Source organism: Mesoplodon densirostris, chromosome 19 (assembly GCF_025265405.1).
Source record: "Mesoplodon densirostris isolate mMesDen1 chromosome 19, mMesDen1 primary haplotype, whole genome shotgun sequence".
Taxonomy (NCBI): Eukaryota; Metazoa; Chordata; class Mammalia; order Artiodactyla; family Ziphiidae; genus Mesoplodon; species Mesoplodon densirostris.
This window is the reverse complement of record NC_082679.1, coordinates 7,568,861-7,828,377: the sequence shown is the minus strand read 5'-3', so window position 1 is coordinate 7,828,377 and position 259,517 is coordinate 7,568,861. Positions and strand designations below refer to the sequence as shown.

The 259,517-nt window shown below is 51.9% G+C and overlaps 20 protein-coding genes across 54 annotated transcripts; 7 read left to right on the top strand and 13 right to left on the bottom strand.

Annotated features, from left to right (window-relative positions):
- Positions 1-27,643: 27,643 nt before the first annotated feature.
- FUT2 (fucosyltransferase 2) lies at positions 27,644-28,678 on the top strand. Its single transcript, XM_060084160.1, has one exon. The coding sequence runs from the start codon at positions 27,644-27,646 to the stop codon at positions 28,676-28,678; it is 1,035 nt and encodes a 344-aa protein (XP_059940143.1).
- A 14,025-nt stretch (positions 28,679-42,703) lies between these two features.
- MAMSTR (MEF2 activating motif and SAP domain containing transcriptional regulator) lies at positions 42,704-48,096 on the bottom strand. 9 transcript variants are annotated; one of them, XM_060083553.1, is made up of 10 exons: positions 47,980-48,096; positions 47,319-47,717; positions 46,123-46,215; positions 45,325-45,500; positions 44,961-45,145; positions 44,528-44,630; positions 44,116-44,310; positions 43,607-43,828; positions 43,474-43,528; positions 42,704-43,270 (listed from the first exon to the last, which is right to left on the bottom strand). In XM_060083553.1, exons 2-10 carry the CDS (start codon positions 47,374-47,376, stop codon positions 42,987-42,989), a joined length of 1,371 nt encoding a protein of 456 aa, XP_059939536.1. In that variant the 5' UTR covers positions 47,377-47,717; positions 47,980-48,096; the 3' UTR covers positions 42,704-42,986. The 9 variants fall into 9 exon arrangements, with proteins under 9 accessions (XP_059939536.1, XP_059939537.1, XP_059939538.1 ...); XM_060083554.1 differs by having other exon boundaries at positions 47,319-47,642; XM_060083555.1 differs by having other exon boundaries at positions 47,319-47,572.
- Positions 48,097-48,963: 867 nt separating this feature from the next.
- Positions 48,964-61,847, bottom strand: RASIP1 (Ras interacting protein 1). 2 transcript variants are annotated; one of them, XM_060084375.1, is made up of 12 exons: positions 61,759-61,847; positions 61,375-61,515; positions 60,092-60,771; positions 58,218-58,573; positions 54,492-55,145; positions 53,748-53,785; positions 53,363-53,514; positions 53,141-53,244; positions 51,504-51,747; positions 51,126-51,298; positions 49,938-50,085; positions 48,964-49,365 (listed from the first exon to the last, which is right to left on the bottom strand). In XM_060084375.1, exons 2-12 carry the CDS (start codon positions 61,509-61,511, stop codon positions 49,166-49,168), a joined length of 2,886 nt encoding a protein of 961 aa, XP_059940358.1. In that variant the 5' UTR covers positions 61,512-61,515; positions 61,759-61,847; the 3' UTR covers positions 48,964-49,165. The 2 variants fall into 2 exon arrangements, with proteins under 2 accessions (XP_059940358.1, XP_059940359.1); XM_060084376.1 differs by lacking the exon at positions 54,492-55,145.
- Positions 61,848-62,156: 309 nt separating this feature from the next.
- IZUMO1 (izumo sperm-oocyte fusion 1) lies at positions 62,157-66,081 on the bottom strand. Of its 6 annotated transcripts, none has more exons than XM_060084378.1 (9): positions 65,391-66,081; positions 64,955-65,029; positions 64,486-64,572; positions 64,205-64,225; positions 63,777-63,857; positions 63,487-63,587; positions 63,069-63,222; positions 62,525-62,732; positions 62,157-62,283 (listed from the first exon to the last, which is right to left on the bottom strand). In XM_060084378.1, the coding sequence occupies exons 1-9, from the start codon at positions 65,626-65,628 to the stop codon at positions 62,157-62,159; spliced, it is 1,092 nt and encodes a 363-aa protein (XP_059940361.1). In that variant the 5' UTR covers positions 65,629-66,081. The 6 variants fall into 6 exon arrangements, with proteins under 6 accessions (XP_059940361.1, XP_059940362.1, XP_059940363.1 ...); XM_060084383.1 differs by having other exon boundaries at positions 62,169-62,283; positions 62,664-62,732; XM_060084382.1 differs by having other exon boundaries at positions 62,195-62,283; positions 62,504-62,732.
- A 1,317-nt stretch (positions 66,082-67,398) lies between these two features.
- On the bottom strand, positions 67,399-71,697 carry FUT1 (fucosyltransferase 1 (H blood group)). 3 transcript variants are annotated; one of them, XR_009530577.1, is made up of 4 exons: positions 71,526-71,697; positions 70,793-70,919; positions 68,185-69,872; positions 67,399-67,660 (listed from the first exon to the last, which is right to left on the bottom strand). XR_009530577.1 is itself a non-coding variant. In XM_060083378.1 (3 exons), exons 1-3 carry the CDS (start codon positions 71,577-71,579, stop codon positions 68,773-68,775), a joined length of 1,281 nt encoding a protein of 426 aa, XP_059939361.1. In that variant the 5' UTR covers positions 71,580-71,697; the 3' UTR covers positions 67,399-68,772. The 3 variants fall into 3 exon arrangements, 2 of the variants coding, with proteins under 2 accessions (XP_059939361.1, XP_059939362.1); XM_060083378.1 differs by having other exon boundaries at positions 67,399-69,872; XM_060083379.1 differs by adding an exon at positions 70,422-70,569 and having other exon boundaries at positions 67,399-69,872; positions 70,793-71,639.
- On the top strand, positions 71,516-74,161 carry FGF21 (fibroblast growth factor 21). Of its 3 annotated transcripts, none has more exons than XM_060083382.1 (4): positions 71,516-71,935; positions 72,391-72,796; positions 72,919-73,022; positions 73,767-74,161. In XM_060083382.1, the coding sequence occupies exons 2-4, from the start codon at positions 72,565-72,567 to the stop codon at positions 74,055-74,057; spliced, it is 627 nt and encodes a 208-aa protein (XP_059939365.1). In that variant the 5' UTR covers positions 71,516-71,935; positions 72,391-72,564; the 3' UTR covers positions 74,058-74,161. The 3 variants fall into 3 exon arrangements, with proteins under 3 accessions (XP_059939365.1, XP_059939364.1, XP_059939363.1); XM_060083381.1 differs by having other exon boundaries at positions 72,207-72,796; XM_060083380.1 differs by having other exon boundaries at positions 71,516-72,796.
- A 23,501-nt stretch (positions 74,162-97,662) lies between these two features.
- BCAT2 (branched chain amino acid transaminase 2) lies at positions 97,663-109,405 on the bottom strand. 4 transcript variants are annotated; one of them, XM_060083424.1, is made up of 11 exons: positions 109,219-109,405; positions 105,961-106,035; positions 105,431-105,634; positions 101,691-101,801; positions 101,494-101,613; positions 101,174-101,337; positions 99,608-99,750; positions 99,353-99,438; positions 99,000-99,140; positions 98,850-98,924; positions 97,663-98,066 (listed from the first exon to the last, which is right to left on the bottom strand). In XM_060083424.1, the coding sequence occupies exons 1-11, from the start codon at positions 109,240-109,242 to the stop codon at positions 98,028-98,030; spliced, it is 1,182 nt and encodes a 393-aa protein (XP_059939407.1). In that variant the 5' UTR covers positions 109,243-109,405; the 3' UTR covers positions 97,663-98,027. The 4 variants fall into 4 exon arrangements, with proteins under 4 accessions (XP_059939407.1, XP_059939408.1, XP_059939409.1 ...); XM_060083425.1 differs by having other exon boundaries at positions 101,521-101,613; XM_060083426.1 differs by lacking the exon at positions 105,431-105,634.
- Positions 109,406-111,154: 1,749 nt separating this feature from the next.
- HSD17B14 (hydroxysteroid 17-beta dehydrogenase 14) lies at positions 111,155-127,696 on the bottom strand. The gene is made up of 9 exons (XM_060084672.1): positions 127,524-127,696; positions 126,976-127,014; positions 126,779-126,861; positions 126,199-126,265; positions 122,393-122,484; positions 111,945-112,049; positions 111,632-111,699; positions 111,419-111,515; positions 111,155-111,328 (listed from the first exon to the last, which is right to left on the bottom strand). The coding sequence occupies exons 1-9, from the start codon at positions 127,609-127,611 to the stop codon at positions 111,155-111,157; spliced, it is 813 nt and encodes a 270-aa protein (XP_059940655.1). The 5' UTR covers positions 127,612-127,696.
- Positions 127,697-128,090: 394 nt separating this feature from the next.
- On the bottom strand, positions 128,091-152,399 carry PLEKHA4 (pleckstrin homology domain containing A4). 9 transcript variants are annotated; one of them, XM_060083386.1, is made up of 20 exons: positions 151,874-152,399; positions 151,208-151,297; positions 149,842-149,949; positions 148,043-148,115; positions 147,827-147,927; positions 147,567-147,676; positions 146,771-146,980; positions 146,132-146,411; positions 145,423-145,509; positions 144,390-144,437; positions 144,188-144,268; positions 143,879-144,028; positions 142,493-142,591; positions 140,710-140,850; positions 139,327-139,426; positions 139,179-139,255; positions 131,442-131,603; positions 129,377-129,435; positions 128,854-128,966; positions 128,091-128,552 (listed from the first exon to the last, which is right to left on the bottom strand). In XM_060083386.1, the coding sequence occupies exons 2-20, from the start codon at positions 151,289-151,291 to the stop codon at positions 128,290-128,292; spliced, it is 2,346 nt and encodes a 781-aa protein (XP_059939369.1). In that variant the 5' UTR covers positions 151,292-151,297; positions 151,874-152,399; the 3' UTR covers positions 128,091-128,289. The 9 variants fall into 9 exon arrangements, with proteins under 9 accessions (XP_059939369.1, XP_059939370.1, XP_059939371.1 ...); XM_060083387.1 differs by lacking the exon at positions 151,874-152,399 and adding an exon at positions 150,475-150,658 and having other exon boundaries at positions 151,208-151,286; XM_060083388.1 differs by lacking the exon at positions 151,874-152,399 and adding an exon at positions 150,475-150,695 and having other exon boundaries at positions 151,208-151,270.
- A 1,384-nt stretch (positions 152,400-153,783) lies between these two features.
- Positions 153,784-156,943, top strand: PPP1R15A (protein phosphatase 1 regulatory subunit 15A). 3 transcript variants are annotated; one of them, XM_060085080.1, is made up of 4 exons: positions 153,784-153,993; positions 154,701-156,086; positions 156,264-156,333; positions 156,523-156,607. In XM_060085080.1, exons 2-3 carry the CDS (start codon positions 154,710-154,712, stop codon positions 156,300-156,302), a joined length of 1,416 nt encoding a protein of 471 aa, XP_059941063.1. In that variant the 5' UTR covers positions 153,784-153,993; positions 154,701-154,709; the 3' UTR covers positions 156,303-156,333; positions 156,523-156,607. The 3 variants fall into 3 exon arrangements, with proteins under 3 accessions (XP_059941063.1, XP_059941060.1, XP_059941061.1); XM_060085077.1 differs by lacking the exon at positions 156,264-156,333 and having other exon boundaries at positions 156,523-156,943; XM_060085078.1 differs by having other exon boundaries at positions 156,264-156,612.
- Positions 156,944-158,846: 1,903 nt separating this feature from the next.
- On the bottom strand, positions 158,847-165,294 carry TULP2 (TUB like protein 2). Its single transcript, XM_060083097.1, has 11 exons — positions 165,268-165,294; positions 164,723-164,849; positions 163,902-164,039; positions 163,546-163,662; positions 162,666-162,787; positions 161,725-162,036; positions 160,492-160,604; positions 159,858-159,972; positions 159,674-159,772; positions 159,265-159,436; positions 158,847-158,980 (listed from the first exon to the last, which is right to left on the bottom strand). Exons 1-11 carry the CDS (start codon positions 165,292-165,294, stop codon positions 158,847-158,849), a joined length of 1,476 nt encoding a protein of 491 aa, XP_059939080.1.
- Positions 165,295-166,800: 1,506 nt separating this feature from the next.
- NUCB1 (nucleobindin 1) lies at positions 166,801-188,387 on the top strand. The gene is made up of 13 exons (XM_060084595.1): positions 166,801-166,909; positions 167,295-167,431; positions 170,277-170,384; positions 173,126-173,258; positions 177,438-177,541; positions 179,989-180,174; positions 180,444-180,534; positions 185,760-185,818; positions 186,099-186,191; positions 186,281-186,373; positions 186,712-186,882; positions 187,326-187,422; positions 187,536-188,387. Exons 2-13 carry the CDS (start codon positions 167,306-167,308, stop codon positions 187,646-187,648), a joined length of 1,374 nt encoding a protein of 457 aa, XP_059940578.1. The 5' UTR covers positions 166,801-166,909; positions 167,295-167,305; the 3' UTR covers positions 187,649-188,387.
- A 10,741-nt stretch (positions 188,388-199,128) lies between these two features.
- On the top strand, positions 199,129-203,052 carry BAX (BCL2 associated X, apoptosis regulator). Of its 2 annotated transcripts, none has more exons than XM_060083517.1 (6): positions 199,129-199,219; positions 199,791-199,842; positions 199,934-200,080; positions 200,463-200,598; positions 202,348-202,452; positions 202,868-203,052. In XM_060083517.1, the coding sequence occupies exons 1-6, from the start codon at positions 199,186-199,188 to the stop codon at positions 202,970-202,972; spliced, it is 579 nt and encodes a 192-aa protein (XP_059939500.1). In that variant the 5' UTR covers positions 199,129-199,185; the 3' UTR covers positions 202,973-203,052. The 2 variants fall into 2 exon arrangements, with proteins under 2 accessions (XP_059939500.1, XP_059939501.1); XM_060083518.1 differs by lacking the exon at positions 199,129-199,219 and adding an exon at positions 199,270-199,290.
- A 3,297-nt stretch (positions 203,053-206,349) lies between these two features.
- Positions 206,350-207,949, top strand: FTL (ferritin light chain). The gene is made up of 4 exons (XM_060083364.1): positions 206,350-206,686; positions 206,853-206,999; positions 207,353-207,478; positions 207,643-207,949. The coding sequence occupies exons 1-4, from the start codon at positions 206,585-206,587 to the stop codon at positions 207,793-207,795; spliced, it is 528 nt and encodes a 175-aa protein (XP_059939347.1). The 5' UTR covers positions 206,350-206,584; the 3' UTR covers positions 207,796-207,949.
- Positions 207,950-209,340: 1,391 nt separating this feature from the next.
- On the bottom strand, positions 209,341-224,415 carry GYS1 (glycogen synthase 1). 3 transcript variants are annotated; one of them, XM_060083585.1, is made up of 16 exons: positions 224,097-224,415; positions 222,507-222,688; positions 220,355-220,546; positions 218,830-219,015; positions 218,445-218,589; positions 217,487-217,604; positions 217,073-217,193; positions 216,653-216,759; positions 215,365-215,424; positions 215,196-215,274; positions 213,389-213,502; positions 212,974-213,100; positions 211,887-211,982; positions 211,534-211,697; positions 210,997-211,077; positions 209,341-210,834 (listed from the first exon to the last, which is right to left on the bottom strand). In XM_060083585.1, the coding sequence occupies exons 1-16, from the start codon at positions 224,212-224,214 to the stop codon at positions 210,511-210,513; spliced, it is 2,214 nt and encodes a 737-aa protein (XP_059939568.1). In that variant the 5' UTR covers positions 224,215-224,415; the 3' UTR covers positions 209,341-210,510. The 3 variants fall into 3 exon arrangements, with proteins under 3 accessions (XP_059939568.1, XP_059939570.1, XP_059939571.1); XM_060083587.1 differs by lacking the exon at positions 215,365-215,424; XM_060083588.1 differs by lacking the exon at positions 222,507-222,688 and having other exon boundaries at positions 224,097-224,156.
- A 257-nt stretch (positions 224,416-224,672) lies between these two features.
- On the top strand, positions 224,673-239,260 carry RUVBL2 (RuvB like AAA ATPase 2). Its single transcript, XM_060083769.1, has 15 exons — positions 224,673-224,995; positions 228,236-228,290; positions 229,866-229,921; positions 230,233-230,374; positions 232,224-232,353; positions 232,530-232,596; positions 233,932-234,038; positions 234,124-234,217; positions 234,602-234,725; positions 235,075-235,169; positions 235,264-235,382; positions 237,919-238,038; positions 238,425-238,554; positions 238,922-239,036; positions 239,150-239,260. Exons 1-15 carry the CDS (start codon positions 224,984-224,986, stop codon positions 239,173-239,175), a joined length of 1,392 nt encoding a protein of 463 aa, XP_059939752.1. The 5' UTR covers positions 224,673-224,983; the 3' UTR covers positions 239,176-239,260.
- A 511-nt stretch (positions 239,261-239,771) lies between these two features.
- LHB (luteinizing hormone subunit beta) lies at positions 239,772-240,811 on the bottom strand. The gene is made up of 3 exons (XM_060084599.1): positions 240,797-240,811; positions 240,281-240,448; positions 239,772-240,014 (listed from the first exon to the last, which is right to left on the bottom strand). The coding sequence occupies exons 1-3, from the start codon at positions 240,809-240,811 to the stop codon at positions 239,772-239,774; spliced, it is 426 nt and encodes a 141-aa protein (XP_059940582.1).
- An 860-nt stretch (positions 240,812-241,671) lies between these two features.
- Positions 241,672-244,270, bottom strand: SAXO3 (stabilizer of axonemal microtubules 3). The gene is made up of 5 exons (XM_060083096.1): positions 244,115-244,270; positions 243,629-243,829; positions 243,367-243,528; positions 242,529-242,656; positions 241,672-242,044 (listed from the first exon to the last, which is right to left on the bottom strand). Exons 1-5 carry the CDS (start codon positions 244,268-244,270, stop codon positions 241,672-241,674), a joined length of 1,020 nt encoding a protein of 339 aa, XP_059939079.1.
- Positions 244,271-246,237: 1,967 nt separating this feature from the next.
- Positions 246,238-246,870, bottom strand: NTF4 (neurotrophin 4). Its single transcript, XM_060085636.1, has one exon. It carries the CDS (start codon positions 246,868-246,870, stop codon positions 246,238-246,240), a length of 633 nt encoding a protein of 210 aa, XP_059941619.1.
- Positions 246,871-252,619: 5,749 nt separating this feature from the next.
- On the bottom strand, positions 252,620-255,115 carry KCNA7 (potassium voltage-gated channel subfamily A member 7). Its single transcript, XM_060084098.1, has 3 exons — positions 255,078-255,115; positions 254,439-255,042; positions 252,620-253,438 (listed from the first exon to the last, which is right to left on the bottom strand). The coding sequence occupies exons 2-3, from the start codon at positions 254,991-254,993 to the stop codon at positions 252,620-252,622; spliced, it is 1,374 nt and encodes a 457-aa protein (XP_059940081.1). The 5' UTR covers positions 254,994-255,042; positions 255,078-255,115.
- Between the last annotated feature and the right edge of the window lie 4,402 nt (positions 255,116-259,517).

Below are 259,517 nucleotides of genomic sequence, written 5' to 3'. Positions count from 1 at the left end.
GGTTCCACCTGGGACCCAGGCCCCTTTCCCCGGCTTCTTTTGCACACACCCCACCCTTCACCCCTGTCGTCGTCCAAACCTGCTCCCTGGAAGAGACTGTCCTCTGCAGTCAGCCGCTCACGGCCCTTCCCTTCCGCAGGAGCTTGGCGGCCAGCGTGGGCTCTCGGGAGTGAGTGCAGAGTGGCTGTTCTCAGCCCCCGGGCTAGTAGGGGTTCTGGGCGGGAGCTCAGAGCAGAGCCTAAGAATCCAACACCACCCCGCCCCAGTCCCCTCGCCAAGGCAGCCACGCTCTCCCTGCAGGGACCCCTGGCAGCCACGCCACCCGGCGCTCTGTGGGACATGAGCGCCGTCGCCCCCCGGGGCCCGCAGCTGGACAGCCCCGAGCAGGCTGGCCCAGAAGGCTCAAGGCAGGTAGGAGGGGACGGCGGCCAGATGGCCTTCCGGGGTCTGGGGTCCGTGCTCCCCTCACACCCCGCCCCTGTCCCGCCTACTCCTGACTCCTCGGTGCAGGCAGGCTCCGGCTCAGCCCCAGCACGTGGTGGCTGTGATCAGGAAGGCGCTGGCCTGCTGGGGAGCAGGGCGCTGTCAGGGCCGCTGACGCTGGGGCGGGACGTGGGCCTCTGGCTGTGTGACCCCAAGCCAGCCCCTCCTGCCCTCTGGAACCTTCTGTCAGCTGTGGGTCAACTGAGCATGAAGGTCAGTCGCTTTCAAGCCTTAAAAAATCAGTGCTCTTTGAAGGGTGGCACCACCCACCCGGAAACCCAAAGACTTGGGCTTCTTTCTAAGGTGGTGGGGAAGGAGGAGGGGGAGATATGAATGCCTGGGACCTTGGTGGTTCTAGCGGCTGGAGGGGAGAAATCAGAGACCCCCGGGGGGGGACTGAGCTCAAAGCGGATCCGTCCATGGCCAGTTTACTGTGAGGCCTCAACACTTCATTCATGAACCTTTCATGCAAATGTCCCCCTCAACTCCATTACATATCTGAATGGTTTTGACTAGAAAAATAACATTTTTCTTCACTTCCCCCTGAGAAAAGCAAGGGCCTCAGGAGGATGGGGCACCACATTTGCTGCTGTGGCCTTGAGTGCATTGATTGTGGCACAGCGCGGGCCCGACCCTGACAGGGATTTGGGGACCCAGTGTCTGGGGCGGGAGGGCACAGCCAAGGCTACCCGTGATTCCGGTTCTGGGTGACCCTCACACCGGGCAGTGGAGAGGCAGCCCCGGGGGCAGGAGGCAGGGTGGGGACATGGGTAAGGCGCGAGGAGGAGGAGTTAGCTGCCCGAGAAGGAGATGCCACCAAGTCAGAGGGGGACATGTGAGATCCCGGGCGGCGGCGTGATGGACAGGGTAACTCGCTGCGCTGATCCATTCAGCTGGTGCCCACTGACTTCCTACTGTGTGTCTCACGCTCTGCTGACCGCACGAACACGCGCAGCAGCCCGTCCTTGTCAGGCTCACAGTCCAGAGAGCAAGATCGCGACCAAAAAGTAGTAAGTCATTATGTTCTAGAGAAAGATGGAAGGTGACAAATGCTTTGGAGCAAAAGCAAGTAGGGAAGTAGTTTGGGGCGCGGGGGTCAGGGGGACATTTGGGCTGAGACCTGGAGGAGGTGAGGGCAAGATGCCCACGTGGGCATCGGGGCAGGAGGACCCAGGCACAGGGAGTGGCCAGTGCAAAGGCTAATTTTGCTGTCAGAGAAAACTCAGGAAGAAGGTTTAGGTCTCACTTTATCCACCCCCCTCCCCCGCCCCAGGGACTAGAATTTTCTTAAGCTAATGTTCCCTGGAGGGAAGCTTGCTTTCTCACTTTTGCTTTTAATAGTCTGAGCTGCCTGAGGCGATTATCACCCCTGAAGGGGCCTGGGGTGGGGGGTAGAAGCAGAGAGCAGAGAGGAAACGACTCCCCAAGTTGGGGAGGAGACTTTGGGGGGAAGGGGCAGTTCCTCAAGTATGGGGCACCTTTACCCTCACAGCGCCCCAGAGGCAGGACCTCCCAGGGCCACAGCTCTGAGGTGGGCTCAGCAGGGTGGGACCCACACCTCTGGGCTTCCAGAGACATCTTTTCATCCCTATCTCTGTGACGCAGAAATCACAGAGGCCCCAGGAGGCAGGGCATGTCAAAGCCCCTGAGTCACTGCACTGGGAGTGTGCAGCTGAGTACCCCTTTCTCAGGACACAGTGGAAAAATCCAGGATCGTAATTATGAGTACAGATTCCTGAACCACACCGGTTTCAAATCCAGGCTCCACATCTTTCCTAGCTGTGTGACCCAAAGCAAGTTTCTTAACCTCTTCTGTTAAATTGGCATCAAAAAGTACCTTCCTCATGGGAGATCACAAGGACCAAATGAGTGAAGATAGGCCTACAGTCTAATATCTGAAACTCTGTGGACCAGACATGCCGCAGAACCGGTGTTTTGACACCGTCATGCGGTGCACAGGTTATATTATATATTATACAACTCCCCCGGCGGGGTCTGGGCAGCATCCCATCATCAAACATTATTGTTTCTGCAAGCAGAACACATGGGCGTTTGCTCCAAAATAAGTCAAGTCTGCGAATAGCTGCACGTTGGTTCAGATTTTGTCCCCAAGTGAATTCAACTCAGGTTGGGGTTTGCCAGCAATCTTCATGAAAATGGTCAGTAAGGAATTGTGGACCAGGATATAAGCGCTGAAACCAGTGCCTGGCTTGAGTCGGGGACCCCAGAAGCACCAGCTTTGGTTCATTATTTCCTGTGGCTTTTCAGTTGTGTAGGCTCATGAGAGGCCAGGAGAGGGAGCTCTTGAGACTGGAGGACAGAGGTGGCAGCCAGACTAGGCTACCTGATTGGCAGAGCCCAGTGCAAAATGAAAACCCGGGCTGCCTTGCACTCGCTTCTGGAGACTTTCTAGACGGCTAGAGCAGAGCAGGGACCCTGTGCAACTGCACGAGTCGCACACCGTGGAGGTGACCCTGGGTGGGTACCTCTGTCCTCAGCTGGTTTCTCCTCCCCAGTAGCCCTGGCTCCAGTCCCTGCGCAGCTTGCCTGCTGGCTTTGAGACCGGCCTGGGGCTCTGGCTGAGCTGCCTGAGCTGACCAGAGGCGGAAGCTTGAGTCCTCCTCTGCGCAGGACCCCAGGCAGGGCCTGAGCTGGACAGGCTGTGTGATAAGGATTGGGACAGAGTTGTCACCAGCCCAGCGAGAAGAGGGGCTCAGGGGCAGCTTTAGTTTGCTTTTTGGAGACTAAAGCAGCGAGCAAGGCATTTCTTGTACATCTCAGGGGAGGGAGCGTAATACATGTTTCAGGTGGTAAGAGTCAGCTGACCTCACTGGGAACCCACGTTGAATGTGAGACCCTTGAGGAGGGCCCAAGAGTGTTCGGATTTCCCATAGGGGTCAGATTAATAAAGTGAGGGGCCCTGGAATATAGGAGGAAGAGGAGGCGGAGAGTGGAGGAGAGGCCCACAGAGCCCTGACATTTAAGGGGGCCAGTGGAGGGAGAGATGGGGAGCCTGAGGGGGTGAGATGGAAGCCAGATGAGGAAGAGCGGGGGCCTCACAATCCAGGGCTTCTGTAGGGGCCTTGGGGGTCTCCTGAGCTGCAGGCAGTGGGACAGCCACAGGGAAACCACAGGTGCCTGGTCAGGGGAACAGAGGAGGGGAGAGGACACAGCGGGTCAGGACACACTGGAGACCCAGCGTGAAAAGACCATTTCTGGGAGCCCAGGGGAGAGCTGGAGGAGAGATGGACTGAAAAAGAAGCAACCCCTGAAGAAGGGATTCTCCACCCCATTACAAGGATGGGGAAACTGAGGTTCATGGAGCCCAGTCAGAAGCAGGAGCTGGAGGGAGTCTGGGTAGGTTCAAAAGTGTAGGCTTCACTGGGCTAGCATGGCACGCCCACTGCGGTCAACAAGACAGACAGTAGTGAGTGTTGGGGTGGATGTGGAGAAATCAAAGCGCTCACACGCTGCTGGGGGGAGTGGAAAATGAGGCAGCTGCTTGGAAGCCAGTCTGCAGTTCCTCAAAGTGTTAAACACAGGGGCTTCCCTGGTGGCGCAGTGGTTGAGAGTCCGCCTGCCGATGCGGGGGACGCGGGTTCGTGCCCTGGTCCGGGAAGATCCCACATGCCGCGGAGCAGCTGGGCCCGTGAGCCGTGGCCGCTGGGACTGCACGTCCGCAACGGGAGAGGCCACAACGGTGAGAGGCCTGCATACCGCAAAAAAAAAAAAAAAAAAAAAAGTGTTAAACACAGAGTTAGTTATCACATGACCCAGCGATTCCACTCCTAGGAAATACCAGAGGGAAGTGAAAACTTAGGTCCACACAGGGATTTGGACGTGCATGTTCATAGCAGCATTCTTCATAATTCCCCAAAGTGGAAACAACCCAAATGTCTAGCAACTGATGAACTGATAAATAAAACGAGGCATATCCATGCCGTGGAATATGAGTCGGCTGTAAAAAGAAATCAGTGACATACGAACACGCGCTGCAACATGGATGAGCCTTGAAACTATGACACTGAATGAAAGAAGCCAGTCACAAAGAGCTACTTACTGTGTGATTCATTTATATGCAACATGCAGAGTAGGTAAATCCACTGAGACAGAAAGTAGATGAGTGGGAGGGAGGGGGCGGGGAGGGTGGGAAGACGGGGGGTGGGGATGGCTAAGGGGTGCAGGGTTTCTTTTGGGGGTGATAAAACTTTTCTAAAATTAATTGTGATGGTTGCCCAACTCTGTGAATATACTAAAAGCTGCCGTACACTTTAAATGGGAGAATTGTATGGTATTTGAATATTATCTCAATAAAGTGGTTGCCAACAAGAAAGAAGAAGAAGGGCTCTAGGGGGCTTCCCTGGTGGCGCAGTGGTTGAGAGCCCGCCTGCCGATGCAGGGGACACGGGTTCGTGCCCCGGTCCGGGAGGATCCCACATACCACGGAGCGGCTGGGCCCGTGAGCCATGGCCGCCGAGCCTGCGCGTCCGGAGCCTGTGCTCCGCAACGGAAGAGGACACAGCAGTGAGAGGCCCGCGTACTGCAAAAAAAATAATAATAATAAAAATAAAAAAGAAGAAGGGCTCATCGGAGACCTAAATATAAAAAAAGCTAAATCTAGGCAGCTAGAGGTGGCAACGCGGAGAGAATGTTACAGAGGCAGGAGGTGGGAACTGGCGGACCCTTAAGTCCTGGTCCAGAAATGACAGTGTCACTTCTGCCATATGTGATTGGCCAAGGCAGTCACAGGCCCACCCAGAGTCAGGGAAGGAGCGTCAAAGACTCTGCAGCAGCTTGAATCCACCAGATCCACTGACAGTAGCGGGAGGCACTTAGCGCTTACCATGGCAGGGGCCCTTCCAGGCGCCCGTCATGCAGGGGCTATGGTTAGCCCCATTTTATGGAGAAGACTGAGCCCTAGGGAGTTAACTAACATGCTCCGGGTTGGCCAGCAGGAGGCAGAGTCCGCATGTGAACCTGAGCTTGTCTAGCCTCACAGTCTAGGCTCTGCACCTCTGTATATGCAGCCTTAATAGATTCGTGAGCTCCCAGGGATGCACGTAGTAAATACTCTAGAAGTCTTTGTTTTCCAAGACTTACAGAGTGCCTTCTGTATGCTAGGCGCTGTTCTAAAAATGTTACTGATGAGGTAGTTCTGTTAGGTGGGACCATATGAAATGGCTGTTTGTGTAGGAAAAATATGGTTGAATATTGGCACTCTCAAATGGTTCAACTTAGTCATTGCTTTTTTTTTTTTTTTGCGGTACGCAGGTCTCTCACTGCTGTGGCCTCTCCCGTTGCAGAGCACAGGCTCTGGACACGCAGGCTCAGCGGCCATGGCTCACGGGCCCAGCCGCTCCGCGGCATGTGGGATCTTCCCGGACCAGGGCACAAACCCATGTCCCCTGCAGCGGCAGGCAGACTCTCAACCATTGCACCACCAGGGAAGCCTGGTCACATTCTCTTGATGTGGATCTCTTTGGGGCTGCTTGAGTGTCCTTACAATGCTTGAGTGTCCTTACAGCATGGCGGCTGGATTCCTCCAGGGAGAGAAACCCAAGAGACCAAGGTAGAAACTGCAATGCCCTTTACGACGGAGCCTTACCTTGTCTCACAATGTTGCTTCTGTCATATCCTGTCCATCACACAGAGCAGCTTGACTGAATGTGGGAGGGAACTACACAAGGGTATGATACCAGGAGGTGAAGATTATTTCAGGCTATATTGGAAGCTGCTGTATTAGTTTGCTAGAGCTGCTATAGCAAAGTACCACAGATGGGGTGGCTTAAACCACAGACCTTTATCACCTCATAGTTCTAGAGGCTTGAAGTTTGAGATCAAGGTGTCGGCAGGGCTGGTTCCTTCCGAGTGCTCCTAGGGGGTGATCTGCTCCGAGCCTCTCTCCTTGGCTGGCAGATGACCACTTCTCTCTATGATTCTACGTCCTCCCTCTGTACGTGTATGTGTCCAGAATTCCTCTTCTTGTAAGGACACCAGTCATAATGAATTAGGGCCCACATAATGATCGCATTTTAATTTAATTACATCTGTAAACATCCTGTCTCCAAGTACAATCACATTCTGAGGTTCTGGGGGGTTAGGACCTCAACCTAGGAATTTTTGTGGAGACACAGTTCAGCCCATAACAGCTCCCAGCCTCCATTCCCAGCCCTAACCCCTAGAATCAGACGGCTTTTACTCCCTTTCCTTTTTTTCCTCCATTCTCTCAGGGCCAGCCCCTTCTCAGGATAATTTACCTTAGCCAGGATCTTTTCCTAAATTAACTCTTTGGGAGAGATTCAAGGCAGAAGGATAGAGGAACCTCAGACCTGACCCCTGGCTCTCTGTCGAGTGTAACAACACCATCCGGGACTTCCCAGGCAGTCCAGTGGTTAAGACTCTGTGCTTCCAATACAGCAGGTGCTGATTCAATCCCTGGTTGGGGACCTAAGATCCCACATGCCATGGAGCATAGCCAAAAAAAAAAAAAGAAAAAGTGTAACAACATCAGAGTATAGACGTGGATGGCAACTGTATCTCACATTTCAATAAAATACTCATGTGCTAGGTCTCTTCCTGTTGCCCCTCCAAATCTCATCTCCAATGTTCTCCCCCTGTTCTGTGCCCTGGGAGGCTGTCTGATGTTATCTGCTGTGGCCCGAATATTTGTGTCCCCTACAAATTCATATGTTGAAGCCTTAATCTTCAACGTGTTGGTATTTGGAGGTGGGGCCTTTGGGAGGGATTAGGTTGTAACGGTGGGGCCTTCGTAAATGGGATTGGTGCCCTTATAAGGACATGAGAGAGATGTCTTCTCTCTGCCAACGTCTTATTTTTATAAAGGCAAAAGTGCAAGTTGGGGCTTCCCTGGTGGCGCAGTGGTTGAGAGTCCGCCTGCCGATGCAGGGGACGCGGGTTCGTGCCCCGGTCTGGGAAGGTCCCACATGCCGCGGAGCGGCTGGGCGCGTGAGCCATGGCCGCTGAGCCTGCGCGTCCGGAGCCTGTGCTCCGCAATGGGAGAGGACACAACAGTAAGAGGCCCGCGTACCACAAAAAAAAAAAAAAAAAAAAAAAGTGCAAGTTGACCCACCATCAAAATAAATTGCACTAATTCCTTTAACAAACTTTTATTGATCTGCAAACCAGGAAGTGGGCTCTCACCAGGAACTGAATCAGCAGGTCTTGGGCTTCTCAGCCTTCAGAACTGGGAGGAAGAAATTTCTGTTGTTTAAGCCACCCAGGCGGGGGTATTTTTGTGACGGCAGCCCAAACTGACCAACACAGTATCTGTGAGCTCCCCTGTCCTATGCCTTCCTGTTGGCTTGGGTCAGTGGGATCACAATCCAGAAATCGGAAGAGGAGGGAGAGTGAAGCTGGGCCATTTATTGTCCCAGATCCATCCCGGCTGATTTAGCGGTGGTAGCAGCTCCGCACAGTTGCCAGCCCCTGGGAGCTGTATTGTCTCTCATTGTTTTCCCTACACCCTACCCACATCTTGGTAAATTATCCTATTTAACTCCTCTCATGTCACTTCCTATGAGTGTTCCATCTCCTGCTGGGAGTCTGAGTGATGCCTCCAGGATTTTGGTACTACACACAGAAGTTCCCACGTTGAATCTGAAATACCCACATTGCTCTGACGTTGAAACCACTAGCTGAATTTCTGGCCAGATTAGTGGAATGAGGACTTGTTCTCAGTCAAAATCAAATTGACTCACAGAAAATAATGAAGAGAGGTGACATTTCTCACAGACCTGACTTGGAGGATGAAGATGAAATCTGTGGAGCTCTCACAGCACCCACGGGTGGGAAGCTGCGCGCTAGTTTCTTGCACATCTTTCCTTGCACATCCTGGGGACCTTTAGGTGCTGGGGGAAGATTCAGAAGATCCGTGCTCACAACCACCCTCTCTTGTTACCTCCCAGGAGGTCTCCACCCAGAAAGGGCCCTGCCGGTGGACAGAACAGGCACCAGCTGCCTCCGGGAGCTGAATGGAGTAGCTCGATATACTCTATTGAGCTCTGTTTAATCTAGAAGCTCGGGTGACCCAGCTCTGTTCCCTGTGTTTGAAGGGCCTTGGTGGACAAGGAACTTTACAACTTTTGTTTTATCAGGGCCAAAGCAGGAACTGGCCAGCTGCCAACAATGAATCACACTAATTCATTCAAGAAATGTTTACTAAGCTCCTTCCTGGATTTGCAAACCCAAACCAGAAGGTAGCAAGCCCTTCAACACCTTCCCCCTGCTACTCACCAGGGGGGATACAAGGACGCCCAGGGGCTTCCCTGGTGGCACAGTGGTTGAGAGTCCGCCTGCCAATGCAGGGGACACGGGTTCATGCCCCAGTCTGGGAGGATCCCACATGCCACGGAGCGGCTGGGCCCGTGAGCCATGGCCACTGAGCCTGCGCGTCCGGAGCCTGTGCTCTGCAACGGGAGAGGCCACAACAGTGAGAGGCCCGCGTCCCGCAAAAAAAAAAGGACGCCCAGAACAGGGACTACTTAGGGTCTCTGAAGACAGAGCTCTCATAGCCCAGCGCTCCAGAGAGCATCAGCACATCATGTGTGTTTGTTATGAGTTGAATTGTGAACTGTGTCCCCCTAAAAGAGATGTTGAAATCCTAATTCCTAGTACCTCAGGATGTGACATCTGGGAAAAGGGTCTTTACAGATGTAATTAGTTAAGATGAGGTCACACTGGAATAGGGTGGGCCCTACTCCAGCACAGGTGGCACACAGAACGCCCATATTGACTGAGACAGAGATTGGCATCGGGCCTCCAGGAAGGTGAGAGAATAATTTCCTATTGTTTGAAGCCACCCAGTTTGCGGTATGTGGTTATAGCAGCCCTACAGAATGAATACAGCATTTAATGCGTATTTACTGAATGGACTGAACAATCTCCTGGTCAGTGCTTCTGGCTTAGCACACAGACAGGTTACAGCCAGCATGTGCACAGATGTCTTGGCCCAGGATCTGTGTTCCTGGTCAGAGCCTGGAACCCAGGGGCCATTAAGAGAACAATGGGGCTGAGTCAAGCAGGGTGGGGCCTGCTTGAACCTGGGAAGCTGCCAGAAGCTATACAGATGTGGCACAGGAGTAACCTACAGCAACATCCTTGCTTTGGATTTATAAGTCCCTGAAACGCTCAGAGCCCATTAAGATCGCATGAGCATTATCTTTCCAGAAGAGGCTCAGGCTTGTCCAGCTATATGCCTGGACTGAACCAACCCAGATGGGGCTGGGTCCCTTGGGTCGCCTCCATGTGTTTATTTGAGCCCAGCCAGAAATAGACGCCTGGATGGGACAACCCTCTTGGGTCGGGGAGGCTGGGTTTGCTGAATAAGGTTTATTTCGCAGCTCAGCTAGAGCAGGAGATCCACAGTCTTATCGCCCACAAGCTCCAGATAAGGCCCCTTCCTCATGGCCACTGAAAGAAAAGCCTCCGCATTCCCTTTTAAGTGCCGCAGCCCTTGGCAACCACCAATCTGCTTTCTGTCTCTATGGACTTGCCTTTTCTGGACATTTCCTACAATATGTGGTTCTTTGGCCAGGCGTTGTTTTAACCCTCAGAGAGGTGAAGTCACTTGCCCAGGATCACACAGCTATTGAGTGTGGGAAGCTGAAATCAGCAGCCCGTGGCCAGAGGGTGTGCACTTACCCACAGAGTCATGTGTCCTCTGAGTCATCGGGTGAAGTACATTCCATACAGGGCTGAGTGAGTGGAGACCTTCCTTGCAGTGATTGCTTAACTGGGTGATGAAAATATTCTAAACTGACAGTAGGGATGGGTGCAGAGCTCTGAATCCATTCCAATTTGGAAGTCACTGATCTCCAAGCCACTCAAAACCATTGAGTTGTGTACTTTATTTTTCTTCCAGTTTTATTGGGATATAATTGACATGCAGCCCTGTATAAACTGAAGATGTACACCAGAATGATTGGATTTACATACATCATGAAGTGACTGTCACAATAAGTTTAGTGAACATCCAGCATCTCACAGACATACAAAATTAAAGAAATAGAAAAAAATTTTTCTTTTTCCTATGATGAGAACGCTTAGGATTTACTCTCTTTGAACTGTATACTTTAAATGGGTGAATTTTATAGTATGCGATTTATAGCTCAGTAAAGCTGTTATTTAAAAAACGTAGCTCCTGGCACACATACACATGTAGTGAGTATTAGCCATCATCATGCACAAAGCAAAAGGTGCTGGAAATTCCCTGGCGGTCCAGTGGTTAGCACTCTGAGCTTCCACTGCAGGGGACACGGGTTCAATCCCTGGTCGGGGAACTAAGATCCTGCGTGCCACGTGGTGTGTCCAAAAAAAAAAAAACAACCCACAGCAAAGGGTGCTGTTATGTGTGGGCTCTGGGGCACGGACCAGTGGATTTTCACCTTTACATGAGGATGTGTTGGTCGTGGTTCAAAGAAAAAACACAGCTTTAAGACTCTCCAGGAAATTATAATTTAGGCTGGGTATTATGTAATATTCATAGATTACTGTTAATATTTAGATCTAGTAACAGCATGGGGTTTGTTATTTATTTTTAAATATTCTCATCAGTCGGAGGAGCACCATGAAATGTTTACAGATTTAATGAGGAAGACTGGATGAGGTATAGATGCCCAAGACTGGTAAAGCATTGAAAACAACAATGGGTATGTGGGCCTTTATTGTACTAGTCTGTCTACTTTTCTGCATGTTGTTAAATTTAAATTCCATAATACAGTTTTTAAAAATTTACCAAGGCTCCTTTTTTTGTGCCAGGGGACCAGCTTAGGAGTGGCCCGGCCTCAGTCCCCACCCCATAGGGCTCTCAGTCTGATGGCAGAGGCCACAGGTAACCTTGGTGATAGAGGCTGGAAGGATGTTGGAAGTGGTCCTTTAGTTTACGCTATCTCCTGCCCAATGGCAGAGCCCGTGGATGGCGGGGCATCCAGGGAGTTTCCAGCATTTCACCCTCAGCTCTGGATACCCATGCACCTTCCCTGTGGTCACAAGGGAGCATCCTGTCCACATACCAATATGCAGCCTTGGGCTCCACGTGCAACCTCCAACTCCACGGTTAATAAACAAAACATGTCCTGGGCTCAGCTACCTATAAACATGTTTTACAGCTACATGCGTGTCTGGCAAAATGTTCAAAAGTCATGGGGTTGCAGGACAATCCTCCATCAAGAAACTTCTGGGGCCTCCCTGGTGGCGCAGTGGTTGAGAGTCCGCCTGCCGATGCAGGGGATACGGGTTCGTGCCCCGGTCCGGGAAGATCCCACATGCCGCGGAGCAGCTGGGCCTGTGAGCCATGGCCGCTGAGCCTGCGCGTCCGGAGCCTGTGCTCCGCGGCGGGAGAGGCCACGGCAGTGAGAGGCCCGCGTACCGCAAAAAAAAAGAAACTTCTGGCATCCCACGCCCTGGTTCTGAAATGAGATAGCGGTATCTACAGGCAGACCTCGTGTTATTGTGCTTTGCTGTATTGCACTTCAGCAGATACTGCGATGTTTACAAGTGTGGCAACTCTGCATCCAGCAAGCCCATCAGCGCCATATTTCCGATCGCATTTGCTCACTTCAAGTCTCTGTGTCACATGTTGGTAGTTCGCGCCACATTTCAAACTTTTTCATTATTATTATGTTTGTTATGGTGATCTGTGATCACTGATCTTTGATGTTATTATTACAAAAGTTTATAACTAGCTGAAGGCTCAGATGATGGGCAACATCGTTTAGCACTAAAGTTTTTTCTTTTTTAATATTTATTTAATTTATTTATTTGGCTGCACCAGGTCTTAGTTGCGGCAAGCCGGATCATCATTGCGGCATGTGGGACCTTTTTTAGCTGCAGCATATGGACTTCTTAGTTGCAGCATGCGGACTTTTAGTTGTAGCATGCATGCGGGATCTAGTCCCCTGACCACAGATCAAACCTGGGCCCCCTGCGTTGGGAGCGTGGAGTCTTGGCCACTGGACCACCAGGAAAGCCCCAGCACTAAAGTATTTTTAATTGAGCTATGTACATTTTTTAAGACATAATGCTATTGCACACTTAATAAATAGACTACAGTATAGTGTAAACATGATTTTACATGCACTTGGAAACCAAAAAACTTGTGTGACTTGACTTACTGCAATATTCGTTTTACTTCAGTGGTCTCGAACCAAACCCTCCATATTTCCAAGGGGTGTCTGTATACATATGTACAGCCGCCACCTGAACACACGCTATAGATACATACATAGAGGCTGGTGGGTAGTTACTGGCTTCCCTTACATTTCATGGACGTCAGTCCAGGACACGAAGTTCTGAAAATCCTTTCCTTCCTCCCTCCCTCCCTCCCTCCCTCCCTTCCTTCAGCAAATATGTATAGAGCACCTACTATCTACCAAGAAATGTCCTTGGCAGTGAGGACACTGTAGGGGGCAAAACAGACATGCTTCCACCTCTCAGGAAACTGCCACCTTAATGCTGTGTAACAAACCACCCTGAAACAGAATGGCTTCAACCCCAGAATGTATTGTTTCTAAGTTATAGGGATTGACTGGGTGGTTCTTCTCTCCATGTGAGGTCATCTGAGGTCTCTCATGCAGCTGCCTTCAATGGGGAGCTTGGTTGGGACACTTGGGTCCCCTCCATGTGGCCTCTCTCCTGAAGGATAGGTGGGCTTCCTCACAGCATGGCGGCTGCATTTCAAGAGAACATGGATCAGTGTTTGAGGAAATGCAGAAGGTGTCTGTGCAGGACCTTGTTTAGGGTCAGTACCATTGCAGAGGGGGTTAGACTCACAGTCACTGCTTACTAGTAATGGTCCACCTGCTGGTACCTCTCCCATGGGGCCTCACTGCTTATCCACAGCAATCTTCTGAAGCAGGTGCCAGGCTATTTTACAGGCTGGGGAAAGTCAGTCTCTCACCCAGAGTCCCCAAGCTTACATGTGGCACAGTCAGGATTCCAACCTGGGCCCGTGACACCCAGCGTGCCCCTCTTCTGTACTGCTTCCCACTTCTGTGCAGCTAGCCCCACACAGGTGATGGCCACTTTCAGGTTTGTTAATTAGGGGTTGGATTGAAGGATGGCAAGGAGCCAGGGTCCCCGAACATCACGTCCTGGGTTCCAATCCCCCTCTGCCCACCTCAGCTGTGGGCTCCCAGGAAGGGCGTGAATTCTCTACCTCGGTTTCTCCATCTCTAAGGGCAAGAGGTTCACAAGAGCACTTGCTCTGTAGGCGTTGGGCGCCCCTGTATTTATTCAACACAAACTTTGTTTTTTGAGTTTTATTTTATTTTTTCACATCCTTATTGGAGTATAATTGCTTTACAATGTTGTGTTAGTTTCTGCTTTATAACAAAGTGAATCAGCTATACATAAACATATATCCCCATATCTCCTCCCTCTTGCGTCTCCCTCCCACCCTCCCTGTCCCACCCCTCTAGGTGGTCACAAAGCACTGAGCTGATCTCCCTGTGCTGTGTGGCTGCTTCTCACTAGCTGTCTGTTTTACATTTGGTAGTGTGTATATGTCATCGTTACTCTCTCACTTCATTCCAGCTTCCCCTCCCTCCCTACCCCGCCTTGCCCTCAAGTCTGTTCTCTATGTCTGTGTCTTTATCCCTGCCCTGCCACTGGGTTCATCAGTACCGCTTTTTAAAATTCCATATATATGCTTTAGCATACGGTATTTGTTTTTCTCTTTCTGACTTACTTCACTCTGTTTGACAGATTCTAGGTCCATCCACCTCACAGCAGATAACTCAGTTTCTTTCCATTTTATGGCTGAGTAATATTCCATTGTATATATGTGCCACATCTTCTTTACCCATTCATCTGTCGATGGACATTTAGGTCGCTTCCATGTCCTGGCTATTGTAAATAGTGCTGCAATGAACACTGTCAACACAAACTTCTGAGCATTTATTATCAGCAGAAATGGTTCTGGGTGCTGAAGAAGCAGTGAGTGTTCCTTTTAAAAATACAGACTAGGGACTTCCCTGGTGGCGCAGTGGTTAAGAATCCACCTGCCAACGCAGGGGACACAGGTTTGAGCCCTGGCCCAGGAAGATCCCACATGCTGCGGAGCAACTAAGCCCGTGCACCACGACTACTGAGCCCACGAGCCACAACTACTGAAGCCCACGTGCCTAGAGCCCATGCTCCACAACAAGAGAAGCCACCGCAGTGAGAAGCCCACGCACCGCAAGGAAGAGTAGCCCCCGCTCACCGCAACGAGAGAAAGGCCATGTGCAGCAAGGTAGACCCAATGCAGCCAAAAAATAAATAACTAAATTTATATATATAAAAAAAACTTCTTAAGTTAAAAAAAAAATACAGAGGGCTTCCCTGGTGGCGCAGTGGTTGAGAGTCCGCCTGCCAATGCAGGGGACACGGGTTCGTGCCCCGGTCCGGGAAGATCCCACGTGCCGCGGGGCGGCTGGGCCCGTGAGCCATGGGCGCTGAGCCTGCGCGACCGGAGCCTGTGCTCTGCAATGGGAGAGGCCACAACAGTGAGAGGCCCTCGAACTGCAAAAAACAAACAAACAAAAACTGTGTGTCCCAACCGGTGTGGGGGGGGCGGGATTCGGGTGAGGAGTTTTATAGCAATGGTTCAAGGGCAAGGTTGTTGATAAGGATTAGGGTGCGTGTAAGGCCTGCACTCCTTTGATCTGGTCTCAGGTGGTCTCCTGATGAGCTTTTCTGGTTCTTTTAATCTGGCCTCAGGTGGTCTTCTCTGGAATGAAGAATGCTAACATCTTCCATTTGGGGTGGGTTTTAGTTCTGTAAACAGCTCAAAGATATTGTTATGTGTATCCCTTGAGGGGGAACCAGGGCCCTGCCCCAAGGCTGCACCATTGTTTCTTGACTGCTCCTCCCTTGTCTCTGCATCCCCTCCCTTCCCTGATTAGCAACTGTTTGAACCTGCCCTTTGGAACGCAGGGAAGGGGACACAGAAAGGCTTTTGTGCCCAGGAGCCCCACAGGGTCCTGCTTGGTTTCAATATCACAACTCATAATGGCAATAATCAACTTGCCACTTTAAAGTGTATGATACAGTGATTTTTAGCACACTCATAGTCTTGTACAAGCATCACCACAATCAAATTCCAGAACATCCCCATTCCCTCAAAAAGAAACCGGTACCCAGAGCAGTCATTCCCTATTCCCTGCCTTCCCCAGCCGCTGACAACCACTAACCTACTTTCTATCCCTCTTGAGTTGCCTATTCTGGACATTTCATATAGATATTCATACACTATGAAGCCACTGGTCATGGTGGGAGTTTTTACACTGTGGAAATTGACAATTGCTACCAAGAAGGGTTTTCTTCTGCAGGAAGTTGGTGCTGCTAAGACAGGAGAGCAGAAGGGTTAAAGACAACAGTTCTCACATGAGGAGTACTGTCCCCCAGGGGGCATTCTGGGAATCCATGGGGGCATTTTTTAGTTGTCACAATGGTTTTCCAACACTGGCACAGCACTTAGGGACTGAGGGCCAGGACTACTGAAAGTTTCAAGGGGGAAGAATCATCCCGCATCCCCATGACTTTTGAACAACGTGTTAGACATTCGTACAGTTGAAAAATCTGTTTATACGTTTCTGAGCCCTGAATCTGCTTTGCATGTATTATAGGTAACTCCACCCACCCTGCTTCTTTTTTCCACCTCACTGAATCGTTGGGGAAACCAGGTCATTTGTCCTGTAGACTGTGTCCCACTTTCTGGACTTGGTCGATTTCATCCTCATGGTGTTGATTCACTGGCAACTTTATCCTCCTTCCTCCTATTTTCTGAAAACTGGCGATTACAGTGAGAGGCTTGATAGGATTCAGGTTCTTTTTTTTTTTTTTTGGCAAGGGAAGGCTGAGGGGGTGGCATTTTTAGATGGTGCAGGGACCTCCTGTCACTTCACGGGGTAGAGGTGCTGCGTGTCCCTCTTTCTGTGTTAGGACTGCTGGGGGCCGTGCTGATGCCTGCCTCACCCCTCCCCAGTAAAACTCTTCAACAGTCTTGCGCCTGAGTTTGGCAGCCATAGACAAGCATTGCCTGGACCCATGATACACCATTAATGTTATCGAGTGAATTGGGTCCCGCTGCTTGCCGCTTACAAAATCAATACAAACGTTGACAGCAAAGGAGAGGTGCCTTTAATCAGAGTGCTGGCAACCCGGGGAGATGGTGGACTCAGTGTCCCCCCAAAAACCACCTCTGAAGATTCTGCCATGAAACTTGTAAGGGAAAGAGGGAAGTAGTCCCAGTTACCCAGTTAATCATTGAGATACGGGGTCAGTGTCGTCACCATCATCCAGCTGTGTGCAGGCTTGTGGACTCTCGTGATCTTCCTCTAGATGTTATCTTGTTTACACAGTTTGGTCACACAGTTTGTTCAGGAGATTACTGAAGGGGAAGCTAGGGAAGAGATCTGGTCATCTGTTAATTCTTCATTTCTACTTCTTTGATCCACGAAAGAACCAACAAGTTAGGCAGAGTATTATATGATTAAAAGATGTGAAAGTTGTGCTTGGGCTGGAGATGAGTGGAGCATGAGGATGCCGGTTTAAAAATTAATTATAATATAGCTTTGCTAAAGTGACAGGGAAGGGCTTCCCTGGTGGCGCAGTGGTTAAGAATCCACCTGCCAATGTAGGGGACACGGGTTCGAGCCCTGGTCCGGGAAGATCCCACATGCCGCGGGGCTACTAAGCCCGTGTGCCACAACTACTGAGCCTCTGCTCTAGAGCCCGCGAGCCACAACTACTGAAACCCGTGCGCCAAAATTAGTGAAGCCTGCGCGCTTAGAGCTGGTGCTCCGCAACAAGAGAAGCCACCGCAATGAGAAGCCCTCGCACCGCAACGAAGAGTAGCCCCCTGCTCACTGCAACTAGAGAAAGCCCGCGCACAGCAACGAAGACCCAACAAGCCAAAAATAAATAAATAAAATAGATAAATTAAAATAAATAAGTAAAGTGAGAGGGAAAGGGGCTGAGGGTAGTTTCCTGCAAAATGCTTGCTCACACCTGGACCCATAACATACCATTAAGAGATGCAAAACGGTCATTTCCTAAGGGAATCTTTGTTGAAATAAGGGAAACTGAGAAGCGTTGCTACTTGCCAAGTGTTTTCCAAGATTCCGTCCTGCCTGGTTTCATATTCCAGCTTCTCCAACTTTCTAGCCGTGTGGCCTTGGGCAAGTTACTTCAACTCTCTGTGTCTCGGTTTTCCTCGCTGTACCATGAGAGGGTGCCCCTCTCAAGGAATTGTGAAGATGGGATGAGGTTGGTTGGCCAGGTAAGTGCTAACAGTTGTTTGCCAAGCTAAATAAATGTAGGACGCTGAGAAGACTGAGCCGGGAAGAGCCAGGCCCAGCAGAACTGTCCCCCCTCCTCCAGGCAGCCTTCCGGGCCAGCGTCCTGGCAGCGCCCAGGGAAGAGGGAGGGGCTTCGGGCTCACCTGGCTCCAGCTCCCGCCTCCCTCGGGCTCCGGGTAGATCCTGGGCGGGTTTTTGACCACAGGTGCTGGAAGGTTCGGGAGATTCTGATTGAGAAATCAACCCGAGGGAACGGAATGCACTGAGCTCCTCTCCGAGTCACTTTGTCGTCCAGCCAGAACCAGGTAAGAGATGGTGACTGGGAGTTCTCCCTGCACCTGCAGCACGCTTGTGTTTACTTACACACACACACAAACACACACACACACACACACACACGACAGAGAGCTGGGAAGAGACTTGATCCCAGGGATTCAGCGGCAAGTGGAGACTCAGTTTGCCGGGGGTCTCCGGAAGCAGAGGCGCCCACCGCCTCTGCCCCCCAGCACACCGGCCACCTGACCTCTCCGTCAGCCCCCAAGCCAGCCGCCCTCCTCGGCTCCCATCATCTTCCTTCCTGGGAAATCTATTACTTGACCTCACCCCCATCCCCTCTGTCACCACCCCTCTCCCCTTCCCCACCCAAGGCCACCAGCTCCCTCCCTCCCTCCTGTCACCCGGTTCCCCAGAACCGAGGCAAACTGAGAAGGAAAGGCCAGGATGGGGCCCCGCGGTAACTGGAGTGTTCTGGTCCCACACGGTAGGCTGCTCGCCGACCTCCAAGAGACGGACGGCAGGACCCTGGTCAGAGAGCCCGGGCTGCAGGCTCCAGCCCCAGGCAAGCCCCCGCCGGGGCGGTGAGCGGATCCCTGACTCCCTAGATTCTATCCTAAGTCACCGTTTCCATTCTAGGCCAGCAGAACGCTAGGGATTTCAAAGCGGTAGCCTCACGTTCTTGTCTTAAGCTCTTCCCCAGCGTTGTGATTATAGGGTGAATTTCAGGGACAGGGGTGGACAGGGCAAACCTGCCCGTGCCCGGCGGCGTGGGTGTGGAGGGGATCCTGCAGCTGGGCAGGGACTGAGCTCAAGGAATCGGACACGCAAATTACAGGGTGTGCTGGGACTGGGCTTCTGGTTGGGGAGAGCCGAGGTTTTGAACAGAGGAGCCGGTAGGGTGAGCTCTGACGTGGGGACAGATGGTGGGGAGGAGGGGAGGGAGGCACGGAGGCTCCGGCCAGACTCCAAGAGGGGAGGGGATGAGGCCAGGCCTGGGACAGAGGGAAGTGGATGAGAACGAGAGAGTCTAAAAGAAGCTATCAGCAGATTTGGGTGGCCCCACTTTTCTGAGGGACTTAGAGGCAGAATCCCCCTGCCAAGTTAGGGCAACCCCTCACGGGATGACTCCCAGGGGACCTGGGCGGGGTGGAGCGGGGTGGGGAGCGAGGGACCTTGACTCCTCCTATCGCCCCTCCCTGAAGGGTGTGATGCAGCTGTAAGGACTGAGGGCAGGTAAGCAGATGAACTTCCTGACCTCAGAGGACTGAAGGGAAAGGCAGACTCCTCCCCTTTGCCAGAAGCTGTGCAGCCTTAGATTCTGACTGCAGCTGTCGGCTTTCCCCAAGAGCTCACCTCCAATGACCCCGACGATGTCAAGGGGTGCTGATTTCCAGGTCTCCTCCCCACCCCCACCCCCACCCCCGCAGCCCTGGCCTTTCCCCAAGCCTGCCACTCACCCGCTCTCTGACCGGTCTCTGAGCCTTATGATCGCAAGATTGTTGTTAAAATTCAGCAAGATAGGGCTTCCCTGGTGGCGCAGTGGTTGAGAGTCCGCCTGTCAATGCAGGGGACACGGGTTCGTGCCCCGGTCCGGGAAGATCCCACGTGCCGCGGGGCGGCTGGGCCAGTGAGCCATGGGCGCTGAGCCTGCGCGTCCGGAGCCTGTGCTCCGCAATGGGAAAGGCCACAACAGTGAGAGGCCCGCGTACCGCAAAAAAAAAAAAAAAATTCGGCAAGATAACTGAACTAGGAGGAAGGGGAGTACGACGACAGCAGACAGGACGTTTGGTTCGAGCCCGACATAAATGTGAGTTTGGGGTATGAACCCTGCTCCAGATGAAAAGAACAGCCCGTGCGGTCCAGCATTCGCTCCACAGCCCTGCAGAGACGTGCTCTTATTATTATCCCCACTTGTTGGATGATGACACTGAGAGGCCCTTGGTCAAGGTCACACAGCTAATCAGAGACTCTTGCCACACCCCATAGAGCTTCTCTCCAAACCTAAATCTTTCAAAACCTCGCAGCGTGGCCCCCTACTCCCAGACACTGGGTTTCACCCTGTGAGGCTCTCCCCACCTCTTCCTCTTCTCCCCGAAGCCTCGGTCGAGGTCATGGGGTCGAGTTCTGGAGGCCCGTGAGGCTCCTCAGCAGTGGCCAATCCCCCTTCCTGGGTGGGGAGGGGAGAAGCAACCAGGAAGACTGAAAGACATTGTTCTAGAACATTCTGCATTTCCTTTTACCTTGTCTTTCTGTCTGCTGTAAACAAATTTCGAAGGACCATTCAGGGGTACCCGCTGCCAGTCCAGAATTGAAGAGGTTTGATTGTGAAGGTCTGTGCTTCTAATATTCATTTTTTTTAACCTACTAGGTGCTGGGAAATGGAGACCAAAAAAAACAAGGGGGGGACATAGGAAAATGAATGAGGCAGGGAGATGCTGGCAGAGACTCACTGAGAGGAGAGAGAGAGAAAAAAAAATGGGGCCAGACAGGGACTGCATTCTTCCCGCGTGTATTTCCTGAGCACCTGCTATGTGCTGAGCCCAGCTTCTGAGGGCTGTAGGGGACACACGGGGGACAAGATGGACACTGTCCCTTCCTTCACAGGAGGAAGTGTGTAATAAAGACACTGAGACTGAGAGGTCTCAAGAGGGACTGACCTAGAGAGAGAGAGAGAGAGTTGGGTCAGAGCAGGGGCTGGAGGTGGGACCCGGTGGAGGAAGACCCATCCTGCCCGGCGGCCTTTTTCTCTCTCCCTCTCTGCCTCTCCCTCTGTCTCCTCTGTTGTCATTCTAGTCCCGTCTCTGTCTGTTTCTTTCTTTGTGTTTCTCTTTCCCTGCCTCCATCTTTCTCTGTCTCGGACTCTTTTTGTCTCTCTCTCTCTCTCTCTCTCTGTCCCTGTCTTTTTCTCCGTTTCTTTCTACTTCCCTCTTTCTCTTTTCCTGTCTTTTTCCATCTCTCTCTCCTCTCCCTTCCTTCCCTCCATCCTTCTGCCTTCCTACAAGCATCCCCCTTGGTCCCCATTGTTCCATGTCCCAAGCTTGGCAAATTTGGAGCCAGAGAGAGGCTCTAAGTCTACTCCTTGCCCTTCAAGCTGGAAGAAGGAAGAGAAAACCGTGGTGGGAAGAAGGCAGAGGCCACTCCACAGGGAGCTTTCCTCCTCCTCCCTCGATGCTCCCTCTTCCTTCCTCCAGCTTTCCTGTCCTCAGAGGGTTCCTCTCCCCCATCAGGGGCAGAGTCTGAGGAATCCTGTGGGGATCTGGACCCAAATGAAAGTGCTGCATGGCCTTGAGGGAAACAGGAACCAGGAAGGCATCTGGAGCACAGTGATACTTTCACCTCTCCATAGGATCTTTATCGAGTTTTATTCTCAGGGCTGAATTCACTCTGCTCTGGGATTTCTCCAGTTTATCCTAGATATGGCTTAACATACTGCACTAGCTGGGCCCTAAGAGGCCCTTCCACTGCCAAGTCCACGATCAACTGGCCACCCTCTCTGTGCTGCTAACTTCAAATTCCCAAGGGAGAGGACCTGCTTGGTACAACTTATCCTCTTGAGCCAGCACCCACCTGCACACATCACAGATTGGCCAATGGATGGGCCACCCTTGGGCCAACATCATATGATGCTCTACGGGCTGTGTTTGCGTTTTTCATAAAGACACCCATCCTATTGGATTAAAGCCCACCTTAGGATGACCTCATTATAACTTGGTCATCTCTGTAAAGACCCTGTCTCCAAGTAAGGTCACATTCTGAGCTACCAGGGGTTAGGATTTCAATATATCTCTTCTAGAGGGACACAATTCAACCCATAACAGGCTGTAACAAGGTCTATGGGTTAGGCAAGCAAAAATGTACTTCCTTAAGGCAGTGCAACTCTTGATCACCCATCACCCATATTCTTTATCTCATGCCTTCAACTCTATTTTTTTTTTTTTTTTTTTTTTTTTTTGCTACCCACACGGCTTGCAGGATCTTAGTTCCCTGACCAGGGATTGAGCCCCTACCCCCTGCACTGGAAGCGCAGAGTCCTAACCACTGGACTGCCAGGGAATTCCCATCAACTCTATTTTTTTTTTTAACTCAAATTGCAATCATGGCAGGTGAATCACAGACACACTCACTCACTCCCCAGAAAGATAATCCCCAAAGTCAGCTCTATGTATTGTATCTGCTTCTGACGGTACGGAGCTACTTTAGTTGGTCTCAGGATTCACAGCCTCTCATGAAATTGATTCCTCCTCTAGGTCTGCCCTAGAGGACCTAGAGGAGGATCATCCCAATACTATGAGCTGTGGTCGAAATGCTAGATTTGACCATTACCCATACACCCAACAGGAAAAGTGGAAACCCACTGGTCCCTGGCCCAGAGCCCATACAGAACAGCACCTTTTGCTTTGTACGTGATAATATCAAAAATTTACTGCATGTGTATGTGTGCCAGGCACTGTTTTAATCCTCAGGAAGGTGATGTCACTTGTCCAGAATCACACAGCTAATGACTATAGGAGCCAAAATCCAGTCCGCAGCAGGAGTGTGTGCACTTAACCCCAGAGAGATGTGTCCTCTCCAAGTCACAGAGTCAAGTACATTCCATGCAGGGCTGAGTGAGTGGAGGCCTCACTTTCAGTGGCCTTGAGAAAGCGGCCTTATCTGGAGCTTGTGGGCAATAAGGCTGAGACTTTTGTGAGGCAAAACTGAGCTTTGAAATAAAGCTTATTCGGCAAACCCAGCCTCCCTGGCTCCTTTCTTTCAACGCAGAAGGGGCTAGAGGAGGTTGTACCACCCAGAAGTCTATTTCTGGTTGTGCTCAACACCTGGGGACACCCAAAGGTCCCACACCCCCATATGAGTTGGTTCAATTCAAATCCAGGCATCTAGTTGACAAGCCTGAGTCTCTTCTGGGAAGAGAACCCTCCTGTGATCTTAATGGACTCAGAGGGTTTCAGAGACTTTTAAATCAGAAGCAGGGATGTTGCTACATTAGGTCTTGTGCTAACTTTTCTCAACCATAATGAACCCTAAAGGACCACACCGGCATAGCTTCTGGAAGCTTCCCAGCTTCAATCAGGTCACACCTAGCTTGATTTAGCCCCAGTGCTCTCTTCTTAATGGCCATTTGGTTCAACAGTTTGACCAGGAACACAAGCCCTAGACTAAATCAAATAGAAACCTTTATCTCTAACCTACTTCGGTGCAGAGCTTCCAGGATATGCTGTGATTAAAGCCTGCTCAGGAGGAAGGGATTTTTTTTAACCTGGGTGGGAACCTCATATTCACAGAGAAGGAGGAGGGAAGTCTTTGGAAGAGCTGAGGGAACAGAAAGCCATCTTTCCTGGGACTCCTCCTAGATATCGGCATTCCCATTCACTCAGAGTCCAAGCTTGCTCAGTCAGTGGCCAGACCTGGACTTTCCCTGCGGCAACATGTGTTGGTCCAGCCTAGACTGCAGGACAAAGCCCATCAATCATTTCTAGACAGGGTCTTAGCAACAATAAGGTGTTAACTGTGATGACATTAAGTAAGGATTTTTCTGCTTTTCCTTGCTGGCTTCTAGCCACGTAATCGGGAGTCAGAACCAATTCATTTCCTGCTTTTCTTTACTTATGCTCAGCAACCTCATCCTTTCGGGGCCTTTGATTTGTTCTAAACAATCTCAGCCAATAGCTTAATTAACTGCTTCACTCTACAAACCACTGGGTCAAGATTTATGACCCAGATGGGGAATCCTCAATGTCCTGGACCTCCTATAATGATGTCGCAGGAGAATGTGGTGTGAGAGGATTGTCATGTCCCAGGTCTCGGGTGAGTCTCTGGGACGGGCCACCAAGTGAGGGTCCTTGGCTTTGCACAGGAAAGAAATTAAGAGCAGCCCATAGTAAAGTGAAAGCAAGTTTATTTAGAGAGATACACAGTCCATAGGCAGAATGCAGACCATCTCAGAAGGTGAGAGTGGCCCCAAGATATGGGGTGGTTAGTTTTTATGGGCTGGGAAATTTCACAGGCTAAGAAGTGGGAGGATTATTCCACCTATTTTGGAGAAGGGACAGAGATTTCCAGGAACTGGACCATCGCCCACTTTTGGGGCTTTTATGGTCAGCCTCGGAAGTCGTGGCCCCTGTGGGTGTGTCATTTAGCATATGCTAATGTATTACAATGAGCATAGAATGAGGCTCAGGGTCTACTGGAAGTCGAATCTTCCGCCATCTTGGACCTAACTGGTTCTAACCAGTTTTCTGTTTTGGGGTTTGTTTTTTTTTTTTTTTTTTGCGGTACGCGGGCCTCTCACTGCTGGGGCCCCTCCCATGGCGGAGCACAGGCTCCGGACGCGCAGGCACAGCGGCCACGGCCCACGGGCGCAGCCACTCCGCGGCATGTGGGATCCTCCAGGACCGGGGCACGAACCCGCGTCCCCTGCATCGGCAGGCGGACTCTCAAGCACTGCGCCACCAGGGAAGCCCCTAACCAGTTTTTGTCACACCCTGTTCTTCTCAATGGCTGTGTCATTCTTTAAGGGTGTGCCCTGCCCCCTTCCCTCCTGTCTCAATACCATAGTGAGTCCCATGTGTTTTCAGGAGTCCTGCTCTATGCAACCACCCTAACTCCTGGAACTAGCTTCTGTTGTAACCAGAGTTGAAAGGAACAGGTTGTACTTGTTTAAATAGAAGCAGATTTTCTGGGATTTCTTGATCAGTAGTTGAAGTTCCTTGGAGGTGTCTGCACATCTCTTCAGGTATCTTCTGGTTACTGGCTTCCTCTGCTTCAGGCTGCAACGTCCCAGCCACACCTACCCCTACTCTCCCTTTCAAGATTACCTGCTGTGGTTCCATGGAATGATCTTTGGTCTTTGTCCCCAGTTCCTGGCACAGCACCTAATATCCTTGACATTTTCTCATTGATAAGTGATAGGACTTGCTGAGGCAACTCTTGCCAGCCCTCTAGATGGCTTCAGGATGGAAGCTGGTCAGCAGAAAGACCAAGCCTTCATTAGAAGATTGGCACTTTTCAGCTCTGAGGAGGGGAGGCGGACCAGAGATTGAGCAAATCACCAGTGGCCAAATGATTTAATCAATTGCACCTACATAATGATACCTCCATAAAACCCCTAAGCAATGGGTTTCAGGAAGCCTCTGAGTTAGCAAACATGAGCTAGGAGGGTGGTCTACCCCAGCTCCAAGGGGACAGAAGCCCTGTGCTCAGACCCTTCTGGACCTCCTCCTGTGGACCTCTTCTGACTACTCATTTGTCTCCCTTATAATTAACTAGTAAACATAAGTAAAGTGTCTTCCTGAGTTCTGTGAGCCATTCTAGCAAATTATCAAGCCTGGTAGTTTCCTGGTCATGGGAATCCCTGATCTATGACTGATCAGTCAGAGTATGAATGGCCCTGGACTTGAGATTGGTGTCCGAAGTTGGGGGCAGTCTTCTGGAGCTGAACTGTTTCACTTGTGGGATCCTATACTAAGTCCAGGAAGACAGTGTCAGATTTGACTTGGATTGTTGGACACCCGAATGGCATCAGGAGGAAACAACTCTCACCTACCAACTGCCTTCTGAGCCTTTTAATAAAAATACTCATAAGAGTGAATTGGCCAACTTGTCTTTTAGAGTCAGCCTACACTTGTCAAGACCTTAACCAAGGAAAGGAGAAGCCACTGTGGAGCCAGGCATCTATCTCAAGGTCAGTCATCTCTGGCCAGGAGGGTGGACAGGTCAAGCTCTTGATGGGCAGGGCAATTTCCCATCAAAGGGGATATAGATAGGCAGGTCATGCAGGCATGGACATCTCTAGAAACTGGATCCCGGGCTTCCCTGGTGGCGCAGTGGTGGAGAATCTGCCTGCCGATGCAGGGGACACGGGTTCGATTCCTGGTCTGGGAAGAGCCCACATGCCACAGAGCAATGAAGCCGGAGCGCCACGACTACTGAGCCTGCGAGCCACAACTACTGAAGCCCGCGTGCCTAGAACCCGTGCTCCGCAACAAGAGAAGCCACTGCAGTGAGAAGCCTGCACATCACAATGAAGACTAGCCCCCGCTCGCTGCAACTAGGGAAAGCCTGTGCACAGCAACGAAGACCCAACACAGCCAAAAAAATAAAAACAAATAATTAAATTTATTAAAAAAAAGAAACTGGATCCCCAGTAAATAGTAGGTTCGTACACTTGAACTCATTATATATAGACAGCCACACGTGTATACTTACAGTCTATAAACACCCACATTTCAACATACAATGTGTATACACGTAATGTATGCATAGCGTCACATATACACACATGCTATTTGTTCACAGTCACCTGCACACCACATATGTAGTACACACCCCTATATGTACACAATACAAATATCACTCAGAGATATTTTGAGTTTGGTTTCAGACCACCACAATACAGCGAATATTACAACAAAGTCACACAATATTTTTTGGTTTCCCAGTGCATATAAAAGTTGTGTTTACCCTGTACTGCAGTCTATTAAATGTGCAGTAGCTTTATATCTAAAAAATCCCAATGTACATACCTTAATTAAAAACACCTGATTTAAAAAAAAAAAGACCTGGTGAATGAAAAATGAATACTGTATTAGAGTCAAAAAAACAAAAACAACAACAACAACAACAAATCTGATTGCAGGACTTCCCTGGCGGTCCAGTGGTTAAGACTGTGCTGCCACTGCAGGGGGCGCAGGTTCCATCCCTGGTGGGGGAAGTAAGATCCCACATGCCACGTGCTGTGGCTAAAAGATAAAAAAAAAAAAAAAAAAAAAAAAAAAAAAAAAAACCTTCATCAGTCTAGACACTTAAGATCTGCATACTTTATGTGTGAAATAAAAATTAAAAAAAACGCGGGCCTCCCTGGTGGCGCAAGTGGTTGAGAGTCCGCCTGCCGATGCAGGGGATACGGGTTCGTGCCCCGGTCTGGGAGGATCCCATATGCCGCGGAGCGGCTGGGCCCGTGAGCCATGGCCGCTGAGCCTGCGCGTCCGGAGCCTGCGCGTCCGGAGCCTGTGCTCCGCAACGGGGGAGGCCACAGCAGTGAGAGGCCCGCATACCGCAAAAAAAAAAAAACAAAAAACAAAAAAAAAACGCCTGATTGCTAAAAAGTGCTAACCATCATCTGAAAATGCAGGCTTGCCACAAACCTTCAATTTGTAAAAAATGCAATATCTGCGAAATGCAATAGAATCCGGTGTGCCTGTATATACACAACCGTACAATACAATGTACACATGTCCATTCACCTGCACACAATTCCACACTCACATATGTACACAACATATAAATACCCATATATACTCATACAACGCACATACCATGGGTGTCTATATACATACAGTGCATATATACATGTAAAAAACATGCACATATGAGTCCAGTGGAGACACAGCCACATAACACACACTCCAGAGCTGTACCTGCATACATGTAACCCGAGTATTCACACTCATTTCCATGCACATGCAAAGTAGATCCACACGTCCATGCAATGTCTGCCCAGACAACTGCGCTGCCAGCTTCATGCACTAGTCCAGGGCCTCTGTCCCCTGAGCTAACCGTGTCCTGCTCTCCCTCTCCTAACAGCCATGCTCAGCACACAGGCACCTTTCTTCTTCCCCACGGCCCCCTTCATCCTCTTTGTCTTCACGGCTTCCACGGTATTTCACCTTCAGCAGAGGCTAGCGAAGATTCAGCCCACATGGGAGTTACAGGCGCTGGAGCCATCAACCAAGGACTCTCCCTCGAGCCCCCAGCGGAGCCCCCAGCCGAAGGGCATCTGGACAATCAATGCCATAGGCCGCCTGGGGAACCAGATGGGGCAGTATGCCACGCTGTACGCCCTGGCCAAGATGAACGGGCGGCCGGCCTTCATCCCGCCCCAGATGCACAGCACGCTGGCCCCCATCTTCAGAATCACCCTCCCCGTCCTGCACGACAGCACGGCCAGCAGGATCCCCTGGCGGAACTACCCCCTGAACGACTGGATGGAGGAGCGGTACCGACACATCCCGGGCGAGTACGTGCGCCTCACTGGCTACCCCTGCTCTTGGACCTTCTACCACCACCTCCGCGCTGAGATCCTCCAGGAGTTCACCCTGCACGACCACGTGCGTGAGGAGGCCCAGAATTTTCTGCGGGGTCTGCAGGTGAATGGGAGCCGGCCGAGCACCTACGTAGGGGTCCACGTGCGCCGGGGGGACTACGTCCACGTTATGCCCAACGTGTGGAAGGGCGTGGTGGCCGACCGGGGCTACCTGCAGCAGGCCCTGGACTGGTTCCGGGCTCGCTACCCCTCCCCCATCTTCGTGGTCACCAGCAACGGCATGGCCTGGTGCCGGGAAAACATTGAGTCCTCCCGCGGGGATGTGGTCTTTGCCGGCAACGGCATTGAGGGCTCACCCGCCAAGGATTTTGCATTGCTCACGCAATGTAATCACACCATCATGACCATTGGAACGTTTGGGATCTGGGCCTCCTACCTCACAGGTGGAGAGACCATCTACCTGGCCAATTATACCCTCCCAGACTCTCCCTTCCTCAAACTCTTTAAGCCAGAGGCAGCCTTCCTGCCAGAGTGGACTGGGATCGCGGCAGACCTGTCCCCACTCCTCAAGCACTGATGTTAGCTGGTCCTCAGCACTCCATTCTCCTTTTCTGGCTCCCCCAAGATCTGTTCTAAGGTATGAGGCGTACATTATTACATGTTCCAGAACACTACCCTCTTGTACCATAATGCTTCAGGCTGCAAGTAACAGAAGTCCCCACTAACTTGTTTAAATAACATGTTCATGTGTCTCACACAACAGGACCAGAGGTGGCACATCTCCAGGGTTAACTTAGCAGCTCAACAAGACCCCAGTTCTGGGACTTCCCTGAGTGGCGCAGTGGTTAGGAGTCCGCCTACCAAGGCAGGGGACATGGGTTCGAGCCCTGGTCCAGGAAGATCCCACATGCTGCTGAAGCAGCTAAGCCAGTGCACTACAACTACTGAGCCTGCGCTCTAGAGCCTGTGAGCCACAACTACTGAGCCTATGTGCCACAACTACTGAAGCTTGCGTGCCTAGGGCCCGTGCTCCGCAACAAGAGAAGCCACCACAATGAGAGGCCCACGCGTGACAGCAAAGAGTAACCTCTGCTCACCGCAACCAGAGAAAGCCTGTGCACAGCAATGAAGACCTAATGCAGCCAAAAATAAATAAATAAAATAAATAATTTTTTAAATAAAAATAAGTAAAAAAAAAAAAAAAAAGACCCCAGTTCTATGCATCATGTTGAGCTGCCATAATCTCTTAAATCAGCTCCCACATGCTCCCTGTGGTCCCAAGAAAGCTGCCACATACTCAGGTGTCACACAGATATCCTTTTCCCAAGGCAGCAAAAAGAGGTTTGTTCTTATCTTAGGTCCCTTCTGAAGAGTGTGGGAAACCTTCCAAATCCTCCAGCAACTGGCCCCATGTCTCATTGACCAGAAGTGTGTCCCATGCCCCTGACCCCTTATAAGGCATGGTGAATGAGACCCTGGGATTGACTTCGCTTCAGATCAATAAATCTTTGCCCCCTGCAGCTGGGGAGTTGACCAGCTTCCTCTGAAGGACATGGTGGCTTGCAGTAAGAAAATTGGGGTGCTCTTACCAAGGAAGAAGGGAAGAATGTCTGTAGGGTGCAAAGCAGGGAAGCCCTGGATTATTGTGCAAGTTAGTCACTACACAAAGGTCCCTGGACAAGGAGGCAAGTGGGGCTTAAATAGAGCCTACAGTCTGCTCTCCAAGCCATGTGTCCCTGGGACTGTGTCCACCCAGAGGGCTCACTTTTTTCTAATGAGTCCACCCAGAGTGGGGACCTTTTGCCCAGTTTTCACAAGAGAACCATATTGGCTGGTAGTTGGTGTGAATCCAAGACCTTGTGCCCCACCTCTGCAACCCTGGCTTCTGGGGACTACGATGATTTTGGTTGAGAACTCAGAGACCAGCAGGGCTCAATTAACTCGACGAGAGTCTATTCATTCTTTTAGTAAATACCTGTAGTGATGAACCTAACAGGATCCCTGCTCTCAAGGACTGTGTTAACAAAACATAGCGGCTTCAAGTGACAGCAATTAATTATTTCCCACCAGTCTGTGGGTCAGCTGGGTGATTCTCTGCTCCAGTGCAACGTTGGCTGAGTGCTTTTATGCAGCTGCATTTAGTGGTGCTCATTTGGAATATCCTGCAAGACAGGGTAGCTTGGACTCCCTCACAACATGGCTTTCAAGTTGTTTGCTGAAACGCTTACTCTTGGAGTCCTCAGTCGTCATCATGTAAGAAGTCCAGCTATCTGAAGTAACCATGCTGTGAGGAGGCCCAAACTCAATGAGAGGCCACAGATTAACAGTCTTAGCTGAGGCCAGCCTCAAGTCATCCCAGCCCACACATCAGACATGTGAGTGTGGAAGCCTCCAGATGATTCCACAGTTGTTCCAGTCAACCTAGCGTTTAGAGTGATCCAGCTGAGGTTCCTGACAACATGTTGCAGAGACAAGCCATATCTGAATTCCTGATTCACAGATTCTGTGAGCACAGCACTCTGATTGTTTTATGCCACTAAGTTTTGGAATAATCTGTTAGGCAGCCATAAATAACTGGATAACAAACTAAATAGATTAGTCTCTGCATTTGCAAAATCTTTCATGACTTTGGCATGAAGTAGGCCAACATGCATATCCTCACCTGACTTGAGATCCCACGTGCAAAGGTCCTGTGGGGGGGCAGGGGGTAGTCTAGTCATACATGAGAGTGAAATGAGACCAGTGTGACTGGAACACATGGAGACAGATATAGGTGGAGAAGTTAGCAGGGTGGGATCATGAAATGCCTTGTCGACCATGATGAGGACTTTGGGTTTTATTCTAAGACCGATGGGAAGCCATCAGAGGGCTTTAATTTAATCAGGGGAGTGATATGATCTGATTTGCTGTGTGGACATATCTGGCTGCTATGTGGAGACAGGGCTGTAAGGGCAAGGATGGAGACAAAGAGACCAGTGAGAAGGCTACTGTAACATTTCCAGCATGCAGAGATGGTGGACCACGGAGGTGATGGTGAAATAGAAGTCTCATTTCAAGGGCCCAACAAAAACTTCTAGTGTCTCTCTGCCACAGTTTGACATTCCTGAAAAAGATAATCTGATTGGCTCAATCGGATTGATATTTGAGTCAGGCATCCACCATGAGTCAATTACCTGAGGTCATGGGGAGCGGGGGGGGGGGTCACCCAATACAAACACGGCCACCATATTTGTAAGGGAGCTGATTCAAGAAAAGGTAATGAAAGAATACCCTAAGAATTGGGAAGATGCTGGGACTTCCCTGGCGGTCCAGTGGTTAAGACTCCATGCTTCCACTGCAGGGGGCATGGGTTCCATCCCTGGTGGGGGAACTAAGATCCCACATGACAAACGGTGTAGCAAAAAAAAAAAAAATGGGAGGAAGCTCCAAAAATGGGTACAAAGGAAGAAAAGGTTTGCCACTCACATTTCAGTGACTGGAGAAAGTCATGTGGTCGTACCCAATTTCAAAGAGGTGTCGACAAAAAATTAATCAGTGGACCTAAGAAAGAAATGGAAAATTTTATTTGGGCCAAATTTGAGGATTATAACCAGGGAAGAGCATCTCAGAAAGCTCTGAGAACTGTTCCACTGGTTAGAAATCAAGGCACAGTTTTATAAGTTCTTTTGAGACAGAGGGCTGTACATCAAATGATGTGTTATTAACAGTTTACATAATCCAGATCTAAGCATCATCCTGGTGGGTCATGTGACGCCTTACGAGATCAAGAAGGAATGTTATCTTTTAAGGAGTTGTCTTATTAGTGCTCGGAGAATGTTGCTGTTTATGACTGAGCAGGGATTCCTGCCCATGGGGGACGGGGAGTGTGTCAATGGGTAATGCAGACACACAATGCACAGTGCGGGGAGAGGAGAGGCCAAAGGGCAGAGAAGAATCTTCATGTTTAAATTTTTCTCATCTTGCCATAATACATGAATTTTATTTCACAGAGGGCAAGCAAGAGCAACCTGCCCACATGCCCCAGATTTATGCATGGCTCTAACGACTACCACACATCCCCCTTGCAGGCCTCTTCAGTCTCTCTGGGTGGTTCTCTTAGGGCCTCTTTCTTGTGGCTTGGTACCCATGGAATGGGATGCCACAGTACTTACTAGGCTAATAGGTTTCTCAGTAACTCTATTTAAGGATTCCCCTTTCAAATTTCCAGCCTTTTGTTTGTTTGTTTGTTTGTTTTTGTTTTTTTGCGGTACGCGGGCCTCTCACTGCTGTGGCCTCTCCCGTTGCGGAGCACAGGCTCCAGACGCGCAGGCTCAGAGGCCAAGGCTCACGGGCCCAGCCGCTCCGCGGCATGTGGGATCCTCCCGGACCGGGGCACGAACCCACGTCCCCTGCATTGGCAGGCGGACTCTCAACCACTGAGCCACCAGGGAAGCCCGACTCTCACATTTTTATTTTGGGGCCAGAAACATCACTTTAGACCCCCCCCAAAAAAGTTTAATAATAGAATAACTTTAAAACTTCCAAAAGTAGAGAGTGCTGAGCAGGGCAGGCTCTACCAGATGTTAAAAACTAATGTCACACCTCAACAAATAAAACAGTGTGATCCCAGTGCATGGAAAACAGACGAAAGGAACTGCCTAGAAAGGTCAGAAATGGACAGCAATTAATTTGGGAATTTAATGTATGTTGAGGGTAACATTACAAATTAATGATTAAAAGATAAATTCTTAACCATCTGGGGGATAAACTCTTGAGCCATCCAAAGGGAAAAAACCAAGCTTTTAAAAAGAAAACTAAAAGAAATTTAAAACTTAAAAATTAAATTATAGGGCTTCCCTGGTGGCGCAGCGGTTGAGAGTCCGCCTGCTGATGCAGGGGACATGGGTTCATGCCCTGGTCCGGGAAGATCCCACATGCTGCGGAGCGGCTGGGCCCGTGAGCCATGGCCGCTGAGCCCGCGCGTCCGGAGCCTGTGCTCCGCAATGGGAGAGGCCACAACAGTGAGAGGCCCGCGTACCGCAAAAAAAAAAAAAAAAATTAAATTATAAAATGTAAAAAGATCATGTGTCATTTTTTGTTTACATATACGACCGTACAAATTTTGGAACTTGCTGTTCTTTTTATTTTTACTTATTTATCTATGTATGTATTTTTTGTGGTACGCGGGCCTCTCACTGTTGTGGCCTCTCCCGTTGCGGAGCACAGGCTCTGGACGCGCAGGCTCAGCGGCCATGGCTCACGGGCCCAGCCGCTCCACGGCATGTGGGATCTTCCCAGACCCGGGCACGAACCCGTGTCCCCTGCATCGGCAGGCAGACTCTCAACCACTGTGCCACCAGGGAAGCCCTTGCTGTTCTTTTTAAATCTGCTTTGTGTAGTAAGCATCTTTCCAATCTCTTTTGGTAGTTGCAAAAGATTCTATTGTATTCATCAACTATGGCACATCCATACTCCACCTGAAGGTTTTTAGGGCGTTTGTTATTTTTTGCTATTACGAATAATGCTGGGGAGAATATCCTTGTCATTTGCCATTTTTGGCTATAGTGTGGGAAATCTTTATGCGTGCATACTAATATTTCTTTTAAAGGATATATTATTAGAATTGAAATTTCTGGGTCATGAAGTGTGCATTTAAAATCAACTATGCTGTATAACTTGTGAAAAAATTTATATTCTGTCGTCTAAGCCCATTCTCCCACAGTCTTGCCAAAGTTGGATATTACCATCTTTTAAAATTATCTCCGATTTCTTTGGGGGAAAATGGCACCATTTTCAATTACATTTCTCTTTGAATGAGGTCTCTTTTAGTATTTTTATCACTTCTCCTGAGCTTTGAAGTCAGTCTGCTAAGCGAGATTCTGGGATTCTAAAACTCAGTAGGCCAAAGTGAATTGAGTGATTCTTCACTTTGCTCTTCTTGAAGATATTTCTCTTTTGCATGTTTTCTTTTTTTTTTTTTTTTTTTTTTTTTGCTGTACGCGGGCCTCTCACTGCTGTGGCCTCTCCCGTTGCGGAGCACAGGCTCCGGACACACAGGCCCCGCGGCCATGGCTCGCGGGCCCAGCTGCTCCGCGGCATGTGGGATCCTCCGGGATCGGGGCACGAACCCGTGTCCCCTGCATCGGCAGGCGGACTCTCAACCACTGCGCCACCAGGGAGGCCCTGCATGTTTTCTTAAAAGCCACAGCAAGCCTTCTGCAACAACCCAACCCTGAAACTTATTTTTAATTCTTCCCTTTTCTTTATTTGCCTCTGTTCATTACGAAGTCCTGATTATTTTTTTAAATTCTAATATCATACATGTGAAACATTCATAAAATGCACAGTTTAAAGAATAACAGGGCTTCCCTGGTGGTGCAGTGGTTAAGAATCTGCCTGCCAATGCAGGGGACATGGGTTCAAGCCCTGGTCCAGGAAGATCCCACATGCCGCAGAGCAACTAAGCCCATGCACCACAACTACTGAGCCTGCGCTCTAGAGCCCAGGCACCACAACTACTGAAGCCCGCGTGCCTAGAGCCCGTGCTCTGCAAAAAAGAGAAGCCACCGCAATGAGAAGCCCGCGCACCGCAACAGAGAGTAGCCCCCGCTTGCCGCAACTAGAGAAAGGCCGTGCAACGAAGACCCAATGCAGCCAAAAATAAATAAATCAATAAATTTATTTTTTTAAAAAAAGAATAACAGGGCAGGGACTTCCCTGGTAGTCCAGGACGTAACACTCCGTGCTCCCAATGCAGGGCACCTGGGTTCGATCCCTGGTTGGGGAACTAGATCCCACATGCATGCTGCAACTAAGAGTTCACATGCTGCAACGAATATCCTGCGTGCCACAACTAAGACCCGGTGCAGCCTAAATAAATAAATAAGTAAATAAAAAGAATAACAGCAGAAACTCCTATCCAGATTAAGACCTGGTGTGTCGGTGGACCCCAAGACGGCTCTCGGATTCAATGATCTGCTGGAAGGACTCACAGGAAAGTCGTTATACTCATGTTTGTGTTTTAATACAGTGAAAAGATACAGATTAAAATCAGCAAAGGCAAAATGTGCACAGGGTAGAGTTCAGGAGAGACCAGGTGGAAGCTTCCAGTTGTCTCTACCAGTGGAGTCATATGAACAGCACTTAAGTCTCCCGGCAACAATGTGTGACAACACATACCAAGTACTGCCAACCAGAGAAGCTCCCAAGAGCCTTGGTGCCCAGGATTTTTACTGTGGGTTGGTCATGTAGGAATGGCTGGATGCCCATGTGACTGACCTCAGCTACTCAGTCTCCAGTACCTCCAGAAGTTAAGCTGATACCATGTGGTCCAAGGCTCCAAGTAAACAAAGACACTCTTAGCAGGTAGGACAAGCCAAGAGCTTAGAGGTTATGTCCCAGGAGCTGATCATTGGTCAGTCCTCTCTTTGGAATGTGCAGGGTTTAAGCACCCCCAAGACTGTTGAGTTAACCCTTTACTGCACACCTGGGATGCTGTCAGGATACAGAAACACCCAGAAAGCCTCTCTCCCTCCACTGCAGTTAATGGTGATTCTCACTTTTGTTGGAATATTTCTATCTTTCTTTATCCTTTTACCAACTCTGGATGTGTCTGTAAACACAATAATTTTGTTCTGCTTGGTCTTTATTTCCCAGCTTTAGTGAATACAATTTATATACAATAATATCTACCCATTTGATAGCAGCATTATTCATAATAGCCAAAAAGGGGAAACAACCCAAATGTCCATCACCTGCTGAAGGGATGAACAAAATATGGTGGATCCATAAAATGGCATATCATTCAGCCATAAAAATGAGTGAAATACGGTAACCGAAAGTGGGGGTCTGGCTGCTCACCGCTCAAAAGCTAATAAAGAGGCAAAGTTGGTGGAAAAGAAAGTTTGCCTTATTTTGGATGCTGGCAACTGGGGTGGGGGTGAGGGTGGAATTCTGTCCAAAGGCCAACTCGCCCCCCTTGACAATCAGTGGGAAAGAGCTTTTATAGACAGAGGGAGGGGGCTCCATGCAGAAATAGCAGTCAGCTCTGACAGTCGTCTTGAAATTGGTCATTGGTGGTCTGATTAGCATCATCTTGACTATTTTAAGTACAGTTAATCTTCAGTTCCAGGGTCAGTTTGTTCCCATTTCCTTGAGGCCAATTCTCAGAATTATGGCAGCTTATGTCATGGCTACACTCTGGTCATCATGTAGTTAACTTCTTCCACCTGGTGGGGATTTCAGTATCTACAAGATGGATCACAGGACATGAATCCGAATATTATCTATAGCCCTTGAAGAGGAATTAAAGGTCCTTGACTTTGCTTAGTGACTAACCTATTATTGTTTTGTCCTGTTTGACTGCTTTTTTTGCTTCTGCAACTTCTCACTTCTCTGATTAAATTTATTCTTTGGCTAAAGGTTTTCCACAGACAAAAGGCAGGCAGAGGACATGGCGGGGAAGGACCATAGGGTCCTGCTCCATTTTAATACTGTACATGCTAAAACACGGGTGAAGCTTGGAAACATTATGCCGAGTGAAAGAAGCTGAACACAATGGACCACATATGATTCCATTCATATGACATATCCAGAACAGGCAAATCCACAGAGACAAAAAGTAGATTAGTGTTTGCCTAGTGGGAGGAGCAGAGGTTTGGGAGGAAATGGGCAGTGACTGCTAATGGGTATAGATGGGGTTTCTTTTTGTGGTGATGAAAATGCTCTGATATTGATTGTACTGCTGGATGGGCCACTCTGTGAATATACTGAAAGGAACCACTGAACTGCTTCTGTTACTGAACCTAGCTTGGGTCTGCCTGCCCACATGGAGTAAAGACAATCTACTGACACCGGGTTGTGGTGAAGGAAAGTGCAGTGTTTATTGCAGGGCACCAAGCAAGGAGTCCAGGCAGCTAATGCTTAAAAGACTCGATGGATTTCAGGGAAAGTTTGTTTTTGTTTTTGTTTTTGTGGTACGCGGGCCTCTCACTGCTGTGTCCTCTCCCGTTGCGGAGCACAGGCTCTGGACGCGTAGGCTCAGCGGCCATGGCTCACGGGCCCAGCCGCTCCGCAGCATGTGGGATCTTCCCAGACCAGGGCACGAACCCATGTCCCCTGCATCGGCAGGTGGACTCTCAACCACTGTGCCACCAGGGAAGCCCAGGGAAAGGCTTTTAAAGACAGGGTAAGGGAGAGGGGTTGTAGGGTGCGTGATCAGCTCTTGGACATTCTCCTGATTGGTTGGTAGTGAGGTAATTGGGAGTCAACATCATCAACCTTCTAGTTCCAACCAGTCTGGGGTCTACATTCTTGTGGGTAGCATATAATTAACTTCTTCCACCTGGTGGGGGTTTCAGTATCTGCAAAACAGCTCAAAGGATATGACTCAGAATATTATCTATAACCCTTGAGGAGGAACTAAAGGTCCTTGACTTTGTTTAATGGCTAAACTATTATTATTTTGTCTTGCTAGACTGTTTTTCCTTTGCTTCTGCATATCTCACCTCTCTGATAAAATTTATCCTTTGTAACTCGGGGAAGGCCTAGGAGGCTAAAGTTCTTCTACAGACAAGAGGTATGTGGAGGACACAGGGGGACCTGTCCCGGGAAGGCCCCATAGGGTCCTGCTTGGTTACACCTCCTGGTCACTTTAGTTTTGCCTTTTCTAGAATCATAAAGAATCATTCCATGTTTAGTGTTTTGTGTTTGACTTCTTTCACTTAGCCTCATGTTTCTGAGATTCATTCATATCCTTGCAGGTATCAACCATTCGCCACCTTTTCACTGCTGAGTAGTATTGCACTGTGTGGGTGTCCCATGGGGTGCTTATCTGTTCACCATCTGATGGACATTTGGGCTCTCCCCAGTTTAGAGCTATAATGAATGATGCTGTTATCAACATTTGTGTACAAGTCTTTATGCAAACATGTTTTCACTTCTCTTGGGAAAATACCTAGGAACCAGGTCATTTATGAGGTCAGAGAGGGGAAGTGACTTGTCTAGGATCCCCAGAGAGGGAGGGGCTGGGTTCAAAGTTTGAATGAAGGTTTGGCACTGAAGCAGTTTGCCCAAGGGAAGGAGAGAGGCTGTCTTCTAGAGAATAAACGTTCACAATTCCCATTTCCCTCTTTTCCTCCCAGTTCAGCCATCTAATCCCACCCCCACCTGCCCTGGCTCTGAGGTCTTCGTCACCAGGCTGTCTGAGGTATGGGGGTCCCCATCATCCACCATCAGGGATAAACAAGATTTGAGAGAAACAAGAGGTAACAGTGGACAGACTGAAAATGAGAAAGCTGGACAACACCAAGGGCAGGGCAACCCTCGTGCACATGCGGTGGTCACGTGCGGGGACACAGCCATTTGGCAGAGGAGTGGGAATCAAATCAATTCTGTGGGGCGGTGACAGTCACTGACCCTTAATGAGCACTTACTATACGCCAGGCATTGTTCTAAGCACCTTACCCAGGTTAACTAATTTATTCCTCACACCACCCCCACAAAGTACTATTGCCCTTGTTCCCATTATAGGAATGAAGAAACTGAGGCACAGAGAGATTAAATGGCTTGCCCTAGGCCAGGCAGCTAGTGGTGGAGAGATAAGTCCACACAGGTGAATCTGGCCCCAAAGATGACCCTCAACCACCATGGCACCTGCTTCTGTGTCAAGCTCTCCTGGGTGTGTTTCCCAGAGAAATTCTCCCACAGGTCCCTAAGAGGCTGTGCTTGATGACGACGAGGATCTCAGGTGGTTGGTGGAGTTGGGAGCTGGGGGATGGTCATCTCTGGTGAAGCAGAAAGAAAAAATAAGGTGGACGATGGGAATTCCCTGGCGGTCCAGTGGTTAGGACCCCATGCTTTCATTGCTGAGGGCCCAGGTTCGATCCCTGGTTGGGGAACTAAGATCCCATAAACTGCGAGGCCAAATAATAATGATAATAATAATAATAATAATAATAATAATACAATAGAGGTAAAAGGCAGAATAGAAGTCAGTGATTGGAAGCAGCCAGTTAGCTATGTGGTAACAGAGAAAGGAGGGAGAAAGAGAGATACGAAGGGAGGGAGGGAGAAATGGGGTTGGGGGGGAGAGAAGAAGAAGAAGAAGAGGAGGAGGGGGAGGGAGAAGGGGGAGAAAAGCAAAATATACTCTTCTCCCGTCTCCCCAGTGAATATGAATGCGTCTTTCTGGGGAACGTCTCTATAAAATAAATGGGTAATTTGTCAAATATATTCTTGGTGTTTTTCATGCTTCCACTGAGATCGTGGGATGGCAGCATGGTAGGGGAGGGGTCCCCATCTGACTTCATCCTCCCCCCAGCTCCCCCATAGGTCCAGCCCTCATTTTTCCCCACCCCCTTGGGGGAGGCCCAGTCCTTGCCTCAGGGGCAGGAGGAAGTAGCTGACATGTCTGGAAAAGGGCTGAGGGACAGGCCATGGAGAATGCAGGACCCAAGCCCGTCCCTCAGACTCTGGACTCAAACCTGCACACTCCTCGCAATCCTGGGTCTGTCTTTCAAATCTCCACCTTCCAGAGAATTCCTTAGCCACCCCTAGCCCTGACTCTCTTTGAGACTGCACACAGGGCCCACAGGCTCTCAGCTCAAGGCCGCCCTCCTCTGGACACAGGAGAGATGGGAACAGACTGATATAGGGGTATAGGCACAGAAGTGTCAGAAGGGAAATAGAGACACAGGAAGACCTGCCAGACCCCTTCGGATCTTTCCAGGGCTGACTGTACCCTTTTCCCACCAATTTTCATCCTGATGTGAAGGGTCCTGCAGGACTCAGCCGCCACCCACCTCTTCAGCCCTGAATTCTGCCACAGCACCAACACCCACCTTTTATTCCAGGAACCCTGACCTCACAAGTTTCCCCAGGTGGCAGCGCCCTTCACACCTTCAAGCCTTTGCATGTTCTTCTCCCTCTACAAGGACGCTGTCTTCCAAGAGCTTCCTCTGACCAGCTCCTCTTCACCCTTTGAGTCCTGGCAAAAATATTTTCTCTGACCTCCCTGTCCCATTCCCCTGCAGCTTCTGGTCACTTTCTAGGAGTCATGCCCCTCCTATTCCTTGTACCATTGCCATGAAAATACCTATCACCCTGCCTTGGGACTCTCTTTGCAAATGTCTGAGCTTCACCAGAGCAGAGATTGAGGTTCTTTGATTTTTCAACCCTGAGGGCACAGGCTGTAGACATATTAATCTGATTTAAAACCCTACTCCAGGGGCTTCCCTGGTGGCGCAGTGGTTGAGAGTCCGCCTGCCGATGCAGGGGACGCGGGTTCGTGCCCCGGTTCGGGAAGATCCCACATGCCGCGGAACGGCTGGGCCCGTGAGCCATGGCCGCTGAGCCTGCGTGTCCGGAGCCTGTGCTCCGCAACCGGAGAGGCCACAGCAGTGAGAGGCCCGCGTACCGCCAAAAAAAAAAAAAAAAAACCCTACTCCAACACCTCCTGTCTGTGTGGCACTGAGCAGGTCGCTCCCCTTCTCTGATCTTTAATTAATTCATCTGGAAAGTAAGGAGGACAAATTCTACCTGATTGGTTTGGAAGACATCAAAGATTCCCTCTGCCTCATGGTAACGAGCATTTGTTCCCTTCCATTTTTATCTTGGATCTTCAATGTTCACCAGAGTTTACACACTTCGAGGCACTAGAATTGTCGACCAGCAGCTAATAATGGTGATTAATGTTTATCATCACATGTCATATGCCAGGTCCAGTTCATGGACATTCTCAGTGAACTCTCTCAGCCACACTGGGCTGTAGGTACAAATAAGGAAACTGACATGACAGCAAGCCAGGGGAAGTCACTAGTTCTAGGTCCTGTAACACATAACTAATCCACTGTACATTCCCACCTATAGTGGGCACTGTTGGCAGCCTGCCCAGGTCCCCTCAGATTCCTCTTACCAGTTCTGTGCACCCAACACCCGGCTTCTGTGTGCTTTATGCATTAACCATGGCTTTTTATTTCTGTATTTCTGGTGCTTTGACATCTGGGGCCTTGCTGACATTGGAGGGACTGCCCCTCCCAGGGCTAGCCAATTTCTAGAGGTAATAAAGGACTGACATGTAAGTATGCCTTTCATATGCAAAGCAACCAACCCAGAGCCCATACCCCCAACCACTTCCTTTATGGCATTCTATACTTCAGGCCACTATTCATCAGCCTAATCACCCCAGGGCCAAGTTCCAGGCAACTGGGGACAAAGCTTATACCCCAGAGCCTGCTGAAATTATTCAAACTAGACAATTCTAAGCTTACTCTGCTTCATCTGTTCCTTCCCAAGGAAACCACAGTAAAGACTCTTGTCCAAGTTTCTCCTCTTCCCCTCTAACTCCTGACTGACCCTGGTGCCCTGCATAGCTTGGCATGCCCCCTTCCTTTGGGATCTGTGAAAATAACAAACTATCTTTTCAGTGGCAATTGTCTACCGATCTATTGGCCTTACCATACCTGAATGATAATAAACCTATATTTTAAAACAGTTTGCTGCTAAGGGCTTACCCTGCAACCTTGTTCCCAGGACTGCCCTTGAGCTTGAGGTGCCTGGAGTTTATATCCTGCCCCCTTCTTGTGACCTGTGGCCCATGACTGCCTAGAGGGATGTAGTGGCAGGTCTCCAAAGACAGTGCCCCATGACCATGCCCCCTGATATTCATACATTTGTGTAGTCTTCTCCCATATTCAGCCTGGGCTACCTTGACTTGCACTAACCAATAAAATGTGGTGGAAGTGACGTTGTGCCAGTTCCAAGCTTAGTCTTTAAGAGACTGGAAGTTTTTGCTTCCTCCCCTAGGAATGCTCACTTTGGGGGGCCCTGAGCTACCATGTGAGGGGCCCAGCTACCTATTGGAGAAAGGAACCACATGGAGAGGGAGAGCACTGAGACCACACCCAGAATGAGAGAAGTCCAGATATCCCACAGCCCAGTAGGGTCAAGCCTACTAGCCATCCCTGCCAAGGTGCCAGATGCACCTGAGTGTGCCATCTTGGATGTTCCAGTCCAGTTGGGCCCTAAGATGACTGCAGCTTTAGTTGACATTATATGGTGCCTCACTGAGCCCAGTCAATCCATGGAATTGTGAACAATCACAGACAGTAATTAAGACTCTAAATTTTGGGGTGGTTTGTTATTCAGCAGTAATAAACCCAAACAGGGATCTCCCTTTGCCTCAAAGGCCCAGGTCCCTTTGCCTCAAGGTGGGAAAGACCCTACCACTTAATTTATCCTGCAGAGCTCCCCATGGGATCAGGCTGATGCTGGGACTTCACCTGAAATCACATTCTAGCTAGTCTTCTTCCCCATCGCTGTCCTGTTTCATCTATTCCTTCATTGGTTTCTCCTAGGAGCATTTCTTTCCTAAGTCATGGATACACAAATCTTGTCTCAGACTCTGCTTCCGAGAGAATCTGACCTCAGACGTGACACATCTGATTTTTCTCATCTCCAATCAGAAGCCAAGGGTCTGGCAGACTATTCTCTCTCCCTACTCTTCCCTGTCCCTCTCCTGCATCCAAAAAACACAGACCACCTTCCAGACTCCCCAGCAACAGGCATCCATCTAGTCAGTGGGATGGGGGGATGAAAGTGGGAAGAAAAACATCCATGAGGTCTCTGAGGGAAGCAGCAAGCAGCTTGTTTTGCCCTGGTCAGCAGCAAATGAAACCTCTTTGCCCCCAACCACACAACCATGGAGGGGATCATATGGAGGTCAGGCGGAAGCCAGGAGGTTGGCATGTCAGCAGCAGTGCAGGGGCCAGCTGGGCATGAGCGTTGTCTCTGATTTTGTCTGTGGTGGGAGGGATTCTGCTGGTTGTTCCAACCCCTCCCTCAGGGAGTCTATCTCTGTGGCCTCTCCATCCCCACCAGTTCACAGTCCCTGGAAACCCCACAATCCATCACCATGGATCCTCCAGCAGGTCCCACAGCCTGGTGCCACTGGAATCAGATAAGTCAGCAGAGAAAATGCTGGGGGCTGGGGGGCCACAGCCCAGTGGGGGACCCCCACTCAGAGCCTCCAGCCAATCCAAGGAGTCGGTGGGGCCCCTGGGAGAGGGGGACGGGGAGTTCGTGGGGGATGGGAGCGAGGAAGAGAAGACAGATGAGAGGCCTTCAGAGTCCGGGGAGGGGGACAGCAAGTCGAAGGAGCCGGGGAAGTCCAGGGGGATGGGGGGCAGCATGTCTGTAGGGGGAGGAATGAAGTGTGAGCTTAGGAAGGCAGGGATCCGGACCCCAGCACCCTATTCGTCTTTTCCAGGAGTCTAGGTCCCCAGCGCACTCCTCCGTAGGACTCAGGAGTCCAGACACCAACCTATTCCTCCCGCGAACCCAGAAGCCCAGAACCTCGGCCCCCTTTCCCCGCAAATCTAGGACTTCGGCTCTTACCCTCAGGCTCCACCTGATCCTCCAGGATGTCATTGATGCCCCGGTTCGGAAGCAACTGTGGACGGGCAGAACTGGCGTGAACCTGGGACTCCAGCCTGATCCTGACTGAGACCCTAGGCCCGCTCCCTCTCACCTGCGCTCTGCGGATCGCTTCCTGCAGCTCCTCCTCCAGTGTCAGGGCTGTCGAGGCTGCTGCTGAAGAAGGGATCGGCACTGGAGCTGGAGCTGGAGCTGGAGCTGGAGCTGGAGGCTGAGCCGTCGATGCAGCCGGAGCCGGAGCAGGAGCCGGAGCCGTCACAAGGGTTTCCGCGGCACGTGGAGGGGGCAGCGAGTGAGATGTTGGACTCGGCTTCAACTAGAACGGCGAAAAGGGCGAGTTCCTATAAGCCGTGCCCACTGGGAGCAACACCAACCACTCGCTACCTGTGGCTCCACCTCCTGGTCCCGGCCCGGGCCTTCACTCATCCATGCCTCCCTTCGGCCTCGCCCCCTATTCTTTCATTGGCTTCCCTTCCCTTAAGATCCTCCCCCTTCGCTCTTAACCGCGCCCCACACACTTTATTGGCTATTCTTTTCTCGACTTCCCGCCCCGTCCCGCTTTGTCTTCTCCTCATTGGTCCACGCGCGTAGTCCCGCTCTCACCGAGCCCGGCCTCCCAGCGGCTCCCAAAGCCTTGCGCCTGAAGCGAGGCCAGGGAGCACCCGCCTGACAGTCCTCGCGCCGCGGCTTCGGCCGGTCGCGGGGCGGGGCGCCGCCGCGCATGCGCTCCAGGAGCATCGACTTGGTCCCAGACACTGGCAGGCCCCGCAGGCGCAGCTGCTGCCGGAGCTCTGAGACCTAGGGAGGGAGGCGGAGAGAAGCCGTGCTAGGCGGGCTCCGGGGCGCAGGTGGCGGGGGGGCGGGGGGGGGTCGGAGCTGGACATTTGGAAACCGAGAGAGGAGGGACTGGGGACCCTAGGTCCTGGATCTCCAATGGAGCAGAGGCTGCAAGGTTAGACTTCTCGGTCCCCGCTGAGCGAGAGGGCCAGCCTGGGAAGCTACTCCCCAAACTCACCGTCAGCTCCTCCAGTTTGAGAGTCTGAAGTTCCAACTTGTGTGGAGAGGGCGAGGGGCTGGGGACTCCTGGTGGGGAGGGAGTGAGGGGACTGAGCTTCATCCTGGCGAGAGTTGTGAGGGGAAAACAGGTTAGAAGGAGCAGAGAGAAAAGGCATTCTGGAGTCCTCAAAGACAGGGGCTCCTGAAGATGCAGGGAAGCAAGGGACCTGAGTTCTGAAGCTCCGAGAGAACAGAGGAGGCTAACTCGGGTGCCTGAGAGAAGAGGGACCGCGGCAGGGGGCGGGGGTGGGGAGGAGGTGGCTCAGGCTCTCGGGGATGAGGTCAGGATTTCTGGGAACTGAAGGGAGAGGGGCCGGGGATTTGGACTCTTGTCCTGGGGGAGAAGGGAGCTGGGGGCCTGAACTTCCCAGAGAACAAAAACAGGGTCATACCTAGGAGGTGGCTGCTGTGAGTTTGTCCATTCCCATGGAGGTGGTCCAGGGGGACCCAAGGCCGACCCTTCAGCCTGGGGGTCTGCCCTGGACCCTTGTCTCGGCTCTGGGGGCATGTATTGGTGGTATGTCAAGTTCTTCTTGGGCTTGGGCTCCCTCCAATGTTGGGAGATCTTGGGAGACTCCTGAAAAAGCAGGTATGATGTCAACCGCTTCTGCTCCATTCCCACTTTCCTGCCCCAGAGCCCCGTGAAAAGTATGGGGTCGGCTTGTCCCCATCAGAGAGGTGCAAAATGGGCAGCAGTAAGGAGGACCAAGGCTAGACTCTCAGGGGGACTTTCTCTTCACTCTGGTCGAGACTCACCTTCTTCAGGGACCGCCAAGGGCAGTGTTTTGGCTCAGGGAGAAGGACCCCAGGGCTGAAGAGGAAAGGCGCTGGGCTCGAGGGTGAGGCTGGGGCCGGAGCCAGAGCCGGGTCTGCGGCTGAGATCCATGGATCTGGATCCAAGAATGGAGAGGCAGCAAAGGACCCTGAGAGGGCTGCAGGCAGCAAGCCAGGCAGGGAGAAACAAGGCCGCATGGGAAGGAGAACCCTGGAGGCCCCAGCCCCCGGGTGCAAGAGGACAGAGCCAGGGAGTGAAACCCAAGTGGCAGGAGCTGGTTGTCTGGACTCCTGGATCTAAGGGCAGAAGTGCTAGGGACCCAGACTTTTACATTCTCAAGAAAGGCAGGAATCTCATCCTCAGTCACCAAGGGGTGTGGTAGCTGAGGATCACAGATTCCTGGGGTTTTGCTGGGACAAGGGTGGGACCAGCACTCCTGGTTCTTGGGGAGAGAGAGAAGCTGAAATCCACATCCTGAGATTTGTATGTGTGCCAAGTGTGGGGTGTGGGATGCCTGTCTTCTCCAAACAAACAGGATCTGGATTCATGCATTTCATTGGAGTGGGAAAAGCCCAAGAGCAGGAAGAAAAGCTCCTAGGGGTGGGGCAGCCAGGGATCTTTACTCCTGGGTCCTGGGGAAGGGCAGGATGGGATTGCAATGTACCCTGGGGCATAGGGACTGAGGCTGGGGAACCGAAGCAAGATGTGTGGCAGCTGCACTCCAGGGTGCCCCAAGGGAGTGGGGCCGCCATCCCCTCCCTTTCAGGGCCCACACTTACTCGTGTCCTGATAGCGTCTGTGGATCCGAAGCTGGAGGACTGTGGAGGGAGGTGGGAGGAGAAAGGCGGGAAGGGAGTGTCCAAGAGCCTGGCCTGGCAGGCGAGTGTGAGCTGCAGTTGTTGGCGGGACACGTGTGCCCAGCCCCCTTACACACCCCGTGCAGGCGGGTGGGCGGGCAGCCTGCTCCCTTCCCGGGCCTCCTGCTTGTTCCCTGCCAGCACAGCGCCGAAGGCCAGAGCCATTCTAGGGCCAGGAGCCAGACAGTGGTGCAGGCAGAAGGCAGCCCTGCCCCCAACTCCTCCACCTGCCCCCTTCGTCAGCCGATGCCCACCCCATCCTCCGCCCAATCACCATCTTAGCGTTTGTACCTCGCCCCTTTCATCCCCGCACCCCGTTTTGCACACGCCCACTCCCTTCTGCACTACCTCTGGGCCTCCCCTCAGTCGCCCCCTTCGCACACCCACCTTCAAACACGCATTTCCCTGGGCTCTATTTTTGCATCTACAGCACTTTTGTGCACTGGTACCCTTTGCCACTCTTCATCCTAGGTTCACTGTCTCGGCACACACCCAGCCACGTTAATGCATTCAGAATTTGGCCCCCAGTTGTGGAGCAAGGATCTCTCTTTGCACATTTCTTTGTACACGTGCACTCTTTTGCACACTCCTTGCTCTTTGGTTACTGGTGTCTTCGCACCCACCCAACCACAGAAGCAGACTCATTTGCACACTCAGGTACGCTCTGTCTACTCAGGACTTTACCCCCAGGTGTACCCACTTGCACACTTTTCACCTGCGCTGGGACCTGAAATGTAACCTTTGACGCTTTCAAGGCCTGAGAGCTCATTGTCCCCTTGCCCACAGTTCCACACTGGGCGCTCCTCCGATTTGCACAGGTGTCAATTTAAGCCCCTGTTCCTTGGCAGTACCTGGTCCTCTGTACGCCCACCCCTAGCCGCCCATTCCCCACTATTCACGTGAGCATTGCACCAGCCATTTGCACCCTCACTGTCAACCACAACTCCACCCCTTTGCTGGGGCCTCCTTTACATAAATAATCTCTTGCACAGAAAACACATGCCTTTGGCATGTGTCACCACCACCCCCCCATGTCACCCCGCCGTGCGGACTCCCAGACTTATATTCCCAGCATTGGGAGGGTCCCTTCCCTACGTGTACAGAGAGAAGACTCTCACCAGATCGGAACTTGGAGCGAATGATTTGGGAGCGCTGGGAGGAAGCCGCCAGGGTCATTGCCAAGGCTGGGATGGGGACCTGGACTGGCGGGGACAGCAGGGCCCCCACAGGAGGCAGGGTCAGAGTGGAGGTCAGGAGGCGTCCCTTGCATGTGAACGCAGCAGGGAAAGGGCCTGAGGAACTTAGAGATGGGAGCGGCCTTGGGCCATAACTTCTGGATCCTGGGGGAGGAGGCGGCTGGGAGCGCAGACTCCTGGGTGTGAGGGAGGACGCATTTAGGGCTCTGTCCTGAGATGCGTGGGAGGCCACAGTGCTCCTGAGGTCTGGGGGAGGAAGGGCCTCAGATCTGGGACTCCTGAGTCCTAAGAAGGAGGGCACTGGTGGCCTGGACCCCGGGTCTATGAAAGGAGAGGGAGGAAAAGGGGGTGAAGGGAAGGAACTCAATACTCTAAGGGGCCTAGAATCCAACAGCCTTGGTCAAGAGGGTAAAGGGGACCCGATAGGTCCCTGGGGAATGGAAGGGTCTCTGCCACCTGCATTTGAGAAGGGCGTGGGTGGGTGTCAGCCGCCACGGTCTGTGGGGAAGGGACTAGGATCAGAGAGGTGACAGAAGAGTTAAGGCGGATTCCCCTCCCACCCCCCACCCCAGGGGCTTCTCACCAGGTGGGCTCGGCTCAGCTGTGCTCTGGAGCGGGTTGAGTCCCGCAGTCAAGGCCGGAGGCGGCAGGTTCCGCCCTACCAGCCTGGGACCGCCTCGTGCCCCCCTTTGGGGGCGTGTCGGGAGCGATGGAGAGGGGCGGGGGGAGACAGGAGCCCCTCCTGGCATCCTGAGAAGGGGCGGGAGCACGGACTGGGAGGGCCTGGGGCGGGGCGGAAGTCGGGGTTCCCGGCTCGCTCCTCCTCCACGTCCTGGGGCTGCGGGGTCGAAAGGGGCAGCGGCGGGCGGACTGACAGAAGCAGGTGCCAGGAGAGGGGCTCAGGGTGAGCAGCAGCGGCAGGTGGTCGTGCCCCGTCCCTATAGGCAGGTGCCACCTGTCGCTTACTTTTTCCCTGACGCAGCAGCCAGAGTCGGATTCGGGGGAGGGAAAAGTTCAAACTGGAGCCCCGAACTCCTGGGTCTGAGGGAGGAGGGGGCTGGAGACCTGAATTCCTGCATTTGAAGAAAAAGAGGCAGAGGCTTGGACTCCTGGGCCCGAGGGAGGAGTGGGTTGCGGGCCCATACTTTCGGGTGTGAGGGAAGAGGGATTCCAGAACAGGTACAAGAAACGTTGAGATCCGTCAGTGTGCCCGACAGGCAGAAAGGTCCAGAAGGGGCTTGGGAACCCAGACTCCTGGGTCTGAGGGAGGAGGCTGGAGTATGGGCTATGGGAGGTCGAAGGGAGCGCTGGCTATTTCCCACTGGCAGGACTGAGGGCCTGATCTTTGGCAGAACAAGTTTAGGGCTCTGTCCTGAGATGTGTGGGAGGCCACAGTGCTCCTGGATTGGATTACATGCAAGAGGGCAAGCTGAGGCCATGGCTATAAATATCACGGAGGATTCGGCAGGAGCCCAATGCTCCAGGCAAGGGCCCTGATGCCTTATTCCACAGAATATCATCACTACGCTCCCGAGTCTTAACAATAGAGGCATTGCCAATACCACAGATACCTTTATTGTTCCTGGCACTCAAATTCCCAAACCCATCTTCCCACGGTCCCATCTACTACCCCAAAACTCAAACTCCCAGCATTCCACGCGGGGAAAAACTACAACTCCCAGAAAGCTCTGCGCTCAGACAGGCTCCAGCCTCTAGAGGATAGAAGCCGATGAATTTTCAAGGTTCGCGCGCTCGCTTGCTATTGGTTTTCAAGAAGAAGTGGCCACGGGAGGTCCGTGGCGGTGATTGGCCGGCAGTTCCTGCTGCTCAAGATCCCAGAGGAGGCGGCGGAGCCTGCGCAGTTCACGGTGCAGGGCGTCGTCCGTCACAGGACCGGTGAGGCTGAGGCGCGAGCTGCCCAAGGGCAGGATGAGGGGAGGATGGGAGGAGAAGCTTTCGAAGATGTCCCCTATGAGACCAAATAAGTTGGAGTTAAATTCTGAAAATGGGCGTGAGGCAGCAGTGTCGGGGATAGCCGAGACTGCGTCACGCCCGAAGGAAGGAAAAAAACCCCGGCAACTCCTGGAGCAGGGTCCCCTCAAACGCGACTCTTGGGAGTCCCCAAGCATCATGGGAGCTGTAGTTCAGACTATGAAAGGCCACCGTTGCCTGGGAAACGGGCGATGCAGTTGGGTTCTTGGGTCCATTAGGGAGGAAGGACTGGGAACTTCGTTGTACAGATTCCTTAGAGTGGAGGGGCCTGGAACTCGGCCTCCTAGGTGAGGAGGAAAGAGGGAAAGAGGGGGAAAGAGGCTGGGGACCTGAACCGCTGTGAAGAAAATAAGGAGCTGGGGGCTTGAACTCCTGTATCCTGGGGGAGAATCCTGTATCCTGGGATCCAGCACTTAGATCCCGGGGCAGGAGAGGGCTAGGGGTCCAGTATCTTGGACCAGGAGGAAGGAGCTGGGGCTATGGATTCCTAGGTCCTGAGGACAGAAGAAAGCTGACAGCCGCAATGCCTCTGTTCCTATTTCTCCTCACCTGTGTCCACAGCATCTCGCTCTGCAGGGGGAGGATCCCAGGCAGGTGGAGGCCCGCGGCCAGGACCCAGCTGGTAGTGGCTGAGCAGATGGTGGAGCTGAGCAGGGGTCAGTGTGGGGTGGTCAGTTCGTAGGCTGCTCCATGAAGCCTGGTGGGAAGATGAGGTGAAAAATCTACGATCATTATGGGGCAGCTGAGAAATCCTAAGTGGAAGGCCCTCCATAGAAGAGGGCATGGATGTAGTGGGTAGGCAGTGATGTCTGTGCAATGTCTTCCAGGTACTGTGAGACATAGTTGTCACCAAAGTGATAGTGGGAAAGGGCGTACTCTCAGCTTTAAAAAAGAAAAATGTGATTTTCTTCGGAATACATGAGGAGGTAGGAGTAGGCAGGGGTGGAGAAGAAACAAAATTGACCATTCGTTTATGTTACTGTGTGCATAGGTGTTCATTATTCTACTGTGGCTACTTTTTGTAACTGTTTGAAAATTTCTGTACCTAACCTAGATCTAGGCAACAGAATCATCACTGTGGTTAAAACAAGAGACTCAACCCAGATTGCCTGGGTTCAGAAGTCCCAGGCTACTCATTACCTTCTTGCAAACCCTGTGCCTCAGTTTCCTCACCTGTAAATTGGGGGAGAACAGGAACTACCTAACAGCGTTGTTAGGACGATTTAATGTGGCAAGATTGTAAAGTACACAGAACTCTGGTGCTTATTAAATGCTCTGTAAAAGTTTGATAAATAAAAGTAAATAAATGAAATCAAGTGACTTAGCCTGCCTGATTCTCAGTTTCTTTGTCTGAACAAAATTGTCAATTAATAACCTACTTCACGAGGCTTAGTCAGCATTCAGTGAGAAGGGCTAAACACAGTATCTAGCGTGTAGTTTACGTTCAATGAATGTTTTAAACGTCACATTCCTTGGTCCCATACCAGACTTCCTGAATCAGCATGTCTGAGGGAGGGGACCCTGGAAACTATTATTAATAAGTCCAACTGGGATTCAGATGCCGCCAGACTTGGACATTTATGTGGCTGGCTTCCTTCTAGCTGCTGATGCATCACCCGTGGTGTCTGAACTGGGACTGGGGATAACATGGAGTCCAAGGGGAGATGCAAGGGTAAGCTGAATACAGAAGATGGATGAGTGGGATTGGGGACTCAGAGGTCAGGGGTCAGGAGTCACCTTGAGCAGGGAGGTGCGAGGCACACAGAGCAGGTTCACAGCTATGGAGAGCTTCCGGAAGAACTCAGTGGCAATGTCACCCAGCCCAGCCCCCTGCAGCCAGTCCAGGACAAGGTCCAGGTTGGTTCGGATTTGGACAGCTCGGGACCATTGATAGAAAGGTCGGCCTTGACCTGTGGGGGAAGGGTGTGAGAAGCAATGGGTGCACGGACTCTGCCCTCCTGCCTCCCAGACCTTTCCTGTTCTTCAGCTTGGGATCTGGAGCTTGCTCTCCAGAGTCCCCAGAGATGAGGCCTGAGCCTCTGATGTGTCTTAACTGATGCAGGTCTCAGTGGCTCCTGTCTCTGCTTCCCGGCCCCTTTCCAGACTAACCCTCACCTCGTTCCATCAGCGAGTTGAGAAGGGATGCATTGGAGAAGAAGAACAAGTAGCCGAAAGTCTGAGACACAAGGTCCGGGTGCAGCTCACACTGGCTGGTCAGTTCCAGGGCTGCTTGAAACACACCCAGGGTAGGTCTCAACCCTGGAGGCATGGCCCCCAGCTCGGCTCCAGGCCCCGGCAGCTCTGCCCCAGCTGTGAAAGGGTTACTATCCAGGAGAGCAGGCAGCGTTGAATACAGAGTCTGAGGAGACACAGAGATGCAAACAAGGGATCGGACTACAACTCCCTGGAAGCTTCAGGGTAGTAGAGCATGAAGGTACTGGGGAGCTCCACCAAAGGCTTCTGGGAATTGTAGTCCATTCTACCTTCAACACCCTAAAGGTCTCCATGAGCAAAATCCTACTTTCCAGATAGGTTCCTAGCATTCACCAGGCCTGGGATACCTCAAGTTTAAGAAAGGCTTTCCAGAAGTGTCTTGGGTATTTTAAGACCACCTCTGATGTAGTTCTCAGAGACAGCTCAAGGAGGACAAAGGACATTGAAAAAAGAGGCTCCCTTCAATCAAAGAATTATTTATCCAGAATTCCCGAAGGAAAGAAAAAGAATGGAGAGTCAGGAAGTGGGAGTGGGGTGGCAGTTAGCCAGTGGAAAGTGAGATCAGGCCAAGGACAGGAAATGAGGTCAGAGCCAAAGAAGAAATAAAACCACACTTGGCAGGCATGTACAGGAAGTGAAGCCTGGGAGGAAAGGGCTTCACAAATCAAGGCTGCTCAAGGAACATAGAGACAACCTGTCCCAAAATATCCCCTTTCATTCTACAGATAAGGAATGAGGCCCAACGTAAGACAGAAACCCTGAGAATTCCAAGAAGCAATATTAAGTTCAAGAGTGGGGGTGGTGGGACTTCCCTGGTGGCACAGTGGATAAGACTCCATGCTCCCAATGCAGGGGGCCTGGGTTCAATCCTTGGTCAGGGAACTAGATCCCACACGAGTGCTGCAACTAAGAGTTCGCATGCCAAAACTAAGGAGCCCACCTGCCGCAACTAAGGCCCAGCACAACCAAATAAATAAATATTTTTTAAAAAGAGTGGTGGCAGGGGACTGGGGTAGGAAGCAGGCCCTACAGGATGGGCACTACAGGGAGAAAAAGGTTTGTGGCTCAGTAAAGGGAATGAATTCAAAGCTATAGGAAGTGAGGTCAGCAAACACAGAAAGTGAGGCCTGAATAAAGAGGTTTAATTTAAATGACAGTGCCTAGTATTATTTGATCTATATCTATCTATCTATCTATCTATCTATCTAACTTATCAGTGACTTAAGAGTGGACTTAGAAAACAGGAGCTTGAGAAAGTGGTAACAGTGATATAACCAGGCAGTGAAGTCAGCCTATCAGGAGGGGATAGTTGCGGAGACAGGAAGAGAAGTCAGGAAGGCAGGAAGTGACGTAACTCAAACAGGAAGTGGTGCCAGAACAGCAAAGTGCGAGGTGGGGGAGGGGCTGGGACATGGGAAGTGATGTCAGAGAAGCAGGAAATGTTGCTAGGTCAAATAAGAAGTGACACCAGAGCAATGTGATGTAGTTCAAACAGGAAGTGATGCTATGCCAAACAGGAAGCAGGGGTCAAGGCCAACCTTGGTGAGGTAGTAGACAGACTGCTGGAAGGTACACATGATGACCTCATCCAGGAGGGCCATAGCTTCGTCACACAATTCCAAGTCATTGCAGAGCTGTGGGTCTGAGGACAGGCATAGGAGTGAGAGGGAGAACCAGAGGCTTCCAGGCAGAAGCCCAGGTCCCCAGGTGCAAGGAACGGCAGGAGGCTTGGACAAGCATGGGCCTGGGTTAGAGCTCACCCTCCTGGTCGGCCTCCTTCTCCATCTCTAGCACCTTCTCCTGCACAAAGCTCAGCAGCTCCGTGGTGTTGGCCATCCATAGCATGAGTGGCCGCAACTCCACAGACACAGCCTCAGGGGTCAAGGGCACCTCAGGAACCCCCTCAGGGTGGCTGGGAAAAGGGGAAGGGACTTGGAATCCTTGCCCAACCCCCCCCCCCAAATATGTCCAAGCCCCGAGATCTGGGTCTAACTGGGGTCAGAGTCCAACCCTCATTTCACAACTAGAAAATTTGAGTCCCAAAGAAGCTTGCACTAAAACATGCATGGAAATGTGAACATAGAACTGGCTGCGAATCCTGAGCCCTACATCACTCTACACCCTTCTCCCCAGAGTTTCTCTTACTTTTCTGGCTGACGGTCTCCAATTTCCTTAATCTTTTCCTGTGGAACAGTAAGATCAGAATTAAAGTGAGGTGGACGAGGAAGAGAGGCCTATGAGTTAATGCCCTGAGTTTTCCTTTTTGACAAGAGACTCTCCCCAATTTTCAAATGGACTCTGATCCTCAAGCTTCAGAAGAGTCAATCCTCTTCTTACAGTTTAACACACACACACACCTATGATTAAGAGTGGTCTGTCTCCCTTTAGGTCTACTTCTGCTCAAATGGAGTTTCCCCCTATTCAAAAAAAAACCCTCCTAAACCTTTCCTCTAACTAGGCCCCAGCTCAATAGGATGGAACTTTCCCCGCCTCTCCCCCCAACTCTGAATGGCTTCTCCCTGGCAGATCCATCTGCTGGTCCAGTGGGTTTGTTCTCACTCGCCTCCAAGAATGGTCTCGCCCACTACGGCTCCAACCTTCAGGGATCTCTTCCCCTACCCCATCTCCCAGGATGGTTTCTTCCAATATCCCCCGGCTGCAAAGATAGGTACTACTGTACTGTCTTCTCTTTAAGCACTGTGGATTAATCCACAACTCCCAGCATCCCTTGGGGCCCCTTGCTTAATAGCCCAAGCTCCCTCCTGAGGTATCCTGGGAGATGTAGTTTTGTCCTGCCCAACTACGGAACTAAGGTTGGAGGTGGCTAGAGGAGGCTCGGGAAAGGACCGGGGGCGCAGGTGGGACTGGACGCAGGTTGGCAGTGCTCACCCAGACAGCCTCCTTGATGAGACGGGCCAGGCGGCCCAGCAGGCGAGGCAGGTGGCCCAGCTCCAGCTCCCGAGCTGAGTGCTGCACACACAGCGCCAGCAGCGTGGCGGGCCCCAGGGGCGGCAGGTCCCCGGCGCCGGCGGCCGCGGCACGCACGATCTCACCCAGCAGCGCCTCTTCCTCGCGCGGCCGAAAGCGCAGCACGGGCTCGCGGCCGTCCAGGTAGGCCGCCAGTGCCTCACCACGCTCCTGCAGGCCACGGCCACACAGGCGGCAAGAGAAAGCCCAGCCGGGGCCCGGCGGTGTGGCCCCGGGGCGTGCGGGCAGCCACGGAGGCCTCGCCGGCCCCGCACCCCCAGCGCGGGGGTCCTTGTACATGAACAGGAAGTGCTCACCAAGCCCCAGCAGGTCGCCCGGATGCAGCTCGGTCTCCCGCAGCAGGAGGCACCCATTGTGCGTGACCGGGGCTCCCCGGGATGGGCGCACCATCGCGGGGGGCTCAGGGCCTGCGCGCACTGTGCAGTGACGCGGCAGGATGTCCGGGGCGTTGAGAAAGGTGTCTACATACGGGGCTGGGGACCCACCGCGGGCCGAGGAGTTCCCACCCCGGCCGAACACGTGCTGCTCCCGAGTCATCACATACACCACGAAGTCCTGGAGGGAAAGTGAAGATGCACTAAAGGACACCACTCCACGAGGACTGGATGCTTCTGAGGAAATCCCTTACCCACAATTGACTAGATCCCTTGAATGAACACTTCCAAGGAGATCTCCTGGGATCCCAAAGGACTCACCAATTACCTCCGACCTCCCATGAGTGGACTCTTCAAAGGCACTTCCTATGGTGAACTGTCCCATAACATCCATCCTGAAGACTGGATACGAGGAAACCCCTTTCTTGACATGGGCTCTACCATTTCCCTCCCTCAAAGAATGGATGCTTCCCGGGAGATCTTTTTCCAATGGATTCTCCCTCCTCTTCTTTCCATCTTCTCACCTCCTCTGAATGGACTCCTTCAAGGCAATCCCTTCCTACAGTGGATTCTCCCATAACATCCAGCCCAAAGAATGGGTGCTTCCAAGGACACCACATCTCCATTACTAAAATGGACTGTCCCACTACCCTCACCCTCTTAAGAATGGACCTTTCCAAGGAAACCTTCTTTCTCCTAGGAACTCTCCCATTTCCCTACCCCAGTCCCCACTTGACCAGCATTCTACCTCTGTGATGGAGGCTTTCAAAGACATTTCCCCTTCCAATAATAGTTTCTCTCAATATTCCCAAAGCAAGGATACCTTTAAAGAGACTTCCCCTTTGAACAAAGTTTTCTTCCATTATCTCTACCCCATGAATGTACACTTCCAAGGAGACCCACTTTCTATAATGGACTCTCATTTTTTCCCACCCCATGAATTTACTTCCAAGGAGCTGTAATTCTACAATAGACTCACCTATTCCCCCCACTCCCAGGATGGAGGATTCCAAAGACTCTCCCTCCCATCAATGGATGCTCTCAATATTCCCATCCCCAAAAAGGACATCTCCAAGGAGATCTCCATACAGTGGCACTTCTAGTAACCCCATCTTATAAATAGATGTTTTCAAGGAGACCCTCTTCTTATAATGGAGTGTCCCATTTCATCCACCAGAAAGAAGAGGTGCATTCCAGAAGACCCCTTCCTAAAAATGACTCTCCCATCTGCATCCTATAAAAATGGAAGCACTTTGTCTGACCCCCTTCCTAAAGTAGGCACTTCTGTTCCCCATTCATGTCTGAGAAAACAGTCATCCTGATATCCATAAATCCCCTCCCTACACTGAACTCTCTCCCACTACCTCCACCCCATGAATGCACATTTCTAAATTTCCTTACTACAATGTATTGCTTCATTTGCCTCTTGAGAAATATGGATCTTTCCATATTTCTGATCGCCTTCTGAAGGTAGAATCTCCTATTTTTCATCCCTGTCTGGAGGAATGGAATGATCCATAATACCCCAACCCCCTTTTTACAATGGGCTCTCCTGTTCCTTAACCCAAGAAGGGATTCTTCCACTGCACCTCACATGAACTCTCACATTACACACACCCATGAATAGATGAATGCAGACAAATTCCCCTCTACAAGAGATTAAACTCTTACTCCCATTCCCAAGGAATGGACACTTTCAATGAAGCCTCTTACAAAGAAATTTCTCATGAATCCCATCTGAAAGAATGGATGTTTCCAATGTTTTCCTCTCTTCCCATAATGCACTTTCTTATATTCCCAGAATAGATCCTTCCAATTTGACCACCTTTCCAAAATAGAGCCTCCTATTCACCAAACCTGTCTGGAGGAATGGGCTGTTATAATATATACAAAGCCCTTCCTACAATGAACTTGCCCTGTCCTGTTGCCCCAACAAGGAAGAATGAATTCCTCCAATGCAAGTTCTTTGAATAGTTTTAACCTCTCACCCATATACACATCCAAGTGACCTAACCCAGTTGGATCCCTCTCTGAGAGTAAAAATGGAACAGTTCAGTAAACTCCACCACCTTCCAGAGTGGGCTTTCCCACTGATTCCAGTTGTACCTGTTGAGCTTGGCTGTACCACTGTTACCCAAAGGTGGACAAAACCATAAGAATGATTCTCCTAATTATCACACACACACACACACACGAATATTTCCAATAATACATTACATTTCTTTAATGAAATAACTTACCATTGGCCCCCAACCACTAATCCTTTCTTTCTCTTGTTCCCCAACACTCAAACAATTTCTCCTATTGCCACTCATATATGTAAAATAGAAGTATCACTACCACCTGTCCCCATCAACAATGCTCACAATCGTTCCAAAGTAAACCATCAACTTTAAAAAATGATTTAGGGACTTCCCTGGTGGTCCAGTGGTAAAGAATCTGCCTTCCAATGCAGGGGACTCCGGTTCGATCCCTGGTCGGGGAACTAAGACCCCACATGCCGCGGGGCAACTAAGCCCGCGTGCTGCAAAGTACGGAGCTCGTGCGACACAACTAGAGAGAAGCCCTTGCACTGCAACAAAGAGTCCGCACCCACAACAAAAGATCCCACATGCCACAAAGACCCAAGGCCGCCAAAAATAAAAAATTAATTAATTAATTAATTAATTTTTAAAAAATGATTCAATCCACTCCTCCTAAGACAACATAGGCTTACCCCGAACAAGATTCTAGGCATCAATCAAATTATCTCCCTCCCCAGAAGATACTCTTCCATTACTCTCCCCCAAGAAAGAGAGGCCTCCAAGAAGATCTTTCTAAAATAGGCTCTCCCAGGAGTTACCTGGTGGACTAGTGGTTAGAATTCCGGGCTTTCACTGCTGTGACCCGGGTTCAATCCCTGGTTGGGGAACTGAGATCCCGCAAGTCGCACAGCGCAGGAAAATAAAATAAAATATAAGATAAAGTGGGCTCTCCCATTCTCCCTGGAGGAAGACACTGCTTTCTCCCAACTTTGAAAGAAATGAATCATCGCCTACTTGCCCCTCCAGTGAAATCCTTCTCCGACATCTATCTCCACCACTCCCATTCTCTTCTCTGATACTATCTCCTACTCTGGAACCTGGCTGGGACCATACCTTCCAACATACCTGAGACTATCGCGACCCACCGGGTTCTGGGAGTTGTAGTTTTGCCGTCCATTCAACCGAAGGGTGGGGCATAGGTCTCTCTCGTTAGGACAGGTTGCGCTTACCTGGGCGTCCTGGTAGCCCTGTAGCAGCAGGAAGTAGGGCCGGTTGCTGGGGGCCTGGATGAGGCACTGGGTCAATTGATCGAAGTCGCCGGGGTCTACAGGTCCGATCTGGGCATCGGCTGCCCCTGGGGCCATGCTAAGTGCCTGCTGCCTGCGCTCCTGCTGCCGCCGCCTCCGACCCTGCAGACTGAGCTCCGATACGCTGCGCCGCAAGGACAGGTTTTCCGAGCGCTCCTTGCCCCCGGACCCAGCCGAGGGCCCTGACCCCGACCCCGGGCCAGGACTGGCCAACGCCGCCCCACCTGACGCCGCGCGGGAGCGGTTCTTCTGTGGCCGCCACGAGGGGGCGCCCGTGCCTGCCGAGAGAGATGGAGAAAGATGAGACGGAGACTGGAAAGAGCTAGAGTTTCTAAAGAGACAATTGGCTGCAAAGAGGTGAGGCTGCTTCCCACATTTAGGTTTTTGCATATGCTGTTCCCTGTGCCTGGAACATACTTCCTGCTTGACTCCTACCCATCTTGTAATTTCAGCTCATAAATTTATTCATTCTTTCAGTTAATATTTTTTGAGCCCCTACTATGTGCCAGGCACTGTTCTAGGCACTAGAACTGTTCACGAAGAACCGAGAGGATACTGCCCCAAGGAAAGGAGAAACCACCTCCTCTTGAAAACACCCTTCCCTGACGTTCCAGGTCGAAGCAGAGAAGGGCACACTGGCACTCCGAGATTTGTCACACACAGCCCTGGCCTCTAGTAGGTGCCCAGTGGAAATGAGCTGAATGAGTGAACTGATGTTTTTCTCCCTGGGCTGTGAAATCTAGAAGGGCGGGAACTTGTCAATGTCCCCACTGTATTCCCCCAGGGCCCTAAATAATGTGTGGCGCACAGAAGGTGTTCAGTGAATGCTTTTTGGGAAAAAAAAGAAAAGAAAAGAAAAAAAGACAATGATGGTTATAATTGCCATTCTTTATTTAGCAACTACTATGTGCCAAGCCCTGTGCTAAAACCCTTTATATGCATTATATCATTGAATCTTCGCCTAGGATTTTGCTGTGTTTAACCAGCGAAGAAAGCCCATGAGTGTAACTGCTACACCACTCTATCTCCCAAAGGGAGACTCGGGAACAGAAAAGCTGTGAGAAGGCTCCCTGAGCAGACACTATCTTTGTGAGCCCAGCCCCACCCCTGGCAGACTGTGCACCCCCTCTTTGTTATTTCATCACAGGCGCACCTCCTGTTCCAGGCCGGGCCTTCTCAAATACTAGGCCCCCAAGTAGCCTGGTCGTTGGCCAATACAAATACCGCTTCATTTCCCGTGCACCACCCTCAAGCCCCCACTCAGGCTTCGCAGCCAACCCAGCCTATGGTCACCTGGTCCAAGGCCCACCCTTCTGAAGCTCCGCCCTTTCTTAGGCCCTGATCTAATAGCCCATTTCCTCACCCTTCTAGCTTCCATCCACATAGGCCCTGCCCCTCACGAGCCAATTCAACCTACTACTTAGAGGCCATCTGCCATCAGGACCAGCCACTCATCTGCCCCGCGCAATATCTCTGCCTTCCTATTACTCCATTCCGCGGCCCCGCCCCAGCATCGCAGGCCCCGCCCATCAACTGCACCTATCCCAAGGGCAGAGTCCTCGGGCCTAGGCCATCTGGCTGACCTAGGTCCTGCCCCACCTCCGCCTTCCCCTAGACCCAGTGCTATAGGTCCCGCGCAGTCCCCGTCCCGCGGACCCCTCCCCCGGCGCCCTCCATCCTGTTCCAACAGTCCCCCAGGCCCCGCCCACCCTGGCTCCGCCCCAAGTCCCACCCATCCCTCCGCAGGCCCCCGCCCCCAGAATCCGGCTTCCCCACCCCACCCACCCCCAGCTCACCGTCGCCGTCTGCCGCTCCGAAGGCTTCCTGCTCCAGGCGGCGCGCCTCCTCGCGGCCGCGCAGCTCGAAACGCCGCGCCCAGCCGGGCCGCGCCCGCCACAGCTCCTGCACCAGCAGTGGGCGCTCCGAGTCGCCCAGAACTCGCAGGTGCTCCGCCCGCCACTCGCCGCTGCCCATGGCGCCCGCCGCGGGCCGGCCCAGCGCGTCGCACAGCGCGAAGGCGTCCACGCAGCTGCTCTCGCCGGGGCCGCTGCCGGGGCTGCCGGCCAGACCGTAGCGCTCAAGCGCCTCGGCCACCAGCTCGCGCGCCGTGGAGCGCGCCGTGGCCAGCACGCTCTTGTAGTTGGCGCCCGAAGCCAACCCGGCGCCGAAGATCTTGAGGACCCCCGGGGGCGCCGTGGCGCGGGCGGCCAGTGGCGGCTCGGGGGCCACGCCCGCCGCCAGCTCCGGCAGCTTCTTCTCGCTGGCCCAGCGCTGCGCGGCCCCCGGAGTGCCGGGGGCTCCCGCGCCACCGGACCCCGTGGTCCCCGAGCCCCGAAAGAGCTGAGAGATGCGCTTGGCGCGGCTCCCTGAGGCTCCCCCGGCCGCCTTGACCGCGCCCACTCGCCGCAGCTCCACGTGCGGCGGCGGCGGGGGCAGTGGCTCGCTGCTGCGGCTCCCCGTGTCCGAAGACGAAGACCTGGGAGCCCACCGGCGAGCAGAGACACGGGAGAGAGAACCAGAAAGACATGCAGAGACGGGGGTAGGGGTTAGAAAGAGAGAGGTGGGCAGAGACCCACAGTGGGGGGGGGGGGCAGGGAGGAACAGAGACCCAGAAAAGGAGGGACAGACACCCAGAGATAGTGGGGGACAAACACCCACAGAAGGACGAGAGAAGCGGGGTGTATAGAGATGGGGGGTGGCGTGCGCAGAGGCCAGAGGCAAAGAGAGAGCGAGGGAGAGAAAATAAATAAATAAAGGCGAGTCCCACAGAAGGAAATTCCAAGAGGTGAGCAGGGAGAGGAGGAAGGTGGACCAAACCGCTACTCCTTCTGTGTCCCTATCCCCGTGTCCACCGGCCTAAGCCCATCTCCAGGCCCAGCACTTCCCTCACCGGACCCTATATCACTGGGGCCCACTGTCCCCTACCGCCTGCCATCTCACTTGCCCATTCAGGACAGGAACTGGAGCCAACTCTTTCCGGTTCCCTGGCATTACCCAGTGCAGGGACTGGGTCATAAACAGGGACAGATGGGAGGCAGGTGGGGCAGGGGGCAGGAGCCGTGAGGAGGTGGGCACTCACTTGACAGAGACAGCGCTGGGCCAGCGTCGACCCAGCTTGGCCAGCTGCTTCCTGGGAGAATTGATCCACAGGCCCACCGGGAGATGGAGCTTCCCAAAACGGGGGCTTCCGCCCTCCTTCCGCTCACCAGATAGCATGGCCCTAAGGGAGGGTGGATATAAGCCCCAGCTCCTGAGGCCTTGAGAGGTAGGGATGGGCTGAAGCGGGGGACCTGGACTCCTGAGTCAGAGGGAGGAGGGGTCTGGGACCCAGACTCCAGGATCTGGGTGGAGGAGGAGGGGATGGGAGCCCGGATTGCTGGTTGCTGGGATGGGGGGGTGGCTGGGGACTGACTCCTGGGTCTGAGGGAGGAGGGTGCTGGACTCCTGGGTCCCCAGCTCTTACCCTGCTTCGGGTCCCGGCAGCACCCGGGGGCCCTGGCTCCGCTTGCCCTGGTTGGTTCCTGACCCCGCTGCTCTTGTTCAGCCTTTGCCTCTGCCCCAGCTCCCAGCACTGGGTGGGGGACAGGAAAAGGCAAGAGGAAACCGGCAGGAAGAGCGGGGAGGGGGCGTCCTGTGAGGGGACCGGGCCTGGGGGAGGAGACCTGGGGAAGGCTGGCCCGGCCCCACTCCTTGATTCTGGAATTACATCGCAGCCAGTTGGCCCCTTCCAGGACCCACAGGACCAGGTTCCCAGCCCCTCCTCCCTCAGACAGAAGACCATCCCCAGGCTTCCCTAGGGGGACCAAAAGTTAGAATCAGGCCGGAGGAGTGAGTCAGATACTTAGACAACCAGATAAATATTTATTTTCTCCTTGATTCTTTGGCCTTTTCTTCTGAAACCCCAGAGTCCTGAGCAGCTCCACTGCCAGTGCTGAACCAGAAGGACTTTATGAAATCGATCACTTTCCCAGACCGAGAGAAAAGTATCCTTGTTGGGGTACAAATAGCAGAAACAGGTTAGGTCCTAATGAGGGAGGAACACCCCTCCCGGCCTCCCTATGTTTGGTCTTATTCTAGCAATTATCCAAGCTTCGCCCTCCCAGGTAAGCCCCGCTGCCAGAGGAAGTCCGGCTCTCAGCGTTCCTTGGCTGGAGACCCGCTTCTGTATTAGGTAGTTGGAAGCCCCCGCCCCTCGCTCCAAACCCTGCCTTCTTCGGTGGGCGGCTCACGAGGTGGCAACGCTGGCTATCAGCACGACAAAGAGCCAGATCAGCAGCCCGACCAGGCGGCTTCCCAGCACTTTCTCTGGCTTCGGAGACTGTGACTGGAGGGTTGTGGCCGTCTGGGGGCGATCCAAAGTCACCTCACCTGGGGCCACCTCATCCTTGGTTTCAGTGTTTGGTGACGGTATCTCCTCCACGATTCTTTTGGGCAATACTGATAGAACAGGGGTAGGGAGTTGTCCTGGGAGGGCGCAAAGGTCCCGCCAAGGCCAAGGCAAGCTCTCCCCACAGTAACTTGCCCCAGGACCCAGGCCCTCCGGGTCATAACCACGCCTCCAACTGCGTGAAGCCCAAACACACCCACAAGGGAGCCCTGGCCCAGTGGCCAGAAGCCACACTCAGGACAGGAAGCCATACCCTCGTGGCCTGAAACCACACCCCGACGGGAAGTTATGCCCCATAAGCCACGCCCCTGAAGCCGCCCACACACACACACACACACATACACCAGGACCCTGAATCCCACTTCTCTCAACTCCCCAGCACTGACCTGTGACATGAAAATACATGATCGTGGCTGGACTGGATTGCACGGAGCCCAGCTCGCAGCGGTACATGCCCGCATCCTTTGGACGCACCATGGTCTTGGTCAGGGTGGGCTCCTTCCCCTTGGACATCAAGGTCTCAGAATTGTTCCCCCAAACCTAGACCCAAGCTCAAAGTGTCACAGAGGCCTGGGGAATTCAGGGGTTGGGGAGTACAGGGGTGAGAAAATCATGGGGCTTCAGTGGGGAGATGGGAGTCCAGGGTGTACTGGTCAGGGCCTGGGGTCCCAGGGGATCAGAAGAAGACAAACTTGGTAGGTCATGGGTCATGGGCATTATGGGTGCAGGCCTGTGGAGACAGGGGCCAGGGGGCTCATGCAAGCCTGATGGAGTTCAAGGGTAAAGGGAGTTGGAGGGCCCCACCCTGTAAAAGCTGTAGTCAGTCAGGCCTTGAGAGATTTTATGCCAGTTGAGCTCACAGTCCAGGATCATATCTTCCATTTGATGGACCTTGACTTTGCGCTCTGGGGATAGGGGGTTACTGTGGGATGCTCTTTCACGGTTCTGGGCCCTCTCCCAACCCCCTTCCACTTGGTCTCGCCCCGCCTTTTCTTGTTGGCTGTCTCCAGTCTCCGACCTCTTTAGACTCTAGATGTCTCCTCTGGCTCCGCCCCTCTTGCGCCAACCCCTCCGGCTGGGCCCAGCTCTCTCACCTCCGCAAATCGAGGACTTTCGACAAGAGTGAACCTGCTTCTGGCAGGTACTGCACCAGATCAGAGGCTGCAACATCAAACCTGAAGGGGCAGGATCGAGGCTGTGTTCTCCCACTAAGAGGCGGGGCTAAGAGGAGAGGGCAGGGCCAAGGGCCGGGGCGGGCTCAAGAGCCGAATCCTGAGGAGGTCAGCCTGCGGGGCTGGGCTAGCACACAGCCCTGTAGGAAGCCGGTCTAAACAAGCTCAGTAAAGAGTGCAAAAAGTATATGCCCGCTTCCCAAGAAGTCCGAGGTGCAAAAGGAATACGGGAGACCCAGGAACCTCTCCACGCGGAGAATGTAAAAACACACAGACCCAAAAGACGGAGGCTGGGTATTCACGGGGCAGGGATGAGGGATAGAGGACCAGTTCCCATAATCCGGACTCACCACATTTGTTGGGACAAAAAGCTGCCTCGGTAGAAAGAATTAAAAAAAAAAAATCAGATTTCTGTGTTAAAGGGGATGAGAGAGGGGGTGAAGGAACAGGCTAGGGCTGGGGCTCTTGAGTTCCAGGAAGGAAAGACTTGGGTGTCTGGACCCCTGGGTCTGAGGGAGGAAGGGGTTGGGAGAGCTGATGGATGGGTCTCAGAGAAGCAGAAGGCTGGGGTCAGGGACTCTTGGACTGTGAAAAGAGAAGGCTGAGATGCCGGACTCCCATCTTCTCTCACCCTCTTTTTGAAACTGAGCAGCGTAGCTGGCAAAGTTATCCTTTGCCAGGTGCAACATCCAGAACAGCTCCTTCACGAAGAGCTCACCTGGGAAGAAGCAGGATGACGCAGAGTAGTCCCCACCCCCACCCTCCTGCTCCTCCCAGATGTGAGGTACAGGAAGTTGACCTCTGTCTGCAGAGCCTGGCTTTTGGGTCTTCTCAGGGAAAGACAATAAAATTTAATGACCACTTAACATAATGCTGGCCACTGGGCTAAGCAACAACTGGGATGAAGGCTCTGTTATGGTTTCCATTTTAGAGGTGACAAAGCGCTCAACGCCACACAGCTAGGTAACCGGCAGAGCCAGAATTTGAACCTAGGCAGTCTGGTTCCAGAGTCCAGTACCTGACCACCAGACCAGGTGTCACCAGCAATCACTTCCCTGAGAGTTTCTGGAAGCCCTCTCCTGCCCCCTCTGTGCATTTACCTTTTACATCACTGTCCATGATGCGTTTCAGATCCTTCAGCAAACTCCAAGCTGCCTTTTCCAGGGTGGCCTCATCTGTGGGGGGAGATAAACCCCAGATTCCAAGCATTGCTGTCTCGTTGGCTCACCTAGTCTTAGAAACTACAACACCCATGGAGCCAATGGGCAAGGATTGGCCTGGTAAAGGGATTAACCCACGCTGTTGCCTTCTGGGAGTTGTAGTCTTATTTATTACATATCGAATAAAATTGCAGGATAAAAGGTAGGGAGAACAGTATGTGCCAGCCCTTGGGGAACCCCAGAATCTGCATCCCAGCCTTCTCCATTCCCGAACCCAGGAGACTGTACCCCCAGCCCTTTCTCCCCAGCACCGCCCAGCAATCCTAGCCCCAGACCCCTCCTTTCCCAGGACCCAGGAGTCGCACTCCGCCCTCACCGACGACCCCCATATAGGAATCCTCGTCAATCGGCAGGTCCTTGAAAGCTTCCACTGTCTGCTTTACCCTTTTCATCACGGTTTTGTGATGCCTGGCCTCCAGGTGGCCAGGCAGGTAATCCGTCTCCAAGGAGTTTAGCGCCTCCACGACCTTTGGATCACACATCACACAGCCCCGGGCAGGAAGCAGGCAGCCGGCCAGAGCCGCCACCAGGAGGGGAAGCTGCCACGGCCCCATTGCGGCCAGAGCGCGCAGTTCGCGCCGAACTGCGGGAAGGCTCCTCTTACGCCAAACCGAGAAGGTGAACGCTAAACGGAGAGAAACCCTTCCCCGAGACTAATGGAGCCCCAATTTGCAGGGCGCACACTTCTCATTAGAAAACCGAGGAGTCCCGAAGCACTCTCAACAGCCGCAGCCCGACCTTGACTCCTGACTGTTGTACCTTCCAACACTAGGGTTCGCTGAAGAGTCCAGGTTCTGAGGGCTTTCAGAGAGGACGAACACAGCCCTGTAGGAAGCCGGTCTAACTCTTTTCCACTCTTTTCCCCACGACTAAAATTAAGGATTTTGGCGGAGGGGGGTGGTGAGGGTGAGGTTGGTTGCGTGGTATAGACAGTTTTTAACTGGGGGTCACAGCCACGGTTCGCCCCTTACTAATAGGAGCTCCCAAGCCTCTGCCTTCCGGCTACCCACGCGGGACCCCAAATTCCCAAGAGATATTCCCTGAGGTTTCCTTGGCCTCGCCCAGAAGCCCAGCTCTTAGTCTGATTGGACCGCAACAAAGGGAGGCCCCGCCCATAGCTCCATGATGTCACAGCCCCCTTTTCAGACTAGAACTTTCCCAGCGTCTACCGAAGGGGACTTATCCTGTGGGCTCTGGTTTCCAAGCTAAGGAAGGGGCTTCTAGCCTTCAATCTCCGCCCCTCTCTGGGCCCCAGGACCCAGGCTTTTGGCTAGCTGACCACGGCCCTCGGGAAACACTGTCCTCTAGCCACGAAAACGTGGGAAGTGGTCCTTTCTAGCCCTAGGACTACGACTCCCAGAAGGCCCTGGGGTCTCTCCATAGCAGATTACTGCAGACATCCCCATAGCTTTATGGGAAATGTAGTTCAAGAATTATAATATTGGGACTTCACTGGCGGTCCATCGGTTAAGACTGCGCTTCCACTGCAGGGGACTCGAGTTTGATCCCTGGTGGGGGAACTAAGATCCCGCATGCCAAGCAGCGCGGCCAAAAATTGTTTTTTTAAAAAATTATAATCTTTGCTCACTCCCCGATCCACCCCTCCACCTTCTTTCTCCAGCCTCGGGCTGGATGCTGAGGTCCCAGGGGAAAGAGAGGTCTGGAGGGCAGTGCTGAGAGTCCGGGAAAGGAATTGGGTCTCTGAGACCATAACTCACACAAGTGCAGTAACAAGGGGGCAGGAACAGTATCCCAAGACATGAGAAGTGAGAGTCCCCGGAAGCTCCACACCTTTACTCCTACTCACTTACACACAGCCTCATGCACACGAGACTCAAAAAAACCTGCAGAGACGGGTTGGTGATGAGGATTTTTAATTCATACCTCCCTCTCTCCCACCTATGGCAGCTGAGTAGGGACTGGTCCCCCAAAACTCCCTGAGAAGACTAGGAAAGGGCTTAAATTCTCAGACAACTCTGTAATTAAAGTGTCTACCTTTGCTTCCTTCAAAAAGCCTCAAGGGAGACCTGAAATCTGAGTCAAGGATCCCATCCTCTTTGGCCAGACCCTGTGCTCCTGCCTGGGTTGGAGACCAGTCTTGGGTCTGCATACCTTCTGATTCTTTCATCCCTGACTTACCCAAAGCCAGATTTAGAGGCTCTGTGAATTCAGGGGCAGGGAGTGGTTGGCAAGGGGCACAATACCCGCAGCTTTCTGCAAGCCCACAGGGCACCCTTACACCAACTGACTTTCAGTAAATCAACCCCATTGTTACCGAGTCCAAGCTCGCTGCATGACAGGCCAATAAATTGGGAGATGAGGTATTGAGGCAAGGAACAGTGACTTTATTCAGAAAGCCGGGTGTTTGAGAAGAGGGCAGACTAGTGTCCTAGAGTACCATCTTATGGGGCCTGGATGCTAGTTTCTTTTATAGAACAGAGAGGGGGAGGAGGTGAGGAAGTAAAGTAAAAGGCCGTAAGTCTTGCAAAACATCTCCTGGCTTGGCAAGCATCAGGGAAGGGGGGTGTTAATTTCTTCTTTCTTGCAGACCTTCATGGGTGGGCGGGCAGGATGTTTCCCTGTGAGCTGAACAAAGGCACTTTGGTTTAACATTCAGGCAGAGGGGCAGGGTTCCCCATGCAGACCATTATGTATGCTTATAGCTATAGATAGCATCCTTTTAGTGATTATAGTAACAAAAGCAAGGGAAAGCAAAAGTTAACATAAAAGAAACAGATCCAACATGGAGTGAGATTTTGTTCTTCCCTGTTACACCATCACTCTCCAGCAGCCCAGCTGCAGAGGAGGAAACTTCCTTAATTGGGTAAAGCAACATGAACTTGGAGCCAAGATGTGCATGTCTACCTTTGGCAGTTTCGAGCTTAAAAAAAAAAAAAGGTGTCCCTAGATCTCTGCAGAGCCTTGCTCCTTAAGCGGCAGCATCCAGCAGCACCCCTTCCCCCACCCCTCCCACGTTTTAGCACATCTGTGGTTTTCCGGGGCTGAAATGTTGCATAAAGTTCCACTTGTCACACAAACTGCCCCAGCTACAGAGTTTGTCGTCCATCAACCTTTCTAGCAGTGGTGAGGTGTTGGGCTGCTGGTTTTACCTTTGTTAGCTTCTTTGCCAAGGTAATCTGGAATTCCAGAATCCCAAGCCCTCTGGAAGGTCCCCACAGGGTTCTTTACAGGCATTAGAGCTGACCCTCTCTGGAAAAAATCCCTCCTCTGGAATCATTCCAGAAACACAGACGGGAAGTTGGTGAGTGCTTGCTATAGCACATCCATGAGTTCCTTCTGTCCTGATGACCCAGGGAAGAGAAACATCTCTTCTCAAAAAGACCAGGATGGTCAATGCTGGAACAGGGAGTTCCCTGTTCCTGGTGGGGCAGTGATCTAGAAGTACTCTGGATATGGGCTGGGAAGAACAGGTGGGTACTGTGCATTCTAGAACTGCCATGAGCTTCTGCAGACATTGCCAGACATCATGAAAAGATCTTCCATTGATTCTAGAATGTTCTGGCAGTTGCAGAAAGCCAGCTCCCCTTTTTCTCCAAGTCTAACCAACTAGAATCACTCTAGAAATGGGTGTCCACCAGCTGCAGGACCACCAGCTTCTCCAGAAGCTTCTGGGCTTCCAGAGATACATGACACTGGCCCTAGGTTGATCAGACTATTTCAGAAAGTCTCCCTGATGCTCAATGCTCAGCCAACATCTGGAGCGGAGTCAAGTCTGCATTAATGCCCACCCACTCAGGCAGGAAGGCGGCCTGGGGTTTAAAGATATTCAGGAAGCTGGAGTTAGGCAGGGTAAAGTTGGCCAGGTAGACGGTGTTTCCACCAGCCAGGTAGGCGGCCCAGAAGCCGAAGGTGCCAATGGTCATGATGGTGTGGTTGCACTGTGTGAGCAGCGCAAAGTCCTTGCTGGGAGCATGTTCTTGCCCATCGCCAGCGAAGATCACATCCCCCCAGGAGGTGTCGATGTTTTCCTGGCACCACTCCATGCCGTTGCTGGTGACCACAAAGATCGGGGCTTCATGCCGGGCCCGAAACCAGTCCATAGCCTGCTGGAGGTAAGCGCGATCACCCACTACACCCTTCCAGTGATAGGGCATCACCTGCAGGTAGTCCCCACGGCGCACGTGGACACCCACAAAGGTGCTCGGGCGGTCCCCCGTGCGGCTGAGCCGGAACTGACTCAGTAAACTCTGGGCCTCTCGCCGAAGGTGGTCGTGCAGGGTGAACTCACTGCGGATCTGTTCCCGGAGATGATGGAAGAAAGTCCAGGAGGAGGGGTAACCGCTGAGCTTCAGCCAGGGCTCCTTCAGCTGGGCGTACTCCTCCGACATCCAGTCATGAAGCTCCATCTCCCGCCAAGGCATATGGTTGTTCACCTCAGGTGCCAGCACGGGCAGGGTGATGCGGAAGATGGGGGCCAGGGTGGCATGCATGGCAGGCTGGATGAAGGCCTGGCGGCCGTTGAGCTGGGCCAGGGCCAGCAGCGTGGCGTACTGCCCCATCTGGTTCCCAAGCCGGCCATTTGGGTAGATAGTCCAGGTTCCTGAGAGGGAAGCAGGATGCTTGGGGCAGGAAAAAGAGGCGTTGGGGTTTATGGGTGTGCCCGACAGGCAGATGATGGCCACAGGGGATATCACTGGGTTACGGTCTGGACAGAGGGCAGACAGGCCTAAGCCATTGTGAAAGAGGTCTTGGTGGACGTGGAGGAAGACGATTGAGGCAAAAACACAGGCTAGCAGGAAGGTCAGACAGAGGTGACGGAACCTGGGTGCCCACATGGCTGCAAGGGAAGAAAAGTGAATTACGAGATACTCAAAGCTTGAGAATGAATGTCAAGGAGGAGACGCCCGAGAGAATGAGGAAACTCTGGGTTTGGACACCTGGGTCTGAGGGAAAAGGGGATCAGGGCTCCTGGATCTGAATTAGGAGAAGCTAAGGGCTTGGAATTTCGGCAGATGGAAGATGGTGAAAATTAGTGGTTTCCAAAATAGCAATGGTCCAGGACCTTGTCCTCACATCTTGGAATTTCACTCTCCCAGGCAGTAAGGCCCACTGACGTTGGACACTGTTCCCCCAACTCCTTTCTCAGTGAACCTGTGTGTAAGGGGCGGAGTCCACCACGGAGGTGGCAAGAAGCAACAGGCCAAGTAGAACATGAGAGGCTGGAGGTCCAGGCCTGGATGGGGGATCTTGTTTCCTGGAGAAGCAGGAGTTGGGGGTCGGGGTAGAGGAGACTCCTGGGGGTCATAGGGGGTTAGAGGTTGGGGGAGCGCCTCCTGGGACTGAACGCCCGATTCCTGGGTCCGAGGCATCTGCATTTCTCACTTACCTGAGCTCCACAGTCAGCTTGGCGTGAACGGAACGTTCCGGCCCCAAGTGCAGCCCACATCCGGCGGCCCCCGGAACCCTGGACTCCAGGTTCCCAGGGCCGACAGGCCTACCCCCTCCACGCCGCCTCCCCCGACTGGCTGCGAGGGCTCGGGAAGGGGAAGTAGGAGAGAGGACGCGGTCCGGAAGATCCCAGCCCCCACCTCCCCGGCCGGCAGGTAGCTCGGAGGAGGAGCCCCGCCCCTTCCCTGGCGCCAAGCCCCAGCTTCCCGGTCTAGGGCCGCAGCCCCCGCCCTCTGCCCTCCCCCGGACCAGGAGACCCGCGCCCTAGCCCCCCTCCTGCCTGACATCGGCCAGCCCGGGGCAGCCTACCTGGCCTCCTAGCAGCCCATCCTTCCGTGGACACCGAGATCCAGCGCCCAGCTGCAACGCTGGACCCAGCGCTTCGACCTCTCCCTCTTCCCCTCCAGTTTCTGGGTTCGCCATCCGCCCTGTGTACCTAGATGCGCCGAGTCAGGCCACGGCCCAGCGGCTTCCGCCCTCCCGTGCGGATGCAGAACCTGTTAACCTGGCTGCTCCATGGGCGGGTGCAAAGCCTCCGTCGGCTCTAAGTCCCGGCGTGAGAGCCTCTGGCGGGAACGTGTCCCCGCGCCCACCGGGGGCCGCCGATCCCCCCTCCGCCCCAACCACCCGCAAATTCGAGAGTCCCGGCTCCCAGTCTCTCCTTCTGAGGGAATCCTAGCGTCCGGCACCTGACTGCTGCTTTCTAGAAGGGAACGTCCCGCCTCTCCCGAGGACGGGAACGGAGAAAGCAGAAGTGGAAGAGAAACTCTCTTCCACAGAGGCCGAGGCAGACCCGGCTAGGAGCAAAAGCCTCCCTCTTCTGCAGACCTGAGGCGGTTTCCCTCCACCGAGGCTTCTCCCCACCAGCCCCCAGCCTGGCCCGAGCGGCCTGACCATTACCATTCAAGAAAGCAAAGACCCAGGAATTGGACTTGACTCTCTAGAGATCTGATCATAATTTCTCCAGACCCAGGACTCCCAGCCCCCAGGCCCCTCCTCAGAATGAGAAGTCCGGGCCTCCAGTCACCCGCCGCCTTCAGACCTGGTGTTCAGACTCTTGCACGCTTAGGTTCCAGGAAATTGCCCAACCCCTCATTCCCTTTGGGATCTTGGGTCTAACTTCTCCCTCCTGAGCCTGGGTCAGTTGTCAACTCTGAGTCAAAGATTCTCACCCTCCCCCCACTTCCCCAGGCTATTTTGAGGGCACCGGTCTGATCTTGCTTAGCTTCTCTGGTGAAAGAAACATCAGGATTGCATCAGGGTCCAGGAGGAGGAGGCTGGGATGTTTGGTGTATGAGCGCCTGGGCTGGGATTTGTGAGTAGGTTGGTTTGAAGCTCCCACACCAGGACTCCTGTGTCCTTGAGGAGGAACGCTTAGATCATGTGGCACTTGCTGCTTTCTTGATGACCAAGGAACCTCAGTGTCTGACCCCCAGAAACCCAGAAAGTCAGGTGAGACGCAGAAATGCCAGTTGTGGGACACAATCTGCATCAGTCAGGCAGAGAGGTGGATCCCAGCCCCCTTCCTGCTCAGACTCAGGAGTCCAGGCCCCCAGCCCCCTCCTCCCTCAGACCCAAGAGCCTGAACCCCCAGCCTCCTGCTTCTTCAGACCCACAAGTCTGAAACCCCAGCTTCCTCCTCCCTCAGACCAAACAGTCTGGGCCCCCAGCCCCTTTCACTCAGGTCCCACTTCATCACATTTCTATCCCCCTGATGTCTCAGACCCAGGAGCCCAGGGCCCCAGCTGGAAGGACCCCTGATTGCATCATCCGTTCAGGGTGACCTGGCCACCGTGGAATTCTAGCATCTGCCATGTGGGTCAAATATCAAGGGTCAAGCGTCGGGAAGGTGATTGGGCGGGTCTGTCTGGATATAAATTCTGGAGCATCTGCATTCTTCCCAAGAGATTTGGGTGTCCTGTCAGCTGTGAATCTACGTGCAAGAGGACCCAGGCATTTCAGCTACCAGAGAAGCCATTGTGAATCTGCTCTCCCCGACACCCAGGCTCTGAAACAGAATCTAGACCATTCAGGTCTTCAAAGCCCAGACCCCATACCTCACTTGAGGACGTGAACCATTGATGGGCTGGGACAGGGCCAAATTCGAGCACCTGGGACTGTGGGTCCCTGTGCTAGCTGTCCTGCTGGGAGCCTGCCAGGCACACCCCATTGCTGACTCCAGCCCCCTCCTCCAATTTGGGGGCCAAGTCCGCCAGCGATACCTCTACACGGATGACGCCCAGGAGACGGAGGCCCACCTGGAGATCAGGGCCGATGGCACAGTGGTGGGGACGGCCCGCCAGAGCCCCGAAAGTGAGTGTAGGTGTAGGGCCTGGTCCTGAGGGAGGAGAGAATTGGGGCCTGGCCTCCTGGCTCTGAGGGAGGAGAGGGATGGGCAAAGGCCTTCTGAGTCCCTAATCACTTTCTCCTCTCAGGTCTTCTGGAGCTGAAAGCCCTAAAGCCAGGGGTCATTCAAATCTTGGGAGTTAAAACATCCAGGTTCCTGTGCCAGGGGCCAGAGGGGAGGCTGTATGGATCGGTGAGTTCCCAGGACCCCTGTCCGTGCGCTCCACCCTTCCTCTCCCCACCCTCACAGGCTGGGGGACCATGTTTTGCACCTTTGACCTTGGCCAGGCTTGGCTCGATGCTCTCTGAATGCCCCGACGTCGCCACAATCCCTGGAGGGGGCAGCTGTTGTCATCCATGTTCACGAGAAGAGGAAACTGAGGCTCAGGCAGGGCCACCACCAGCCCCAAGTCACAAAGCCTGTGAATGACAGAATGACCTGGGAGACCGAGTCTTGTGACTCGTAACCCGTGCTGACCACACAGGCTCCTACAGGCCTGACTCATGCTGGGTGCAGGTTCACTCTGGGAATCGATGGCCTGTAAAGTGAACATGACCTTGGGTGCTAGCCAGATGCCCCTGCCAGGACTTAGAGAGCCTCCACTGATCCCTGGGCTGGAATATTCTTCTCTGTGAAGTGAGGGCAAGGAGGTGAGCCTGGCGGGACTGCCTAGGGGTAAAGGAAGAGCCTGCTTCTGTGGTTTTGAGGAAGGGGCTGGGGACCTGGACTCTGCATCTGAGGAAGGAGTGGGTTCCCCCAGCTCCCCAGGAGTCCCGGGACTCCCACATGCTGTTGGAGGACAGGACTCTGTGGTCTGAAAGGAGAAAGAGCTGGGGGCCTGCACCCCTGAGTCTGGGAGAGGATGGAGCTGGGGTTCCTGCAGGAGGCAGGTGTAGAGGAATCCCACGTCTCTGATCTTTGTTCTCATCCCCTCAGCTCCACTTCGACCCCCGGGCCTGCAGCTTCCGGGAGCTGCTTCTTGAGGATGGATACAACGTTTACCAGTCTGAGGCTCTTGGCCTTCCACTCCGCCTGCCCCCGCACCGCTCCTCCAACTGGGACCTGGCCCCCCGGGGACCTGCTCGCTTCCTGCCACTGCCAGGCTTCCTCCCGGCACCCCTGGAGCCTCCAGGGATCTTGGCCCCCGAGCCTCCCGACGTGGGTTCCTCGGACCCCTTGAGCATGGTGGGACCTTCACATGGCCGAAGCCCCAGCTACACTTCCTGAAGCCACAGGCTGTTTATTACTGAGTCTTCTCTTTATTTATTGTATTATTTATCTTATTTATTTTCTTTTTTTTCTTACTTGAAATAATAAAGAGTCTGAGAGGAGGATCAGAGTGAGCACATGTGTTTGAGGGAGGAAATGGGGTCAGCTTCCTTGGCTCTCCTTGCCCCCCACGTTGCCACAGGGCTGTGGGAAGGTCCCAGCCTTTCTGCCCCCTTCCCCTAGCCAGCCCTCAGATTTCTGCTCCACTAAGGTGTTCCCAGGGACTCTGGACTATCCCTGCCCTTTGACAGGACAGGACTTGTTATTCTCCCCCTACGCCTCCCCCTGTTCCCAACCTTGTGTTAGTGTTGTGGAACTATTTCTCTGAGATAACTCAATAACGGGGGACATTTTAAAAAATGACACAGCAGACCCACAGCCTCATGGGAAATGTAGTTTTCTGGGTTCATTTAGCACTAGGAATGGAAAGACATCTTGGTCCTCAGGGCTGGGACAAGGACTGTTGGATTCTGGGGGTGTAGTTGGTTCTAGGAACACACTCTTGGGTCCTGAGGGATCAGTGGGCTGGACATCTGGACACCTGGATCCTGGAGAACAGGGGAATAAGAACCTGGGCACCCTGGTCTGAGAGAGGAGGGGCTGAAGATTGGGAGTCCTGGGTCTCAGGAAAAGGACCTGAGAATCTGAATGCTTCCATCCAGGTGCTTATGGACTTTGGAGTGTAATGACTGTCACAGAATCCAATCTCAGTGAGCACGTTGCCCATCTTCCTCCCTTTCCACAACTTAGATTTCCATATTGCTCTTCAAGTTATTTCCTGGTTAGGAAAGATTTGAAGTCAAAGATTTAGACTACATTTCACAGGGGTGGGTCAGCTTTGGCTGGACCCCAGGTGTCTGACTGACCACTGCAGCCTCGCAGGAGGTGTGGTCTCAAGCCCTTGATCTAAATTCCAAGGTCCAAGTGAGAGGAACATCTCAGTCAAAAGGAAGGTAAGTGTGGGTCCCAGAAGGTCATGGGAGGGATTCAATGCCTGGAGAAAATGAAGGTCTGTGTCTTGTAGAAAATACAGTTTCCCACTCTGATGGAACCAGTCTGGCTCAGTCAGGGGAGAGTTCTCACTGGAAACAGAATCTGAAACGCCACAAGGGGGCGGGGACCCAGAGAGAGGGAATCAGACAGGGAACCTGCAAAATGTGTTCAAACGAGCACCTGTCACTCTGTCTGAGCACTTTGAGCTCCCGACGTGTAGAGCCTCCTTTCTGGTAGAAGCAGGTTAGTGTTCCCTTGTCCAAAGACCATCCTCTGAGGTTGCTGCCTGGCACAGGGCTGCTGACCTTCCTCAGGATCCACCTCCTCATCTCCAAATGCTTCTAGACTTGACTCCCGGCAGCCTCCACTGGGTGAGGTACAAAGTGTGATCACTGAGGAACTATGACACGCACCAAAAGAATTACAAGATCTTCCCCTTGAAATGGACAGCAAACTGGGCAGCCAGTCCGGGAAGGGGAGCTGGTAGATGAATTGATTGACAGAGATTCCAGATTCCAGAGTGAGCTCTAGGGGCTGGGGGGTGGCCCTCGTTGGCTCTTTCGTTGGCCGGAAGCTGCACCCCAGTGGTCTAAACTTGAGATGCTGTAGAGTGGCAGTTCTCAAAGCGTGGCCCCAAACCAGCAGCATTAGCATCACCCAGGAACTTGTTAGAAATGCACATTCTGGAGCCCAGGCCTATTGAATCCAAAATTCTGGGAGAAAGGCTAATTTATAGGGACAGAAATCAGATTAGTGGCTGCCACCAACTGGTGGGAGAATGGAATGAGGATTTGTTAGTTTCCTAGGGCTGCGGTAAGAAAGTACCACAAACTACAGGGCTGAAAATAACAGAAGTTTGTTCTCTCACAGTTCTGGAGGCTAGAAGTCTGAAATCAAGGTGTCAACAGGGCAATGCCTTCTCTAAAGGCTCTAGGGGAAGATCCTTCCTTGCTTCTTCCCAGCTTCTGGTGGTTGCCGACAATTCTTGGCATCTCTCGGCTTGTAGACACATCACTCCTATCTCTGCCTCCATCTTCACATGACCTTCTCCCCGAGTGTCTGTTTCTTCTTACGAGGGTACCACTCTAACCCAGCATGACTTCATATTAACTTGATAAAGACCCTATTTCCAAATACGGCCACATTCACTGGTTCCAGGGGACGGGCATTTCCAGGGGATGCTATTTAACTCAGTACACATCTCTATATGCAGTTGCCACAATCCATCTTCTCTTGCTCACATGTAACTAATTGAGGAATTTGTTTGGTAGGGAGTGGGGTGACCAGGATAGCTTTCCTAGCCTCATCATTCTCATAGTTTACTCTCTGCTGCTTCCATACAGTATGAAAAAATACAACCTCTCAGCATAGCCACATTGCCAATATTTCAGAGAGAGATATACCTCCTCTGTTTACTTGCCCCCCGGTACCTGAACTTTTTCTCTCCTTTACCCCTAGAGTTCCTGCCAAAATCAATCTGGGTTTTGCTTCCATTTGTTTTCACAAGAATAGAGCTTTGTCCAACCACTAAAAAGAAAGGATAATTCTGTAACGTGATAGATGATAATTATCACTACAATAGCAATCATATTACCATATATAAATGTATCAAATTAACATGCTGTATACCTTAAATTTATACAATGTTATCTGTCAATAGATTTCAATAATAATTTTTTTTAAGTATGGAGTTTTGTTCTTCCAAAAGAGAGATTCCTTGAGTAATTCTGAGATCTCTGAGGAGGACCCAGACCACCCCAGCACACCCCAACTACTAATTGGAGCCTGTGAAGCTTCACACACACAAACACACACACAATTTTTAAAATATTTATTTATTATTATGATGATTATGATTATTTTTGGCTGCTTTGGGTCTCAGTTGCGGCATGTGGGATCTTTCATTGCGGTGCGTGGGCTCTTTGTTGCACCGTGCAAGCTTCTCTCTCTAGTTGTGTCGCACAGGCTCCAGAGTGCATGGGCTCAGTGGTTGCGCTGCCTGGGCTTAGTTGCCTCAAAGCATGTGGGATCTTAGTTCCCCAACCAGGGATCGAACCAGCGTGCCCTGTGTTGCAAGACAGATTCTTAACCACTGGGCCACAAGGGAAGTCCCACCCCCCCCAATACACACACACACACACACACACACACACACACACACACACACCCCATTTGCTGCTGTTGTTCTCAGATTATCTCACCAAGTCCTCAGCTATGAGGGCAACCTCTCCTCTAGAGGTGAGGACTGGTGGGAAGTTTCCAATCTTCATAGCACTTTTTTTTTTTTTTTTGCGGTACACGGGCCTCTCGCTGTTGTGGCCTCTCCCGTTGCGGAGCACAGGCTCCAGACGCGCAGGCTCAGCGGCCATGGCTCACGGGCCCAGCTGCTCCGCGTCATGTGGGATCTTCCCGGACCGGGGCACGAACCCGTGTCCCCCGCATCGGCAGGTGGACCCTCAACCACTGCGCCACCAGGGAAGCCCCATAGCACTTTTGCTCCTTTCCTTTTCTTCCTGTACTGGCCCTGGTTTGGCCTCACCCACTCATATTTCAGGGTTCATGGGGCTCCACTGTCGGCTGGTTTTGTAAAGCATTGTTTGTGAGCTCCTACTATCCAACTGGGTCTCCGGGTGGGGAGGGGTGGAATTTGGGAAGATTAAGAAACTCTGCTGCCTAAACTGAATCTAATCACAAGGAAACATCAAACAAATTCCAGTGGACAGCCGACAACCGTCTGCAAAACAACCGGCCTCGACTCTTGGAAAATGTTAAGGTCAAGCAAAAGATGGGGAAACTATGTATATAAACAGAGACCAGAGTCAGCACAAGGAAATGCAGTTCATTGAGTAATCCAGGTGATACCCTGGATATTAACAAGACACTTGATGAAATTTGAATGAGTTCTGAACTTTAGATAGTAGTCATTTATCCATGTTAAAATTTTCTGGGTTTGATCTCTGTACTGCGGTTATTAAATAGAATGTCCTTGTTCTTAGCAAATACACACTGAAGTATTTGGGACAAAGGGGCATGGTATCTCCAATGCTTTCTCAAATATTTCTGGAAAGGTAAATACATGATAATATATAGACATAGAGGGTGAATGAGAAAGCAAAATGGGGCGGGAATAGCGATAATCGGGGTGCCTAGTTAAGGATACATGGAGTTCTTTTTTTTAAAAATTAATTAATTAATTAATTTTTATTTTGGGCAGTGTTGGGTCTTGGTTGCTTGGCTTTCTCTATTTGCGGCGAGCGGGGGCTACTCTTCATTGTGGTGTGTGGGCTTCTCATGTGGTGGCTTCTCTTGTTGCGGAGCACGGGCTCTAGGCGCACGGGCTTCAGTAGTTGTGGCACACGGGCTTAGTGGCTCCGCGGCATGTGGGATCTTCCGAGACCAGGGATCGAATCCGTGTCCCCTGCATTGTCAGGCAGATTCTTAACCACTGCGCCACCAGGGAAATCCCTACAAGTCTTTTTTTTTAATTGAGGTATAGTTGATGTACAATATTATATAAGTTGCAGGTGTACACCATAGTCATTTATCATTATAAAATATTAGCTGTATTCCCTGTGTTATACAATATATCTTTGTAGGTTATATATTGTATGCATAGTAGTTTACACCCCTTAATCCCCTGCACCTACCTTGCTCTTTGTTTGAGTCTTGAAACTTTCCATAAATTCAAAATTATATCAGGCAAAAGTTACTCCTGCCCCAAAGAAATCCATGCTCCAGCCCCTACTGCTATCTTGCCTCTTTCCAAACATCCTTCAAAATGCATCAATGAGCTTCTAAGAAGAAAGAGAAATCTCCAGGTCCTCTCCCCATCCCACCCATGAAAGAAAGAAAGAAAGATTGAAAGGAGGGAAGGAAGGAAGGGAGAAAGAGAAAGGAAAAAAGAAAGAAAGAAGGAAGTGAGAAAGAAAGAAAGAGAAAGAGAAAAGAAAGGAAGGAAGGAAGACAAAAAGGAAGGAAGGAAGAGAGAGGGAGAAAGAAAGAATTAGAAAAGAAAAAAGAAAGAAAGAAGGAAGAGAGAGAAATAAAGAAAGAAAGAGAGAAAAGAAAGAGAAAGAGGGCTTCCCTGGTGGCGCAGTGGTTGAGAGTCCACCTGCCGATGCAGGGGACACGGGTGCGTGCCCCGGTCCGGGAAGATCCCACATGCCGCGGAGTGGCTGGGCCCGTGAGTCATGGCCGCTGAGCCTGCGCGTCCGGAGCCTGTGCTCCGCAACGGGAGAGGCCCGCGTATGGCAAAGAAAAAAAAAGAAGAAAGAGAAAGAAAGAAAGGGAGAAAGAAAAGGAAGGAAGAGAGAAAGAAAGGAAAGGAAGGAAGGAAGGAAGAAAGGAAGAAAGAGGGAGGGAGGGAGGAAGGAAGGAAGAAAAGGAAAGGAAAGACGGTGAAGGCAAAGGTGAGAGAAAAGGAAGAGACAGAGGGGAAAAGAAACATAAGGAATAAGTGAAACTCCAAGTGGAAAGTGTGAATCACCACGCGGCTTCCTGGAATCTGCTGGTTCTGTGATAGGGACACATTTTCAAGGCAAAGCTTAAAGGGCCACAACTTCAATGAAAGGCTGGTGTTTGAAATCCCACCAACCCACATACAGTGGAATGTTATTCAACCTTGAAAAGGAAGGAAATTCTGAAGCATGTTAACATGGATGTATCTTGAAAACATTTTGCTAAATGAAAGAAGCCAGACACACGAGGATAGATACTGTATGATTCCACTGATCAGAGGTACCTAGAATAGGCAAATTCATAGAAACAGGAAGTAGAATGGTGGTGGCCAGGGGAAGGGGGGAATGGGGAGTTGTTGCTTCATGGGTACAGAGTTCCAGAGTGAGGTGATGAAAAAGTTCTGGAGATGGATGATGGGGGTGGTTGCATAACAATCTGCATGTGCTTAATGCCACTTGTAAGTAGTTAAAATGGTCAGCTTTACATTATGTGTATGTCGTCACAATTTTTTTGTTTTGCCATACTGCACAGCTTGTGGGTTCTCAGTTCCCCAACCAGGGATTGAACCTGGGCCATGGCAGCGAAAGCCTGGAATCCTAACCACTAGGCCACCAGGGAACTCCCACCACAATTTTTTTTTAAAAATCCACCAAACTACACTAAGAGAAGTTCAAGATTTTCCTGTTTCCATTTGGGGTCTCAATGGAAGAAACATGGTTCTCTATTGAAAACTGTGTCACCACCAGACCAGTCTCACATGGAAGGGGTATAAAATCAAACTCAGTGGTGGAGGCGCTCCCAAGATTAGAAATTAATAGTATCGATATTGGGCTAGTGATAGCTCTAGCTAGGGCTTCTGGCTAAAGCAAAGCAAAGCAAAGCAAATCAAAGCAAAGCTTCTCTGGAGAGATGCTGCTCAACTACATCATAGAGGAAGTCTTGAAAGAGCTCATAATCCAAAGTCACCAAATACACAAGGGAACTAGGCACATGGTAGATGCCAGCAAATGTACTGAATGATAAGGCTAGAGAGGCTCGTCCCACCCCGTCTTGCAATAACTTTAAAGGGTAGAGCCGTGAGAGGAAAATGACTGTTCAAGATCTTTTTTTATAAAATTATTATCTAATACGTACAAAATGCAATTTACCATCTGAACCATTTTCAAGTGTACAGTTCATTACTATTGAGTATATTACCATTAGGATGCAAACAATCCCCAGAACTTTTATTTTTATTATTTATTTATTTATTTACTTATTTGCGGTATGCAGGCCTCTCACTGTTGTGGCCTCTCCCATTGCGGAGCACAGGCTCCGGACGCCCAGGCTCAACGGCCATGGCTCACGGGCCTAGCTGCTCCGCGGCATGTGGGATCTTCCCGGACCGGGGCACGAACCCGCGTCCCCTGCATCGGCAGGTGGACTCTCAACCACTGCGCCATCGGGGAAGCCCCCCCAGAACTTTTTCATCTTGCAAAACTGAACCTCTGTACCCATTAATCAATTACTCCCCATTCCTCCCTCCTCCCAGCCCCTGGCCACCACCATTCTACTTCCTGCTTCTATGAATTTTGCTATTTTAGATACCTAGTATAAGTGGAAACACACAGTACTTATTTTCTGAATGGCTTCTTTCACTTAGCAAGATGTTTTCACGGTTCACCGGTGTTGTAGCAGATGTCAGAATTTCCTTCCTTTTTGGCTGAATAATATGCCATTGTATGAATAGACCACATTTTGTTTAGTCGTTCACCTATCAATGGGCATTTAGGTTGCTTCCACATTTTTGCTACTGTGAAAAGTGCTGCTGTGAACATGAATGTACAAAGATCTCTTTAAAAAAAACCCTGATATCCAGAATTGTATTGCTGGATCATATGGTAATTCAATTTTTAATCTTTCGAGGAATTGCCTGTGATGGTTAATTTTATGGCTCAACCTGACTGGACTAAAGGATGCCCAGATAGCTGGTAAAACATTATTTCTGGGTGTGTCTGTGAGGGTATTTCTGGAAGGGATTAGCATTTGATTCAGTCGACTGAGTAAAGACATCCACCCTAATCAGTGTGAACGGGTGTCATCCTACCCACTGAGGGTCCAAATGGAACAAAAAGGCAAAGGAAGGGCAAATCCTCTCTAGCACTTCTTGAGCCAAAACATCCATCTTTTTGTACCCTTGGACATCAGAGCTCCTGGTTCTCAAGCCTTGAGATACCCAGCTCCCAGGTTTTCAGATCTTTGGCCTCAGAATGAGTTATACCACCTGCTTTCCTCCCCACTCCAGCTTGTAGATAGGACACTGTGGGACTTAACCTCCACAGCTACGTGAGCCAATTCTTATAATAAAATCTCCATATACAGGGCTTCTCTGGTGGTGCAGTGGTTGAGAGTCCGCCTGCCAATGCAGGGGACACGGTTCGTGCCCCGGTCCAGGAAGATCCCACATGCCGCGGAATGGCTAGGCCCGTGAGCCACGGCCGCTGAACCTGCGCGTCCGGAGCCTGTGCTCTGCAACGGGATAGGCCACAACAGTGAGAGGCCCGCGTACCGCAAAAAAAAAAAAAAAACAACTCCATATACATATATATATATAGTATATATCATATATATACTATATGATACCTATATGGTATATATACTCTACACTGATGTATTTTAGCTGTGGAAGTAGTCAGCGAACATTTAGAGGAAAGTTGGTTGTTTGAAAATTAACTAATTACCAAAAAAACCCAAATAGCTGTGAACATTTATGTGAGGTGATAGTGTAGATTTGATTTGCATTTCCCTAATGATTAGTGATGTTGAGCATCTTTTCTTTTCTTTTTTCTTTTTTTTTTTTAATGCAACGTGCTTTATTTATTTATTTATGGCCATGCCACATGGCTTGCAGGATCTTAGTTCCCCAACTAGGTATCAAACCCGGGCCCCCTGAGTGAAAGTGCCAAGTCCTATCCACTGGACTGCCAGGGAATTCCCTTGAGCATCTTTTCACACATATATCTTATATATGTATATCATATAGATGTATATGTATATCTTATTTGGGGAAATGTCTATTCAAGTCCTTTGCCCATTTTTTAATTAGGTTGTTTGCTTTTTGTTGTTGAGTTGTAAAAGTTCATTCTGTATTCTGACTACTAACTCCTTATTAGATATATGATTTGCAAATATTTTCTCCCACTCCATAGGTTGACTCTGTAGATTGTGTCCTTTGATGTACAAAAGGTTTTAGGTTCGATGTAGTCCAATTTATCTATTTTTACTTTTGTTGCCCATGCTTTTGCTGTCATATTCAAGAAAGTCTTGCTAAATCCATTGTCATGAAGATTTTCCCCTAAGAAAAGCTCTCTTCTAAGAGTTTTAGGTTCTTGATTTAATTTTATTTATTTATTTTTTGTTTGTTTGTTTTTGGCTGCATTGTGTCTTCGATGCTGCACGTGGGCTTTCTCTAGTTGCAGCGAGCAGGGGGCTACTCTTGGTTGAGGTGTGCATGCTTCTCATTACAGTGGCTTCTCTTGTTGCAGAGCTGGGCTCTAGGGTGCATGGGCTTCAGTAGTTGTGGCACGCAGGCTCAGTAGTTGTGGCTGGCATGCTCTAGAGCGCAGGCTCAGTAGTTGTGGCGCCTGGGCTTCGTTGCTCCGCTGCATGTGGTATCTTCCCCACCCAGGGCTCGAACCGTGTCCCCTGAATTGGCAGGCGGATTCTTAACCACTGCGCCACCAAGGAAGTCCCTGTGATGAGATCTTTTAACGTCAGAAGAGCTTTTGTGTTCAGGCACAAATATTCACAACTATTTAGTTTTTTGGTAATGATTAATTAATTTTCAAACAATCAACTTTCCTCTAAACATTCACTGACTACTTTGACAGCTAAAAATAGCAAGCCATGAGTTTCACGATTTCAGATTTCCCAAAACATTTGAACATGGATTGCAAATTTAATCAACAAACCACAAATCTGGGATCTCAGATTCCCTTAAATGAGTTAAGAACCTTGAAGAGAAGAAAAAGAGTAGGGACTTCCCTGGTGGTCCAGTGGCTGAGACTCCAGGCTCCCAATGCAGGGGGCTCAGGATCGATCCCTGGTCTGGGAACTAGATCCCACATGCACGCTGCAACTACGAGTTCACATGTTGCACCAAAGATGCTGTGTGCCGGAACTAAGACCTGGTGCAACCTAAATAAATAAATATATTTTTTAAAAAGAGAGAGTTAGTGTAGCTTAAAATTTATTTTATAAAGGAAGAAAAAGAGTAATGCAGTCCTTTTTTTTTTTTAAATGAAAGCAAGTTTATTGAGAGAGATACGCATTCCATAGGCAGAATGCGGTCCCTCTCAGGAGGCAAGAGAGGCCCAGAGTAATACAGTCTGGATCATATTTTTTGCAAGTCTAATATAACAGATTCTCACAAATGCTTTAAATACCCTCAAAGACAGACAAGTAGGAGTACAATGATTATCACATGGATCGGTTTCCTTACAGTAAACTGGTTACAAATATATTTATATCATGGATATAAATTTGTCTCTTCAATACCTCGATTTTGATCAAAGATTTTGATTCAACAATCTTGATACTTACCTGTGATATTTCTTACCTACAAGAGAGTTAGCCTTTGCTCCTCTACCAGCTGAGTTAACAGTATGACCATTTGATGGTTGAAGATTCAGGCCTGGGGTCCCTTCTCAATTGATTCTCATCAAGCTTGAGTTCCAGGACAATTAGACTTTGTTATGACCCCATGACTGCATGAGTTAGGAAATTGACTTGGGTGATCCTGATTTATTTCCCACGGCTGTTTGTTCAGAGTGTCATCGGTTTGTAGTACAGCCTGAAGAACATGTTTTAAGAGTCATATCATTTTATAAATTTATTTATTTTATTTTTGGCTGCGTTGGGTCTTCATTGCTGCGGGCGGGCTTTCTCTAGTTGCGGCGAGCGGGGGCTACTCTTCGTTGCGGTGCGTGGGCTTCTCATTGCGGTGGTTTCTGTTGCTGCGGAGCACGGGCTCTAAGCGCATGGGCTTCAGTAGCTGTGGCTCGTGGGCTCAGTAGTTGTGGCACGCAGACTCAGTAGTTGTGGCACGCGGACTCAGTAGTTGTGGCACACGGGCTTAGTTGCCCCACGGCATGTGGGATCTTCCCGGACCAGGGCTCGAGCCCGAGTTACCTGCATTGGCAGGCGGATTCTTAACCACTGTGCCACCAGGGAAGTCCCAAGAATCATATCATTTTAATAGGCTGTTATTTAGCACCTGTTTGTTCTGGAGCCTTCCCTGTGGAATGTGTGGAATATGTCCTCTTTAGTTTGCGCACACGGTGAGCCTGTTTTCCCTCTGTTTGTCCTCGGGAGGCTGTGCTGCTGTCTTTAGTGTGACTCTCACCTTCCAACTCTGTGACCCCTTTTGACAACTAACCAGAGTAGCAGGGAGGACCTGGCAGGAGACGGGGAGCCAGGACGAGGGGCCAAGGAACTTCTTTTCCAGCTCCAGTCTGCATCTTGCCAGCAGCCACAGGCAACAAGGGCTCCTGCTGCTTTGGGCACTTCCAGCAACAGCCAGCTGCGTGGCCTTGGCAGGGAGATTTCCAATTTCCTTGGACAGAGGTACCATCCCTCACAGGCCAGAGCACCTGCTGCCTGGACCCCCCTCCCCAGAGGTCTGAGTTCTACCCTGCAGAGAACACTCCGCCAAGCTCCTGCCTCCCCAGGGGTTTGAGCTGCTTCAGGTCACTCCTGACTCTACCTCAGAGGGCAAGTCTTGTTTACTCTTCCAGCCTCCTGACACGTGTGTAACCAATTCCCTTTAATGAACTCCCTGTATTTTAAATACCTGGAGTGGGGTTTCCCTGGTGGCACGGTGGTTAAGCATCCTCCTGCCAGTGCAGGGAACACGGGTTGGAGCCCTGGTCTGGGAAGATCCCACATGCCGCAGAGCAACTAAGCCCGTGCACCACAACTACTGAGCCTCATGCCACAACTACTGAAGCCCACGTGCCTACTGCCTGTGCTCGGCAACAAGAGAAGCCACTGCAATGAGAAGCCCGTGCACCGCAACGGAAACCCAACGCAGCCAGAAGTAAAAAAATAAATTAAATGAATAAACAAATACCTGGGGTGGTTTCTGTTTTCCTCAGCAGACCAAGAAACTTGGTCTGGGTTTGAGTTCGATTGAAAGCCTTTGGTCAATTTTGAAATCACAGCTTATCTTTCTAATACAGCTTAAGACCTACAATATTAACTACTGTAAAATGAACATGCTCAAATGTCTAAAGACTTTTTTATTTTAAAGGATTAGAAATGAAAAAAGCCAAGGCATTATTAAAAGACCAGGCAGGTGAGTTCCCTGATGGAGCAGTGGTTGGGAATCCACCTGCCAATGCAGGGGACACGGGTTCGAGCCCTGGTCCGGGAAGATCCCACATCCCGCAGAGAAACTAAGCCTGTGCGCCACAACTACTGAGCCCACGTGCCACAACTACTGAAGCCCACGCACCTAGAGCCTGTGCTCCACTACTAGAGAAGCCACCGCAATGAAGAGTAGTGCCCGTGCACCACATCCAAGAGTAGCTCCCGCTTGCCGCAACTAGAGAAAACCTGTGCGCAGCAATGAAGACCAAACACAGCCAAAAATAGATAAATTAAATAGATAAATTAAAAAAAAAAGATGCATCCTTATTTCAGAGGTTAAAATGCGCCCCTTAGATCAGTGAAGCAGGGTATATCAGATATTCTGCCTGTTTGATTCATTTTGCCCTTTCATGGCATCCAAGCTAGCAGGTGGCTGCTTTACCTATGCAAGACTGAGTTGTAAATTAGTGCGTCAATATTTTGAAATACTCAGCAGGAGAAAGTCCCACTGGGGTTAAAATCCATTTGCCTTTTCACAAGAACTGTCAACATTACTTTTGCCAATGAAAGAAAAGGGAAAGCTGTTAGGTTAATTTTTAAACTTTTTGTCCTGACATATAGCATAAATATTTACTACATAAATAAAACTGAAATGTATGGTAGATTAGTTTCCTAAAGTTGCTGGACCAAAGTATTATTAATTGGGTGCCTTAAAATAACAAGAAATTATTCTCTCACAGTTCTGGAGGCCGGAGGTCCAAAATCAGAATCCCCAGGTCGAAGTCAAGGTGTGGGGACTTCCCTGGCGGTCCAGTGGTTAAGACTCCGCGCTTCCACTGCAGGGGGAATGGGTTAAATCCCTGATGGGAGAACAAAGATCCCGCATGCCGCAGCACCATGCAGTGAGGCCAAAAATTTATTTTAAAAAAAAGAAAGAAGGAAAGAAATCAAGGTGTGGGCAAGGCTATGCTCCCTCCAGAGGCTCTTAAGGGAGAATCTGTTCTTTACCTCCTCCAGCTTTTAATGGTTACCAGCAGTGCTTGGCTTGTGGCCACATGACTCCAATTTTCAAGGCCAGCATCTTCAAATCTCTCTTTGATCCATCTTTACATCACCTTCTCTTCTGTGTGTGTCAAATATTTCTCTGCCCCCCTCACATAAGGATACATGTAATCGCATTTAGGACCTGCCCAGGTAACCTAAGATTATCACCCATCTCAAGATCACTAATTTAATCCGATTTGCAATAATCTTTTTTTGTTATATAAGGTAACATTTGCTGGTTCCAGGAATTAGGACTTGGATACCATTTACAAGGACATTTTTCAGCCTACCACATACAATTTAAGAAATAAGTATGAAGAAAACTCCTTAGCCACCACCACCCAGGTTAAGCAATAGAACATTGTCTCACCCAATTTCTTCCCACACACACTAGAGGAAAATTACTGTATAGTCTAATCATGAGAAAATATTAGACAGACTGAAACTGAAGGGCATTCCACAACATACTCAACCAATATCCTTCAAAACTGTCAAGGGAAAACTGAAAACTCACAAATTGGAGGAAACTAAGGACATAGGACAATTATATTATATACAATGTAGCATCCTCAATGGGTCTTGGAACAGAAAAAGGACAATTGTAGAAAAATTGATGACATTCAAATAAAGCTTGTCATTTTGTTAATAGTATCATACTGTTAATTTCTTAGTTCTGATGAATACACCATTGTTATTAGTTTGTTTGCATTAAGGGAAGCTGGGTGAAGGGTATAGGAAGTTTCTGTACTAGCTCTGCAAATTTACTTAGTAAATATGAAGTTATTCCAAACTGAAAAGTTGATTTGTAAAAAAATCAGTACCCCACCAGAACGGAAAGAAAAAATGAAAAACACACACACACACACACAAAACCCTAAACTAAACTAAAAATATAAACTAAACCAAAAACACTAGGTGTTTAGCCATTCATCTGTTGATGGACACTTAGTTCGTTTCCATATCTTGGCTATCGTACATAACGCTGCTATGAACTTCAGGGTGCATGTATCTTTTCAAATTAGTGTTTTTGTTTTTTGGGGATATATACCCAGGAGTGGAATTGCTGGGTCATAACGTGGTTCTATTTTTAACTTTTTGAGAAGCCTCCATACCGTTTTCCAAAGTGGCTGCAACCTCCTGTGTACTTTAAATCCTCTCTAGATTACTTATAATACCTAATACAATGTAAATAGTTATAAATACCATGTAAATGCTGTGTTAATATTTGCCAGCACGCAGCAAATTCAAGTTTTCAATAAGCCCACTAATACAAAACAGCATGAATAAAAATCTCACAAAACAGCGTTGAGTGAAAGAAGTCCTATTTTATTTCACTTTCGCCTCTCATACGTGGCTGGTAGGGGTGAGAATGAATACATCAGCAAATCCTGTTGGTCTGATCTTTGACCTGCACCCAGAATCCAATCACTTCCTGCCCCTGCCACAGTTACCAGCCTGGCTCTGCTGCCACCCCCGTCACCTGGACTCCTTCCATTTACAGCAGGTCAAGGTCCTTTTCTGCTCTGACCTCTTTCCTGGCTCTGGGCTCAGCCCTAGAAAAGCGTTCATGCTCACCGTGAGCTTACAAGACTCTGAAGAATCTGGCCCCACTCGTCTTCGCCCTCATATTCCACCCTCTCCTGGCTTGCTCACTCCGTTCCAGCCACACTAGCCTCCTCCAAGTTCCTGGGACACATATGGCACCCTCTAGACTTAGGGCCTTTGCACTGGCTGTTCTCTTGGCTTGGAATGCTCTTCCCCCCAGAAGTCCTCATGGCTCACCCCTCACCTGCTTCAGGTGGCCTCTCCAATGCCACTTTCTACAGGGAATGAGGTGATATTAGGGAATTATTAATTTCATTAGGTGTGGTAAAAGGATTTATAGCAGAGGAGAATGTCCTCATTGTTGGAAATACAAAGTGAAGCTGGAGATGGAGGGAGTGAAAACGTGTGAAATGAATTCTAATCTGGTTCAACAAATATAGAAATATCAGACAGAAGAAGCAAATGTGGCAAATTGCTGAATGCTGGTGGTGGGAATAGGAGTGAACTGTACTATCTTTCTACTTTTCTGTACATTTGACATTTTTCGTAACAAAAAGGTTTTCTAAATGACACCTTAGTGAGGCTTTTCCTGACCACAATATTTAAAATTATACTTCCAATACTCCATCATCTTTCCCTGCTTCACTTTTTCCCATAGCACTCATCTTTAACGTACATGCATATGAGTTGTATATACTTTATAATAAATATATACATTTAAATGTACAAACATATTATACTTCATGAAATATAAATGAACTTCATGATATAACACCTAAACATATTATACTTAATAGGATATAAGTATGTAAATGCTTACTAATATATAATATATAAATATAGACTTTATAATATACATATATATACTTTACAAGAAATATAAATATATAATATATAACTATACTTATATAAATATACAATAGAAAGTATATAATCTGTAATAGTAATTTTACCAACGTGTGGTATTTACTCTTGTCCCCTGCTGGATCTCCAATCCCAGCCTAAGGGCCTGGCACAGAGTAAGCTCTTAAACAACATTTGTGGCATGAATTAATTCCTCTTCCCGGGCCTCAGGAGCAGGATCAAAGTTCCCTGGGAGCAGGTGGTTGATCACCTGGGATGCTAGGGTGCCCGGAGGGCAAGGCCGCATTTCCTCTGCTCTGTGTGTGTCTAGCTGGGCTCCACCAACTTTTAGTGCCCTGGTGCTCCCGGTCGCTGCCTGGTCCCGGACAGTGTGACAGGCACAATTGTTCTATTTAATCTCCCAACAAGCCCATGAGCGAAGTGCTATTATTTTTCCCATTTTATAGATGGGGAAACTGAGGCTCAGAGAGGGGGTCACTTTGCCCAAATCCACACAGCTAGAAAACGGAAGAGTTCAGATTTTAACCCATAGTCTAGCCGCGAAGTCCACGTTCTTAACCACCTTACTTCCTGGGGAGGGCGCGCGGAGGGGTGTGGGTTAACTCTAACGTGCTTTGCACCCTCTTGCCTTTAATAAATTTAGTTTCTTGGAAGAAACATTTCCTGGCCCCTGGGATTTGAGTATGTGTGTGGAGAGGGATCCCATTAACCTTCCCTGGCTGCTTGGCCTGTCCACGTTCCAATAACGAAGGTCCAATGTCAGCATCCGCAGATTTCCACCGACCCAGAGCCGCGACCTGAGGCCTAAGCCTAGCGACCACTGACGTCATGAGATTTCAGCCACCCGATTGGCTACGCCTTCTGGCCGCATCACCTGAGAAATTGGCAGGGTGGACTGGAATAGGGATTCTTTTTTTTTTTTTTTTTTGCGGTACGCGGGCCTCTCACTGTTGTGGCCTCTCCGCAACCCGCGGCATGTGGGATCTTCCCGGACCGGGGCACGAACCGGTGTGCCCTGCATCGGCAGGCGGACTCTCAACCACTGCGCCACCAGGGAAGCCCTGGAATATGGATTCTTAATCAGGTGTTATGGATCAGGGCTGGACTCCTAAATCTTTTGAAATCACATGCAAATTGTGGGCATATAGCATAAACCTTGGTTTAGGATATAGGCGCGGGTTGGTGAGGGGCTGGGGGGAGAGACATCCTGAGTTACCCAGCCCCTTATCACTGAAGTAACACGGGCAGAGAACCTCTGAATCTTAGCATTCCCATCTGTAAATGGAGAGGAAAGAAATACTGTAGGGTAGGTGCCTAGTACCCGTTCAGAGAAAGCCTCGGTAAAATGCTAGCTATTATTTGACTATTATGGGCAGCCTTTAGCATTCTGTACATTTAACACATTGTGCGTGTGTGTTAAAATTCATATAACATAAAATTCACCATTTTAGCTATTTTAATGTATACAATTCTGGGAATTCCCTGGCCGTCCAGTAATTAAGACTCGGCGCTTTCACTGCGGAGGGCCCGGGTTCAATCCCTGGTCGGGGAAATAAGATCCTGCAAGCCGTGCGGCCAAAAAAATAAATAAATAAACAATAAAAAAATAAAGTATACAATTCAGTGGCATTTAGTCCATTCACAATGTTGTGCAACCGTCCTATTATCTATCTAATTCCAGAACATTTCATCATCCCAAAAGGAAACCTTGTCCCCATTAAGCAGTCACTCCGCTGTTCCTTCCCTCCCTCCTGCAAAACACTAATCGGCTTTCTGTCTCTATAAATTAACCTATTCTGGAGATTTCATATAAATGGAATTATACAACGTGTGGCCTTCTGTGTCTGGCTTCTTTCACTTAGCTTGATGTTTTCAAAGTTCATCTGTGTTGTAGTGTGTGTATTTCATTCCTTTTTAAGGTTGAATAATATTCCACTTTTCCCCAGCAGCTGCACTATTTTGCAATTTCACATTCCCATTGGCAAAGCTTAAGAGTTCACATTTCTCCACATCCTCACCAACCTTGTTTTCCTTTTTTTGTTGTTGTTGTTATAGCCATCCTAGTGGTGGTGAAGTGTTATTTCATTGTGGTTTTGATGTTCATTTCCTTAATGATTTGTGTGCTGAGTATATTTTCATGTATGTTTTGGCCGTTTGTATTCTTCTTTGGAGAAATGTCTATTCAAATGTCTCTTGTTTTTGATTTGGGTTGTCTCTCAAGTTGTAGGAACCTTGTGGGAGGAGCAGGGAGTTGTAGGAGCCTTTATAGATTCTGGATCTAGACCTTTATCAGATATATGATTTGCAAATATTTTTCTCATTCGTGGGTTGTCTTTTCACTCTCCTAATAGTGTCCTTTGATGCACAAAATTTTTAATTTTGATGAAGTCCAATTTATCTATTTTCTTCTTCTGTTGCCTGTGCTTTTGGTGTCCTAAGAAACAATCGCCAAATCAAAAGTCGTGACGATTTATCCCTATTTTTTCTTCTAAGTATAGTGCGATAAAACTGGTTTTAGCCAATCACGTTGAAAACTGCTGAAATTTTTGGGGGTGCTCCCACTGTAGATCCCCTTTCTACTCTTTCGCCTTTGAGGCTTTAGCCCAACATTGGCCGCCAGGTGGCGGTGGAGGCATATCGCAGCAGAGCCTGAGACCGGAGCTTGCAGTGATTGCTACTATAGCTGAGATTTCTTTACCATTTATATTTTAAGTTTATTTTTGGCTGCGTTGGGTCTTCGTTGCTGTGTGCGGGCTTTCTCTAGTTGCGGCGAGTGGGGGCTACTCTTCGTTGTGGTGCTCGGGCTTCTCATTGCGGTGGCTTCTCTTGTTGCGGAGCACAGGCTCCAGGTGCGTGGGCTTCAGTAGTTGTGGCACACAGGCTCAGTAGTTGTGGCTTGCAGGCTCTAGAGCACAGGCTCAGTAGTTGTGGCGCACGGGCTTAGCTGCTCCGCGGCATGTGGGATCTTCCCGGACCAGGGCTCGTACCTGTGTCCCCTGAATTGGCAGGCGGATTCTTAACCACTGCACCACCAGGGAAGTCCCCTCAATTTAATTTTATTCTTCATTATTTTGTCTTATAACAAGGAAGAGTTATTTGTTTATTTATTTATTTGCTTATTTATTTATTGAATATTCACATCATCATTTTTATATATTACTGGATGTTCCTGCATAGAACATAAGTGATTTTTATAAATTTCTTTGATTGTTTCATCACTTAGAATTGGTGTTTAGTGTTCACAGTTAGACTAAATCTTATTTTTTGGGCTTATTAAGTATTGTTTGCTTTTTAGAAACCAGTAACAATGTTTGTATCCAAAAGCATGATTGTCGAACACGATTAGTGAAGTTGAGGCATTTACAGCTTCAGATAAACAAATTTACAAAATGGTTTTATTATGTATGAATCCAAGGACTTTTTGGTGACCTTTTCAGAATTCTGATTAAACTAAATGAAGTTTCCCATTTTGGTTCTTTCCACTTAGTGTATATTTATTATTTTCTAATGAAGAACATCCTTAAGCATGAAGATGACATAATATTTTGAACAAAATCAATTTTCTAAAGCCATTAAGATCTACATTCCCCTAAGTATTAAGCTGTATTAAATACCTTAATCTATACAAATCTGTTCATTTTTCCACAGAATTCACCAACTTTTTCAATAAAGCTTAAAAGTCAGAATCACAAGGCAAATTCAGTTGTCAAAAATAATAAAAGCAGGGCTTCCCTGGTGGCGCAGTGGTTGAGAGTCCGCCTGCCGATGCAGGGGACACGGCTTCGTGCCCCGGTCCGGGAAGATCCCACATGCCGCGGAGCGGCTAGGCCCGTGAGCCATGGTCGCTGGGCCTGTGCGTCCGGAGCCTGTGCTCCGCAACGGGAGAGGCCACAACAGTGAGAGGCCCGCGTACCGCAAAAAATAAATAAATAAATAAATTAATAATAATAATAATAAGAGCAATTTTATAGTGCTTTCTACATGCCAGGCCCTGTTCTAAGCACTTTACATTTAATCACTCATTTAATTCTCAGTATAGCCTTAATGGGTGGGTACTATGACCTTCATTTTATTTATTTATTTATTTATTTATGCGGTACGTGGGCCTCTCACCGTTGTGGCCTCTCCCGTTGCGGAGCACAGACTCCAGACGCGCAGGCTCAGCGTCCATGGCTCACGGGCCCAGCCGCTCCACGGCATGTGGGATCTTCCTGGACCGGGGCACGAACCCGTGTCCCCTTTATTGGCAGGCAGACTCCCAATCACTGCGCCACCAGGGAAGCCCGATCTTCATTTTAGAAACGAGAAAACTGAGGTTCAGAGAGGTGCACTCACTTCCCCAACATCACACAGCTGTTAAGGGATTTAAAAAAAAAAAAAAAGTTGATCTTTAATTAGGCAACATATGAGGGTAATCTGCAATGTGAATGTGTGTACCCCAATAATTCTCATCTGCAACCTAAGTGTCTTATTCACATTGAAAAGTGATCAAATGAAGCAATAATGCCAACTAAGCCTGCTGGAATCTTCCTACGGAATGTCTGTCTCAAATAGAAAAAGCTTGGACCCTTTAAAGTGTCTACGAATGCAAAACAAGAAACAAAGTTCTTTTATGTGATAAATTGCAACCATATCAGATTTGTTGCTTATTTTGTTATTTAACCAACACTGACATCTGTTTGCTAAGTGCCAGGCATTGTCCGTGGACAGCAGTTCTTAAACTTTTTGGTCCTGAGACCAAGAATCACTTTACACTCTTAAAAATCACTGAGAACATTTAAGAGCTTTAGTTTATGTGGGTTACACCTATCCATATTTATAGAATTAAAAATTATGACAGAAAATTAACAAAATATTCATTCATTTACTTAAGAATAACAATAGTTAACCTATTGCATGTCAACATATGTCTCTGTTTACTCTCAGGTGCTTCTGCCTCAAGTGACTTTTAAAAACTATGCTTAGGGACTTCCCTGGTGGTCCAGTGGTAAAGAATCCGCCTTCCAATGCAGGGGACGCGGGTTGCATCCCTGGTCGGGGAACTACGATCCCACATGCACGGGGCAACTCAGTCCGCGCACCACAACTACTGAGCTCGCATGCCTCAATGAGAGAGGCTGTGTGCTGCAAACTACAGAGCCCACATGCTCTGGAGCCCGCGCGCTGCAACAAAAGATCCCATGTGTCTCAACGAAGATCCCGCTTGCAGCAACTAAGACCCAACACAGCTAAAAAAAAAGTAAGTTTATACTGTATAGCACAGATAACTGTATTCGATATCCTATGAGAAACCATAATGGAAAAGAATATTTTACAAAAAGAATATATATATGTATAACTGAATCACTTTGCTGTATAGCAGTAATTAACACAACATTGTAAATCAACTATACTTCAATAAATATATACATATAAACAAAATTTTTAAAAAGAAATAAAAAGTGAGTTTACCTCTCTGAGTTTGTTTCCTCAGGAGGGCCTCTGCCTTTTTTATCTCATAACAATGGCTATGTCAGTAAAAAAAATGTTGGTATCGATAAATAAAGGATGCTGCAGCCATCAAGCCGTTACATTACTGCCGCCCTAATGGTGAGCCCTGAGGGAACTCAAGATAGAAACAGGATGCCAGCCATCAAGCAGTCAACTGCTGCCGACACCCCAAGCCCCACCCCCCGACTCAGGAGGAGACTCAGGATGAGAAAGCACAGGATACTGGCCCCAGATAGCTGAGGTGCGTATCAAAGGAATGATTTCAATGAGCCCAGACTCTGGCATCTTCCCAGACAGAGAAAAGTTGGGGAGTTCCCTGGTGGCCTAATGGTTAGGATTCTGGGCTTTTACTGCCATGGGCCAGGTTCAATCCCTGGTTGGGGATCTGAGATCCTGCAAGCCAGCGTGGCTGGGCAAAACAAAAACAAAAACAAGGGGCTTCCCTGGTGGCGCAGTGGTTGAGAGTCCGCCTGCCGATGCAGGGGACAGGGGTTCGTGCCCCGGTCCGGGAGGATCCCACATGCTGCGGAGCGGCTGAGCCCGTGAGCCATGGCTGCCGGGCCTGTGCGTCCGGAGCCTGTGCTCCGCAACGGGAGAGGCCACAACAGTGAGAGGCCCACGTACCACAAAAAAAAAAAAAAAAAAAAAAAACAAGGCACTAAATTCCTTAACTTGAGGTATCCGGTTTTCTTTCTTTCTTTTCTTTTTTTTTAAGATTTTTTTTTTGATGTGGACCATTTTTAAAGTCTTTATTGAATTTGTTACAATACTGCGTCAGCTTTATGTTTTGGTTTTTTGGCCACAAGGCATGTGGGGTCTTAGCTCCTTGACCAGGGATCGAACCCGCACCTCCTGCATTGGAAGGCAAAGTTGTTACCGAGTCCAAGCTCGCTCTGCTCGCCGCACGACAGGCCAATAACTCAGAGGCGAAGTGTTGAGGTAAAGAATAACGCCTTTATTCAGAAAGCTGGCAGACTGAGAGTGTCTCAAAATAACCATCTTATTGGGGTCTGAATGCCAGTTTCTTTTATAGAACAGAGACAGGGTCGAGGTGAGGAAGTAAAGTAAAAAGGCCATTCATTTGGCCTGGCTCAGCCAACATGGGGAGGGGATGTATTAATTTCTTTCCTGCAGCCATTCACAGGTGGGCAGGGTCAGGTTGTCTCCCTGTGAGCTGAACAAAGGCACTTTAGTCTAACATTCAGCCAGAGGGGCAGGGTTCCCTGAGGCAGGCCATTACGTATGATTATAATAACAAAAGCAACGAAAAGCAAAGGTCAAATTCAAAGAAACAGATCCAATGTGGAGTCAAAATTGACTCTTCCCTGTTACAAAGTCTTAACCACTGGACTGCCAGGGAAGTCCCTGGTTTTCTTTAACTAACTGTAATCTTTTGACGTTCTGACTACTTGGTCTTCGTTGCAAAAACTCCTATATATCCTGGCTCCCCCCACCCCCTTGTCTCTTCAGAGCAGTATCTTAGAGCAATCTAAGTTGCTGTGTCTCTGGCTTAAGTCCCCAGTTTTGTCTGCCAAATAAAACATAATTCTCAACTTTCAGTTTGCATATTTTTTTCCCAGGCAACAGCTACTTACCCCTTCGTGATCATTCCCTTAGGATTCAAATCTAAGATAAAAATCTGGCCTAGGTCTTCATTTGGGACCAAGTCACTGGCCAGCAACCGAACTGGCTACTAGAATCAGGGATTCTCCCTGGATGCAGTCAGCTCTAGCCATCTGGAGGTGCACGGAAGCAAAGAAGCTTTTGACTGCAAGTCACACACACACACACACACACACACACACACACACACGAATACAACTGCAAATAACAAAAGATAAAGGACCTGACAAAAGTGACTTAAATGGGTTTTTGTTTTGGCTTTTTTTTTTTTAACAAAACAATCCAGAAATCAGACATTTCCCAGTTGGAGGAGCTGGGTCTTTCAGTGTGCGGGCTTTGGCACTCTTGGCCAAGAAATGGCTGCAGCAGCTCCAAGCACCACACTTGCAGGTAATCCCAGACAAAGCAGGTAGAGAAGAAAAGAAGAGGTAGCTCTTCTGGAGTGTTTCATCGAGGGAAGACAGCTTTCCCAGAGGCCTCCAGGCAAATTTCCCCGTGTCCCCTTGGCCTGTGGCCTTCCCTTGAGCAACGATTGACAAAAGGGAATGAGGGGGTGTGGCACTGGTTGGCTGCTGCCCCCAAAATCAGAATTCTAGTCCCAAAGTTGATGGCTGCTGGACAGGCCACAGATGGAGTCTGCCCTGTCCCACAGGGTCTCCCTCCAACAAACTGGATCAGGGGTCAGGTGGCAGACCTCAGGTTACACACCAAGCAGATAACAGAGGCAGGTTTGAAGCCAGATCTGCAACCAGTTATACCTGGTCCTGCAGGGGCAGCTCTGGGTGTAGAAAGACCCCTTCTGGGTCAAACTGGATGCCAGGAGAAGGGTCCTGGCAGGAGACAAGCTCTGAGCTGAAGCCAAGAAGAAGAGACAGACAGGGCAGAGGCTGGGGAAGGACAGGGCTGGGGACTCATGGGCTTTGGGGGAAGGGGTCCAGAGCTGAGGGGTCTGGTCTAGTGACTGGAATATACCAGGCGGCTGTCCCCAAGATGCGGCAGTGGGGGAGGCACAGCTTAGTGGGGGAAGATGCTAAGCTCAATTTATGAGGAAGTGGAAAAATCTCTCCCGTCAGAGAAACCACCAGGACACTGGGGGCTTGGATTTCTGGGCCCTTGAAAATGAAATGGGCTGAACGCGGGGATTCCTGGTTAAGACCCTAGAGTCCCTGAGTTGCATCATTGGAGATGACACCTAATGGCTTGTTCTTTGGCATTTTATTTCAAAATTGCAGCTAGGAAAAAAAATCAACAGCAGCACCGGTTGATCCGGCCTGAAAATGGAGATGCAGAGTCTGAGTCAAGGTGTATCCTTGACCCCACAACACGGAGCAGCGGGGAGTCCAGGTCCCCAAGGCCTGAGTGGCGGGGCTAGGGGCCAAGACGCCTGGGTCGGGCCCTTATGGCTTTGGGAGTGTAACGTGGGGGCACCGGAAACACAGGCCCCGCCGCCTTTTATTTCATATTGCACTTCAGGTGAATCACTGGTATGGAGGCGAAGGTCCAACAGGGACTGGATGCTACAGGTCGGTGGATCCGTGGAGTGGTCCGGCACAGCCCGCAGCATCACACAGGTAGCATCCACTCGTGGGCTTTTGTTCCATACTGCGGGATAACACAGGCGGAGGTGAAGGGAAGCCACACTACAACTCCCAACAGGCCCTGCGGCGTCCCAGGCTGAGCGCTGGCGAAGTTCAGCCCCAGGACCTCATGGGAAGTATATTCCACTTCCCAGAAGCCCACCAACAATCACGGGAAGGGGGAGTCGTGGCAAGGATGGCGCAGAGGCTCACGGGAGATGTAGTTCTGCAAAGAGGAGTTCCTGTAAGACCCTGAAGGCTCTGGGAAAAAGTCGTTTTCAGCTGAGTCATGAGGTGTAGTTCTAGGTCCGGATGCACAGGAATTTACAGACGCTCACACGAGTGCCAGGAAAGGCAAGATACCTCGGTCCAGACGAATGAAGATACCTCCAGAGGCTTATGAGAGGAAACATTCCTAGGCCACAGAGGGGGCCACGGTCCAGAGGCTTGTAGGAGCGAGATTTCTCAGGCCAGAGGAATAGCCCAGGGCTCCTGGGGATCCTTGGGGATCGGACCTCAGTGGCCAGAAGTCTGGCTTAAGGTCCCAGAAGCTCACGGGATGGGGATTTCTCAAGCCAGGGCTCCAGAGGCACACAGAAAAGGATCATTTAGCCCCAAGAAGTGTGCTAGGGCCACAGAGGCTCAAGGAAAGGAAACTCAATCCCGGGCCCAGAGGCTGATGGGAGGAGTCATTATCAGCCTGTGGGACTATGGGGGAGGGGAGCCTCAGTCCAGAGGCTCACAGGATGTGACTTTCTCTGCGGAACAGAACAAGCATCCAGACCATTTCCCAGCAAGTGCACCTCACCTGGATCGCCTTCAGCTCCTTGTGGAAGCGGAGGATAAGCTCAGGCCCGTTTTCCATGGTGGGAATGTGGAGGTGCTGGGAAAGAAAGGGCCGTGAGGAGGCGCCCCTCCCCCTTCTTCTCTCTCATGGCCAAGGGCAGCCCTTCCTCACCTTGCCTTGGTACAGGATTCGGTGCACAGGGCAGACCTGGCAAGCGGTGCCTGAACCGAAGACTTCTCGAACCCGGCCGTCCTCCAGCGCCTGCAGGAACTCCTTCATGGTGATCTTACGCTCTGCCACCCGGAACTCACCCTGCGAGGCAAGACACAGATACGTCGGAGCCCGGTGGGCTGCCCTGCTGCAGAGCCCTGTCGCTCCCTCTGTAAGGACACCGCCTGGGGGGCGGGGGAGGGAAGACGCGCCATTGTGCCCCAGCCCCCCCCCCGACCGCCCCTCCCATACTCTGGCCCCACAACCTAGCAGTACCCCAGCACTCCGGCCACCCAAAGACACCGTGCCCTCACCCAGGTCCGAGCCAGGTCCAGCAGACTCTGTCGAACTACTCCAGGCAGGATGACACCGTCCAGTGGGGGGGTCACCAGTTCCAGTGCTGGGTCAGGTGTACAAGATGGGAGCGTTACCTGACACCCTCGGGCACACCCTCCCATCCTCTTAGGGGCCACCCTACGTGCCCCTAACCCCTGAGACCTGCAATCCACTAAGCATTCTGCTCCCACCCACTTCTGCCAGGGCTTGGCTTGGGTCATGGGTGGGCTCACCCCCATCCTCGTGGGTCCAGAAGATGAAGATGTTCATAGTGCCCACCTCAGTGAGCTGGTGGTCAGGCCCGTACAGCCACAGGACCTGTTCACACCCCTTCTTTAGGGCCTCCTGCTGCACAAGCACGGTGGGCCCGTAATTCCTGGTGGACAGCAACACCGTGGACCAGGGTAAGGCACTCCCATCCTCCCCCAGCGTGGCCCGACATGGGTCTTTCCCGACCAGGGCTGACCCTGCTCCTCCCCCACTCACAGCCCTTCCATGGCTCCCTAGTGGCCCCAGGACAGAATCCCTGGCCAGTAGCCTGGGGTCAAGGCTCTCAATCACCCCCCACTCCATCTCTCCCCTCTCCAGATCACAAATGCACCACTGTTTCCTCTGCATATCACCCTCCTCACCCAGTTCCTCAACTGACCAAATCCTCCAATGTCCCTCAAAACCACCTGTGATATCACCTCCTCTGAGAGGCGTTACTGAACTTCCAGGATGGGTTTCAGGCCTTCTCTGGGCTCTCCCAGTAAACTGGGCCACCTCTATGTTTTCCCAGATCGCCCTGTTTTAACACTCACTGTCTCTTACCCAGAGCGGACCTCACCCCTTCCCTGCTCACAAGCCTCCCATGGCTCCCCACTGCCTCTGGGACAAGATCCCAGCCCTTCAGTCCAGTGTTCAGGGCTGGGCCTGGTCCGGGACTACCTGTTAAGACTTTTTCAAAAACCAGACTCATTTTTCCTTCCCTGACTCTGCCCTTCGTCCCTACCCCTACACATGTGTTCCGAGGATTAGAAATTGTTTACCATTTTTGTATCCAGGAAACCATCTCCTCTCTACCCATCAGACCTCCTCTGTGAAGACTTTCACAATGTCCCGGTCACCTCCATCAGGGCACATGCTGCCCCAGATACTGGGGCTCCCACCAGCCTGGGAGCCCCTGGAGGGCAGGGCCCGGATCTGATTCATCTGTGTTCCCCAGCTTCACCCAGTATAGGGCCTGGCCCTCAGGAGACCTCACAAGATGTATTTTGAAAGGACCCAAATGAACTCCCAGCTGGGGCCACACTTGCTGTCCCAACACACCCTTACCCCGCCCTCTGCCTTATCCCCATCCTAATCCTCCTTCCCCTGCTGAGCCAAGGACCCTGGAAAGACAGATGTACACAGAAAGTCCACACACAGGGTGATGGGCGCTGGAGCCCCAGGGAACTATGGGAGCTGGCGGAGCCTGGGTTTTCAGGGGAGGCTACCTGGAGGAGAGACCAGTGAGCTAAGTGTAAACTTCATTTCTGGAGGCTTCCCTGAGGGCCAGTCCGAGTTTCTCCACTTACCTCCACCCAACCCCTTCCAGTCTCTGGGCCGATTTGTCCACAGCACTTAGCACACACCCTGGTACCCGCCCCTCCATCCCCGTACCACGGTGCCAATGACAGTACATCCCAACATGCAAGCACAGCTGTCCCCAGCCACGTGAAACAGGAGGAGAAGGCCAGTGGACATCCAAAGACACAGCTTGTGTCTCTGACACCCAGTGCACCAGACCCGCGGGCAGGGGGCGAGGGACTACTTACCCCCCCAGCTTGTAGTCACCGACCCCACCCACCCAGGCCCGGATGAATGATGGGTCGGCCAGGAGAGAGACAGGGCTCAAGGCATCTCCAGGGAAGTACGCGCCCACCGGGCAGAGAATGACGAACAGGAGGGCTCGCGTGGGTTTGCCGACACCTAGCGAGGGCTGAGATGGGCAGAAGCGGGCATCAGGGATCCGGGAGTCCAGACCCCCGGCCGCTCCCCTGACCCATGTCTGGGTCCCCACCCCTCCCGTTCAGGAATTCACCCCTCCCCGAAGCGTGGCTCCCCACCCCACCCCCAGCCCTGGGAGCCAGCCCACCTCATTCCCAATTAACACAGGCCGCACATAGAGGCTGGTGCCGGAGCTGTCGGGAACCCAGTCCTTGTCCACTTCCACCAGCCGGCGGATGCACTGGAGCAACTCGACCTTGTCAAAACTCTGGGCGGGATGAAGATGAGTCAGGGGGCTCTCGCGACCCTGGACCCAGCCCACCGCTCTCCCTCCCACCCGCTCACCGGCAGGCAGAGGCGCAGGGCCGAGCGCAGCATCCGGTCCATGTTGAGCCAAGGTCGGAAGAGGCGCACGCACTGGTCCCTGCCTTTGAACGCCTTCATGCCTTCAAAGAGCTGCAGGGACAGGCAGGCGGGCGATCAGGGCTCGGGGACCAGCTCAGTCAGCCAGGGACAGAGGCCGATACACAGGGATACAGACACAGAAAAAGGCAGAGAGCGGCGGAAGAGACTAACTAACGTACTAGCACAGAGAGGGGGAGAAAAAGAGAGAAAAGAACCAGAAAGACCAAGAGAGGAGAGAGCAAAGGGCAGAGGCCAGAGAAAGCAGAACAGAGAGACCCAGAGCAGGGAGAATGCTTTGCTTAAGCCCTTCCCATGTTATTAGGACTATTTCTCAGGAATGAGGATGATGTGGAAGTTACTTTTTTTTTTTTTTTTTGCGGTACGCGGGCCTCTCACTGTTGTGGCCTCTCCAGCAGCGGAGCACAGGCTCCGGACGCGCAGGCTCAGCGGCCATGGCTCACGGGTCCAGCCGCTCCGCGGCATGTGGGATCCTCCCGGACCGGGGCACGAACCTGTGTCCCCTGCCTCGGCAGGCGGACTCTCAACCACTGCGCCACCAGGGAAGCCCTCTTTTTAAAATTAATTAATTATTATTACTATTATTATTTTGGCCGCACCACAGGGCTTGTGGGAATCTTAGTTCCCCCACCAGGGATTGAACCCGGGCCTTCAACAGTGATACCACGGAGTCTTTTTTTTTTTATTTTAAATATTTATTTATTTGGCTGCAGAGGGTCTTAGTTGTGGCACACAGGATATTTGTTGCAGCGTGCGGGATCTTTAGTTGCGGCATGCGGGATCTAGTTTGCTGACCAGGGATCGAACCCGTGCCCCCTGCATTGGGAGCGGGGAGTCTTAACCACTGGACCACCAGGGAAATCCCAGAAGTTACATTTTTAAAGAGACTTTGTGGGGATTCAACATCACTAGTGACGCTCAACATCACTAATTATTAGAGAAATGCAAATCAAAACTACAATGAGGTACCACCTCACACGGGTCAGAATGGCCATCATTAAAAAGTCTACAAATAACCAGCGCCAGAGAGGGCATGGAGAAAAGGGAACCCTCCTACACTGTTGGTGGGAATGTAAATTGGTGCAGCCACTATGGAGAACAGTATGGTAGTTCCTCAAAAAACTAAAAATAGAGTTACCATATCATCCAGCTATCCAGACAAAACTCTTAATTCGAAAAGATACATGCACCCCTATGTCCATAGCAGCACTGTTTACAATAGCCAAGACATGGAAGCAACCTAAATGTCTATCAACAAATGAATGGATAAAGAAGATGTGATTTATATATATATATATATATATATATATATATATATATATATACACACACATATATATATAATGGAATATTACTCAGCCATAAAAAAGAATGAAATAATGCCATTTGCAGCAACATGGGTAGACCTAGATATTATCATACTAAGTTAAGTAAGCCAGAAAGAGAAAGACAAATACGGTATCATTTACATGTGGAATCTGAAATACGACACAAATGAACTTATCTACAAAACAGAAACAGACTCACAGACATAGAGAACAGACTTGTGATTGCTAGGGGGAGGGGGAGGGGGAGGGATGGATTGGGAGTTTGGGATTAGCAGATGCAAATATGTATAAGAATGGATAAACAACAAGGTCCTACTGTATAGCACAGGGAACCATATTCAATATCCTGTAATAAACCATAATGGAAAAGAATATGGAAAAATATATATATATATATTAATATATAACCGAATCACTTTGCTGTACACAAGAAACTAACACAGCATTGTAAATCAGCTAGACTTCAATAAAATTAAAAAAAATACCATGTCCAGGAATTCCCTGGTGGTCCAGTGGTTAGGACTCGGCACCTTCATTGCTGGGGCCCCGGGTTCGATCCCTGGTCGGGGAACTAAGATCCTGCAAGCCGCATGGCCAAATAAATAAATAAATAGATAGATAAATAGATAAATAAATAAAAATACGGGGAGATAAGGACAGAAAGCAGATTTATTGTTGGCAGATGCTGGGGTCAGGGGCTTGGGGAGTGACTCCTTAATGGGTGTGGGGTTTCTGTTTTGGATGATGAAAAAGTTCTAGAATTAGAGAGTGGAAATGCTCTCTGCCCAACATGGGGAATGTACTCAATGCCACTAAACTGTAGACTTTAAAATGGTTAACATGGTACATTTTCTGTTATCTGTATTATTATGTATGTGCATTATTACCAGGATAATAAAAAATAACAACACAAGTGGTTGGGTGTTAGTCCACGCTGCCCCCAGAGTCAGGATGACCCGAGGATGTAATTCCCGTGGCCTCAGCTGGCCTCAGGCCCCCAGGCATCTTCCCGTGGCCTCAGCTGGCCTCAGGCCCCCAGGCATCCTGCGGGAGAGGCATCACAAAGAACCTTATGTTTTGGATGCCAGGGCCTTAGTCCACCCCTTCATCTGCACTCACTCAACTGAAGTAAAAGTACTGGGTCCCCAGCCGGAGAACATCCTGGCATGTTGGGCTGCAAAGGGAGGTAAACAGATGGTGGTCTCCAAAAGCCACCTTCCTGGGGGGATCTGTGGACGCGTCCTGACTGTCTGTCCTTCGCACCTAACTGCTCCCCAAGCTGGGTCTCCTCTGCACAGAACTGATCGGTTCTAGTCAAATGGCCCGAGTAGGTGGGAAGAAGAACACTGTCAAAATTATGAAAAGAAAAGAAAAAAAAGGAAAACATCCCTAATGTCACAGAACCAAATGCCCTAAGGGACAAAAACTGCAAACCAGCTACTAGAACTGCAATGTGTTCATTCAAATTTTGTCACAATTAAAGCTTCCACAGAAAGACTTTGCTTTCAGCCATAGCATGAAGTCTGAAACCAAATGCCTCTGGGTCTCTTCTCACGGGTCCCTCACCAAGTCCTGCAAAGTCATCCTCCTCCTGTGTCCCCGTATGGGGACAGTCTCGTGGTCTACATGGTCACCTGACTAAACCTCAGGGCACTGTCCTCGGCCCTCCCTGCTCTTCTCTCGCCCAACCGGCCAAATCCCTCGTGTCCCTGAATCTCTCCACCCCTGAATCTCTTTGCCTCCTGGCCATCCCCCCAGCTCTGGACCGAGTGCATCCTCCACATGGCCTAAGAGGGGTCTTTCTCTACCTGCTCTATGCCTGTTCGGAGCCCTCCAGGGCTTCCAATACCCTTGACAAGATCCCATCTCCTCTGTGGTCCTGATGACAGCTTCAGCCACCCCAACCAGGCTCCAACCCCATGCTTCCCCCCAAACATGCTGGGCTCTTCTTTGTACTATGTCTGTACTGATGTCTCTTCTCCCTCTAAGAGCCTAAGCTCCCCTCTTTGCAGGAAAGACCCCACTTCCTGTCAAATTAGAGGTAGGGTGGGCGTTCCTCCTCTGGTCTCTCACAATGCCTCAGCCGCCTCCATCTGAGCACAGATCCCACTGGGTGGGGTTTTCAAGCGAAGAAGCTGGGTCTGCTTATCTCAGGGAACCCTGCATCACCCAACACGGGGCCTGGAACGTGACAAGCCTCGGAAAACGGATGAGGAGTGCACGGAAATGAGAAACACACAAAAAGCAAACCCAGGGAGGTAAACCCAGCAAGACACACTGCAAGAGGGCAGAGATGCAGAGAGAGATGGGGATGGAGGGCAGCCGCCCTGCCACCTGCAGGGAATAGTGGAGAGCGGAGCAGGCCGGGTGCACTGTGAGGTTCTGGAAGGGCTGGATGCGGGGCTGGCCCCAGCCCTTCTCCCTGTTCCATTCCACCATCAGCATGTGGTCGGTGAATGTCTTCCCAAACAGCAGGGGCTTGCTGGGGTCAGGCTTCTTATGAGGCTCCTGGGTCATCTCCAGCTGCAGGTCTGCAGCCTGAGAAAAACAGGTGTCCTGGAATCTAACCACAGCCTCCAATCTAAAAAATTAAAAACTTAGCCCCACAAATCCCTGGGGCTAAGACCCAGTGAGAAGAGGGAACTGTAGCCCCAGAGGCTTCTGGGACATGTGGTTTCTTCTCTTTCCCATGGCCTGATGGCGGGCAATTAGGCTACCCCATTGCCACCCACCTTCACCTTTGGACCTTGGACCTTTTGGAGATGCCCAAATCCAGCCCCCAGCCCTTGCCTCCCTCAGACCCAGTGGTCCAGGCTCCCAGCCCCTCTTCCTTGAGATACAAAAGTATAGTCCCCTCCTGTCACCTTGAAGCTGGATGAGTCATATCTTCTGGGACCACACAGAAGCCAAGAGACAGGGAGAAATTTTCGGGTCCAAATCTGGGGGTGGGGACAGAAGTAAGAAAGGTGGTGAGGCCAGAAGACAGAGCGAGCGGGGCCCCCGGCACCATCTCTGCCACCTCCTGCACTTGGCAGGTCTCCCCGGCTGGCTCTGTCCCAGGCCCAGTACATTCTAGAAAGGGCACGTGGCCCTGGCCAAGTCCCTTCCCCTATCCTGATCAGCATGTAGCAAGAGGAAATCCCAAAGGAGGCCAAGTCCTCTCCCTGCCCTCACGAGGGCCATCCAATAAAGAGCTGAATCAGGTCCCATCCCTTCCTCCATGCCGGGGCAAAGTCAAACACAGGCGCCTCCTACCCCAGGGAACTTTGGCCCAGCCCTGAGACCAGATCAGACACAGGACGACACAGGAAGGTGTGTAGGTAAGTGAAGGCCTCCCGGAGGGGACCCAAATCCTGAGAAGAGTTAGAAAAGTGATGGGCCTATAGGTCATGCTTCCCCAGGACCCAGGAGCAGGGCCCACAGGCCCCTCCCCCTTCAGACCCAGGATTCCAGGCCCCCAACCTGATCCTCCCTTAGATCCAGGATTCCAGAACCCCAGTCTCTCCTCCCTCAGACCCGGGATCCAGACCCCCGGCCCCTCCTCCCTCAGACCCAGGATCCAGACCCCCGGCCCCTCCCCCCTCAGACCCAGGATCCAGGCCTCCGGCCTTTCCTCCCTCAGACCCAGGATCCAGGATCCAGGCTCCCGGCCCCTTCCGCCTCAGACCCAGGATCCAGGCTCCCGGCCCCTCCCCCCTCAGACCCAGGATCCAGGCCCCAGTCCCTCCTCCCTCAGACCTAGGATCCAGACCCACGGCCCCTCCCCCCTCAGACCCAGGAGTCCAAGTCCTTTTCTTTCAGGGTATTAGATCAACTGGGCTCAGCTTACCTGAAGTCCCAATCCCACCCCTTGGGCACCAGCAGTTCCAATTCCCTTCAGTTCCCAGGGCTGAGGGCCAGCCACATGGACCTGAGGACCACCCCGGTCATCAAGAGACACTGCTCAGATGAACACTTTCCTTGTGGTCCTGCCCAAGGCCAGCATGGGACAGCAGGTCTGGCTGTGTCCAGCAGGATGGCTTCTCCCCAGTGGTCTCTGACTTCACAATACCCCTTTCCCCATCCTGGTGGGAAGGCAGCTGTGTCATGAGGTTTGGGAGAGACAGAACAGCCTAGCCTGCTCCTGCCCTGTGAGCTGGGGGAACTGACAACGGATGTGAATGGCAGAAGTCACTGGTCAGTAGGTGAGTCATGGGGAGAGGGGGGCTGCGGAGTTGTAATGTCTTAAAGTCTAGGCCATGAAGTCTGAGGAGTGGTCCTGAATGGTATGGGGCCCAAGAACTTCTGGGATGATCCGAGTGTGGGTGTGGGTCCTAGGCATGGTCTCTAGGTGGCGCTGTGTAGCCTGCCCAAGCCACTGGCCGGCTTCTGTCCAAAAGGGGACAGGACACCCAAGGAATGGAGAAAATTGGGATATGCAGGGCGGAGGCAGCCAGCATGTGGGTAGGAAAGCAGCTCTCAGACTCAGAGGGAGGCCGAATGGGTAAAAATAGGGAAGCGTAAGAATGAGAAAGAGAGACATGGAAAGAGAAAACTTTAAAGAACAGAAATCAAGGCCAAGAGATGCCAAAATAGATATGATCATAAAGAGAGATCAAAACTGAGACAAGAGACAAGAGGGAGAGAAGTTCAGACAAGGTAAAGCCCGGAGAAATCAAGAAAAAATAATGAAGGCAGGATAAACAGAAACCATGAGAGAGGGAACAGGAAAAAGGAGAGAAACAGACCAAGACCCAACTTCAGGTGACAGCACAAAGTGAAAGGGAGACCTAGGGAAATGAGGAAACACTGGGAGGGACAGAGCAATGCCAACAGCTGGAGAGAAACTGTCTCAGGGATACTTGGAGACAGAAATATCCAGGAGAGACAGAGAGGAGAGGCAGAAAAACACACCCACAAGGCAGAGAGAAGGTGCCAGGCACTGTTTCCAGATTATAAATCTGTACTGGCCATAGAGACCCTGTCACACTAGGAGAATCTGCCTTCATCCTCCCAGGACATTTTTCTTGGGGCAGGGGTCTCACTTCAGCTCGGGGAAGGTGCTCCACCGTCTGATACCCCAAACCATGGGGGTGGGGGTGGGGAATTGGGCCCAAAGGAGATCTCAGATAATAGATGAGCCTTTGGGACAAAGAGTGTAAAAGGATTGGGGCTGAATCAGGAAATGAGAAATGGTTTGGAGTGTGGTGGGGTATGCACAGGGCAGGGTTCTGTAATATGATGGAACCTCCATTGACCCAGTCACAGCCCAGGGCTGACCTACCAACACAGCCCAGGAGTGTCATCATCAAAGCCTAGATTGTCCCAATCACAGCCCAGGCCTGTCTCAGTCATTGAGACTCAGATAGTAAACATCTGTCCTGCTATCCATCAGGCTGGGAGAAAAGTCCCAGATAAAGTCAGGTGCAAAGTTAACAGGAAACACTTCTCCCAACGTTATGCTACAGCTGTCAAGGGTTGTAAAGATCCCCTTCTTTGGGTTGTTATTGTTTCCTTCCTCACTGAGAAGCCCTGTTCTCTAGAATCACAGACTCTCGGAAGCTCTGCCTGTTGACATCCTATCAGGAAGACTGGAGGGGTCCCACTCTGGCCCGGAGGATCTCTGTCACTGACAATGAGGTGCTGCCTCGATTTCCAACCCAGGTGCAGAGTTTCAGATAAGGGGTTTCGGGGACACAACATTCTACTTCTATCTTTACTTCCAAGAAAACAGGGCCCTGGGTCCAATTCCCAGTCCAGACCTGAGACTGAACTCTGTGCCTTCATCCTACTCCCACTCCAGAAGTCCTGGGCGTCTTATCCCGGCGCTCCCAAAGGCTGACTATTCCCTCCTAATTCATCCCGCCACCCCAGCCCCGTGCTTCTCCCATTACCGTCTCCTCCTCCATGTATCCTTACTTATATGTCCCATCTGGGTCCCCTTCCCACCGATTACCTCTCTCCCTTCACCCCCCTTAAAGCCTAGTGCTCCTTCCAAGGGGCCCCCTCCTCCTCGGCCCAGCAGCGGAACCCGAGTGCGGGAGGAGCGGCGCCGCGCCGGACTGGCCACCGGAGAGGGGTCCGTCCGGAAGTGCGCCGCACCGCAGGGTTCCCTAGCCCCCGGCACTGGGCCGCGAACCCACCTGCCTCAACGCCGCTGCAGCCATGGTCTGTGAGGCAGGTATCTGTGCCCGCCCAGGGCGCGTCCAGGGAGAAAGACGTTCCTGCCCCGCCCCGCTCACGCCTCCTCCCGTGGGATGGCTGCCAGCCTACCACCCAAGGCCGGCCTGGCCTTCCCAGTTGCAGGGCGCCCGCGGGGAGCTGGGCCCTGCTGCAGAGCGCATGCGCTGGAACCCACGAGGCGAAGGGAGTACGTGGAAATACACCCTCCTCCCAGCCCCCACGCTAGAGCGTGCATTCAGAGGTTTTCAGAAATGCATTTCAGTAGGTACAGTACTGTTGTGGAGCGCTGAAGAGGATAAGCAACCCGAGGGGGAAAGGCGGGAGCAGAAACCTTCACATACCACGATTCTTGGTGAAAAGAAAAAGCACACTATAAATGTCGGTGGGCGCAGACATTATGTAAAAATGCACCGTTAAACGGAAAGGACTCTGAAGAGGGTGGCAGGTAGGGATGAAGGGGGAGTTTCACTCTGTCCAGATACTTCCCTGTTTGAATATAGGTTTTCTTTCCAACGAGAAGATATATGTGTATTCTTTGTAACTTCTTAAGGTATAAACATACACTCGGTTCCCCATGCCTCCTTCCAGCTCCCTTCATCAGTGACACCCGAAAATTTTCAATCCCCCAGTTCATCAATGAGCAGCCCGTAGAGCAAGATTTCCTGGTTACTCCCCTTCAAGAATGTCTCCCCAACTTCATGACCCCCAGAGGCAGAGTTAGACGATTACAGCCCCTCAGGATCCCTCTAATCGCTAGCAATTCAAACCTGCACCAGTGTCCCCTACATCGTGCTCCGTGGTCACTGTGCCCCCCAAACCTTCCGTGGTCAGAGTTGCCCCAACTCCTGCATCCAGGTTACTGTGACACCAAAATATTGTTCCTCCTCTATCCTCAAACTCCGTTCCCTAGGTCACTGAGTCTGCGTAATTCTACCCTGGGACATTTTGCTCCCAAATTCTGTTCCCCAGTCCTAAAAGCCACAGGCCCAGCCAGTCAAATTCTGACCCCTCCCCCGCAGGGTGTCTCCCTGTTTTCCTTCCCTCCTCCCCAGTCCCCCCCCACCTCCTCGGCTGGAAGCAGTCAGGGCGCGGCGCCGAGACAGCGCCCGCCTCCGCCGCGGCCAATCAGCGATTGCCTCACTCGCCCCGCCCCCCACCGCCGCGGCCAATCCGCAGCAGCGATGCAGCTCCACCTCCACACCTGGGGGACTTACCCCCAACTGGGCCCCTCTCCCCACCTCGGGGAACCGAATCCGCTTCCTCCCAGCCCGGGAGTCCACGCCCCTTAGTTTCCTCCTCCCTCCTCCCTCCTCCTCCCCAAACCCAGGAGTCCGGCCCCCAAGCCTTTCCTCACTCTGACCCGGGAGTTTCAACCCCCGGCTTTCTCTTACATCAGGTCTTTTGGCGCTGGCCACCCTCCTACTCCGCGGGCAGCAAGGTCAAAACTCCCTTTCCCTAAGGGCCAAGAATAAAGCGCAGATCTTTTTGCTTTACCTCCTCCAGCTTCATTTACTGTCCCCTACGGGCCTTTTTAATTAACGTGCTGGTGAAGCCGACCTGCAATACTTTTCCCAGGAGACCCTGGCTACAGGCTCCTGCTGCAAAGCCTGCCGGGAGTTTTAGTCCCTCAGGTCCAGGCCACGCGTGGGAATGCGTGGGACTGGGTGGGGCGGGGGGACGGGGTCCTGGTGTGATAGGACTCATAAAGGGCCGAAAATAAATGTAACGATACCTTCCTCCTGGCTGCAGAGCGCTTTTATGGGAACCTGTACGGTGGTTTGGCACATTGGTAAGTGGTCTTGATGTCTAGAGTTGGGGGGCGAAACTGGAATTTGGGAGACTGAGTTTTGGGTGGGAGAGCCCTAGTCAGGGAAGCCCAAGTGGAAATGTGGGAGATCACGAAGGGATGGTGGGGGCCTCCACGGGGTCGCCCCGACCTGCCTTGCACCCATACCCCAGCTCCGCACCCCCAGTCACTAACAGCTCAATCCCAGTGCAGAAGCTGGCTTCGGAGGCCAGGAACACAGCGGCAGCCCCCACCTCCGCTGGCTGGCCCATACGGCCCAGGGGCTGGGGAGAGACAAGGGGAAAAGGAGGGTCAAGAGGAGCCACCACCTGACCGCCACCCCCATGCCACCTGGCCCTGGCTCCCACTCCTACCTGGGCCCGCGTGCCCTCTCGGATTGTGACTGTGGGGTCAGGCGTTGAGGCTGCCAGCTCTTCCCACAGTGGGGTCCAGATGTTTCCTGGGGAGATGCTGGGGTGAGGCAGGAGAGGGGGTCAGGGAAGTCTGCCGCAAACACTGCCTCTTGGGCTCACTCCCAGACTTCCCAGCTCCCCCAGGAGGCTCTCAGCCCACGTGGAGCTGCTCACCAGTTGGCACGGACACCACATTGACTCTCATCCAGGGCCAAGGCTTTGGTCATGGCTGTTACTGCCCCCTGCAGAAGACGGGGCATGGAGAAAGTTCAGACCAGAGAAGATGAGGTTCCTTTTGTCCTCTCCTCCCAACCAGGGGGCATCAAGCAGGGGCATCAGAAGAGGGAAGTCACGCTCTCCCTGCAGGTTTCATTGGGCTGCACCAGGCTCTGTCTCTTGGGAGACCCTTGATGTATAACAACATGTCACAGGTGGACCTCAGGGCTGAGGTTCCTGAAGGAAGGGGCAGGGTACTTCGGTGGTGTACCTTGGTGGCCACATAGGGAACCGCCTGGGACTGGCCAATTGCCCCGACCAGGCTGGAGATGTTGATGACATTCCCCTGGCTCTTGCGCAGGTGAGGGAGGGCGAGCTGGGGAGACAGAAAGCAGAGTAAGCCACCCAAGCCCCTGGATCTCCCCCTGCCCTGTTGAAATGCATCCTGATAACCATCTCCCGGTATGCTCACTAGTTGATCTGGGTACCTGTAGGGACAGCAGCCAGGGTTCTGGGTGCACCTTCTCTGGTTTGCCCCAGGGTCTCTGGGTCTCATCCCTTAAGGAGTCTCTCCTTGTCTGGAAGGGATTTTTCTGACTCTTCTACTGCCTGCCTCTCTCTGTCTCTGCCTCCCCTTTCTGTGTCCTTGTCCCCCTCTCTCAGGGTCCCTGTGTCTCTCTCTAGGCCTTTGTATATTACTCATAACTCCTGTCCATAACAAGATAGGAAAATGCAAGAGAGACCAAGATGGCTGCATATTTTACAAAAATGGGAGGAATCTCTTTTATCCGTGGAGGGGAAGATGGTTTCTCTGAGTTTTAGGGAAAGCTCTGTGGTCAGAATGTGACATGGGAAGACTTCATGAAATGTACTCCCTATTCTGCCAACAGAATTGGCAACCCCTGGCTATCCGGAAGTCCCTAAACTAACTCTCAACTCTCTCTCTCTCTCTCCCTTTCCTTCTCTCTCCCTCCCAGTCGGTCTCTCTGTTCTTCCATTACACATGACCTTGAATAAACTCAAATTCTATCCCTCCCCTTGCTTGCCTTGGGCAAGGACTGTTTCTGCCATGAAAGATTAATGGGCACAAGCTGGGTCACCCAAGGGATACTCAGAATGGGAAGCTAAATTAGCTCTCTCTCTCCGGTTCACCCCACCAGCTCTTTCTAACCTCCACTCCCTCAAAAACGGCCTCCACCCTGTCCTCAGTGCTGTATCTTCAAACACTCCCCGAGTTACAACCTCAGGGCCTTTGCATTTGCTGTTCCCTCTGCCCAGAATGTCTCTCCTGACACAGCATGTGACTCACTCCTAGGGTGACCAACTTTTCCCAGTTTGCTCAGGACTGAAGGTTTTCTGGGGACATGGGACGTTCATTCCACAGTTTCAGGGCTAAAGTGGAACAATACTATCCCCTCAGCAACTTCAAATCCTGTTCAAATGTCATCTTCTCAGTGAGGATTCCCTGACTGTTCTATTTAAAACTGCAACCTGCCTACCCCTGGGTCCCCAGCCCTCTTCCTGATTCCTTTTCCCTGTGTCACACACCTCCTTCTGACATGCCATATTTTTTTTTTTACTTGCTTAGTTGCTTATTCTGTGTCTCTCCCACCAGAATGCAAAAACCTATGAGGGACGATTGAAATTTCTTATTTTGATTCATCCCTCATACTAAGGTGTCTGGCACATAGTAGGTGTTCAATAAATATCTTTGTCATCAATGAATGAGTTTATTGAGGATCTATTATGCACCTGCCCCTGTTCTCAGCTTTGTTTTTTTAAAAAATAAATTTATTTATTTATTTATTTCTGGCAGCGCTGGGTCTTCGTTGCTGCGCGTGGGCTTTCTCTAGTCACGGTGAGCGGGCGCTACTTTGCATTGCAGTGCTCGGGCTTCTCATTGCGGTGGCTTCTCTTGTTGCGGAGCACGGGCTCTAGGCGCACGAGCTTCAGTAGTGTAGCACGTGGGCTCAGTAGTTGTGGCTCACGGGCTCTAGAGCGCAGGCTCAGTAGTTGTGGTGCACGGGCTTAGTTGCTCTGCGGCATGTGGGATTTTCCCGGACCAGGGCTCCAACCCATGTCCCCTGCATTGGCAGGCAGATTCTTAACCACGGCTCCAGCAGGGAAGTCCTGTTCTCAGCTCTTTACACAGATTAGCTCATTTAATCCTCACGACAACCCTAAAATGAGGTCTAGTCGACAGCGCCTTCCTCCAGGTGAGGAGACTGAGGAGGGAAAGGGTGACTGATGCTCAGAGGGTCATGTGATCGGTCACGAGCCAGTATTTATGGCTTGGCTATCTGAGACCAAAACCCATTAGCAAATAAAAACTTCTGACAACTTAGGACTTCCCTGGCGGTCCAGTGGTTAAGACTCCACTATGCAGGGGGTACAGGTTTGATCCCTGCTCGGGGAGCTGAAATCCCACATGCCTGGCAGCCAAAAAACCAAAACATAAAACAGAAGCAATATTGTAACAAATTCAATAAAGACTTTAAAAATGGTCCACATAAAAATAAAAATCTTTAAAAAAAAAAAAGAGGGCTTCCCTGGTGGCACAGCGGTTGAGAGTCCGCCTGCTGATGCAGGGGACACGGGTTCATGCCCCAATCCGGGAAGATCCCACATGCCGCGGAGCAGCTGGGCCTGTGAGCCATGGCCGCTGAGCCTGGGCATCCGGAGCCAACGGGAGAGGCCACAACAGTGAGAGGCCCGCGTACCACAAAAAAAAAAAAAAAGAAAGAAAGAAAAAAAAGAAACTTCTGACAACCCTAAATGTTCTCCCTGTCTCCCCTCACTCTCACCAGCCTTGAAACCCTGCCTCCCCAGGCCCTGCCCTGGCCATATTTCTCTCCTTAATCCTCATCCCTCCCTGCCCAGCTGTTTAATTCCCTCCCCTCCCCCAACCTGCAAAGGTGAGGTCCATGGGGGCTGAGACGGGTTTATTCACCACCCTTATCTCAGCACTGGGCACACAGCTAGCATTCAATAAATATTTGTCCCACGCTCCCTGTGGCCCCTTTCCAACCCTAACCCAGGCATTCCTTGGCAGGCATCCTCCCTCCCTCCTCCTGCCAAGGTCGCCTGTACCTCTGGGTAGCTGCATCAAGGACCTGCTGGTAAGAGACCTGCTGACTCTCCCTGTCCCTCCTTCCCTTCCTCCCTTCAGGCACCCGATTTGAAACAGCCTGGCTTGCTCAGAGAACTCCTGCAGGCTCTCCCTGGCCTGACTCCAGGTCTCCTAAATGTTCAGGTTCCTGGGTCTGCTTCTCGCTCTCTGCGCCCTGCCGTGGAAACCCCCCACTTTGCTGCGTTTCCACCAGCATCTCCTAAATCTCCCTTGGAGCCCCCTTCTGGAGCTCCTGACCTGGCCCCCTCGGGCATTTTCATCTCCGTGTCTCGAGTGCAAAACTTACCCCATTGTCTCCCCCTAAAATCTGCCCCTCTTCCTGGTTCCCAGCCTCTGACATGGGGCTCGCTCCCATGCAGTTTCTCAAGCAGGAGACCCGGGAGATCTGGGGGTCTTCCGGAGCCTCCCTCACCCTCAGTTCCTCATCAGACCCATCACCAAGGAGCTCTTGAATCTCTACAATTCCCTCCGCCTCGTTAATTCATTTCACAAACATTTCGTGAGGACCTATTATGTGCCAGGTACTGGGGTAAATGCTGGGGATACTGCAGGAAACAAGACCCGGAGAGATTTCTGCCCTCGTGGAGCCCAAGTTCCATGGGGAGGCAGCAAGAAACAGATCCAAGTGCACTATGGAATGTTCTAGAGTGTAATTAGGGATATGAAACAAGAAGGAGAGCAGGAGGAGGGGGAATGGGAGTGTTGGGCTGGGTGCAGTTTCAAACAGGGTGCCCAAGGGAGGGCTTTGGGAAGGTGAGATTTGAGCTTCTTTTTTTCATTCTTTTTTTTGGGGCCTCTCCTCACAGTTTGCGGGATCTTAGTTCCTGGACCAGGGATTGAACCTGTCCATGCCCCCTGCAGTGGAAGCGTGGAGTCTTAACCACTGGACTGCCAGGGAAGTCCCAGATTTGAGCATTTTGAGTCCAGGTGTGAACTGTAGGCATTTCTTAGAGAAAACCATGCTGGGCAGAGGGAACAGCGAGTGCAAAGGTCCTGAGGCAGAACCAGGCTGGGTGTGTTTGGCAGCCAGGAGGCCACTGCGGTGGGAAGTGAGATCAGACGAGCAACAGGGGCCAGAGTGTGTGAGGCCCTGAAGGCCATCTCTTCTCACGTGCACAAGTACGATCATCTCCTGATAAGAATTCTCACCCCACTGTGCCCACAGATTTGTTCCTCATACAAGAGACAGAATGATCTGTTACTACTAATGATCTGTTATCTGTTAGTATTAATGGGCTCACATCACTTCCTTGCTCAGGTATCTTCTATGGCTTCCTATTGCTCTTGAGGTCAAGACCAGATGCCTCAGCATGGCCATCCAAGCCTGATATATCTGCCCCCCAATGCTTTCCTGTACCACCCCCTTCACTCACTGCACTCAGCACCTTGAGAGCTCCTAACTCTCTCCCATGGCCAGGCCTCTGCACAGGCTGTTCTCTGCCAGGAACACCTGCATCTCCGTGTAGCTCCATCAAGGACCCACTGGACTCTTAATGGCCTGACTCCCTCCCTTTGCCCCACCTCTCCCCTAGTTAATGTCATTCATGTTTCACTTCCTCCAAAAAGCCTACCCTGACCCCCAGAACAAACCAGCACCAGAACACACTCACCCATATAAACTCGTCTCTTGTTTATTTAGTAACACTCGGCTGCCCCATGACTATAAACTCCACAAGGGCAAAGACCACGTGGTGTATCCCCAGCACCTACGAATGCTTGGTCAGTCTTTGATGACTAAATAGATGAACGAATGGATAGGTCTCTAAGAACCAATCCAGCTCTGAGAGTCTACAATGGACACTCCTGTGCTCAAACATCTTCTGTGATCCCTACTGACAAGATCTCATTTCCTTAACTAGATAAATATCCCTAATTCCTCTGTTGTTTTCTCTAGCCTAGGGAATGGCTAACTTTAGCTTGTGTCAGAATCCACCAGGGAGGCCAAAGACCCAGAGATTCTGATTCAGGAGGCCTGGGGTCCCAGAATCAACACTTAAAGAGCTTTCAAGGGAGATTGGTGGTGGTGATGATGATGATGGTGATGAAGGTAATGATGATAATGATGGGAGGATGATGGCAATGATGGTGAAGATGGTAATGATGGTGGTAAATGATGACGATGATGATGATGGCAGTCATGGTCGTGATGGGAATGATGGTGATGATGGTTATAATGATGATGATGGTGATGATGGCGATGATGGTGATGATGTTTATAATGATGATGATGGTGATGATGGCGATGATGGTGATGATGGTGGTAATGGCAATTATGGTAAAGATGGTCATGATGATGGTGGTAAATAATGATGATGATAATGGTGATGGTAGTGATGGTGGTGATGGTTACAATGATGATGATGGCAATGATGGTGAAGATGGTCATGATGATGGTTTAATAATGATGACAATGATGGTGATGGGAATCATGGTGGTGATGATGATGGTGGTGATGGTTATAATGATGACAATGGCGATAATGGCAGCAACTTATACATGTTGACAAATTTCTTTACAACAGGCACTGGGATAGAGGCAGGAAGAAGCAGACAAAAGTCTCTGCCCTCTGGAAAACCAAATGCAATCAGCAGACTTTGGAGCTTGGTGTGAACAAACCAACTCTAATAAGACATTTGGGAACAACTAGGTGAATTTAAATAAGGCTTGGGTATTAAATGGTATTAAGAAATTACTGTTAATTTTCTTAGGAGATCTAATAGTAATTTGGTCATGTAAAAAAGTCTTAATTTTAATTATTAACATGAAGTTAAATGTTTTTTTTTTTTTTTTTGGTCACCCCACACTGCTTGCAGGATCTTAGTTCCCAGAGCAGGGATCGAACCCAGGCCCTTGGCAGTGAACGCACAGAGTCCTAACCACTGGACCACCAGGGAAGACCCCCAAATGTTTTTTTTTCTTTTTTTTTTTCTTTTTTTTCGGTACGCGGGCCTCTCACTGCTGCGGCCTCTCCCGTTGCAGAGCACAGGCTCCGGACGCGCAGGCTCAGCAGCCATGGCTCACGGGCCCAGCCGCTCCGCGGCACGTGGGATCTTCCCAGACCGGGGCACGAACCCGTGTCCCCTGCATCGGCAGGTGGACTCTCAACCACTGTGCCACCAGGGAAGCCCCCAAATGTATTTTTAAGTTAAAACAATATTTGGCTCTCCCTTGCCTCTTAGATGGGGGGATAACTGAGGTGCATGTTTCTCGCTGAAACCCAGAGTGCCCCCAGGGGATGGTGCCCCACCTGGTGGCAACTTGTTTGGTGACGCCCTTCATCAGATGCCTGGCAACTACTCCCCAGGCTGAAGGAAGCGATTCCTGGGATCTCCTTCCATCCATCCTGCCTTTCAATCCCCACCTGGACTCTGCTTCTGGGGGAACCCCGAATAACACAGGTGTGGCCACGGTACCGTGATAAGAATTCTAATAATCTGAATAAGAAAGTCTCTAGATTAGCTAAGATCATGATATCAATGTTAATGTTACTATGATGGTGTAAGAGAATGTTCTAGTTTTTAGGAAATACCCTCCAAAGCACTGAAGGGTAAATAGACATCATGCTTGCAACTTACTCTCAAATAGAGAGATAGAATAAAGCAAATTTGGTAAAATGTTAACAACGGAGTCTGCGTATACAGGACTCCTCTGTATTATCCGGGCAATAAGTCTTAAGTTATGTCAAAATAAAAATAAATAAACGTTCTAATCCATTGGTAGTATTTATGAAGTTCTTACTAATGAAATTATATGATGTCCAGGTAGGGGATGGCAGGAGGCAATGGATAGAACAAGCTTAACAAAATGCTTACAATTGCTAAAGGGAGATGGAGATGGAGGTTCTCCTGTTCTTAAAATACACCCAGGTGGTTTCTGCCCCAGCACCTTTGCACACTCTTTTGGCAAGTGAAACACCCTGTGTCCTACTTCTCTACTTCCTTCCCTCCCATTCAAGGTTCAGCTCAAACTTCACCTTTTCCCTTCTACTTCTCCCAGGATTCATTTGCCCAATATGTATCTTAGAGACTGCAAACTGAGTGAGGTAGATTGGCCGCAAGAAACAGAGTGGGGCAAGGTTTGCGATAAACAATAATACCTTGCAGACAGTAACCTCTGTGCCAGGTATGTTCTAAGGGCTTTGTGGGTATTTAATTTAATCTCATTCAATTCTCAGGACAATGCTGTGAATTACTACCACTATTAGCCTCCTTCTACAGATGAGAAAACCTAGGTGCAGAGAGACTGAGAATCTTGCCTGATGTTACAAGTAGGAAGTGACAGAGAACCCAGGCAGGTGGACCCCAGATCTAGACCCTCATGTGAGGCTTCTGCACCAGCCACTCACAGGTAACAGAGTCAGGAGGCCAAGGAGGGAGAGCTGGGGAATGGGGTACAGTGGGGAGCCAGGCCACATTTAGCAGACTGTTGCCCTTGCCATGGGTCCAGTTGGCCAACTTTTCAAGAGAAACCAGAAATCCAGTTGTTTGTGAGAAATTTCTCTCTTTTTAAAAATGCTGGCAATTAATGAAGGAGGGAGAGAAAGAAAAAAAAAAACACACACACGGGAAGCCCCTGGTGGTCCAGTGGTTAAGGACCTGTGCTTCCAATGCAAGGAGCTCAGGTTCGGTCCGTGGTGGGGCAGCTAAGATCTCACATGCCACCGGCACAGCCAAGGAAGGGAAAAACAAATACACACACGCACATACGCTTTATGGGCTGTGGTGTGTGCGTGCCTTATTGTACGGAGGTGCCAATATTCTTCTTCTTCTTCTTCTTCTTCTTCTTATTATTATTATTATTATTTTGGCCGCGTACCACTGACTTGCGGGATCTTAGTTCCCAGACCAGGGATTGAACCCGTGCCCTCCGCAGTGAAAGCGTGCAGTCCTAACCACTGGACCGCCAGGGAATTCCCAGGAGGTGCCAATCTTAGAAGGTGAACAGAAACTGGGGACAGGAGCCAGGGTTGATTGGTTGAGAGACAGATTATCCAACTGCCTGGGGATATTTCACCTGGATCTCGGATGAGATCTGGGGAAGCACCTGAGCTTCTCCACACAGGTGACCCCTGACCCACTCCCTGCCCCTCTCCCCTCTGTTTACATTCGCTTTCCTGAGCTCCTCTAGCCTCAAGCTGGTGCGCTCCAAACTGATGTCTCCAGGCCTCAACCTTTGCCCTAGACCCATGGCCCACACGCACATGTCTGGTGGGCATCTCTCACTCGACAGCCCCCCACCCCGCCTGCTCCTCCCCAGGCTTCCCCAGGGCAGCATATGGCAACGCCTTCCTGCCCGTTGCCCGGGGATTGGGGTTGGGGGAAACAAACAAACAAACAAAAACCCCACCCACTCCTTTCTTTCTCAAGTCTGCCGCCACATCTAGTCTATAAGGAAATCTTAACAAGTCTACCTTTAAAATGCATCCAGGGATTTTCCTGGTGGTCCAGTGGTTAAGAATTCGCCTTCCAATGCAGGGAATTCGAGTTCGATCCCTGATCAGGGAACTAAGATCCCACATGCCACAGGGCAACTAAGCCCGCGTGCCACAACTAGAGAGCCCTAACACTGCAACTACTGAGACTGTGCGCTCTGGAGTCCCAGCACCACAACTAGAGAGAAGCCCGCAAGCAGCCATGAAGAGCCCTCTCGCTGCAACAAAGATCCCACGAGCCGCAACTAAGACGTGAGGCAGCCAAATAAAAATAAATAAATAAATAAACAGAAAAACTTATGGAAAAAATGTATGCAGAATCAGACCATTTCTCACCAAATCCACAGCCACCAGCCTGATGGGATCCAACATCACCTCCTCTGGCCTGGACCATCCCATCGTCACCTCCTCACTGGCTTCCTGGCCTCTGCCCTTGCCCCCCACTTTGTTCCCCACCCGGCCACCAGAGGGCACGAGATCCCACTTACGGCAGTTCGAGTTCCTCTGCTCCGAACACTCTATGGCTCCCAGCTCAGACAGTGTCAAAGCCAAGTCCTCTCGGCGGTTTACAAGACCCAGCACGATCTGCCGTCAACTTCCAGCCTCTCCCTGCTTCGTCTGCTTCAGTCACGCTGCCTTCCTCGCTGTCCCTCCTACACGCCAAGCACTCCCACCCCAGGACCTTTGCACTGGCTGTTCCTCTGCTGGACCACAATTGCCCACATACCTCCTTGGGGTCTTGACTCAAATGTCACCTCTTAGAGAAGCCTTCTGACCACCCACCCTGTCTAAAAGAGCACACAGATACACACTTAAAAAACAAAACAAAACAAAACTTTATCTAGTAAAGATCATACTGAATTATTTTATTTATGGGTGAAATAATGATATCTGAGATTTGCTTTCAAATACTCCAGAAAAGGTAAAGAAAAGAAAAAGTGAGGAGTCAACAAGAAGCAAGAATGACAGAATGGGGGCTTCCCTGGTGGCGCAGTGGTTAAGAATCCACCTGCCAATGCAGGGGACACAAGTTTGATCCCTGGTCCGGGAAGATCCCACATGCCGCGGAGCAACTAAGCCCGTGCGCCACAGCTACTGAGCCCGCACGCTCTAGGGCCCGTGCTCCGCAACAAAGAGAAGCCACCGCAATGAGGAGCCCACATACTGCAACAAAGAGTAGCCCCTGCTCGCCACAACTGGAGAAAGCCGGCGCGCGGCAATGAAGACCCAACGCAGCCAAAAATAAATAAATAAATAAACTATTTTTTTAAAAGTATTCTAATGGGGAATTCCCTGGTGGTCTAGTGGTTAGGACTCTGTGCTTCCACTGCAGGAAGCACGGGTTCGATCCCTGGTCAGGGAACAAAGATCCTACAAGTCCCACGGCACAGCAAAAAAAAAAAAAAAAAAAGTATTATGATGATAAATTAAATAAATAAATAAAAAGTACTTTGATGAAAATAAGTTATCATAGAGAACGAATATGTACATGTACATGTAGGTGCCATATGAGCAAGAGTAATCAGGAAAGGCCTTTCTGAAGAGATGGTATTTGAACTGAGATAGTAAGTAGGAGGCGATTTGGGGAAGATTCAGAGGAAAGGCGCAGAGGTAGAAGGAGATACTCTTTTTTTTTTTTTTTTTTTGGTACGCAGGCCTCTCACTGCTGTGGCCTCTCCCGTTGCGGAGCACAGGCTCCGGACGCGCAGGCTCAGCGCCCATGGCTCACGGGCCCAGCCGCTCTGTGGCATGTGGGATCTTCCCAGATCGGGGCACGAACCCGTGTCGCCTGCATCAGCAGGTGGACTCTCAACCACTGCGCCACCAGGGAAGCCTGAATACTCTTTGCTCCTAATAGCTATTCACTGGGTAGCAAAGCTGTGACTGTCTATTACTGATTCCTTGTCCTAACTCCTTTCTTCAGATCCTTAACATCCCCCACCACTACCATCACACCACTTTGGAAGGTTCTGGAAGGTTCCTAAGAAGACTGGGCTATGTAGCAACACAGGTAGCTTTGGCCAGATGTAGGGATCTGCACGCATTTCTTTTCTACAAAAATGGAGTCCTTCTGGAATAAGATCAAAGCAAGGCACAGAAAACATTTGGCTCTGAGACCAAGTGGGTCTGACACTCTCACTGTCAGGCGGCTGCTCACCTTGGTCACGGTGTACGTCCCCAGCAGGTTCAGCTCCAACAGCTGCCGGAAGCCCTGGGCAGAGGTCTCCTCGGGCCACTGCGGAGGTGGATCTAAGGGTGGGGGTGGAAGAGAGGGAGAGGAGAGGATGAGGGAACCATGAAGACAGGAGAGCAGGGAAGGGAAATAGGTGTGCGGGGTGCAGGGGGGAGGAGTGGCAGACAAGAGGGTCAAGGGTCCCAAAAAGGAAAGAAGGCTGCATAGTGGTTACTAAAAAGTCTCAAAACTGGATTAAGAAGATGTGGTTTGTATGTACACTTGGAATATTAGCCTTAAAAGAAAGAATGGGGGCTTCCCTGGTGGCGCAGTGGTTGAGAGTCCGCCTGCCGATGCAGGGGACGTGGGTTCGTGCTCCGGTCCGGGAAGATCCCACATGCCGCGGAGCGGTTGGGCCCGTGAGCCATGGCCGCTGAGCCTGCGCGTCCGGAGCCTGTGCTCCGCAACGGGAGAGGCCACAACAGTGAGAGGTCCGCGTACCGCAAAAAAAAAGAACAATGAAATATTGCCATTTGCAGCAACATGGATGAACCTAGAGAATATTATGCTTAGTGAAATAAGTCAGAGAAAGACAAAAACTGTATGATATCACTTATATGTGGAATCTAACAAATAATACAAGTAAATATATATGCAAAATGGAAACAGACTCAGATATAGAAAACAAACTTGTGGTTACCAAAGGGGAGAAGGAAGGAGAGAGGGACAAATTAGGAGTATATAAACTACTATGTATAAAGTAGATAAGCAACAAGGATATATGGTATAGCACAGGGAATTATAGCCATTATCTTGAAATAACCTATAATGGAATATAATCTGCAAAAATACTGAATCACTATGGTGTACACCTGAAGCTAACATAAGACTATAAATTAACTATACTTCAATTTAAAAAAATTAAAAGAAGCAGGGACTTCCCTGGTGGTGCAGTGGATAACACTCTGCGCTCCCAATGCAGGGGGCCTACGTTTGATCCCCGGTCAGGGAACTAGGTCCCACACGCATGCCGCACCTAAGAGTTTGCATGCCGCAACTAAGGAGCTGGCAAGCTGCAACTAAAGGAGCCCTGGAGCCGCAGCTAAGACCTGGTGCAACCAAATAAATAAACAAATATTTAAAAAATTAAAAGGAGCAGCAAAAGAGAAAACAAAAAACCAGTCTCAGGGCCAGAAGGCCTGGGTTCAAATCTTAGCGCTGACACTTCTTGGCTGTGTGACTTTAGGCAAGTCACTTTGCCCCTCTGTGCCTGTTTCCTCATCTGCAGAATGAGGATAACACTTTGTTCTCAGGCTTAGAAATTTCACAAGTCAATATTTGTGCCTGACACTTAGTACTATAAATGTGTTTGTTAAATATCTGCACTCCCAATGCAGGGGGCCTGGCTTCGATCCCTGGTCAGGGAACTAGATCCTGTAAGCCACAACTAAAAGATCCCACGTGTCGCAACTAAGACCCGGCGCAGCCAAATAAATAAATATTTTTTTTAAAATAGAACTGGGTGGATGGAAGAGGGACAGACAAATCAACATTCAGAAGAAAAGAAGCAGGAAAGATAGGAGTAAGAACAGGAAAAAAAAATAGAAACTGGGAAAAATGGACCCTGAACCTTCCAAAGGCTTTAAGAGTCAAAGTGGATGAAGGGACGGAGAGATGGGAAACAAGACCATGGAAAGTTAATGAAATATTGGATTATTCCTCCTGGAGACCCAGGGCTTATGGCCTTGCTTCCTTCAGAGAACGGTTCAAACATCTTCAGAGACTCCACCCCAGATCCTCTGTACAAAACAGCCCCTGCCATTCTCTAAGCCCTCAATCAGATTTATTTTTCTTCATAGCCTTTATCACTACCAGACATGCTAATATATACCATCAATTATCCTTATTCGAGGCAGCTATAGTCCACAAAGTCACAGCGAACACTGAATTAGTGACTATTGACCCACTGCTCCTAGGGGAAATACATATATATAATATTACATTGTAACATATACATGCTATTAACTGAAAGCTTGTGTCCCCCCCCCCAAATTCCATATGTTAAAATCCTAACCTCCAATGTGATGGTATTTGTAGGTGGGGTTCTGTGGGAGTTAAGTCATGAGGATGGCTCCCTCTTTTTTTTTTTTTCGGTACGCAGGCCTCTCACTGTTGTGGCCTCTCCCATTGCGGAGCACAGGCTCCAGACGCGCAGGCTCAGTGGCCATGGCTCACGGGCCCAGCCGCTCCACGGCACGTGGGATCTTCCCAGACCGGGGCACGAACCCGTATCCCCTGCATCGGCAGGCGGACTCTCAACCACTGCGCCACCAGGGAAGCCTGATGGCTCCCTCTTGAATGGGATTAGTGCCCTTATAAAAGAGACCCCCGTGAGGTCCTTCCTTCCTTCCACCATGTGAGGCCCCAGCAAGCAGGCCCTCACCAGACACCAAATCTGCTTCTGACTTGATCTTGGACTTTCCAGCCTCTAGAACTGTGAGAAATAAATGTTTGTCGTTTAAGCCACCCAGTCCATGGTATTTCTGTTATAGCAGCATGAACAGACTAAGACAGGACATATATGTGTATGTATATATGTACATATGTATATAGTTATATGGCTATCTAACATAAATATTATAATCTTAAGTCCTAAAAACAACCCATACTGGCAGACTCTATTTTATTTATTTTGCAAATACGGAAGTGTTAAGTGACTTGCCTGAGGCTGCCCTACTCACAGATGCCAGAGTGGGGATTCAAACCCATCCAGCTGGCCTCAGAGGGAGCTCCTTACAGACACTGCCCTCTCCCGTCTCCACCTCTGGGCATCTCTCTGTTTGAAAGCTAAACCCAGAGGGCAGAGCATCACCATGTTTGACCTTAGCTGGGAACATGTGCTACGGGCAACTCAAATTTTTTGCCTCTCTGCGCATGTCCGTGAATACCGGGAAAGCACAGTGAGTACTGATTCTGGGGTTACAACCCACCCTGCAAGGAGGTGAGTTCGCAAATAGGAATCAGCAAATAATGAGGATTAACTGTATCTGTCTTTTCTGATCTATTTTCTTACTCTACAATGTGAATCCCATGAGGACAGGAATGCTTGGTCAGTTTTGTTCACTGCTAACTCCCCAGTCCCTAGGACAGAATGTGGGGCATAGTAGATGCTCAATAAATATCTGTTGAAAGGATCAAGGACACAGAGAGAAAGGATGCACTAGTATCTGCCATCTCTAAATTCTTACAACAGAGAAGGGAAGTGCAGCCCAGAGAGGGTAAGTCAATTGCTCAAAGTTGCCCAGCCAATAAGAGAGGCTTCTTTCTACCATGGCCTTGCTGTGTGACCCCAGTCCAATCAGTTCACCTTTCTGAGCCTCGGTTTACCAATGTGAGGCATTCTTATGAATGGTAAGCATGAAGCTGATGGCAATTTCCCTTCAAAGCCTCCACACCAAGCCCTCTAGACCATGTGTAGAGAGTACATCATCTCAGTCATCAGTCTCACTTCATAAGTAAGAAACTGAGGCTACAAGATGGCAGCTATTTGCCCAAGACAGTTCCAGTAATTATGAGGCTGAGCAGTCACGCTATTCAATACCCACAACAACCCTATAATGATGACAAGGATGGTGATTTTCATTTTAGAGATGTAGAAACGGATGCTCAAAAGGGCTAAGGGCACAGGCCTGGGGGCACACAACAGGGATGGAACAGAGCCAGCATTGGGGTGGGAAGCCAGGAGGTGGGTTGAAACCAGTGGAGAACAGCCCTCAGGACTCATGACTCACGGTAGCCAGCGCTGTTGACTACACAATCCAGGCGGCCGAAACGGTGGATGGTCTCAGAAATGAGGGTCTGGGGAGAAAGATATCTTGTGAGTGAGCAGTGACCAGACCTTTTGGAGCCGAGGGTCCAAAAGCGAGGTGGGGACAGGAGTCACAGCTGAGGGGCCAGAGACCAGAGGGCTGGTGACATTCACACTGTGGTCACTACTCCAGAGACCTGGGGCTGGGGTGCGGGGGCAGATGTCAGAGATACTGGCTAAAGAGAAGGACTAGAAACCCTGAGGAAAGAGAAAACCTCTTACAGAAAGAGACCCACTGTGGGGAATTTATTTGTCCCAATCCACATGACAGGTGTGACAAGAGCCTTGAAGGAGTGGGAGATAAAGGAGAATCTTCCTAGGAGACACAGGACCTGGCCGGCAGAGTTAGGGAAAACCTTGAAATGATACTGAGCTGAAACCTCTGGGGCGGGTACAAGTTAGCCAGAAGGGGGAAAAGCAGAGGGAACAGCATGTGCAAAAGCCTGGGGCGGGGTGGAGAAACAACTGGAGATACCGGGGGTAGGGACAGAAAATACGCTCACCCTCACATCTTCCCCCTGAGTCACATCACAGAGCAGAAAGACAGTGCCAGGAAGCTCCCGCCCCAGCGCCCGACCCCCGGACTCTGCAGGAAGGGAAGGGCTGGGGGTCTGGACTCTTGGGTCTGAGGGAGGAAGGGTCTGGGGGCCTGGACTCCTCCTGGAGGGGTGGGGGTGAGGACTGAGGGACCCTCACTCACCATCTTTGTCACAGATAACCACTTGGGCACCGCTTTCCACTGGGGATGGGAAGAGAACTGGTTACCCCAGCACAGGCCTTTGCGAAGCCCTCTGCTGCCCTCTAGTGGCCACCTGAAGTGGGGCCGTCTCCCACTATGCTCCCCTCGTGACCCCAAAGTCTCATGATAATCCCCTAGGACAAAGGGCAGAAGTTTTGACACATATTCTCCTTGGCTGCTCCAGGTGCTTGCTGGAGCTCCTGAGCCTCCATCCCTGGGTTCCAGAGTAAACCCTAAATCTGTAAGAGGCATGTTCCCCCAAACCACCCGTTTTGTAGCTATTACTGAGACCCGCCGAAAGGGAGTCAATGGCGTTTGGAAATCCGCCGAAATCTCAGGCCCCAGGCTACCACTGCCTATCTTTTCATTAACTTTGCAAATAGGATTTTATAAGATAAGAATCTAGATTCCAGTACAGAAGACACTTCTTTCCACACCCATTAATTAGCCCCCCAGGGTCCCTCCTCTCCCAGACTCCCAATATTCAGAGCCAGCCAGACCCCACTCACCGAAGGCTCGAACGATCCCGGCTCCGATGCCGCGCCCGCCCCCGGTCACGACGACCACCTTCCCAGCATAGCGCGTTCCCGTTGCCATTCTGCGTGAAACTCTCTCCCTCTGTTACTCACTCCAGGCTTCTATCCACCTCGAAGTCCGGCGAGGTCGTGGGGTCGAACGGTAAATAGGGGCTGGATCCTGGAAGCCCGGCCCTGGGGGGCGTTGCCAGGAAAGCCAGAAGCCTGGAAGGTTGGTCCCAGCCGCGTCCTCCCTCAGACCCAGAGGTCCGGATCCCCAAACCCCTCCTCCCTCAAACCCAGGATTCCTGGCGTCTGGCCCCCTCTGCCCGCGGACCCAAAACTCCAGGTCCCTAGTCTTCTCTTCTTTCAGATCCAGGAATCCGGGTCCCCAACCCCCTCCTCCCTCAGAACCAGTAATCTGGACCCCGAACTTCCTCCTTCTTCAGACCTACAAGTCCGAGGTCCTTGTCCCCTCCTCCCTCGGGGCCCAGAAGCCCATTTCTCCGGCTCTACCCTTCAGAGACACCAGTGTAACAACCTCAAACAGACAGAAAGTTCTTGACTAAAAGTTCAAAGTTTTAATCCAAGTCTGGACAAGTGTTGGGAAACCCAAACTTTGGCCATAGAAACCCCTCCCCTTCTAGGCCACCTGAGGGGACCAGATCACGCCCCCAGGTTCCCGGTGAGGCTCCAGATCTCCGGGAGGTACCTCCAGACCACGCTCTCACTCTCTGATTGGTTGCTACGTTTAGGCGGGTCAGAAGCTGGACTGCAGCAGAGTGACTCGAAGAGGCCACGCCCCCTCGTCTTGGATTAGGGCGGGAGGGGCGATCCCGGAATCCCACGTCGCCTCCCAGGAGGCGGGGCCTGCGCCGCGCCCACTACCTCTGCGGGAGAACCCCGAGGAGCGGGAATTGGCAGCTGGAGGAGATCTTGGGGGGGAAGACACCTGGGGCGGGGGATCTGACGGAGGCGGCGGGGCAGGGGGAAGAGGGTCTCCTCGAGACTCCAAATTTCCACCTGGAGAGGACGAATGGGGTATGAGAATGGCAAACTCTGGGACCCAGAAGTCCAGACTCCCCCAGGCCATTCCTCTCAGACCTAGGAGTCCGACCTCCCAGCTCCCTCCTCTCCCAGACCCAGAATTCCTGGATCCTGGGCCCCTCCTTCCTGGGATCTAGAACTCCCAAGCCCTGTCCAGTTCTCTCCTCATAAAGATAAAGGATTCCTCAGACCCCTACCCATCAGCACCTACGATTCCAGGCCTCCGACTCCCTCTTCCCTAAAACCCAGTAGCCCAAAGTCCCCAGCCCATTCTCACCTGTCATCATTCGGTGCCACTGCGACGCCTCAGTGGCCAGGGCTTGAGAGAGGCTGAGAACTCGCTCCCGGTGCCCTTCGGATGTCGGCAAATAAGGGGTGGTGTTCCTTGGACTAGAAAGAAAGAGATTTGGGGGAACTTGTATAATTAGCCAGTACAGTAAGGACCACAGTGCCCCGCGTGTCCTTCTGGGAGTTGTAGTCCCTAGCACGTGTCTCTAAAGGATTTTAAACTGGGCGCGACCCTCTTTTTAAAAGCCCGCGTGCGTTGTGGGATTTGTAGTCCGGTTGCCGGAAATTTTCTCAGATTTCCTGACGGAGGGGCGGAGTTTGATATCGACCAAGGAACTGCAGTTCTCACTGCGAACTAGAGCTTTCCGATTCCTCAGGAACTCAAGCGTCTCTAAAAGATTCTGCGATCTGTACTTTAGTACTCACGAGTACTCAGGAGACATTAATAGCAATGCTACTCTCCTCCCCTTTGCTGATTTCCCTGCTCCTTGCCCCGATCTCCAATTCCTTACCTGCTCCAGGACCCCGAGCTTCTAAGCCATTTCTGGGCTCCTGAGTGTCCCAAGACAGGCTGCAAAGGAATTGGGGCATTAGAATTCCTCATCTGGAAGTCCTCATGATCTCATTTTGAGGATGAAGGGGCTCAGAAAGGGGATAAGACTGCCCCAAAGACACTGCCAATTTTTAACTTTACCTGAGCTCCTGGAAAACAAGGAGAGTTCGGAAAATCACTGCCTGCCCCACCCCCCGCCAGCCCTTTTGCATTCTGGTAAAAGGCTTACTGCAAAGAACCCCTCTTCTCCATATGACTTAGATAAGACTAATGAAGTAAAATTGCTACTTTAAGGCAGGACAAGAAAAATTAAACATAAAATTCTCTCTGTGTGCTTGAGTCTCCTCCCTCCCTCCCTAATGTGCAGTGTGCATCTGCATTACACATTAACCAGAGCTCCTCAGAGAGGGCAGTGCCTGCTCTATTGTAAAGATCATTTTTCCCCCTTTCTTCCGACACTACTAATGTAACTTTTTGAAAGAACAGTATTCTTTCCCAACTCTGTAGGAGATCATGGTGACTTGCTGCTGGCTTTGTATGTTCTTCCCTAGACTATGTATCCTTGGTGAACTTTTTATGTGAAAATATCAGTATGTCATTTTTTAAAGTTATTATTATTTTTTACATTTATTTATTTTATTTATCTTATCTTTTTTTTTTGGCTGCATTGGGTCTTTGCTGCTGCACTGGGCTTTTCTCCGGTTGGGGTGAGCAGGGGCCACTCCTGTTACGGTGCGCGGGCCTCTCACTGCTATGGCCTCTCCTGCTGCGGAGCATGGGTTCTAGGTGTGTGGGCTTCAGTAGCCGTGGCACGCGGGCTCAGTAGCTGTGGCACGTGGGCTCTAGAGCGCAGGCTCAGTAGCTGTGGCGCACAGGCCTAGTTGCTCCGCGGCATGCGGGATCCTCCCAGACCAGGGCTCGAACCTGTGTCCCCTGCATTGGCAGGTGGATTCCCAACCACTGCGCCACCAGGGAAGCCCATCAGTATGTCATTTTGATGTACGATCCTTTGTCTAGAAAATGGATGTGAGTGTGCCTTTTGACTTCTAACACATGGAACAGTTCTCAGAGCTTTCTGAGAGTCTGTCTCCCAGGTTATAATCCTGTTTGGCTCAAATAAAATTCCCTTTTTTTCTTGTTAACTTGTTTTTAATAGAATTTTCGTCGACAAGATTCACAGATGACCCCCCGCCCCACCCCGTTTACCTGTGACAAGGCCAGAAACAGACCCTCCAAATTCACATTCCTTTTGTCATAAACGATTAGCTGAACTCTTTGTCCCCCCCAAACTAGCTAGACATAGAGATAAATGTTTAGTGTTCAGCTGACTTGAGATGCTCCCTGTTTACAAAAACAATCCCAACTGTAAAATCACCCCACTTGTCTAATTCCTTCCTAGAAAAGTCTAAGATGAAACCATCCATGGGGAACTCCCTGGCGGTCCAGTGGTTAGGACTCCGCACTCTCACTGCAGAGGGCCTGGGTTCAATCCCTGGCAGGGAAACTAAAATCCCACAAGCCACTGCGCAATGGCGTGGCCAAAAAACCCCAAAAAACAAACAAACAAAAAACCCCCAAAACAACCAACCAAACAAACAAACAAAAAATACCGTCCTGCCCGGACCACTCTGATCTTTGGATCTGGAGTCCTCTCCCCAACACCATAACATGAATAAAATCTATTTCCTTACTTGATCAATTTTTCTTCTTTTCTTTTTTTGCCTTTGACAACACATAGTAACTGAAAAGGAAAATTGGGCTTCCAATCCAGACCCATGACCCCCACCCCCTCCCTGAGGAGGGAGAACGCTGGTAAGGTGGAGGTGTTGTCTCTGGCCCACCCTGTCTTCCACCGATAAGGGAGCCAGGATGCTGACTTCAGCACAGGTACAGCGGGGTAAAATCTGGAAACCTGTTCTGGGTATGGAGGAAGGAAACATCCCCATTTTACAGAGAGGAAAACTGAGCTCCAACTAGGAACTAAGAACCCACTGCTGCTTCACCGCCCCACCCGTTTCCCTCACTTTTTGTTCTGCATCAGGCTGGCGTCCGGCTGGGGACAGTGTCCTCCCCAGAGTGAGAAGCCGGGGGGAGGCTGGGCGAGGGAGAGGCCGTCCATACTCCCGGTGTCTGCGCATTCTATCCAATTGCTCCTGAGCACTCATCCGGGGCCGCGCCAGGGGGACCTGGGGAGATGAGAAACACCGCGATACTCCAATCTTGGCCTCCGTTTTCTCTCTTCCCTGAAACTCTCAGCCCCCTGCCTTGCCCTTCCCAATAAGTTCACCCCCGATCTCGAGGGCTACTTCTACACTCGGAGCACAGGCTGTCCCTCTGCTGCTCAAGTGCTTCCATGGCCCCCAAGTGCTTTCAGGACAAAGGCACTGGAGGCCCCTTGTGGCCTGGTCCCTCCCTACCCACCTCTCCAGCCTCAACTCCATCAGCTGCCCTGTTCAAACCCGAAGCCCCAGACTGACAAACACCCACACTTCCCTGGACAGATCAAGTGTCTTTGCAGTGGTAGTCAGGACTCCGGGTTGCTTGTGATTAAAAAAAAAAAAACAAGAAAAACCTCTGAATCAGCTTTGAAAACATTAGAAGGAAGAATGAGATTTATTGTGTAACTAGATCGTCAGGAGGATCATTTTGGGTTCGTCTGAGGGAGGACTTTACAAGCTCTCTCTCGCCCTCAAAACCAGAGGGAAGAGACACACAGGGAGACTGTCATGTGCCAATTGCAGTTATGCTGCCACAAGCCAAGGAACTTTACCAGAAGCTACCAGAAATATGGTTCTGATGACACTTTGATCATGATCACTTACTTACAGCCTTAAGAACTTAAAATGCAACAGGACGGAGATAAATCAAAGGGGAACTTGAACTTGAACATTTGGAACACTCGCAGCCTATGTGTATTGCAAGGAAGTTTGTTCTGAAGAGAACACCAAGGGTGTGTCCGGAAAACCATTTGCTGAGACATTAGGCATGTGATGATATGTGGATCCAGTAAACCAACTCAGCAGAAAAGCTGCCAAGTCAAACTGAAGGGGACAGAGATGGGACAAAATGAAGGAAGGCTGTCAGACACCTGGGATGCTACAGGCAGGAAAGTGGCCAATAGAGCTGCAAACGTGTTACCCTTCCAGAAAGGGGGAAATTTGGACACAGACATGCACCTAGGGAAAACTCCACGTGACAACTGAATTTATGATGCCACAAGCCAAGGAACGGATCCGTTCCTAGCTCCTTCAGAAGCAGCATGGCCCAGGACTTCCCTGATGGCCCAATGGTTAAGGCTCCAAGCTTCCACTGCAGGGGGCGCGGGTTGGATCCCTGGTCGGAGAACTAAGATCCCACGTGCCGTGCAGCGTGGCCAAATAAATAAATTAATTAAAATTTTTTTAAAAAGGAGCATGGCCCTGACAACACCTTGATTTCAGACTTCTAGCCTACAGAACTGTAAGACAGTAAATTTATTGTTTAAGCAAAAAACGAAGGGGATGGGAGTGGGGAGAGAACTCTCCACTGCCGTCTCCAACTAGAACGTTCTAGGCTGACAGCTTAGATCTGTTGCTATTGTCGGACCAATCACTGCAATTTACTCTACGTGACTCTGATTTGGTCGATCCTGAGTCACATGCCCACCTGTTAGATACATCATGGTCCCTGTAAATTGACCCTATGTCATTTATTTCTTCATGGCAGGCCAAACCACTGACCCGAAAGCCTGCTAGGGCTAAACTGAAACTTTTACACATCGCTTGTTTCAAAGATAGCTCAAGTAGACGGATATTTTTGGCCATTTAGAGCCTGCCTGCTTTGAATATTCCGTGAAGTTGTACCCAGCATCTGCTAGCCATAGGTAAGATCAACCTGTAGCTATAAAAGCCCCCAATACCGGGCTTCCCTGGTGGCGCAGTGGTTGAGAGTCCGCCTGCCGATGCAGGGGACACGGGTTCGTGCCCTGGTCCGGGAAGATCCCACATGCCGCGGAGCGGCTGGGCCCGTAAGCCATGGCCGCTGAGCCTGCGCGTTCGGAGCCTGTGCTCCGCAACGGGAGAGGCCACGACAGTGAGAGGCCCGCGTACCGCAAAAAAAAAAAAAAAAAAAAAGCCCCCAACAAGGGAATTCCCTGGCGGTTCAGTGGTTTTAAGGGCTCCGCGCTTCCACTGCAGGGGGCAGGGGGTTTCATCCCTGGTCGGGGAGCTAAGATCCCGCATGCGGCGGGGCCAAAACAAACAAACAAAAAAAGCCCACAGGCTGCTGCCCTTAGGAGCTCTCTGACCCAGAGATTCCCCTCTGTGCGGCTAAGCACATCACCTAGACGCTTAAGTCCCTTCTCTAATCTCCTTCTCTCCAGGGAGTTCCCTTGTCCTGCCCTCTTCCTGGGCAGTGGCCCCCAAGCAGTAACCGCTGGAGGGTCTCATGCTGTGAGGGACTTTTCCCACAGGCAAATCTGTCAGCGTGGACCAACTAAAGCTCTGTGTGCTACTGCCACCTAGTGGTCATATTTTCCTTGATCGGCTCTGAAATACCTAGAACCTTATACACCACACCTGGATGTTGGCCGCGGTACGGCTGAGGGAGGAGCCATTCCCAAGTGTTATTCGGCGCAGCTCCAACAATCCATGTCCTTTATACACACCACTAAGAATAAAGTTCCTCTCCTCCTAAGAAAGGACAGATTGATTACTTGGTTTCCACGGATAATAAGGAAGCACCAAAAATGCTTCTAAACCTATTCGAGGGGATGTCCCTGGCTGTCCGTCGGTTAATATTCTGCGCTTCCACTGCAGGGGGCACAGGTTTCGTCCCCGGTCGGGGAGCTAAGACCCCCGCATGCCGCGTGGCACTGCCAAGGAGGGGCGAAAAAACAACACCACCTATTCGAACAAGCAATCGTAACTGGCATCCCCGGAACCGCGCTCCTGAAAGCCAATCAATCAACGATGGCCCCGCGTTTCTGAAAATCAGCCAATCAACAACAGACACAAAGCTTCCGCATCTTAAGGTCGAACAACTCCTAAACCCGAAAGTCCACCGGTTTCCGAGCTCTACGCCATATGACATCTGCTCTCCGCTTTGCTCAGAGCGACTGTATCTTACAAGAGGTCTGTCTTGCTTAAGCAAGTAATAAATTCAGCTTTGTTTCCGATACAGAGCTGCAGCTTCTTTATCCCCTCCATACCTTTGCGTACATAGCCTGTTCCCTGTTTGGAGTACTGTTTCCTGCATGGCCAAACTTTTTTCATTCATCCAGACTCACCTTACCTAACCTTTAAAAGGCTTCCCAATGCTCTGAGTCCCCCTATGAAATGGCTCAGCTCTGTCGGATGTGTATAAGGATTGCATTCATGCCTCTCCCCCATCAGACTCCAGCATCAGGACTAATTCATGGCAGGGTGCCCCCAACACCTTCCACAGGGGCTGGTCCCTAGAAGACCAGTATGATGAGCAAATAAGGGAATTCGTGATTTCTTCCTGCACTGGCCAAAGTTTAGGGAGAAGGGGAGAGATAGCAACTGCTCTTGACACTCTACCTGGATTGGTCATCTGCTGATGGCTTAGTGGGCATCGGAGTGGTCCTGCCAAGTCCATCAGCCATACTTTTCCTGCAGGACCCCTTTGCCAGTTTCAGGATGGGGGAAGCCACAGAAAAATAGAGGTTGTGATGCAGAGATTCACTACATGGCAAACTCAGAAGGGTAGGTCCTTGAAAACAGAGACTGGTCTGGGGACCTCGCCTTGTAGAGCCTGGCAGTCAAGAAGGGTCTGAGGAATTCGTGGACCTGAATTGAACAACCCTGCAGTTGGCAGATGGCATTCCAGAGGTCAGAGCTCTGTGCTCCCAAGTGACCATGTGCGGTTGTATGGGTTGCTCACTGCCCAAGGGCTAAGCCCTCCATTGACCATGCCAGGTTCCATCCACGCAGAAGGGGGAGCCTGACTCTAATTCACAAAAAGGCATTCTGTAGGCTAGCAGAAGCCCTGGCTTCCTAAATCCCCACCTCAGTCTGGACATTTGCACTAGCTGCTTCCCTGCTTTGCCAGGGATAAATTCTAATTCAATCTTCAAGGTCTGTCTGCCTCCAGGAAGCCATCCTCAACATGCCCAGGCTGCCTGGGAGCTGTCCCCTGAAGGCCCCCAACGCCTCGTGCTTTCCCCATCTCAGCACACGCCTCCGCCTGTTCTGATAGTGCCTGTGTCTGCGGTTCCTGATGCCTGGGATCTGGCCTGATTCAGTTCAGGAACCCCAGTGGCTGGACAAACCCCAGTCCACAAGAGGCCAAGGACCACCCCAGCACCAATGAGAATGGCAAAGTTGTTGGCTCCACCTTCAAAGTCAGTTCCCCAAATTTCTTATCTGTCATTTCCAAAAACAATCTGAAACTGACATTTGTTTTTCTAAATCGGTGCCAATATGCACCCAGTGTTCGTGCTGTGAGGCAACGCCTCAGTCACGCCCATCGGGCTTCTGCCATCAACTGCAATTTTCTTGCTTTGTGTTTTGTTTTGTTACTTATGACTTCTAGTTTAATTGCTCTCTGAGGGCGTCAAAAAGAGCCAAAGATCGCCCCAAAGAGAGTGAAAAGAAACAGAAGCATCTGTCACTTCCAAGAGCTCAGAAAGTAGAATCACATCAGGAACAGGACTGTGGAGCCTCTACAGGGACATCTCACTAAATAGGACCCTCAAGGTGTGATGTGACATAAACAGAAAGACACGTTGCAGAAGTTTTACTGGGACAGTGACACCAGGAACTGATGACAAGTAGAGAAACTCTGCAGAGGGCAAAACCTGAAGACCTGGACCCTGTGTTCATGAGGAAGTAACTGGATGCCCCTGAATGACCTTTGATCATGAAGCAAGCTAGAACATTCCATGAAGACCAGAACATTGATCATGAGCATCAGCTGGCAACACTAAAGAAGTATATGATGTAAAATATTTTAATACCTGGGTGGCAGAGCATCTGCAGTTCAGAAATTACAATTGATGAGTTTCCTAAGGTAACAGCTGATGAAAACGGAGTTCGGAAAAAAACGTATACAGTGGATCAAAGAGCTCCATAATGTCTCTGTGCTCCTGTAAAAATGTCACCGAGGGGGCTTCCCTGGTGGCGCAGTGGTTGGGAGTCCGCCTGCCGATGCAGGGGACACGGGTTCGTGCCCTGGTCCAGGAGGATCCCACATGCCACGGAGCAGCTGGGCCCGTGAGCCATGGCCGCTGAGCCTGCGCGTCTGGAGCCTGTGCTCCGCAACGGGAGAGGCCACAACAGTGAGAGGCCCGTGTACCGCAAAAGTAATAATAATAATAATAATAATAATTAATTAATTTAAAAAAATAAAAGTGCTATTTAAAAAAAAGAATGAAATAAAGCCATTTGCAGCAACATGGATGGAACTAGAGATTATCATACTAAGTGAAGTAAGAGAAATACCATGTGATATCACTTATATGTGGAATCTGAAAAATGATACAAATGAACTTATTTACAAAATAGAAACAGACTCATGGACATAGAAAACAAAATTATGGTTACCAAAGGGGAAAAGGGAGGGAGGGATAAATTAGGAATTGGGGATTAAGATACACGCTGCTGTATATAAAATAGATAAACAACAAGGACCTACTGTATACCACAAGGAACTATATTCAATATCTTGTAATAACCTATAATGGAAAAGAATCACTTTGCTGTACACCTGAAACTAACACAACATTGTAAATCAATTATACTTCAATAGAAAACATTTTTTTAATTTAGAAAAGAAATTGTGGCATCTCTACATACAGCTTGTAACAACAGAATTTCACACTCCGTGAAGAGCAAGGATAAACCACCCACCGCCTTAAAAAAATCAAAAAACAAAAACTGCATACTGGTCGCAGGCATCAGGAACCCAGGACATTTTCCTCAGAAATAAAAAGCGCCTGGGGAAGAAATTGAGACACAGATGTAGAGAACAAACGTCTGGACACCAAGGGGGGAAGGTGGCATGGGTGCGTAGTGGTGGTGGTGTGATGAATTGGGAGATTGGGATTGACACATATACACTAATATGTATAAAATGGATAACTAATAAGAACCTGCTGTATAAAAAAATAAATAAAATAAAATTCAAAAAGATAAATAACTCTCCAAAAAATAAAAAAATAAAAAGCACCTGATATTTATAAGCTATTTTTATTCCCCTGACGCCATTTAAGTAATTCACTGCTATTTTTTTAACTTGACATTTAAATGGTGATGTTATTTATAGCTTTTATCTCATTTCGTATGCATATTCATACATTTTACTGGAGAAATGGTAATGTGTTTGCTTAAGTGTGCTGCTCCAGACATGGCAGGCGGTGTTATAGAACGCACAGTACACAGTATATGCACCGAATTACTAGAATCTGCAAAACTTTGCATTTTAAACAACATCTGGTCCCAAGGGTTTTGAACAAGGTTTGAAAACCAGTATATCTAGAATCCGACTCTGTCTCGACATCTCTACTTTTTCTAACCTAGTGCAAACAACTGTTCTCTCCCCGCTGGACTAGCCCAGTCACCTTCTCCCTGGTTCCCTGCCTCAGCCCTTGTTCACTGTCTGTGCCCCCATGTGGCCGCCAGAGGGCGCCAGTGCCCATTTACAGCATCTCAGTGCCTGCTCAGATACTCCATGGCTCTGGGCTCACCCAGTGTCAAAGCTAAGCCCTCACCTTGGACCACAAGGCCCGGCACGATCTGCCCCTATTACCCCTCTGTCCTCATCAGCACCCCTCTCCCTCTTGCTCGGTTACTCGGTTACGGCCACACTGGCTTTCTAGCTGCTCCTCCAACACGCCAGAGTCTTCTGCCTCGGAACCTCTGCAAACACTGTTCCCTTTGCCTCTAATGCTCTTCCACCAGACATCCCCAAGGCCTGCTCCCTTACCTCCTCCGGGTATCTGCACAAGCATCACCTCTCCAGAAGCCTCCCCAGACCAAGCCATTGACAACTGCACCTCTTCTCCAAGTATCCCAAATCCCCTCACCGTGCTGTTTTTATTTATTTAGCACTTAGAACATATAAAGTAATTTATAGTAAATTATTTATTACCTGCCTCTTCCCACTAGAATGTGAGATTCATGAGAGAAGGATTTTGTTTCTCATCTTGTTCACGTTTGGGTCCTGAGCACCTAAACAGCTCTCTGTGATAGAACTTCCCTGAATGATGGAAATGTTCTATATTTTCACTGTTCAACAGGGTAGCCACTGGCCACTTATGTCTCCTGAACACTTGAAATTTAGCGAGTGAGAGTGAATTTTTTATTTTATTTCATTTAAATTTAAATAGCCCCATGTGACTACTGGCTACCTTATTAGACAGTGAAGAGGGTATTTAATAAGTATATATTGAATGAATGATTGATAAATGAATGAATGAATGAAGTGCTTGCTCTAAGGCACTACTTTCAAGCTTTATGGGCATTCATCTACTTTGACTCTTCACATCAGCCCTAGGTGGTAGACACCACTATTAGCTCCATTTTGCAGATGAGAAAATGGAGGCAGAGAGATTTCATAACTGACCCAAAGTCACACAGCTTAGAAGTGGCAGAGACAAAATTCAGTCCCAACACTCTTAATAAATCTCGCTGTCTCTGCTCTAGGGTGTGGCCTTAGAAGTCTTCTCTCCCAGATGTTTCCCCAAGAGTGGGGACAGGGGATCCTTCCTGTGGTGGTCAAAGGGTTACAGTGGACCTGAGGAGGCCAGATGGACTGCCTACCTTGGTTCCTGGCTGTGGGGAAGGGGGGCGGTGACCCTCAGGGCTGGAAGCCCGGGAGACCCTTGGAGATCCAAGACCTGGAGGAGTAGAATGGGACTGGTGAGGACCAGGAATGCCGAGCAAGTCCCTCCCCACTCCAGACACTCACCTGAGCGAGGGCTGGCAAGCTCTCTGTCGCCCCCTGGGGGCCGACCCCAGTCAGCCTCAGGGGACCGGGGTAGGCTCAGTTCCAAGGACTCAGGCAGGCTCTGGAGAGGTCAGGAAAGGGGAATAATAATTATCATTACCACTATTATTACCATTTTCAAGCACTTAACAATTGAGACACTGCATAAATAGGATTAAGATTGAAAACCAGGAGCCAGATCTGGTTTCCAAACCTCAGCTCTGCCATTTTTTTTGCTGTGTGACCTTGGAAAGTTACTTTACCACTCTGTGCCATATTTTACCTTTTGATATGAGGATTTTAACCTACAGCTTTTTTTTTTTTTTTTTTTTTTTTGGCTGCGTCACATCTTAGTTACAGCACACAGGATCTTCTTTGAGGCATGCGGGATCTTTCCTTGTGGCACGTGGGCTCTTCATTGCAGCGTGCAGGCTACTCTCTAGCTGTGGTGCACAGGCTCCAGGGCACGTGGGCTCTGTAGTTGTGGCGCGAGGGCTTAGCTGCACCGTGGCATGCGGGATCTTAGTTCCCTGACCAGGGATCAAACCTGTGTCCACTGCATTGTAAGGCAGATTCTTTACCACTGGACCACCAGGGGAGTCCCTGATATGAGGATTGAATCGATACATGTAAGGTACTTAGAACAGTGCCTGGCACATTATACGTGTGAGGTTTTATAATGATTATGCATCTGGCACGGTGCTAAGTACTTTACCAGCATTATCTCATTGAATCCCCTCGGTAAATCCACAAGACAGCTATTATTATCCCTATTTGATATATGGGGAAACTGAGGCTCAGAGAATGAGGTCAATGACTGATGTCACAAAGATAGCAAAGCTGAGATCTAAACCCAGGTCTCCCGGATGCATGATCTGATGATCACCTAAAACCATTGTGGCTCCTGATTCCTGACAGCTTACTCTATATCAGGCACATTCTAGTCACAGTTTCTCCTTCTCACAGTACCCTGCGAGGCAGGGGTTAAGATCAGCGGTGTCTGGTAAATGTTTAACAAATGCCCTCTGGGAGAAAAGAGCCCTGGTTTGTAGCATTTGCCAGTTTCCACGGTGTAAATACTCCCACCATGGTCAATTTCAAGCTACCAATATGACATCACTGAATGTGGAGTTGAGAAGAGATGCAGGCAATTGGACCTTGGGAGGTGTTGGGAACTGGGTCCAGGACACCACTAGACAATGATCGTAGTATAACGAATAAGAAAACAAAGGCTTCCAATGCTTAGGATACATGCCTGAGGTTGGTTAGCTGATCAAGGGAGAGAGAAAGAGGTGAGTAGGTAATGAGTTGGGCCAGGGGCAGATGGAACAGGAAGCTGGGGGTGGAGAAAAAGGTGAGTCTCACCTCCCTCTCTGAGGACTCCTCGCCTTGGAGTGCAGGGGATGGGGAGTCAGGATCAGTGTGGGGGGGTGGTTTCTGCGGGCCCCCCAGACCTGCCAGTGTGTCTTCCACCATCCACAGTTGCTGTTGAGCAGATGCTCTGTCCTGGGGAGAGGAAAGGAATTTGTTACTCAAAGGTGGGAAAAAACAGTCAGACTTGATTGATATCCAGTTGTGTTAGTCCTCCAGCTTTGTTTTTGCAGGTTGCCTTGTCTACATTTGCCCTTTTGCACTTCCAGATAGAATTTAGAGTCAGCTTGTCAAACTCCACATAAAAGCCTTCTGGATTTGTCTTGGGATCGAATATCCCCACTGGGGAAATCAATTTGGGGAGACCATATCTTTACATTAGTGTCTTTCCTATCCACCAACATGGTACATCTCTCCATTTATATCGGTCTTCAATTTCTCTCAATGACATTTTGTGGCGTTCAGAGTAGATGTCGTGCATATCTTTCATTATATTTCTCCCTAGATATTTAATCTGTTTATGTTAATTGTAAACACTATTGTTTATGAATATTTATTTTCTAATTGTTTGTTATTAGCATACAGGAAGACAACTGATTTTTGCATGTTATCCTTGCATTCAATTACCTTGCTGGATTGGCTTATTCTACCAATCTTTCTGGAGATTATTTTGGATTTTCTACATACACAGTTTTGTCATCTTTAAATAAAAACAGCTTTACGTCTTCCTCTTTGGTCCTTATACCTTTGATTTATGTGTCAGACTCCCTTGTACTGCCTAGGATCCCTGGGACAATGCTGACTAGAACTGGCCGCAGCAGACATTCTTGTCTTATTCCAAATATTGGGGGAAAGTTTTCAACATTTCACTGCCAACAATAATGTTTGCTGTAAGTTTAAGTTTCTTATAGATGCCTTATCAGATTAAGGAAGTTGATTTATATTCCTACTTTGCTGAGAGATTTTATCATGAATGGATATTAAATTTTTAAAATGTTTTTCCTGCATTTATTGAGATGACCATGTGGGGTTTTTTCTTTATTTTATTAAATGTAGTGAACTACATGAACTTATTTTCAAGTGTTAAATTAACCTTGCATTCCTGTAATAAGCCTAATTTGGTTGTGATGTATTGTTCTTTTCATATATTGCTGGTGCTGAGGAATATCTAACACCAGTAGGTGGGGGATTAGCATTGAGAGGTGGATTTTAGGAGGAAGTGGGAGGGGGTTAGTATGAAAAGGGTGGGGCTTAAACCTGTGAGTACGCATTTAATACTAGAAGCCAGAATTTTTAGTTGAAGGTATATGATTTAGAAACTCTATTGCTAGGCTTAGAATGAAGACGTGGGTCTGAGGCCAAGCAATGGGGCTTCAGGAGTGGGGCTTGAACTAAGGGATTGGATTTAGAACTGGAGCCTCCAGAGGATAAATTTAAAAGTGAAAGTCAGGATGCAGAATGCAAGAGATGAACTTGCAGGATGGGACAGGGCTGAGGGGCAGAGTTTTGACCCCAAGGGTAGGGCTTCAAAGTAAGAGGAGAGATTTAGAACCAGACAGGGCAGTAGTTCCGAATCTGAAGATAGGTCTTGAAATTAAGGGCACTGTCTTAATTATTGGGTTTTAAATGAAAGGAAAAGGCAGAGGGGGAGGGGCTAAAGATAACATGGGAGGGGCTTTGATTCTGTGGGAGGGGCTTAAATGCCAAAAGGGTTTCCAAGTGATCTTGGAGTGCAGGGTAGGGCTTGGGGGCTTGGGGGCTTGGGTCAGGGGTGTACCTGGGGGGACCCGAGGTGCAGCAAGTACTCAAGGGTCTCTCTCAAGGTGCTCAGCTCCTGTTCCAGGCTGTTGTACGTGTCCCAAACCCGCTCTCGCTCCTCAGGTCCCAGAAAGGGGGAGACAGAGAGTTAACATGCCCTCCCACCAGATCTTCCCCAATCTCATCTTTTCCTAGATTAGCAGAAGGAAGGGTGGCCTGGCCCCAGGTGCCCTGGGGGGTATATGGACTGCAAGTCCCAAGGGCCTTTTTGCTCAGACTACTGGAACCCCAGAGTCTGTACCGAACCTGCCATTCCAATGAACTGCTAGTGTAGACAAATAACAGCTTTCCCTGAATCTTCTGGATTACCTCTGCACTCCTCTAGGGCGGCAGAGTCTACAGATCTAATGAATTCTTGAAACAGACAAGACCACGAGACCTATACACCCCTGGGCAGCAGAAACTTCCTTGCCAATACAAATAACAAGAGCAGCTAACATTTATTTGGCACTTACTATGTGCCAGGCACTGTTCTTAGCTCTCATTTAATTCTTTTGAGGTAGGCACTATTAATGTCTCCATTTTACAGATAGTAGTAATTACAGCTAACACAAGTATTGCTTACCATATACTAGGTACCAAAGTGTTAAACATTCCTTCATTTACATATATTTATGAAAACTTCACAATAGCCCTATGAAGTAAATATTATTTTTATTATCTCAAGTTTATATGAGAGGCATCTAAGGCCCAGAGGGATTAAGTAAATTCTCTAAGGTCACACAGCAACTATGAGTGGAAACTGAGATTCAAAGCCAGGAAGTCCATATCAAAATCGCCCCCTTGGGACTTCCCTGGTGGCACAGTGGTTAAGAATCCACCTGCCAATGGAGGGAACACGGATTCGAGCCCTGGTCCGGGAAGATCCCACATGCCGTGGAGCAACTAAGCCCGTGTGCCACAACTACTGAGCCTGCGTGCCACAACTACTGAAGCCCGTGAGCCTACAGCCCGTGTTCTGCAACAAGAGAAGCCACCGCAACGAGAAGCCCGTGCACCACAACGAAGAGTAGCCCCCACCTCGCCACAACTAGAGAAAGCCCTCACGCAACAATGAAGACCCAACGCAGCCAAAAATAAATAAATAAATAAGAACTTACTAGACTGGAAACTAAATCTATCTCAAAAAAAACACAAAAACCTCCCCCTTAAATGGCTAAATTAAATACTACTGTTTCCTGGCTGCTTGCCCCTCACCCTCTAGGAATGTCAAGATCATTGGCTTAAAATTGGGGGGATTCTCAAGAATCACCTTCCCAAGAGCCTTTGGGGGCAAGTTCCCTTTAGTAACAACCTGTAGAATCCTGGGTTCTCCTTGGAGGTATGCCCCTTCCCAGATGCTCACCTGGGTCAGGTGACAAAGAGCGGCCCTCACACTGACTAGTCGGTCCTGCAGGAGGCGCTGGCGCCCCCAAGCCCTCCCAGGAGCTGCAGCCTCCCTGGTTGTTTGGCCCAGCTGCTGTCGAGTCAATTCCAGGGCTGCTTCTAGCTGCTCCTGCAGCGAAAGGGAAGATGGTTAGACTTCTGAAACCACCCCCAGCCTCAGGAAGAGAGAAAAGGTGTCTTCCCATATCCTTGGGTATGCTGGGGATCAGGATGGGCTAAGGGCAGGTCGAGAGGCCAGATGCCCCTCCCCTGTCCCAGAGCCCTGTACCTTCTCCTCCTGCCTCTGATCTATCTCCTCCTGCAGCCTCCTCAGGAGCCGGTCCTGCCCACACAACTTGGTCAACAGAGTCTGGAGAAAGGAGGACAGGAGCTATTTATGGACCAGATCGGGCTCTTCCCCCTGACCCACAATTTAAACATTCTCTCCCCAGCTCTGGGAACTCAGTAAGGGTTCGATCAGGAGAACTTACATCTGTCTCCAAGCTTTGGTGGAAGGTTGAGTCTAGAGGGGGACCCGGCTGAGGAGAAAGAGAAAAGTTGGAGGTCACATGCCCAAACAGGTCCTTATTGTAGCTCAGCACTGAGCTGAGCCTTGTTGCTACTAACAGACATCCCTGTCCTTATTAGCTTTGTTCCAAGCTTTAGCAAACCTCAATAGACCAATTGCCAGACTTTTGGCTTTAGGAAGTGGTCTTTGCTACCAAATAGCTATAGCAAATAAATAATGAATGGAGAAGACTTAGAGAGTTCCTTTATGACTGAGAATAAAATAAGGATGCTCACTACCACTGTTACAGTTTTACACACTATTAGAGATCTTGACCAATGCTATAAGATAAGAAAAAGAATAAAAGTGTAAGGGTAGGAAGGGGAATGATAAAAACATCATTATTTATAGATGATGTGCTCATCTACCCTCCAAAGAACAATAGCATAAAAATATTATTAGAATAAATAAGAGAATTCAGCAAGGATGCCAGGTGTAAAATGAAGTTACAAACATTAATAGCATATCTTTACACCATCAATAACTAGAAAATATTTTTTCAAAAAGAAGAATATACCATTCAGATAACTATAAAAACTATCAGTAGGGAATTCCCTGGTGGTCCAGTGGTTAGGACTCGGTGCTCTCACTGCCAGTGGCCTGGGTTCAAACCCTGGTCAGGAAACTAAGATCCCTCAAGCCACACAGCGTGGCCAAAAAAACCCAAAAAACTATCAGGAATTTAGGAATTACCTTAATTACCTTAACTAATAGCACACAAAATCTCTATGGAAAAACTCAAATGACAAACCTAGAAAATTATATGAATGAATGGAGAGATATTCTATACATATATGCCACCCAGTTTTCAGCAGCCCTAGGAAACTAATATATATCCAGGCACCTTGAAATACCCAGCTTTCTCTAGGCACACTAGTCCAGGAGATGACATTCACCATAGCAAAGAAAGCAAGGGAGGGGACTCTGGCAGATTCGAGGTGCCCCAGGATACCTACCAATAAAACCATGGAAGCCCGGGTCCCAGGAGGCCTCGGAGGGAGCTGGAGATATGTGGAGGAGCCAGAGGGGGCCTGGGAGGAATACTGATATAGAGATGTTTAGAAATTGGCATGTCTTAGTAACAAATATTAGAATGGATGTGTCCGGAATTGCAGTGCCTTAGGAGACTCTTTGAGGTTCAGAACTGGGCCCCCAGAACTTCCTCAAGTATCTGCTCTCCAGCTGTGTGCCACTGTGGGGACACTGAGAATGATAATAAATGGAAAGCCTGGCAAAACTGTCCCAGGGACCAATGGAAGTTGCAGTCTACTCTCACTCTCACATTCGTGGTTAGCTGTGGATTTTCTGGACTACAGTCCCATGATGCTCAGAGGAAACAGTAGGTGACCAACTTGGAAAGATAAACTGGAGACACAAGGCAGATGCAATCCACGCTACCTCTCACAGCATTGTCCTAGAGGAGAGTATTCTGGACTACAATCTCCATAATGCTTAAGGAGTAATGGCCAAAGACCAGCCTGAGGAGAGCCCTGAGAACTCATGGGAGTTAAAGTTCACTCTCCCTTTCACACCTGAACGCAGCTGTGATTATGCTGAACTACAATCCCCATGATACCCGGGGCCAGTGGCCTAGAGAACAGCCTGGAAAGACAGCCCCATGGCCAAATGGGAGATTTAGTCCCTCTCCCCATCACCTCTGCTCACCGGTGTTCTGGTCTCCTGACTCCAGTGCTGGGGACTCCTGGGGTCCCTTCCTCCCCCAGCCTCGGAGGAGGGTCCTCGTCGGGGAGTGGGGGGCCTGGAGAGTGTCTGGCGCTGGGGGCCCCAATCCAGGGGAGGCCGGACATCGATGCGACTCAGGGGGGTATGGGGTCTGGCAGAAGGTGCTGTGTCTCCAGAGGAGGGAGGGGGTCTGCGTGCAGGAGCAGAACGGGGCCGGGGGAGGCTCAGAGGGGAGGGAGGGCGAGAGAAGGGTGTGAACAGGCTGTAGGGAAGAAAGAATAGGCGAACTGAGTCAACTAGAGCCCCCTCATCCCACTACCCATCGAGCCAGCCTCAAAGATGTGTCTCCCTTCAGGGTGTCTCACTGTCCCTCTGGAGTAGAACCCTCCTCTAGTAGCCAGATCCTGAATAATTTCCCTCTTTGTGGTATCCCCTCCTTAAGACTTCTCCCCGACAGGCACTGACCCCACAAGAACCCAGCAAGTCACACACATCAGTGAGAAAGCACTAAGTCACTCCCCTAATCAGTCCCAGCCCCGCCCTTCGGCCACGCCCACAGCATTTCCTCTGAAGCTCAGCCCCATAGAACCTTCTCCTCCCAGACTCCCTCGTCCAACTCACTCTGGGCTCCTTGTCCTCCGAATTCGGGGTCCAGATTGGAGGTCAGCCATGGGGCTGGGAGTGAGCAGCCGGCCACGACCTCTGGAGAGACGAGCCACCTCCGGTGATTCTGAGCCGCGCCCCTCTTCCCCTCTGCTCACCTCTGGGGGACCACCGGGGCCGCCAGGGCCCTCCCCAGTCTGGGGACGTGCAGATGACCTGGGTTGCCCACTAACGAGTGGACACAGAAAAAGACATCACTCCTTTGAACTTTATAACAGCCCTTATTCCCATTTCACAGATAAGGACACAGGAACCTACAAAGAAAAAAGGGGAGGTAGTGCACTGTAAATTGTTTTTCCCCATTTTGCAGATGGGGAAACTGAGGCCCGAGTTGGAAGTGACTTGTGCAGGGCCACAAGGTCCATCCAGGTCGCTGGGCCCAATGCCCTAGACTACGCGTCTCCAGCCTGAAAATTGGGGCAGGCAGACAGAGCCTGGAGCCTTCCTTTTTTTTTTTAATCTGACATTTTTTAGGTGGCAGCCTCAGGGGGTGGAGACTTCTGCGGGAGCCAGTTAGAGAGTGAGCAATATTGATGGACAAAACGGTGGGCGGAGCTTAAAAGAGAGAGGCTCTTTGCTGATTGGAGATGAAGTCCCCTGGACGTGGGGCCTGAAGGGCGGAGTTTCCATAGCTAGAAGAATAGTGATTGGACACTGAAGAGGGCAGGGCCTTAAGGGGAGGGGTTAGCCGGATAATTTGCAGGACCCAGACTGGAGGTAGAGTGTTAGGGGCGTGGCCTGTACTTATACTCACCAATCGTCCCCCTCCGCGCGGGAGGCCCGCCCCAGTGCCCGTAGCCAGCCCCTCAGGTCCTCTAGCGTGTCAGCCGCCAGAACGTAGGTCCTCATGCCCGGGTGCTCCGCCTGCGGGAAGAGAAAGCTGGAGGACCCGGCCGCCGGGCCCTCTAAAAAGAAGGATGCCATGGACCCTGGTCTTTATCTCCAGTAATGGATGCTCCATGCCTGCCCCCATCGCCTAGTGCCTTAGTGCCCATGGGGGTTGGATGGACTCACGGTGAAGGTGAAGCGCCGGCCTCGGGGGGCTCCTGGACCATCTGGCCTGATACTGTAGCTGGGGAGCAGGACGCTTCCCAGGACGCTCTCCTCGCGGCTGTCTGCAAAAGACAGGCTGGGGTCAAGTGTCACACAGGGATCTAGAGGCCAAGAGGCTAGAGGAAAGGGAGGGTGGGAGGGGGGCCCGCCCACCCCCATGCCAGCTGGGGCACTGACCCTTGTAATAGAAGAGGCAATGGCCAGAGAGGACGAACCAGCGGCGTTTCCAGAGCCGGAGCCCGGAGCTGTCCTGGAGAGACAGAGTGGCAGTAGAGGGGGGAGGGAAAAGGGCTGGAGACAGTGACACTTGGGGCCAAAGACCCAAAGAAAGGAGAGGCGCAGAGACACATGTTTGGTGCAACAGATTCAGATGGAGAACTGGAAACCAGGGCTGCAGTTGAGAGGACATCGGTTCTGGACACAGGTGGACCTCAGTTTGACTCTTAGCTCCACCACTTTCAAACTGTGCCCTTAAGCAAGTCATTTCCCCACTAGAAACCTCATTTTTTTCCTCACGGGTCAGTTGGGGATTGAGAAGTTACAGGAAGATTGGGACAGATACTGTACCACACACGGGCAGCGGCTTTATATAGGAAGACTTGGCCCGATCACTACGGAGTGTGAGACACAGAGAGGCCAGGAAGGTGATGCTGAGCCATACCCTGAATCCTGCATCTCCCCATCGCCTCTTCCAGAACTGCTCCATCTCTAACCTTGTGCCCCTGTTCTCCTCTTGAATCCATTCCCACAGAAGCAGCATGATCTTTTAAAATTATAAATCAGACCATGTGAGTCCCCTGCTCAAAACAGAGCTTCCCGTCCCACTGAGAATAAATCTCAAGTTCCTTACCCTAATTTGCTGGCTTACAGGGAACCTAAAACTTGGGTGCACATAAGAATCACCAGGAGGGCTCATGAAAACACAGATTCCTGGGTCCCATCCCCAGAGTTCTCCAGTCAGTAGAGCTGAGGTGGGAGCTGACACTTTGCATTTCTAGAAAGTTCCCGGGTGCTGCTGGTGCTGCTGCTGGTCTGGGACCCCACTTAGAGAAACTCGCCCTGTCGCCCTGCCGCCCCTCCTCTCTCTCACCTTGGCTTGCTCCAAACACCAAACTTTGGCCTGCTGCAGGGCCCTTTGCTTTCAGATTCCCTCTGCCCCCCAGATCTTAATACAATGGGCTTCTTCTTGATTTATAATTCTCAGCTCAAATGTCATCTCCTCAGAGACGCCTTCCCCGACCAACAGTCAAAAGTAGCTCTCATCCCTCAGCCACTTTCCAGCACATTCTCCTGCGTTATTTCTTCACAGTGCTTCATTTCCCACCATCCGAAATCATTTAGTCCACTTGTTTTATACTAATTTATTATCCATCCCTGTCCCACCCCCATTTTGAATGTAGATAGATACTTATTTGTCTTATTTGCATGGTATGTGACCCAGGGCTTGGCACATTGTAAATGTTCAAGAAGTGGTCATTGGACTTCCTTGGTGGCACAGTGGTTAAGAACCCGCCTGCCAATGCAGGGGACACGGGTTCGAGCCCTGGTCCGGGAAGATCCCACATGCCGCAGAGCAACTAAGCCCGTGCGCCACAACTACTGAGCCCGCGAGCCACAACTACTGAAGCCCGCGTGCCTAGAGCCCGTGCTCCTCAACAAGAGAAGCCACTGCAGTGAGAAGCCCGCGCACCGCAACGAAGAGTAGCCCCCGCTCGCCGCAACTAGAGAAAGCCCGCGCGCAGCAACGAAGACCCAATGCAGCCCAAAATAAAATAAAGCAGAAACAAATTTCTGAAAAAAAAAGTGGTCACTGAATGAATGAATGAATGAATGAAAGAAACGACAGAATAAGGGAGGAAGCAATGATCAAAAAAATATATTTGGAGAAGACTTGGAAGGAGAGAAACAGTGGACAGCCAGGGGCACAGCCTCTAACATCACTTGGAGTGTCCTTTCCCTTCTTGCGCTCACTCTACCTGCTTATGAAGCCAGCCTCGGATGTGCACGGGGAGGTTAGGGTCCCTTCTGAGCGCATTGCCCCTCTTCCCGAAGGCATGCACCTTGCTTACCGCCCGGGTGGACTTCTGAAGAGACAAGGAGGACAGAAGTGAACATGGCCCTGGGATGGACTTGGGGAGGCGGCGCAGTGGGACTCAGGCAACCCGAGGCCCTCCTCGGCTGCCTTTAGAAACTGGGTCAAGGAGGGAGCTGAGGGAGTTCCCTGGTTGCCTACTGGTTAGGACTCGGCGCTTTCACTGCTGTGGTCTGGGTTCAATCCCTGGTCGGGGAACTGAGATTAAAAAATAAATAAATAAAGAGGGAGCTGAGTTTGGGGATGAGAATTGCATGTGCATAGTGCAGAGTTGACAGACACTTTACATGCGTGGAGGGAGGTGTCTGGAGGCAAGGAAGAGGCTACTGGCCACTGTGGAGGGAATTTGGGAATCAAGGATCCACTGCCAAGGAGAGGATGCTCTTGGCCACCAGAGCCAGAGATGTAGTAGAGCCTCTGGGACCCGAGATGGCAATTCTGCCTAGGAGGTCCCCACAATCAGGAAGGACCTCTGTGCTGAGTCCCTAGTGATGGGTCAGCTGGAATCAAAGGATACCTCAGTGCCAAGGAAAGACATTCCTTAGCGATCACGTCCAGGGTGGTGGTGGGAGCTCCAAATCCCTTCATCCCAGTAGATGGGCCTCCCTCTCCTGTCCACAGGCACCCATATGGCCAGATTCCCACAGGATGCCCCTCCTTGGTGATGATGCTGATCCAGGTCAGGTTCAAATCTACAGAATCTGAACTTGGGAAGCTAGAAATGAGTGAGGGGAATGCCTGGAGGACAAGGAAATGAATGTCATGACTGAACTTTGGGCTGGGGTGATGATTTGGGATGCAAGAATCTCAGGCCACATGGGGCATATTTATTGTTGGAGAAGGGTCTTTCCTTTATCAGATTTCAGAACTGGGTAGATGGGATGGCAAGAGACAGGACACGGATTTCTCAGTCCTAATAAGAGTAGCCACTGAGTTCCTGGCTGGGGAGAGGGGAGGTCACGGCTGGGGAGTGGCCTTATCTTAGCAACCAGAGTTAAGCAGGGTTGTTACTCTGGCTTCGAATTAGGAAAATACAAGGGGTGGGGACAGCTGGGAGTGCCTCTGAATTCCTAGCTGTGGCGGGTGGGAAATTTCGGACCTTGCTAGGCTCGGCACACCCCATTGCTAAAGATCCTTGCTTTTGACAATCAGAGTCCCTCGGGTGGCACCGAAACCAGGGTTCGGAAACAGGAGGATGGGGCAGCCCAGAGCACCCCCTCCCCTCACCAGCCCCACCAAGAAGCTCGAACCTTGGTGCTCAGGCTGCTGAGCGAGGAAATGGTAGAGGCGCTGCTGGCCAGGCTGAGGCTGCTCCGAGGTCTGCCTTCCTCCATCAAGGGCTTGGGGAGAGAAAAAAAAGGGGCTGTGTGCCTCTCTGCAGATGACCCGGCTGGGGACAGAGACAGGGTCAGGGGCTTGCAGGTCGGAGGAGGCTGAGGAGAAAGAGCCTGTTGTTTGGGGCCTGGGGGAACTGGGGGAGGCCCTGGCCCGGGACCGCATACCAATAGTGATGCCAAGAAAGGTGGGCGGCACTGGCAGCTGCGGGGAGGGGGCAGCTGTCTGCAGCCAGAGACGAGAATAGGAGCCCCTTTATTCTTGCCCCCCCCGCACACTGGCCAGGAATTTGACCCTCTCTGTGCTCAAGAGCCCCCATTCCCTGTCTCTTTCCAGCTGCCCCCCAGCTACCTGTCTCCTGCCCTCCCACGTGCACCCCCAGAACATCCCCACTGAGACCCGGGCACCAGGAAAGTGCACCCAGGCGGCTCCTGCCTCCCAGCCCAGCCAGGGAACTTACCAGCTCTGGGGTCCCAAGGACAGAGAGCACAAGAGGGCAGCGTGGAAGCTGGGACACCCAGGCACAGTCCCCCTCCTCTTCTGCCCCTTAGGGGATGCCTCTCCCAGCCCTCAGTTCTCACCTGCTCTTCCACACCCTTTTGTCTCTTTGTCTCTGATAGTGAGTCTTCCTCTCACGCTCTACCTTCCTCTTATACTGTCTCTCTCTCCAGTCTCACCTTCTGTCTCTCTCTAATCTCTGTCTCTTCCAGTCTCTCTTTTATGCATTCCTCCTTGGCAGCATCCCCACCCCCATATCACTTTCTCTCCAATCTTTCTGGTTCTGTCCAAATCTTTTTCTGGGACTCATGGAGTCCCTTCTTTAACTCTCCATCCCGTTCTCTCTCTCTCTCTCCCCTCCCTCCCCCTCCCTCTCTCCCCCTCTCGCTCTCTCTCTCTCTCTCTCTCTCTCTCTCTCGCTCTCCCTCTCGCTCTCGCTCTCTCCCTCTGTTCCCCCTTGTCTCTCTCTCTCCCGTACACTCAATCTCTTTCTCTTTCTCCGTGGCCCTCCACGTCTACTGTTTCCTTCTCGCTCAGATTTCCCTTCTGACTTTCTCTCTTCCCCGCTCTCCCAGTTTCTCTTTCCTCTCTGTGGGTCCTTCCCTCCGTCTGCCAGCCGCCCACGCGGCTGCCTCCCCTCCCAATCCCGGCTGACCCCGCCCCTCTTGGCCTCCCCACCACAGCCTGACCTCTGGCTCAGCTGACCCCATGCTGAGGGGCCACACACAACCCCCTCCCGGATTCCTAGGTCCCTGTTGGACTGGAGCCTGGGGAACCAGGGTCCCATAAAGGCTGAAGCTGGGATTCCTAAATGTTTGGAGAGTAGGAGCTGGGCCTGGACTCCAGGGCCTCTGTGGGCTGGTGGCAGTCAGGGGCCTAAGTCATGGGCACCACGCCCCTCCCCCGAAAGGAGATGGCTAGGATCTTGGAAGGGGTGGGGGCTGAGACTCCAGGGTACCTGGGAAGGTGTGAGCTAGGAGTCAGGACTCCGGAGCTGGGAATAGAGCTGGGGGTCTGGAAGTGTGGCTTTAAGTGGATGGACCTCCAGTGAGGAGGGAGTGGCCCCCGATCCCTGCGTGCTGGCGAGAGAATGGTCAAATGGCCAGTGTCAATCTCCACCTCAGATTCAGATGAAAATTCTCTTCTAGACTGAGGTTGACCCCCTCAGGAGGGAGACATGGGTTCTGGGTGTATTTTGAGGGAAAACATTACAGACCAGGTCAGGGGTGGGTGGTGCGGCGGGACTGGGATTGTGTCCCTGGGCCTGGAATTTGTGGCAGAAGACCCCACTCTCCCATGAGGTTCCGTTGGTGTTCCCCAGCCAGAATTTCACTTTGTGTAAGCAGAGGTTTTGTACAAATTTGAAGCAGGTGAAATCTAAGAGTGGAACCTTGTGCCTGAGACAGGGAAGGGGTCCGAGTTTTTGTTTTAGTATCCCCTCACCACATATTTGTTGAGCACCTACTATGTGCCAGGCAGTGAGCAATGCAAGGTGCCCGCCTTCAGGGGGCTTACACATTTTGTCTCTTTTGCAATGAATCTAGAGAATGCTGTGACCACCTTGAGCAAGTGATTTCATTCCCAAGCCTCAGTTTTCCCATCTGTGAAATGGAAACAATAATACTCTCCCACACCGGGTAGGAAGCCGACCGGATGGGAAAGTGGGACACTCTACACTGGGGCCTGCTGGTTAAATACCGGGGGAGGCATCTGCCTGGAACAGGGGTTACGCGAGCTCCCTCACTGCTTAAGCAGTTCACGCGTTTGAGTGACAGCTCTCTTGCTTGGGGCGTGGCCACGCTTGGAAACGCCGCCGCCGCCGCCGTGACGTCAAAAAGCCCGGAATCTCCGCGAGAAGTCCAACCTTGTTTTCCGCTCAGATCCTCACGTTTACGTTTCGAAACCCCGCCTCCTCTCTTGGCGTTAGCACGTCCGGCAGCGTTGGCCTATAAAAGCCCTGCGGGTAGCGTCAGCGCACACCATTTTAGTTTCCCACTTGTTTGTCTTTTAGCGTCTCCCGGCACGATCCCGCGCCCCTTTGTCGCGACAGCACTTGCAGCAGCCGGTGACAACTTGAGTTCCCGAGCCCAATGCCGGAGGGCGAGATGAACGCGCTGGCCTCCCGAACCGTCCGAACCTGTGATCGCTTGTGGCAGCCCCAGCCGGCGCTCCTGCCCCCAGGGTGACGCACGGTCCCGAGCCAGTGAGTTGGGGTATCGGAACACCTAGGTCCCCAGGGGTTTGGGGGCTGGGATCAGACTGCTGGTCAGTCATGAGGAGGGAGCTCGGACTTCTGGGTTCCGAAATAGGAGGGTTCGGGGCCCGGACTCCTGGGTCCTAAGGAGGGCCTGTGAACCTGAACTCTTGTGTATGGAGGAGTGGGACGGACCCCAGGGCTCGGACTTAGGAAGCAGAAGGAATTGGGAACTTGGAGTCCTGAGCCAGACGGAGGAGGGGTCTGGGAGCCAGGCTCTTGGGTCCCCAGTGAAGGAACCACCTGGGGATCGGAATTTTTGAGTCTCCGAGGGAGGAGGGTGATGGGGGTCTGATTTGTCGATCCACAGGAGGGTGCGAGAAGCAGGAACCAGGACTTTGTCCCTAAGAGAAGCAAGTAGAGGACCTGTGTTCTCTCTTCTTGGGACTAGGACTTACGGGTGAGAGCAGATGGGGCTAGGGGCTTGTTGAGCTAAGGACAGAGAGAATGGGGACCCAGACTCTTGGGTACTGAGAGAAGAGGTGGCGAAACAAGGGACAGAGATGGGAGTGGCTGGGATCAGAAAGGAATGCGGGGCAGGGACTCTCCTGTTGCTATTTGTGTTACTATTTCCGTTGCTATGACTCAGGATCATCCTCTGATACTATCCCCTAGGCTTCTAAACTTGATTCCTTTTTTTTCTCCCTTTTTCCCAGTCCAGACAGATGGCCCCAGGCCAAGTGCCCCATCAGCCTGCCCCCTGGAGGGATACCCACCCCTTCTATCTCGTGTCCCCGCTGGTGGGCCTTCTCAGCTGGGCCTGGAGACACCTGAGAGGCCCAGGATCTCCAGAGCCCTGGTTGGTGGAAGCAGTAACCGGAACAGATCAGGGAGAAGCTGTCCCGGAGGGAGAAGCTAAGGCTTCTCTGGCCACTCACCATGCCCCCAAGGGCAGGCACCCTCAAGAAGAGACTGGAGACAGTGGGGCAGCTGAGGAGGATGGAGAAGCATCCCGGGGGGCCTGCCCTGACCTGGAAACCAAGTGTTCTCTTCTTGAAGCCTGGGGACTTTCAGATGATGATGACGAAGAGTATGGCAGGGAAGAAGCAAGCAGTATCCCTAGAGAGCAGGGAAGTGAATTTATGGATGGCCAGCCTGCTCCCCTGTCCCCCAGCCTTCTGATAACATCCCTGCAAGACCTTCCTGGGGAGGAGGAATCTAAGGACGAAGGGGTTACTGAAGATAAAGAAGTGATCACGTTCTCTTTTCCTCCATCACACTGGGAGCGTTGTCCCGGGGTGGAGGAAGAGGAGGAGGAGGAGGAGGAGGATGAAGAAGCTGTAAATAAAGAAGCTCCTAGAACATCTGCGTCTCCCTTAGCTCTGGGATCCAAGCCCAGAGCTTGGGTGTGCTGCCCCGTGGATGGAGCCACAGAGGAAGAAAGAACAGAGAATAAAGCAGCCACGGAGACCTCCATTTGCCCCTCATCTGCAGGCTCCCACCTCAGGGCCTGGGAATGTTGTTCAGGAGGGGAGCCTGAGGAGGAGAAGCCCAAAAAAGCTGAGAAAGGAGAAGCTGACCCAGAGCCACACTCCCCAGTTCCAGCCCAGAGGCCCCCGCTCAGGACCTGGCAGCATCAATCCAGTGAGATCACAGAGGAAGAAGAGGAGGAGGAGGACAGTGATTCAGGAGAAGCTGAGGCTTCCTCTTCCATCCCACCCACAAGTGCCTTCCTGAGGGCCTGGGTGTACCGGCCAGGAGAGGACACAGAGGAGGAAACTGAGTGTGAGGGTGAGAATGAGGATGAAGATGATGAATCAGAAGCAGCTGACTTGGAACCAAGTCCCTCCCTTCAGGCCCAGAGTGCCCTCTTCAGGGACCGGATATATCAGCCTGGAGAGGAAACAGAGGGAGGGGAAGCTGCCACAGAATGGGGAGAGGCTGAGCCCTGCCCCTTGCGAGTGGCCATCTATTTACCTGGAGAGAAGGCCCCACCTCCTTGGGCACCTCCTCCGCTGCCCCTCCGTCTGCAAGCACGCCTCAAGTCTGCAAAAACCCCCACCAGGCATCGGGACCCTGAGCCTCCCCTAAAGACCAGAAAGGTGGGTGCTGAGGGCTCAGATTCTTGAGGTTAGCGAGGAGAGGGCTGGGAGCTGGAACTCCTGGGCCTGGGGGCCAGAGGGCTGGAGGCCCCGATTCCTGGGTCCCCCATGTTGCAGAGGGTTGCATGTGAGCTCCGCTGGGACAGCTGTGTTCACTGTAATGCAATCTTTTGCAAGAGGCTGCGCCTTTGTGGGATGAAGGAGCAGCTGCACTGATGTCAACCCCAGGGAACTACCTCCACCTTCTGTGAGTCAGATGGAGGATCCGCTGGTGGGTGAATGACTAACCAGATAACAAGCGTTGCTGTGCCACTAATTTTTGTTTGGTTCTCTCTCTCTGTCTCCCTCCATCTCCCCACACCCCCCAACCTGTGGCCATTTGTATCTTGTGTCTGTATCTCTCTGTCTCCCCATGTCTGTGACGGTCCATCTCCAGGTGCGCTTCTCTGAGAAGGTCTCCGTCCATCTCCTGGCTGTCTGGGCGGGACCCGCCCAGGCCGCCCGCAGAGGCCCCTGGGAGCAGTTTGCCCGGGATCGCAGCCGCTTTGCCCGACGCATCGCCCGAGCCCAAGAGGAACTGGGTCCCTACCTCACCCCTGCTGCCCGGGCCAGGGCCTGGGCACGCCTCGGGAACCCTCCCACTTCTCTGGCCACCATACCTGCCCCTACCCCGACCTTACCCACGTCCCCATGCAGACCACACCTTTGAGCCACATTCTGGCCTCTCCATCTCCTCCCTGTGTGTCTCCTTGCCTGGACCTCAGTGGGAGGCATGGCTAAGATGAAGTAGTTTTCGTGTTATTAACTATTTATTTTTAAGTGTTGGTTTATATAAGGAATAAAGCTTTTCATAGTGAGCAGCGTCTCCGTGTGTGTCTGAACTGACACCATCCACTATTCCTGGGTCCCCAGAACAGTTGCGGGGGAACAGCATAAAGGCGAGCCTCTCAATAGAGGATAAACTACATTTCCCATCATCCCTTGAATTTGCCTCTTCCCATTCCGAGGCTTCTTTTGAACTAAAGACTGGTGGGTTTTGTCGTTTTTCTTTGGCTTCCACCTAAATTTGATTAAACCCCAGACAGTTATCTCCCCAAGGCAGCTGGGAACTGGACTCACCAAAAAAGGGTTAAGCTCCAGTTTTCTGTGTGTCCCTGGAATACAAAGACTCATCCTCCTACTTGGCAGATGTGGTGAGTTCCTCAAGGCTTTCACATTTATGAGTGGGCCTGATTTCACATTTTTAAATCATGTGTCCACAGACTCAGTTTCCTTATCTGTAAAATGCAGCTAACAATTGCACATACCTTATGAGTTTGTAAGGCCCCAAAGGAAGTCATAATGAAAACAATGTTTGTCAAATAACTTAAGTGTTGGCTAGTATTTATTCTCACTCTAATGGATGTCTTCCAATTACCCATCCTACTGTACCTCACCAGCTTAGAACTCTTCACAGCAGTTCAAACAAAAGTGGCCCGGGGGGCTTCCCTGGTTAAAAATCCACCTGCCAATGCAGGGCACACGGGTTCGGGTTCGAGCCCTGGTCTGGGAAGATCCCACATGCTGCGGAGCAATTAAGCCCATGTGCCACAACTACTGAGCCTGCACTCTAGAGCCTGCGTGCCACAACTACTAAAGCCCGCGCGCCTAGAGCCCGTGCTCCGCAACAAGAGAAGCCACTGCAATGAGAAGCCCGCACACTGCAACAAAGAGTAGCTCCCACTCACCACAACTAGAGAAAGCCCGTGCGCAGCAACAAAGACCCAACCCAGCCAAAAAATAAATAATAATAAAAAAATATTAAGAGGAACTAAAGAGTAAAAAAAAAAACAACAGAGGCTCGGGAAAAAAAAAAAAAAAAAATGGCCCAGGCTTCCCTGGTGGCGCAGTGGTTAAGAATCCACCTGCCAGTTCAGGAGACACAGGTTCGAGCCCTGGTCCAGGAAGATCCCACATGCCATGGAGCAACTAAGCCCGTGCACCACAACTACTGAGCCTGCACTCTAGAGCCTGCATGCCACAACTACTGAGCCTGCGTGCCACAACTACTGAAGCCCACGCACCTAGAGCCCTTGCTCCGCAACAAGAGAAGCCACCGGGATGAGAAGCCCACGCACCGCAATGAAGAGTAGCCCCTGCTCGCCACAACTGGAGAAAGCCGGCGCACAGCAACGAAGACCCAACACAGCCAAAAATAAAAAATAAAATTAATAAATAAATAAAATTAATTAATTAGTTAATTTTTTTTTAAAAAGAGTGGCCCAAACGTCCTGCACCCTATCCAGCCTCATACCTTGTCCCTCCCCATTGGTTCCCCAGGCTCCTGCTACACTATCCTTTCATTCCCAAACCGACCAAGCCCCCTTCCACCTTAAGACCTCTGTATGAGCTGTGGCTACTGTCTGTTCCCGTCCCTGACCCCTCTGGCTCAGCTAGTTCCTTGTGATTCTTCAGATGTAGATGAAATTTTTTTTTTTTTAAGAGATATCTTGCTCTGACCCAGCCAACTTGTGTGCATTCCTCGTTCATAGCAGACGAGCATTTTGATTTTTTTGTTGTTTAAGACCCATCCCCCATGATCGGACTGTGATTTCGGGAGGGCAAGTGCTGCCGAACAGCCCACTGCCTAGAGCACAGGACGGGGCACTCAGGCGGCGTCTAATAAGTGTTGGTTATTAGTAAACTGGTGCAAAAGAAGGCACGCTGGGGCCCTTTCTCCAAACGAGCAGGCACACAAGCTGATGAGAGTATTTCATTGAATTACTCACATGCCAGCTTCCCATCGAAAATGGACAAGCAGATGGCGAAGGCTTGGAGAGGACAAAGTGGGAAGCGGAAGTCCATGGTGAACGTGTCTGGGGCTATGCGACCGAACTGGAGCACCAGGTAGTCCGCTGAGAAGGAAGTCAGGAATTAAGAGGAGCGGGTGTCATTTCCCTGCCGCGGGCCTCTGAGCCGCGAGAACTACGACTACCGAGAGGCTGTGCGGCGCCCTCAGTATGCGCGGAATCCTCCGGAAGTGCAGTTTACATGGCAGAGGGCCTTGTAAACTACACTTCCCAATAGGCTTTGCAATAGCGTGGAGTCGGCTCTGCCTAGAAAAACGCTCAAGTGCTAATGGGAGAAGTAGTTCTTGTCCTGCTCTCTTGCCCAGGTAAACCAGTTCCTAGGAGCTCACGGTCATCCGGATGCACGATCTGGAAGTTCTTGACCGAGGTCCTAGTGACGCGACCATGAAAATTGAGCACGTAGGCGCCGCTCTCGTCGCTCCACGATGGGGCTTTATTTTGCAGCAGGACCAGCCCCTGGCTGGCCCCCCGTTGGAGACGACTCAATAGCGACTCCTGTTCCTAGAGGGTAAAGTAGGGGACGTGGTTAACCAACTACCAACCAGCTTTTTTCCTCCAGACGCAGAATTTTGAGTCCCTAGGCTCTCCTTCCTGAAAAACATAAGTCTGACAAAGTCCTCCCGTCTTCATATATGACCTTATGCAATCCATCAGCTCCCTCTCCCCTTAGGACCTATGGCCGGTCCCCCAGCCCTTCCTCCCCATTGACCCAGAGACACTCAACCTTGGCGGACTCACATTTTGTGGCTGGACACTGATTCTCTGGTTCTGGGCGTCGATTCCTGGAATGATCACAGTCATTTTCCGGGGCCCTCGGAATCCCAAGACGTTGGTTTCCTGGGGGTAGTATGCTCCATTTGGCCTGCTTCTTTCTCCCTCCCCACCGTCCTGCTTCACTCTTTCTCGTCTCCCGGACACTCACATAACACACAGCCCCCAGCTCCTCCCTGATCTGAGCAGTCTCTGGGACAAAATTCTTCCTTTCTGGATTCACCCCATTGTCGAAGATGGTGAATTTGGTGCCCAAGACATTAGATCTGCTCCAGGAGCGAAGTGGTCAGAATAAAAATAATAATTATTCCTGTTTTACATTACTGCTTTCCCATGTCATCTCATGAACTCTTCCGATCAATCCTCTACAAAAGACTCATGTTCCATGTTCCATGTATCCAGTCCCAGCCCCCTCTCTTTCTTTGGTGAGCCATGATTTCCTGCCTTGGCCCTTTAGGAACGCTCTTCCAAGACAAAAGAACTCACATATCCCAGCCCTCTTCTCCCACAGGAACTTAGGAATGCCAGCCCCGTGTCTCTCAAGAAGCCAAATGTCTTAAATGCCAGCCTCTGCTCCAAAGCCTTCAGTTCTATTCCCAACTACCCTGGGGTTGCAACTTGAAGAACTACAAAACCCATCAGTCCCCAAGAGAAAAAGTTGTAGGGCAGGTGGAACTTGTACTCTAAAGCCCACTGGGAAATGTAGTTCAATTGTCCCCTTCCCCCCCACCCCAACCCCCGGCCCTCTACCACCTGTTTATCACACACATCAGGACTCTGCCCACCTGACTTTGCCCACAAAGTTTTCCCCATCCCGAGACAGGTCTGTGGGGTCCAGGGAGACGAGGTAATTAGAGGTTTTGCTCCTTTTTCTCTTGCGCCCAGCCAGAAGGAAGTGCTGTGGATGTGAGAAACAGCCCATTAGAATCGATTTCTGGTATTTGGCTAGGGCGAGGGGTCCAAAGACAAGGAAACACCATGTCCCCAAGACAGAGGAAAGGGTAATGGAGCAATAAGCGTCCCAAGGCTTGCTGGGAGATGCGGTTCTCACTGAAGGAAGTCATCAGCTGGGTCCTGAATGGGGAACTTCATTTCACATCTTTTTTTTTTTTTTTTTTTTGCGGTACGCGGGCCTCTCACTGTTGTGGTCTCTCCCGTTGCGGAGCACAAGCTCAGTGGCCAAGGCTCACGGGCCTAGCCGCTCCGCGGGATGTGGGATCTTCCCAGACCGGGGCACGAACCCGTATCCCCTGCATCGGCAGGCGGACAATAAACCACTGCACCACCAGGGAAGCCCCATTTCACATCTTAATATCTCCCCCTTATTCCTTCGGCCATTGAGTTCAGGGTTGGGGCTGAGCCCAGGGAGGGGCGAGCCTGACTGGCAGGCAGGGCCTGGCTTTGGAGAATAGGGAAGAGCCTCACTTGGAACATCGCAGCAGGACTTCAGTACGTGTTTCATCGGGAAAAAACAGGTCTGGCACTGAGTAGAAGAAAAGCCTCTTTCTGGGAGAGAATGAGTAATTGAGGAGAAGCGGCCACACTTGAGAGAGGAATGGCCAGACTGAGAGGGGCGTCGCTTGGCTATGGGTGGAAAATCCACGAAGCAAGGGGCTTGGCTCCTGAGAGGCGGGGCCTGTCCCAGCATTGGGTGGGGCCTGATAATACAGAAGGCTCACTGAGGGGCCAGACTTGGATCGAAAAAGATGGGGCCCGTACCTCACGAGGGTCTGTAAGGGGTGGGGCTTGGGACCTCCCGACGGGGCGCGGCCTAGCTTTGAGAAAGGCGGGCCCAACTCCAGAGTGGACAGGGCTGGATTATGGGATGGGGAGGGCCTATCGGGCTCTGAGAGGAAAGAAGCCTAGTGCTGTGAAGGGCAGGACTTGGCGCTGGAGCTGACCAGTCCTAGTTCAATGACGAGCAAGGCCTGGATTCGCCTAAGTCTTGACCTCTCTCAGAAAGGGGCGGGACTTGCCCTTGGGAGGTGGGACTTGTTTCCGAGGCTGCCAGACCGCACCTTTCGGCCGTCGGCCGCCTCCAGGTAGAGATAGTAGAAAGGGAACATGCCCTTGTCTACCCCGCGCTTGTCGCGGCTGATGCGACACTGTACCGTGCGACCGCGCAGCGCTGGCCGCAGCACATACGCTTGCATGTCCTCGCCCAGCCGAGGGCCTGGGGTGCGGGGAGGCGAGCGGAGCGAGCTCCCCACATCGCTGTTGCCCGCGCCGCCCGCGCCTTCCGGAGCCTCGGACACCTCTTCGTCGGCCGCCCATTGGGAGTTCCTCACTGTAGATTCCGACTCCTCTTTCTTCTCTTCCAGGTCTTCGCCCTAGCCCACGCGCCAAATTCAAGTTGAGGGACAGCCGAGACCCGCCCTCCCCCGCCTTGCCAACTAGCGATTGGCCATCCCAGCTCAGGGTTACGCCCTCTCTCGACCAAGTTTTCTGTCTATTGGTCAAACATCTAAGCCACCTGCTGATTGGCCATTACGTTCAAGGGGCCCACCCCACCAAGCCCTCTTCAAGTGTTGATTGGCCAGCACCATTAGCAGCCACACCCATTCCACCTACCGATTGGAGCATCCCTTTGAAAGCATTGCCCATTCCTCTAATACCAATGTTCATTGGGTCTAGATAACATATAGTACCGCCCAGATATACTCAACTGAAACTCTCACTTTCATCAGTAGCAAAGTGAGTGCCAGTTGGCCCTTTCTCACCCTTTCCAAAGCTCGCTGCCTTTCGAGGGGCTGGGTTTTAATGTATATGCTCACATCAATTCAAATCCTCTAGATTGACTGAATAAATGGTGCGCCTCTGCTAGCCCAGACATAACAGGTTCCACTCACCAGTAAAAAGGGCCCTTGACTGGGCTGCAGAATTTTAGAGTCCCGTCCCCCCTAGAGTCCGAAACTAGCCCTCCTCCTCCTATGTCCTCATTGCCTGTGCCACCTCCCACCTTGTTGGAGGCTAAGTCTCCATGGCCCCCGTCACCATTCATCCCAGGGTTTGGTCTCGGACTGGGCACCTCGTATTCATCTCCAACATCCTGGGATTCGCCCTCGTCCTCAGCACTGCCCCCTAAGGGGTGGAAGAAGCCCGAAGAAGACTGAGCTCAGGACACCTGGGTCCCAGGAGCTCGGGACAAGGTCATCGTGCTAGCTGGAGAAGGCCAGAACCCCTGGGTTTCCGACCCCTACTCTCTCTGACTGCTCTGGATCTAAGGACAGGGAGTGGTTAGAGTCCTCTCTTTCCCTTATCCCAGAGAGAGCATCCGGGAGACTGGGGAACTAAAATGGGAGGAGGGAGCGGAGTTTGGGGTGATAACCCAGAGGCCTGTTATTGAAATCGTTGGTCATGTCATGAGAATGAAAGGAAATGTCACCACAGTGGAATATTAAGAAATAAAAAGGAATGAAATACTGATAATGCTACAACATAGATGAACGTTGAAAGCATGCTAAGCAAAAGAAGCAAATCACAAACGATTATATACTGTATTATTCCATATACGAATATAGAAATATCCAAAATAGGCAAATCTAAAGAGACAGAAATTAGATTAGTGGTTACTTAGGTCTGGGAGAAATGGGGGGTGGGGGGTTGACTGATAAAAGGTATAGGGCTTTCTTTTGTGGGTGATGATAATGTTCTAGAATTCATTGTGGTGATTGTTACACATCTTGGTAAATATACTGAAAACCATGGAATTGTAAACTTTAAATGAGTGAATTGTATAGTATGTGAAATATATCTCAACAAAGCTGTTACCAAAAAGGGGGGGGGGATTTGCCACATGGACCAGGGGGCCAGATTTCACCCAATGTCCCAGAAATTACCAGATCGTTGGCGGGCTGGCCAACCCCTGTGTCGAGTCCCCCGAGGCTCTTCATAAGGAGGTGGTGAGGCAGGAACATCCTCCAAGGAAACTTCCTCCAACTCGAGATCGGAATTGTCTGGTAATCAGGATAGGGGGGGGGTCTGGAGACTGGGATTTCTGAATACTGGGGGAGGAGAGGGCTGGAGAATCAGACTCTTGCGTGTTGGAGAAGAAAGTTCAGGACCTGGACTCCTTGGTGTGAAGGAAATGGGGCCCCTGGGGGTCCTTTGGAGAGCAAGGACTGAGGCTCCAGACTCCTGGGTTCTAGTGGGAGTGGAGTTCCAATGTATAGGCGGCCCAAGGATTTGAGATTACCTGCTTCTGTCGGCGATACCAGGGGTCCACGGTCGCCACTGCCATCTCCACCGCAGCTCACAGTGCTCAGGACACTGCGGGCACCAGGGCGCAGATGTGTCTCTGGCACGTTCTCCTGAAGGAAAGGGTTCCCGGGGCCTGGGAGAAGGTGAGGCGAGGCCCATTAACACGATGTACAAATTCCGGTCATCTGAGAAGATCCGCCTCCTCACTAGTTTCCGAGACATCGTCCCTGATTGACTGACTACCCAAACCCCCGAGACCCATTCAGAACCCTAACTCTATCCCAAGACTCCAACAAGCACAGCCCTACCGCTAAATTGTCTCGATTCCGCGTGTAAACAATCCCACGCGGGCTCTCCAGTACCTCGGCTCTAAATAACCCAGTCCCGGCCCTCGGGCTTTGCCTACTTCAGCAGTGAGGTTTCTGCCTAACTGCAACCCGGAGCTTTTCCAGGCCCCGCCCCAGCACTTTCTGGGCGGTCCCCGGCTCCCCCAGGCTCCGCCCCGGAGCTCTAACAAGCCCAATCACAGGACTCTTTCGGGCCCCACCTCTAGTTGCACCACACCCCGCCCCCGCGCTCTCCCTGACCCCGCCCCCGAACTCTCACAGGTCCTTCCCCTGGGCCCTCACGGGCCCTGCACTCAGGCTCTCCTGGGCTCCACCCAAGGGTTCTGTCAGGCCCCGCTCTCGTGATCTACAAGTCCCCGCCCCAGCGCTCCGCCAGGCCCTTCCCCTCTAAGCCCTCTAGGCCCCGCACTCCCACAGACCCCTCCCTCCAGGGCTGTGCTCCTGCCCGACCCTGGGAACCTTTCCTCACCGCTGTCACCCGAGAAGCGCTCCTCCCGCTGCCGCGGTCGCCGGGGCCGCAGGGAAGCGTCAGGATTGGCCTGAACCATGAGGGGCTCTTGGCGCTTCCGTCGCTGCTTCATCTCAAACAGCCGCCGCTGCGGGAAAAGAGTGTATGGGCGGGAATGGGAGGGTTGGAACCGGACCAGAAGACATGGGTGAAAGGGGGCCTGGGGCAAGGGGCGTCCTGCATCGGTGGGAGAGTTCCAGGCCTTCAGTCCCTCAGCAACTCCTTCCTTAGATCCAGGAGTCCTGGCTCCCAGGCCCCTCCTCCCCCAGGACCTAGGAGTCCTGCTCTCCAGAACGCTTGATCCTTAGAAATTTTGGAGTCTCGTCACCAAGGTTTGCTTCTTGAGGATCCCAAATTCCTATTTTCTCATTTCCCAATTGCAAAACTTGAGGATCCGAGAGAACCAACGAGGACCAGGAATCCCAGAGCAAGTCCTGGGGGTGGGGCTCCTGGGGAGGTATGGAAGATGGAAGAGTCGGGAGTGGCAGGATTCCTGGGCACAGTACCTGCTCCTCCAGTTTCTGCAGCCTCATGGCGGCAAGCTCATCCCCCAGGGCCCTGAGAGAGGTGCAGGTTCATAGTGACAGCAAGCAGGGCACCCTGGTTGCCCAAGAGCCCCTCCCCAACTTAGGGTTCTGAACACTTGTGAGGACACAGAAGAGGCAGAACCTGAGCCTGCTCCACCAGTTCTGAAGCTCTTTCTCACAGCACTGGCCTGTCTAGAATCCAGGAGTCAGAGATCCTAGGCCCCTCCTGTCCCAGCACAAACCCCCCATCCCTTCCTCTTTCAGACCCAGGAGTCCTCATTTGTACCTTCCTCCCTTTAGGTAGGACCCAGAAATCCAAGCCCCCAGGCCCTTCTTGCAAGGCCAATGGTGCTGAACCTGCAAACATCATTATGAGACCAGAGCTGAGTAGGTGTGGGCATAATCAAACTTTGAGTTCCCCCTTGCACCCCCATCTCCACCCCTGCCCATCTCATTTCCCCCACTCACTCCTTCTTCCATGTGTCATTCTCCTGAGACATCCTGGAGAAGCAAAATGAGGAGTCAGGACCCAGACCCAACATCCCAATGGACTCTTCCCTTCAACACCTGATCTTAAGCTTTAAATTTTCCCCTGACCCAGGCAGCCCGAATTCCAGCACCAACACTTGCTAGGGACCCAGCAGCCTGTTTCCAGCTTTTGTCACTATCAGGAGTCCAGCTCTCTCTTCCCCAAATACCTCCCTCCCTCCTTCACCCAGGCATGAGAACTCAGGACTCTGGACCCCAAACACCCCATCCCCAGTGATCCTAGACCCCCAGCACACACCTGCCTAGGATCCTGGAGACTCCTTTTCCTCCTCTCGTGCCTGGAGAGGCTTTTCACATTCACACCTCAGTTCCTTGCCTCTCTGGCCAATTTCTAAACATACCTGACCCTATCTTTGGGAACCAGTGATGTAATCTCTGGGTCTCTGGGAAGTAAGCAGGGGGGAAACAGAGGGCTTAGAGGGAGGGGGGATTCCCACTGGGACCTGCCCTAATCCCCTCCCTCCTGGCTCCCCACGTTCCACTTCCAGCAAAGCAATGACCCCTGGCCTCTGCTGTAGCCGGGCAGCCCTGCTCCAGGGGTTCTGAATTGGAAGAGCATGCAGGTGTTCCTTAAAGGGACCTGACAGAGGCCGCATCGCAGGCTCGCTCTACACCTCTCTCTTATATAAGAAACTTATAACGTGACCTGTGCCAACTACTACCGATCTGTAATTTACAGCCACTTCTAGGAGAGAAAATAAATGGGAAAACTACAACTCCCATGAGGCGAAGAGGCCAAGATGCCCGCGGAAGTTGACTCATTTTCCCCCGGCCCAACAGGGAGTTGTAGTTCTCTTTGAAAGTCTCCGTTCTTTCGCCTAAAAGAGCAGGATATGTGGCGTCAAAAGGTAGGGCTTCCGAGAAAGGAGGCTCGGCTTTCAAGAAAAGGTCAGCGACTTCGACAAGGGGCGGGGCCGCTAGACAGGGCCCCGAAACCTGGAGCCAGCGCGGACCAATCAGGCTGCTGAGAGTGGATCCTCTGCGGGGAAGGTGGGCGTGGCCTAGGGGGGAAATCGCAGAGAACACACCGGAGGTCCTAGCCCCGGAAAACGCCCTCTGCGGTGAGGGAGAGGTAAGGGGCTGGAGGATCCTGGACTCTTGGGTCCTGGGGAGAAGGGAAGCGGGGCACCAGAGGGCTGGAAAACTGAGTCTCGGAGGACACCAGTACCTCCAGATCCTGGGAAAAGAGGAGGCTGGGGCTCTGGACCTTTGGGCCTGGGGAAAGAAGGGGTCGAGATCCCGGATTCCTAGTCTAAGCGAAGAGGGTGCTGGAAGCCAGGACTCCTGGGTCTGAGGAAGGAAAGGCTGGAGGCTCGGAATCCTGGCTCCCGGGAAACGAGACGCTTTGCGTCTTGATTCTTGGAAGGGGGCGGGGAGCGGCGCCGGGAGTCCAGACTCCTGGGTCCAGGGGAGAAGGCGGCTTGGGACAGACTTATTCCACCTCTCCGCTCCCACAGACCACGCCGCCATGCCTCCCGCTGGGCCCCGTGCAGCCCTCCTTCTCTTGTCACTTCTGCTGCAGCTGCGCGCTATTCTGACCGTGCCCCTGGAGCGGGGGGCGCCCAAGGAGGAGAATCCCGCCACCGAAAGCCCCGTGAGTGGCCTGCCCTGCTCGCCAGCCAGGTGTTTGCAGTGGTACTACAATTCCCGTGCCTCCGTGGCCCCTGGCTGGCTAGGGATGCGGCTTGGAATTTGCCTGCCATTCTTTGCCGTCCCAGGGCTTTGACGTGGTGAAAAACTTGGGGGCGGGTGTGTGTGTGTGTGTGTGTGTGTGAGATTTCTAAGCCCCTGACTTTGAGATATGGAAAATCAGGTCAGATTTTAGATGAAAAATCTTCATCACCCCCCCACCCCCACCTAAACCTCTTTGCTCTTTTAAGACGCCCTCCCCTCAAGAAGGACTCTGAAAAAAGAAACTACATTTCCCAGTAGCATCTTGAGCAGGTGGTGTTAGTTAACTGGGGTGTTACATCATGGAGCTCATGGGAGTTGTAGTTTAAATTATGATAGGGCACGGTAACTGCTCATTTATTCCAACTTGTGTTTATCGAACACTATGAAACCTGTGGTCTTAGGGAATTTGGAACTTGAAAAGATCCTCAAGGCCAGTGCCCTGATTTGTGGCCCGAATCCTACAGCTCCCACTAGGAATGGACACACCACTGTCTCTGGAACAAATCATCCCATGCTCCTGTATGACAGGTCCCCACCCAGCAAGTGAGGCCTTTGCTCCGTGACATCTTTGCTGACACAGGGCAGCCTTTCATTCATTCCACACATTCCTTGAGCATCTTCTAGGAGCCAGGCACAGTGCTAGAACAAGCTCCCTGCCCTCACAGGCCAGCTTAGTTTGCTGGGAAGACAAACGGCAGGGCCCTCTGAGAATGGACACCAGGGGTGATGGTCAGGGAGGAAGGAAGGGCCATTTGAGCTAAGATCTGAAGTGCGGGGAAGAATATTCCAGGCAAAAGGAAAAGCCTGGGAAAAGGCTGCGTGGTGGAGGAGAGTACAGTGAGTAGATGGACTTACAGGAGGCCAGTGTGGCTGAAACAGAGCGAGCGAGGGGGAGATGAGGTCAGAGGAAGAACAGGGGGAGATCCCACGGGGCCTTGTGGGCCATGGTGGAGACTTTCTTTATTCTGAAGCTACTAGAGTGTTATAAATGTCAGTAACAACAACAACAAAAAAAGGCTTCCCTGGTGGCGCAGTGGTTGAGAGTCCACCTGCCAATGCCGGGGACACGGGTTCGTGCCCCGGTCTGGGAAGATCCCACATGCCGCGGAGCGGCTGGGCCCGTGAGCCATGGCCGCTGAGCCTGTGCGTCCGGAGCCTGTGCTCCACAGCTGGAGAGGCCACAACAGTGAGAGGCCCGCATACCGCAAAAAAAAAAAAAATGTCAGTAACAACAATCATAATAACATTGACAGCTCTTACTAAGTGCCGAGTTAAATATTTAAATATATTAACTGCTCTAATCCTCACAACAGTCCCTATGAGGTGGATACTCACCTTACTTTACAGGTACGGAAACTGAGGCACAGAGACGTTAAGTAACTTGCCCAAGGACTAAGATTGCCAGACTTAGCAAATAAAGACACAGGACACTCAGTTAAAATTGAGTGGGTTTCAGATAAAGAATGAATAATCATTAGCATAATATACTGAAAGTTATTCATTGTTTTATCTGAAATTTAAATTTAACTAGGCATCCTACCAGTCCGAACAAGGTCACATAGCTAGTAATTGGCAGATTTGGGATTCCAGCCCACTGTGTTTGGCTGAATGACGGCCCCCAAAGATGTCCGTGCCCTAATCCCCAGAACCTATGAATATATGGCAAAAGAGTGTTTGCACATGTGATTGAGTTAGGTGGAGAAATTATCCTGGCTTATCCAAGTGAGCCCAATGTAATCACAAGGGTTCCATATAAGAGCCAGGCAAGAAAGTCAGTGTCAGAAGCGATGTGATGATGTAAGCAGAGGTCAGAGTGATGCAAGGCCACAAACCCAGGAGTGTAGGCAGCCTTTAGAAGCTGGAAAAGGCAAGGAAGCAGATTGTTCCCTAAGGTCTCCAAAATAAGCTCAGCTCTGCTGAACCATTTTGGACTTCTGACCTCCAGAACTCTAAGAGAATAAACTTTTATTACTCTAAGTCACTTAAGTTTGTGATACTTTGTTACAGCAGCAATAGGAGATTAGTACACCCACAGCGCCATAGCTGGGTGATCGGCGCCCATTTATCACCTGTGGTGTGTTCCTCAGCAAATGTAATGATAGCTATAGTAGACTGAGTATCTTCTAAAGCCTTGCCATGGTGCCAGGCTTTTTTTTTTTTTTTTTTTTTTTTTTTTTTTGGTGCCAGGCTTTTTATCTCTTACTTTTCACCACAGCTCTGAGAGGTAAGAAATTTATTGCCTATTTTACAAATGAAAGAGTGAGGCCCAGGCAGAGGAAAGTGCCAGCCAGCTACACGTGGCAGGGCTAGGACCAGGAGCCCAGGGAGTTTTGTCTGTCTTGTTCACTTGCTGTGCCCTATAGAACAGTGCCTGGCACATGGTAGGGGCTCGTTGCATGCTTGTTGAATGAATGAATGTACGTTTCACTGCTTTCCAACAAATACCAGTGTGTCCACTCTATGGGCAGTGTTGGGCTGGGTGTTTACCCTTGTGATTTTCATTTCATCTCCACTACAGACAGACCTGGGAAGAGGTAAGAGCTGTGGCCCGGAGGATCAGGCAATTTGCCGGGGATGACAGAGCAACCAGCGTCTGCTGGCTCTAGAGCCTTTATCCCGTGGGGCAGGCCTCCTGCTCAGGGTTGGGGGCTGATCTCTGGGTCCCTCAGCAGGTGCCCAGGGGAGCAGAGCCTGGGTCCTACCTGCAGGGAAGAACCAGAGAGGGACCAGGGCTGAGGCTACTATGTTCATTCTTGTCGCCTCAGGACACAGGCCTGTACTACCACCGGTACCTCCAGGAAGTCATCAACGTGCTGGAGACGGACGGGCACTTCCGGGAAAAGCTGCAGGCCGCCAATGCTGAGGACATCAAGGTGTGGCTGGGTGCGGGCACACTGGGAGGGCATGCATGCTCAGAGGGCAGAATTCCAGAACGGACCAGGTTCCCTAAAGGGGAACCTTCCAGGCATCGCAAAACTGAGACTGGGGAGAAGTCACTTCTCGGGGTCACATAGCTGGGAAGGGATCTGGGGAAGACAGAATGTGTGGTTAAGTGTGGATGTGGATGGTACATGCCTCCCAGTATCAGCTCTACCAGCTGTGTGGCCTCCCTTCACTGTGCCTCAGTTTCCCCGTCTGTAAAATGGGGGGTAATAATAGAACCTGCATCATAGGACTATCCGAGGTAAGACGTGTAAAAGGCATGGATGTGCACAGTGGCCATTCTCAGTCAGCGCAATTTGAGGGCTGGTTCTGCGAGTTCTCAGCATAGTGCTCTCTACACAGGAAGAATTCAAAACACGGGAGATGCTGTCATCACTCACATCATCTCTAACTCTCATGTTAGGCCTCTAGAGGAGCTGTGATTCTCCCCATTTTACAGAGGTGGACACTGAGACCCCAGTAGCAGTGTTTGTCCTTCCTGGAGGCCTGGGTCTCAATCCCTGGACTGACTGAGCCCAGAGCCCACATCCCACCCCATCCCCCAAGCAGTGTTCCTCGGAAAGGATGCTCACACACACACACACACACACACACACACACACACACACACACACACACGCCATGAGGAGACAACACTGCCTGCCACCACCCAACCCCCCCTAGACTTCCCTCCCCGTTCGGGTGCACGTTGGAACATCCCACCGGGGGGATCCACCCCGAGTTCTCCAAACACCTTGGCCCAGAGGAAGCCCCAGGGGCTGGGACTGATGGGAGGAGGGCAGCCCTGCTCTCCCCAAAACCTCCCAGCCTTCCTTGGGCTCTTGTCCATCCCCACCCACCTGGCCCCCGACAATGGATGGGCATAACTAGAGACTGCTGAGCCAAGCCCATCCCACTGCCCAGCTGAGGAAACGGAGGCCCTAGAGGCCATCCAGCTTGTCCAAGGTCATACAAGTGGGAAATGACATCAGAAACAGTGGCCATGTAGGCAGGCAGGTTCTGAAGTGGGACAGTGGCAGGTTCCAATCCCAGCTCCACCTCACGCTCTTCTGTGCAAGTGGTCACACCCCTCTGTGCCTTAGTCTCCTTCTCAGAAAACGGGGAGGCTCATGCAGCACTTTCTCTGTTGCGGGGAGATGGGGGTGGGGTTGTGTCAATCAGCGATAATCCCCACTTTGAGGCTTTGGTCCAGCCTGTCATCAGCCTTCAGTAAAGGTCACTTGTCCTTGTCACTGGTGGTGATCATCTCAGCCCCATTTTTGAGGTCCAGAGTAGGGAAACAGTGTGCTGGGGTCACGCAGTGCAGTGATGCCAGGACTGGGATTTGAACCCAGGCCCCAGGACTCTCACTCTGGGGAGACATGACCCCACCTGTGTCACCAGGCTGGAAACTGGCCTCCTATCCTCACTGTCTGAGGAACCTTGGGCCAGGGGCTTCTCCTCCTGAGCCTCAGTTTGTTCATCTATAAAATGGGGTTGTGGTCAGGATTAGAGGACGGACTCAGTGAGTCCAGAGCAGGACTTGACTCATCGTAGGTGCCTGACGGGTTGAGGTTAACAGGACTGGCACTGTGGCCCCTTTGTCCTGCTGCCTCTGCAAAGGCCATGCCCCCTGCAGGCTGGAGAGACCCAAACGAGTGGCTGAGAAAGCCATCTGAGACAGTGCAGGGTGCTGGCGTAGCCTGGAGGAGGGACCCAGTCCGTCTGACAGTGAGAGAAAGCTTCTAGGGAACAGATTCTCCCGAGTGAGGTTTGAATTCTGAGTGGGAGTGTTTGGTATCAGAGTTGAAACGGGGGTGGGGGGGAAGGCGACGTTTCAACAGTAGCACTGTGTGTACCAGTGAAGCATCCTGGTGCCTTCAGCTGTCGGCGGCTCCTTATAACTGACATAAAGACAGAGGGATGGGGCTGGAGCGGGGACGGCAGGGAGGAGGGGGAGGCATGGGCAGATGCAGGATCTTGCGGGACCTTCAGTGTGAGGCCCAGGGATTCGGTCCTGTGAGCATTGGGGAGCCACAGGGGTGGGGGACTGTGAGAAGGCGAGGGGTGGGGTCAGCACAATTGAGAAACAGAAATAATCCAAAGTGATGATAGAGGTAACTCAGAGAAGGCACCCTGCTCAGCACGTGTGTGTGTGTGTGTGTGTGTGTGTGTGGTGGCGTCAAGGGGGTTGTCAGGGATTCTTCCAAGGGAGGTGCCATCTGCTTTGAGTTTATTTTGCTTGTCTGTTTTAATTTTATTGAGATATAGTTGGTTTACAATGTTGTGTTAATTTCTTCTGTACAGCAAAGTGACTCAGTTACACATATATGTATTCTTTTTCCTATTCTTTTCCATTATGGTTCATCACAGGATATTGAATAGAGTTCCCTGTGCTACACAGTATGCTTTGAGTTTTGAAGGAGTGTGAGGACCTGGTTAGGCTTGGAAAGCAGTGACAGGGAGAATCCCAGGCAGAGGGACCGGCATGTGTAAAGGCCTAGAAGTGGGAAAGAGCCGTGAGCCATGAGCGTGATCTGATGAGTGACGGGAAATAAGAAGGGCCTCCAATGCCAGGCTGAGGGGCTGGAATCTTGTCTCGGGGCCTCTGGGGGGCCCCAGGAGGCATCAGAAAGCTGGTAGAAGGCTCCAGAGAGGGCAGCCTGGTTTGTGTCCCCTCTCTCCCGGGCAGAGCGGGAAGCTGAGCCGGGAGCTGGACTTCGTCAGCCACCATGTCCGCACCAAACTGGATGAACTCAAGCGGCAGGAGGTGTCCAGGCTGCGGATGCTGCTCAAGGCCAAGATGGATGCCCAGCAGGAGCCCAGTAAGCAGGCCAGTGGGGTGGGCAGGGCCGGTGGGGTGGGTGGAGCTGGCGACGTTGGGGGTCATGGGGCAGCCTCCCTCCCCGGCCTCCAGGTGATTTTGGCAGGTGGAGCCAACTGGGGCCTCATCCTCTCCACCCCTGTAAACTCTGCATGGAAGATTGATCGAGTTTTCTTCCTAGCACAATCTACTATTAACATCACTCGGGAGATGTTAGTCATCTTAGTTGCTTGGGTGGTTTTTGATGTGTTTTTAATTTTTATTTTAACAAATCAGGGTCATTTAAAATTTTGATGTCACTTGAAACTTACAGAAAAGTTGCAAGAATACTACCAAACACTCTCAAATACCCTTAGCCCAGATTCTGTCATTGTTAACGTTTGCTCCATTTATCTGTAGTTCACATTTGCGAGTTCCTTGCAGACACCGTGTTCCTTTAGGCCTAAATATTTCAGTGTGATTTTTCTCAGAACAACAACGTTCTCCTACAATACTATAGTACAGTGATCAAAGTCAGCAAGTTCAACAGGTTACACTGTATTTTTCCTTGCTTACTTATTCTTTCTCTCCCCCACTAGAATGATTCTAATTTCCTGGCATTTATATGTGAGGCTATATTTTATAGTCTAATTGTATGGCTAAAAAAGAAAAACAAAGAAAGAAAAGGAAAAAAATGTGCCTGGAAGAGGGAGATTTGAGTGGATTTAAATTCCAAGATCCCATCTTATTTCTAACATTCCTAGATATAGTTTCTTGGAGCATGCGTCTAGACCATGCTATTCCTTTTAAATGACTTTATTGAGATATGATTCGTATACCAAACAATTTACCCATTTGAAGTGTACAGTTCAGTGATTAGTATATTCACAGGTATGTCCAACTATTATCAAAGTCAATTTTAGAACACTTTTATCACTCCAAAAAGAATCGCTAGACCATGTAACTATTACCCCTCTATTCGCCCCCGCACCCCTGGCAACCTACTTTCTGTCTCTATAAATTTGCCTATTATGGACATTTTGTATAGATGGAATCATACGATAAGTGATCTTTTGTGTCTGGCTTCTTCTAGTGTAATATTTTCAAGGTTCATCCACACTGTAGCATGTATCACTGCTTTATTCCTTTTTAGGGCCAAGTAATATTCCCTTGTCTGGATCTACCATATTTAGTTTGTCCATTCATCCATTGATGGATATGTGTTGTTTGCATCCATTGGCTACAATGGACCATGCTGTTTTACTTATTGTAGCTTTGTGGGATATTCTGGTACTGCTGGGGCACCTTTTGGCTCATCACTAAGTGTAAGAACAATCCTATTTTATTGAGATTTACCTCCAGCTTCTTTCATCTCCTGACCCCCTTGAGGCTCCTGTGTTACAGATGGGGACCCTGAACGTTGGTAGATGGTGCTAAGGGTCAGTAAGAGAGCTGAGCTTTGTTTTCATTCCTATCTGATGCCTCTTATCCATTGATCAAGTATGTCTTGAGTTCTATTCTGTGCCAGGCACTGAGCAGGGTGCTGGGGCTCTAAGGTGACCAGACGGGCATGGTCTCCGGCCTCCTTCTGCATAACCATCCATGCCTTCTCTGTCTTGCTGTTTTAATTACTACAGTTTTGGAGTCTGACTTGATCTCTGGTAAACTGGATGTTCCCTTGTCATGAATGAGAAAGAATCCCTCCCATCAGTTGGTTGCTTATTACATCCCATACGCTAAGCTATGTACTTCAACTTTTGTCCCTTCAACAACTCAGGAATCTCCAGAATCTGACTACTTCTCTCCACATCCATTGCTGTCACTGGGTTCCACTTGGATCAGCGCAGTCTCCTCCTCCCTGGGCACCCTGCCGCCGCCCTTGCTTTTCCCACTATTTCCCGTAGAACAGCCATTCTTAACAGAATCCTGTTAATATCTGGATTCATTTCCTGTGGCCACTGTAACAAATCAGCAACAACTTAGTGGCTTAAAACAACACACACTTATTCTCTTTACCTTTTGGAGATCAGAAATCCAAAATCAGTTTCACTGGGCCAAAATCAAGGTGTCAGCAGGGCTCTGTTAGTTCTGGAGGTGCTATGGGGAGGAATCTGTTTCCTTGCCTTTTCCAGCTTCCAAAGCTTCATTCCTAGGCTGGGAACCTCTTCAAATCTAGCAGCATAGCGTTTTTCTACAGTCATCACATGGCATTCTTTTGTAGTCAGATCTCCTGCTGCTTCCCTCTTACAAGTATTACATTTAGCCCCCTTCCCCAGTTAATCCAGGATCATCTCCCCATCTCAAGATCCTTAATTTGATCACATCTGCAAAGTCCCTTTTGCCCCATGAGATCACATATTCATAGGTTCCAGGGATTCAGATGTGGACATCTTGGTTGGGGGGGGCCTTTATCCAGCCTATCACAGCACCCAGTTCAAATCCTGTCCCTCCTGTGCTCAGAACCAGCCATGGCTCCCCAGTGCCCTCAGGATCAAGTCCACACTCCTTGCTAGTTGGAGGCCAAGCTGAGCCCTGCCATGCCCGTCCCAGCCCCTCCCTTCACATGTGTGCCCTCTCACCCGACCCTCTGGCATCAGCATTTTTAGTACAGAGGGTGACACATCTTTCTCACCTTGGGACTTTTGCCTGTGACATTCTTTCTCAGGGCTCTTGGCATGGCCAATGGAGCTTCGGTCTCAGCCCAGATGTCGCCTCCCTCGTCCTGCCCTGACAATCCTGCGTGCAGAGTCTTCCATTTGTTTGAGTCCTTTGTGGTCATGTGTTTGTCCCTTACTCACCTGTCTGGTTCCTGCTGTGTCCACAGTGCTAGGCACAGGGTCGGGCCCAGAGTACGGCTCAGCACATATCTGTGGCATGAGTAACAAATTATGAGACTTGATCTGTGCGTGTCTCCTGGGTCTGTCCCTCCTCTGGGCTCACCCAGGCCCAGAGCTGCCGCCACTACAGCCTGAGTCACCTGCATTCCAGCTGCCTGTGTGTGTACCTTTCACGCCCACCAGCCCAGGAGCCACTGGAGGCTCAGGCCTGGGTCTGATTCACATGGGGGCCCCCAGGAGGCCTCTCAAGATGTGTGTCCAGTGGATGAGTGGGTGCAAAGTGTGTCCTGCTCTCTCCCTCTCTGCCGGGAAACTCTCGTACAAGGAGGCTGCATTACTTTGCTAGGGCGTCTGTAACAAAGTACCACAGGGTGGCTTAAACAATAGGCATTGATTGTCTCACAGTTCTGGAAGGTCGAAGTCAAAAATCAAGGTGTCAGCAGGGGGTGGTTCCTTCTGAGGGCTGTGTGGGAGAATCTGTTCTGGGTCTTTCTCTTTGATTTGGAGATGGCCACTCCCCCCCTCCCCGCCCCTGCCATGTCTATTCACATTGTCTTCCCTCTGTGTGTGTCTCTGTGTCCAAATTTTCTCTTTTTATAAGGACTCCTGTCATATGGGATTAGGGCTCATCCTCATGACCTCGTTTTAACTTGATCACCTCTGTAAAGCCCCTCTCCCCAAATAAGGTCACATTCTGAGATACTGGGGGCTATCAACCTCCCTGTGAATTTGGGGGCACGCACTTCAACCCATAACAGAATTAAGTGTCACGTGCTCTGGAGCCCAACTAATCCTCACTCTGCCTCTTCCTAGATGGTGACCTAGACGTCAGTTCCACTCTCTGGGCCTCAGTTTTCACATCCATAAAATGGGATAATCACAGAACCTATGTGAGATTTTTGTGAAAAGTAAATGCATTAATATATTTAATATGTTTAGAGCAGGGCCTGGCACATAGTACATGTTTGATACATGTTGGTTATCATCATGGTTATTATTATTTTCAACATCAGACTCAGTTGTGGCATCACCTCCTCCAGGAAGCCCTCCCTGATTGCTCCAGGCTCATTCAAGCCATCCTCTGTGGGCTTCTCCTGTGCCCTCTGTGACCTCCTTTAGAGCACATCCAGCCCAGGATAGTTTTTGTTTGTTTGATTTTTGTTTGGTTTTTTTTGCCGTGCTACGTGGCTTGTTGGATCTTAGTTTCCCAACCAGGGAGCGAACCGGAGCCCCCGGCAGTGGAAGCGCTGAGTCCTACACTGGACTGCCAAGGAATTCCCGCAGGATAGGGATTTTGAAAGAAAGAACGTTCCATGAGTTGTTCATTCCCCCCCACAACCAACCCCATCTTCCCTCTCATCCAGATGTACAGTTGGATCACCTGAGCCTCCTGAAGCAGTTTGAACACCTGGACCCTCAGAATCAGCACACATTCGAGGCCCGGGACCTGGAGCTGCTGATCCAGACAGTAGGTTGAGGGGGACCTGGGGGCAGAGGACCGAGGGAAGCTTTGTAGAGGGGGAGAAGGGAGCAGAGGCTGGGATGTGAGACCACTCACCCCTGCCTGGTGTTCTCTGAGGCCAGCGGCTGCAGAAGGGCTGGTTGTGCCTAAAATCCTTCCCCAGATTCTCTACAGGAAAGCCGAGTTGTGTGCGTGTGTGTCGGGGTCCGGGGGTTGGCTCCACTCACACCTGGATTCAAATCCCTCCCCTGTGACTGGGGGCAGGAATTCCCTCTGTGTCCTTGCTGTAGGCAGAATAATAGCCCCTCAAAAGACGTCACATGCTGTCTGCGGAACCTCTGGCTCTGTGACCTGATGTGGCAAAACAGACTTTGCAGTTGTGAGTAAGCTGAGGAGCTTGAGATGGGGGGGATGAGCCTGGGTTATCCAGGTGGGCCCTAAGTGTCATCACAAGGGTGCTTGTAAGACGGATGCAGGGAGTTCCCTGGTTGCCTAGTGGTTAGGATTCTGGGCTTTCACTGCCAAGGCCCAGGTTCAGTCCCTGGTTGGGGAACTGAGATCCTGCAAGCCATGTGGTATGGCCAAAGAAATTAATAAATAACATAACATAACATAAAATTTAAAAAGAGGGAAGCAGAGGGAGATCTGACTACAGTAGAGGGCGGCAGTGTGACGACCAAAGCAAGGTGGCTCTGCTGCTGACTTTGAAGATGGATGAAGGGGCCACAGGCACGTATGCAGCTCTAGAAACTGGAAAAGGCAAAGAAGAGGGTCCTCTCCTAGAGTCTCCAGAAAGAGCACGTCTCTGCCAACACTCTAATTGCAGCCCAGTGAAACTGATTTCAGACCCTGGCCTCCATGCTGTAAGATGATGAGTGTGTGTTAAGCCACGATAAATAATAATTTGTTAGAGCAGCACAGGAACAAATGTAGTCTTCATGTGAGAAGTAGCATCTACAACTCTGCCTCGTGGGGAAGGCCAGTTCGGGGTTGGGGAGTGGCAGGGGATGCTCAGGTCTGCCCCTGCCTCTTCCCTGCTCACATCCCTTCTGTAGCTCCCCAGCACCCCCAGGACAGAACCTACTTCTCTCTGCCTGACTTGAGCCTCAGCCTGCTTTTCTGGCTGACTGGAGCTCTATCTAGTGGCCACGAAGATAATAGCAGCCATTTGATTGAGTCCATGCCTGACCTTCATCCCCGAGAGATGGTTCTGCCGCTTATTTCCAGAACATTCCAGAAACTGTTCGCTTTCCTGCAGCCGCTCTGTCATTCTCCTGGTCTCAACCCCAGAGATGGGCTCCTTGCTTCTGCCTTCCACACTCAACAGCAGGGTTTCTCAACTCGGCACTCTTGACACTTGGGGCTGGATAATTCTTTGCTCTGGGGGCAGTTTGTGCATTGTATGATGTTTAGCAGCATCCCTGGCCTCCACCCACTAGAAGCCAGTAGACCTCCCCTAGTTGTGACAACCAACGATATATTCAAACATTGACTGCTGTCCCCTGGGGACCGCAGTCACCCCAGGTTAAGAACCTCCGTCTGTTCCCCACACAACAGCTGTATTGGTTTTCTATTGCTGCCATATAACAAATTACCATAGATTCAGTGACTTAAGACAACAGAAAGCTGTCCTCTCACAGTTCTGGAGGCCAGAAGTTGAAAATCGGTATCACTGGGCCAAAACCAAGGTTTCCTTAGAGGCATCTGCTTCTTGCCTCTTCCAGCTTCTGGGGGTTGCCAGCATTCCTTGGCTTGTAGACACATCACTCCAGTCTCTGCCTCCACCATCACGTGGCATTCTCCCTGTGCCTCTCTGTGTCTTCTCTGTAGCCTTCTTCTTGTAAAGACACTAGTCATTAGAATTAGGGCCCACCCTAATCCAGTAGGACCTCATCTTAGCTAATTACATCTGCAAAGATCCTGTTTTCAAGTAAAGTCACATTCTGAGGTTCTGGGTGCACATGAATTCTGGGGGGACCCTATACAACCCAGTATAGTATTGTTATCACCATTTTCCAGAGGCAGAAACTGAGGCACAGAGAGAATGAGTAACTTGCCCAAGGTCACACAGCTAGCGGGATTTGTTCACATGGCAGAGCCTAGATTTGAACCCTGGGCAGAATAATTAGAGACCTCATGTTGTTTACCCCCTAGCTGTACTGCTTTCCATATTAAGTCACCTTATGTGCTGTTCCTTATTATTTATTCCTCCAAGATCTTGAGATTGTGGAGGACTTGAAAGAAGTGAGTTAAAGTTGCTATTGTGTAACCATCCTCGTCTTTTGACCGAAGAGAGGAGGCTATCTATTATGGGACAAAAGTGACATCGGGACATAAGACCCAGCACACGTGGAAGTTGGGCCAAGTTCAGAGCCAAAGGCCTGGCGTTCGGAGTTTGGAATTAGGGGCTGGGCATAGAAGTGAGGTGATAGTGACCGTCTGCCTTTCCCCAGGCCACCCGGGACCTTGCCCAGTACGACGCAGCCCATCATGAAGAGTTCAAACGCTACGAGATGCTCAAGGAACACGAAAGACGCCGTTATCTGGAGTCCCTGGGAGAGGAGCAGCGAAAGGAGGCAGAGAGGAAGCTAGAAGAGCAACAGCGCCGGCACCGAGAACACCCCAAAGTCAATGTGCCTGTAAGGACCCCCATGCATGCCTACCCCGCCCCAACCATGTCCAACTTTCCAAGTGCCACAAAAAAGTAGCTGAAAAACTACAACTCCCAGCAGACCTTGAGGTAAAAGGCCCCTTTTAATATACCCAGCTACCTCAAGGGGCTGCTGGGAGTTGTAGTTTTCTTGCTTGAGGGGAATGACATTTGAGGGATGGGGGTAAAGTGTTCTCTAGCTTTATCCTATGGGACCCAGACCTCTTGCTCATGAGCCCCCGGCTCTCCCTTCCACAGGGCAGCCAAGCCCAGTTGAAGGAGGTGTGGGAGGAACTGGATGGATTGGACCCCAACAGGTTTAACCCCAAGACCTTCTTCATACTGCATGGTAAGGTGGAGAGGGAGTCCCAAGACCCAGGCTAATGCTGAGGCTCTGACCTTTCTGGGGCCTGAATGCTAAGAAGGGGTCTCCCTAACTCACGGGGCTTAGGGAGGCCAAAGAGGTCTGAGCCCCTCTCCCCTGGTGGTCTAGAAGGCCCTATCCGTCCCTGTTGTTGGGAATACGGTCTTCCATGGAAGAGCTCGTCCTTTTTTCTGGGATACACCAGGCCTCTGGGTTCTAAGAACTGACTGGTGTCCCTAACTGAGCAAACCAGGCTTGGCTAGGCCTGGGCCCCCCTCCCACGGCAGCCCAGAAGCCCCGGTCGCTTCTGGGGGCCCTATCACTAAGCAGGGGTTGCTCCCTAGTAACCAGGCCTCCACGGACCCGGGAAGCCCCTTCTCCATGGTGATTCAGGGACATGGTCCCCTTCATTTTCTTCCTGTCTGGAAACATCACCTCTATGGCCAGCCTCTAATTCCTATCTCCAAATGCCAGGCGTTTTGCTCTGAATCTGGGTCTTATGTCCTGATGTCACTACTATTTTTTTTTTTTTTTTTGCACCGTGCAACTTGCGGGAGCTTAGTTCCCCGACCAGGGACCGAACCGGGGCCCTCGGCAGCGAAAGTGCAGAGTCCTAACTGCTGGATCACCAGGGAATTCCCCTGATACCACTTTTTGCCAGGCCCCCTCAGGTGTGCCCAGGAACCCAAACCAAATGCTATAGCCTGTCACCAGAGCTTAGCAGGGTCTGATTCATTCATTCAGCAAATGTTTACGAAGAGACCTCTAAGAACCAAGCTTCACAGAGACCCTGTGTATACAGCTGTGAACAAAAGAAAGTCCCCCTGGCATCACAGAGCCAGTGATCAGGCACACAGATAATTCTGTAGTTCAGTGAATGTAAGTGACCATTGGAACATAAGATGAACACTTGAACACTTGAATTTTACATAAACTGCCCATTAAACTAACACATCATTGATGATAAGATGCCTCTCAATTTTATGGATCATAAAATATGGGGAGAAAAAAGTGCATCTTAGAATCAGTGAAGTAGGTTCTATAGTAGATGATCAGGTAGTCACATTACCATGGAAAGGAGGAAGTGGGATTAAAGGTCTAGAATGATGATTTTATATAGCCTGGTCTGGAAAGATTTTTGCTAGACCAGCACTGTCCAATAGAACTTCCTATGCTGATGGAAGTGTTCTGCAGCTGTGTTGTCCAATACAGCAGCCACCAGCCCCATTTGGCTTTTTTTTTCTTCTTTTTCTTTTTTGGCTGTACAGCATGGCATGTGGGATCTTAGTTCCCCGACCAGGGATCGAACCTGTGCCCCCTGCATTGGAAGTGCAGAGTCCTAACTAACCAGTGGACCACCAAGGAAGTCCCTTTTTTAAAAAAAAAAACGAATGAGGCCATTTATTAGCCCAGCATTATGTCTTCTTTTTTTTTCATTAATTTTTATTGGAGTATAGTTGATTTACAGTGTTGTGTTAGTTTCTGCTATACAGCAAAGTGAATCAGTTATGCATACACATATATCCAGTCTTTTTTAGATTTTTTTCCCATATAGGTCATTATAGAGTATTGAGTAGAGTTCCCTGTGCTATACAGTAGGTTCTTATTAGTTCCCATGTGGCTATTATTATTAATTAAGCACTTGAAATGTGGGTTTTACAACTAAGAAATTTAATTTTTTTAATCAATTAAACATTTTTTTAGTTTATTTAATTTATTTATTTTCAGCTGCGTTGGGTCTTCATTGCTGCGTGCGCACTTTCTCTAGCCGCATTGAGCAGGGGCTACTCTATGTTGCAGTGCGCGGACTTCTCGTAGCGGTGGCTTCTCTTGTTGCGGAGCACGGGCTCTAGACGTGTGGGCTTCAGTAGTTGTAGCACGCGGGCTCAGTAGTTGTGGCGCACGGGCTTAGTTGCTTTGCAGCATGTGGGATCTTCCCAGACCAGGGCTCAAACCCATGTCCCCTGCATTGGCAGGCAGATTCTTAATGGCTGTACCACCAGGGAAGCCTCTGATCAATTAAATTTTTTAAAATTTGTAATTGTGGTAAAATACACTTGACATAAAATCTACCATCTTAGACTTTTTTTTTTTTTTTGCGGTACGCAGGCCTCTCACTGTTGTGGCCTCTCCCGTTGTGGAGCACAGGCTCCGGACGTGCAGGCTCAGCGGCCATGGCTCATGGGCCCAGCCGTTCCGCGGGATGTGGGATCTTCCTGGACCGGGGCACGAACCCGTGTGCCCTGCATTGGCAGGCAGACTCTCAACCACTGTGCCACCAGGGAAGCCCTTAGCCATTTTTAAGTGTACATATCAGTAGTGTTAAGCATACTCACATTATTGTGCAACAGTCTTTTCATCCTTGCAAGACTGAAACTCAGGCTTCCCTGGTGGCACAGTGGTTGAGCGTCCGCCTGCCGATGCAGGGAACACGCGTTTGTGCCCCGGTCTGGGAAGATCCCACATCCCGCGGAGCGGCTGGGCCCGTGAGTCATGGCCGCTGAGCCTGCGCGTCCGGAGCCTGTGCTCCGCAACGGGAGAGGCCACTACAGTGAGAGGCCCGCGTACTGCAAAAAAAAAAAACCTGAAACTCTGTATTAATCATCAACTCCCCATGACCCCTCCCACATCCCCTGGTAACTTCTATTCTCTTTTGTCTATGAATTTGACTCTTCTAGCTACCTCATATAAGTGGAATTGTAGAGTATTTGTCTTTTTTGTGACTGGCTTATTTCACTTAGCATAATGTCAAGAAAACGAATCTTTCATTGTATTTGATTGTTACTCATTTAAATTTCATTTGCCCCATGTGGCTAGTGGCCGCTGGATTGGACAGCACCGCTCAAGAGAGATGACATTTGAACCAAGACCTCAGTGAAGTGAGGGGGTGAGCCTCGAAGATATTTGTCTAGATGGGGGGCATAGCAAGCACACGCAGGGGAGAATGAACTTGGTGGGTTTCCAAGGTCACTGGAGCTGAATGCTTGAAGAGAAGAATGATAAGAAAGGGAATTCCTGGGGGGTGTGGGATGAATTGGGAGATTGGGATTGACATATATACACTATTGATACTATGTATAAAATAGATAACTAATGAGGACTAATGAGAACTGTACAGCACAGGGAACTCTACTCAGTGCTCTGTGGTGACCTAAATGGGAAGGAGATCCAAAAAGGAGGGGATATATGTATACGTATAGCTGATTCACTTTGCTGTACAGTAGAAACTAACACAATAGTGTAAAGCAACTATATAAAAAAAAAAAACCTCATAAATAAAAATTACTGGACTTCCCTGGTGGCGCAGTGGTTAAGAGTCTGCCTGCCAGTGCAGGGGACACAGGTTTGAGCCCTGGTCCGGGAAGATACCACATGCCGCAGAGCAACTAAGCCCGTGCGCCACAACTACTGAGCCTGTGCTCTAGAGCCCGTGAGCCACAACTACTGAAGCCCGTGCGCCTAGAGCCCATGCTCCGCAACAAGAGAAGCCACCACAATGAGAAGCCCATGCACTGCAACAAAGAGTAGCCCCTGCTCACCACAACTAGAGAAAGCCCGCGCACAGCAACGAAGACCCAATGCAGCCAAAAATAAATAAATAAATAAATATTTTTTTAAAAAAAAAATTACCAATTTAACCATTGTTAAGTGTAAAAAAAATTTTTTTAAAAAGGAATTCCCTGGCAGTCCAGTGGTTAGCACTCTGTACTTTCACTGCCGAGGGCGCGGGTTCAATCTCTGGTCAGGGAACTAAGATCCCACAAACGCAGCCAAAAACAAAAAAGAAGAATGATAAGAAAGACTGCTAGGGAGGTAACAGCCACCCTACGGCCAGGGTAAGGAATTTGGATTTTATTCTGTCTCGGGTGAGACACAGCAAAAGGATTTTGAGCAGAGGAACTGACCCCATCTGCTTTAAGGGTTGGCAGGATCCGTCTAGGTGCTGTGTTGAGGACAGGCTGTAGGGGCCAGGGCCAGAGCCAGGACCCTAGTTAGGAGGCATGAGATGCTGGTGACTGGACCGTGGAAGTAGGGAAGAGTGGTCATATTCTGGATTTGTCTTGAAGGTCAAGCTGGTAGGACTTGAGGATGGACTTGATGAGGATTGTAATGGGACAGGAGAGTCAAGGGTGACTCCAAGGTATTTGGCCTGAGCAACTGGAAGGATGGAGAGAGAAGGGCAAGCGTGTTTGGCAGGGAAGATTGGGAACTGGGTCTGTCCATGTCAAGCTAGAGATGTCTATTAGACATTTATGTGGAGATGGAGAGTGGGCGGTTGTGTATTCAGGTGTGGAGGCAGCTTGCAGATGGCGTTAAAGATGAGGGACTGGAGGAGCCCATCTAAGGAAGTCTTGCCAGTAGAACTGTTTCTGTAAGGATGTTCTCTGCTGCCCAGTATGGCAGCCACCAGCCATATGTGGCTATTGAGTGCTTGCCATGTAGCAAGTAGGACTGATAAACTGAAATTTTAATCTTATTTAATATTAATCAATTTAAATTTTAAACAGCCCATGTGGTTAGTGGCAACCATATTGGACAGATCTGAATATTTGATAGGGAAGAAGTCATTGTCCCCGTCCCCTACACCACCCGTAGAGGTCAGGAAGAGGACAGGGCCAGTGAAGGAAAATAAGGGCAGCTGTGGGGGATGATGTTCTGAGAGCCAAAGGCAGAAAGTCAAGTAAGGCACAGGCTAAAGCTTAACCATTGGATTTGCAAGGTCAGGGTTCCTGGCTGCCTCCCTGGGACCAGTGTGGGTGCTGATCTGAGTGAGCAGAGTAGGCGAAGGCAGTGAGCAAGGTGCATGTGGCGGAGGAGTCTGATTGGCAGGGAGAGGATTCTTTGGTGATCAGAGTCAGCCCTGGGCTGGTTCTCTGGGAGACGCCCCTGACACCCCTGTATCCTGGGCAAAGGGCTGATCCTGTGCCCGGGTCACTGGGAGCTAGAGATCAAGTCATTCTGCATGACAGTGGGCCCAAGTATGGTCCCAATGGAGTCTCAGGACCCTGATAGGGAAAGGGCTGTCTTAGCAACGGGCCAATGGGGCACTGAAGCCTGAAGGCCACCATCCTACTGTCGGAGACCTGTTGTTACCTATCCACTGAGAACAGACCTCGCATCAGCCCAGAATTCCTTCTCTAACAGGTCACTTAGGAACTTGACCCACTCCGTCTTCAGTCCCCCAAGACACCTTGTTGTCTCTTCCTCAGATATCAACAGTGATGGTGTCCTGGATGAGCAGGAGCTGGAAGCCCTCTTCACCAAGGAGGTGAGTATCTTGGAAGCCATGGGTGCAGAGGATGCCCAGGTCAGCGACGTGTCCCCTCAGGATCCTAGTCGTCCCCTCAGGTCCCTCCGGATGTGAGTTCAGGGGGAAACTACAACTCCCAGCAGCCCCCGAGGCAAAAAGAGGCTGCCAGGAGTGGCAGGGTGTCCCAAGGACTGATGGGAGTTGAAGTTGTCTGTGTGTGTTATAGGAGGTGGGGTAGCCTGGGAAGGAGCTTGCCCTGGACCTCTCAGTACATCCTGCTTTTTGCTTGACCCTGCAGCTGGAGAAGGTGTATGACCCAAAGAACGAGGAAGATGACATGCGGGAGATGGAGGAGGAGCGGCTGCGCATGCGGGAGCACGTGATGAAGAATGTGAGAGGAGGGCCCGGGCCATGGGTGAGGGTGGGGATAGGGGTGGAGGGAGGTCCAGCTATGTTGCTTACCCTTACCTGGCTCCCCAGGTGGACACCAACCAGGACCGCCTCGTGACCCTGGAGGAGTTCCTTGTATCCACGCAGAGGAAGGAGTTCGGGGACACCGGGGAGGGCTGGGAGGTGAGGAGATGGAAGCTACTCTGGATCCTGACTGTATCTCTCTCCCAGACCTAACCCTTCTTTCAGGGTCTCTGGCCACTTCTCCTTCTCTTTGGGTCTCTGACCTCCAAGCCCCCCAGCTCTCTGTCCCCCCAACCTCCTGGGTCGTTGTCTCCCCCCCTCTGGGCCCCTGTTCTCCCACTGCTCCACTCTGGGTCTTCATCTCCCTTCCCACCTCCCACTCAGGTCTCTCCATCCACACGCATGGCCGAGGCCTCCCAGCCTTCCCTGAACCTCCTCCATTAGTGGGGCCAGGGCTAGAGTCACCCTGCTGATGGCCCCTGTCCTCTCTCCGGCAGACAGTGGAGATGCACCCTGCCTACACGGAGGACGAGCTGAGGCGCTTTGAGGAAGAGCTGGCTGCCCGGGAGGCAGAGCTCAATGCCAAGGCCCAGCGCCTCAGCCAGGAAACCGAGGCTCTGGGGCGCTCCCAGGGCCGCCTGGAGGCCCAGAAGAGAGAGCTGCAGCAGGTGACTGGCCAGGGAAGGGGGTCCATCCTCTGAGTCCCTGGTGGCCCTTGTCCTAGTGTGTCCAGAAGTGCGGAAGGCTTACAGCCACTGTGTTAATCCCTGGTAGATCCTTGGGTAGCAGCTGCCATCTTGAGTAAGGGCAGACGTTGTCCCCATCCCTGGCTGCTCTGTGGCTGCCATGTTGGATAGGGGCAGTGAGGTTGTAAGCAGGAGAGAGGGGAAAGGCCGAGGAGGGAGGAGGAGGCTTCCCTGTCCCAAGGTGTGACCCAAGTCATGACCAGGGAGGGAGAACTGGATCTTTAACTAGTATTAAGCCCAAGTCTCAATGAGGGAGAAAAACTGAGGCCCATGGAGAAGGGACTGGTCCATGACTACTTAGCAGGTTGCCATAGAGAGTCAACATCATACCCTCTTGCCTTTGTGATCTCCCCCACCCCCTGCAGGCCGTTCTGCAAATGGAACAGAGGAAACAGCAGCAGCAAGTCCACAACAACCCAGCACCTGGCCCCGAGGGACAGCTCAAGTTCCACCCAGACACAGGTGCTGGCCCCTGGGCCCAGGGGGTCAGGGAAGGAGCTGGGGGCCAGACTCCTGGGTCTGAGGGAGGAGGGGCTGGTACGTCTAGTGCTACCATTTTCTTCCTCCATTTCCAGGTGATGCACCTGTCCCAGCTCCAGCTGGTGACCAGAAGGATGTGGATCCTTCAGAAAAGAAAGTTCCAGAACAGACCCCCAAGCTGCCCCAGCTGGAGTCACAGCACCTGTGATCCTTCCGGGACCCCAGTACTCTGGGTTCCTACTGAAGCTGATGGGAGAGGGATGAGGTGTCACAATCACCCTTCCTTGGGGGCCTGGCGACGCCTGTGGCCTGCTGGGTGGGGTGGGATGCGGGGACAGGATGGCACTTTCCATATGGCTGCCCAAGCCCTGCATCTGCTGCCTCAGCTTCCACAGCCTTCCAGTCTGTGGTCCCTTCTTTCTGTCCCCCTCCGAGGGACCTGCCTTCGCTTGTCCAGTCAAGTGCTCACTGGCTCAGCCTACCTTAGGGAAGCCCCCTCCCTCCCAAAAGGGTCTGCTCCATGCCTGCCTTTCTAGTTGCTTTGGCCTCAATGCCCAGGTTGTGGCCACTCTGGAATCCTGCATCCCCACAGCTACTGGAATCCTGCCTGCTGCTCTGGGCCCAGCTTCTGTTGGTTTATGGGGCTTGCGTGGTCCCTTAAGACCTTTCTCTACCTTTTGTGGGACCAGCGATGCCTCAAAAACAGTGTCTCCCGCACGGCTGGGTGTGAGGGCCAGAAGAGTCCTCAGCATAGCTGGTCACCTCTCATACCAGGAGCCCTGACATCTTGGCCCCTAGCCCCTTCCCCACACAACCCCAGAAGGGTCACAGAGCTGACTCCACCCCAGGATCAGGTTCCAGCCCCTCAGCCTTTCTGGCCTTATCTCACATGGCTCCCTGCCCTGCTCTGTACTCTGGTTCCAACCAAATACACTTTCTGGAACAAATCCATGTGTCTGTTTCTTTGTAAATCCTTTTCCTTCTGAAACTTTATCCATGCTTCACCTGCCAAAGTCCTCCTCATTCTTTAAGAATCAATTCAAGCGTCATTTCTGAGAGGCTCTGTCCTGGCATCTTTGTCCTCTCCTGATGGGTCCACTGCCTACGCACATGCACACACACACACGCACCTTCAGTAGGATCCCTTCATCCACAAGAACAGAAAACCCAAACCTAGGCTTAAACAATAAAGAAAAATGTATTATTGCCCAAAACAAGAAGTCCCAAGGTAGGGTGACTCCAAAGCCTTCAGGGAACCAGGTTCTCCCATCTCCTAGCCCTGCTGTGGGAGGTGTGGGGGGCCGTACTCTTCTTGTCCCAGAGTGGCTGCAGCTGCTCTGGATGTCACACCTGTCTGCACTAACAGCTGACAAAGGAAATTGGCAGAGGCTACAAATCAGAGCCTCCTCCCAGCGCCACCCCCCGAGCCTGTTGACCAACATGTCACTGGGCATGAGACAGGTCTAGTTTAGTGTCCAAAGAGTGGAAGAAATGTGAAGGAGGCCCCAGTGATAAAAAATTATCTGGGAGGCTCATTAACCATACATATTCCCAGACCCTGGAATGTCCAAGGAAGTTTCCTGGGAAGGTACATGTGCCACGCCCGCCCTTCTCCCCTGCTGAACCTCAACAAAAATGACCTTTGCAAACATTAGCCACAGCCTCTCTGCTTCTCTTGGAAAACTGGGAGCTGGGCCTTAGTGACCCAATCTGGAAAATGGGCATAAAATGGTAGCAGCTTTCCAGCATCCTTTGAAGGATCTGAAAATAATAATACACATGAGTGGCATAGCTTCTGGGCTGAAATCTGAGGTTAGCAAGTAATAGCTGTTATTGCTATTAAATGGATATGTCTATACAACTTATGTCTCTGGGAGCCTGTCCTTGACTCCCATACCTAAGGAAACCCATTCTAATCGCCCAGGATGCTTTTTACATTTTTTTTGTGTGTGTGTGGTACGCGGGCCTCTCACTGTTGTGGCCTCTCCCATTGCGGAGCACAGGCTCCAGACGCGCAGGCTCAGCGGCCATGGCTCATGGGCCCAGCCGCTCCGCAGCAGGTGGGATCTTCCCGGACCGGGGCACGAACCCATATCCCCTGCATCGGCAGGCGGACTCTCAACCACTGCGCCACCAGGGAAGCCCTAATTTCCTCTTCTTATAAGGACACCAGTCTAATTGGATGAGGGCCCGCCTTAATGACCTCATTTTAACTTAATTACCTCATTAAAAAACCCCATCTCCGGGGACTTCCCAGGCAGTCCAGGGGTTAAGACTCTGGGCTTCCACTGCAGGAGGCATAGGTTCGAACCCTTGTCGAGGAACTAAGATCCCACATGCCATGCGGTGCGGCCAAAAAAAAAAAAAAACTCCAAACACACTCACATTGGGAGGTACTGGGGGGTTCGGGCCTCAACATGAATTTGGTGGGGACACAATTCACCCCATAACATTGGGAGACCGGTGTAATGGTCCAGATGAGAAAGGAAAGGCCGGCGCTGGGGCTATGGGAGTGAAGAGGAGAGAAGAGGGCAGAGAGTGTCAGGGGCAGGACATAACTTGGGGACAGATGGGCTGCAGAAGGAAGAGGGAGGGGTCTTGTTTGGAGACTGGGGAGCAGCGGCTACCCCCTCAAGATTGGACCCTCGAAAGGAGAAGAACTGACTGGTTAACTCCTGGGTCCTGACCCCTTTCCTTCCCTTTCTGCATTCTGCTTTCTTCCCTCTGCTGTCTGCAAGCCATCTGGACCCGCTTCTTTCCTGCTGAGGCTCTGAGGTCTGTTCTGGCCCAGGGAACTCTGGGGGACCTTTGGGTGGTTCGGGCAGAGTTTGGGAAGAATCTCACCCATGTACACCAGGCCATAGACTGGGCCCAGGCTGGAGGTGGCTTGTTAGACATTGGCATCTACTGCCTCCAGTTCATCATTATGGTCTTCAGTGGGCAGAAGCCGGAGAAGATTTAAGCTGTGGGAAGGCGCCATGAAACAGGTACGATCTATCCTGGACTATATGATGGTAATAGGAGTGACCCTGTCTTACTGGGAGTGCTGAGCTGGGAATGTCTCCTCACCCACGAGAATCAGGTTAGACAGCTGGAGGAGCTTCCCATGTGAAGACAAAGAGGATCAGAGTTGAGAGTGTCGGCAGGCTCTGTGCTGGGATTTTGCTGTGTGATCTTGGCCAAGGGACACAACTTCTCTGAGTCTTAATTAGTTACTGGTAAAATGTCAGTAATAGAGTTATCATAAGGAGTTAATGAAGTAACTTGAGGCAAATGGCAAGCAGTTACTAATTATTATTTTTGAATTTGTCTCAGACTTTGCTGCATAACAAACTACCCCAGAACTTAGTGACCTTAAGTAACAATCATTTATTAGTTTGTGATTCTGTGGGTTGGCAATTTGGGCTGGGCTCACCTTGGGCGGTTCTTCTGCTGGTCTTAGTCATGTAGCTGCAGTCAGCTGGCTGTTCCACTGGAGTTGGATGGTCTAGGATGGCCTCACTATGTCTTGTAGGTATTGGTCTTGGTTCTCCTCCACATGGCCTCTCCAGCTGGCTAGCTCAAGTTCATTCACACTGTGGGCTCAGAGTTCCAGGTGTAACATAAAGAAGGCAGGCCTCAATGTGCAAGCACTTTTCAAAGCTTTATTTGTACCATATTTGCCACTGTTCCATGGCCCAAAGTCAGCTCAGATTTCAGAGGTGGGCAAATAGACTTTACCTCTTGATGGAAGGAGCTACCACAAAGGGGCACCCATAGAGGAGTAAGAGGAATTACTGTTTTCATCTTTGCAAACAGTACCACAGAAGGCAATGAATGACCAGGAAAATAAAACAGGGGATCAAGGTCACTCTTCGGAAAAACTGTCTCAGGAGATTGGTTCAAGATGGCAGAGTAGGGCTTCCCTGGTGGTGCAGTGGTTGAGAATCTGCCTGCCAATGCAGGGGACACGGGTTCGAGCCCTGGTCTGGGAAGATCCCACATGCTGTGGAGCAACTGGGCCTGTGAGCCACAGCTACTGAGCCTGCGCGTCTGGAGCCTGTGCTCCGCAACAAGAGAGGCCACGACAGTGAGAGGCCCGCGTACCGCGATGAAGAGTGGCCCCCGCCTGCCACAACTAGAGAAAACCCTCACACAGAAACGAAGACCCAACACAACCAAAAATAAATAAATTTATATTAAAAAAAACCTATCTCCAAATGAAATCCTAAAATAAAATGCAATCTTTAAAAAAAAAAAAAAAAGAGGCAGAGTAGAAGGACGTGCGCTCACTCCCTCTTGTGAGAACACCAGAATCACAACTAACTGCTGAACAAACATCGACAGGAAGACACTGGACCTCACCAAAAAAGATACCCCACATCCAAAGACAAAGGAGAAGCCACAATGAGACGGCAGGAGGGACGCAATCACAATAAAATCAAATCCCGTAACTGCTGGGTGGGTGACTCACAAACTGGAGAACACTTATACCACAGAAGTCCACCCACTGGAGTGAAGGTTCTGAGACCCACGTCAGGCTTCCCAACGTGGGGGTCCAGCAGGAGGAGGAATACCTAGAGAATCAGACTTTGAAGGCTAGAGGGATTTGATTGCAGGACTTCAACAGGACTGGAGGAAACAGAGACTCCACTCTTGGAGGGCACACACAAAGTAGTGTGTACATGGGGACCCAGGGGAAGGAGCAGTAACCCCATAGGAGACTGAACCAGACCTACCTGCTAGTGTTTGGAGGGTCTCCTGCAGAGGTGGGGTGTGGCTGTGGTTCACCCTGGGGACAAGGACACTGGCAGCAGAAGTTCTGGCAAAGGGCTTCCTTGGTGGCGCAGTGGTTAAGAATCTGCCTGCAAATGCAGGGGACACAGGTTTGAGCCCTGGTCCGGGAAGATCCCACATGCTGCGGAGCAGCTAAGCCTGTGCGCCACAACTGCTGAGCCTGCACTCTAGAGCCCGTGAGCCACAACTACTGAAGCCTGCACGCCTAGAGCCCATGCTCTGCAACAAGAGAAGCCACCACAATGAGAAGCCTGCACACCACGACGAAGAGTAGCCCCTGCTCTCTGCAGCTAGAGAAAGCCTGTGGGCAGCAACGAAGACCCAATGCACCCAAAAATTAATTAATTAATTAGTTAATTTTTAAAAAAAGTTCTGAGAAGTACTCCTTGGCATGAGCCCTCCCAGAGTCTGCCATTAGCCCCACCGAAGAGCTGAGTAGGCTCCAGTGTTGGGTCGCCTCAGGTCAAACAACCAACAGGGAGGGAACCCAGCCCCACCCATCAGCAAACAAGCGGATTAAAGTTTTACTGACATCTGCCCACCAGAGCAACACCCAGCTCTACCCACCACCAGTCCCCTCCCATCAGGAAGCTTGCACAAGCCTCTTAGATAGCCTCATCCACCAGAGGGCAGACAGCAGAAGCAAGAAGAACTACAGTTCTGCAGCCTGTGGAAGGAAAACCACATTCACAGAAAGATAGACAAAATGAAAAGGCAGAGGACTTTGTACCAGATGAAGGAACAAGATAAAACCCCAGAAATACAACTAAATGAAGTGGAGATAGGCAACCTTCCAGGAAAATGATAGTGAAGATGATCCAGGACCTTGGGAAAAGAATGGAGGCAAAGATCGAGAAGATGCAATAAATGTTTAACAAAGACCTAAAAGAATTAAAGAACAAACACCTATAAGAATTAAAGAACAAACAAACAGAGATGAACAATACAATAACTGAAATGAAAAATACACTAGAAGGAATCAATAGCAGAATAACTGAGGCAGAAGAACGGATAAGTGACCTGGTAGACAGAATGGTGGAATTCACTGCTGTGGAACAGAATAGAGAAAGAAGAATGAAAAGAAATGAAGACAGCCTAAGAGACCTCTGGGACAACATTAAACGCAACAACATTCACATTATAGGGGTCCCAGAAGGAGAAGAGAGAGAGAAAGGACCCCAGAAAATATTTGAACAGATTATAGTCGAAAAGTTCCCTAATGTGAGAAAGGAAATAGCCACCCAAATCCAGGAAGCGCAGAGAGTCCCAGACAGGATAAACCCAAGGAAAAACATGCCAAGACACACAGTAATCAAATTGACACAAATTAAAGGCAAAGAAAAATTATTGAAAGCAACAAGGGAAAAATGACAAATAACATACAAGGGAACTCCCATAAGGTTAACAGCTGATTGCTCAGCAGAAACTCTACAAGCCAGGAGGGAGGGGAATGATATATTTAAAGTGATGAAAGGGAAGAACCTACAACCAAGATTACCCGGCAAGGATCTCGTTCAGATTTTGAGAAATCAAAAGCTTTACAGACAAGCAAAAGCTAAGAGAATTCAGCACCACCAAACCAGCTCTACAACAAATGCTAAAGGAACTTCTCTAAGTGGGAAACACAAAAAAGAAAAGGACCTACAAAACCAAACCCATAACAATTAAGAAAATGGTAATAGGAACACTTCTCCCCTTCAGAGAAAGCCCGCGCACAGCAACGAAGACCCAATGCAGCCAAAAATAAAATTAAAATAAAGAAATTTATATTAAAAAAAAAAAGACACTGGCAGGGGCACTTCCCTGGCAGTCCAGTGGTTGAGACTCCAGGATTCCACTGAAGGGGGCGCGGGTTCGATCTCTGGTCAGGGAACTAAGATCCCACATGCCATGTGGCTCCGTCAAAAAAAAAAAAAAAAAAAAAAAGACACTGGGTTTAAGTCCCACCCCTTGGGTTCAAGTCCCATCTGAATTGTGCAGTTTCATCTTGAGACCCAGGAAGAGCCAATGTTTCAGTTTGAGCCTGAAGGCGGGAAGAAAGCTGATGTCCTAGTTCCTTTTTTAAAAAAAAAAAATTATTTATTTATTTGTTTATTTATTTATTTGGCTGTACCGGGTCTTAGTTGCAGCATGCAGGATCTTCATTGTGGTGTGAGGGATCTTTAGTTGCAGCATGCAGAATCTATTTTCCTGACAAAGGACCAAACGGGGCCCCCTGCATTGAGAGCGCGGAGCCTTAACCATTGCGCCACCAGGGAAGTCCCTCATGTCCTAGTTCAAAGGTAGTGAGGCAGAAAGAATTCTTTCTTATTCAGAGGAGAGTCAGCCTTTTGTTCTATTCAGGCCTTTTATGCAATCTTCTTTACTAAGTCTCCTGATGTAATATCGATCTCATGCAAAAACACCCTGAGAGAAACACTCAGAATAATGTTAGACCAAACATCTGGGTACGCTGTCAAGCTGGCCCAGTAAAGTTGACATATAAAATTAACCATCATAGTTCCTGACACTGTGGAACTTTACTCACTGTTATTATCACTTAAGGCTGCATATTCTTGGACTGTTACATGAGAGGGAAATAAACTTCTGTGTTGTTTAAGTCATTGTTATAATGGTCTTTGCTAAAGCAGCTGAATTGGTGTGCTACCTTATATTTTCCAAAGATATCTCCTGTCCCCACTCACTTCCCCCATTAAGAAGCAGAGTCGAGTTCCCCTTCCCCTGAAGTGGTGTGGGCTCATGACTGATATGTAGCTGTTGCAACATGGCAGAAGAGTGATGCTGCATGATTTTTGAGGTCAAATCAGGGAAGGCAATGCAATTTCTTTGATAGCTGAAATACTCTTGAAACCTTCAGCCATCAGGCAAGTAGTTCAGCTGCCCTGAAGCCACCAAGCTATCAGGAAGCTCAAGCTATCCCACACAAAGAAACCACATGGAAAGGCTTGAGGCTCCGTGAAAACACATGCTCCACCAGGTCCCGACACCCTTCAGTCTCCCTGGTCTTCCAGTTCCAGCCACTTTCTGACTGCAGACACTGAGTGACCCCAAGCTGGAACTGCCCAGAGAGCCCTTCCCAATCTCACTACCCACAGGCCTATCAAAGATAATAAAATAATTGTTGTTTTAAGCCACTAAGCTCTGGGCTGATTTGTTACACAGCAATAGTGAACCAGAACATCTGGTATAACTTTTATAGTGGGAGAGATGGATTCATTTTTAATATGTCTAAGCAGAAGTGGAACCCCCAAATCCTACTTACTCTTCTCCACCCCAGAACCTTCACTAGATCAGCCACCAGGGTCCTCTTCCCCTGAATAACTTGGCATCTACAACATGTTAGCCCTGTCCTTTGCTGTCCTTCCTCTATGTGCAAAGGGTTCTTCCTTTCCTGGAGTGCTAGTCAGTTGCTTTTCTTTCTTTCTTTCTTTCTTTCTTTCTTTCTTTCTTTTTTTCATTGAAGTATAGTTAATTTACAATGTCATGTTACTTTCAAGTGTACAGCAAAGTAATTCAGTTATATATATATTGAATATATATTTTATTTTCATATTATTTTCCATTATAGGTTATTACAAGATATTGAACACAGTTACCTGTGCTTTACAGTAGGTTCCTGTTGTTTATCTATTTTATATGTAGTAGCATATATCTGTTAATCCCAAACTCCTAAATTCTCTCCTCCCCCCACCCCTGCACTATCCCCTTTGGTAACCATAAGTTTGTTTTCTGTGTCTGTCAGTGTATTTCTGTTTTGTAAATAAGTTCATTTGTTTCATTTTTTTATGTTCCACATATAAATGATATCATATGATATTTGTCTTTCACTGTCTGACTTACTTCACTTAGTATGATAATCTCTAGGTCCATCCATGTTGCTGCAAATGGCATTATTTTATTCTTTTTTACGATTACTATTCCATTGTGTATATAGACCACATCTTCTTTATCCATTCATCTATCGATGGACATTTAGGTGGCTTTCATGTCTTAGCTATTGTAAGTAGTGCTGCTGTGAGCATAGGACTGCATGTGTCTTTTCGAATTAGAGTTTTCTCTGGGGTAATCGGTTTCTAAAATGGCTCTCAATGACCTCCACCTCCTGGTATTCATGTCCTCATATCATCCCCTTTCCTGTGACTGTGCTGGACCTAGTGACCTGCCGCTCATGGCAAAAGTGATGGGATGTCCCTTCCGAGACTAGGTTATAATAGACTATGACTTCAGTCTTGCCTGCTCACTTTGATTAAGCTTGCTGCCATGTTGTGAGCTGCACTGTAAAGAGGTCCCATGGCAAAGAAAGGAGTTCCAGCCAACAAGGAACCAAGATGCTTGCCCTCAGTCCAGCATCTCTCATGTGACCGGATCTACCCAACAATCATTTATGGGTGCTTGGAAATGGATCCTTCCCCAGATGAGTCATTGGATGAGACCAGAACCTCAGCTGACACCTTTTTTATAGCCTTGTGAGAGAATGCAAAGCAGAGGACCCAAGTAAGCCACCCCCAGGTCCCACCGATTATGTCCATCTTGTAATATACATCGGTAACTTTAAGACACCCATAAACTGTATTTTCCTTTGTTAGAAGAGTCTTAAGTTACTTCCCTGGTGGTCCAGGTGTTAAGACTGCGCTTCCACTGCAGGGGGCACGGGTTCCATCCCTGGTCTCGGAACTAAGATCCCACAAGTCATGTGGCATGCCCCCCCCACCAAAAAGTCTTAAAACATCATTTTCTCTCTTATCCCTTTCGATATACAATAAATAACAGATTGTACTAGATTCATTGTCTCATAATAATGTGTAAGAGAGATTTACTATTACCAGTGAGCCATGGGAAGGCTGTGAGCCTGTGAGGACCAGGTGGAAGATGGGCTGGAGGGGAGGGACAGGAGGCTGGGGCCTGTGAGTGGGGCTGAGTAAGAAAGCCCTGTCCAAGTGACACAGGTCAAGCTGGAGACCTGACAGCACCCACAAGAACCGTACAATTCTGGCAAATCCTTCTCCTTCTCTGGGCTCTGGTTTCTGCATCTATAAATAGGCCATAATTATCCTAGATGTATTAGTTATCTATTGCTGTGTAACAAATTGCCCCCAAACTTAGCAGCTTAAAGCAACAATAAACGTTTATTGTCTCACACAATTTCTGAGGGTTGGGAATCAATGAGTGGCTGGGCTGTGGGGTCCTGGCTCAGGATGTCTCACGAGGTTGCAGGCAGGATGTTGGTGGGGACAGCTGTCACCTGAAGGTCTGACTGGGGCTGGAGGACTTGGCTCCTCGACACGTGTGTTTCTCCAGCAGATGACTGCTTGAGTGTCCTCACAACGTGGCAGCTGCTTCCTCTAAAGTGAGTGATCCTAGAGGGAGTCAGGCAGAAGCTGCAGTGACTTTTATGACCTAACCTTGGAAGTTACACTCTGCCATTTCCACAATACCCTATTAGTCACACTGTCAGCCCTATTCAATGTGGGAGGAGACTACACAGGGGCCTGAATACCTGGAGGTGAGAATCACTGAGGCCCATCTTGGAGGTGGGCTTCATAGTTCTGATATAGTATCTTTATTATTGTAAACAATATTGACTTCAGAACTATCTCAAAAGTTTTTCCCCCTCTACTCAACAGCTGTACTGTTTAGAGGTCTGTGGCTGCATTAAAAGCCCTTTCTTCCTTCTCTGTAACTGGGATGGAGGGAGGGCTAATTCACTGGGCTGGAATAACAGACACAAATAAAGCCAACTTCAAAGTTAATACGAAACACTATTTCCCAAGGACATGCTTTCTTACTCACACTGTTGGAAATTCTATCAGTAAAAATGAAACATCCCACTCTTGCCTGTAGGATCGAAGTCATTTGATACATAGTAGCAGCCTTGATTTCCAACCCAGGTGCAGAGTAACGGGTTTCTTGACCCAACACTACACATCTACGTTCATCTTGTAGTTTGCAAGGATACAGGACCCTGGTTCCTTTTGCAGTCCACACACTGCTTGGCTTTGAGCCTAACATACAGTCATCATCTAAACTCCACTCTTCCTCCAAATCCTATAATAACTCTACCTTTTCCTTTGTCAAGATGCTCCATGCTTTCTCTGTTGTGTGGTCTCCATCATCTCAGTGGGTCAATAAACTTTAATTTGTCAGACTATATTCCTGGTGTTGTCAGGCTGATGGATTAAGACACCTATAATCTTCAATTGCCGTGGCTCCCAGCCACGCTGGGGACATAGATTCCCTTCTCTTATATGCCCAAACCATTCATCATCTGACCCCAGCCTATTTTTCTAATCTCAGTTCTTTTTTCTTCTCACTATTTTCTTTTGAAAGGGAGATATAATCATTTCCATACAGTAAACTGCACGTCTTATGTGTACAACTCAGTGAATTTTTAAATATGTGTATGCCCAAGTAATCACCACCCAGATAAATATATAGCACATTTCGGACCCCAGGAGCCTCTCTGTCCTCACCCTGCCAATCTATCACCAATCTATCACTTTTTGAACTTCAGATTCCTTTTATTTTCACAGAAACACATATAAACGTTCATAGACTTTAGTCATCTGGAACGTCCTGCCTCAAAGAATGCTATCTTTGGCCTCTGATATTCCTTCTGTCCTGGCAAGGGCTCAAGTCCCACCCGAAACTTTTGAAAATATTGCAGTAATGAATGAAAGAATAAAACTTAAAGCTGCGATTGAATGCGTGCCTGGTGGAATGGCGCCACGACCAGTTCCTAAGGGGAAGTGCTGATTGGGCAGTCACGTGATAAGGGCCGAGCCTTCCCGGAGCAGGTGAGGCAGGTGCGGTCTTGTGTCCTGCTAGCCCTGCGGGGCAGCGGCTCGCGGCGGCCATTTTGCGGGGCGATCACGTGAGGGTACGCATGCTCAGCGGGGCGCTCACGTGACCAGGGGCGTGCTGAGGCCGCCCGGGCGGACCCGGCGAGAGGCGGCGGCGGGAGCGGCGGTGATGGACGGGTCCGGGGATCAACCCAGAGGCGGGGGTGAGGCGGGAGGCGGACGGGCGGGAGGAGGGCGAGCCCCTCGCCGGCCGACCCCAGGATCCCTCCTGCCGGTATGGGGCCGTGCGATCGCCAAGCACTCCGGGGCAGAAACTCCGGGATCCGGCGCTGCCAGCTTCCACCCACTCCCGGGGTCCCGGGCTCTCTGGCCTCTGCGTCCGGATCCCTTCCTGTCTGGCGCTCTCGGACCCCCGAGAAGCTGGGGAACCCCATAATCCAAGCCCCCGGGGCAGGCCCGGGCTTGTTGCCGGCACCACTTCCTGGTGGGAGGGGCGGGTCTCCCCCTCAGTCCCCTCAGGCCAGGGGTCTGGTTGCATGAAGTGTTCCCTCAGCTTCCTCCCCCGGAAGAATGAAGGATACAGGCCCAGGACTCCTGCCTCTTTCTCCATCAGGGACTCAGTTGCCTGGGCCCCCAGTCACTTTATCTACCAGGGACCCAGAAATGCAGGGTCCCCTAGCGTTGTCCTCCCTCAGGGATCATGAGCCACTCCAGTTCCCTGGATCCCCCTAGGACCCAAGAGTCCAGGCACCTCTTCCCTCCTTTCTCCTCTAGGGCCCACCAGCTCTGAGCAGATCATGAAGACAGGGGCCCTTTTGCTTCAGGGGTGAGTTTGAGGTCTGATTATTGCGGAGCAGATTTGAGGAGTGAGGCCCCATTCTGATTCTGCATTCCCTGCAACTCCATTCCCACTCTAGTTTCATCCAGGATCGAGCAGGGCGAATGGGGGGAGAGACACCCGAGCTGGGCCTGGAGCAGGCGCCCCAGGATGCATCCACGAAGAAGCTGAGCGAGTGTCTCAAGCGCATTGGAGATGAACTGGACAGTAACATGGAGCTGCAGAGGTGTGGTCCCTGGGACCCAGGAGTCCAGCCAGTGAGCCCCTTCTCCCTCAGAACCCAGGAGTCCCAGCTCCCAGCCCCCACTTTCCCTGGGAGCCTGGAGTCCAGGCCCACAGCCCCCTTTTCCGTCAGACCCAGGGGTCCAGGGCCCCACCACTCAACTCAGCACTCTGGACTCCCAGCCCTCCCCTGCCCTAGGATCTTGAAACTCTCCTTCAGGGAGTCATTTTCCCCAATTTCCTCAATGTCCACCTTGTGGCTCTCCCCCATGATGGCTTCCTGGCTCAGGCCTCAGTTTCCTTATCTTTGGTACGGGGTGGACACCAGAGTTTCCACACTCCGCCTGATCCTCCCTCCCCAGCACTGGCTCTCCTCTCTCCTGCAGGATGATCGCGGCCGTGGACACAGACTCCCCCCGAGAGGTCTTTTTCCGAGTGGCGGCCGAAATGTTTTCTGACGGCAACTTCAACTGGGGCCGGGTTGTCGCCCTTTTCTACTTTGCCAGCAAACTGGTGCTCAAGGTGGGCAGCTGCAGGGCTGTGAGCCCAGGCAGGCTCCCCTATGAGGACCTAGGAGTTGTGAGGTCAACCCCTGTGGCAGCCCAGGAACCACAGAGGGAATGGAGAGAGACAGCTATGGACCGCTTGTCTGCTTTTTCATTCATTTATTCATTCAACAAACATTTATGGGCCCTATGGTGTGTGTGACCTGTACTCGGCACCCAGGACACAGAACAGAAAAGGCTAGGTCCCTGCTCTCAGGGAGCCCACGTCGTATGATGAGTGCTGAGCGAAGTAAACTAGGGTGACGTGATTGGGCAAAGTGGTCAGGAAAGACTTCTAAGAGGAGGTGACGTGAAAGCCGAAGTTGGAATGACAAGAAAGATGCAGTGATATATTGTACAAAGATGGGGGAAAAGGCATCCCGTAGAGGGGCAGAACATGCAAAGGCCCTGAGGTAGGACCAAGCCTGGTGTGTTGTGGGCAATGAGGAGGCCCATGTGGTTAGAACAGAGTGAGGAGGGGGAGAAGGTGAGAGGTGAGGGCAGACTGCGAGGGTCTTGTGGGCCACTGTAAAGACTAGCTTTACTCTGAGTGCGACAGGAGTGATTGGCTGGTTTTAAACAAGAGTGAGGTGACCTGATTTATAAATAGAAAAGACTTTTCAAGCAAGGAGAGCAAAATGTTAATTGTAGAATCTAGGTTGTATGTATATGCCTGTACACTTCAGAAATTGTTTTAACTTTTCTCTCTGAAGATTCTCATTATAAAATATTGGGGGAGGGGAAGCCCAGCAAATTATTTTGGCTCTTGTGGGTAGAAAAATGGATTATGGGGCACAAGGGCAAAAACTGGGAAGCTGACGAAGGAGTACCTGTAATAGTCCTGGCTAATGGAAGACTGACCTGGAGTCGGGGCAGCATTGGAGGTGGAGAAGTAGATTTTTTGATGTGTTTGCAAGAGTGAGCTAATGGGGCTTGAATGTTAGAGGTGAGGGGAACAGCAGTCAGGGTGATGGTAGGGCTGCGTGTGGAGCTGGGGACAGCAGGTGAGAAGCAGTGAGATAAAGGCGAGTAGGGAAGCTTAGGGAGTTGAAGAGCAGGCGTCAGGCCTTACCTGGTCTGAAGGTCAGAAAGCCCTCTCTGGGGAAGTGACATTAGACCTGAGCTTTGAGGGATGAGTGAAGATTCCCTTGGTTGAGGCCCATTGAGGCAGCAGAATCAGCATGTGCAAAGGTCCTGAAGCAGGTTAAGAATGTGGTGGGAATGAGGATACGGAAGAAGGGTGGGAATTCCCTGGCGGTCTAGTGGTTAGGACTCTGTGCTTCCACTGCAGGGGGTACGGGTTCGATCCCGGGTCGGGGAACTAAGATCCCACAAGCTGTGTGGAGTGGCCAAAGAAAAAATAAAAATTAAAGTTTAAAATTTAAAAAAAAAAAAAGATATGGAAGAAGGGCAATGAGGCACAGAAAAGAAGAGGAAAATTGGAATGTGATCAGGTCAGAGGCTTCACACAGAGCCTTGTGGGCCAAGATGTGCTTTTGATTTTTTATCCCAGAGGTACTAGGGAGCCATAGCTGGTTTGTGAGCAGGGCAGTTGACAGTGACCAGATCCACTTTACAATTTATGAAGCTCATTCTGACTGTGAGTGGAAAAGAGATTGCAGAAGGGCAGGAGGGGAGGCAGAGAGTTGAGAAAGGAGGCTGGGGGCCACGACCCCAGGCAGTGGGGACAAGGCTCACTCCCTAAGGCCCAGCCCACTCCCCGCAGGCCCTGTGCACCAAGGTGCCCCAGCTGATCAGGACCATCATGGGCTGGACACTGGACTTCCTTCGAGAGCGGCTGCTGGGCTGGATCCAGGACCAGGGTGGTTGGGTGAGGCCCCTAACCCCACCCAATCCCCCACTCCTCTGGGAACCCTGGGCCTTCCTGAGCCCACCACAGTGGTGCCCCCCTCCCCATTTTCGGATCATCAGATGTACTCTGTAATGCGTTTTCTTACATGTCTGATCAACCCCTGATTCATATGGCACCCACTGACCTCTCCATGACTCTTGACCTCCTGGTGACCTCTGACCTGACTAGTGCGTTCTGCCCTCCCTGGTGCCTCTACTTCCTTCGGAATCCCTCAAGTTCTATGATAATTCTTTGGCCCCCAACTCTTTAGTACCATTAATCTTAGGCCCTTGCCCCCACTCATGCCCTCTGACCTCTCTGTGACCCCTCACGTGCTGGCCCAGGGCCTGCCCCTCGGCTGAGCTGCTGAAGTGCCTCATGTCCCTATCCCCAGGACGGCCTCCTCTCCTACTTTGGGACACCCACGTGGCAGACAGTGACCATCTTCGTGGCCGGAGTACTCACTGCCTCGCTTACCATCTGGAAGAAGATGGGCTGAGGCCACCAGCGGCCTTGGACTGTGTCTTTTCTGCATAAATTATGGCATTTTTTTGGGAGGGGTGGGGACTGGGAGCCATGGGCATTTTTCTTACTTTTGTAATTATTGGGGTGGCGTGGGGTGGGGAGGAGTGGCCTCGGGGGGCAATAAACCTCTTTCGGGCCACACTTTCAGAGTCTGAGTCACTGGGCCCGCTTCCTGGCTGTCGCAGGAGACCAGGCTTCACGTGCTGACACATCTTTTTCTGAGGTTGCCTGGTGCCCTCTATGGGTAGGTGGTGAGTTAAGTCTTGGCCCTGCCCTTAAGGAGCCCACAGTCCTGAGGGGAACCGAGGTGACTTGAGATCACATGAGTCATGTGTCACAGCCTAGGGTATTGTGTTAGAGGCAGCGCTGTGCCAGGCCCAAGCCCGGCAGAGGGGGCTGGGGCTGGGGCGGGGGTGGGGGGTGGATATCAGGGTAGCAGGGTGCAAAGCAGCCTCCTGGACCCTGGGAACTAGGGCCGGGAAGCTTCCACCAAATGGGACCACAGGAATTTGCACATTTACTGAGGTGGAGAAATGGGGAAGAAGCTGGAGGGGGGCAGACCTCGGGAGGGCTCTGGAGCCTTTTGGGGAAGCCCTTGGAGGCTGGAAGGCTGAGGAGGCTGGAGAGAGGGTCCAAGGTGGGGACTCCAGGGGAGGCCTGAGCTTGAGCTGTGTGGCTGCAGAGGAGACACACAGGCTGGAGACTGACAGGTTGTGGAGGGAGGGGCTGGAGGAGGAGGAGGAGGCTAGGGTCTGGCCTTGTAAATGGGAAGGGCCCTCCAGGAGAGGGGCGGCCCCCTGGGAAGATGCGGCGCTCACAAAGAGGCACAGTAGATTGAGCCACAGAAGGAGAATCAGAAAAGGGAATTAAAGAGAATAAAGGTCACTCAGAGAGTCACAGTTGGTTGTCACCTCTCTGGCTCTCTTTCTTTGGCCGAGTTGCTAGGCGCAGGTTTTTTTCTCTCTAGTAGTGGTAAGCAGGGGCTACTCTTCATTGCAGTGCCTGGGCTTCTCCTGTTGCGGAGCATGGGCTCTAGGCGCGCAGGCTTCAGTAGTTGAGGCACGCAGGCCCAAGAGCAGGCGGGCTCAGTAGTTGTGGCTCGTGGGCTTAGTTGCCCCGCAGCATGTGGGATATTCCCGGACCAGGGCTCAAACCCATGTCCCCTGCACTGGCAGGCGGATTCTTAACCACTGCGCCACCAGGGAAGTCCCACCCCTCTGGCTCTCCGTCCCCCTCTCTCTGGGTCCTTCTGTCCCCTTCTCTGTCCCTGTTCCTGTCTCTTTGTCCCTCTCTGGGTCTTTCTGTCCCTCTGTCTCTCTGTCCCTGTTCTCCTGGGTCACTTGTCTTCTCCCATCCCCCCTGATTCCCCCCACCTTCTTCAGATCATCTTTATCTCACCGCTTCCTCTCCCTCCACCTGTGAGCACTTTCCAGGTCACCTCTCCTTTCCCAGGCTAAAGGTCTTTGGGCTGAGGTATGAAATTTGGTGAATGAGTAACTCAGACCCCACTGTGACTGTGTGCCTGGGGCAACTGCCCCTCCCCCAGAGGCTTGCCCCAGAGACGGCAAGTCAGGGGAGAGATGTCAGATAAGACAGAAGTGAGGGGAGACTGAGTCACCACCCAGAGACGGGGGACAATATGGCCACAGGCGGGAACCCAGGGAAACCATCAAGGGAACTAAATAGACAGTGCCTTGAGACAAAGCACTCAAGGTGGCACCTTGGGGGAGGGGGCCAGACTTGGGGCCCAGCCACGCCTAGTTCCCCCGGGTCCCAGCCAGACTGCTGTCCACCCAAAGTAGCTGAGGTCAGCGAGCGGGCTCCACCCCGCCCCTCTGCGGGAGCCCCTTCCAGAGCTGAGTTCAGCATGACTCAGCACAGCTGCTCTCCTGGCCACTGGCCCAGACACCCCTTGAGGACCCCAGACACCAGCCTGACTGGCGTCCCCTTGATCAGGGAGTACCCTGGCCGGGCTGCTTGGAGAGGCTTCTCTGCAAGGTGAGCCCTGACCTCTAACCCCCAACGCCCCAGCGGCTTCAGCTTTCCTGCCCCAGCCGGACAGCTGCCTCCATTAGGGCACTGAAATAGGGTCAAAGTCCTGTCTTTGTTTCTCCTTCCCCCCAAACAACCACAATGGGAGCTCCTGGAGGGCTCCTTCAGCCAGCTCTGCCACCCAGGCACCAGCCTGGACCAGACACACTTTAAAAATGTCCATTGGTTAAAGACAGACATCCCATCCATACGTCCCCAGACCCTCCTTGTTTCACCAGGACCCAGTACTTCTCCGTGATCTTGAAGGAGCACGTGTCAGGCAAGACAGGGACAATTTCAGCGAGGCTGCTTCAGAGTCAGAAAGAATTCCCAGTCTCTGGCTGCCTTCAAAGTCATCTCCACGAAGTGCAGCCTCAGAGGGACCCCCAAAACTCAGTGTCATTTCACCCCTCCCCATCTCAGCTTCCAGAAAAAGTGAGCCCCTAAAATAGCCCCTAGGTATTCCAAGGGGCTCAATCTTTCGAGGGCTCCAAAAGGCTCTCCAAGACCCCTGACCTCTTTAAAAAGCCCCTACTAGGCTTCTGGAAACATCCTTCTCCCCCACTCCGGGGCTGAACACCAGGGCTCTACAACTGTCCTTTTAATCTCGCAGATCACTTCAAGGGCCTAAAGACCGCCCTACCCCCCCCCCCCGGGGAAGTTTCCAGAAAAATATGGACTTCTGTGAACTCTAAAGCTACAGAAACTCCCCCCACCTTCGAACCCCAAGGCTCCAGGTCCTCCCAGAGAGAGACCCAAGGTTCCAGAAATATCATCTCACAGCCTTCCAAACTTCTCAATGATCCGGGTACCCCCTTATCTGCAAGCGCAAACCCCAGTCATCTGGAGGTTTCCGCACTTCTGAGGAACCCCCCCCCCCGCCAGGGTTCCAGTAAAGTCCGTGCCCTGACACAGCACCAGAATCCGATCTACTTTCCTGAGACACCCCCAGGACCCAGGGATCATTATTTTCCAGGGTTCCCAGTGTCCTCATTAATCTTTCACCTACCAGAGAGTCTCCCTCCCCACCCCCACCCCCAGAATCCCTTGACTTCCCAGAACTAGCCCCAGAGCCGTGGCATCCCGCGAAAACCCCCAACCCCCCATTCCCCATTTCACAACAGCCCTCGCCTACAGGCGCGTGACTTCCCCACCTCCGGGGCGGTGGGGTGGGGGGGGGTCTAGGAGTCCTATATGCTCCTGATTGGTCACGCGTGGGCTCCAGGCCCCGCCTCCCGCCACCGCAGATTGGCCGATTGCTCTCTCCCTGACCGTCCCACTTCCGAGGGCCCGCGCGCTATAAAAGAAGCCGCCTTGGCCACAGCCTCCTCATTGCGCTCGGCGGTTCCCCGGATCTGTCTCTTGCTTCAACAGTGTTTGGACGGAACAGACCCAGGGTCGCCCTTTCTTCCAGCCTCCGACCACCCTCCAACCTTCGGAGTCAGCCACTCATCTATCCACCGTCCAACCTTCGGAGTCAGCCACTCAGCTGTCCTCGGTCACCAGGACCAGCCAACACCATTTTTTGAGCCGAACTCCTTATTACCGATCAACCATGAGCTCCCAGATTCGTCAGAATTATTCCACCGAGGTGGAGGCCGCCGTCAACCGCCTGGTCAACATGCATCTGCGGGCCTCCTACACCTACCTCTCTCTGGTGAGGGTCCCCAGGACGCCCCCAGCCCAAGTTTCCCTCAGCTGCGCACCTCCGGCCCTCTGCGCACGCGCTGGCCTTCTTTGTCCTGTTGGATAGTCAGAAGGCGGAGTCCGCATGCCTGGTCTCGCCTCCTGCTAACCGTTATTCCCGCCATCTCTTCCCGCAGGGCTTCTATTTCGACCGCGACGATGTGGCTCTGGCGGGCGTGGGCCATTTTTTCCGCGAATTGGCCGAAGAGAAGCACGAGAGCGCCGAGCGTCTCTTGAAAATGCAAAACCAACGTGGCGGCCGCGCCCTCTTCCAGGACGTGCAGGTAAATAGTGTGTGGGTAGCGGACTACATCTCCCAACAGTCCCTGCACTAGAGGCCCCTTGACTGTAGCGGTTTAGGCACCGCGTAGGCTTCTCGGAGATTGAGTTCAGTCTTTTGTGGGTTATTACAGCTGGAGATCGAGGCGCACCCAGTTCTCCCAAGACGTGGCGGTCCAGAGCGCAGCGTGTAGTATCCTGGGACGTGTAGTTATAGGACACTAGGGAATGACAGATACAAACTCCTAGACGTTTTTTTTCCGGTTAAGCCCTCTACTCTCGCAACTACTGGAAAATTAGTGTTTAGTCTTTTCCAGAGTATGTGGCTAGTACTGAGCCGTTTCTGTTTTCGGTATAGAAGCCAGCTCAAGATGAGTGGGGTAAAACTCAGGACGCTATGGAAGCTGCCATTAACATGGAGAAGAACCTGAACCAGGCCCTTCTGGATCTGCATGCCCTGGCTTGTGCCCGCGCAGACCCCCACGTAAGTATCTCCAGTCACGTCTATAAGACCTTTCCTGGAATGATGCTTACATACTAAGCATTGGCCTCATTTGATTGGGCAGATTTCCTTCTGAGCCTCCTTCCCCCATCAGTCACATTGTTAGATCTGTACGTGGCAACATTTTCTTCTCTTTTATCACTCAGCTCTGCGACTTCCTGGAGAGCCACTTCCTAGATGAGGAGGTGAAACTCATCAAGAAGATGGGTGACCATCTGACCAACCTCCGCAGGCTGGCTGGTCCCCAGGCTGGGCTGGGCGAGTATCTCTTCGAAAGGCTCACCCTCAAGCACGACTAGGAGCCTCCGGAGCCCAGTGGCCTTTGAGGAGGCCCTCTGGTGTCAGGGCTTCTGCCTGAAGCCCCTCTCTGCAGCCAGTAGGCAGCCTGTTAACCACACTGGAGCCCTCTCCCAAGCCTTGGACCAAATGGAAACAATAAAGCTTTTTGCAGCAGCTAGTGGTTTTGTGTGTGTATCCTGGGAAAAAAGGTGGGATCTGTTTTCACAAAGCTTCTGGCTGCACTGGGCTGGCAGGGAGAGAGGAGTTTGGCGCTCTACTTCTAAGACATAATAACACCTGTGGAGTGTTGCTGTAGTGGGTTTTCTGCTTTGCCAGGCTGTTAACTGCCCCGCCTAAGATGGTAGAGCCCAGACTCCAGGGAGAGTCTAGTAAAACCTGGGGTTGCTAGCCGGAAGCAGACAGCTGTTAGGGAGATCAGTGATGAGAAGCCGGTTCACGTGCGTTACGTTGCTGGGCACTTACCAAGCTCTGAAGGTACTCTGCCTCAATTCTGGGCAGCGAAGTAGAAATGTGAGCTCCTTTATATGGGTAAGTTGAGACAAACTGTAAATTACTACCCATGGTAACCAGGAGGCACACCCAGGTCTGACCTCCAAAGGCTGTTTGTTACAGGGGTGGAATTCAAGGCACATAATAGGTAGAACCTGGCTAGTGGGTCTGAGCACCTGAGGGCACGTGGTGTGAAAGAGGTGCTGAGCTAGGGGTTCAGGGCTCAGCACAGACAGAAATGGGATGTGAAATTATCCAAATGGGAACTGAAGAAGCTTGAAGATGACTTAAGCAGCTGCTGGGTCCAAGCAATAAAACGATGTCAACTCTGACCCCCTACCCCATCCTATTTTTGCTAGATGAATCTAAGAGGAAATGGCTGCTAGACAGCTGTTCTTTTGTCTGCTCAGCACCATGCCCTTCCTGCTGGTAATTCTGGTGGGGGAGGGGACACTCGGATGTCACAAACACTGCGGCTAACAGAAAGATGATCACATACAAATTCAAACAAATTCAAACAATCAGAGCTTTCTAGTACCCTGAAGAGCGACTGATTCAGAGATGCACGTGTAGCCTAGGGACGATTAGAACTAAAAGGAGAAAAAGATTTTTTTCCAAAAGTAGAGTCATCCAGGGGACGGTAGGGCCAAAGCCCAGAGGCCAGAGTCCTAGAAACATGCTCTAAGCCAGTGCTGTCCAATAGCACTTTTTGCAGTGATGGAAATGTTCTGTACCTGCGCTGTCCAATAGGGTAGCCATGGGCCACATGTGGCCACAGTGGCTATTGAGCCCTTGCAAGTGGCTAGTGCTACTGAGGAATTTAAGACCCTGAGCCAACTTTGCCACTTGCAAGTCGAGTCAAAAACAAGAGAGTTGCCTTCCTTTGAAATAACACTGGAACCCAGTGGCAATCCAAGTCTCTAAGACAGTAGAATGAGACGAGAACCGGGAACCAGCAGTGGGCAAGGGGAGGAATCAAGAGGTGAAGAGGAGGGAAGGAAGAGGAGGGCAGGGCCGGGATTGAGGCCCACCAAGCCCTCCGGTCAGACTAGACCTGAGATTCTTAAATATAGATGTATTTTTTCATCTCTGGACACACTTCAATCACACCGCTTCTGCCCTCCCCCCTCCCAATTGCAAACCAAGGGCAGCAGACACAGCACAGCACACGTGAGGGGTCCCTCCCTTTCACCAAAGCTGGGGGCAGGGCACAGTTTAGGGATGGAAGAGCCTCGAGGTAAATATGGAAGTTCTAGACTCCAGTGGGCTGAGTTCTAGACCAGAGGGAAGGGACCGGGATGCAGCAAAGTGGCGAGGTTCTAGATTTGGCAGCTGGGACCTAGAACCCAGTGGTTTCATGGTGGGTCTAGCGGTTGGGGGTTATGTGTGCAGGTACTGGGGAAGACAGCCAGTTGTCCTCAGCAGAGGGATTCCCTGTAGGGCACAGGAGTTTAGAGATATGGGGAAGAGTTCAGACTCAGGGAAGGAGGAGTAGGGTCTGGTCCAGAAAAGGCCAGAAAGGCATCTAGACCAAGACAGCTTGCTCTCCAGTAGGAATGAGAAGCCAAGTGGTTCTGCCCCCACTTGCTTGGCCAAAGTGCAGAGGAAGAAGGGAGCAGGGGTGGAGGGATCCTCCAGGCAGAGCCGGACACCCCAGGGGGGGCTAAATCAGAGTAAACACGAGTGCACTGGCCTGGAGCCCAAGTTCTGGAGTTAAACCTGCATTAAGTCCCTGAAAGTGCCCCAGCTCTGGACTTGATTGTCTCATTAGCAGGGACTCCACGTGGTTTCCAGTGCTTGGTGGCCCCGGGCCAGGGCTGAGCATGGCAGGCTCTGTATGCTGTAAAATTAGCCAGCTGCAAGGGGCTCAAGGAGCCCCAGCATAGAAGGCAACAGAGCAGGTTTCTGAAAACCTCTGGCACCACGGCAGGATAATGGCAGATTCCTGGCCTCTGGGATGGACTGAGGGACTCTAGGGCGCAGATTATGCACTCTGGAACCCAAGAAAGGCACGGCGTTGTGGATTCTGGAGTGTTTGGGATTCCGAGAGTGGATCTGGAGGGGCTGGAGTGTATGGCGGAGGGGGTAGGGCTGTGGACCCCACAGAGGGCTGGGGATCCCACAGAGGGCTGGGGATCTGGAGTGGAGTTTAGGGACAGCGCCATTCTGCATCCACCCTCCAGATAAGGGAGGCAGGGCTGGCAGGGGAGTGCGGGGCAGGGGACTTAGTTGCGCTCCTCGCCCAGGGAGCTGGCGGGGCTGAGGGGCTCGCTGGGGGTGCTGACTGAGCTGGAGGGAGCTGTGTCCACCGAGCCGCGCTTGCTCCCGCCGGTTGAAGACGTGTAGGAGGCGCGGCGTGGCCACTCCGGGGCGCGGATATTGCGCCGGTCTTTGGCAGCCTCCTCGTCCTCGTCGTAGCGCTCGCCATCTTCATCGGGTGGTCCGTCCCGGGGCTCCTCCTCATCCTCGCTCTGGTGCGGGCTGGAGTGTCTCGACAGTGAGGGCGATGGTGGCACTGAGGCTGGCCGCGGGTAGCGGTAGCCCTGGGTCTGCGTACGGAGGTGTGGGCACAAACCGCATAGTGAGCAGAGGCCTCTACAGCCTGCCTGGGAGTCCAGCGTCCTGGAGGCCTTGCAACTCCAGGAGGGACACCCCACTTCACCCCACCCTTCTAGCCCCTGGCCCCCTAGAGAGACCCCGGATCCACTTACCGCCTCAGCCTCGTGGGGCTCGTAGGTGAACTGTTCTGGAAAGGCCTTGGCCAGCGCCATGTGACGCGCGGACATGTAGTACTTGTTGGGGGGAAAGAAGAGTGGGCATCAGGGGGCAGGAGCCTGACCCCGCCCCCTGCAGGTTTGGAGGTGGGGTGAACCCTGGTTACACGTTTTATGCAGATGAGCACACCCTGCGGTGGTTTCCAGTTGGCCCCTCTGCCAATCCGTCTTTCAGGCTCCACCCCTTATGTAGATAAGTAGAGCTGTGACTGGACAGTCTCTGAGCCACACCCCTTTAACAGGGGCGGAATTCTCCAGTGAGGTACCTCTTTGGCCACACCCTTATGCAAATAGAGAACTTCCCACCTCGGTGGTCTTCCAGTCTGAAAGTTGATTCTTTTCTTAAAGGGACAGCAAGCGTTACAAATAGGAAGAGACCATGCCCTTTGCGCCAGCTTTCGAGGCACGGGGGATCAGAGACCCAGAGCCGTAAGTGACTGATTCACCAGCAGAGGACAGGGAGGGGAATTATACCCGGCCTAGGTATTTCCAGTCCAGAAGGTCGGAGAGGCGCTCCGTGCGGTTCCGCTGGATAATGCGCTGCCGCCGGCTCTGCTGGCAGAAACTGTAGAGGAAGGAGGTGAGCTGCGAGCAAGAATCATCCAGGCCTCGGAAACGCCGGTCCAGAATGTAGATGCCTGTCGGGGCCAGGACGAGTCTCAGAAAACAGATTGGGAAACCTTCATTGTCTCTGGGACTCTGCGGACACCAGGACGCCTCCTCCCACTGGGACTCAGGAGTCCACCCCCTCCTCTCTTAGTGACCCAAGAGACCACGCCCCTCCTTCCCAGGATCCAAAAGTCCCGGCTCTCATTCCGGGCGCTCACCGTAAGCTGAGGGGTCTGCGATGTGTTCCTCCATGAAGCAGCCGAAACCAGAAAGGTTGGTGGAGACACTGGGGATACCCATAACCGTGCACTCAGCTGCGGGAAGGCGTGAGAAAGGTCCGCTTAGCTTGCCCCTCTTTATTGTCTTAAATCCCAGTGAAGGCCCCAATGGCGCCCTCTATTGGCGCCTTTAATAAGAGCCGGGCGCTGTGCCGCGCAAGTCAGGAACCAGACAAATAAGGCTGTGCATTAAAGTATGATAGTCCCTATTCCTTAGAGGGGAAGCTACTAGGCCCAGAAAAGGGAATTCATTTGCCCCAAGGCCTCAGGGTAAGGAAGAGTCCATAACTGGGTAATAAGGATGCTAATTTATTGAGCACGGTACTCTGGGCGAACGTTTACCGTTTTAATTTATCCTCATGACCTATAAGACAACTTTTTGTGCCAGACTGCACTGTTTTGGTTGTCACAGCTTTATAGTCTGTTTTGACAAGAGGTAAGACAAGGTCTCTCATTACTATCACTGTGCACAGAGCACCTACTACACCTTGCTTACTCCCTTAAATAACGCTGAGAAATGCTTCAAGGAGTTTACTATAATTTTTATATAAGTGTTTCTAAAAACCTCTGTAAGCTGCAAAAGTAGGCACTACATATAACAAGGCTTATGGGAAAAATAGGGTTGGAGCTGGTCACAAAACCTATGCACCATTTTAACCGTGGATGAAACTGGCAAATTTCCTAATCATCACACAAGCACAGTTTAAAAGACTTGTCAAATTACTCATCATTTAAGAAATATTACAGCAAATGTGGTATTTATTTTGCCTTAAAAACATATGAAAGTAGCTTGATTGTTAGAGAACCGTGCATTTAGCTGTTGTTGTTTTGGGGAACCAAACAGTAGCAAATTGGGAGAAATCATGTGTGAACTCTGACATCAGCCCTCTAGTTACTCACATGAGCTACTGTGTCACAAAAACACATGAACAGACTGTTTTCATTGTTCCTGTTTTGCAAAGGAGGAGTCTGGAGCTCAGGGAGGGCCAGTCCCTTGTCCTGGGATCACGCCAGACGCTGAACTCACCTGGTGTGTAGCCCCAAGGCTCATAGTAGGAGGGGAAGACGCCCAGGTGGCAGCCGCGGACAAACTCCTCATAGTCCACAGGGAGCAGGGGGCTCGTGGAGGAGAGGAACTCCGGGTGAAAAATCACCTGGCAGTGGAAAACAAGGGCTCAGCCCGAGCACCTTATTTAGCTACTCCATGGGGATCCCAGAGAGGATGAAAAAGTTGTCTAAAGCCACACAAGACAGTGTCAGGACAAAGAATGGAATCCAAGTCTGTCTGCCTCAGAAGCAAAGGTTCTTTCTAAACATTGCAATCCTTTGATATACCAGGGGAGATGGGGAATGTGAGGCTCAGGCTCCAGCCCCCATATCACCGCCCTCCCCAGCACCCCCACCCCCACCCATGCCCAACCCACCCTGGCCAGTGCCCTCACCTTGACCCTGTCGGCACTACTATTGAAGAGGCCAATTCGGCGGATGGTGGTCAAAATAGGATCTGAGGAGTCGTCCAGCATATTGTGGGTGCACACAGGAGGGAAAGACTGCCGCTGTAGGGGCCACAAGTGGGGTGGGGGGGTCAGCAAGGGACAGAGGGCTTCCTACTTCCCCATGAGCCATGCTCATCCTGGGGATCTAAGGAGACAATTCCCATCAGGTTGTGGAGCAACAAACCCAAGAGCTTACCAGGAGTTGTAGATTTCCTACTTGGCTCTATCGGTAAAGGTTCTCTTTTCCCTTTAACCACCATAAGCCGAAAAGAAACTACAATTCCAGCTGTCTTAGAGGCAGAGCCAGTGTTAACATGCCTCACAGACTAGAGGGAGTTGTAGCTATCCTGTTCTGTACTCTGGGCTCTCAACAAAGAAACCCAAAGGGACTGTAACTCCCAGCAGTTGATGGGGGCTGTGCCTTTAAGGGGCTGCTTGCTGGAAGTTATAGTTTTCTTATGAAAATCCTGGATCTCTTTCTCTCCAAGTTCCTTTTACTCTCCATCCTGTATTCTCTCCACCTCCACCCTCAAAAGAGGCCCAAAGAAACCACAATTCCCAAGAGCCACTGGAGGAAGACAGAGCTAGTGCGATAGCAGTCCCAGGGGCTGCTGGGATATATAGTTCTTTGCAGCTGTCCCATCATTCCTCTCATTAAAAGATCTACTCATCTTCAGTTTACTGATTCCAGGAGCCCAGGAAACTACAACTCCCAGCAGCCCCATGGCAGAAACATCCTCAGTGAGGCCGACTGCCTTAGGAACTACTGGAAATTATAGTTTGACCAAAAACAATTCACACCTTGTTGTGCAACTTGGCAGTCTTGGTTTCCATTCCCCAGGACTGGGGGAAATCACCAACCCTGACCACAGGTACCAAAAACCCTTGACTCCAGAGAACAAAAGAACTCTAATTCCCAGAAGTTTCTGGGGCAAGGGAAGAGTCAAGGTAGCAGAAAGCCCTGGGGGCTGCTGGGAGTTATGGTTCTCATTTTGTGACTGCCAATTTTCTCTAAGGTTTCCCACCCATCTAATTAACCCCAGGTATCTAAAGAAGCTACAACTCCCAGGGGTATTGAGACTAAGACACAACCAGTGGGATAAGAAACAGTAGCTGCTGAAAGTTTTCAATGTTCTTCAGTGAATAACTGTTGTTTTTTGTTGTTTTTATTGTTGTTTTTTCTTCTTCTTTGATCACACCATGCAGCACGTGGGATCTTAGTCCCCAACCAGGGATCGAACCCACACCCCCTGTATTTAAAGTAGAGAGTCTTAACCCCTGGACTGCCAGGGAAGTCCCGAAATAATTTTTTTAGCTGACCTGGCTCTATCCCTAGAGGCCCAACAAAACTACCACTCCCAGCAGTCTCTGGGGGAAGAGGTGGAGGTAGCTTGCAGCAAGGCCCAGGGTTAGCTGGGAGTTGCAGTTCTCCTTTTGTGGCTCTCTTGACTTTAGTTTAAGGTCCCTTCCACCTTTTGTTCATGGATCCCCAAGGACTCAAAGAAACTACAACTGCCAGCAGCCTCTGTGGCAAAATAAGCTGTGGGAAAGCAGGCTGCCCTAAAGCCTTCTGGGAATTGAAGTTCTACCAGTCAGCTCACACACACCCTTCTGACTTCAGAATTGATTCCTTGAATAAGGGCTGCCAACAAAGCAGAACTCCCAGCCATCTCTGGGGTCAGAGCTCACAAGGCAAGCTGCCTCCAGGGCTGCTGGGAATCGCCATCTTTCGACTCAGAAGTCCAAACCATACCTGCGTGGCAAAGATGGCTCTCTTCATCATGGTGAAGTCCTCCTTGTCCAGCATCTTGTTCATGTCTGGGAGGCTCCCCCTGTAAGGCGAGCAGGGGGATGCATCTGGGAATGGGTGATGAGAGGGTTTAGAGCCCAGGAGGATGCAGGGCTGAGGGCGGGACACTCACACCAGCAAGGATTCATAAAGCTTCCTCCCAAACTTCTCCTTCACTGTGTTGGCCGTATCCCTGGAAGGAGCAGAGTGACAACATCACTTATAGACCAGCTGCCGTTTCTTGTTAGGCTTCTGGGGCAGCTGGGAAGTTGAGGTCTGAGCAGAGAAGCTCTGGGAATTCCTGGCTGGAGGATGGGGACTCAGGGAATAGGCCCTGGAAGGCTCGGATCCCTTGTGCTTTGCATCAGCTCTGTGGCCAGGGACAGGTGGCCTTCCCTCTCTGACTTCAATGCCTCATCTGTCAGATGGGGATAAAAATAGAAGCAACCTCAAAGGTTTGCAGTAGAATTCGATGAGGTCATGACAAAAAGTGCACAGTGCCCATCATACAGTGAGCCTTCCAAAAATGTCAGCTATTATTAGGACTTGGGCTAGTCCTGGTAGTAGTGATGCTAAGCCCCATTTTATAAAAAGGGGAAAAAAATTCTGAGAGAGAAAAATGTATGGACACAAGTAAAGCTAGCAAAGAGTGCCACCCTACAACTTCATTGACATTCCTCTGTTCGTGGTCCTCTCGTAGCTCTGGCCTCATTTTCTATCCCATCTCCCTAGGGTACTCTGCTTCAGCTCCGCTGGCTTCCTTGCTGTTTCTCAAACATGCCTCAGGGCCTTTGCACTTGCCATTCCCTCTGCCTGAAATGCTGTTCCCCAGATACACACAGGGCTTCCTCCCTTGTTTCCACTCTTGGTCTCTACTTGCTGGCACTTACTCAGTGTGGCCTGTCCCGACAACCCTGCCTCATATTCCAGTCCTGCTTTTTTTTGCCAGAGCACTTTCTATAGAGCTTTCTAGAATGTGAACACAATGAGGGCAGGGATTTTGTCTTCTCTGCCTCACAGCTGTGTTCCCAGTGCCTAGAACAGCACCTGGCACACAGTAGGAGCTCAAGAAATAGCTGATGGCTAATGGGTGTTTTTTACAGATGAGGAAACTGAGGCTTGAAGATGGGGAGTCGTCTGCCTAAAGTCACAAAGCCAGAGCAGGACAGGGCATGAGCGGGATCTCGCCAGCTTGATACCAGAGCCCTGGTCATGCTGTCACACTTGTCCTGCCTGCGACTGCGACTTCGTACTGCCCCCAAGTTGCAGGCATCTGGAGCAAGTAACTTTGCTGGGAATCAGGTGGGGGATGGGCTGATCATGTCACAGATGACAAAACTGAGACTCCAGGAGAAACAGGGGACCCAAAGCACACAGCTGGGAGTGGGAGCGGCAGGGATGCCAGGCCGAGGGCTGCTGACCAAAGCTGCTTGCGCACGGCTTGGCCCTTAAGGGTTTCCACGTTGAAATTGTTGGTCCGAGCTGGCATGATGAAGAAGGCAACCACTGTCTGCTCGCTGCCATTCACCTGGGGCAGAGGAAAGGGAGGGTGTGTGTGCGTGTGTGTGCATGTGAGTGTGTGAGGATCACATGGGAGAAGGCTGAGACCACCCACCCTTTTCCAGCCCCCAAGACCACGAGGACCCTGCCATGCCCCTTACTGTCAAGGAGAATTATAGGACAGAGCTACCATTCCCACAGGGACTCTGATCTTCTTTCTGGGTCCCTACACTCCTGTTTTACACATGGGTTTCCCTGCCCCCACCTCCCCAGGTCTCTGTTCTCCCCAGTCATGTACTGATTTTCTCATCCTCCTTGTCCCCTTGCAGACCAGGCCTTACTCTGAGCAGATAGTTGAGCCGGGCCAAGGCCTCTAGGAAGACATCGGCCCCCTTGTTGGAGAATTCATAGCGGCCAGCGATAAAGAAGTACAAGGTTTTGTCCAAGTTGAAGTCCAGGTGCCTAAAGAAGCCACAAGACAGGGTGAAGCCAAGACCCTCACCCACTGGCCCCAGCCTTGAAACTACAAACCCCAGAAGCCACAGGGGCAAAGAACATCTTAGGACAGAGGCATCATGGGAACTCCTGGGAATTGTTCTTTTCTCCTTAGATGGGGATTTCCTTAAATACTCAGCCATTGTTCTGGTGCTCAAGAACTCAAAAGGCTGAGTCCTCAGCTGTCCCCTCTGTTGGCCCCAGGAGTCTAGGTTCCCAACCACCCTCTCTCTCAAGACCTAGGTATCTGGCCTACATACCCATAAAAATGGCCCCGCACAAACTCCTGGATTCGAGCCTTGCTCTGAGCATGGAGGTTCTGGAACTCATGCATGGCAGAGAATTTCTTCACATTCAGTCCATTGGGGGTCACGATATCTGGGATTGGGGGAGAAGGTCCCACATTTCATTTCTTCATTTCTTCGTTCAGATCAATGTGGCTGAATGAGTAAATGAAGGAAAGACCCCTTTCCTTTCACAATGTCTTTGTTTTGACAGCTCCCCAGTGAGCTCCTGTGGTGACCCAGCTGCTCTGCCACTCAGATACCTTCTTGCCCAATATTGCATGCTTATATTCACAAGCCTGACTACAAGTCCCATCAGCCCCTGTGAATGGCTAACCAGACAGGGAACAGAGCAACATCGGGGCTTCTGGGAGTTGTAGCTCTTTTGTTTCCCCTATGCCACCCTGAGCTGGGGGAATGAGTCAATGTCCCCATCCTGCCTCTCTATCTTCAAGCCTCTTTTAGGGCCCCAACCATTTCCTATTCTCATAGAAATTAAAGCATATCAGTGAAAAACTATAACCTCCATCAGCTCCTGGGGCAAAATTCCAGGAATATAAGGAGTTGGACAGCCAAAGGTCTTCTGGGAGTTTTAGTTCTCACCTTATACCCATTGAGAATGGATGCTACAGTTTGGGAAGAATAACTGGTTCCAACACTGCTTTTCTCAAAAACAAAATCCAAGGAACCTCCTTCCTCTTTCAGAAGACCAATATCTACATTAGCCAGTAAAAGAATTTTACCATTTCTGAAATTAAAGAAACTACACTTCCCATTAGCCTCTAGGGCATGCAGCCAGGCAGCCTCATATTCAGGTCACCAACCTAGGGCATTCTAGGAGTTGTAGTTCTCTGCTCTTTACAGCAAAAACATTGGAACAGGCCTTGGCATAGACTACCTCGTTTATGTCTACGGACCCAGGCCTATTTCCTACCTGGTTTCCTTTTGAGTAGGTGCTGAGCCTCAATGGCAGTAATCTGGGACACGGTAGTGAAGACATGAGCACAGTGGGCTGCCGCCCGCTCCATGCAGTAGCGGTGATAGATTTGCCTCTCACCTGCTTCCTTGTCCACGTTGAACTGGGTAGGGAGGGAGGGCAATCAGGTTAGAAATGGGGAGAAGACAGGCGGTCCAGACTCCAGGGTCTTAGGGGAGATTGGGCCTTGAAGCTGGACTCCTGGGCCTGAGGGTGGAGGGGGTTGGGGACTTGGATTCCTGGGTCCTGGGGGAAGAAGGAACTTGATCCCCTTGGGCTTTGCAGACAGCCTTGGGCTGTCCTGAAATATTGGCAACCCCCATCTGCCACGCTCCCAGCTCACATTCTCCAGGTTGTTGTAGAAGTCCACGGCACCGGCACACAGGTATCGTCCCAGCAGTGTGGCATGGGTCGTGAAGATGGTAGCCACGGGCAGCCGCCGGGCACGGCATAGACAGAGCCCGATGCCCGCCAACCACTCATGGAAGTGTGCAACCACATATGGTTTCTCCTCGCTCTGGGCCAGGAACTGTGGGACAATAGGGATAGGGCCACTGTGTCTCCATGTGTGTTGTGAAGACAACCAGCAATCCCCAACGTGGATGAGGAAGCAGGGGAGAGGTCAATCTATCCCCACAACCGCACAGAGTGGGTGGTGACCCATTGCAATCCCCATGGGACAAGGAGCTCTAAATCCTTAAGGCAGCCAGACTAGCTGACCTCATTCCCAGAGGTTGATGGGAGCTGTGTTTTTTTTGACCAACCTTCTAAGTCCCAAAAGGGCCGAATTGGAAAGACCAAAGTTTTAGTGTCCCCAAGTCCTGAACACAATTCCTGGACACCTTTTATGTCAATCAAGAGTAGACCCGGGGGCTTCCCTGGTGGCGCAGTGGTTGAGAGTCCGCCTGCCGATGCAGGGGACACGGGTTCGTGCCCCGATCCCGGAAGATCCCACATGCCGCGGAGCGGCTGGGCCCGCGAGCCATGGCCGCGGAGCCTGTGTGTCCGGAGCCTGTGCTCCGCAACGGGAGAGGCCACAGCAGTGAGAGGCCCGCGTACAGCAAAAAAAAAAAAAAAAAAAAAAAAAAAAAAAAAAAGAGTAGACCCGGGCTTCCCTGGTGGCGCAGTGGTTGAGAGTCCACCTGCCGATGCAGGGGGCACGGATTCGTGCCCTGGTCCGGGAAGATCCCACATGCCGCGGAGCGGCTGGGCCCGTGAGCCATGGCCGCTGAGCCTGCGCGTCCAGAGCCTGTGCTCCGCAACGGGAGAGGCCACAACAGTGACAGGCCCGCGTACCGCAAAATAAATAAATAAATAAAATTAAAAAAAATAAAGAGTAGACCTGTACCGGATACTGGTTGAAGGACTACAACTCCCAGAATGCCCCAGGAGCAGCCAATTCATAAACTGTCCCAGGATATGGGAAACAGTTCCTTGAGCCTTTTAAAATCTAAGAGAGGGTCCGAATTGGGGTTCCTGGTTCTCAGATAGGCTGGGGATTCCCAAACATCCGGGTACCCATCTGAGAGCCAAGTCCCGCCCATATTAGAGAACTACAACTCCCAGAACTCCCTGGGGGTAAGCCCTCCCGTCAAGCCAGCTTCCCCGAGAGCAATTGGCTTAGAATTCCTATATTTGGAAGACTGGAGTGAATGAAGCTGGGGTTGGGAGACTGGGTCTTTGAGGAAAGAAGAGTCTGGGCCCCTGGATGTCCATATTGCCAGAGATCAGAGCTAATCCTCGGTTTAAAGGACTACAACTCCCAGAATGCTCTGGGAGACACTAGCCACCCTCTGGCCTCGGATGGCCATTGTAATTTGGGGCCTGGGGTCGAAAGGAGTGACGCGGGGATTGGCAGTGGGGCCTACCTCACCCAGGAACCAGGTGGTGAGGAAGCCAAAAAGGACGGCGTCGTTGCCTTCCCGGTCATACCAGGGCACCCCGATGTTGCACGTGTCCCATAGCTCCCCCTTCCAGCGCTCCAGGGCCCAGGCTGAGGCCCCCACGTCGAGGAGCACCACCAGGGGGCCCCCCTCGATCAGCCAGCGCCCGAAATACACCTGCAGGGGGACACAGGGAGGCTTAGGGTTTTGGCCACCTGTCTCTGGGCACAACAACTGCGTTTCTCCCATCCCCAGGGAGACGTCTGGGCTCATGGCCTCAGTGCTTCTACCTTCTGTTTCTGTATCTGCTGCTAATTTCTCACCTGCTGCCTTATTTCTCTATTTGCCATTAGTTATTCCCTCCACAATATTTTCCCATCTCGGCTGCAGCACCTCCCTCTCCCTTGCTTAGTTTCTCTAACAGTTGCCTCTCTTCTCTACTTATAAACCCACATTGCACATGTCCTGTCTCTGTGCCCCCACTGCGTTATTTTTCCACCCTGCTAATCATTTCTCCAGCCCGCTGCCTTGCTTCTGTGTTCGCTGCCACATTTCTCTCACCAACCATAATGCTGCTTTCTCCCATTATCTTTCCTTTCTGCCGCTCACTCCTTGTACTGGATCCTTCTTCTTCCACTCGCTCCCTTGTTTCTGATCCTTTCGCCATATATTTGTCACCTGCTTCCTCTTTTCTCTGCCCATAGGCCCATCTTGTACTTCGCAGCCTCATTTCTAACACTGCCCACCCACTTTCCATGCACGGGGGCTACATTTTTCTACCCACCGCCGTGTTTCTAAGCCTCTCGGTCGCATTTCCGGCCCTGCCACGTTTCATTGAGCTGTTGCTTTCCTCCTGAGACCGTGGCCCGGATTCTGGGCCTGCTGCCACGGCTCTATGCGGCCGACAAGCCGTCCTACTCCTCCCCAACCTGGCTTTTCCCGGCTTTGGGCGCCTGACCCCCTATGCTCCTCCCCCTCCCAGCTGTTGTCTGCCCTTTTGCTGGGGGGGCTATTCTTAGGCCCCCAGCACATGGACAGCAGCTGCCATGGGGGAGGAACTGGGCTGCCCTAGGGTTCCTTAGGGACACAGTCCCGTCTAACTGGACTCCAGACCCCACCCCAAATCAGAGGCTGTGAACGAATGAAGGCAGCATTGTACCTCTCCCTCCCGACCCCAATGTCTGTACCTCAGCCCTGCTGCCTGATGACCCTCTCCCTGGGGGACAGCCACTTCTCTGTCCTCATCCTTCAATTCTCATTGGGTGCCTGGGACTCTCCCTTCCTCTTTTTTATTTTTCCCCTCCTCCTTTTAATTCCTGGCTGCGCATCCAAAACTCTGTCCCCTGGGTTTGCCTGCCTACCTCTCCTCTCTTCCTCAATACTCCATCTTCCTCTCTCCTTCGAGATCCTTCTCTCTAAAACATCAGGCTACCTCTTTTCTGTATCTGGACTCTGTCTATTTCCCTATTGCTCTAACCACTGGGGCCACCATCACTTTTTGGAACACTCAGCCTCTCTCCATCTGGCTTTCTCCTTTGCCTGCCTGTCCACCTCACTCTGCAAGTGTGGCTGCTTTCAGTAATAATGATGATGATAATAACCGCGACGATAACAGCTCACAGACAGTACTAACTGCATGCCAGGGCCTGGGCTGAAGGCTTTTTATGACCTAGTTCATCCTCCCAGGAAACCTATAAAGAGGAAGCTATCAGCATGTTCATTCGCCAAGGTCACAAGGCAGGAAGCAGAGAAGGCGAATTTGAACTTCAGGCTCCAGAACTCCTGCTCTGGCCTCCTGCCTCACCCCCAAGTCCACCTCCCCTGGCTTTTGTCTGGCTGTCCATCTAGCTCTTTTCCTCTCTCTGGATCTGAGGATCTTGGCCTCTTGGGACCATCTTTCAGTCTGTCTCATACCTGCTGTCTGTCTGTCCATTCACCAATGTCTTCGAGCTGGGGGTGCACCCACTCACTTCACGGGCTCCTGCATCTGTCTGAGTGTCTGTCCGATGTCTGCCCGGGAAAGTGCTGGGCCATCCTGAGTTTCTGTCCACGCCTCCCTCTCTCCCTGGGGCTGTCCATCCCCTGCTCCTTCTCTTTCTGCTGCCCCCACCCTGCCCTCGGCCAGGCCATGTCCCACCTTGCAGCCCTTGCTGTTCATGGAGTCCAGCGTCCTCTTCAGGGCTGGGGTCGGGGGCTCGAGCAGTTCCACCTGGGTCCTCACGCCCTGCTCCGTGTACGGTCCCACCAGGTAGTAGTTGTCGCCCCACTCATCCCCTGTCACCTTCGCCTTCGTCTGCAGCACCGTGTAGATGCCACCCACTGTGGGCAGAGGTCCACAGATCTGGGGCCTGGGGCAGGGTTGTGGGGGGGGTGCCACGGGAGTCCCAGACCTCTGGCTCAGAGGGAAAAGGGGCCTGGGAGCCCACACTTCAGAGTCAGAGGAAGGAGGGAGAGGGCGGTGATGGACAGTACTCCTGGGTCTATGGGAGAAGGGGGCTGGGGTCGGGACTTGAAGGGTGGAGGGTGCTGAGTCTGAGAGAAGGGGCTGGGGGCCTAGGCTTCTAGGTGTGAGGGAATTAGGGGCTGGGGCTGAGGAGGACAGAAGCTGACAAGGGTTATTAGGGCCTAGCTTCTTGAGTTCCCAGCTTACAGGAGCTGGATTTAATTCCCAGTCAGGCTCCAGGACACAGTAAGGGAGAATCCCTCTTTGTGGCCTCATTTAGGTTCTCGGAGTTGCCCAAAAGAAGCCAGAGCTGTTACTCCTCACCCCCCAGGGACTCTGCCGACCTGTGCCTCAGTTCCCTCTCCCCACATGGGGACACAGGCATGCAGGGCCCTGCCCCTCCCATGACTCCATCCCAGACCCAGGAGTCTGGGCCTCCAGCCTCCTTACCTCCTGAAGCCTGGGCCCTGGAGATCCCTGTCTCCATGTTCACAGACCTCCCCTTTCTCTCCCAGGACTCAGCAAAGCAAAATCCCAGCTCCCTTTCTTCTAGATTGCCTAGCTCTTGGGATTCCAGCCTCAGCCTTCTCCACACCCAGAACCTCAGGACCTTTGGAGCCCAGAACCCAGAAATCCAGGCCCCCAGCCACCCCCATCCCAGGGCCCAGCCCTTGACCAGCTTAGGACTTTCCAGCCTTTCCCCATTTCTGCGCGCTTGTGTCTGAGGCTACAGGCTCCTCTATTCCTAAGAACCCAGAGCTCAGGCCCTCAGAACCCAGGCATCCAGGTCCTAACTCTCTCTCACCCTAGGACCTAAGCATTAGGGTCTCCAGCCCCTTCATATCTTTACTCTCAAATGACCAGTTTCCCAAATTCTCCCACCACGATTCATGCATCGTATCTCCAAGTGGGCTCTCTCCCAAATCCGGAGTTACATCCCAAGACCCTTCCGCCTAGGGCCACAGTTCTGAAGTGCAAAACCCCTCCCCCCATCTCCTTCCCTACTGAGGACCCAGGTCTCTGGTCTTTTTTCATGTTAGCCCCCTCACCCCTAGGACCCAGGACCTGGGTTTCCAACCTCCTTTCATCTTAGGCGACTCATCCCCTCCCTCCAGGGCCCAGGGGACAAACTCCAGTCTCTCCCCAAGGACACAGGAGTCACAGGCTCCTTGCCCAGGACCGAAGAGTCATGCCATGCAGACTCGTTCCTCCGTTACTCTACAGTTCCGGGCCCCCATGCCCGACTGCCCTTCTCGTCCGGGTCCCTCCGCCCGGCATGCTCACCCTTGTTGGCCACCTCCCAGGCCACCTCAAAGAGCACTGTGTTCTCCAGGTCGAATTCATCCTCCCAGTCCTCCAGTCCTGGCAGTGAGGACATGGACAAAGTGCGGTTTAGAGGCATGGCCGACGCGGTTAGAGGGCTCCGGGGGCCACAGGTGGGGGCCCCAGAGGTGTCTGAGGAATGTACTGGGCAGGGCGCTGGGCCAGGTAGCTGGTGCCCGACGGGAAGCTTGCACCACCCTCGGCTTCCTATTGCACGACCGCACTACCGCCTGGAGTGCTCGGACCGGGGCCGGAGGCGGCCGCAGCGTCACTGAGCCCAGTGGGGGTTCCTGCAGTGAAACCTTGCGGCCACCAGGAGGCGGTGCCCGCCCCCCGGCCAGCGCCATTGGTCTGCGCCCGGGGGCGGGGCTCCCGCGTCTCTCATTGGTGAACAGTGCAGGGTTCGCTCAGCCCCGCCCCCGCCTTGGCTGTTCGTGCGAGCTCCAGTGGGCGGGGCTCGTCGCTGCGCTAGATGATTGGCCTTCAGCTCTGTCAATCCGAAGCTAGAGGCCCCAAAATTGGCGGGGGAGGGAAGACGGTGGATAAGGAGGAAAGGAAGCGTGAGGGACGTGTGGTTTCGCGAAGGAGTGTTCAGAATTTTGCAGTCGGCCTTAGTAAGGAGGCCTGGGTAAAAGGAGGAGGAGCCACGAGGCGTGGGGAATGGACTCAGGAGCTCTGGGAACTCATCTTCCTGAGCAGCCTGGATGGGCGGGGCCTGAAAAGTGACGTCGCGCCCCACCAGGAGAACCACCGAGATATTTGGAGGACCTGGCAGCCTAGAGGGGCCAGAACGCCTCGTTCCTAGCGCGTTTCCGTTTCCGCTAGGATATTGGCGGTTGGTGAGCATCATGGCAACCGTGGTGAGTGTCGGCGTGCGGAGGGCTGAGGAGTCTCAAGGAGGAGGGGGCTGGACGGGGACTCTTGGATCTTAGCGGAGAGGAGGCTGGGGGCCTGGACTCCTGGTTCTGAGGAAGGAGGGAGCTGGGGGCCCGGGCTTCTGGATCTGAGGGAGGAAAAAAGAAGGGACTAGTATACCGGCATCCTGGGTTCAAGTGAATATTTACGGTCTCAGTGGTCAAATCTGACTCCATCATCTTACTACAACTTCCAATCCTCTGGGCGCAACTAGTGGCCAGTTCTCCAGTCCTTTGCCTTAAAGTCTGATGAGGGTTGTAGTGTCTTGGGCTCCAAGCCATCCAGCAGTCTTGGGTTGTTGATGGTGTGAATAGTACCTGAGTACAAGGGAGAAATACAGGCGGGGACCTGCCCTATGCGCTTCAGATCGTGGAGTTGCTTATTGAGTCTTGAGCCAAAAGAGAGAGTGTTGAGAACCCAGAGGGTGTCAGTAGAGAGCGGAAAGGGCCGGGAGCACAGAGGCTTAGGAACTTGTCATGGGATTGTTTTAGCCATTTTCATATTCCCAGCATTTCATCAGGACATGCCCAAAGTGGATGCTCACTTGAATGTATGCATGTGAACTCCATAAAGGACAGACCAGGTACACTGGGCCAGGCACCTAGTACTTTTCTGAGAAAAATCTGAATGAAGAAGGGATGTAGCCTTAGCTTAGGGGTTGGACATGGCTTCCAGATGCCTCGGTTCCCATGGTGACCCCAGTCAAGATGGGGCTAGGATCGGGATGAGAGTTAACTGGTGCCTGAGGGGCGACATGTGAGTCTGTTTCTGTTGTCATGGCAAAGGGGGTGGATGGGGAAGCGGAAGAGGAAAGGGCAGTGGCCACACTCCTGAGACCCAGTTCGCATGGGTGTGGATGAAGTATTGGGAGTATGAGGGGATGGTAGGAGCTGAGTTTTGTTTCCATGGGATCAGGAGGCAGCACGGGGTAGGAAAGGCTTATGGTGAAGGGAAAGGTTTTGTAGGACGCAGGTCTGTTTATGTTGGGATTGCTGAGGGTTGGGATTCCTGGACCAATGTCTATTTTTTGTCTCGAGTAGAGTCTGATAGGCTGTATAGGGGTGGGTGAGAGTATGTTCCCAATCTTCTGATAGGGGTTTTGGGGCAGTGACCAACCTCCTATGAGGAAGAGTAAGTGGGAGAGGTCACAAACAGCAAGGGAGGGGGCTTGTGACCATGCCATGGTCAGGAAGTCTGAACTCTTGGTTCCAGAGAGAGGAGGGTTTTCCTGGATTTGGATGCCTGCATCTCCTCTCATTCTGGTTAGGAGACCTGTGAGGAGGAAGAGGGTTGAGGGCAGGTGGCCAAGGAGCTGGGTCAGCGTGCTGGCTTCTTAGGCCTCCCTTTCTTTATTCACCCCAGGCAACCTCTAATCTACTTTGTGTCTCTAGATATATCTACTCTGGACATTTCATGTAAACGGAATCATACAACATGTGACCTTTTGTGTCTGGCTTCTTTCACTCAGCATAATGTTTTCAAGGTTCATCCATGTTGTAGCGTGGATCAGAACTTCATCCCTTTTTTTAAAAAAAATTATTTACTTATTTATATAAATTTATTTATTTATTTTTGGCTGCGTTGGGTCTTTTTTTTTTTTTTTTTTTAATTGTATGCTGCATTGGGTCTTCATTGCTGTGCGTGGGCTTTCTTTAGTTGCGGTGAGCGGGGGCTACTCTTCGTTGCGGTCCATGGGCTTCTCACTGCGGTGGCTTCTCTTGTTGCAGAGCACGGGCTCTAGGCGCACGGGCTTCAGTAGTTGTGGCACGTGGGCTCAGTAGTTGTGGCTCGCAGGCTCTAGAGCACAGGCTCAGTAGTTGTGGTGCACAGGCTTAGTTGCTCCGCGACATGTGGGATCTTCCTGGACCATGGCTCGAACGTATGTCTCCTGCATTGGCGGGCATATCCTTAACCACTGCACCACCAGGGAAGGCCCTTCATCCCTTTTTATGGCTAAATAATATTCCTTCTTATGGCTACCCCATATTTTGTTTATCTATCCGTTGATGGATGTTTTGGGTTTTTTCCACCTCTTGGTTATATATAGCACTGCCATGAATATCTGAGTGGATCTCCATTCGGTTCTTGAATTGTCCTAGGCAGTGTTTACTCATCTCTCTTCCCCACGTGAGAAGGGATAATGTCTGACTTTGCTCTTTGGAAAGCTGGGGACACAGGAGACCTCAGTACCTGCTTGTTGAGTAGCTCAGCACTTCAGGGCATCATTCATTCAAACTCCAAACACTGAGCCCCAAGGGAGACCAGTGAGATGTGGGCTGTGCCCTTCATGGGACTCACATCCACTGGAGCCAAGAACATTGATCCAACAGTCTACCTTGTGAATTTGAGATCAGACTCCCAAAAGAGGCCCTTCCTTCTGTCTGGACATCCAGAGACCCTAGAACTAGCCGGGCAGGGGCTGAGGTCAGGGAGGGCCTCCCTTTTTTTTTATTTTTTAATTTTTTTTACTACTTTTTTTTTTGCGGTACGCGGGCCTCTCACTGTTGTGGCCTCTCCCGTTGCGGAGCACAGGCTCCGGACGTGCAGGCTCAGCGGCCATGGCTCACGTGACCAGCCGCTCCGCAGCACGTGGGATCTTCCTGGACCGGGGCACGAACCCATGTCCCCTGCATCGGCAGGCGGACTCTCAACCACTGCGCCACCAGGGAAGCCCTGGGGAGGGCCTCCCTTAATGAGTAACGCTTGATCTGATTCAGTGAGGGGGGTGGGGAGAGCAGGCCAGACCAGGGACCTGCACATGCAAAGGCCTAGTGACAGAGAGCTGGGGCAGCGAGGCGCAAGGGGGGCTGGGAGATCAGCAGGGGCCAGAAGACGTCCAAGTTAATGCCCACTCTGCATCTGTCCTCGCAGCTCTGGGGGACGGGGAGGACTTCTTCCTTCAGCAAATAACTCCTGGGCACCAAACATGGGCCTGGCCCTGGGGACGGGGCTGTGAATGAGACAGACACAGTCCTTGGCTTCCTGGGACAGAGAGCGTAACGGGGTCAACCCACCAGCCCTAGTGGGTGACAACCGAGGAGGATCTGGTGTTTGGGACGCCAGCCTGCCTGTGGGGAGGAGTGGAAAGGACTGTCTTGTGGGAGGCGGGCAGGAGGGACAGAGGAGGGGTTGTTGAAAGCTGGGACCGCAAAGGCTCTTACTGATGCATCTTCCTCCAACCCCAGACAGCCACAACCAAGGTCCCAGAGATCCGCGACGTGACGAGGATTGAGCGTATCGGTGAGTGAGTGTGGATCAGGAATAGGACCTAGCCCCTGCCTGCCCCCTGCACCCCTGACAGAGCCAGCTTACCCAGGACCCCCAAGAGGGAGTCGGCCTGCACACCATCCCACCATCCCCCATCCCCCCTGTCTAAGGAGGCAGGATCCTGAGTTCCAGAGCAGGTCAGATGGCTGGGGGCGGGGGTGGGCTGGACCAGGCCAGGCCTCAACCCCAGGCAGTACTGCTGCTGGCTTGGCTTCCCTGGTCGGGCTCCCTGATGCCCCAGCATCCTGCTTGGAAATCGTGAAAGTGGATATTTGCTGGGTGCTGACTGGGGTTGGCCCTGCACTGACTGTCCCAAACCCCAAGCACACGCACCATCTCTGTGCGGGCAGGGACCTGGTCTGTCTCCTTCCTAGCAGTGTCCCCAGCACAGGCCCTGGCAGACCAGACGCTCCACAGATAACCATTGAATATGAGTTTGCATCCCTTGAATCCGTACAGTAGCCCCACAAGGCGCCTCTTGTGACTGTCATCCCATTTTTAGCTGAGGTGACCAAGACTCAGAGCAGTCAAGCCCCTGGTCCCAGCTCACCCGGGACCAGGAAGTTGGGGTGTAGTGGCAACAGCAGGGTGCAGCCTTTGCAAAGAGCCTTACTTGCAAGGAGGAGACTACACTTATTTGTTCACATTCATTCATTCATTCATTCAGAGCTTCCAGAAGAAGCAGTAAAGGGCTCCTGGCTATGAACCTGGGCTCTGGAAGCACGCTGCTGGGTGCCACTTCTGAGCCACGTAGTGAGGGGCTAGTTGCTTTCTGTGCCTCAGTTTCCTTACCTGCAAAATGGTGGGAGAGTAGTTCACCTCCTCAGTTGACATAAGATACAATAAGGTAAAGCACTTAGCTATCAAGGGTCAGCTGTGCTGGGAGCTGAGGACCCAGGAGACTCTAGCTGCACCCAGTCCCTGCCCTCAGCATGCCTACTGTCCAGCACAGGGGTTGGCACATCTTTCCTTAAAGTGCCAGATGGTAAATCTTCTCTGTTGAAAGTAATCAATTCTGCTGCAGCAGTGCGAGAGCACCCCCAGATGGTATGTGAGCGAATGGACATGGCTGTGTGCCAATAAAACTTTATTTACAAAAACAAGTGCCCACCCACAGGCTGTAGTTTGCCCAGCCCTGGTCTAGTGTAAAGCGTTGGAATCCTGCATCTTCACCTCTCACTGGCCGTGTGGTCTTAGGCAAGGGACCTAACCTCTCTGAACTCCTCCCCGCCTCCATGTCAGTGAGGGCCTGGGGGCGATTATTGAGCCCTGGCCATGATCCAGGGTGATAATAGCTGAGACTCTTATTCTCAGAGTTTCATGGAATGAGATTAGAACCTCGGAGGTCACTCAGGCCACCATGTAGCCTAAGAGCCACTCTTATTTACTGAGCATTTACCATGTCCGGCCATCCTCCCAGTGAGGTGGGGAATCCTGGTGCCCTTGTGACTGAGGAGGAAACCAGGGCTCGGCGGGGAAGCCCCTCAGGCCACACATCGACCGGAGCTGGCTGGTAACCGTGTCTTCTGGTTCTTTCCCCGCCCACAGGCGCTCACTCACATATCCGGGGGCTGGGGCTAGACGATGCCTTGGAGCCACGGCAGGTAGAGCCCAGGGGGCCGGGGTGGGAAGGCTGCTCCATGGGGGCCTCGGGCATAGGGGACCCAGGGCTGTGGGGAGTATGGGGACTGCGTGGTGATCTTCCAGACCTTTGTCTGCGCTGTATTTATAAAATTCAGCCGCATGTGCAGTTTTATCGGTCTTTAAAAAATGGGCGTGGAAAAGGCTTTTTTGGCTTTTTTCTGAAGTCCCAGCCAACACGTCCTGTTTGATCTCATCAGCCTGGAGGTGGTAGAAATGCAGTAGTAGCCCAGGAGGAAGTCACCTTGTGTGCTCTGTCACCTCCCACCCCCAGGCTTCCCAGGGCATGGTGGGCCAGCTGGCGGCCCGGAGGGCAGCTGGCGTGGTGCTGGAGATGATCCGGGAAGGGAAGATCGCCGGCCGGGCGGTCCTCATCGCCGGCCAGCCGGGTACTGGGAAGACGGCCATCGCCATGGGTAAGACACCTCTCAGGGCAGGATCTCTTCTGGCCTTGCCAGATGATCCTTCCCGTGTAAGTCAGGGTCAGGTTCAGCCACGTCTAACAGACAGCTCAAAATGGCAGTGCCTTAAACACTGTGGGTTTATTCTCTCCCATAGAATAATCTGAATGTAGGCCAATTCAGCCTTGTTGAACAGTGAAGGCTCCTACCTTCCTGCCTCCACATCACTTGTTTCCATGTCAGGGTCACCTCATGTTGCAAGAAGATGGCCTACGCTCCAGCCATCCCACCCATACTCCATATGGGAAGAAGGAGAAAGAGGAATTGCAATGAGGGTGTACCTCCTAGAGGTAGCTCCCTTTAAGCAGCTGTCCTGGGACTCCCACACACTCTTGCTTATATTTTATTGACTAGAACTTAATGGCTACACTCTGCTGCACAAGAGAGTGAGACATTAAAACTTATTTTAACATTTTAATGGGGATCACTGCTACCCTAATAAAATGGGGGTTCTGGAACGAAGGAAGATGGGAAGGATGGGCATTGCATAGACAGCCAGCATTCTCTTTTGCAATGCATTAGTGATTTAAGATCTTTTTACTCACAACTGTCCCTCATCCTTGTTGAGCTCCTATTCATCCTTCAAAACCCTACCCAGGCATCTTTTCCTCATTGAAGCTTTCCTGGACTCTCCTCTCTTCCAACTCATTCCCACCTTTGTGCCTTGACTGTGGGGCCAGGCAGTGAGAATCAAGGTAACAGCTAGGTCTGCAGTTAAGATAAAGTAGCACTCATTCGGGTACCCTGGTGTGCCAGGCCCTGGACCAGACACTGCGGACACTAAGATGATTAAGACCAAAGTCCTGACTTTAAGAAGCTTCCGGCCTGGGGGAGGTGTTCGTGGACACAGTCCCATCCAGGGTGATGAACAGAGGAGGCTTCTACCTCCAATGAGGGGTGGTGGGGAGAGAAAACGGGGTGGCGGTTGTCAAGAGAGACTTCCCAGGTGAGTCAGAGCCTGAACTAAGACTTATAGGATGTCTGGAAGTCTCCTGGACAGACGGTAGGGAGCAGGACACCCAGGCACAGAGTGTGACACACATCTGTAAAGGGGACCAAGGAGAGTTTCCAGCTCACACTGCTCAGGAGGGTTCGGTGACTTCCTGTCCGGGGGACTTGGCTCAGAGCTGGGCAGAGCCCTCAGGAAGGGGAGCTGGCAGAGGGGCTCAGCGCTTGGAGTGATGCCAGGAATGGCCCCGCTGTCCACCAGTCAGCTCCAGGCCCCAAGCCATGGAGGAGGCCCGTGCCTGTGCTGGTTCCAGACCATGTGACAGAGTCATGGTTGAGCACCAGTGTATCCCTGCCTGCCCTCATAATCGCTCCTATGCAGGGTGCCATCCCGTGCCAGTGCTTGTCATGTTATCGGTCCTATTACACAGAGGGGCAAACTGGCTTGGGGAGCAGACTTCTCAAGGTCACCCGGTGCTAAGCACTGAAGCCGGGATTCGAACCTACGCAGTCTGACTCTCTTACCTTCAATTTCAGCCCCTTGCCTCCACCCCTGCTCATCAGCCCCAAGCCCTGAGGCTAAACAGCTCTTAGAGGTTGGGAGGCAGGCTTGGCAAGATTACAGAGTCATAAGGTTTGCCCTCTGGGCAGCGCAGGGTTCTGATCCAGGACCTCCCCATGCGGCCCTCCGCCCCCTGCCTTCTCTGCGTCCCCTTGTCTGCCCCTCAGCACCCTGCCCCTCTCTCCTGCTCTCCTGCCTGAGGAGGGAGAAGAGCTGGTTTGCCACAGAGCGGGTGTCGGGGACCTGGTGCCAGGGCTGCCCCCACCTAGCCAGGCTGCCTCCCCTCCTTCCCAGGCATGGCACAGGCCCTGGGCCCTGACACCCCGTTCACAGCCATCGCCGGCAGTGAGATCTTCTCCCTGGAGATGAGCAAAACAGAGGCGCTGACACAGGCCTTCCGGCGCTCCATCGGCGTGCGCATCAAGTAAGCAGGGGGTGATGCCTTGTCCCAGAGGCCTTGGGACGTGTCTCCCCCCCGACCCCCCACCCCCACCCCACCCCGGCCCTGCCAGCTCATCCTGCACCCAAGGGCTCACGGGAGTTGGCAATTCCTGAGGGCCCAGGCCTCGGGCTGTCTCCTTAGATCTGTTCTCTGCCCAGGGAGGAGACCGAGATTATCGAAGGGGAGGTGGTGGAGATCCAGATTGATCGCCCAGCAACAGGGACGGTGAGTGTGCTGCCAAGTCTAGGCTCCCCCCAGGGCTGGAGGGTGGAGGTCAACTTGCACCTTTAACACCTGTAAACAGCCTCCTAAATTAGTCTCATCTATTGCAATTAAATTTTGAATTTTAAAAACATGGTAGGAGAATCTTTAAATATAGGGAAAGCTATTCCCCAGATAGTTCTTTAAATTAGATTTTGATTACAGAAGAAATCCGTGGATACATCCTCCCTTTAAAAATGAACAACCGGGCTTCCCTGGTGGCCCAGTGGTTGAGAGTCCGCCTGCCGATGCAGGGGACATGGGTTCGTGCCCCGGTCCGGGAAGATCCCACATGCTGTGGAGCGGCTGGGCCCGTGAGCCATGGCCGCTGAGCCTGCGAGTCCAGAGCCTGTGCTCCGCAACGGGAGAGGCCGCAACAGTGAGAGGTCCGCGTACCGCAAAAAAAAAAAAAAAAGAAAAAAAAAAAAAAATGAACAACCAAAACTCCCTTTAACTCCCTCCCCAATCCCAGTCCTCTTATGCTGCCACCTGTCCCTACAAAGGGAGCACCTCACTGTGGAAACAATTCCAGGAAACAGGAGAGACTCCAATATGCTGGGAAAAGCCCAGGCTTGGTGACTGTTTATCTTGTGAGGAGTGGCTTGGCATTTTGTTTTCTTAGCTTATCTCGTGGGGAGGGGTGTGGCATTTTTTGTTTTCTTAGTTGTGTTTAGCTGAGTTCTTCTGGGTTTGTGATCGACAAAAACCGCCTTTCATTTGGGTATAAAAAAGGAGTGTTACAGTGGGACCCCTTTGGCCATTCTGTGAGACCTCAGGTCCCTGTTGTTTTTACAGATTTTGTCTTTTAGGTTTTTGTTTGTTTCTTTACTGAATTTTTTTTTTTTTTTTTTTTTTTTTTTTTTGGCGGTACGCAGCCCTCTCACTGCTGTGGCCTCTCCTGTTGCGGAGCACAGGCTCTGGACGCGCAGGCTCAGCGGCCATGGCTCACGGGTCCAGCCGCTCCGCAGCATGTGGGCTCCTCCCAGACCGGGGCGCGAACCCGTGTCCCCTGCATTGGCAGGCGGACTCTCAACCACTGCGCCACCAGGGAAGCCCTTTACTGGATTTTTAATAATAGCTTTATTAATGTGCAATTGACAACCAATAAGCCACGCCCTTGAAGGTTTACAGGATGTTAGGCTTTGACACACATGCACCCAAGAAGCTGTCACCGCAGTTGTGACAGTGGATATCTTTGTCAAGCCCCCAAAGCTGCCCCATGTCGTGCTTGTTCTGAAGCTGTGTTAGGGAGACATCCGGCCCGTCTCTGAGCCCCTTGCCTGGCATGTCACCCCTCAGGGCTCCAAGGTGGGCAAGCTGACCCTCAAGACCACAGAGATGGAGACCATATACGACCTGGGCACTAAGATGATCGAGTCCCTGACCAAGGACAAGGTCCAGGCAGGGTGAGCAGTGGGGGCCGCACCAGGCGGTCAGGGTGGGGGACCTCTGGCCCTTCCTTTCCTCACCCGCACCCTTCATCCCCCGCAGGGATGTGATCACCATTGACAAGGCCACGGGCAAGATCTCCAAGCTGGGACGCTCGTTCACACGCGCTCGAGACTACGATGCCATGGGCTCCCAGGTGGGCCAGGGCTCCAGGTCCCCTCAGTCAGGCCCCAGGATGTTTCTCTCTCCTCCATCACCCCAGGGCCCACAGGGTCTGGATCCTCCTGTCACCGCAACCCCATGTCCCTGGTACTCCTGGTTCTTCCCTGTACCCTCTAGGACAGCTGGGGCCCCTCCGCTTGGCACTTGGCTCATGGTTCCTCCAGGAACCCCCATATCCTTCAGTGCTGTTGACTGCCCTGGTCTTGACTACCCCTTGGGCCTGGGGTTTCTGGGTGACCCCCATCTGGATTCTTAGTGCCATTCCAGGGAGCCCCAGTCTCCCCCAGATGGCCCCTCGGGCCCCCCCTTCATGCCCTTTTCTGCCCTGTCCACACCGAACCCCACCCCGGCCCCATAGACCAAGTTCGTGCAGTGCCCAGACGGGGAGCTCCAGAAGCGCAAGGAGGTGGTGCACACGGTGTCTCTGCACGAGATTGACGTCATCAACTCCCGCACCCAGGGCTTCCTGGCCCTCTTCTCAGGTGAGGCCCAGCCGCCGTCTCCCCCCCGACCGCCCCCCAGCCCCAGGGGCCCTGGCAGCTCCCCTCTCCCTCTCCCGTCCACCAGTACGGCGCCCCCCGTGACCATGGCTTTTCCTCTCCTCCTCCATCCCTGTTCGCCGACTCCTGTTCTTCTCCATCTGTGACTGTGCTTCGTCTCTCCCCGTGTTGCCTCCCTGGGACATCTCCGACTCCCCGGCCCCCCCGTCGTGCTGCCACTCCAGGGGCTTGGTCTCTCTTCCCTCTGTCCCCGGCGTCCCATCCTTCTGCATCTTGGTCCACCCTCCGGCCCTGGATCCCTGTCTTGTCTCTGACACCCCGCCTCCCGCAGGTGACACAGGGGAGATCAAGTCAGAAGTCCGCGAGCAGATCAATGCCAAGGTGGCCGAGTGGCGGGAGGAGGGCAAGGCGGAGATCATCCCCGGCGTGAGTACCAGGACGGCCAGGGCAGGTGACGTTGCGGTGGGGGAGAAGAGGGGGCACAGGAGGAGGGTTTGACACCCGCCCCCCTGGCCCCCAGGTGCTATTTATCGACGAGGTCCACATGCTGGACATTGAGAGCTTCTCCTTCCTCAACCGGGCCCTGGAGAGTGACATGGCGCCTGTCCTCATCATGGCCACCAACCGCGGCATCACCCGGTGAGCCACTGCCGGCCCCTCAGAGGCCCCTGGGGAGAACGGGGACCTCTGGGTGGTGGAAACGGCCACTGGGTAATCAGGGCCCGTTTGGTGAGCACCTCGCTAGGGAGGGGTGGGCTCGGCTATCCCCAAGCTTTGTGGCCCAGACAAGACAGTGTACTTTCCCCTCAAACAAAAGTAGGTGGCTCGTCGGGGCTGGTGGGCAGCTCTGCTCCCCAAGGAAGTCCAGGTGCCACGTTCTTTCTGTTTTCTTGTTCCGGTAGCCCTTAGAGCTCCAGTTCCCAAACTGTGTGCCAAGGCACCCCAGGGTACTGCAGAGAACACAGGAGTGCTGTGGGATGTTTTTTTGTTTTTGTGTTTGTTTTTTTTTATTTTTGGCTGCACTGGGTCTTCGTTGCTGTGCGCAGGCTTTCTCTAGTTGCGGCGAGCAGGAGTAACTCTTAGTTGCGGTGTGCGGGCTTTTCATTATGGTGGCTTCTCTTGTTGCAGAGCATGGGCTCTAGGCGTGCGGGCTCAGTAGTTGTGGAGCCAGGCTCTAGAACACAGGCTCAGTAGTTGTGGTGCATGGGCTTAGTTGCTCCGCAGCATGCGGGATCTTCCCGGACCAGGGCTCGAACCCATGTCCACTGCATTGGCAGGTGGATTCTTAACCACTGCGCCACCAGGAAAGCCCCTGTGGGGTGTTTTAAGGTTTTAAGGGATGCACAGTGACATGTTTTGGACGCTGCAGAAACTACTACAATTAAGTTGCTTACACCTAACTGCTTAATAGAAATAAAGGGAATGAAGCTTAGTATTTCTCTTGACCTAAGGATACCATGGAAAAATTCCTGAGACATGAAGGGTACCAGATGCCATAAAGCTTGGGAACCTCTGCCCTAGGGTGTTGCTGTGCCATGTCCTCCCTGCTGGCTCTTCCCCACCTCATCTACATTTCAAGAGTCCACAGGAAGGGAGAAGGAAGTGGAGGGCAGAGAGCTTGCAAGAGGCTGGGGCCCAAAGGCTGCACCCAGCATGGCCACCTGGACCCATTACCCAGGGCTGCTCAGGTGTATGGCAGCACCTGGCTGAACGGTAGCCCAGGGACCAGCACCTCCAGGGCAGCAGCCATGTGCCAGCTGTAGTGCAGGGAAGACAGGGGCATGGCTACCAGGGGCAGCAGGCAGGTCGTCCTTGGCTCTGTGCTTGGCCCTTTTCCAGGATGAACTGCTTGCCCCCCTCAAAAGAAGCTCGGGAGGTAATGTTGTCTCAGCCCTGCTTTATGTTTTTGTTTTTTTTTTTTGGCCATGCATCACAGCTTGCAGGATCTTAGTGCCCCAATCAAGGATCAAACCCGTGCCCCCTGCAATGGAAGCGCGGAGTCCTAACCACCCGGACCACCAGGGAATTCCCTCAGCCCCATTTTAAAGATGGGGACGGCAAGGCCTGGTAACTTGTCCAAGGTCACACGTAGAAGGTGGCAGGGCCAGAATTTGGTATCCAGATGACAGGGTTGGACGAGACCAGCTGAGAGCATGTTCGTAGCAGCTGCAGGTCAGGCTGTGGGAACAGGGGTGTCTCCTGTGAGGGGCAGCAAACGCAGTCATCCTCTGCAGATTCCGTATTCGTGGGTCTGCTTACTCGCTGCAGTTGATTTGTAGCCCCCAGATTGGTATCCATCACACTTTGGCGGTCATTCACAAACGTGTGCAGAGCAGGAACAAATGGAATCGCCCGTGGCAGACAGTCCAGACGAGGGTCAAAACAGGCAGTGCTTTGCCTCCTAGTTTCAGTTCACATGCCGTAAATAAGTGTCCTTTTCCTGACCTGTTGACTGCCACATCTGTCACATTGTATGCTTTTTGTTCCTGGTAATTTTGCTGTTTAAAATGGTCCCCAGCTGTCCAGCATCGCTAAGCGCAAGAAGGCAGGGAGGGATGTGCCGTACGGAGAAAACACATGTGTTAGATGAGCTTCCTTCAGGCACGAGTTCAAGCACTATTGGCTACGAGTTCAGCATGAATAAGTCAATGATATATATTGAAGAAGGTGTCTTTCACCTGAAACCACGCTGTCTATTGGTTGGTTGCCAAAACTGGTGACCAGAGGCTCCCCAGAGGCTACCCCTGTGTTTGCTAACTGAGTGTTCACCTCCACTTGGTAGAACGCAGCTACCATGAATAATGGGAATCTGCTGTTTCCTAGCACCACGTGCCAGGCCTTGTGCTGGGCCGGGTGCCGCCGGGGACGGGACCGGCACAGTTGCTTCCCTTGTGGAGCTCTGTGTCAAGCAGAGGAGTGGGACCTTGATCCAGTAATCCCGGACACAGATATCTAGCTAAAACCAGCTCAGCTGCAGGGGGATTGATGCAGTCAGGGGGTGGCTGCACCGTCGGGCAGTGACACCAGCCCGGAGCTGAAGGCTAACCTGTATTTGGTCTGGTGAGCGGGCTGTGGCCGAGGGGGTTGGTAGGGGTGGGGTGTTCTGAGTTGAGGGAATGGAGAGCCAGGTTCTAAGGGCATCACCCTGACAGCCTCCCTTCCCCCTCCTCCCCAGGATCCGGGGCACCAGCTACCAGAGCCCCCACGGCATCCCCATTGACCTGCTGGACCGCCTGCTTATCGTCTCGACCTCTCCCTACAGCGAGAAAGACACAAAGCAGATCCTCCGCATCCGGTGCGGGTGGGGGGCCCCCCTGGCCTTCCGGGGCAGGACCAGGCTGCAGGCCTGAGAGGCAGGGCTGGTGTCCACCCTGTTTGACACGTGGCAACACTGAGGTCTGAGGGGGAGGTCACTGGGCCTGCCAGAAGCAGGACTGGGCTGGGCATCCAAGCAGTGGCCTATGATGGGGCGTGCTCTTTGGAGAAGGGAGGGGCTGTGCCGGTGACTGACCTTGTGGAAAGAGCCCTGGAAGGGGGAGGCTCAGGAGGCCCAAGGTTTGGGCCCAGCCTGTGCCTCGGTGGCTCTTCTGTGCTTCTGAGGACGTGGACTCCACGTGTACCCCGGGAGGTCCAGCAGCGCCAGGGCCCTGGCTGAATGCCACCTACGCCCCCTGCCCGCAGGTGTGAGGAGGAAGACGTGGAGATGAGTGAGGACGCCTACACAGTGCTGACCCGCATTGGGCTGGAGACCTCTCTGCGCTACGCCATCCAGCTCATCACGGCCGCCAGCCTGGTGTGCCGGAAACGCAAGGTCAGCGGCTGCGTCTGCCCAGGGGTCAGATGAGCAGGTGGAGGACATGCTACCCCCAGGGCTTTCCCTGGGCAGTTGCATTTAGTCCCAGAACCCAATTTTTCAAAGGCAGGGAACTTTGGTCTCTCGAGTTAATTTCTGTGGCTCCCAGCCTGACACACGGGAGGTGCTGAGTAAATATCTATTGGCTGCAAGTTGATGCCGTTAAGTCCATTTTACAGATGAAGAAACTGAGGGGTGGGGAGGTGGGGCCCACAGCCACGAGGTGGCCACGGCAGGATTTGAATCCAGGTGACCTGGCCCCAGAGTCCTCACCCTGACCCGCCTCCTGGGAGGGGCCCCACTGAGGTCTCACGTCCCCTATCAGGGCACCGAGGTGCAGGTGGATGACATCAAGCGGGTCTACTCGCTCTTCCTGGATGAGTCGCGCTCCACGCAGTACATGAAGGAGTACCAGGACGCCTTCCTCTTCAATGAGCTCAGTGAGTGTCCCCCTCCCTGCCTGCCCCAGAGAGGGAGGAGGGAGCCCGGCCTGGAGAGCTCAGGCCCTGCCCTCGGGGCCACACTGACCACGTGGCCTTCCTTCTCCCAACAGAAGGTGAAACCATGGACACCTCCTGAGCTGATATCACCTTCACCCCCGCTTCCTCATTTTCTACCAGAGTTCTGACACTGTGACTTTGTATTAAATCGTTCTGAAACTGGACCTATTGTGTGTGTTGTGTGTGCGTGTGCGCGTACACAGGCACACACACCCTGAGACCCCAGAAAGACACCCCCAGAGTGCAGTTTGAGAAGTCTTTATTAGGAGGCATGGGGAGGAGCGTCTGCTGGCTCCAGGAGTTGAGGTGGGCATGGGAGATTGAGGTGGGCATGGGAGGTTGGGGTGAGCATGGGAGGTTGGGGTGGGCATGGGAGGTTGGGGTGGGCATGGGAGGTTGGGGTGGATGGGAGGTTGAGGTGGGCATGGGAGGTTGGGGTGGGCATGGGAGGTTGAGGTGGGCATGGGAGGCTGAGGTGGGCATGGGAGGCTGAGGTGAGCATGGGAGGCTGAGGTGGGCATGGGAGGCTGAGGTGGGCATGGGAGGTTGAGGTGGGCATGGGAGGTTGGGGTGGGCATGGGAGGTTGAGGTGGGCATGGGAGGTTGGGGTGAGCATGGGAGGCTGAGGTGGGCATGGGAGGTTGGAGTGGGCATGGGAGGTTGGGGTGGGGATCCTTAGAGGAAGAGGAGGCCTGGGTGAGGGGAGCGGTCACAGGCCAAGGGCTGGGCTCTGGGACCCCCACAGTCAGAGCTGCTGAGGCGGCAGGGCCCGCAGTGACAGCTGAGGGCCACGGGGAAGGAGACCATTGGGTCCACACCAGGCGGGCAGCCGGGGAGCCGGATGGAGGCAAAGCGCAGCTCGCGGTAGGTGCACACTGGCTGGGGCACAGGCGGCAGGGCAGCCGGCAGCACCCGAACCTGGAGGCGGCGGGGTTGGTGGGGGGGGTGCTTGGGTGTCTACTTGGGGCCAAGCCCTCCCCCGAGCTCCCTCACTGCACCCTGCAGATCCCAGACTCGGGTGTCCACAGGACCGTCTGTGCTCTCCCTCCCACACGCCCAGCCCCTGCCCCGGGTGGCGGGCCACCCTTCTACCCCCGGGGCCACTTCCTGTCTTCTGTGGGCCTGGCCCTGAGTAATCCACCTGGAGCTGAGGTGTTAGCACCCACCCACCCCGGGCAGCTCACCATGCTGGGGCAGTAGCCGGCACAGATGCTGGTGGTGAAGGTGATGCAGACAGGGCAGGCCTCGTTCTCAGCGGCCAGGGTGGCGTTGATGGGCCGGCACAGCGGCCGCAGTGGCCCCCTGGGTGCCCACACCCCGGCCACGCTCAGCAGCAGCCACAGCAGCAGCCCCTGGAACAAGGCCAGTGCCTCAGGGCCAGCCTGAGCCCTCCGCCCCGGGTCCTTACCACCCACCCCCCGGCCCCGCATACACACGTTCGGGGACCCAGCTCCTCTGCCTGACGTCTTCCATTCAAGAATCTCCCATCCCCATACCCAGGGACCCCAGACACCCCAGCACCTCAGATACCCACCCTCAGGCCCTGCACCAGCTGCTTCCCTCCTCCTGCCAGGAAGCTTGCTGGCTCTCCACACCCTTCTAGAAAGAGGCCTCCTTTGCCAGGTCACAGGACTCTCCCTCTTCCTTCCAGCCGTGGCCTGGATGTAGTCGCAAGGGGCCCAGGGGCCCTGCGGTCTTACCTGGAGCATCTCCATCCTCGGTGTCTCCCCTGCCGCGTTTACCTGGTCTTATAGCTGCGGGCTGTGGGGGCGGCAAGGCCACTGGGGGCGGCAGCATGGTGGGGTAACCTGGACACTAATCTCCCCGGGGGCGAGAGGCAGAGAAGGTCAGGGAGATGCAGGAATGGCTCAGTGGCGCCCCCCTCCCCCCACTCCCTGAGTGGCTTCCGCGCCAAGAAGCAGAAGACGCCCAAGGTGAAGCGGACTTCACAGACTCAGTCCCCAGGCGCTAGGGAGGTCCGTGGTGGGAGCACAAGAAATAGGGTATAGGAGGTCGCAGCTGTGCCCCTTGCCTTGTGGGCCCCCCTCTACCCATCCTGAGGGGAGCCCGCCAGAGGCTGGAGCACCGCCCCTCTGACAATCCTCCAGTGGTGATAGGCTGAAGCCTCAACCCTGCTCCACCTGCAGTAGACTGAGTCCGACTTCTTAGGAGGGGGGTGGCTTCAATGTTGGATTCTGTCACCAGAGGTGGGGGGGTCCACCCAGACGCGCCGCCCCTCCACCAGGGATTCAGCGGGAATCCCACCTGCCCCACACTCAGGCCCCCAGAAACCAGGATGCCGGAACTGAACCCAGCAAAGAGCGTGGTTTAGGCTATTTAACTCTGTCGTCGACTGAGAAGAAGGTGTGTCCCACTCTCTAGCCCACAGCCCCAAGGTACATTTTCCAGGCTCAGTCCCGCCCCCGCGATCGAGTGGACTTGTTAGATTCGCCCCGCCCACGGTCCAAGCTCTGCTCGTCTTAGCCCCACCCAGTGTACCCCTAGTCCCAGTCTTCCAGGCTCGGCACCGCCCCCGCTTGGGGCGCGTGTCCAGGGCGGGGCTGGCCCGTCTGGCTCAGACCAGCGCGGGCTTTAAGCTGCCGTAGTTGAAGTTCTCGGTGCTGTAGGCTTGCGGCACGCTGTAGATGCCTGACTCGGGTTTCCAGTGGGGGCCGCCCCAGGGCAGCTCCAGCGGGCAGAAACGGTCGAGCCGGCGGAGTGGGTGCAGCGGGGGGCTGTAGGATTCTTGAGCCAGAGACAGCGCCCCGCGGTGCGGCACGGCTGGCATCACCGGACGGGCGCGGGGCACGCGGATTTTCGGCGGCCGGAGTGGCCGAGAGGAGCACGGACCGGGCGGCTGCTTCGGGCCGGGGCCCCAGGCCTGGGGCGTCTCCCCGAAGCTCCAGGAGGTCATCGAGTCCTTGCGAGGGTAGCCTGACAACTCCTTCCTGTCGGGGATTGGGGTGGAGGCACGATGGGAAGGGCACAGCTAGATAGATCCTCGAGGACACATTTGTAGGAGTCAGGGACGCTTTAGGAAGCATGGGACTGGGGAGTCCTAGCCTGGATTCCTGGGTCCTCGAGGTATTTAAGGGCCTGGAACCTGGGAATTTTCGCATCCTCGGAAAAGAGTTATCTGGGAGACTCAAATACCAAAGGAGCCCGCCCTAGACCCTCAGGGCCACGTCCCCAGATCCAGAACTCCTTCTTGGGCCGTTTGCAGGCTTCTGTTCCTGAGAGTTGACACTAAGTATACCAGGGCGCTAAAAAAGGTAGGGGCTGGATCTGGACTTCTGATTAGTGCGCGTGCAGGAGCTGAAGGCCGAGACTACTGAGTCAGAGACGGGGAGCCAACACCGGGGGGCTCGGCGTCCCACCAGCCTATGCGGGGGCTGTGCAGGGGGGCGGTGCCAAGGGAGGATCCAGGCTCACTTCGAATAGGCCTGGAAGTCCCGGGCCGAAGTGGTCAGATAGAGCTGATGGCGGTCCAGGATGCCCTGGTCAGAAGTAGTGAAAGGCCGGCCGGCCAGCTCGGGGTTCTTCGTCCGGCGGATCAGAGCCTGAGGAGGATCGCGGGAGGAGGGATGAGCAAGAAAGGTTTCAGACCCTTTTTCATGCCCTGTGTCCCAGACGGAATTCCTCTTCCTTCGGCCTCAACAGCGCCTCTGAACCAGGCCGACACCCGCCCCCAGAATCAGAATCCTTCCTGGCCAGTTGCACGCCAGTGCACTTCAGCTTCGCTCCCCAAATCAGAACCCTTACTAGCCTCACCTCCAAAATCCAAATACTTTCTGCCCGTCATCGGACACAAAGCCAAGCACCCAGTCACTAAAAAACCTTCCCTGCTCCTCCCCTAGATTCAGACCTTCTCGGTCCCGCCCCTGGAATGCAGCGGCGCCTCGGGCGACTATTACTCCTTACACCACCCTACCACGGGAAGCCAGCCCCGCCTTCCGCCCCAGACCGGCCTCAGAATATTCAAGCTCCGCCCACACGTACATTAGGCTACCTAGCTCCGCCCGCAGCCTCAGAACCGCCTAGGCCCGCCCCAGGATGTACTAGCTGTGGCCCCAGCCTCAGAGCTGGGATTTCGGGCTTCCAGTCCCCTCCTCCTCCTGGCTCCGCCCCAAAAGGCCTAAGCCCCTTCCCCACTCAATGTAACCTCCAGATTCTGTCCCACTCTTTAGACCCCAGACGCAAAATTCCCTCAGACCCCGCCCCAGGGTCTCAAAGCTCTGCCAGATCCTGCCACTGCGGTTTTCTCCGCTACCTGGGAAGGGCCCCCTCGGTTGTGGTCCGCAAGCTCCAGGGGCTGGGGCCCGATGAAGGAGGTGGCGCCCCGGTCCAGGCTGGGCCAGCCGGTGTACTGCGCCCTCGTCTCACTGCACTGGTGCTTTGTGATCAGAGGGAGGCGCCAGCCGCGGTGTCTGAGCTGCAAGAAGACGACGCGGGGAAACAACATGAGGGCGCACGGGACTCCAGTGCGGTCCCCAGCCCTGTCTCCCGCGGACCTGGGCATCCCAGAACCTTACTTTTTCCGCTACATCCTTGATCCCCACAATCCGCGTGCGGTCCGCAGGTTCTGGGGCCTTGGGCTGCGCGTAGGGCCCGCCGTGGGTCTTGGGCACGTGAGCTGAGCCCGAGGTTGTCTCCCATCTGCTGGTGACCTCGTCGAAAGCCCAAATATGCAAATCCTGCTTTGCGGCCGGGGGCAGGGGCTCCGCGACCGTGGACTGAGGAGAAGGTGCAGGACGTCAGCTAAAGGGACTCAGGAGTCTCGTCCGCAAGCCCTGATCCTTCCCAGTCAGTCCCCAGCCCCTTCCTACCGCCCGTTCCAGGCATCCAGGTTCCCTGACCCCTCCTCTCTCAGACCGAGTCCCCGGAACCCTCCTCCTTCTGTCAGACAGGACTCTAAACCCGGAATCCCCTTTTCTCTCAGCAGGTGTCTGGATCCCCAGGCCCCTCCTTCAGTCTGGGCCCCCAGTCTCCTCTTGGCTAAGATCCTAGGGTCCTCTCACCTGCACAGTGGGCGGGGGAAAGGGCACGGGCGGGATAAAGTGGTGGGCGACGCCACTGCTGGTGAGATGCCAGCTGGGCTGGGATCCAGGCACCTCGGTCCCAGAGATGGGGGACCGTGGGGGACCGTAGCGCCGAGCTAGGGTCCGACCCCCCATGGTCCCACCCCCGCCCTGTAGCCTAGCAGGAGCCGGCTTGTTGTTGCTGTTGCCCCGGGTGACAGAACCCTCCCACCCTAAACCCAGCCAATGAAGGGCCTGCGGGCGTGCAGATGGATGGAGTGAGAAAGACTCCAGGAGGCAGGAGGGAGGAGGATATTGAGAGGGGAGTACAGAGACACCAAGAGGGGCACAAAAACTCAGAGAAATGGGGGGGGGACGGAGACCCAGAGGGAGAGGAGGGCAGAAAGTGCGGGGGAGAGCAATAGAAGTCCAGAGTTCAGAGAGTTTGAGACCCAGAGAGGGGGCAGCAGAGAGAGGGGGACAGAGACCTGGGGTGGGGGGTGGTCAGATACCCAAAAATAGAGGAACAGAGGGAGAGGAGGGCAGAGCTACCCAGCGCATCAGGGTATCCATGAGAAACATCCCCCTTTCCTATAGGGTCCCGGCCCTCTTGGCCACCTCGTCCTTCTGCCAGGACAGCCCACCTCGGCAGCAGAGGGCAGGGGTGAGGGGCTGGGTAACGACTTCCAGACTTCCCCAGGGCTCTCCCTCCCTCCTTGTGTGTGCTGAAGGACTCAGCATCAGCTTTGGCTTCTCCTGTCCTGCCTGCCTTTGATTTGGTTGAAAACTTCCACCTGGGTATGGGGGTACGAGAAGAGGGAGGGACCCACGGGGAAATACTTAGCAATAAAGAGGGGGGTGTGGAAAGAGCTTTGCTGAATGAGAAAGAAACACACACAGGAATGGGTGAGACAGTGAGTGAGAAACAGGGACAGAAAGAGAGCTACTGACCCAGAGATGATGGGACAGGAATTTAGACAGAGACAGCAAAGAAGGCGGCAGAAAAGAGAGCGGGAACCACAGACCCAGAACACAGAGATGTAGAAACAAGGGCAAAAGTGTGTGTCTGTGTTTGCATGCGGCTATGGAATGGTAATATATGAAGGGGTGTCCTGAGGGTGTGGGGTCTATCCCTGACTTCTCTTGTCACTTCCTCACTTTAAAGCCCTTTTGGTCAAAGCCTCTGCCTCCTCAGCCCCCATTATCTCATCCCACCAACCCGTTCTTCAGACAGGGAAAACTGAGGCTGCCTTCTGCAGCCTGGCCCAGGGTGCCACTGACCCCCTCATTCAGGCTTCTGGTGCCGCTTCTCCTGTTGGATTTTCCTGGCTCACTCTAGGCTGATCAGGGTCCAAATCACCCCTGATCCCAGCCAGGGGGCAGGCCAGTTGGTCAAAACCTCATGCTCTACTCAAGCTGGACAATGGTAAGGTCTATTTCTTTACTAGTATAGGGTAAAGGTTGGGACAGGGAAGAGGGGTAGAAACCTGATTCCAACTCCCCACCAAAGCCAAACTCTTAAGCATCCTGACCTCCTGTCATTCAAACTTGCTTGTGCTCCTGCTGTGATAGGTAGCTCACTACCTCAAAACAGAATATCTAAGCCAACACTTGCCCTATCTGACTAAGTAAGTTTTCTCATTCGAACCCCAGCTCCCAACTAGTTGCCTACATGTTCCAGTTTTTATGCTCCCACACACACTTCTTGACACATCCCCTCCTTGTCACTCTCTCCAGGGTGAGCAAGGTGATGTCCTCTGAGATCGCATGGTCAGCAACTTAGAAGCTGAGGGCCTCCAATGGTCAAATCCACCAGAGTTGATCTGACAAGTTGTGTATTAGAGTTCATAAACAGTAGGCACTCAGAAAATATTGGCTATCATCATCATCATCATTATTACCCTCAAGTTCATCCAAGAGAACTCCTATTCATCCTTCAAAACCCCATTTGGTTTCATCATGTCTTTCTTGCCCAGATTGAGCTCTCAAAATCAGAGAGCTGTGATTTTTGTGACCATTTGACGGGTTCCCAAACTGAGGCCTAGAGCAGCCAGGCCACCCCTGAGGTCTTTCAGCATCCAGCTCTCTTCTTCCTCTACCTGCCCAGTTCCCGGTCATGGGCCTCAGGCCCGGCCAGTCCGGCTGAGGAGCGTGCAGACACAGGCAGTGTCAATTCGAATCCATCGCCAGCCCACACGGCCCTGGGCATCGGTAGTCAATGCCCGCACGTAGGACTGCTTGGCCTTACACTCAGACACCCAGTGCCTCCGGTCCACACCCCGGCAGCCTCCTCCACCCCCACCGGGGCCACCTTCCCCAGCGCTGTCAGCCTTGCAGCGGGTTTCAAAGAAGTACTGGCGAAGGGGATTGCCGCCAGCCGCAGGCACCTCGCCCAGCACCTCCACCTCGCGCCCACGCAGGTCCACAGCAGTCCGGCGGTCTGTCACCCAGCCGCTGACTGCATCACACACAGCCAGCTCTCCGCGGCGGCTCGCTGGTGCCGTCCCACTCACCCCCCGCCGACTGCGGTTGGCCGGGCTGCCAGCTGGCTCCCCAAAGGCTCCAGCCTCCAGCAGGAAGAGCAGAGGGGGCCCAGCGGGGGTACCCCTGGACAGGGCTACGCGGGGGGACAAGAGGTCCCACTCGGGGACTGGAAATGGGGGCAGGGGTGAGGATGAGGCGTGGGGCTCCATTGGGACACTGGGGAGGAGGAAAAGTAGGAGGATGGGGAGGGAGCCTGAGGGGTGGGGGAGCATCTCGCTGAGCACCTGAGGATAGAGAGAAGGAAGCTGGAATTAGAGAGAAGGATAATAACTTAGTGGGGGGGGGGCCGATGGGAACTTCTGTGCAGTTCTGGCACTTGTTCTAGGACGTTGGGGGACCCTATATTCTAGGACTTGGATAATGCCCAACCTCTGGATTAATCATAATTAGTCTACTATTATTACTATTAATAGCCAACAAATGGGGAAATACAGGCTCAGAGAGGTTAGTGACTTGCACCAGGTCACACAGCCAGCAAATGCCGGAAGTGGAACTTGAACCCTGTCCCAGCAACTCCACTGTGCCATCCTGCCTCTACAACCCCAAGGAACCCTAAGCCCTGCAGCCTGGAGGAGGTTTGAGTTTCCAAAATTCTGAGAAAGGTCATGTTCTGGAATCCTAGGGAGACCCAAGTTCAGCTTAAAACTGCCACTGTGAAGGCAAGACACTTCCTCTCAGGTGGGGCTTCAGTCTCCCTGTCCATGAAATTGGCCCAGGGCTGGGAGACACTGGCAGGGTTGTGCATATTGCAGTTTCTCTAGAACATCCTGGAAGCCTGTGGATTCTGGGACAGGATGGCCTGGAGAGGACTGAGAAGAAGTGGGTGGTTACCAGACCTGTCAGCACCTCCTCTGCCTCCGAGCTCCGGGGTTGGGGGCCCCCAGGCTCCGGGGGGCCCCTGTGGGGGACGCAGGTGGCCCCCTCCTTCCTGACATCTCAGGAGAGGGAGGGGGCAACCACCTAGCGGAGGAAGGGAACAGGTAGGTTATAGAGGCAGGTGGAGGAGGGGGCCTGAACACTCCCCTTCTCAGTGTTCCTTTTAAAGTGTAAGGGACCAAGAGTCAAGGCTGCATCCCCCTGCTAGAGGCCCCTGCCCTGCCCAGGTGATGGCTCCTGGGTGGAAAGCAGATGGGGCGAGGAGAGGGGAGGGGAGACGCTGAGGATGAAGGAGGCTGGAAAAGATCACATCCTCCTCAGCCCATTCATCTCTCAGACAGGGCGGGCGCAGGGCTGGCCTGGACACCCGGGTGTCTGAGGGCCCACACTTAAGAAGCCCCGGGTCCTGGAGGCTGCTTCCTGGAATGTTCTCTCCTCACAGGACAGGCCAGGGCCCGTCCAAGACTTCTATTGCACATACCTGGCGTGGCCGCCTGCCCTGGCTGGGAGATGGGGAAATGGGAAGGGGGAATTGTGAAGAGGGGCACATGTTGACCCAACCAGAACCCGGAGTGTAGGTTTCCAGCTGCCTCCTGCCTCAGATCTGGAGTCTTGGGCCCTAGCTGCCCCCTCCTTTAGGAGAACAGGCTCTCGCCCCCTCCTCACTCAGACCCAAGAGCCCCGGCCCCAGCTGCCTCCTCTTTCAGGAACTCAGGTCCCCAGCTCCCTCCCTCAGATGCGGGAGTCCAGGTCCCCAAATCGCTCTTCCTTCAAACCCAGGAGTCCGGACCCCCGGTGCCCTCCTCCTTCAGACCCTGGAGTTTTGGAGTTCAAGCTCCTTCCCAGGTACTCAGATATACGGACTCCCCGGCCCTCCCTCCCCCAGAAGGTTTAGCCAGGGGGTCCGGACTCCTGAGACCCCGCTGGGGGTCACGGGCTCTCCCTCTGGGACCCTGCCCTCCTGCCTCAGTTTCCTCCGCCAGGCCCCGCCCCCGCCGGTCCCGCCCCCGTCCCTCCCTACCCGGGGGCAGGGCGACCCGGACGCCGGAATCCCGGGGGAGGAGGCGCGGAGGCTCTTACCTGGGGCGCACTCCTCGGCTCCCCCGGCTGCCCCTGGCGCGGCGGCGGCTCCTCCTCCTGCTCGCTGGCTGCAGGGACGCCCGCTCGCCCACCGGCTCCTCGCGGCACCAGCTCCCGAGGGCCCGGGTCGGGGGCGGGGGCGGGGCGGCGCCCGACGGCGGAGGAGGGGCCGGGGGATCCCGCCTTCCACACGCGTGCCGAGACCTTGGAAACCCGGCCTGGCTAGCTCAGCCCTCTGCCCGCCTCAGCCCCAGGAGGCCAGGCGCCAGCACCCCCCCCCCCCCCTCAGACCCAGGAGTCCGGGTCCCCAGCCCCCTCCTCCCGCAGACTCCGGAGTCTGGGCCCGCGCAGCACCCTCCTCCTTCAGACTCAGGAGTCTGGACCCCCAGCCCCTTCTTCCTCAGCTCCAGCCCCCTCCTCCCTCAGACCCAGGAGTCTGGGCCTGAGATTCCTTTGCGTTCTTTTGCCAGTGAAGTGTCAATCCCCGGGCAGATTCCCACCCTCTGCTCTCATCCCCAACTCTCCCGGGAGCCCCAGGCCAGACATTAACCAGCTGGGCTCGGGGAGTGATAAGGCCCGAGGCCCCGGGGAGACGCTGGGTGAGGGGGGTCTCTCCCACATAAGTCCTCTCTGCTGGAATTTCCTGGATGGGGACTGGGGAGAGGGTCTTGTCCTGAGTTCAGATAAGAGCAACTCAAGGTATTCCAGGACCCGGAGATAGACAAAGATGTGATTTGGCAACAGAATGACCTGCTTAGAGAAAGAAAGTGAATAGTGACAGATGAAGGGAGGTGGGGGAAAGGCACAAAAATGGAGAGTAAAAGGGGACAGGCTCCCAGAGAATGAGGGAGACAGAAACCCAGAGAGAGAGAGAAGACACAGATGCAGAGAGAGGAGACAGACATGCTGAGAAAAGGGGACAGAACCCCACAAGGGGGACAGAGACCCAGAGAAAGAGAGACCTTAAGACAGACGGAGATCAGACAGGAGTTGGAGTCCCGGGACAGACTTAACGCCTCACCCCTCCCCTGGAGCTATTTTCAGGAGGAAAGCCGACACCTGCCTTCGTGGAGGAGGGGGGGTCATCCCGTACCCCTCCCTCAGCCTAAATATAGCGTGGCAAGGTGGCGGGAAGGGTGTCCCCGGATTAGGGTGTTCCCCTCACCTCTCCCCATCCGAGCCAAGGCCACATAGAAGGCTGCTGCGGTTGTTTATTGGGGTGGAGGAGGGGCGCTTCCCAGTCTTTTGAGTGTCCACTCAGGTCACTTCCCTGACCTCGCCATGCTTCCCATACCCCTAAGCACCCAACATGCCCCACCCCCTACCAGAGGAACTTTATGCAACTTTCAGTCTCTGACGGGGTAGTAGGGGTGAGTTTTCAAAGAGTAATGGGAGACAGTTTCCGTCTCCCCCTCTCTCCTTGGGTCTCCCTCCCCCTCTCTCTGTATCCCTCTCCTCTCTGTCTGGGTCCCTGTCCCTCTCTCTTCTCTGGATCTCTGGCCCCTCCTCTCTGGTCTGTTCCCCCTTCTATGGGTCTTTGTCCTCCCTCCTGTCTCTGACCCCCTCCCAGACCGCTGCCCTCTTCGCTCCTGCTCTCCCTCCTCCCCTTGGGTATCTCTGTCCTCTCTGCACATATCTCTTCCTCTTTGGGTCCCCGTGCTGGGCTCTGTGCCTGCCTCCCAGACTCTGCCCTGTGTCTGCCACTGTGAGGGGGTCTGTCTGTCTCCGTTTCTTTTCCAAAGTGCCTTTCTCTCCATTTCGGAGAGAAGTGTTATATTATTTAAAGGTTACATTATTTTCAACCTTTATCAAACACTTCTCACAATCTGTACCTTCTTCTATCTCTCTGTGTAAAAAGGTGGTTGGATTAAATCAGGGGTTTCCAAACGGAATTTGTTACCCACATTGTGAGTTGTCAAGAGAGACCCCTCAAACCAGTTCACACCCTCTGATGAATCACACTGGTGCTCCTAAGTGAGATTTCATTTGACCAAAAAAGAAAGGGGGGTGGTTTCCTAGCTAAAAATAACAACAACTCTCTGTAAACCACTGGATGGATTTTAATAAATTAATACAAGTACTTTGAAAGTTACCTGGCACATAGGCAGCCCTATACATGTTAGTGACGTAACCATCCTCCTCTTCTTCCTCCTCCAAATGCCCTTTTAGTACTGAAAGACCTCTGACCTTGGGTAACCCCCTCCCCTCTGAGCCTTAGTTTCCTCATTTGTGAGAAATGAGGCTGTTAGACTCGGGAAGTCCTGTGCAGACCAGCAGGCTGATGGGGACATGTAGGGTCAAGCAGCAGGCCACAAGTCCAGCCCCGCATCCCTCGCCGGGGACAAGCCATGAGAACTTGGGAAGCCACTCCCATGCTCTGAGACACTGCTTTCTCCCCAGGAAGATAGAGTGGGCCCTGCAGTTTGTCTGACACACTTCTTGAGCTGCGGGAGGATAGGTTGGTGCATCCTGATTTGGGATCCCTTTGTGATTCCATGGCATACACCGTGCATCTCTCTCAGGTTTAGGGGCACTGACTTTTTCTGCCTTTTTCTTTTTTGGTTCTCTTTCTCTGGGGTGCTCTGGTCTCTTTCCAACTCTGGGTCTCTGTCCCTCTCTCTCTGGGTGCCTGATACCTGCCCCCTCTGGGTCTCTGTCTCCCCCTCTCTCTGGGTCTTTTTCCCCTCTTGGGGTTTCTTTCTCTTTCTTTCTCTGGGTCTCTATCCCTCCCCAGCTCTCTGTCCCCCTCCTCTGGGTTTCTATCCCCCCATCATGTCTGAACAGAGTACAGTTTCTCCCCCTTTCCCCTTCCCTTGTGGCTCTGATCTCCATGTCTGGAAGGAAAACTCTATGGGAAGACAGATAGAGAAGGGGTTTGAATGGCAAAACAAAGCAGGTGTGGGGTAAGTGGAAGGGGCATCTACATCTTCCAAGTTCACCCAGAAGCCTTCTGTGTGACCAACTGAATCTACAAATACAGAACCTAGCCCTGCCCCTTATAGGGATGACACGGGGCAAGCCAGTTCAGCTGGTCTCCTAGAGTCCACATACCATATTCACTCCTTGACACATGATTTCTTCCTGGTGCTGTTATTTTTGGGTCCTTGCGCTACCACTAAATGCAGAACAAACCAGCATGGCCCTGTGGTGCTCATACATACAGTCCAGCTCAACCCAACGTTCCTATAGGACTCCAGGATGCAATTTGATGTAACCCAAATCAAACAGTTGTATGACCCAACTGAACTGGTCCTACGAGGTTCACATGATTATACAACTCATTACGACTCAACTCAGCCCCGACAAACTAGCCACATAACTCTACACAATTCAACACAACAGAACCCTGAAAGACTCCTATGCTCATACATTCCAACCCAACTTAACCTCATACGACCTAGAAAGCTCACATTCTATCACATGACTCTTCATATTTCTACATGACTCACAAGTTCACAGAACTTAAAATAACATGGCCCTAGAAGAATCACAAAGCCACGCAGTTTCCAGTGTCTCAACCCAACTCTACAGCACCATGCATGAACACACACTCAGTCCCAACAGTGCCGTGGTGACCACCTTACTTGATCCAACATGGCCCTAGGGGACTCATAAAACCACAGAATCCTGCATAATGCACTTGGACAAGACTCACCTACACTTGTAACCCAACCTGACCCAACCTGGAACTAAGAAACTCACAGAATTATGTGACAAAACCTATCGCAATACTACCCCAAGCTTTACACAACCCAGTACAATACAAACCGATGGAGCCCCCCCTCAAATCAGCATAATCCATTGCCATTCGCTGTCACCTAAGGAGGTACCCACAGGAGCTACCAATCCACAACTCAAGACCCAATAAGACTTAGTGTTGCCCAACTCATTACCACTTAACTTAGTTCTTCCTAAACCCAACACCCTCCCCCCAACTTTCCTTCCTCCCTTCCCTCCCTCCCTCCCTCCAAGGAAATGTGAGGTTCTGCAGACCTCAACTGTCCCTCACACTTCGGTGACCATGTGTTTCCCAGGGGGAGCCCAGAGGAGTGGAGGTGGGAGCTCAGGAACCTCTTGATCCACAAACCCCCCATTGACCTTGCCCTCCAGTGGGCAACAGGGCTGCGTGTCCACATGGCTGTACATCCCAGCCTCTTCGTCATCTGTCTCCCGGTGGTAAAAGTAGCTGAAGTTGGAGACAATGACTGGCACAGGTAGGGAAATGGTCAGCACGCCGGCAATGGCACACAGAGAGCCCACTATCTTGCCGCCCACAGTGACGGGCGCCATGTCTCCATAGCCAACTGTGGTCATAGTGACCACCGCCCACCAGAAGGACTCAGGGATGCTGGTGAAATGGGAGTCTGCCCGCTCGGCCTCAGCAAAGTAGACTGCGCTGGAGAAGAGGACCACACCAATGAAAAGGAAGAAGATGAGGAGGCCCAGCTCTCGCATGGAGGCTCTTAAGGTCTGGCCCAAGATCTGCAGGCCCTTTGAGTGCCGGGACAGCTTGAAGATGCGGAAGACGCGTACCAGTCGGATGACTCGCAGGATGGCCAGTGACATGGCTGGCTGGCCCACCCCCCGCTGCTGGGCCAGCTCAGTACCCAGTGCCACAAAGTAAGGCAGGATGGCCACGAAATCGATGAGGTTCATCACATTCTTGAAGAAGGCTGTCTTGCTTGGGCAGGCCGCCAGGCGCACCAGCAGCTCAAAGGAGAACCAACAGATGCACAATGTCTCCACCACAAAGAACGGGTCATCGAAGGGCAAGCGAGGTGGGGGTCCAGGCACTGGGCTGGAGCCGTTCAGCCGAGCCGGAAACTGCAGAGAGGAAGGGGTTCAGGGAGGACCATGCCAGGGCTGGGACGCACTGGAATGGCCATATTTCCTGCTTAAATATTCAACTACTTCTTTACAAATTGGTCAATAGCTGCTACCCCCAGAACCCCGGTGACCTAGCTGTAGTACACTCCTTCTCGGGACCCCCAGGGAAGGCTGACTTTAGGGTCCCTGATCCTTCATTGGCAGGGCCTCCTGAAATAATGCTTGAGTAGGGCTCAATCTCTTCCCTCCCAAATTCCCGCCCCCAGAGTTGAATTTCCAGATGGGGACGGTCCCCATCCTAGCCCCACTCCCTTGTGCCCTGCCCTCCCCAAACGCAGCCTGGACCATAATGGTTAAAGACCTTATCTTTATGCCAAAACCCGGGCCCCTCCCCTCACGGCCCTCAGCTCAACTTTCTTTATGATGGATTCCTTTTGCCCCAATCCTCAGGCCCCACCCCTCGATCTGCAGCTCCCTCGGTGGCTTTCTTCAGGTCCCAGATCTCACTACCTCCAGCCCATCCTTCCCATTGGTTACTGCCAGCCGTATAGACCCCCGATTTTTCAGTCTCTCCTTATTCCTCAGTTTTGATTTCTTAATACACCTGTCCTCCTGTGCTCCTGCCCTCCAAAAGTTGGGTTTCTCACCTACCTCAGCGCACGCCTTCTGAAAAGGCAAGTTCTCCTATTTAGATCCTCAGGCCCCGCCCCATTAAGCTACACCTTTCCCGCCCCCAGCCCAGGATTTAATGTAGAGTCCCCTGGTCTGGCGCCGTCCCTGGCTTGCCCACCTCTCACAGGCCTTTGCCCACCTTTGACTGGTCAGGTCTTCCAACCAGGCCCCCAATGCCTTGCCCATCCACAGCCAGGACCCACCGTCCTGAGAGGCCCCACCTACCAGTGCCCCTTACCCCACTTTGTGATTGGCCAGGACCCCGTGGACCTCGTCCAGCTCCTCCCAAATCCCGCCTCTCCACACGCAGGCCCCGCCCCCTCACCGGGCCGGCTGCAGCCACCCCGGCGAGCCCCGAGCTGTCGCGGTCGTCGCGGAAGTCGGGCAGCGTCTCGAGGCAGAAGACGACGATGGAGACGAGGATGACGAGCACTGAGACAACGGCGAGCACGCGCGCGGCCTGCGAGCTCTCGGGGAACTCGAAGAGCAGCCAGAGCTGGCGCGCGAAGGCGCGGCGGGGCAGGGGGCGCTCCGATGGCAAGGGGCAGCCCTCCTCCTCGCGCAGGCGCGCTAGCGCCGCGGCACCCAGCCCATAGAAGGCCACCTCCTCCAGGAAGACGTCGAGCGGCACGTGCGCCGGCCGCCGCAGGCGCCCGCCCGACTGGTAGTAATAGAGTACCGCGTCGAAGCTGGGCCGGTGCCGGTCGAAGAAGTACTCGCGGCGCGCGCCGTCGTAGAAACGTCTGCGGCGCACCGGGTCCCCGAGCAGCGTGTCCGGGAAGCGGCCCAGCGTGCGCGCCCGGGTCTCGAAGCGCAGCCCAGCCACGTTGAGCACCACTCGCTCGCAGCAGGCGCACGGCGGCGGGCACCCGGGTTCCATGGCGCGCGCAGCCCCGGCGACCCGCGGACGGACGTGTGGCCCCGACGCCCGACCCGGCCCGGCCCCGCCTCGGCCGCCGCTGCCGCCGCCGCCCCAGCCTGGTGTCCGGTGTCCACGCGTAAAAATAGCCCGGCCGTGCGGCCAGGACGCGGGGGAGGGGGCGCCGTGACCCCGGCGGGGCAGAGGGCCGGGCGCCCTCTGCCGGGGCGCCCTCCCTTTACCCCCAGGCGACGCGGCGCTGCGCTTTCTCCGGCTCCACCTGGCCTTCGGGGTTTCCCTCTGTCTCTCCATCGCCTGAGATCTCTGTCCTGCGTCTCTCCGGGTTTCCGTGTATGTCTCTCGTCTATGTTTTTATGAGTATCTGAGCCGCTCTGTTGGAGTCACAAATTTCCATCTCTTTGTCTCTCTCTCTCTCTCTCTCTCTCGTTCTTTTGTATGTCTCTGTGTCTGGCTATGTCTTCACTTTGAGTCTCTCTGTATCTCTGATCTCGGGGTTGTATCTCTGAGTGTCTCTATGGGTCATTTATCTCTGAGCTTTGCCGTTCTAGGGTCATCTGTGTCTGGGGATTCCCGTCAGTCTCTGTGTCTTGGTCTCTCCGAATCTCCGTCTTCCTTTTGATTCTTGTATCTCTATTTCTGTTTATTTCTTGTCTCTCTTGGTCTCTGTCTTTCCCCTCTGTCTGGGACTCTCTTCTTCTTGTCTCTGTGGGTCTCTTCTCTCTCATTACCTCTCAGCCCACTGTGTCTCTGTCCCTGGGATTCTCTGGGTCTCCCCTTTGGGTATCTTTCTTTCTCTGTTTCTCTGAATTACTGCAAGTCTCTGTCTCAGGGCCTCTGGAGGACCGAGCCTCTCCCGAGTCATATCTCTGAATCTCTCTCTGACATTCACCCTAGGTTGTGTTGTCTCTGCCATTGTCCTGGTGGTTTCCCCATCCTGGGGATGCTCCAGCAGCTCTAAACCCTGAGCATGTGTCCCCCACACGGGGTGCCCTCGCTCGGGTTGCCCCTACCCCCACCCCCGGGTTCTCCACCTTGGATTCTCTGCCAGACTTTCTTAGACCCAGCAAAGCCTGAGCTGCAGCCCTGAATAGTGCAAAAGGAGGCCAGGCCTGCTAGGAACAGGTCAGGGGCGGGCTGGGGAAATGCCGCAGGGTCACTCGAAGGGACCAAAGGACAGATAGACGATGGCCTTCCAGCCACCGGTGTCCTATGACACGGGGTAAAAATAGCCCCATCTGATGTGCTTGGCGGGAAATCGTGGGGATTGGACACCCGGACTCCAGGGAATGAGGCCCCGGGCGCCCTCTGCTGGGGGAGTAGAGAGAGACACTAAAGGTTTTAACCCCCTAGGAATTCTGGCCCTCTTTCTCTGCCTGTCTACAATTTCTTTCTGGGATGCTATGTCACCATCCATCTGGATTTCTGTTTCCCTTTCTCTGTGTCTATGTCCCTTTCTTTCATGGTCTTTGGCCCTACCCGTGTCTGGGTCTCTGTCTCCCCATCTCTCTGGGCTTTTCCCTTCTTTCTGGTCTCCTCTTTTTTTTTTCTCATTCTCAGAGCCCACAGAGATCCCTCTTTGTGGGTTTCTGAATGCTCTGTGTGCACCAGTCTCCCCTCCTGCCTGCAGCCCTATCTCTTAACACCCTCCTACCACTGAGCCTGGAGGTGGGCGCTCCTTCTTGCCACTTCCAGACAATTCTCCCTCCCTCAGCTCCTTTGAAGCTCAAGTTATCCATGGACACCTCTTCCCAGCCTTCCCTAAAGAACTCATCCCTTTCCCTTCTGCCCACTCCCACTCTTTCAGGGAAGATTTTCAATCCTGGCTCTATATCCATCACTCTAAAACGACTGTCATAATTCCTTTGTTTTTCATAATTCTTAATAATTTCAATATCCCCATATAGATGATTCTGCTAAAACCTGGCCTGTACCTGGTTGTCTTTTCCAAAAAGGACCATATTTTTTGTCTGAGCCATGTCACACCCTATCTTGTGGAGTCCATTCTCCAGCTTTTGGTGAGACCCTCAACTAACAGACCACCTTGGAAGAGACGCAGTGTGATTTCCGAGGTTGGATCATAAAAGGCAACGTTCCACCCCACTCTTTTCCTTGGGACACTTGTGCAGGCTAGATGACAAGGCTCATGTGGAGAGGACCCTAGGCTACTAAACTCACAGCTGATCCCCAGCACCAGCCTGCAGCCACATGAGTGAGCCATCTTAGAAGCACATCCTCCTGCCCCAGCCAGGCTACCCGCTGGACCCATCTCCCTGAGGCCCTGCCCAGCTTGCAGACTTGTGAGTGAGATAAATGATCTTTATTGTTTTCAGTCATACAGTCTTTGGGTGGTTTGTTAACACACACCATGATACTAGATAATCCACACGTGGCCTCTTGGTACTCTGAACCCATCATTTCCATCCGTCTTGCCCTCTGATCTACCCCAGCTCCCTCCCTTCCTTCCTTCCTTTTTTACAGTTTTATTGAGCTACAATTCACATACCATACAGTTCACTCATTTAAAGGATACGACATGGGACTTCCCTGATGGTGCAGTGGTTAAGAATCCGCCTGCCGATGCAGGGGACACGGGTTCAATCCCTGGTCTGGGAAGATCTCACATGCCTCAGAGCAACTGAGCCCTCGAGCCACAACTACTGAGCCTGCATGCTGCAACTACTGAAGCCCACGCACTTAGACACCACTGCAATGAGAAGCCCGCGCACCACAGGGAAGAGCAGCCCCCACTCGCCACAACTAGAGAAAGCCCACGCACAGCAATGAAGACCCAACGCAGCCAAAAATTTTTAAAAATAAAATAAATTTAAAATAAAATAATTTAAAAAAATAAAGTATACAACACAATGGTTCTTCCTATATTCATAATAGTTTTGCATGCATCACTGCAATCAATTTTAGGCAATTTTTGTTTTCCCCCCAAAGAAACTCTACACCCATATCTATCTGTCCCCCTTGATTGTGCCACCCACTTTCTTGGTCATACCCTTGTCCTTGTCATTATCAGTAACTACACGCCCTTAAAACTTTTTTTTTTTTTGGCCATATGGCACGGCTTGCGGGATCTTAGTTCCCTGACTAAGGACTAAACCTGGGCCACAGCAGTGAAAGTGCCAAGTCCTAACCACTGGACCGCCAGGGAACTCCCCAAACTCTATTTTTTTCTTCCTCTTTTTTGTTTGTTTTTCTTTTTTATGGGAGTTTAGTTGATTTCCTCTTCTTTTTTTAAAAAATTATTTTATTCAAGTATAGTTGATTTACAATGTCAATTTCTGCTGCACAGCATAGTGATAAAGTTATACATAAATATACTTTTTCCTCTTCTTTTCCATTTTGGTTCATCACAGGATACTGAATATAGTTCCCTGTGCTACACAGTAGGCAAACTGTATTTTTATCATCCCATTCTCTGTCCATGTGCTCCCTTTTCCCACCAACCAAATTAAAAAAAAAAAAAAAACTTTCAAGGGAGTTCCCTGGTGGCTTAGTGGTTAAGATTCTTGTCTTTCACTGCCATGGCCTGGGGTTCAATCCCTGGTCGGGGAACTGAGATTCTGCAAGCTGTGGGGGGGTGCAGCAAAAAAATAAATAAATAAAAATAAAGCCAAATTTCAAGCCCACCAGCAGGTACAATGCATTGACCCCATTAGATTCTCATTATCTTTGACTCCCCCCATCTTGTCCTCCCTTCCCTCTTCCCCCCGCTTCCACCGTTCCACGGTCCCCCATAAAGTCACTCTCCTTCGGATGTCTTTCCCTTCTTTGCCTATGATCCCCTCCAGGGCACTGCTGGGGTGAAACCCTAACCCTAGTAAATCCTCTCACCCACTCTGCCTTCCCAGGGGGCTCTGAGGGGGGCTGGATCCCAAATCCCAGCCCTCCTGTGACCCTGCTCTGTGTCCTTCATCAAGGTACGCTCAGCACCCGCCCCCCCACAAGATGGCCATTCCCCATCTTCATTCTCCTCAAATCCCCACCGCACCCTCGTCCTCCTCACCTTCAAGTCAGCTGATCCCCTCGCTCGTCATTCTTCTGAAAGCGTAGAGGCTACCAGACACTTCATCTTCCCACAGCCCATTCTGTCAGCTGCCCAGATGCTCTGCTTTTCATCTGTCCCTCCCAATCCAAGACCAACATCTTGCCTTGTGTCCTGGGTCCCATCTCTCTGTCCCGCCTGCAGACTCAGCTCCTGTCATCACTCCTAATTCTCTTGTATCATTAATATGCGAGGCAGAATGATGTCCCCCCACACACACCCCCGGAAGATGTCCACGTTCTAATTCCCAGAACCTTTGAATATGTTGGGCTGGCCAAAAAGTGCCTTTGGTTTTTAAAGACACATTTTTCATTTTCACCAAGAACTTTATTGAACAACGTATTCACCTTTTTGTTCCACTACCTTCTGCCATTTTTCAGGCAACTTCAAAATTCCATATTCCCCAAACTTCTTAACCTTTTTGAGCAAAGAACTGTTCCAGATGCCTTTTACAGTCTTCCAGGGAACTG

Bases quoted from the DNA above. Each gene is read 5' to 3' on its own strand.
- RUVBL2 (XM_060083769.1), top strand. The intron at 234,039-234,123 runs GTGAGCAGTGGG...CATCCCCCGCAG, and splicing joins AAGGACAAGGTCCAGGCAGG to GGATGTGATCACCATTGACA. The intron at 239,037-239,149 runs GTGAGTGTCCCC...TTCTCCCAACAG, and splicing joins CTTCCTCTTCAATGAGCTCA to AAGGTGAAACCATGGACACC.
- NUCB1 (XM_060084595.1), top strand. From the start codon at position 167,306: ATGCCTCCCGCTGGGCCCCGTGCAGCCCTCCTTCTCTTGTCACTTCTG. The intron at 186,883-187,325 runs GTGACTGGCCAG...CACCCCCTGCAG, and splicing joins AGAAGAGAGAGCTGCAGCAG to GCCGTTCTGCAAATGGAACA. The intron at 187,423-187,535 runs GTGCTGGCCCCT...CTCCATTTCCAG, and splicing joins CAAGTTCCACCCAGACACAG to GTGATGCACCTGTCCCAGCT.
- HSD17B14 (XM_060084672.1), bottom strand. From the start codon at position 127,611: ATGGCAACGGGAACGCGCTATGCTGGGAAGGTGGTCGTCGTGACCGGG. The intron at 112,050-122,392 runs GTGAGCAGCCGC...CTGTCTCCCCAG, and splicing joins GGACGTACACCGTGACCAAG to CTCGCCCTCCCTCACCTGCG. The intron at 111,700-111,944 runs GTACACCACCGA...CGTCTTCTGCAG, and splicing joins TTCCCTATGTGGCCACCAAG to GGGGCAGTAACAGCCATGAC.
- BCAT2 (XM_060083424.1), bottom strand. From the start codon at position 109,242: ATGGCTGCAGCGGCGTTGAGGCAG. The intron at 105,635-105,960 runs GTGACAGGAGGG...TGTTTTTCTCAG, and splicing joins ATGACTCATCCAGCTTCAAG to GCTGCAGACCTGCAGCTGGA. The intron at 101,338-101,493 runs GTGGGCTGGCTC...TGCCCATCTCAG, and splicing joins CTGTGTTAATTGGGAATGAG to CCCTCGCTAGGTGTCGGCAA.
- FUT2 (XM_060084160.1), top strand. From the start codon at position 27,644: ATGCTCAGCACACAGGCACCTTTCTTCTTCCCCACGGCCCCCTTCATC.
- NTF4 (XM_060085636.1), bottom strand. From the start codon at position 246,870: ATGCTCCCCCACCCCTCAGGCTCCCTCCCCATCCTCCTACTTTTCCTC.
- KCNA7 (XM_060084098.1), bottom strand. From the start codon at position 254,993: ATGGAACCCGGGTGCCCGCCGCCGTGCGCCTGCTGCGAGCGAGTGGTG. The intron at 253,439-254,438 runs GTGAGGGGGCGG...TCCTCTCTGCAG, and splicing joins GGGTGGCTGCAGCCGGCCCG to TTTCCGGCTCGGCTGAACGG.
- GYS1 (XM_060083585.1), bottom strand. From the start codon at position 224,214: ATGCCTCTAAACCGCACTTTGTCCATGTCCTCACTGCCAGGACTGGAG. The intron at 220,547-222,506 runs GTGGGACATGGC...GTCCCCCTGCAG, and splicing joins TGAACAGCAAGGGCTGCAAG to GTGTATTTCGGGCGCTGGCT. The intron at 215,275-215,364 runs GTGAGTGTCCCG...CTCGCCTTACAG, and splicing joins CTTTATGAATCCTTGCTGGT to GGGGAGCCTCCCAGACATGA.
- FUT1 (XM_060083378.1), bottom strand. From the start codon at position 71,579: ATGAGGGGTTGGGCAATTTCCTGGAACCTAAGCGTGCAAGAGTCTGAA. The intron at 70,920-71,525 runs GTCTGAAGGCGG...CGGCGCATCTAG, and splicing joins TGCAAGAGTCTGAACACCAG to GTACACAGGGCGGATGGCGA. The intron at 69,873-70,792 runs GTAGGCTGCCCC...CTTCCCTTGCAG, and splicing joins ATGGGCTGCTAGGAGGCCAG to CCATGTGGGCACCCAGGTTC.
- FTL (XM_060083364.1), top strand. From the start codon at position 206,585: ATGAGCTCCCAGATTCGTCAGAATTATTCCACCGAGGTGGAGGCCGCC. The intron at 206,687-206,852 runs GTGAGGGTCCCC...CTCTTCCCGCAG, and splicing joins CCTACACCTACCTCTCTCTG to GGCTTCTATTTCGACCGCGA. The intron at 207,479-207,642 runs GTAAGTATCTCC...TTTATCACTCAG, and splicing joins GTGCCCGCGCAGACCCCCAC to CTCTGCGACTTCCTGGAGAG.
- LHB (XM_060084599.1), bottom strand. The intron at 240,015-240,280 runs GTGAGCTGCCCG...CGCCGCCTCCAG, and splicing joins CCGGCTACTGCCCCAGCATG to GTTCGGGTGCTGCCGGCTGC.
- RASIP1 (XM_060084375.1), bottom strand. From the start codon at position 61,511: ATGCTATCTGGTGAGCGGAAGGAGGGCGGAAGCCCCCGTTTTGGGAAG. The intron at 60,772-61,374 runs GTGAGTGCCCAC...GTGGGCTCCCAG, and splicing joins CCCAGCGCTGTCTCTGTCAA to GTCTTCGTCTTCGGACACGG. The intron at 50,086-51,125 runs GTGACTCCTGAC...TCTTCCCACCAG, and splicing joins CTCGCACCTCCCTGCTCAAG to GCTTCATGGAGCAGCCTACG.
- PLEKHA4 (XM_060083386.1), bottom strand. From the start codon at position 151,291: ATGGAGGAAGGCAGACCTCGGAGCAGCCTCAGCCTGGCCAGCAGCGCC. The intron at 144,269-144,389 runs GTAAGTTCTCCT...TCCTTTCTCCAG, and splicing joins ACCAAAGCTTGGAGACAGAT to ACTCTGTTGACCAAGTTGTG. The intron at 139,427-140,709 runs GTGAGACTCACC...TGACCTCTCCAG, and splicing joins AGGAGTCCTCAGAGAGGGAG to AGCCTGCCTGAGTCCTTGGA.
- FGF21 (XM_060083382.1), top strand. From the start codon at position 72,565: ATGGGCTGGGACAGGGCCAAATTCGAGCACCTGGGACTGTGGGTCCCT. The intron at 72,797-72,918 runs GTGAGTGTAGGT...TTCTCCTCTCAG, and splicing joins GGCCCGCCAGAGCCCCGAAA to GTCTTCTGGAGCTGAAAGCC. The intron at 73,023-73,766 runs GTGAGTTCCCAG...TCATCCCCTCAG, and splicing joins AGGGGAGGCTGTATGGATCG to CTCCACTTCGACCCCCGGGC.
- BAX (XM_060083517.1), top strand. From the start codon at position 199,186: ATGGACGGGTCCGGGGATCAACCCAGAGGCGGGG. The intron at 199,843-199,933 runs GTGAGTTTGAGG...TTCCCACTCTAG, and splicing joins GGGGCCCTTTTGCTTCAGGG to TTTCATCCAGGATCGAGCAG. The intron at 202,453-202,867 runs GTGAGGCCCCTA...CCCTATCCCCAG, and splicing joins TCCAGGACCAGGGTGGTTGG to GACGGCCTCCTCTCCTACTT.
- IZUMO1 (XM_060084378.1), bottom strand. From the start codon at position 65,628: ATGGGGCCGTGGCAGCTTCCCCTCCTGGTGGCGGCTCTGGCCGGCTGC. The intron at 65,030-65,390 runs GTGAGGGCGGAG...CTCCCCCCACAG, and splicing joins TTCCTATATGGGGGTCGTCG to ATGAGGCCACCCTGGAAAAG. The intron at 64,226-64,485 runs GTGAGAGAAGAT...CTACCGAGGCAG, and splicing joins TGCTCAGTTTCAAAAAGAGG to CTTTTTGTCCCAACAAATGT.
- MAMSTR (XM_060083553.1), bottom strand. From the start codon at position 47,376: ATGACCCTGGCGGCTTCCTCCCAGCGCTCCCAAATCATTCGCTCCAAG. The intron at 45,501-46,122 runs GTAAGTGTGGGC...TGCTGCCTGCAG, and splicing joins CAGACGCTATCAGGACACGA to CCCTCTCAGGGTCCTTTGCT. The intron at 43,271-43,473 runs GTAAGAGCCGAA...CTCCCCCTACAG, and splicing joins GGATCAGGTGGAGCCTGAGG to ACATGCTGCCCCCCATCCCC.
- SAXO3 (XM_060083096.1), bottom strand. From the start codon at position 244,270: ATGGGGGGTCGGACCCTAGCTCGGCGCTACGGTCCCCCACGGTCCCCC. The intron at 243,529-243,628 runs GTAAGGTTCTGG...GTCTTCTTGCAG, and splicing joins TCAAGGATGTAGCGGAAAAA to CTCAGACACCGCGGCTGGCG. The intron at 242,045-242,528 runs GTGAGCCTGGAT...AATCCCCGACAG, and splicing joins GACTTCCAGGCCTATTCGAA to GAAGGAGTTGTCAGGCTACC.
- PPP1R15A (XM_060085077.1), top strand. From the start codon at position 154,710: ATGGCCCCAGGCCAAGTGCCCCATCAGCCTGCCCCCTGGAGGGATACC. The intron at 156,087-156,522 runs GTGGGTGCTGAG...GTCCATCTCCAG, and splicing joins CTCCCCTAAAGACCAGAAAG to GTGCGCTTCTCTGAGAAGGT.
- TULP2 (XM_060083097.1), bottom strand. From the start codon at position 165,294: ATGAGGCTGCAGAAACTGGAGGAGCAG. The intron at 162,037-162,665 runs GTGGGAGGTGGC...CGCGTGGGCTAG, and splicing joins GAGACTTAGCCTCCAACAAG to GGCGAAGACCTGGAAGAGAA. The intron at 159,973-160,491 runs GTGGGCAGAGTC...CTCCTGGAGCAG, and splicing joins AACTTTGTGGGCAAAGTCAG to ATCTAATGTCTTGGGCACCA.